The following is a 288,358-nucleotide window of genomic DNA, read 5'->3' on the forward strand; positions in this document are numbered from 1 at the left end:
TCATAAGTACCTTCTTCATAATTTCATATGTGTTTCCATTTGTGGAAGAGCAAGCTCTCCTAAAACTGTGTCTCAAACATTGGTTCCCTAAGGTTTAATCGTCAAATTCAAAGCAATGAGTGGAATTTAAAGTGGAATTTAATTAAACTACTACTTTAATAGTAAGTAAATACAGTATCATTTGTAAAGTGTAACTATGTATCGTCTCCTATTGTCAAAAGTGTGATAAAAATTGCTTCTACGGCATAAAATAATCCTGACAAGAAAATATAGTATTTTATTGAGCAATAGTACTGATAGTTTGTGGTGAATTTGACCAAAAAAAATAGTCTAAAAAGGAACTAGGAACCTGCAATGTGCTCCCGTACCCTCAGGGGTACATGTACCTCTGTTTGGGAACCACTGGTCAAAGAGCAGTGATTCTATATTTCAAGATCCAATATGCTAGAACAACATTGACAAAGAGGAGTGTAACAATAGCAGGGGTTAAATTATGGAACCACCTATAGGATGAAATAAAACAAAGCACCAACATGAACAAGTTTAAAAAGCTTTTAAAATCATATATCATTAGTAAGTATAAGAAAGAAGAGCAACAATTTTACCTCGGACAGCAATAATACAGTATACTGATTGATTGTTTATTCTGAGTTCAATGTACATTACACATACACATGACTGTTTTGGTATTAACATACTTTCATATATATATGAACTCGAAAAGGAGTGGGAGGAAGTAAACGTTTAGGTTTCTGCACCCATGTAATTGTCATTATTCAGATCAGTGGTTGCTTCCTTTCACAAAACAGTTAATATAAAAGATAAACAGTTTACATGCAAGAAATATAATTCTATATACACATGTAAATATAAAAAAGAATATGTTACCGACAATGGTAAATACTTTAGTAGATCAAAATCTATTGTCAAGCTCTTATATGTAATAGTTTTATTTTTATTTTTTTTAATATGTATTCCTGTCATATAATATGTATATAATGGTATGAAATATATTCATACTTAAACATAATAAAAGGTTTTTGTTAGTTTATATATTGCCACTCAAAATGTAATTTGTGTTATAAATATGAAATAGTATAATATTAATATTATTCACATGTCATATACATTCATGTGTATGTATGTATATGTGTGTACGTATGTATAAATCTTTGATGTGAATGTATAAACTGTATATATATATAACTGTATATATAAAACTTGTGCAGAATATATATGTCGTGAAAATAGTGATATAAGTTAAATATTTTTTGTGTGTGATATTATGTAGAGAACCTCGTTTTGTTTTGCTGTGATGGGGTAGGTACTGTATATATAAGCTTTGCTTCAACCTACACCCTTTCGGTGGCTGAATTAGACAATTTCTTTGTTCTGTACTTTTTTTTGTTCATGAAGACTGCTGAAATAAATTCAAATTCATATTCTCAACTGGTGGGTCGGGACCCAAAAGTAGGTCGTGGACAGCTGGTCAACAATAAATACTTAATTTATCTCATTTTTTACTTGTCTTTTATTTTTTTATTTTTTTATTTTGACAGGCATGCTGTCAAAATGCTAGAGTTAGTATAAACATCAGAAATATCAGATACATCAGTGCCTCTCAAAGTGTGTGGTGGGCCTTCCTGGTGGGGAATGGAGATATGGTCACAGGTGGGGAGTGACAAACTTTTTAATTTGGTGTCAAATGTCTTTCTTCATTGACAGTAAAGATAATTAACACTAAACAAAACACCTACACACAAAGACAGTAATAGTGAGAAGTCTAAAAATGTAGCAGAAATAAAAAGAGCCTTCAATTATTAGACTGCATTAGATATGTAACGACAAACAACAAAAAGCTTAAGAAAACCAAAAAGGAAATGTAGTGCATCAGGTTTCATAATGAAAGTTACATATTTAATGAATAAATTAAAACTCAGAAACTTAATTAAAGTGACAAAAACATTTTAAATAATTATTTTTGCACTTTAGTCCTGCACGTTACATTTTGTTGGTTGTATTTTCCAAACATCATCTACTTCAACTCCAACATGTTGTTGTTTTTTTATGAACATTGAAAATGTCAGTTTTTGATAGCTCAAAAATCTGTGTGGATGGTTTGTGTGTGGACAGTCCAAAGAAGAAGAAGAAGAAGAAGCAGAAGAAGAAGAAGAAGAAGAAGAAGAAGAAGAACAAGAAGAACAAGAAGAACAAGAAGAACAAGAAAAACAAGAAGAACAAAAACAAGAACACAAGAAGAAGAAGAAGAAGAAGAAGAAGAAGAACAACAACAACAACAAAAACAACAACAAGAACAACTAGAAGAACAAGAAGAACAAAAAGAACAAGAAGAACAAGAAGGAGAAGAACAAAAACAAGAACAAGAAGAACAAGAAGAAAAAGAAAAAGAAGAAGAAGAACAAAAAAGAACAAGAAAAACAAGAAGAACTAGAAGAAGAAGAAGAAGAAGAAGAAGAACAAAAACAAGAACAAGAACAAGAAGAACAAGAAGAAAAACAAGAAAAACAAGAAAAACAAGAATAAGATTAAAGGAAATGAAATAAATACTCTCTGGAGAACATGCAAACTGCTGAAAAAGGCCATCACTACATCAACTGTGAACTAATGAACTATAAGCAACCATATTCAGGTGACATTGACTAAAATACTTTTTTAGATTTGTACAGACATTACTGCTTAAAACAATGTTTTTTCAACCCTTCTTAGCACTATAGCTCTGTAGTCTTCTATAATATCAGCTCAGGTATAAACTCATCATGGATTTTATCCACCAGGTAACCAACGTACAGTAGAGTAGTTTGGATTTATATAGATTTAATCATAAATATATTCCTTATTAATCTCTGTTATGTGAACATTTTCTAGGTCAATGTCAAACAGTATACCTGCTTTGGTCCTTTTATCAAACATCTGATACTTTGACATTAAGGATGAATTCACACTCTATGACCTGTGAATATGCTAATCTCTCCAAAACAGGGACATTCCCTCTGTAACACACACACACACACACACACACTCTCTAGCAAAAGAAGATTTACCCTAAACCCTCCCCCCCTGTGCTCATTTAGGAATCTGTGATAAACCTCCTAATCCCAAACCAGCAATTTCTAGATTGCACAACCACACGTGTGTTATGCAACTGGTGTGGAACATTTAAGACCAATAAAAAAAGAAATGGAAGGAAAAAAAGAATGATGTTAACAAGTTTTGCTGATACACATGCTTTTATGATATGATATTGTTGTACAAACTGCCTGCTTCAGTTTTATATTAAGAGCTTAACCAAAAGGCAAGAACAGCAAAGAACCAGATAATACATAAAGTAACAGTAACGCTCAAATGATGGGACATTATTCATTCAGAAAATAATAAAGCATTTTTTTAATTTATAATTTATAATAATAATAATAATAATAATAATAATAATAATAATAATAATAACTAACAACATGTCTACAAATCAGATAAAAATGCACTATATGTCACAGGGAGCATTAATAAATTACATTTAGTCTCACCTTCCACTAGATGGCGCAGTTGCATTGGTCTCACTGAGCTGCTACGCACCGGTGTGAATTATTGAACCAGCCTGGTGATGATGATGATGATGAGGAGGAAATATACCCACCTGATGAGCCCCTTGCACCAGTATATAAGAAGTTAAATCATGTGCTACATCGATGATATAGAAATATATACACTAGATAAATTAATTTACTAATTTACCTTCATCAACTCAGAGGAGGAAAGGCTTTAGTTACCATAGCAACTAACCCCACAGCAAGTTTAGTGAAACCTGACTCTGTCATCTAACCTTTCACTCCACAGGATCACAGTAAATCAGCTGCACTGCCCTGTGGCACCAGCTCTACAGTATATATGTACATACAGTATTTGGCAATGTAAATATATGGAAATGATTCTACTCCACACCAGTAGCAGAAAGAAGCACAACAAGGCTAAGATTTCACATTTTGCTTGCTGTGCTTTGAGGTTTTTCCATGTCATTAAAAAAAAAGTATTGTGCTGTAACAAAAAAAAAAAAAAAAAAAACATAAATGGTTTGGTGCAGACATAGGAAACTTGCAGCCCGGGGGCTATATACATGTCTCTATCTAATGTTGTACGCCCCCCCCCAAAGTAGATGCACAAAAAATATAGGAAAATATACAAAATAAATAGGGGTGTTGGAAAAAATTGATTTGGCAATACATCGTGATACTACGTCGCGCGATTCTCGGATCGATTCTAAATGCATCCATATTGATTTCTCCTAATTATTATTATAATTATTATTACCTTTATTAGTCTTTTCCACTGCAGGACACATAACTGTACAAAGAAGTGCACTGAAACCTGGGCATGTTGACCATCTTGTGTTTTTTCAATAAAATCTAAAAAGAAAGTCCTAACTTTCTGCATGTATTTGTTGTTCTAGGCATACACCTCAGTCATGTTGCACTAAAGTCAAAGTTGATGTATAAGCCACAGGCAGATTGCATGTTATTTTTTTATTTTAAGTTGTTGGCACATGGCATGTTAAAGCCAATGTTTTGAGTGTAAAATATATTTCATACATAATGTTCTCATAAAGGTGTACACATTTACAGATTAGTTGTTTCTTAAGTCATATAATATAAATAAATTGCAATAAAAGCCTTATATTTTAATATCGGGATATGTTGTATCTTATCGTGGTCTATGTATCAGGATACGAATCGTATCACCAGATGCCAGGCGATACACACCCCTACAAAATGACAGTAAAAATGTTTTACAAATGACTGAAAAAACATCAAATGTAACAAAAATACACAAAATTGACAAAGAAAAATAAAAAAAACACATAGAATGACAACAAAAAGAAACTAAATGACTTCCAAAGCACACATAAGTAGACAAAATTGCTCAAAACATGAACAAAACACCAAATCAAATAAAACCAAATAATGCACACAATATACCAAACAACGCACAAAAAAAAAAAAAAAAACATTAAAATGACAAAATGACGACCAAAGTACAAAAACCATCGATATCTCCTGTATTACATTTTCTTCATTATTATAAATGTTGACATTAATTCTTGTAATATGTCCCTCAGATTAGATAATCATATTTTTGGTGGCCCCCACTGTGATACAAGATGCCCATCTCTAGTTTGGAGGACATGTACGATGACACTGCAGAATCATTAGCACAAAGCTAATCCATTTATCACCATGGTTTAAATAAATGCTTTTCATGCTCTTGAGCAGAGATGTTTTTTTCTCAAACTTTATTCCATACATCATTGGTTTAGGTCCAGATTAGATCCTGTTTTATCTTTGCGAGCCTCAAGCGCCTCCTTTCCTCTGATAACTTGTGAGATTGTCTTGTTTGTAGACCTGCTGCTTTATCTCCAAAATGGCGACTTCCGGGTTGATGATGTTGTTACAACAGATATGCAACCTGTAACTTTTGGTTTAATACTGGATTTACCAGGTAGTTAGCAAATCACTGGCAGCTCATTGAAAATAAGTACATTATTTTAAACAAATCAAAATGATTAATGATTAATTTGCTAATGACAGAATTTTCCCGCCAAAAAAAAAAAGAAAAAAGAATGATGTAGCAGATGTTGCGCAGCAAATCTAGCAAAAAAAAAAAAAAAAAAAAAAAGTTTCGACTGGGAAAACAATAAACAATATCCCAAAAATGTATCTTATATTTGTACTTGTTTTTAAATCACAATTAAGACAAGAAAACTATTTTGATTGACCACAAGTGCAGTGCTAGCTTACATGCTAACTTCATTGGTTCAAGACATCGGTTTGGAAAAGAACTCTAAACCGCATTAAAAAAATAAACTTTCACTTAGTCAACATTTTCCTCATCCAACACATTACATCAAACCTCATTTCACCCGCAGGGCAAACATGTCTCCACTCGTATAGCGGCTCCTTCCATAATGACACGTCAAAATGCGAGATGGTTAAAAATTCATCTTGTTGTTTTTAATTACAGTCACAATCATAGCTTCTTTCCAGTGTCTTAAAACAGTAAAAAATAAATATACATTATATTACAAAAAAAAAAAAACATTTCCAGTGTCTTAAATCATACAAAAACAATATAAACAACATTGATTACAAGAGGCAGAACACTGGGGGTGTACAGTCAGTAGGTGGTAATCATACTGCAATATGAGTTGTTTGCATTATTATATTTAGCTGTTGACTTGAAACAGTTAGAGTTGCCCGTTTACCAATATATTCAGATTGTTTGGATTTGATTTATTCTCTCCCCATTCTGTACATTAACTTGACAACTAAATATCACCTAAAAACCACTTTGGTAACCAGGAGTGTTGGAGAAACAGGCAGGACGGAGACAAGAAGAGAAGGATTCTGGTTGGAAGTGCTCAAAGCTGAAAAACTGTTTTCATCACAATCTGTACCCAGTGTGATGCAAAGAAATAATTGGGTGTTAAACAATGACGGAGAATTAGGGGCCAATGATGGAGAATTTATATTAGCCTATAGACACCTTCACAAAATAAAGATGGTAATGAAAAAACATGCAGAAGGAGAGAATTTATGAAAAAAAATCATCCAAAAAGTCTGATTTATTCATATTACGGATGGATAACTGACTAATGAGTTTGTTATTCTCAAGATAAAAGGTCATCATTTTGAAAAACATTCTCAAACTTAAAAGCCCGAAATAAAATTTAGCATTTTGGCAAAAACAGAGCATGCCACGATATGTGTTGCCAGATGTTGAACGCACATACTATTACTTATTTAGGAAATAAATATGTGATTTTATGCAAAAACATTTATTACCCCTGTCAGTGCCCAAGCCTGATCCTTTTGGATCCTTCCAAAAATGCGTCTACATCCGTTCGGCCCATTTTATGGCAGTTTGTGTACTATTTAAAAGATTGAAACCCTGCTATTTAAGAAGAATTAGAAATTCATGTTTTTTGTATAGGAAATTGCATAAACAGTCTGCACTTTTAATGTATATCTAATAATATGAATATACATACAGTATATATTTTGTTAGGTCAGGTGTATATTGTAGATGATTTTCAAAACATAATAAAAAAAATAAATTAAATAAATTTATGTTTGGAGTGAATTCTGATTTTCTTTTGGTTTTTCTTTTATTTTCTGTTTGGTTTTTGATTATCAATGCTGTGTATTGTGTTTCGATCCGTTTTTATATATATTGTCTTGCGGTGGTTTTTCCTTTTTGTCTTTTTTTTTTTTTTTTAACAATTAAAAACACCACAAAATAGTCACATATTTACATATGAACTATCCAAATGTTTAACACGTGTCGTATGGTCGGTTTACATTCAAATATCACATCCCAGGAGCTCTGTCGTAAAGATTGCCAGTGAAGGAAGTGACGTAGTCTAGGCGCATGCGTTGAAAGGATCCGAAATGATTGGACACTGACAACCCCATATGCAGTTACAATTCCCATATGTGACTGTATTCACCAATTCTCTCTTTTTTGAAAATAAGAAAATAAAAAATGAAGAAAACAATAGTGTCTGAAAATCATGACTTTTTTTTTCTTGAAAATGAAACCTTCTGAATCTTGGTGAGGCTTAATACTCCGTCTGAGGCTACAGCTGAAACACAAAATAAATCACTTCTTCACTGTTGAATTCATCTACCGTACATGTTAATTACATGCTAAATACACTGCACCTTGATGCTGCGGAGGCCTCTTGGTCAGTTACATAGAACAAGTAGAAAAGAGCACTTTGTGTCCAGTATCAAAAACAGACGTGCAGAGAGTAGGTTATGTTTGATCCTTGTTGGACTTGTAGTCCTTGAAATCCTTTAGGACTGTTTTATGAGACAGTACCGGCCTGCATGGCTTGACCACAGTGAATGGACCTGCAGGCTCCTCACAGTCACCAAGCAGGGTCGTCCTCATAGCGCTCTCATTGGGGAAATTCTTCATCTTCTGACACTTCATCCCCGTTTCTTTTAACGTTTTGGCACACACGGCTCCACTGCATCATTCCTTAATAAAGTCCAACACAGCATTCCCTTTATAATTCCTCGCCACTTTCCATCATTTCTGTCTACTGAGTGTCAGGCAGTCCTAAAAGTCTGCAAGTAATACTGCTCTCCAGAGAGAGGAAAACCCCCAAAGGAATGGACGGACGGACAGAACGATTTTCCCTCAGCTTGATCTTCATCTTTCTGTCTTGGTCTTCCACCGTTCCTTCGCTGTCGTTAATCCCTCCACTGGTGCTTCAACTCCTCCTCTCACAAGGGCGGACTGGTCTGAGTTTTCCTAACAGGTCAGATCGAAGTCTCATTACTGCCACTGTTGTCAAAAAAAAAGGGGAGGAAGAGGATGCAGGGAGGGTGGATGCAAGGGGACAGAGAGGAGAAGGACATGCAGAGTGAAAACGAGTGTAGGGTGGCATCATGCAAACTGCTGAGGAGGGAGTTAAATTATTTCATGCTGGAGTTTAAAAGTTTGACATTTTAAGAAAACAAGAGCAACTGTTATCGCTTTCTGCAGATTAGCTTTCTCAATACTGATAATTGTCCAAAATAACACATCTAATACTGTCTACTACAAGAAGTATTCACCCTCTTGTATGTTTCAACCTTTGTTTGATAAGAGGCACAATGGTTTAGGTGAGAATTAGCCCAATGTGATCCAAGCTAGCTGAGTTAGCCCCAACCTTTCACAGCTAGATAAATTAGCCCTAGCCTATAGCTAACTGCCATCTAACTAAAGTAACCCTAGCTTATTACACCAAGCTAAGTTAGCTACTGCCTGTCAGAGCTTAGCTCTAGCATAAACTAGCTATGTTAGTTCTAGCTTATCCCAGCTAGCTGCACAAGGTACACTTGCAAACTCCATGCAAAAGTCTAAGGCGCTGGACAAAGCATGCTAGCTAAATCTGCACTAAAAACTTGCTTTACTTGATATAAAATAAACATTCGAAGGCCTCTAAAGAATTGTCAATATGTGTAAATAGGGTAGATTTAGAAGTTACAGTATTTCTGATGTACACATTACATAATCCATCCATCCATCCATCTTCAAACCCACTTATTCCTGATTTTACAGGGTGGCGGGGGTCTGCCGGTGCCAATCTCCGGCTCTCATTGGGAGCTGGGCGGGGGTACACCCTGGACAGGGCGCCAGTCCATCGCAGGCGTTACATAATCTTATTTAAATAAACTTTTTGTTGCTTTCAAAGTCTGCTCCGATAATAGTGATGAATAGGTGAAACATACAAGGGGGTAAACACATTTACAAGCCAAAGACTGTGTTTAGGGAGAGTCATTGACAACAACACTTGGCAAACAGAGCAACTTCAAAAAAGCTTTTTGATCATCACAGCCAAGCGTAATTAACACTTGACGTGAACTTTAATACAGCATTATTTAACGATTTCCAAATTGGGCACAAATTAATGAAATCGAAATATTGAAACATGCTTCTTTCAATGTCAAACAGTAGTAAATATAGAAATTGCTCTTCTGTTTAATTGTGGTCACTGAGCCTTGCTGTAACTATGGGAATTAGCGTGTCATGCCAAAATTTTGTTCTTACTCTGAGTCCGAGTCATTGCCTCCGTTCACCGTTCCCGACTTCAAGTGCATGGCCAACCCTCCGTTGGTTTCCCGGTGTATGACTGCAGGGGGCGCCCCAATGGGAAACTGTGGCCGAGGTGCGACGGTTGGTTTGATGAGAGATCCGCTGTCATGGTTGCGGCCTCCTTCATTGGAGGTGAGTGAAGACGTGCGGGATGCTGGGGTCATGATGTTGACGGACGGAGGAGGAGGTGAAGAAGAGCTGTTATTGTTGTTGGGTGGTGGAGAGGTGATAGTGGGGGAATTGTAGTCACTCAGCTTCTCCCTTAGACGGTTCTTCATGTTCTTGTCAGTGAGTGGAGGAGGATAGCTGATCTTGTTCTTTAAGATCCCTGAACACATTAAAAAGCAGGTGAAGGGAGTGTGGCTTTCTTTAATAGACATGAAATTATTTCCTGATTCAAGCTTACCTTTTCTCTGCTCTGGTTGGTAGTTGCTGTTGGGCTGACTGGGAGGTACTGAGTCTTTAGCATTAGTAGGCGTCTGTCTGTCTTTCTCCTGGAGAGTCTCTCTCTCTCTTTCGGCAGCATGGTTGAGCTTATTTTCAGGATGCAGCTCTACGTTGACTTTGGTCTCCACCCGCAGCCTCTCTGGCCTTCCCGGATCCTCACTGTCACTGGCTGTGGTGGCCTCTGTTGGCCAGTAAGGCTTCACGTGATTCGATAACGAATCACCTGATACAAGAAATCAAAGGATGAAATTTGACCTGAGTACTCTTTTGATCTTATCAGCCAATAATGGCAAACTTCTTTTGTTTTGCCCTTAAATGATCTAATAAGACAATTTGAAAAAACAAATTCTAATTGTGGTGATACTCTTCTCCAATGGACATGGCATGTACCTTTTGGGGTGCTATGAAGTAGCCTCTCATTGTTCCATTTAGGCTTAACATCAATATCATCGTCTTCGCTGTCGGAGGAGTGGGACGAAGCGTAGGATGAGCTGTGATCATCAATTGAGAGCTCACTGTCTGAGTCAGAATCTGATGGAAGTAAAAGAAAGAACGAGATAAACACCAACTAATATAAATATACAGACTCTAGTGTTGTACTCAACACCACACTATCTGAGAACAAGACTGGCCCGAGACCAGAATGCACCAAGACCAAGACTTTTGGGAGTCAAGACCGAGTCAAGACCAAAACCATCCATCCATCCATCCATCCATCCATTTTCAGACCTGCTTGTTCCTGTTTTTCAGGGTCGCGGGGGACCAAAACCATAAAAATCATAATTTTGAATATTTGAAATGTATTTATCAGGTGAAAAAGGCCTAAAGCAAGTGTTTGGAGGTTATTTTGACGAGAAATAAGATGGACTTATGTCTGAGTTCTTGCAGGTGTCTGACACATAAGGCACTCGAAAAGATTTCCAAGGAGGCAAAACAATCAATGAGCTAATGGTAAATGTTTTCAGTCAAATTACAACATTAAATATTCAGGAACAGTTCTAAGTGCTTTTTATTATCACATTAATGAAGTTGAAGAATAGCAGATCAGTAATGGTCTTGACTGGTCTTGATGTAAAATTTCGAGCCTGGCCAGTTTGAGATCGAGAAAAGACTGAGTAAAAATGCTTTTGAGTTCGAAACCAGACCAAGACCTTTAACCAGTAACGCACTCCATAAAACAACTAAAGACTCACCATCTCCTTTGGTGCCATTGCGGCAGAACAATCTCTCTGGTCCATCCAGATCTGTGTGACCTTTAGCTGTTCCTGAAGATATGCCTGGCTTCTGACCATCCTCTCTAAGGAATAATAAGGTAGAAAAAGACAGATTATTGAGTCGGTTTGGCTATTAACAGCGATTGTGGCATTTAATGAAAAACCAAATATTTTGTCTGAGAAGATGAGGTTGGAAACAGAAAAAATGTCAAAAATGAGTCATGTATCAATGCATAGGAAACTGCTTCAGAGAATATCCATAGCTGTAGATTCTGTGGAATATTCTTGGTGTGCAGTGATAATTGAGCATCAGCAGTGATGATCCATAGAGCAAAGTAATGAAAGAGTGATTTGACAACATTCCTGTCTGCACATGGGAATCAAACCCTAGACAGGCAACGTTTATCACAGCAGGGGCCACTAAAATGTGTTTGTCTGATCTAAGGGCCACATTATCAACATTTGGTGTCAGCATTTAACATAATGACTAATCTGAGCAATAATACGGGAAAAAAAACAAAGGTTTTGGTGTACTTATGTTGCTAATTTGTGTATTCTGTGTTTTTTTGTCCATTTGTTGTAAATATGTGTGGTTTGGTTGTTGTTTTGTGTGGTTTTTGAGTCATTTTTAGTGCATTTTTTAATCGTTTCTGTGGGGGGAGGTCTCATTTTTTGGAGTCATTTGTTGTATATTTGTTGTAGATATGTATGCTTTTGTTGTTGCCTTGTATCATTTTTGAGTCATTTAGTGTATTTTTGTTTGGTTTTATCTTTTTGTTATAATTTAGTTTTTTTTTGTTGTGTGTTTTTTGGGGTCATTTTGCATATACTTTTCGTCGTTTTTTTGGAGTCATTTTTTGTGTATTTTTGGTTTGGGGGCCCGTGGGTCACATGTTTATGTCTGCCCAAGTCTATTTATTTGCACAAAGTTATGGCAGTTCTGAGTAACAGGTAGCATAAAACATGCAAACATGGAAAACAAGATCAACACATTATCATACAAGGTGTGGTCTGATTTTCTGATAATCTATGAAGAGTGTCAGTAAGTCTGTCTTACTCCTAACCCTATAACACAGACTGTTGATGCAGTTGAATTACAATCTATTCAGGCGCGCGTTCCTTCTGGATGTCCTCGCGGACCCTGGGTTGTTTGATTTTTCTCTCCTGTCCCCTCCGTACATGTTTGAGTGGCCCCTGGGGCTGGGGGCTTGCGTATTTCTCTGCCGCTCTTTCGTCTTGCTCTCTGTCCCCCTGTCCCGTCCTCCCCTCCTACCCTTCCTTTGATCTTATGCCTGTTGGGTTGGGGAGCTCCTGTCGGCCCGGGTTGCTGGTGGGGGGGGCTGTGGCTTTCGCCTGGGGGGGTGGGTGGGTTAGCTTGGGGATGGGCCCATCTGGGGGCCTGAGGTGGTGGGGTTTGTGGCTCCTGGAATGGGGGTCCGGGGTGGGGGTGGCTCTGGGGGTAGCTACTGCTCGGGGGCGGCGCTTACATCCCGGGTCGCTCGGTGGAGGGGTGTTGCTGTGGGTCGCTCCCCCCCCCCCCCCCGGTTCACCTGGGGGACCGCGAGGGCCGGTGTGTGGTGTGTGCCGGGGGTGGGATGGAGGAGCGCAATGGGGCCTTGCCCATGCAGGGGCCTCCCCTGGAGTTGTGCTGGGTGGGCGTTGTATCGTGGTGCTGTGCGGGCCTGTGCTAGCCCTGATGCGAGTGCGGGCTTCTCTCCTGCCCGGCTGCTCCCGTGCTTTGGGCTGGTGTGCACCTGGGGGTGAGGATGCCGACATGGTTCGGAGGGTCCCGCGGGGTGCGTCTCCGGCCGCGCTGCTCGGCGCGTCCCTGGGGTCCGCTGTGTCGCGTGCCCGTCTGCGCCATCTACAATCTCCGATGGCCCCCCATGTGGACGGGCCAGGCTCACACCAGACTTGCACATACATCGGTCTACGATGCACTGGCATGCCTTGAACTGTGGGATAAAACTTGTAGTGGGCTTAACTTTAGACACGTTGATCCCAAATACCTGTTTTAGGTATTACCACTCACTCCTTCCCTCTGTCCATAGCCACCACCATTACACCTAAACCTCACAAAGAGAATTACAATCTATTGGAATAAACCAAGCTTTAAGCATAAAACAGACATGCAAATTATGGCTCTGCATCTATAATAACTTGAAGATGTATAGTCACTTGCATCAATATTTATGAGCTGTGGTATGTCTGGTGCATGATCTCACAGAAGTTTTTGAAAGAAACAAGATATTACACAGCATAGCCATTTCCACAGGCACAACCCCATGTTTTCCCCTTTCCTTGTCTTTCTTTCCCACTTCTGTCAAAATGTCTCTCTTATCCCTACTTTCTCTCAGTTTACTTCTATTTTTCTTGTTCAGGCAGCACGCCGCATTTCTTCTTCCCCGCAGGACAGTATTTAACCACCTTTGTGGCTCGTGTTTCCCCAACTGACAGCTTTACAAGCCCGAGCGTTACGTTGGGACAAATCTTGATGTAAAAACTATTTTAAATGGTGGGTAAATGTAACTCAACTCCACCACACTGAAATCTTTGACTGAGACACACAAAGTAAGGTAAGGACAAGATAGGGGAAAGATGAACCTGAGATAAGAACATCAGCTTCACATGAAATCAGAAAAGTATATAAACTAATTCAAGATTAGTTTAACTTCAGAAAGTTATTTAATACCAATGCCATGAATGGAATAATACTTGTAACAGATCAGTGTGCAGGGTCACTCTCTTCAGATGAGATACTTTGTTAACCCTCCTATTATCCTGAAATATCACTAACACATTTAACCCATGGGGTCAATCTGACCCCAGGGATATTTCCCTCCAGAAAATGATTTTCAGAAAATTGTTGACAATGTTTTCATGTCAGGCACTTATTTGTTGAATATATAAATAAGCCCTTAATAATGAAACCTTGACCTGTTCTCTAGCGCCACCATCAGGTCAAACTTTTAAATTAGATTAATTTATGTTGAATGGTTTTCATCCAAATCTTCTCAAAGCAAAACATTAATGACCACAAGAGTATAAACCCTATCGGTTGTGGCGATGATACGACCATTCCTGCAGCGCCACCATTAGGTCAAACTTTCAGTTTTAGAGTTAAGGCTCAAACATACTCGGGTGGACACCTGTAGGAAATATAGGATTTTAATGGAAACTACTATGCTGCGGTGTGCCCAAGTATGTAAGCTCTGAGGAGAGCTGACAGTCCGTGCAGAGTCCGTTGAGTCTTTCAGAGTATGTTTGAGCTTTTGCTGGATCTTGAAAATCTTTCATCTAATGTTTTTCTAATTTTGTCTAAATATTCATGACTTTCACACAATCAACCATATTAATTGATGTTGATGACACCCCATTCCTCTCATAAACATATTTATTGACACATTTTTATCTCCTTTTTTGGGGAAATTGACCCCAAAGGAACACGAATGCGTGCAATGAAAAAATATCATCGTGATAATTTTATGCTTAATCAATTGTACCCATCGAATTAGGAAAAATCACGAATTATGAAGCAAAAAAAAAAAAAAAAGTCAGCTATTATTTTTTGAACGATAAACACTGAATGGGGTCAAATTGACCCCAAAGACAATTGGAGGGTTAAAGATTAAAGTTTTATTTGTACAATACGTTTCTAACAAATATACAAAATTTGAATCTGGTACAATAATCTTACATTTCTGGCTTTTCCAGCAACTACCTGGCAATGTTGACTAATAATACACACTACACATATATCTCTGCATTAGATCATGTTCTTAGATCTTGTTCGATCACATGAGAGTTCTGGCTTAAAGGTAGATGGGTAATGGGACAAAATGGCTATGTGTGTGGTGTGCATAGTTGAAATAATTGTGTCAGCAGCCTCATGCCCCATGCACTACACAGTGTGATCCATGCATATACCAGAGTATATTCTAGAAATGAGAATATTCAGGGGAATAACTGAGCTTTGAACGATGCAGTGGACAGTAGGAGCAAGAGGTGAGGCCATGTGTGCTACATTCACATATTGGGGGGATTAGAGTGTCAGTACACTTCTGTAGACATGCAGAAAGACAGTAACCCACACAGTAGCAGAAGCAGCCATGCAGTCAGTGAGCGTGTACCTGAGCGTGTATGCCAGGTAGCTGCTGCGACTCTTGGCTGACCTGAGGGTGCTGTCCAGGGAGACGGTGGACTCCCCGATTCCAGAGCGGTACAGTCCGTCCTCTGTGTACGTGTTGTTGCAGTTCAGAGAGCGCTGAGGGTGGACAGAGGGAATGGGTTAAAAGAAGGGCAGGGTAAAGTAAGAGAGGAATGCAATGATTATGTAACACATGAAATACTGCTTAATGTCAACTATTTCAAATGGGAGAACCTGGTAAAGTATGTAAATCTGTGTATTTTTTTCAAATGGTCTGTCCTCTCCTCCACTTTATCAATTTGCAATTATTAGAAATGTCACTCAGCATAACACAAGCGGTGCAGTTAGAGGAGACTGCACAATCCCAATGAGAAAGAGTGCATTTAGCCAGTCATCCATTGCTTTTCAAGCTGCCCATGACTGGAATGTATTACCTGTAAATATTAGGGACACATATAATTCATTTAAAACCCAGCTAAGAAAATGGCTTTTGATCATCAGCCCTGATAATCAGCAGTTCTCTTGCATTTTATTTTCTATTTATATTTAAAATATGTATTGAATAATTTAATGAAACTGACTTATACATTTTTAAGAAGGTGAATTATAAGGTGAATGTTTTTTTTGTTTTTTTTATTGTACTAATGTTGATAGATTTAGTTTTAAGGGTGACAGGGTTTTAACAGCTGTCCAGGGACAGCAGATGAAAAAATAGCTATTTGGCTAACTCTGGTACATTTACTGTAATGTTGATGAATGTACATTGTCCCTGTTAAATAAACAAAATAGTAATAAAAACACATAAAATAAAGGGAAAGAGGCAAGGAATTAATAAAAAGAGGAAACGTTCAGGAAGATAGGAGAATGGAATTTGAAAAAAAATGAACCAAAAAGGAGGGAGGAAGGAAGAATGTGAAGGTACAAAGAAATTAAATTAGAATACAAGAGAAATCGGGGCAAAAATGGGAAAATTTTATCAAAAAGATGTAAGGGAAATCAAGAAAGGAAAGAACAAAGAAGAAAAAAATAAGAGGGCGAGTGTAAGGATAGTGGGAAGTAAAAGTTCCAAATTGAATTAAACAAGGGCAATGGTGTAAAACAAAGAGAAAAAACAGACAAGAAAATAAATAATATAAATAAGTTATGAAATAAAGAAAACCCTTTCAGTCCACGTACTGTTAGCAAAGATGCTCTGGTGCTGCCAGACTCGTCTGGGACGCTCTTCTTCCCGGTAAACACATTCTTGAGGTTTTTCCTCGCCTCTTTGTTAAAGACGACATGGAAGAAAAAGATGAAGACTCCCTGTGAAATAAAAAAAGAAGATACATTACACCGTTTACAACATCTATAGCAGGCAACTTCTATCAGAGAGGGGGGGGGGCACAAAAATGTGATTGTATCTGATGCGAGGTCCACATTATCAACATGTTAGCATGTTAGCATTTAGAATAAAGATCAACCTAAACATCAATACAGGTGTTTGTTGCCCTTTTGTGTGGGTTTTCTTGGTGTTTTTGAATTCATTTAGTCTATTTTCTTGTCAATATGGCACATTTTTGTTGCCTTTTTGTGTGTTTTACAAGTCACAATGTGTGTTTTTGTAGTCATTTTCAGTTTAAATGGTTGTTTAGTGTGTCTTTGTTATCATTTTGTGCACTTATGTGTGTGTTTTGTTGGGCGTAACACTTCCAACTTCTTCAATAACAGTTTTGTTTTAGGGGCCGTACAGAATTAGACAGAGGGCCACATGTGGCCCCCGGGCCGCCAGTTGCCCATGTCTGACCTATATTTTCAGAGCTGAACTTCTCCTACAGTCTTACCTGTAAGCAGCAAAAGCCAGCAAAGAGGTAATGGAAGAGCATCACGTCGCTGTTGACGGCCATCAGGCTGAGCAGCCAGGTGGCGCTGATGAGCAGCAGGAGGATGAAGGCCATGCGCAACGCAGGGCTGGAAGGAAAACACACCATTTAAAAAAAAAAAATACTGAATACTGCAGCTGTGCTGATGAGATGCTCACATAGCTCCTGACTTCTCCACAGCTTTCTGCCGACGACCACAGGAGGCCTTCGCAGCCAGAATGAAGATGACGATGTTCACCTTTGGAAACCGAGAGAAAGAAAACAGAGAGCGTTCACTTTTCATATCATTACAACAAATACTTTCCCTTTAATCCTCCTTGTGAAAAGCACTGTGACGTAAACTGAAACATTAATATTATTCTCAGCTTTTAAAAAGAGCCTGGTTGGCCAATTTTGTACTTCATGTTTGTGAATATAACATTTTCAATGAGTCAGCGATAATTGACTCTTATGTAGTCTGGATCACTTTTTTATTAGCCGAAACAATCAAAAGGATAAATTTAACGTTCTCTGCAGCATGAATGTTGTCTAAAAACATCTGGAATTCTTGTTTTTAACGGAGGGGAGATTATAGCTTCTCAATACTCATTTTATGACGTTAAGTCTCCAGAAACTAAAAACAGACTCTTTCAGTGCATGAAACAATGCATTTATTGTTTTAAGTAATCATTTTCTTTCCTGCAACATCCATTTGTTCACATACCAAGACAACTACAAAGATGGGTCCAGCGAAGCTCCAGATGAGTGTGTCGTGCACGGAAAGCCAACAGAAGTCTGGATTTCCGTAACCCTGAGGATCCAGACCGACTGCCAAGCCTAAACACAGCCAGAGAAAACGTGAATACCAGGAAGGAGAACATGCAATCTACACTGAAAAGGTTGAATTGACAACCATCTAGAAATCTTATCGATAAGACATCTAATTATCATCTGCCAATCATGGAACAGGCTCACCGGGGCAGACATGGGCAACCGGCGGCCTGGGGGCCACATGCGGCCCTCGGACTAAATTTGTGCAGCCCCCAAAACAAACTTGAAAAATGACAGAACAGTGCACAAATTGACAGTATACACAAAATGTCTGCAGAATTACAAAACATGAACAAAAATACACAGAATGACAACAAAAATGCACAAGATGGCTCCAAAAGCACAACAAATGACACAAAAATACACAGAGTGAAAAAAGTACGCACAAAATGACTCCAAAAACAAACACAATACCAAGAAAAATACACAAAATAATTCTAAAAACACGCAAGATGAATCTAAAAGAACCTAAACTGACAGGAAAATGACAGAATTGCACGCAAAATAACTCCAGACTTACAAAACAATGAAAGAAGTACACACAACAATGACTCCAAAAACCAAGAAAAATACACTAATTAACTCCAAAAAAACACAAGATGAATCTAAAAGAACATAAACTGACAGGACTCCACACAAAATAACTCCAGACTTACAAAACAATGAAAGAAGTACACACAACAATGACTCCAAAAACCAAGAAAAATACACAAATTAACTCCAAAAAAACACAAGATGAATCTAAAAGAACATAAACTGACCGGACTCCACACAAAATAACTCCGGACTTACAAAACATTAACACAAATATACAAAATGACAAAAACAAAACTAAATTACAACTAAATTACACAATAATACTATGTGTGTGTGTGTGTGTGTGTGTGTTCTCTCACCAGTGATGATGGCCGGTATGCCCCAGCCTATGGCGTAGTAGAACCTCATCTGGCCATAGTTGATGTTTCTCAGCTCTGTTAGCATGCGGTAGATGTGAAGCCCTTCCACAAACATCCAAGCAAAGGTGCACATGTAGAAGTAATGGAGGAGGATGGCGATCACCGTGCACACAAACTGTTGGAATGACCAGATAATCAAATTATTACACACTTTGAACCTGATTTCTCACTACCCCCCGATGTCTTTTATATGTCCGTCAACTACTGTAACTGCAAAGCTATCAGGACCTGCTGGTTGTACAAATTAAAATTCATCTTTGTTAGACTTGAAAGTGACATTTTGGGTGAAAAATTTGAATTAAAAATGGGCGACCGTGGCTCAGGTGGTAGAGGGTCGTCTTCTGATCGAGAGGTTGGGGGTTCGAGCCCAGTACCTGACTATGTGTCGAAGTGTCCTTGGGCAAGACACTGAACCCTAAGTTGCTCCCAGTGGTTGACTAGCGCCTTGCATGGCAGTCCTGTCCCACTGGTGTGTGAATGTGAGAGTGATTGGGTGAATGAGCTGATATGTAAAGCGCTTTGAGACTGCTTCAGTGTGGTGATAAAGCGCTATATAAAATCAAGTCCATTTACCATTTACCATTTAAAATGTAAAAAAAGAAAAGTAAAATCAACAAAAACATAACTATTACAACCTAAGGCGGACAGGGCCACATGCGGCCCCTGTGCTAATTTTGTGCAAACATGACAATTACAGACAAAAGCACAAAACGACAACAAAAACATACAAGATGACAACATGAAAACAGAAGAATATACAAAAAAAACACAGAAATACACGAGAATGACTCATAGCACACAAAAAACAACATTTACACAGAATGACTCAAAAACACACGACACATCAACAGAAACACACTAAATTATTCATAAAACACACAACAACAACAAAAACTACAGAGAAATACATAAAACTACGTAAAATCCTTTGTTTTTTTTCCTATGTTAATGTTCAGAATGACATTCTCATCTGAGTAATGACTGTTGCACCACTAAGACTTTTTCTAAACTTGAAGGAAGAATCATCCAAAAGTTAAAACAGAAAACTAAACTTTAAAGTTGGGTACGCATCTCAAAGTTCTTCTTCAAAGATCATCGTATGTAATAATGTGTAAAAGTTTCAACCAGTCACTTCATCCTTCACCTCACGTATTTTTCTGCATTAGAGGAATGCAGTGTAACAGGGAATGTCCCATTGGTTGATTTATAACATAATGAACTAATGTTAGGTGTTGCCGTGGAGATCTAAGAAGGGGGGAGAAGTTATGATGAGGTTATAAATCATCCGGTTGACGGCCTTGGGCACACACAACCAGCATTCCACTACTCAACACACACACACGCACACGCACACGCACACACACACACACACACACACACACACACACACACACACACCTAAGAACCTAAAAACAATCTCACATTTCTGTAAAGATTGTTTGAAATGTGTTTTTGCACAAGAACAACCGGACTGCAAAATGGCACCTTGTAAATAACAGCATGCTTTGTGAGAAATTATTCATTCTTACCAAAACACAAAAAAATGATCACATTTTGAGAAGTTAAAAGTCTAAATTACAGTACCATTAGCCTAACTATCCTTAGCTCTTAGTCTAATACAAATGCAAAAAGCGTCTCAGTCCTATTGTTGCATTTGTCTGCTTTGATGATCATCATCTTTTAGTGTTTTCCAGACTAATAATAAGACAAAGTTTAGTCAGCAAAGAATAATTTGCCCAATAAAGAAAACAGGCTAATGTTGATTGACAACAATGAGTTGTTGAAACATCTGTAGATTTACGTAGCCTATCTTTTCTTCTGTTTTTGTTGCAGTTCCAGCGCTAGCTAGGCAACCTCTAGATCTTATGTTCGTTTCTGGCTCCGTGTCTTGCCAGGCTCACGTCAGGTATTAGTTGTATTGATGATATAAAAATAAAACGTTGCTATAGTAATATGGGTCCAATGACACAGTTAACAAAATGTACACCTGTTTATTAAAGAATTGCACACTTTTACTTGACTGCTAAGATTGGATGTCTGCATTAAGTTTAGCATGACTCGTCAGAGGTACAGTATGGGGAGCCAAATGTAAAAACTCCAACATATTTTGAACATTTAGCACATTTTTCTTTCATTTGAGACAGAAATGTACGTAAAACAGCACATTCTATATCGCTGGTAAAAATGTGTACACATGAAGAATAAATGTAAATGTTAAATCTAAATCTAAATGTTTAATCGCTCACCAAGTGTAAAGCTAAATGTCGGCGGGGCCGCGTGGTCGACAGACGCTGACCTGCCCACTTTAGAGATTTAACATTTAGATTTCAATTTAACATTTAGATTTAGATTTAACATTTAGATTTACATTTATTTTTCATGTTTATGAATATTTAACAATGACAGAACATGCTGTTTCACATGGATTTGTCTCAAATGAAAAGAAAAGTGAGCTAAATGTTCAAAATATAATAATGTCAGCTATGAAACAGTGACTGAGGTTTTACATTGGGCACCCCATACATACTGTATTTTAAACAGTGATTATTTTTAGCATTTATACCAGCAAATCTTGCTCAAACGGAGCCATTTCTAAGTCTAGGTATTTATAATGTGTTATATGGACAATTTGTCATAAGTAATTCATTTAATTCAACTAGTAATAATACTGTTCTTGCTAACAACTAGTAACAATTAGTTTGATAAACAGCTAGCATAGGCTAACTAGCTTGAGTGAGCTATTTATTAACCCTACATGTTTTAAATGCTAAGCTACGTAGCTTCTTGCTCAAGACATCTCATTATTAAATGACAATGACACAAACTTGCGTAATGTTTTTTTAGTCTTAAGCTGTCATGGCTACATTTTCTTGCTAATCATGCTAAAGCTAACCATTTAATGTAGTTCTTAACCTGTTTTTCCATCAAATTATTTCTAACTTCACTTATTACTGAAATATATCTCTCACTTGCAGGGGTAAATCGTCAGCATTAAACGTTGTTTGTTTCGCCATCACCCTGATAGGTGGGTTTAAGAAAGAAGTACCCGTCATAGCGTGTTTCCACTTCTATCACAAATAGGTAATGAATGTGCATGAATGTGACAGTTTGAGCAGACTACAAAAAAATCATGTGAAAGTGTCCATTTCTGTCCATGCCTGTCCATGCCTGCGACCAAATTAAGTTAAATTTGGGTTTTAAACCTACAAGCTTGACATGTTTTTCCATTTTGACACGTAAGCTACAACCTTCCCTCCGCACCTATTCAGTAACACATCAAATTAAGATCGTCTTACCATTAAAGATAACACAGTTTAAAAAATGTGGCAGCCTACACACCCATAACATTTACAGTCATTCGTCAAAACACAGAATTTGGCAAAAAGGCAAACCCAGGTAGATCAAGATGACCCAATGAGCTCTAAAGCTCCTGTCAACAGTAAAACTAAAAGACCAAAGCAACAGTGTCAGGTTCCTGATACAGTGACATGGTAAACACTAGAACGTCTTTATCCTGCATCAAGTTGCACCACGCCACAAATGCTGGAGGCGTGCTTCATTTCCTGGACTGGTGGTGTAACATACGCAATGAGGGTTTGTCTTGCTACTTACTGTATGTGTAAGAAAAAAAAAAAAAACGTTTTTTTCATGACGTTCATTTCTGCAGCCTGATGTTTTTTTTAACAGTAGTAAAAACTCCTTCGAACCAGTGATACTCAACTGGTCTGGCTTTAGTCTGGAGTTAGTTTCAGGTTTTAGCTTTGAACCAAAACTAAAAACGGTTTAAACTTCTGAAATATTCTCTTTTACACTCAAACTGCATGTTGCACACAGATTTTACATGCAATTTTAGTTCCAGCACAATGTCATGATAAGTAGCTAAACACATATCATTGTTTGAATAATATTAGGGGCCAAATTACCCCAATTTACTTTTAGAAATATGAATAGACAATATAAATGTATTTCATATCTTTGACATTTGTCTTTTATACTTTTCCTTTTTGCAAATGCATACGACCACTTTTGGGTCATAGCCCACCAGTTAAGAACCCCTGCTTTAAACCTGTATTACATAATAATAGTAATAGAAAAAGAATATATTTTGAGACACATTTTATTGATATTTTCAACCCAAAGCACTTATGTAGGCTCATTGTTTGATACTTTGTTCTGACCCATCTGTTGTCTTATCCTCTATACTGCTATTATGCTCTTGAATTGACCCTTGAAGATAAATAAAGATTTATTGATTTATTGATTGCAAGGGTGGTGAAATTGGGAACCGAATACATTTTAAACATGTGAAGCATAGCTGCCTAACTGATTCTATACTTGAAATGAGCTTTTACAGCTTTTGATTTGACAGACATCCAAAAAGACACAACTTTCTGTTTTCTTTTTTAGCACAAAAAAACAACTTAAAAAGCTTTGTATTAAAGCAGAACGAAGTAACGTTTTCACCTTAATAAATCCTTCTCATAGTCCCTGTGAGGGTAATACAAGTGCTTATGGGGTGATTGGGGTGTCTTTCATCTCTCCCTGCTGTCTCTGACAAGAAAACCGCACTTGCAACTTTCCCTGCCTCTGACCCGGTGGCAAGATGTACTGCTTTAAGGCAGCCCAAGACAAACTAATGTTAGATTATGACCAGCCCTGTGGACCCCCCTGCACACGTTGTCTACAAATTAACTTTTCTCAAACTTATAACATGACGGAGCCAGCAAAAAAAAGGCAGAGAAGACCTTTGTCCGAGGAATGAAGCAACTCCATGCAGTGACAACTCAGCAGCAACACACAGCAATCACACACACTGTCGTCACAGCAACAGGCATACACTCACACTCGCAACCCAGCACTCCATCAGGCAGCACACACACAAATATCCATCCACCCATCCATCCATTTTCAGAGCCGCTTTGTCAGCACACAAACAAACACACTTGGGAGAGCAAAGGTGCGCATGTAGCTGTGGGGTGGGGCAGGCAGCTGGGGGTCTGGAGTTTTTACGACAGTGACGCAACCAAAAGGGACCTTTAGGGGGAGCGCTAAGCGCAAGTTACTTAGTTCTGCTTTAACTAAACCTAATTTATTGTGTGTTGAAGATCTACTGACCACGTGGTCCGTCTGATTGATGCCGAGCAGGAAGACGAGCTCAGAGAAGAAGAGCGCTGCCACCAGGTTCCTATGGATGGCTTGGAAGTTGGAGCGGAGTCGGTGCAAGAGGCACAAAAAGATGAAGGTGAGGAAGAGGAGGAACAGGGAAACTGCCACTGTAGTGTAGGTGACAATCTTTAGGGGCAGGACATCACCGTGCTGTAAAAGGAAGTTAAATAACAGTTTGTTTCTCAAAATAAAAGCCAAAAAATGACAAAGATGGACTAGAAGTGCAGTACCTCTCTTTTAGAAATGTCCATCAGCACTGCAAAACTGGTCATGTGGTTACACTGACAGCTGATGTGGCTGTTGTTTCTGTTTAGCACCTCACAGCCTTTAGAGGACCAACCACCAGTTCCTCCAATCCTGAATGCACACACACACACACACTGTTATCAAAATGACAATAACATTATTCAAAAATGTGCATTAAACTCCATCTTACGCTAGTGAGTGATCCCAGAAGACACAGACAGGTTTGGTTCGCTCCTCTGTTTCCAGCAGCGTGTACTCTAAGGTGATGGGCGGGTCCAGGATGGACGGCAGAGGCTGACCCTCGTTGTGGACTGTGGCGCTAACGATGGCTGTATTGATGACTGGACGGTTTGGGATTCTGGGAATACATGCACAATCAGAAATTGAAACGCAAGAGGATAGCTTCTCAACAGACCAGGTATGGGCAACTGGTGGCCTGGGAACCACATGCGGCCCTCGGCCTAGTTTAGTGTGGCCCCCAATGTAATTGCACAAAATGACTCTAAAAGAAAAGAAGGAAAAAAAGACACAAAATGAGAGAAAGACACACAAAACAATACAAAAATGCGCAAAAGGAGGAAAAAAATACAAAAAACAAAAAAATCTGGTACAATATAGAAATATACAATGAAAACGCTGATAAATACAAGAAATGTTTTCAAACGAGAACAAAAATGACTCCAAAAACATAGAATGACAGAAAAAACAACCAAAATGACTCACATCACACAAAAGATGAACATAAAAATATACAAAGAGACCAAAAATGACCCCGACAACACACAAACAAAAAACATACAAAATGACTGCCAAAACTATGACAAAAACACACAATATGAGAGGAAAATATAAAAATTGACCAAGACACACAAAATTTCTCTAAAAACATGTAAAACGACACAAACTAGCAACACAAATATCCCTTAAAACCCAAATACTTGTCCAAATGTGGTCCTGTGTGTACATGTTCTATGATTCATTAATTACCTTAATGTCCTTTCACTTTCTGTGCAATCTGTGATTCAAGACTCCTAAAGTCAATATTTTTGCAACAACTGTAATAACTCAGAATAGTTGGTATTTTATTAAATGTTTATGAGTGGTGCTGCTTTGGTTCAAACTGCGTCACAGCTTCCTCCCAAATGCTATTGTTTGTGGTCAAGCTTGCTACTGCTAACTAACTGGATTACATTTCAGAGTCTGTGAAATGTAATCCAAGTACTGAAAACTCCCCAACAATATGGTGAGCTTTGAGTTTCTATACTTGGTTTTATTCTAAGGACTGACATTACCTCAGACTTCTGCGATCGGGGTCGAATCTTTCAGGAAGTAGCATTCCCAGAGACTTGTACACTATCACCACGACGACAGACAGAGGTGCAGGAGGCTCAAGGTGGCGTCGCCTCCTGTCAGACATGGTGTGCTCTTCCAGCGCTGGAGCGTTGGTTTGTGTTGGGGAGTCGGGAGAAGGTCCGGCTGCGAAAGCAAGAAAGAAGTTGAGGTTCGATCAGTCACGTAACAAGAATGTAGTTGTTTACTGGGAAAATATCAGCTTATGTTCTGACATTTGTGCCCTTTTGGCTGCAGATTAAACTTGGGGAAGTGGACAGAAGATGCCAGCTCCTTTGGGTATTCCTCCTGGATTTCCTTAAATCGGGGAAATGTTGCTGACTCCGGATCCATGACGTCCAAGTAGTCCACCGTTAGAACTTGGGGAAAGAGAAGGAAGGAAAAGGAATGATGCTCAAAAGGTGAAGCAAAGAAATTAGTGAAGGATCTGAGACTAAATACTAACTCATGTTGTCTGTAACGATGGTGAAGGGTTTCAGGTAGGTTTTCCTGACGTTCTGTGCCAGTGTGTTGGCGTAGTCCTCAAAGTTGCGTAGCAGGTGCGCCGTCCCACCATCAGTCCTCTGGATTTGATCCCAGTGATCCTTGTTGTCGGGATTCAAGATGGCACTGCTTGCACGCACTAAATTCTGGAACATACCAAATCATACTCAATAGGTCATTTCACACTCATAAATCTCGCTCAGTTCTCATGCATGAGGTCAAAGGTCAAGAGGTGTAAACTCGCCATGACAGATGGTGCAGAAATATAATAATTTTTCCTGTTGTAGCGTTGATTCCTTAAAAGATTTTTTTTTGCGAAAACTTATCGGTTTCCAAGGCCGAAATGGCAAGTTAGCTGCTAAAGCTAATGCTGCACGTGAGCTAAAAACTAAAGTTTTTCCTGGCTTTTCAAACAGTGACCAATCAGCTGATCAATGCGGTTTCACTTACCGGCCTGTTTAGTGTCCATCTTGTGCACTTCCTTCAAATTTGTATATTGAAACAAAATAAAAGCTTTATGAAAATAATCATGGACCTGGTTAGTGAATGGTGAACCTCCTAAATTTACCTTTTCAAAGTGAGAATTCATACAGTAATAAGCCTTTTCACCCTCTCGGAAATCTCGCTTGTCCCATCAATAATAATAACAATAATAATAATAATAATAACAAGAAGACATAGTCGCCAGATTGGCTGTCATTATAACTCACAACCTTTTCCTAAACGCACTTCTCATTTTCGAACTCAATCAAGGCATTGATACCCTGAAGCCACACACCAGATTTGGTAATCCTATCTTAAACAATTTCTGAGAAAAGCTGTCCCTTTTGAAGATACCTCGAACAGAGTAAAAAAAACGGAACAAGGGCAATAACTCAAGAAAAAATATTTGCGCGCTTCTCATTTTCGAACTTCATCAAGGCATTGATACCCTGAAGCCACACACCAGATTTGGTTATCCAATCTTTAACAGTTTCTGAGAAAAGCTGTTACCTTTAACTCGAACGAATGGACGCACGGATGGACGGAGCTCAAACCTATATCCGCATTTCACTTTGTGGCGGGGCATAATAATAAAAATAATAAATTTTATTTATAAGTGCTTTTCAAAAACTCAGACACTTTACAGTTGTTAAAACATTTACACACAAGTCAAAAAAGAAACTAACAACTATAAAGGTAAATTCTATAACAATCATGAGTTAAAAACTTGGGAGAAGGAGTGTGGCAGCAAGGAAGGTCTAATCTGTCGCTTTGATAGTGTTTCTCACATTGGTTCTACTAAAGTGCTCTGAGCAGCGGAAAACCATGGTCCCCCGAGTCCAAATATATGCTTCATTATTGGGTAGAGTTATCCACTGGAGGGCATGTAGTCGGAAACTGTGTGGAAACAAGGGGACTGCCCTTGCTTCAAAACTGCTGCCCTCATTGTTTTTCGAAGGTGCTTGGATCTGGTCCAAAGTGACATCAGTGGAAAACCCTAGTCCCCCAAGTCTGTATTATATATTAATATGAATAATATCAACACTATTAAAACACTAAAAATATCTGGACTTAACTGACAAACACTGTTAGGTTGGCAATATCAACAGACCAACCGAGCTTGTTAACGTTTTTATAGCTCTAGACGTATGTTCCAGAGTGTGCTTCTTACACTGAAACACATACCCTGACATTTTGTCTCTTGGACAACCAGTAGAGGGCAGTATTTCCCAGCTAGGACAACCAGTATCACAATAAAGTGTTGATTCCTACCTCGTTAAAGTCTGCGTCCTTCATGGCGGTCATGTCAAACCCTTCCTGTCGGCTCTCATACATCAGAACGTTGTTCAGAAGCTGGGCGGCCGTTTTCACGTCGTTGCCGTAGTTTTGCGGCGTGTTGTTCATCGCGCCGTGGAGCATGCGTACAATAGATTTGGAAAGTTCGCCATCCATCCTTGTGGTGTTGCGACGCAAGTCGTCATTCTGAAAGAGAAGAAGAGGGAGGAGAGATGTAAATAACAGCAAACAATTGGTGTTAGGAAATACAATAGAAACCAGGAATTAGAGACGTAGGAAAGTTCAAGCCTTGAGTATTAGGTTCCAATTCAAACACAATAGGTGCATTCCTTTATTTGTCCTTATATACAGCAAGTGATGGTAAAAGTAAATAATAATGCACTGATTAGCCTAAAGCAGGGTACTGACAGGAGGATTTTCTAAATATGAAGACATTTTTTTTCTGTTACATTCCCCACACATGAAGATAAAAAAATAGGCATAGAACAGTTTTGATCGTACTATGCGTGATGAACTCCGATAATCTCAACACAGTACACTACTCACAACCATTCTGTCCCACCACTGATCTACAATCTATTCCTCCAAGCCAAAAATATTGCGTAATCAAACGTGATTGAACAAAAACGAAGAAAAAACACAGCAACAACCGGAAAGCACAACATGCAACATGAAAGTGGAAATACAAGAGGAGGGAACAATGGTTGTCTTGGGACTAATTTTGACCAAAAAACTGCAAAAAAAAAAAAAAAGGATTCAAGGCAGCACTTGATCGTCGGCATTTCTCACACATTAATAATTTTGGCCGTATTTATTGAATAAGTTTAATATTTATGATTGTCAGCCCCGAGCCGTTTCAGAGCCGATTATCTGGACAAATTCACTCGTATTTCATTATAATCTTACCATTTTTTTCAGGTGGGAGAAGGTGACAGTGGTGCAGTTAAAGAGCTCAGGTGATAACCAGCCCTTATCACTGCAGTGTCGAACAGCAGTACCTGCATAAAAAGAAACAGAAAAAAAACACATATTTCATTTTTTTTCCTCCATTTTGAAAATTTCAATTATCAGATAATGTTTTATATTGTTACATTTCTTGTGTGTAATATGAGAGAGAAAAAAACAACAACTCTCAGCTCCAGGAAGGCACAGAGGGATGCACACTAATACACTCCCCAATGAGTCTTAAGCGGTAACTAGAGTTTCCATGGTGACTACTGTTATAGAGGGGTTATCGAGGGAAAAGATGGTAAACTCATCTTTTGGGATTATTGTAATTTACACGGTCTCTCTGACTCACTCTTTTCAGATTACACCCAAATGTGTAATTAACCATATACTTAATAAACCACACAAATATGGTTGGATTAATTATCAAAATAAACAAACTTGGATCAACCATTAGTCCAGGTATGTGAACTCATTTAAGTTCATGGACACAATTTAACTTTAACAACATGGATAATGTGTAATCCCAAATTAAAGATAAACTATACAAAAAATTTAAAAAACCAAAAAAACATTGAACCATATTGTTCAATGTGCACTAAATTGTACTACTGTCATTTATACATATAAAAAGTAGTTACAAATCCAAGTGAATCTGTGAATGTTTCTGAATGTAATGATGAATGTATAGGACATTTACTGCTGTACTGAATGCTATGATGAGCCAAAGTTAGCCAATGGGCTTTTAGTTGAATGTATGTACTGTACATTTTTTCATCTAATCGCCATGAAGCTCAGTCCAGATATCTGTCACTGATGTTCTACACCTAAACAATTATATGTGGGAGTGTTGGACCTAACATGAATAAAATGTTAAACTATAGTTTTTTTTTTAGATTTTTCAGATTAAACAAGGACTTTTGTGTCCCTTGAAATAAAATGAGTATAACACCCTCTGCTAAGGAGTCAGTTTTCACCAGAGAGCATGATGGGTACTCACCTATAGATCCTTTAGGACAGTTCATGGCAGCAGGGCGACCAAATTTGGTCCTGGGCCACCAGATGCCTGAATCAAAGGCTTTGGGACAGACCTCATAGACCACTGCGAAGACAAGAGAAGACGTTTGAGGTCCACTTCTTTTCCATAACTTAGTTTAACCCTCCTATCATCCTTGGGGTCAATTTGACCACCATTCAAAAAATAATAGTTGACTTTATTTTTTTTTTGCTTCATATTTTATAACTTTTCCTTATTTGATAAATACAATGTATTAAACTTAAAATGATCACGATATTTTTTCAATGTGCTGAACATACACTATATACATTGGTATTGGTGTTACTCTGGGGTCAATTTGACCCCAAGCTGTTTTAGCTGTGTAAAACTTTGTGAGACATGTGCAACCTTAAAGGTTTACTGTCAATGAGGTTTTGGAACAGCTCTTTCACACTGAAAGTGATGTAAAGGAGGATGTGTCTGAGACAGAGGATTGTCTTGAGGAGGACACTGATTTGGAGGCATTCTCTTCTAATATTAAGTTGAGGTTTCCTTTATTCGGGCAAGGTTTTTCAGGAATTTTTTATCTCCCGACATGTTTCGACTGTCAACTGTCCGTCTTCGTTAGAGGAGTTATTACATGGAAGTCAAGTGAATGTGTACACCAAATTAGAAAAGACTTGGATGAAAGATTTTCAAGATATAGAAACACTAAAACTGAAATTTTGACCTAATGGTGGCAGCATCATCACCACCAAGTAAGAGTATGAACCAATAGGGTTCATACTCGGGATTCAGTATGAACCAAAAGGTTTCATACTCTTGTGGTCATTAATGTTGTCAGTAAATTTGAGAACATTCGGATAAAAACTATTCAAGATAAAGTAATACTAATTTAAAAGTTTGGCCTGATGGTAGCACTAGAGAACAGGTCAAGGTTTCATTATCAAGGGGTTATTTATGTATACAACAAATAAACAAAGAAAACTTGGTCAACGATTTTCTAAAAATCCTTTTCTGAAAGCAAATATCCCTGGGGTCATATTGACTCTAACCCCCAATTTCCAATGGATGCAGCTCCGCTACGTTACGTCTAGGCCGCGCCACCGGCGCTGATAGGTTTCCACTTTAGTCAATGTGTTAATTTCCACCGGGTTCGCTGCGGTGTGTGTCTGCTCCATCCCAGATGTGGTAGTCTGGTGCCCTCCGCCAGATATATGCAGCGCTTCTGTTTCTGACACCGGAGCACGATGCATCAATCAGCACAGAGCAAATGAAGCTTAACAGGAAATTAAGAAAGTATTCCGCAATAAAATATTGGGTTACTTTTCAAAATAAAACACTTCAGATTATATTTCAAGTAACTACATCACCAAAATGTTATAATGTGTAAAAACAAAATCACATTCACTATAATAGTTTCCTCTCATACTGTAACTGCAGTGTAAACTGCAGCAACTTTGATTTAGTTCATGTTTTACTGGTGCAGTTTTATCTCTTCTCTGTTGGCTGTTGCTAAAAAAATGTGGCTTTGACAAATCCAGAGAGTCCGACCTTCTCGTACTCCTACGTTAGGAACACTGACCTGTTTATTGTTGCGTTTATAACACATACATTTAACTGCGTTCTCGCGCGATTATATAAATATCGTGAAAACTGCTCTGTCTCGAGACGTCACAGTCGTCCAACCGGAGGCCAAACCGGATCGGTGCCTTGGCGCAGCGGAGACGTATCCAGTGGAAACCCCCAGTTAAGGTAAAATGTGTAATATTTAAGGATAATAGGAGGATTAACAACGTACAACTACTAAACACGAACCACCTTTCAAGATGTTAACTCCCTTATATGTCAGCATACTTATGGTTACATGGGTTAAATATACAAAAATACTGGTCAGTGGGATTTTATATGAATAATGTATGTTTCATAAGACAACTGGCAAAATAAAGTCAAATGAAAAGTCAACCAATCCCCATATTTCTGCACTCGGTACATTTGGAACATACAACCATCAGACAAGCTCAGACACACTCGACCTGATTAAACCTACAGTACAACCTGCTAAACTACTGTCAGTTCTCTCTCTGGTTATCAAGCTGGGTTATAAATCTTGTCATGTTTAAATACTCTAGAAGTCATTATTTATACACTGAATCTAGTTACTTTAATTACAAACTGACACTTTGGTAAATGATTTCAAGCGAAGGATTCAGACATCATAATGAAAGATTGAAAGTCCAAACACGTTATCGGGTCAAACAGTCAGACACTCTGACATTTAGTTTTCAAGGCTTTTTTGTTGTGGTTCTGACTTCCTTTCAGTTGCTACTGTATTGTTTGTGTGCAGTTCTGCTGCCAGAGACTGGGCTCTTCTGCTTGACTGGGTGACAACAAAGATGTGAAAGTTAGCTCAGCTGTAGCACCAGCAGACGTGAACGACACTGTTTGTTTGCTACTAGCACTTTGTTGATTCATCTGAGAACCCTGAGCCCTCACAGGAAGAGGAAGACCACGTTTTATATTCAAAACAAATCATGTGCTTTCGGAGGTCTGAAGGAAAAAATGTTATAATTTCTATATATTTTAATTATCATATCTGAAATATTTCAGTTCAAATGAAAATGTTCTAAATGTATATAAAATTGTTCTGTGCATTAGCAGGTTGGTGTCACTTACAATAATACAAATACAATAACATATAAAGAAAAGATGACAATAGGAACAACAAATATCATTGATAACACAAAGCAGGCCATTATGCATATAACAGGTCACAGGTCTGAGATGGGCAACTTTTATCACCACGGGGGCCACAAGAATAGGATTGTGTGATCTAAGGGCCACGTTATAAGAATTCATGTCAGCACGTAGAAAAATGACAATATGAACATTAATACAGGAAATAACAACGGGTTTGTGTATTTTTACTGTCATTTGGTGTATTTTCCTGTCATTTTAATGTATTTTAGTTGTCGTTTGATATATTTTTCTGTCATTTTATATGGTGATGTCAAATTATGTGTTTTTGCTGTGATTTTGTGCATTATTGGAGCCATTTTGTGTATTTTTGTTGTCATTTTACGTATCATTTATAATTTTTGTAGTTTTCTGGTTTCTGGTGTTATTTAGTTTTTTTGTTTTTTACTGTTTTTTTGTATTTTTGTGCATTTTTTTTGTTAGTTTGTGCATATTTGGAGTCATTTTGCGCATTTCCTGTGGAGGCCGCAAAAAATTAGAGTCACGAGTTGCCTGTACTTGGTAAGTTATATATATACCATATGTTATGAGACCATAGGAAATACATACTGTGCATGAGTACTGTGTTAAAGTACAGGTCAGAATATTAATAACTAAATGTCATAAACTAAAAAGCAATGATCTAATAACCAACCCATGTGAAAACTCCTAAAATGAGACATCATCGTTACTTTCTCTATCCAGACACTGCGTAACTCAACATATTCAGAGGTAACCTTGCTTGACGTCTCGTCCACATACCTTGGCATCCGGTGGGAGTGACTTCCGTGAAGGGGTTATCACATCTGTTACACTGGCGGCCGATGACGCCACCCTTGCAGGGACACTGCCCAGTTATGGGGTCACAGGTTCGAGACTCAGAGCCCACGGAGAAGCACTCGCAGGGGAAGCAAGTGTCCCCACCCTCTGGACGGTAGTAGTTTTCCTGCAGAACGGACGAGAAAAAGATGAAGAAGCTTGTGTAAGATCATGATGAGATGGAAATGTGTTTGTTACAGCAGGTTTGCGGTTCAAGTATAATCGCCTTTTTAAGAGTAGAGATCACCAAAACAAACTATTAACCTCATATTCAAGGCTTGTTTTTATATTTTCACACTGGATTGAAATGAAGTTCTACATAGGGCTGGGCGAAATGGATGAAAATTCATATCTTGACATTTTTCTCTGAAATGGCGATATACGATATAAATCTCAATATTTTTTAACTGAATTGAGTCTTACCAGAGAGCCAATTCCAGTTTAAATTTACTGATGCAAAATGCCACATAGGCACATTTATTAACAAAAAGCTGATCAATATGTGCCCCTTTTGGCTTTTTCTCCTCTAAGAGACAGCACGTGTGAGTGAGTTCTGTAGTGTGGCTTGTTTAGGGGAAGGTCTGGGTTAGGATGCACTCAGTGATCATCTAACTGTGCATTTAATGCTGTTCAGAGAAGTGGTGAAAGCAGTGACTCCTAAAACGAGTATTTTAACAAAAAATAAGCTATAAAATAAAAATATATATCGATATAGGCGATATTGTCATTTTCTATATCGCAAAAAAATATATGTTGATGAATCTTGATATATTGCCCATGCCTAGTTATACACCATGAATATAACTTGCACGTTATATTACAGTAACGCCTTGATTTCAAAGAGAAAATTAACACCACACAGTATTATGAAAGAATCCATCAAAAATAATGATAAACCAGTAAAACAGAAATGGGCAACTTTCATTACAGCAAGGGCCACAAAAATGTGATTTCCTGATCCGAGGGCCACATTATCAACATTCATGACAGCATTTAGAACATTGACCAATCTGAGCATTAATACAGGAAGTATTGGAGTCATTTTGTGTATTTTTCCTTTTATTGTGAAGTTTTTTTACGTCGTATTTTGTGTTTTTGTTGTCAGTTTGTGTTCTTTAGTTGTCATGTTGTATTTTTTGAGTCATTTCTGTGTGCTTGTGTTTTATTTTTATGCAATTCTCTTGTTATCTTGTCAACATGTTTTCTCATTTTGCATGTTTTTTGGTGTGTTTTTAGCAGACGCTTTTATCTAAACAAATAACCCGTTGGGTTAAGGGATTTTCTCAACATCCCACATTAATGGCCCAGGTTGGATTGGAACCAGTGACTTTCCGATTACAAGTCTGCTTCCTTAACCCTTACACCACCACTGCGGCGTCCATTTGTGTATTTACTTAGGGGGCCACACAAAATCAGGCTGAACCGCCCGTCGCCTGTCTGCTGTACAATGTCTGTGGTTATACCTTGCAGCGACACTCTCCAGTTGTCTTGTTGCAGTCTTTATGGAATCCTCTGCTTGTGTCACAGTTACATGGTCCACATGCAGGACTGCCCCACCAACCATGAGGACACGGTTCCTCCATCCTGGCATCAAAAACAAACAGGAAATGTTTCAAGGTGAGCAAACGCACAAAAATAACACTTATGTTGTGTATCGTCTATCCTTTTTCAATATTTTTCCCTCTTTTTTCACAAGTTCTTTCATCATTTATCAAGGCTGAACACAGGGTATGCCTTGGTATTTTTTTCATTGTGGGTATCTTGTTCTCAGCTTAAACAAACAGCTGCTTATCTGCCATGTTTATCTTTGAATAAACTTCCCCTGCACTTGTCTTGTCACTCTAAAAAAAAACCCCACACAGGCTTTCTTCCTCTTCTGAGAGTGGGATGTGAGTGATCTTCATCGCTGTCATGTGATCTGATAGACGACAAGCTGCTGGAAAGACCAAACACCTATGGAGGGTCGCTCAGGCGTGGAAGGGGGGGGATCCCACATCCGGGTACGACAGGGAATGAAGCGTGTCACAGGGTCGGAGTTCAGGAGGAAATGAGTGAGTCTCACTCACATCAGCCCTCAGGATGGGGAATGATGGAAGGGTTTTCTTTCCCACGCACACACACACACACAGACACACACACCTGAGCTCATATTGTTCCCAATGAAGCTGCCCTTGCTGATAAATGGCAATATTAAAGAAATTGCACTTTGAACTCAACATAGATCTCACAAAATGCAACGTGAAGCTCAACTGGGAGAAATGTAGAGTTTGCCTTTGCAACTGGACGAGATAAACACGTCTTAACCTTTGATAACATAGACTACACTTTTAAAGATAAAAGGGTTAAAGATATGGACTGCAATTAAATTAAGGTTTCAGGACCCAACCACAACATTTAACCCACAAGCAAAGACGCAAACCAATAAAATATTCAAATTCTCAATTTTATAATGTAAAAAACCTAAATGTCTTCTTAATAATGCAAAAAGCTAAAAAAAAAAAAAAAAAAAAAGAAGCATTTTAGGAATACAGGATAGGCGGCAGTTTTCTATACAAGATAAACAAAATGTAACTAATAAGTTTTATCCAATTATGAAAAAAGTTTCATTATGATCATCAATAAGTCAGTCAAATATGGCAACTAAATGAAATGCTGTGAAGATTTCCAGCACCAAATCTAATGTGTACTGATAGCACAGCATGGGCAAAATATCGCCTTCAAAATAAAAGCCCTTTTTAGGGGGGCTAAGCAAAAGTGATGATCCACTGAATGGGCACAACTTAAAAAGGTAGAACCTCTGCCCAACATCTTATGGTGCTGTAGTTCAATTTTTAATAGTATTTAATTTGGATCAGGATTACAGTATATCTATACTAATTTACACAAACCTAAAATCATACACTTCAAATTGGCAATTGACCAAAAATATATATAGCTTTCCTAAAGATGTTTCAATAAAAATAAATTGCATTCTCACTCACTCACTCAATATTGCTACTGTGAATACTATGAATGTGTAAAGTTCTCACTGTAAAGTGCTCAACTTTAACACCAAGCTCAGAAACGTGTACGTTTGCCACAGGAAATTGAAATCACACGTAAAAAAAAAAAAAAAAGCTATTGTTTCCTGTTTTTGGAGGGTTTGACACAGATTACAGTCCTCCATTAACAACGTAAACAGCTGTGTTATGCCACAATTGCACAAAATGAGCATCATTCGTTTTCTTTTGTATATATTTCACTATTATTTGTAATAAATACATCATTTGATTTAATTTGCCAAAAAAATGAATATTTATAAAAACAAAATCATAGAGGTATTTCTTTATTTGGTCCAATTATAGTTAGCTATTAGAATTTAAATGATTAGTTTTTTTTTTGTGCTGACTGTTATGATTTCTGCCCTCTTAGAAAAAGAACATTTGGACACGAGACAGTCGGATTTTCCTTCAACCTGTTTAGTTTTTTAATTAATAATTTTCCTTTGATTTTGTTGCAGAAGATCTAATAGATTTGTTAGGTCTGTTTAGTCCTTTGTAAGTAGTGCTGCACTGATCTTTTTTTCATTGGATTTCTACAAACCCATTAGTGGAAGGAAGCTCTGCCACACAATGAATGCCTGATCTGTAAAAGTAACTTCTTTTATTCTATGTACAAAAAGATAGATTGCTACATTTAATTTAAATAAAAACATGCTAATGAGTTATGACCGTTTAAGCGGCGATGCCTCCATGGATCAGAGTAGTTTGTGCAACACATCAAACGAATAAACAACTCGATTGAGATCTGGATGATTTGAGGTCAAGTCAACCCCTCAGGCTGTATGTTTTGTTCCTGACTTTTCTTTGTGGCAACGCCATTCTCCTGCTGAGAGAGGCTACTGCCATCAGGATAAAGTGCTTCTATTAAAGAGAGGAGATTGTCGGCAACTGTGTGTGACGTAACGCTGCTTAAAAATATCAACCCTTCTTTTTCCTTCCTGTTGCTGATTCAATCTTGCCTTAGGTTTAGGATGACGATTAGGGCTGGATTTACTAAGATCCCAAATAAAAAAGAGTGGGAATAAAATAGAAAGTGTCTATTTGTACATTTGCTGTACAGATAACCCCCTATTGTTATGTTTACCAAAGTACACGTAGGTAGCGTCTTATGCTGCGTTCACACCGAATGCGTCACGAAATGTTCGTGCGACCAGATTACATACAAAGTCAATGGATAGACGCGGCCCAGAGGCGAAATCTTTCCTGTGCGGCGGTGTGGTCCGATCCGCGCGTCAAGAGCGTTGGCCATGCGAGTGCGCTCCCGATTTTTCGTCATATTCGCAAGAGTTGAAAATATTGAATTCCTGCGACTGTTTCGCATGACGAAAGCCAATCAGAGTCTTTGTTGACGATGACGTCAGGCCATCAACACGGACATCGGTCTGTTCACCCATGGAGTAGAAGCTGTGTGTGACCACCTGGAGCTGTATGACACGGCCTTTATAACTGGGACCGGACTAGGAAGGATTTGGCGTGGAGGAGAATCAGCGAGGAGGTGGTAGTAGCAGGTAAAAGTTCTCTCTGTAGCACTCAGCTAGGATAGCATTAGCCGCTAATCACACCGGCTTTTTTCACTGGTGGTTTATGTTTATGAGAGGAGAAAAAAGAGTGCAGCTCCTCGCTTCAGCAGGCAGTGAAACTCACCGAGTTGGATGTGTCGCTGGTGGGCGGGGCTTTGTTTCAAACGCATATGAAGTGAATGGGGACATTTTTTGATGCTGCGAAACCTGCAGTAGTTCGTGCAGACACATTCGGTGTGAACGCAGCATTAGGGTTAGGGTATTGGTTTAAGGTTAGGGTTAGGGTCAGGTTTAGTCTTAGTCACTAAACTGGCCATTGACTGGCCTATCACGTGACCTAATCTGGCCAATGACGGACGCTGCGTACGGATAGAATGTCGGTATATTGATACAGCAACCGTACGGATAGCCACTGCCAATAAATATGGGAGGCTATCTGTGAGAAAGTGACTGCTGTGAGGAAAACAAGAAGAACAGCAGATGAAGTCAAGAAAAGATGGAAAGATATAAGGGGAATAATGGAAAATAAATCGCTCATAAGAAACTTGTTTTTAACAATTTTTGAATCAAATTTCATTCAGTCCAAAAATATTGATCAAGCAGAAGACAAAGTGTTTTCTTCGTCACCTTTTGTTTTTGCTGACGGACACAATCCTTGGTCAGTTAGGCTGGAACATCAGTTTGCTAGGGCTGTTTTTAAGCACACAAACCCTTAGTAAATCAGGATTATAGTGTTGAGATTTACTCCCTCAGATATCAGTTTTCCTGATATACAGCATGAGGGGAATTGAACCTTTCGGAATAGTGCACTGGGGCCGCTGAGGTCAGAATAAAAGTTAATTCTTTGAAAGTTGCAGACAGTCCCTTCAAATCAAAAAGCTGATGATGTCATAGTTTGTGATCAGCAGGCAAACAGAGAATCCATCCATCCATCCATTTTCATACCCGCTTATTCCCGTTTAACAGGGTCGCGGGGGTCTGCCGGTGCCAATCTCCGGCTCTCATAGGGCGCTGGGCGGGGGTACACCCTGGACAGGGCGCCAGTCAAACAGAGAATCCTTTCAGAATAAAAGCAGATTCTCTGAAGGTTTCCTGTCCTACCTGCCTAACCTAACCTAACCTAACCCGCATCATCACTTGAATTTTCTAAGGGAAATGCAATGATACACTATTGTTTATAAAATATAACATAAAATATAGAACAGATATTTGTCCGATAACTCCCCAGATTTAATCAGATTTCACTGACCAGGGAGTGTACAGATTCAGAATACTAAGAATACTGCAATGGTTGTACAATTAGCAGTTATTGATTAATTAGAAAATATGAAATAAGTATAATGGGTCCATTGGAAAGAATGTTATACATATCACTAACATGTACAACCCAAAACAATATTTTACCAAAACACAGTGAACATGAAGAAAACCAGTTATTTCCATATTGCCCTTAGGCTTTATTTCCCCACTTGAAGCACAAAAAAAATATGTTCTCTATGCAAAAATCCTCTTTTTTTCCATTCTTTTTCCTTATTTTCCAAGTGCCTCCATTCAAAGTCAGTGGGAAAGAAGCTCTCTTTATCACAAATGACCCCGCAACCCGTGATGTAAAGCAAATCGACATCGGCGCATGCATGGATTGCAATTGCGAGAGAGTCTATTCAGATTCCACTGCCTGGCAAGCCTCCATTAAATAACCCACAATATAAACAGCTGTCTTTAACTGTGGAATCTAAGCTCATATCACTTCAAGGGATTGCTTACTTAACTATTAAAATTGATAGTGCGAAGGAAACCTTACTTGTTTTCGCAGTATTGTCCATAGTAACTCTGACCACATTCACAGGTGTAGCCGTGGGAGGAGCTGGGTTTGCGAACACAGGTGGAGACGTGCTCACAGGGGTTGAGATGGCAAGCATCCATGCACTCTTTTCCAAAGTATCCTAAAGGTCAGAGCGTGAGAGCAGACAAAGAATGACTTCTACGTCCTGAGGAGAAGTTTACTGTGTGTTCATGGATGTTCATGTCACCTGGGTCGCACACACAGGTGTGTGTGCTCCAGTCGTCGCTGCAGTGGCTGTTCTCAGGGCAGATGTTGGAGTCACAGGGGTCGGCAAGGTCGCAGCCGCTCTCCACTCGGATCTTCAGGCCCTGAGCCATGTTTATGTTGGCCACGTTGGTGGATGTTTCACCCATACGCACACCCTGAAACCATAGACGGAGTTTGAGATTCTTGCCGGGGGGGCAAAAAAGAATTATTAATAACAAAATTGACCATAATGACTACAATAATTTGCGTCGACGCGTTGTTCAATGTTGTAAATTCATGATAAAATCAGGCCGGCAGCTGTTTTTTGCTTCATTTTTGCTGCAGTACAGTACATGAACTGCTGGGTACAGTGTTGCTTCACTATTTACATTGTCAAAAAGAATTGCACAACAGAAGAAGAACCAACATAAAGTCTCAAAAGTTTGTGACCATTTCACTGAAAATGTATACTACACACCTGAGGTAGAACTACCATCTGTGACCTGAAACTAACAGTAATATAAAAACAAATATCAATAACATTTCAATATGGCCTTGAAAGAACGACGATGGTCACAAGACTCAAGCTCCAAAAAATGACTCGTATTTTTAAAAGAACAAGAAATGAATTAATATATATTTTATACAGTCACTGTGTTTTATGGCGCCCATAGCATTTGTATATTATGTACATTTTATTAAGAATTGTATTTTTTTTAATGAATTTTGTTAAAACTGTAATGAAAACTTTTGACCACTGGGGGCAGGGAGCAATGCTCCCCCTGGCCCCCCACCCCGCAAACTCTGCATATGCCTGAAACACACACAAACGTAAGACGACATAGATAACAGATTGTATTTTCCATTTTTGTTTTAGCATGAAAGAAAAAGTTGTCACAATCCGATCCTTACACATATTATGTCATCGGAATGGAACGGATTCAGCCCATTATGCGCTCATTTTCAAAAGAGCTTTAAAAAGATAAGTATAGATTATTTGGTTACACACACACACACACACACACACACCTGAATGCAGCCGACAAATCCCCTGATGACATGGTTTCCCTTTCCAGGCAAACCACCAACATGGAGAGTCTGCAGCCTCAGACCTGGGAGGTCGTTCCCAATCACGACTGTTCTCTGCATAGAAGTCAGGTTTGGGTTCATGAATATCAATCCTAAACCAGCGTTATTAATAAAGCACCATGCTCCATACCTGGTACATGTTATAATCCAGAGACACGGCTGCTACATATTTGAAATCCTTCCCATCTTTGACACTTCTCAGCTCAAGCAGCAAATGGTGCCATTCGCCGTCGTTGACCCGGACTTGGGAAAATGTAAGCGCTGCCACCAAGTTCTTCCTCAGCAGCACTTCCACACGGACCTGCTGCTCACTCACCTGGATGGAAGATAGAGGGAATCAACACAACAGCTGAACTCCAGCTCCTTTTATTAGCCAACAGTTGACAGACAGCTGTGTCAGTCACTCACCATGATGTTGATGGTGGAGGAGGGTCCAGCGTTGGCCTGCATGAGGGTGCCTGAGGGCTGCCTGGTTCTGAACATGAGCCCCATGTACCAAGGAACAGCGATGGTGACGTCTGGCTCGCTCCAGGACACCAACGCCTGGCCATCAAAGAACTGAGGAGACGGCATCACTGGGACAAGAAGAACACAAGTGTTACTTCTAGTGCTGTCAGGAGATTAAAACAAAGATGTGATTAATTAATCATGCTCTGTCATTAATTAATCTGATTAATCTCTTTTTTTTTTAATCGCACCTAAAAAATGCTGAGAAACGCCCTCAACTTCAGGTATTCTCATTTAAATTACATTATTGTGGCAGATCAAAACATTGATGCATAACAAAGTTGCTTTATAAAGTTAAAAACCAAAATTTTCCACATCTCTATGAATATTTATTGTTCGAATTCAATGCTTACATTTATGAAAAGCTCATCTCAAGTGTAGTATTTTATTCAAATGGTCCAAAACTGTACAACCTACCAGTAAAAGTCAAAGTTCATGACGTCACAAAAACAAATACTTTTTTCCTTATAACTTGGCCACAAATTGAGATACAGTGCTCAGACTGGTACCATTGAACAACATTTCCTTTCAATGTGTGACCTAGACCTTCGCTCAAGGTCATGTCTAAGGTCACGGCATTATTTTCTTTAGCTCGTTAACTTTTCCTGTAATAATTCATCTCAATGAACACATTAAAGTCAGAGCCCGAGTTACCGCCTACCAGTTTAGGGTCAATTATCATTTTAATTGCTTAATTGATAATCAATTACAATTATGATGCAATTATTATAATAATAAATCTTATGCTGTTGTAATTATAATTACATTTTTAATTGAGTTCAGATAATTGAATAAATCGAGGGCTATTCTGACAGAAATATGGCTCAGACGCCCACACAAAAAATATTAATACCAATATTTTCACAAGTAAGGAAGCCTAAAGGTAACCAAGAGATAGGAAATAATGTCGATGATAGATCATATTTTTAGTGTATTTTACAGCTAACACAAGAGGAAGGTTAGGTTTTATGGGTTTATTTATTAAAGGCTCAGTAATTGAGATTAATTGAAATTGAACTTCAGTAATTGACTTTCAGTGGAAAAGTAATAATAGTAAAAAATGCTGGTTACCTTAACAATTATTTAGTTGTAACTGAACATGGATATTTGAATTAGAATTGAAAATTGTAATTGACCCCAACCCTGCCTCCTACGCTCTAACCTGGATGACCTGAAGATGAACCTTCACAGACAAATCGATACAAATAATAAAATAACAAGATACAAAACTGAGATTAACACAAATCCAGGCTTAAACCATAAGTTTCATCCCATTGCACAAAGCAAGTGTCAATCTTTCATTAGATCATCCATCTAAGTGTTTCCTCCACAGCAGACACAGAGCCTTCCCTGCTGCCGAGGGCACATATTTTAGTGGAAGCGTTCGTAAACGCACCCACACACAGGCTGTAATTATAGAACAAAGCACATATTTGTTCACCCAGCTGGTAGCTCCACTGGTCTTAGTGGGACTACTTAGGCCCCTGACGTGGAGGAGAAAATCTGTAAGCTCCTAAAAAAACAGGCAACCCTCGGAGGGAGACGGGCCCCGCACCATGATGGTGCTTTTAGACTTCAACTTCCATCTACACAAAATAATCCATAACACCTTCATTTAAGTAGTTTTCTTAGCTTTACTGGCTTGAATTTGGATGTTTCACAGAAACCCTTTCTTTTTTTCATTGTCTTGAATTTTGTCTCCAAGAGGAAGGAATGTTTCATGCTTTCTAATATATCCTTTTCAATATACGTAATAATAATAATAATGCATTGGATTTTATATAGCACTCAAAGCGCTTCACATTCACTCCACACACAGTGATGGTAAGCTACTATTGTAGCCACAACTGACTGATCGAGGCAAGGCTGTCACAGTGCACCATTGGTCCCTCTGACCATCACCAAGACTCACACACTACATTCATGCTCAGCAATGTGGGTATGGTGCCTTGCCCAAGGACACAACAACAATGACTTGGCGAGAGTGGGATTCAAACCCCAATCCCTTTGGTTATTGGATGACGCACTCTACCACTGAGCCACGGGCGCCCCAAACATACGTATATCCTACTTTCTTATTGACACAGAGACAGATGATTACAGTCATAGACTTCATCATCAATGCTTAGAATGTCACAGTTGATAAATCCTCATCACTCCATAACTCTTGTTTTGGCGTATGCATCAAAATTCTGCAGAAGTATTCATAAACTCACATACAATTAATTTTATAGCTTAAGTTGGCCTTAGTTTGTCTAAAGTAATCATATTAATATGACCTGAAATATTTTTTTTAATAGAAAGGAAAAAAAAAACTTATTATAATAACGCAATATATTTTACACATTTTCTAGGACAATCTGGATTGAAGCCAATGTCATAAAACCAAAAATAAACAATTATTACAGAGCAAATAAGTACAACTAAGGAGCATTTGTGATCACAACAGCCTTTTAATTTAGTTTTTAACAACAGAAGCCTGAGATTAATTTAACTGACAAATTACACTTTAATCCATGTTAATGTCAATTTTTTTTAAATAAATAAATCTGCCAATATGCTTTAGAAAGTCGGCTCGGATTGTGATTTGTACATTTTGATTTGTCATTTTTAGGTTATTGGAGAATAGTGAAAATTGTGTGCAGTGACGGGGAAAGTTGGTGGGGTCATGAATTATGTATTTATTAAGTACATTTTATTCTTCTTACTGCTCCTTTTTAATCATAAAAATCATTTGGACTGTGATATTATTTGATGTAAAAATCTATGTTTGCATTTTCATAAAGAAAAACAAATAAACAAATCAAAACTAAGCTATATTAACAGTAAAATTATGAAAGCAGCTATTTTTCCAATCTTGATGTAGAAAAATCACATCCATGTCTGTGTCCAGTTTAAGATACACAATCACAAATATCTTGTTTTTCAAATCCTCAAACCCAACATGTTAACAGCCAAATGCTCCTCCCGGCCTCGCTATGATCCTAAGCCCAGTTCAGATACTGGATACCAGATGTTGGCACAGGCTCCATTGTTGGCGCTTGGAAGAAAGGGCGAGGAGCACTGACACCTTCACGCATTGATTGGAAGCTAACCCTAAAGGAAGATATCTAAGCTCCCTTCTCCAAACACAAGAACAACACAGAGAGTCCGAGGTGCCAAAATAAAATGATTGGAGGAAAGATTTTAAGTTCCAATTAGAAAATGTAACAATGCAGTCGTTACAATATATATATCTCTTTATTTACAGAGATTTCCAATCAATTCAATATTTACCAGGCCGATGTCATTGAATTAGATTAAATCCTTTAAGTGTTGTTAAGTCAGTAGTGATGAGTGATTCAAAGCCAGAAATCATGCTTTGTCCTAGAACTCCCAACCCGAGGCCATGTTTGGTGACTCTCACTTTGACTTTTCATCTGCTGTTGCATGACTCACTCAGACTGAAAGAAGAGACTTCTTATCCTTTTTGATCCCTGTAATGCATCTTACTTTCTGAAAATCCTCTAGACACTGCAAGACTGCACGCACAAAAGCAGAGACGCCAACGACACATAAACCTAGGCACTCTATATCACACATGAATTCTTCTGTGTCCAATAATCTTGGCCTTTTTTCACTAAAAATGAACACTAAATCACTTGGAGGCGTGGCCTTACCAGACCCGCATCAATATCAAAGTGCCCATGGTTGCGCTAAATTGACTTTTCTGTGCTTTAAACATCATAAAAGTGCCATTTGGGCTTCAAGCTCTCTGCAGTGTAAGTGTAAATTGACATGTAAACAGACACGCCCACAAAGGTGAGCATGTCAGCGTCCTTTGTGAAGTGCTATGTATGTATTTTCTGTCTATGTATGTACCGGCGAACGCCCCGCCCCTACGCTCTGTCTCATGTTTATAAAGCAGCAAGAGCTCGGCTATGGAGTGGGTGGGAGGAGGGCGGGCCGTCCTCTGGCCCTACGTCACTGTGCGGGGAGGAGGAAGTCAGTGTTCCGTCTATAGACACGCGTTTGTGTAGAGTTACTCAGAAAGTGACTTTTCAGAGGCTAAAACTCTGGAAAACCACAAATACTATGTTTTTGGGTTCTTAGAACAAATAGAGATGGGTGAAAAATAGCATGACGTGGGACCTTGAACAAGATCGTCTTTTGGAATGTCAAGATCACTTCCATTGATCGTCCTCTTTGGGCCAGTATGGAACTAGCTTCCTCACCAGTTGCACTATGGTCAGTGGTTTGCACACAGTTTTCTCCACCAACCAAGCACATAACACAGAACTCTGTCGTTTCCGAGACTTTGAAAATCTGGCATCAATTTAGAAGACAATTTTGCCTACACCCCTCGTCTAAACTATATTTGATAAACCTCTTCTTTCTCTTAAAGACCGTGTAAAGCAAATTCTGACATTTTCTTCCATCATTAGCATAAACCCGACCCTGCTGCTGAAGCACATCAAACTTCTGCGGCCTCCAATGGGTGCAACTCGGCCCATAGTTAAAAACAAATCACATATTCGGACTCAGGGGAAAAAAACGCGTCTGCTGGTGCCACATTTTTCATGAAATTAGCAGTTTTATACACCGGGGTTTTGTTTTTTGCCTCTAGTGGGCACAGTTTTGACTCTACCCAAGAGATATATGCATATTCGAACTCGGGCGGAGCAGACCTTTCTGCTGACACCTCGTTTGGTCCGATCCGAGCACATTTGGAAGCACTATTGATGCTGAAGCCACTTTCACATCGCTCTCTCTCACTGACACAGTACAAGGAGGCGGCGCCCACGTGGGCGTGGTCCTAGTGCCTCTAACTGACACGCCCCCAGCATTTCAGAGCAGAGAGAGGTGCTTGTTTTTCCATGATTTTGAGACCTATTTTCATATACTTAGCGATTTTTTTCATTGTTCAAATTTGGCTCAGTGGTCAATGACACATGTTTCTGTGGTGTGACAAACTCAGAACACAAATGTATTTCTGCTTTACACGGACTTTAAAACAACAAAAAAATCCCCAATCTCAATCATATAATTGAATTTACAGTTTGAACCCAACCTCCCATAACTCCCTGAGAGCTGCCTGAGACCAAAACCTCAAGATCAACATTTCTGATGACCAATGGGACCATATCCTTAATCTTGTGCACACCTCCTACTACCAACTTGTACAGTGTATACGGTTCTGCATAGATGCCACCTCACCAATGCAAGACTGGCATAAATGTATCCAGACAGATCCGACTCATGCAATAGATGTAAACTTTGACCAGCCGATCACATACATATGTTCTGGTCATGTCCCAAACGTACTGAATTCTGGCGCAACATCTATGTTTTACAGTGAATCCAGACCCCCTTAATGCCTTCTTTGGAATAAAACCCACTCCCAGTTGGCCTAAACCCTCACAACACGTTATTGCTTTCATCTTCCTTAAATGGACTCACTCAGCATCACTTACACACAATGGATGGATCCAGGATTTATTACAATGTGTGGGACTTGAGAAAATTGGATTCCTTCAGAATGGGTCACTGCAGATGTTTCATAAAACCTGGCAGTCGTTTTTAATATACTATATGGACTCCTTACATATCAAACCTGACAATTGATGAACTACTGAGCTATTTTTTTCACTACACGTTTTATTGTAGGAATGTCCCGATACAACTTTATCACTTCCAATACAATACCTATATTGCAGCCTTGCATATTGGCCGATACAATATCAGCATGAATCATCCATCCATCCATCAATCCATTTTCTTCCGCTTTATCCGGGGCCGGGTCGCGGAGGCAGCAGTCTCAGCAGAGATGCCCAGACCTCCCGATCCACGCACACCTCCTCTAGCCATTCTGGGGGGACCCCGAGGCAACACCAGGCCAGCTCAGACCTGGGCCTTCCACGAGGCCTTTTCCCAATAGGACATACCTGAAACGCCTCCCGAGGGAGGCGACCTCGGAAGCATCCAAAACAGATGCCCGAGCAACCTCAGCTGGCTCCTTTCGACTTGAAGGAGCAGCGACTCTACTCCGAGCTCCTCCCAAGTGACTGAGCTTCTCACCCTATCTCGAAGGGTGCGCCCAGCCAGGAAACTCATTTCGGCCACCTGTATCCGTGATCTTGTCCTTTCGGTCATTACCCAAATCTCATGACCATAGGTGAGGGTAGGAACATACATCGATCTGTAAATTGAGAGCTTTGCCCCCCGACTTAGCTCCCTCTTCACCACAACAGTCCGATACAGCGACCGCATCACTGCCGTCACCGTCTATCAATCTCACGCTCCATCCGACCCTCACTCGTGAACAAGACCCCGAGATACTTGAACTCCTCCACTTGAGGTACGGAATCTCCACCGACCCAGAGAGGGGAAGCCACCTTTTTCCGGTGGAGAACCATGGCCTCAGATGTGGAGGTGCTGATCCAATTATACATCGTTTTATTACTTATTTTGCATTGTGGAATGTTAGAAAAGGCTTGATCCAGTGATGTTACTCAAACAGAGAACAACAGTTAGCAACAGTAGGTATAATCAAAACTGACCCATTTATTATTAACCAATTGGTTACATACATTATAACCTACCACATAATATCTAAAGTATTTTATAATTGAGTAAATATAATATAATATATATCGGAGATTTTAGATGCAGTCCGATAAAATTCATTTTCTGGCTGATATCTGACCAATATCCAATATCAATATCGGATCGGGACACCCTATTTCATACATTATAAATATATATATATATATATATATATATATATATATATCTCTATGTGTATGTGGATATGTATATGTATGTATATTGTCATTGTTTTGCTATTCTTATGATCTTCAATTGTTATCATTTTTTTTGTCTGTTGTGTGAATGAGTGTAAATGTTTTATTTGCACTGTTTGTAATAAAGGTTTATGGCCAACGTTTCATACCTTGTTCACAGTTTTTACCGCCGTAGCCGGTAGGACAGTCACAGTTGTACGTGTTCCACTTGCTAACGCACACGCCGCCATTCTGACACACATCGCTGCTGCAGAAGTTTTTCTTCGCCGGGCAACCTGATCATTATGAGAAAAAAAAATAAAAATACTTCACATTCTCTACAAAAATTCCAACCAGTCAGTGTGTTTATCCTCCTTATAGAGAGCAATGATTACACCACCTGCTGTGGTGCCGTTGTTCGCTATGTAGCTGGCCATGTCAACGGGTCTGTTGTCGATGCTCAGGTTTCTCATACAGCCGATAAAATCTCTGTTCCTCACAGGAAAGTCTTCTGGCAGGTTGGGAACTCCACCAAGCAACAGGGGCCCAGTTAGGTCAAGTGATCTGTAGAAGATATGCAGAAAGAAATGTAAGAGCACATCTCAATACATGAATGTTTGATCCACCAGACAAGGGTTTAAAGTAGGATAAATATAAATGCTTTTGAACCTAGTTCTCAATGTCCCTGGGTAACCTGGAAGAGAGAAACCAACACAAGGAATTCACCCTTACTCTGACTGACATAGCTGAAAAAAGGTTATTGTTCAGCTGGTCTAAATCCCTCACAAGGCTAACAACTAGCATCACCATGACTAAATAAGATTTAACATACTCGGGCACGTAAGAACCAGCTTAGAGCTTCTAAAAAAACTACAGCAAACACCAAAGAGCTTTAGAAGACGTGCATAACCCACTGAAGCAACCAAGGTTTGAGCTGTGTGCATGTAGCATTAGCACATTAGCACAAATCTAAGGAATCTGTGAGACTGTTTTCCACCAGTGTTCATTTTGACAATAAAACCCATGTTTAAGTGTAAAACCAATTGACACTGGTTCTACAAATCAAATTCTGCAGTAGATTCAGTCAACAAAAACTCCTTTAATGTTTACATTAATAGAGATCGTTTTTTAATTAATCATAACATAACCTAACCACTAAAGCGGACATGGCCTCGTCTGTGAATGGTCGCATTTACAGACCTTGGAGTCGCTGTTAGCTTACCAATAAACGGGAAGAGATTTGTCACTTTTATAATAAGTATTGACTATAGACCACTGGGAGTGAGGCCCAAGACCAAGACAGACTGACTTAATAATAATGTATCATGTTTTCTGCAGTCAGTGCCTTCTCCTCGTCCTTTTCTGTCTTCTATGTTTCAGGTGTCGTGAAGCTGATGATGGCAGTTCCTGATCTGTGGTTCAACTAGTCTGGGACACTCTGATGTTCTATCTCTCTATCCTGTTCTGTTGGTCCTTCTGTTCACTAACCCCAACCAGTCACAGCAGATGGCTGCCACCTCTGAACCTGGTTCTGCTGGAGATTTCTTCCTGTTAAAATGGAGTTGTTTCTTCCCACTGTCGCTGAACGCTCGTTCATGTGGATCTTCTTGGGTTTTTTTCTTTCTTATTATGAATTTTATATTTTGCTAAGCGCATTGAGATGACTTTGTTGTATTTTGCGCTATACAAATAAAGTTGAACTGAATTGAATTGAATTGAATTAATTAGCTAACTTCACACAATGTCCACCAAATTATCCTAAACTTAATATCACTGATTGGATCAAATTACTTCTAATTAGATTCATTCTTCAGAAGCATTTTTTCTTCTTTCATTATTTAAAATATCGATCATATATTTTTAGCCATCCTGACTTTAATAGCATATTTTATGTCTAACTTTAATTGATTAAAATAGTGTTGCTGTTGATAAATATGATAATATGTTAGACTACAATAATACTAATGCATTATCCGACCACAGCACTTATGTAGGCTTGTTGTTTGAAGCTTTGTTCTGTCCCGTTTGTTTTGTCCTCCATGTTGCTATTTTTCCCTTGAATTGCCCCTTGAGAATAAATAAAGTTTTATTGACTGATCAGTTGATTGACAGTTTGACTAATTGATTGATATATTGTATGCCTCTTATTGATTAGTAAGAATTGTCAATACCTCAGTATTTACTGTATATCAATACTGTGCAATACAATCCACGTACGGTACGAATAACCGGAAGGTCAATGGTGTAAAAACCTGAGTGCTGCAGTGTTCAACACAGTGAAGTACTGAGCGACACACTTGATCTTCTTCTCAACAGCGTCTGTGACCTGTGCAGCAAGTTTCAGATTTTTTTTATTTTTTTAACCTAATTACCGCTCCTTTGAAGCTGTTTCCCGCCCCCAGCCTCCACATGCTAAATGTGTCCCAGCATGCTTCCCTTCAAGAGTCATTAAAAACCCTCCCACAGGACATAAATAAAAACTGGTTATTGTGTAGTAAATACATGGTAAATCCTCTACAGCGTTTCTTGTGATGAGTTTCTATCTGTTTAAGGCGTGTCTGATAGCTCAAAGGCCACAAGAATGAAGACGGAGAAGGAAAGGAGATGAAGTGGGTACGCGGTGCCGAATGTAAAAACTCAGTTACTGTTTCATAGCTGACATATTTTGAACATTTAGATCATTTTTCTTTAATTTGAGACAAACTCATGTAAAACAGCATGTTCTATATCAGTGTTAAAATGTGTAAAAATGAAAAATAAATCGAAATGTAAATGTTAAATGTAAAAGTGAAATATAAAATCTAAATGTTAAATGTAAATCTAAATGTATATCTAAATGTTAAATCTAAATCTAAACACACCCCACCACTCACTGAGCCACAGTCGGTGGTGTGGGCGGGGACTTGTGATCGACAGACGCTGACCTGCCCACTACCTTTAAACTACATTTAAATATAACATTTAAATTTACATTTAATGCCTAGATTTACATTTAAATTCAACATTTAGATTCAGCATTTACATTTAGATTTAATATTTACATTTAGATTTACTTTTCATTTGTACACATTTTTAACAATGTTATTAGAACATGCAGTTTCACATGAATTTTTGTCTCAAATGACAGAAAATTGAGCTAAATGTGAGGAAAGTGAGCAATGTCTATGAAAAAGTAACCAAGTTACATCCGGCACACCATAAGTTGGTAGTTCCATGGAGTTTTTATGTAGCCCTGGACTGGTCTACAGGACTGGTTTTGAGATGGATCCTGTATTTTTAAAAAAGATTTTCCCACTTACTTCTTTAGTCCAGTCTGGGTGCCCTGAGCGGCGCAGGAGTAGTTGCCGATATGCTTTCCAAAGCGAACAGCCATGGAGATGTCACAATCATCTACAGCGACCACTGCCACTTTTTCTCCAGAGGGTCCGTGAGGGACGCCGAGCCGACCGATGTTAGGCTGAAAATTAAAAAGAGAATCCAAATATTTCAAATTCAAGCTACGAATGACCTCTAGTAATACAGTAATACTTGCATTTCAAGACAATAAATTGTGTTCAATATGTGTTTGTCAACCTGAACTGGCTAAATTCATATGACAATCAGGTCTTGTGTGGTTTATTTTTCTTTTCATTCAGTAGCTAAAAGTTGTCTTTAAATTGAGTAAAGCTTGATCAAAGCATGTCAGCTTTCCAAAAACAATGTCAGCCAGTTTATAGCAGAGGTGTGCAGGCCTCTCCAGGCTTAACACAACAGAAATGCCCATTGTGTGCAGGCCCGCACCTAATGATTACAAAGTAGGCTAATTCCTTCATCAAGGCCCATAGCCGGCAAATGTTGATCTGAGAAAATGTAGATCCGCTTAGAAAAATCAGGCACCAAATCGCTTTAGTTATTCTAATGTCTAACCATAGACCGAAGTTCAGTTGCATGTTTTATGTACAGTTACGTTTCAAAACAGGAAGACGTTTAATGCAACTTTCAATGGAAATGTCCAACAAGTTTTTACTCATCTAACAATTGGATGGAAAGTTGAAAGAACGAAAGAAAGAAATATAAATTTGTGCTTTTATTTTGAAGAGTATTTATTCATATAGCACCATCAAATGATTTTTTCCCCTGATATTTTCAACCAAGCATTTTTTTTTTAAAATTATCCATTTTAATACATTAAAAATTAGCCAAAATTCTGCTGATCATGGGGCCAAAACACAATAGACCACAAACGATTAAAAAACAACACTAATTTTCTCTAATACATAGACCGGTCAGTTCGCAAATATATGGAGGACAGTATTTTAGCACAGTTTACCTTTACCTATTACAGTTATAAAGTTCATAGATATTTACCATTTTACATAAACTACATTATAAAACTGAAATGTAAAGACAAAGGATAAATAAACATAGAAAGACAATGTATACTTGTGTGTTTGTCCCTTGGAAACCGGATTAGTGTAAGGAGATACCGGTGGAAACAAAGCAAGAAAAACAAAAAAACTAAGGAGGGCATAAAAGGAAAAGTCGTGAGAGACAAAAACAAGGAAGTGGAGCGAACAGATTAAAAAAAAAGAGAAAATGGGAAGGCTGTAGAACCAGTGTAGAGAGGCGGGAACTGTCGTCTGTTGTTGCAGTTTAGGTGCATTTCTATCCAAAAGTGGTTTCATAGGTTTTGTACTGCCACTCCCTCCAACATGCCCTCTGTTTGTCTTTTACATCTGATTGTCAGACATCTTTCACTTTCTAACACGTAGTCAATAAAAAAGAAAGAAAAACAAAGAAAAAGTTTACAAGGAAGGTAAATATAAAAAAAATAATCAAAGTTTAAAGCCCAATGTGTTAACATATTATTATTGCTACTACTCCTACGACTATTAATATTACTATAACTTTCACCTTCTACCATTACGTATTGATAAAAAAAATGTTATATATATAGCTATATATATATAGATATAACTAAACCTATCAATTTTTTCTTATATTTTATTGTTTTAGAAATGAAAAGCTTATAAAGATGGTAAATGTCAAAACCGAATGTGTTAACGTATTTAGCATTAGATTTAACATTTAGATTTAGATTTACATTTAACATTTAGATTTACATTTAACATTAAAATTTACATTTAACATTTATATTTACATTTTACATTTATATTTACATTTTACATTTGCCTTTTACATTTAACATGTATATTTAAATAGATTATTACTACTACTACTACTACTAGTAAGTAATAATAATAATTATAATAGTGTTTGAAATAATTCCATATTTTTATGAAAAGTGTTATAATGTATTATTATTATGATTTTTAAAATTACTACGACTAATACAAATATTATTAATAATAATAATAATTATTATTATTATTATTATTTAATTAAATGAAATATCAAAAATAATAAAAGCTTAAAAGGTTCCCAGAATGTGTTAAGGCATTATTATTACTACTACTACTACTATAAATAATTAAGTATATTTAAATGAAAAAAGGCCATATACTGTAAATGTGGCAGTGCAGTAAACAGTGTGCAGCTATTACAGAATGTAGTGTGACAGCAGTAGTGTGTATAGAGTTTCGGGCGTCTTTCTGACCCCCTACTTTTTAAGTGCACTTGGCGCTCAGTTTGAGGGGCCCCATGAGAGTCTCTTATTTGCCCTCCACCCTCACAGGCCTGTTGAAGATTCCCTTTCTCTAAGGTGTCGTCTCCAGGGGCGATAGGTTTGCCGCAGCCATGGAAACGCACTTGATCCCCACAGTTTGCCACAAAGACAAAGTGGGCAGAGGACATAAGCCAATTGGATCTGCTGTGCTCAATGAGGCACACGCAAAGTTATGGCGCACAGCCAAACACCTTGTCATATTTGAGAAACAACTGTTGCAATGACTTTATAAACACACAAAAAATGCACACAGTATTTTCCTCCTTGTAACTTACTAATTAGCTAAAATAAAAATAAAAAATAGCTGCAGCCCAAGCACTGTGGGCACCACCTCTCACACTGACAGAATGATCAGCTAATGATGAGGAAATACTGTGTTTATGTGTGTGTAAGTGTGTGTGGAAACCTGTGTCGGATGTCTGCAAATGGAGTTCAAGTGTGTGCGCTGTGTAAGAAAGTGGAAACGGGCGAGTGTGTGTGAGGTGCAGGAAACAGCTCGCAGACGCCACACGGTTCATTCGCATCGTAACGGAAGAGCAACACACGCTCTTTTATTACTTTTACATTCAGCCAAGGAAGTGCCATTGTTTTTCAGAATAAATTGAGGAAACTGAGCCAAAATATTTCACTGGAGTCTATAAAATAGATGTAGGGCTGCCATGTAGGATTTTATGGGGTAATTGTTTAATAGCAGACATATTTTGAATATTTAGCTCACTTTCCTCACATTTAGCTCATTTTTCTTTCATTTGAGACATATTCATGTAAAACAGCATGTTCTACATTATCATAATGTGTAAACATGAAAAATAAATCTAAATGTAAATGTTAAATCTAAATGTAAATGTTAAATCCAAATGTAAGTTAAATATAAATGTTAAATTTAAATGTAAATGGTAAACATACAGATATAAATATAAATGTAAAAGTTAAATATAAATGTAAAAGTTAAATATAAATGTAAAAGTTAAATATAAATGGTAAATCAAAATCAAAATCTAAATGTTAAATTGGTCGCGAAGTGTAAAGCTAAATGTTTAGAAACTATCTACAAAATGGGAAGGTCTGTGCCTGTCGATCACAAGGATCCACCAACACTTCACCCACCCACCCCTCCAAGGTCTTCTGCATCCTCGGTGTCTTCATCACTGGCAAAAGTGAGTTGACATATGGCATGACGGTACTCTCCACGAATCTACATATGTTAAACTGTCTGAGGGTTGTTGATTGTCAACACATTCCCTGGGCTGATGTGCAGTCTGTACACCAGTCATTACCACTCTTTTGAATTCGTCAGTTTGGAGATATCCCACAATGTCTCCTCACTTCACTGAGCTGCAGTTGGTGGTGTGGGCGGGGCCTCGTAATTAACAGGCACTGACCTGCCCAATTTGCATAATTTATAAACATTTAGCTTCATACTTGGCGACCGGTTTAACATTTCGATTTACATTTAACATTTACATTTAACATTTACATTTTACATTTAGATTGATTTATGTCTACACATTTTAACACTGTTTTACATGAATTTCTGTCTCAAATGAAAGAAAAATAAGTTAAATGTTCAAAATATCTCAGCTATGAAAAAAATAATTGAGTTTTTACATTTGGCACCACATAGGACTTAAAGTGTGGCAACACACAAAAACAAAAGCTTTAGTCTGGTCATGCACGGGCCAGTTTGTTACACCTTATTCTGTGTCATGTCCACATTACCTCACCTGCCCTGAGGTGACGTAAGCCTAGAAGTGTGAATGATTCAAAGGGGCACCAACAGTGTCTAAAGGTTTTACTCAGGGCTACAGTGTCTCCTGTTCAAGACTATTTGTTTCTGCCCTCTGCAGCGTCTCCTAGTGAAACAGATGGATGGTGGCCATTGTTGGCGGGATGCTTTCAACAAACAAAACAAAGGGAAGGACAACCCCAAAAACACAGGGTGTAGTAACTGTATCCTGTTTGGGACATCTTGAAAAAATTCCATAGCTGTTCCATGGATGTGGAACACAACCCCTGACTTGTATCCTGGGTTAACTCTTGACCCTTTATCGTTTTTATACTTTGAAACTGACAGCCCGGGGGCCACATGTGGCACTCGGTGTAATTTTGTGCAGACCCCAAAGTAAATGTACAAAACAACAGCAAAAAAACACAAAATTATTTAAAAAAACATAAAAAATTGTAAAAAATGTAAAAAAAAATCCAGGAAATGAAATATACAAAATGACAAGACATGCAAACAAAATAACACAAAAAGACTACACAATACACAAAACGATAGCAAAAAAAAAATTTAAACGGAAATTCAAAAAAAGACAAAAACACAAAAAATTACTTTACAAAAAACATACAAAGTTAAAGAAAAATACACAAAAAACAAAAATTGTACAAAAAAATAAAAAATAATTCCAGGAAAATACACAAAAATGAGTCCAAAATATAGAACAATAACATAAAAATACATGCAGAAAAAATGACCCCAAAAACACAAAAGGACTTACAACAACCACACAAAACAAATTTAATTAGAAATTCACAAAAGTACAATAAAAAAAAATACACAAAAGGACAAAAAAAAAAAAACCTACAAAATGAAATAAAATATACAAATTTACAACAAAAACTATATAAAATGAATAAAAAAAGCTACACACAAACTTTTGTTCTTTCCTGTATTAATGCTCAGATCAGAAAATCACAGTTGATGACTGTATAACAACCAGGGTCAGGCTTTTATTGCAGGGATAATTAACTTGTGGCATGTGGGCTTCATCTTCAACCTAGTATTAGAGAAGCTTGTGGTTTATTATTTAAAAAAAAAAAAAAAAAAAAAAAATGCTAAGGTAGCTTTTGAAATGTGTATTTGTTTTTTTTGTTAACATCTACCTTAACTTCTTGGTTAGATTTTTTTTAGCACTGGTTTAAAATTAGGCTTGAAGGCCATTAAAAATGTTAAGCCCAGGTCAGTTAGTGTGTTTTCAGACAGTACCTGACAGTGGACGTCCAACCAATAAAAACTAGCACATGAGGCCTACAGGAAACCAGGCCTAGAATCTAGAAATGTTCTTGTTTGTATTGTTTCAGTCTGAACATCTGAGCACCTATAAACTCCATGGATGTTTGCTCTTGCTCAGCTTTTTTCTCTTTCCGCTCCCTCTCTTCCCTCTAAAAATTCCACAGTCCTTCTCCTTCATCGGTAATAAAAGGTTTAGGTCATGCTGTATGAGAGGTGTGATATTTTTCTGTAGCACACACACACACACACACACACACACACACTTTTAAAGAGCAGGTGAAGGAGGGCAGAATGTAACACCCGAAGAATAACACAAAACAAGTAGCAAGTTAGTCAGTACAATAAAGACTGTGCAACGACAGATTTATGTCCATTCCTAAATGACGACACACACTACACGCCGTGGCCACAACTGTGAGAAAAGGTTTAAACGACTGGATTCCTGGCAGACATTTGTCTGATAGTTCACGATTACTTCATTATCCAATTATAACGAGTCTCCATCGTGCTTTGATTAACAGAATAACAGAAGAGGTCACCAGAATAAAATGAATTCCCATGCACTGAATAAACGTGTATAACAAAAGCACAAACACGCAGGTTTCTGACTAATTACTCAGGCTTGTTTATTCAACATGACATAAGACAGGTTTGAATCTGTCAAGGAAGAAAAATGAAAGAAGCAAAACAATCCAAGCTGAAAGAAAAGTTGATACAATCCTCTCTACTATTCCATCCATCACTGCTTTTATAACATATTTGTGTTTACATGGTGGCAACCAGGGATGGGGTCAATTACATTTAAAAATTACAATTATGCTTCCAATTACCCACGTTCAATTACAATTACATTACAATTGCAATGACCAGCATTTTTCCCCAATTACTATTAAATTACGATTATTTACCATCCCCTTCAATTACAATTACGTTCTCAATTATTAAAGTTCAATTATAATTAATCACAAATGAGCCTCAAATCCTTTTGTGTTAGCTTTCTGTTAGCATCTCTTATGATAACTCAGCTTTAAAATGCACTAAAAGCTATTATCCACCATCTAATTTGTTGATCATTTAATAATAAACTACATATGTGTAAGCCATAGAACTGTAACATGGTTTTGCCTTTAATTTATCTGTAACTGACGGTTTCTATAGAACTGTCACACCAATTACAATTGCAAAGTCAATTATCGGAACCCAATTGCAATTCCATTATGATTACTATAGCAACAGATTTTTTTTTCCGATTACATTTTTATTTGTAATTATGCAATAATTGTAATTAATTATCAATTACCCTGGTGTCAAAAAACCGAACAAGCTACTCATGATTGCAGAATGAGATTTAAAAAAATACTATTAAAAACAGTGAATAAAGATGAGGATTTGGTCTAGGTTCGGAAAATGGAATTTTTTAAATGATGCACACTAAGAAAACATTAGGTTTGGAAATTTAATTTTAGATATTAAGCTAATTTCTAACCAAGCTAAAGTTAGCACAACACGTAGAACCACGCTAATAACACACAAGGACTACCTATAATGACCACGGGCTAATAATAGAAATGTAAGTCCACTGTGTACCAATACTAAATCAAAATAACTAATTAATGTAATCGCTAACAAGGGATTAAGTAGAAGGTAATGGTCAAAGTAGTCCATTCGTTTGCAGGAAAAAACACAATTAGCAAAAATTAGCTTGTTTGTTGGCGAAATTATAGCAAGAATAAGCAATACAATCGTCTTAAAGCAGTGATTCCCATATCATTTTTTGTCCCGTGTACCCCCTTTACATTTATGTCAAATCATGTGTATCAACGCTTCACATAAGTACACCCTCAACAATTTCATATACTGTTTCATAAGTGTATCAGCAGGCGATCATGGTTCCCAAAGACTTAATCTACAAACTCAAAATACTGAGTCTCCTTTGTACAATGTAGCTAACATGGGAATGTATTGTCATTAAACGGCCTCTAAAGCATAAATTAACCCTGTTTCAATTATGGCAGTGGCTATCCGTACGGTTGCCGTATCAATATACCAATATTCTATCCGTACGGGGCGCCCCTATTTGTCCAGTTTAGGTCACGTGATAGGTTAGTCATTGGTTAGTTTAGGTCGCGTGACTATGACTAAACCGAACCCTAAGAATTGTTGCGATATCGGGTTATAACCTAACCCTAATCCTAACCCTAAGACGCTACGTACTTCAGTAAACTCATCAATAGCACCGGGGGTTGTCTGTACGGCAACTGTACAAATAGACACGTTCTTCAATTAAATGACAGGAAAGGACAGTATTTTGTTGAGAAATATTATTGTTAGTTTATCGCAAATTTGAAATTTGAACGAGGAACGTTTTCTAATTATTTTTTAAATCGATTGATAGATCCTGAAATGTGCTCCTGTACCCCTAGGGGTATGCGTACACCTGGTTGGGAATCACCATCTTTAAAGAGTAACTAAACAACTGCTTTCTCGTGATCTGCTACTCGGAGGAAAATTCAAAAAATGACTTGATTGTGGGCGGGACTCCTGGAGTAGTTAAGAAACGCCCACTCTATACTATAAAATGAACAATCTAGGCTATGCTAACTAGCTACTCATTACTCAATATACCTCTCTATTCACTCTCCTCTCAATCCAACCTACCCACCAAAGATTGTAGAGCTCACAGGTGTGAGCCCCGCCCCTTTTTTATAAAAGGGGCGGGGCTAACAGTGACGCAAGATGGTCCTTAAACATCACATGATCTTATTTTCAACCAATAGCAAAAATCAATTGTAATAGCCAGGTTTCAACCCATAGAGGACAGTCACGCTGACATTTTACAACAAATTATGCCAAATTGAAATACTTTGATTAAAATGTTGAGAGTTGGACCAGGATCAATCAACAGCACCACTTCATACTTAAATAGATGTGTATTTGGGGTTTAGTTACTCTTTAAAGAATTCCACACATATCCCACAGCCAATCAACCAAGCAACAATACAACCAACCACCAATAATCATTCATATCTCCACACCAGATATGACCTTATTACGCCTCCCGTCACCTTATGAAACTGATCAAAGCTTACAACAGTACAGGTAGAAAAGCAGGGACTAAATGAAACCCAAAGAGAAGGAAGCACCAGTTGGTGGGACTAGCCTAGAGGTCAGAGGTTACCTCCTTCTGATTGAGCTCCAGCCAGGCAGTATAGAGCGAGAGTCGCAGAACCCCACTGGAGTCCATCAGACTCCCCCCGCCCTGGGAGAGAGACACGGTGAGAGAGAGACACCGCGTTAGACCTTGGCCTACAAGCAAACCACATCAAGGTTGATATTATTGAATATTGAATGTACGGTTGTTCTAGTGAGCACATGGTTTCTACTACTTTGGGACAGTTCACATTCTATGCAAGAATAAATGGAGCATTAAGTTTGCATGAATTCAATTCAAATCAAGTAACCTTTATTTATATAGCGCAAATTACAACAAAATCATCTCAAAGCGCAGAAAGAACCCAACAAGATCCACATGAAAGCATCATAAAGTAACGTACGGCGCGCCAACAAAAACGCCAAACATTAAACGCAACTCCTTGAAATTTTTCTCCTCCAACACCTTAAACACCAACTCATTTTAGTCCAGGGGCCAAATGCAAAGCAGTTTGATCTCAAGAGGGCCACAGATTTAAGGATGGAAAAACAAGGAAGTCCAACAGCCCTAGTTTGCACTTCTACGTATACATAAAATACAAACAATGTAAGAAACCGACAATATCCAAGCAATAAGTGATAGATAACAGTCCTAACAGGATCTACACTTTACATTTTCTACATTTGTGACCAATTTCTATTTAATTAAGGAAAATTTTATGTAATAATTGGGAAAAAATAAATAAAATATATATATATATATATATATATATTTTTAGTTTACCATTAAAAATAACTGCCATCATACGATATAAGCACCTTGAAAACTGTGAGCTCCTGCAAATATTGTTGAGTTTCATTTACACAATGATTCATGTTTTATCTGTAATTTTTACTTTCATTTTCTCCTGCAGGCTGAATTGGTTGCTCCAGAGGGCCGGATTTGGCCCCCGGGCCTTGAGTTTGACACGTTCCCTCAACAAAAGGCTGCAACTCAAGCACTGTTATCTTCACATTGCTGCATCTCTGATAGATTTATATCACAGTTTGAAATACAATGCTCGTTGAAGAGCAGTGTGAAATTTACAACAGGAAACACATGGAAAACAAAGGCCCTGATTACTGTAGAGTACCAGTGTATTTATTTACACTGGGATGTGACGCCTATAGTTGAATATAATGAGCAGCTAAAATCAACCAAACATCACCAGCCATGTGACACATTTAGATATTGTTTTAAAGGGAATAATCCTTTGCAGTCATTAAAACACAGAGTGCCTGTGTTTATCTGCGATGATAACCTTAACTGTTTGAGGTCTGTGGAAACGTGCGTCAAAAAGAACAAAGAAAAACACGGCCCCTTCCTCTGGAAAAACAGAAAACACACCCCACCGGGGAATGTAGAGTCTGGGGCTTCACCTTAAAAAACACTCACTTAACCTTTTCTGCTGAGCACTAGACAATACACCACCAGAAACACATCAGCAGCGGATTCTCAACATAACAGAAGGTGGTGGTGTGCAGTGTTGAGCACACACACATCTGAGGAAGAGTGTTGGCATGGCTGAGTAGACAGAGTCCTCTAAAGGAATGCTCCCCTCTCTCTATATATATACAGTATATATATATATATATATTCTGCATTGCTTTAAGCCAGGGTAATAAAAACACAACAAAAGAAGATGGATGGAAAGTCTAAAGGCACTTACAGGCCCTCAGTTACAGCATGTGTACTGATATATTATGAACCATACAGAATCAGTACGTGTGGGTGTTATGGAAACATTAATATGTATACTGTATCTAAAAGTGGAAACATTAACGCTGGTGTATATCAAAAAGAAAAACAAGACGGATGATGAAAAAGATGATTGATTATCTATAAAGAGGAATAGAGGACGACAAGGGAGGCAGCATATATTCACTTTGCATTAGTGCAGTGGTTCCCAAACAGGGGTACGCTTACCCCTAGGGGTACAGGAGCACATTGCAGGGGGTACTCAGAAAGATTCAACAATTAATTTAAAAATAATCTAAAAATGTTCCTCGATCCTTTTTAGACAATTTTTTTATTTATTTATTTATTTTTTTTCAAATTCACATTAAATTAACAGCACTATTGCTCAATAAAATACTATATTTTCTTATAGTTTATTGAAAGAGGATTATTTTATGCTGTAGAGGCTATTCTCATCACACTTGTGACAATAGGAGACAATAAATACTGCAGCTACATTTTACATCGGAGGCCACATTTACTTCTTATTGAAGTAATTACATGAATGCTGCATTGGTAATTAAATTAAAAAATAAATATATATATATATATATATATATATATATATGCATTCCACTTTAAATTGCACTCATTGTTTTGATTTTGTAGACTAAGCCTCATTTAGAGGTTTAGGAGAACCCACTGTTCCACAAATGAAATTATGAAGAGGATGCTTATGATATATGAAAGTTGACAAAAAATACAAAGGGGGTACATGGGACAAAAAATGTTTGGGAACCACTGAATTAGTGCAACATAAAGAACTGAAATCTTTATTAATCAGAAAAAATGAAAACTCTACTTCTGTTTGTGTTAAAACATGAACTTTGCACTTTTTCCCACGACCAACATGAAGGATTTTCATAAAAAGATTCAAACTACCTAAAAGAATCAATTATAGGGGCAGGACTAGATAAGTTTATACTTCTTCCTACTCCTTCTCATTCATGTAAACTGAGATACATAAGAATTTGAAGACGCTAGGTACTGTTTGGTTAATTCTCAATGTTTTTTTTTTTTTTTCAAATAAGTTGTCATTTACATGGTTGAAATAAATAAAATAAATCAAATCAAATAACAGCTATGGGTGTCCCCATCCGATATTGATATCGGATATCGGTCCGATATCAGCCAGAAAACAAATATTTTACGAATCATTTTATCGGACTGCATCTAAAACATCCAACGTAATATATATTGTTTTTTTTTTGGATTTAGTTTTTCAATATCTTCTATTCTAATTTTATTTTATTCAATCATAGAATATTCTTATTCTAAAAGGTTCATTATATGCAATTCATATGTTTATATTAAATAGGTCTGGTTTTTTTTTATATAATCAAGCTTTTTCTAACATTCCACACTACAAAATAAGTAATAAAAGTATGTACGATTAGTGCTGATATCGTATGGGATCATTATTGGTATCAGCCAATACGCAAGGCTACGATATCGGTATCGTATCGGAAGTGAAAACGTTGTATCGGGACATTCCTAGAAAGAAGAAAAAGAAGAAATTAATCATTATTGTTGCACGTATGATTGCTATTTTTAATATTCAAGCAAAAAGTCACAGACGTCAGTTACATACTGTATCCAGATGTTGTTTTAAATCAGTAAATGTGAGTATAAATGAGGAGGAGCGCTATAAATTCACTCAAACAAAGAGCAGAACTGATGTCAAACTAAAATGTGTTTCAGTGTACGGGGTTTGGTCTGTGGCATGAATTAGAAACAGAAATGAAAGAATGTCAAACATGGGCGTGGTTTGAAAAAAAAAAATTTAACAAAGGATGGTTGTAAACCACAAAACTGTGGTACGAGCAGATGTATGTTAAGATTTTGGATACAAACAAATGGTCTATTCATGATAAATATGTACAGTATTTAATCATGTTTATCTTATTGTTTATATAAATCTAAAGGACGCTGAGGATGAATTTTGAAAAAGGAAGGTGAAAAAAAGCTCAACATCTTTTCAGTCCTGTTTTTTTTTTTTTAAATTGTTGTGGTAATAATGCAGAAAAATCAATAGCTTAATGATTGTACATATAAGTTTCCATGTTTAAAATACTTAAAGAGACCAAAATAAACTTAACTAAAGGAGCTGAACCAGAAAAATCCAGATATTTAGAGGGAAATTTCAACATTATTGTTGCATGTTTGACCAGAGAGACATGTAAACCCATGTAAATTTTTGATGTACAAAACAGGGGACGGGACCTAAATAAGCAAACTGCTTCTCTCGTCTCCTTTTTCGGCATGTACAAAAAAATATAAATAAATGTAAAAAAAAAGTGAATGTAACCATGTCGGAAATAAACTGAATAAATAAAATAAAATAAAATAAAATAAAATAAAATAAATGTTTAAATGCTTCTTACTCATTTCTAAGCAATAAGTCACAGACTACCTCATGGATCTTGATTTTAAAATTTGGGGTTAAAATGACTGCAGTCATGTAATAGGAGCACAGAAAAATTGCAAGCCTCCTCATATATTGGGGAGTTTAATTGAAGTTGTGAATTTGCAGGCACTGAGATATTTGAAAATTGATTTATATGGAGATTTACAGAGCAATTTAATGTTTGTCTGTCATTTTTATTTCCTCCCGTGGACTGAATTATTGGTGGCTAAAATAAACTGTATGATCTATGTAGGTAATGTATATTAAAAAAAACTGGCCCACCTACAGTACCTTCAGGTCCCTTTAGGGGCAGTGCCGTACACTTTTATATGTACAGTAAGTCAGAGTAGACTCTGAACTGCCTTTAGCATAAAGATGTTTTTTTTATTGGTTTTTAAATAGAGCGAGACAGGTCAGCTCCAGTCCAACACAAATGGGATGTAAAAATACATACATAGTGTTTTAAAAACTATTTCACACCATTCTGTGAAGCAATTTACACCAATGTTCTGATTGATAAACGCAGGGCTTTAACCAGCCACAGTTGAGGCCTAAGGAAAAAAACACAAGGAACACACAGGAGATAAGAGCTCAGCCTGTCTGGGAACTCTGTCTGTAAATATCACGCAGCACGTTAGCAAGAGCAACAATATTATCATGTCTAAGAGCAAGCCTGGGAACAACACACAGTCCCCTCCAAGAGTATTGGAACGGCAAGGTCAGTTCCTTTGTTTTTGTTGAAGACAAAAGTTGAGGCCATACCACAAGATGCAAACCATCAGCAAAAAGAATCGGAAGGCCAGATTGGATTTTGCAAAAGAGTACAGAGATGAGCTCACTTGAAAAGTGGGCGTGTTCAACAAAAGGTGCTCTGTCCTGAGTTGTTTCACACATTTAGATGTAAAGACCATGAAATAAAAGCTAGAATTCTGAACTTTCATCTGATATTCATGTTTTGATCTGAAACCCAAATGCCTTCAGTATACAACAAAAACAAAGGAATTGACCTTGCCATTCCAATACTTTTGGAGAGGACTGTATACAAACACAATCAAAACTTTCATTCATTCATTTAACATCACTTTATAACACTTTGTAACATTGTATGGTCATGTATTTGCTAAAGCTTAGAAAATGAAACCTTGAAGTGGTTTAACGTAATGTATAGCTTATTGTACACTCCTGACCTATTACTGTGGACATAGAGAATAACAAAAACATTCAAAAGAAAACAGAAATGTTGTATGGTACTGCTGCTAAAACACAGTATATAAATACAGTTTGAGTGCATGATCTAAAATGGTGTTTGCGCTGAACGTCAGTATTATAAAAAACTACAACAACGCAGTAAACGCTGTATTACGCTCAATGTGGTTTTTCATTACACAGATAAAGACATAGTATAGGCCTGTTCGAGCCCGATATGTAACAATGACCCAAAATGTAATAACTGGTCAATAATAACAAGATGCTATTTCTGGTCGTTGTTACATAATGGGCTCTAACAAGGCCTCATAGATGAAAAAATTGAAAGTGTTTCTTCCAAAAAATGGGATAAGTTTGTTTTTTCTCCATCAACAACAGGTTTGTTGTCAAATGATCATGTGACTTCAACTTCAGAAAAAGTTTTGTGCATTGCATTGTGGGATTTGGAGTACCGTTGAAGAATGCAAAGAAGAAGTGTTTTTGCTCCATTACACCGCATTTCTTGTGTTTATTTCCTTGTTCGATTGTCATTACTGTTCAGGTTGGTTTATCATGTTTCCTGTGATATGACATCACTCAGATTTTGGCCGTGTACCATTGTTTTGTCAACAGCTTTCAATCTGTGAAAACACCAGAAATGTCACTTTGGCAGTATTTTCAGGCACAAACTGGCTTAGTGGATGAGAACCAGTTTTAGATGAAATACAGTTTAGCAGCTTTAAGCCTTAGCTGGTGTTTCACTATAGCAAAGAACCAAACAATGGTCTGATGTGTTCAAAGCACTGTTTACAGTCGTGGTCAAACTAACAAAGCAGATTTTGGATTCCACCTTCCTTGGATTATTTTCCAAGCTTAAAGAAAAAGCTGGATTTATTTCGAGTATCAAGTTCAACAATGCATAACTAATAAATACTCCAGAAAATGTAGCCATGTGGCTTTAAACACTGAGCATCGCGCTAGTTCAGGCAGACACGGAAGTCAAGCTAGCCAGCCTCACCAGCTGATGTTAGCCATTCCCTCATAAGTTAATCATCCGGCTGATCATGTTCCATGCTTCCCATGGGTTAGAGTTTCATCACAGTGCTGCATTTAAACCACTGCAAACACGCCCACTTCCGGAAGCGTTGTCCTCAAACGGCTCGCAAACATCTTGGATGTTATCGCTCAGATCATCAGATGCATCATTCTTTTTTTTTTCTCTTTGTCTGCACATGCTGTCAAGTCAAAGGTCAACACTACAAGAAGTATAGTTGGGCACCGAAATGCAGTACTAATATGGCACTGTTTCTGATGTAAACGGTAGTAACCAGACCAAAAAAGAACGAACATTTCAGTGTCTGACAAACTGTCTGTGGCCCTTAGACCCAAAAAGAACAATCTTACTCTCATCAGTCCACAAAATATTACGCCATTTCTTTTTAGGCCAGTCAATGTGTTCTTTGGCAAATTGTAAGCGCTTTTTTAACAATGGGACTTTGCGGAGGCCTCTGGCTGGTAGCGTGGTAGTACTCACAGTCCATCTTTACCTCCTGGAGCTGAAGCCAAAATGGCAAAGGCTCATTGGCTGAGCCTTTGCCATTTTGGTTATTCTCAGATCAATTTGAATAGTCGTTTTTCTTTGTCTTCCTCGCCTTTCTGGTTTTGGCTGCCATTTTAAACCGTTTGATATCTTTATAGCTGAACAGCCCATCATTTTCTGCACCGCTTGATAGGTTTTCCCCTATTTTAGTAATTTCTTAATCAAGGAACGCTCTCACAGTGTCTTGAAAGACCCATTTTACTCTGTTTTTCAAGGACAAATGCACAAGCATATGCGGCGTCAGTTGCCTTGATCCTTAACTAAGGGCCACCTGTTTCACACCTGCTTTTTTCACATAATCAATAACCTCACTAATTCAACTCAGCACTGCTATTTTTTAGAACACGCCCCTTTCAGTCAATGATTCAGATTCACAGAATCAGCAGCATGCACGTCATGCCTGTTGGGTCTGTTGGTTTCTATAACTTTACTGAACTTTCTAGAAACTTACTTGCAGTGTAGAAGTTTAAATTCTAACAAAAACAGTGATTTATCTTGCTAGTGATGTGGGATTGCTATTATTTTGACCACAACTGTAAAATAAAAATATAGCGGTATAGGCGATATTGTAATTTTCTATATCGCCAGAATAGAAAACTCTATATATCTTGAATCTCGATATATTGCCCAAGCCTACAACAAAGTGCTCAATAAATAATGATATACAAACATATACAAACCCATTGAAATCACAGTTGGAAGTCCTCATAACCGAACAGAATCAGAAACCATCACTAGGAAAAGGATTTACAGGATTACCATCTCTATATTGGCACCAAAAGGCCTTTGTGTAAAAACTTTAAGAAAGGATGTCTTGAAATTAGACATTTCTCTTAAGGTAGCTAAGTTAGCACAACAGATATCCTGCCAAAAATGTCTACTTCCTGCAGGAAGAACCATTGTTTCCTGTCTTTTCAACATCAAACCACAAGACAAACCCTAATGCTGCTACTCTACTAGCGTTTGTGAGGGTGGACGTCCTGTTTACAGATGTACTAATGTCCCTCTCAACTGTCCCTCACACTGTGGAATTTCAAAAATGTCTTCGTCCTTCCTCTCTTTCTGTGGACGACCACGAGTGGTTTCAAAAACACAATCATGAGCTCATTTGTCTGCCCCACACCGATGCACACACGCAGCTTTTCAACCGACCCTGCTCGTTGCAACAATGGCCGATCCGTGTCTGTTGTCATGGAAACCCTCCCCTTGACCTCTGGTCTGTTTTTAACAGAAGGACCTGATTCAAAGACTCCAACAACAGCTTTTAAAAGGGGCACCCGTAAAAAACCCCATAATCATCTGACCTAATAAATCACCATAAGTATGCACGCATGGGTTTTTAGCACGAGTAGGCTAAAAAAGCTTTTGGATTAAGTTGCTTTTTGGGATTTTTTTTACGAGGTTTGTGTCACTTCTACTTTTGCCTGAGTAATAAATCAGATTTACTATGAAATCACATTAAAGAACCATTTTGTTAAATTTAACAATATGCAAGACTCGCAGTGCACTAGCAAAAAAAGACAAATGTTTAATAGTTTTAATTACATGAATACAGAGGGTTTTTTATTTGTTTTTTTGCAAAAAACTGCATCAAAAGCAGTGATGTTTGTCTATATTGTAGATAATACAATATTTTAAATTAAGTATCTTAATACATATAATTATACATAAAGATAATAATAATATTCAATATTATTAATATCATATCATACAATAGTATATACAGTAGGAAATAAATGTACATAATGATGAAAAACAATAGCACACTTTATTCCAAAGTTTTTCAACCTTGGGGTCGGGATCCCAGGTGGGGTCGCCTGAAATGTCTAGTAATTGGTAAAAAAAAAAAAAAAAAAAAAAAAAACTTGGGTAAAAAAAAACCTGCTTAAAATGATATATTTACATTTTTGAATCAAAATTCTTTTTCAAATTAACACATCACACAATAAATATCAAACAACTGTTTTCTATACTTAAAATCACTCAAAGAAAAATACCTGAGGTGGTGCATCCTGTCACTTTGTGTACTAATGGCTACTCTGTATTTGTAAAACACTTTAAAAAACATGAGAAAAAACAAATTCTACACAATAAAATGTCTCTGGGGTCGCCGGACATTTGTGATATCAAAATAGGATCACGTCCCAAAAAAGGTTGGGAACCTCTGCTTTACATGTGTGATAACGTATTACGGACTGTTTCCTACAGTAAATGACATTTAGTCACTTGAAATACCTAAAAATGATCAAAAGAGTGATAGAACTAGCTCAGTAAGTGCATCTGCAAACTTATTTTGAAGCAGAACATCAATCACCAGTGGCTATCTTTATTTAAACCCCGTTTAAAGGAAAAACTTCCAAAAAGACTTGCAGAGAGATAACACTTGGACAGAGATGGAGTGTTTCTCAGTGAATTAACGTGTTATGAATCTGGATTGCATCATCTGTTCGGCCTCTCTGTGTGATTCAGTGCTAAGCAATGCTATCCACAGCGTTGGATCTCAGAGAGAGTTGTCTTTCATGCACGGCAAACATCTGTGTGCTTTCAGTTATGTCTGAACATTCACATGTCAACACACCTAATCTATTGTGAGAACGTCGTTGCTTTTTGCAGTATACATTTCCACTAATCCCTCCAGCAACCGATGCAGGATTCAATTACCATTCGTCAACCTGACTTCTGATCATTCAGCGCAGAGAGAAAAGATGACCCTGTGTCAGTTGGCCCTTGGCTAATTTTATGGAATGTGTCACCAGCTTTGCCAATCACTGGTCTACATGATGACTGACGTTAATGTAACTCACCCACCCACAACTTTAAACACCAATAACACTGAAATGCACAAATCTGATGAGTAATTCTGTGTTTGTGTGCAGAATACAAGTATCTGCACGTCATGTCTTGCTAAAGCAGCAAAGTTTACTCGAATAAATAAAAACATAAGCCATAACCTATTATTTTTACAGTATTGTTTTTTTGGTCAAAGGTTGAAGAGGAGACATACGACCTTAATGTACCTCACACAATAGATTAGTGATACGACCCTACAGGTAACAAGGTAAAACATGGCAGCTCGATTCATCACCTTTGATGAATACATCTTGTTAAAGGCCAAAAAAAAAAAAAAAACAGGCTGGGGGCTGTGCAGCTGATAGATGGAAGAAATCTGAGAGATGACACATTGTAGACAAGGTGTTATACCAAGATGTAAAAGAGGTTACTCTCTTTAACAAGCTGCAAAACACAGGTGGTGCTGAAATATGATGCTGGACATATGGGGTCAAGTTAAGGGTGATACTGCCTTGAGTGTCACAAACAACAAGGAATAACCTTGAAGCACAAAAAAAAGGAAAGAAGAGAGAAATTAGCTATTAGCACCATCTAAAGCTATTAGCTGATAGCTTTACATTAATTCAAGCATAATAAGTTAAGAATTGCTTTAACTTTGCAGGGATAATACTAGATCTGTTTCATTTCCAAATCTCTAGATGTGTTTTGTAATCATCAGACCTAGACCGACACGATCTCACTTGGAAACGTGAAACTGTCACTAAAAGAAGGAATGTTTCCATTTTAGTGCGTGCAACACGATTTATGTACGTAGTTATTTCATGCAAATACATCTTCATACAATATTTAGTGAGGATGCAGGAGGCACTATTGTTATCAGTATATTTTATTCTGTTATTCTTCTTCCTCTTGTTTTTTTTCAACCAATTTCAACATGTTTGGTGTCAAACTGTTGCTAATGTTAGGCGAATGCTAATGTTAATGCTAGGCTAATGCTAAGCGAATGCTAAAGTTAGGCTAATGCTAATGCTCGGCTAATGTTAATGTTAGGTTAGTGATAATGCTAAGTTAGTGCTATTGCTTGGCTATTACTAACGCTAGGCTAATGCTAAGTTTATGCTAACGCTAAGCAATTACTAACGCTAGGCTAATGCTAAGTTTATGCTAACGCTAAGCGATTACTAACGCTAGGTTAATGCTAATTCTAGGCTAGTGATGATGCTGAGTTAGTGCTATTGCTAGGCGATTACTAACGCTAGGCTAATGCTACGCTTATGTTAACACTAAGCTATAATTAACGCTAGGCTAATGCTATGCTAATGTTAGATTAATGCTAGGCTAATGCTAACATTAGGTTAATGCTAACTTTAGGCTAATGCTAATGCTAGGGTAATGCTAACACGAGGCTAATGCTAAGCTAATGCAGTGCGATGCGGGCCAGCACCTGCATCCTCACTTGCATTTTCATCAGGAAATGCAAATATTCTAGTTCATTCAGGTTTTGGTTATGGTTAAAGTGATTATTCCATTGACATAAGTCGCTTTGCATTTTTGCGCTTTTACTACATGCGTTTTAATTACAGATTAGATTTTAGTGTAAACCCGCTAACATTTTTCGTCATGTCATAACATGCTAATATATCACATTTTTATCACGTGAAACCAAATTATCTGATGTACAACTTGCAGATTATCCTTCATATTAAGTAATTGGTTTTGGTTATGGTTAAGGTGATAAATCCCAAAATTTGTGCCGTGCAGCCTGCAAAATATTTGTGTCACGCAGAACGCAAGCATTTCATGCCAAACAGCACGGAAAAGAGTTGTTCTCTGCAGCAGGAAAAATACACCAAAAACGTGTTGCCACGCACGAAAATTTCAACAGTCATTTTCGGAACAGTTTCACTGACCATGTGTGACTGGCTGTGTTTGAAATGGCATACTCTGTACTATGCACTACAAACTCAATGAGTAAATACTGTCTAGCCTATTATATAGTATAAATATGTTTAGGAGGATTAGGATGATGACCGTATTGCATCATAGGGCGATTCAGTGTGACTGGTATGCCCACCTTGCATACTTATGAAATGTCCCTATATGGTATACATCCGGGTATTTCTCACATACTTTGCATACTATCTAATGTGAATACACTACGTACTCATTTTGACGTCAGACCTAGTATGAGTAGTACGTTAGTATGCAATTTCAAAACAGCCTAATGAAGCATTAAGTATATTAACTGTGCTGTATTAAATTATCCTGATTATGTACAAAATGAACTTAAGATAGAAGTCAAACTCTTACTATTTTTTTATATTAAAGATTAGATTTTAGTGTAAACCAACTAATACATTTTTGTCAAAACATGCTAATACTGTATGTCATGTTTTTATCGCCTGAAACCAAAATATCTGATGGACAACTTGCAGACTACTTGTTAATCCCATCATATTAAGTAATAGGAAGTCACAATAGCTTGTTCTGTGTTGCCTTATATCCAGTGTGGTTCAAAGTTAAAGCAACACTCCCTGCAGGCTGTGGAAGTCTGATGGAAAACAACACCAGTACTTGACTGCAATGGTAAATCCTTTTCATATGAAATTACAGCAGGAGGAGATAATGTGAGCATGCCTGTGAAACAATCGTGGGAGTCGCTCAGACATTACATGAGATTGTGTGAATCAATCAAAGTACAGTGTAACATGCTGAGGCTGTTAGTAATGAGTAGTTAGACAGAATAACGCTCAGAAACACTTATTTTGACTTAGTGGAGAACATGCTTGGCGATCATGGCTGAAACCCGACTCGACTATAATTTAATCATGACATCAAAGAAAGCCGCATTTCATGCACTTGACTCCCACGATGCATTTAATAAACGCCTCAACGTTTGATAGAAGATCATGACGCGCGGCTCATGAAGTTGCGTAATGAGTTAGAGGGAGAGACAATCGTGAAGAAAGACTGTAGAGAAAAATTCCACATATTTTGTTTCATGGAAAATCCTAACAATTGGAGAGAAAAAGAGAAGGGAGGGAACTTCACTCAAGTGCTTACCTTGTTGTAGTAATGGAGCTGGACGGAGTGCCACTGGCCATCGCTAACCCCTCCCAGGACATAAGGGGACACTGTTGTCTTTGTCTCCCCTGGATAACAAGAAAGAGAAAGAAGGTGAAACGGGGAGAAAAAACTGAAGAAATTAAGACAAAAAAAGAGTTAACTAATCAGAGTGTGCAAACCTCAACCAAGAACCAAATATCCTCTTTGCCAGATATTCTCAGTTATCCCGATCATTGATTCTGATCATGGTACCATGGTCATTCATACTTTAAAGGCTTGAACGACATTTCTTTTGTTTACTAACGGAAAGGTTGGGGGTTCGAATCCTACTCTATCCAAGGTAATGTTGTTGTGTCCTTGGGCAAGGCACTTAATCCACATTGCCAAGTATGAAAGGGTATGAATTCTACATTAATGTTGGTGGTGATCATAGGCGCAAAATGGCAGCCACGCTTCTGTCAGTATGCACCAGGGTAGCTGTGGCTACAATGTAGCTTACCACTACCTGTATGACTGATGTGTGACTGGTGTGAATGAATAAGGGTTTTTGTGTATGGGTTATACCCAAAAGAAACACTATACAAATCTAAGCCATTATTATTATTACAGCCATTGCCAATATTTTTTTGGGATGCAATCCAGACAAAACCCTGTGGGATAATTGAGGAACCAACCCAATATAAATGAATAAAATTCAATAAAGATCAGTCAGTTACAAGCCAAGATATGGATTTTTGAAATTTTGCCAAAATTCCATCGGGCGACCATGGCTTAGTGGGAGAGTGCGTCGTCCAAAAACCAAAGGGTTGGGGGTTCAAATTTCGTTTTAGTTAGCACTTTACCCACTTTGGTATGTGTGATTGAGTGTTGGTAGCGGTTGGATGGACCAATGTTGCAAACTTGCTTCTGTCAGTCAACAATAGTAGCTTACCAACACTGTGTGCAGAGTGAAAGAATAATGCACATTGATGTTTAGTGCTTTGAGTGTTTTTGAAAAAGCTCTATATAAAACCAATGCTTTATCTTTATTATTATATAGTACTATATAGTATTATATAGTACTTACAGAAAATCAAACAAACAAATAAATGCCAGTGAAAATATTACCTCCTTGGCCGAGGAATTTAGGGGTAAAACAACTCAAAACTCAAAGAGTCAAAACCACTAATTTTACTAATGTCCACACTTGGTATGCCTATACCCTGATTTAACATTTTAAGAAAACTGCTTTTGTTGAAATAAGTTGTAGTTATGAGGAGACGACAAATACTAAAGAAACAAAGTTCTCCACTAATCATTGATGAGTGCCTGAAAATGGAGCAGTAAATCATCTTGGGTCAAACAGTGATTGTAGATTATCTATTATCTGAACAGATTTCTAAATATATGCTTTAAAAGCTACCATTAGTCTTTGGTATCAATGACTTAGTGAAGACATAATAAAGCACAATGGCCTAGTATTTACTCAGGGTTTACAGTGTTTGTCAAGGGTCGGAGCAGACTGGCAAACAGCTTTATTAACACTGACACTGGGAAAGGAAGGAGATTATAGACACTCTATCAGGAAGTATTATTTCACATCCAAGCAATACAAAAAGTAAAACATTTATTCCCACCACTCTCACTGAACAAGACGAATGATGCTGTTTACTTGATATTTTGATGACTCATGCATTTACCTATTAGTTATTATTCACGTTTGAAGCCGTGCACATACACTTGGCCTGTTTCCGAAACTGTTTTGTCATTCTAAACAGGAGTCGTCTCTCAACAGTACCATGGGAATGACACATCACCAGCCCATAGAGTGTGAGATTGCCATAAAAATGACAAATTCCATGCCAAATGTAGGTGTGACCCTGTTGCCTCGGAGAAAGAGAGCTGACACTTCAACCGTTTTTCTTGCGGACAGGGATGTAAAATAGATGTAAGGAAAAAACCGATAAAATGTATCAGCCAAGGAAAGTGAACTTAAAAACAGGTTGTATGATTTATGTCCTGTAGCTCTCATCAAAAACCTAAAGCTGCTATACTCTGTTTGCATTTAAGTGTAGTTGAATGTTGTTGGGGCATGTGCAATTTAGTTGTACTTGGGCAATGATAATAAAAAGGATTCTATTCTATTTTCATTCATCGTCTTGAAAGAAATACTTCTTTGAAAACAAATATAGACTAATTTCAAACACTCCTTGTGATAATTCCAGCGAGATTCATTTTCTGCACATGTCGGGAGATAAAAATTTCCTGAAAAACCTCGTCTGAATTAACTAAACCGCAACTTAACATACTTATCAAACATTCCCTATTTCTAAGCATTTAGGTCGATCTAACAGTAAAAAGTCTCAAGAAAAAGTGGAGTTACAGGTTGGTTTCAGGATATTTTGCTGATATTGGGGCACAAACGTCACTACATGAAGTGAAGCATTTACTAACCCCACGCAAGAAAGATTCTATATGTCAATATTGCAATCTAGAATTTATTTTACTATATTTCAAATATTTTATAACATAATTCTGGGACTCGGTTTAATGTTAATTATACAAATAAAGCATTATAAATATCAATTACTTGATATAATTTATGTTTTATTGAGTTTTAGGTAATAAAAGCTACAAAAACAATCTGAAAAGAATCTACGACTGTTTTCAAAATACAGGAAGAGTCGGAAGAAGATTTACGATGATGATGATGATGGAATTTTAGAGGATAAAAGAAAAGTAATTACTTTAAAACAGTTTAGTTTTAAAGCTGTAATTTCATTTGATTTTCAGGTATTTGTACATTTTCAGGCGCTTCAATTTAAAGCATCATATTCTGTGAGGCTTTAAAACAGACATTTAGTTGAGCTGTTTCTATTCATTTTCAGTTTGAATTTAAGTAAAATGTCACGTTATCTTTGTGAGGAGAAACATCTCATTAGACAATCATGTGGTAGGAATTGGGTTGACACATTTTTCCAGGAGTTTTTCCTCTGTGAGTTTGAAGAAGGTGCTGTTTCACTGTTCCGGTTAGGTGTGATCATAAATCAGCATGGCAGCTAATTTTAAAACAGTAAAGACACACCCCTACTGAAAACACACACACATGTAGAACAAGTCTTGCTCAAACTCTCTAACTAACTATCGTGTGCTCTTGCCAAAAAAGAAAATCCTATCCTATTCTAGTAAATGTGTGTATAGAGGAAATTCCCTGATAGGCAGTAAACAGTAGACAAGGCCTCACCTCCTGAAAAGGTGAGCTGGATCTGTTCGTCGATGATTTCCACAGCGATGAAGTCATGCTTCTCGTTGAACCTGCCGTTGTAGAGCAACAGAGCGTTTCTTTCTCTGGTGGCAAACCTGCAGAAACACATGAATCAATAGAAATGCTTTTATATTGAAGGTAAACAACCAACATGTTTGCACAAAAGGTTGAATGCATTGCCTTTTAAGCAACTTTAGTGCTGAAACAGAGCTGGGATAAAACCAGAGGTGGGTTAAAACCAGAGGTGTAAACAAAAAAGAATACTCATTGTCTGCAACACAGTCTTTTTTCATATCAAACATCACCAAGACCAAAGTCATTAACATAATTAAAACCCTCAAACCATCTAAGGCCAGGGATGTGTTTGGAATGGACACGAACATGCTCAAAGATTTGGGATCCGCTCTGGCTACTCCCGTTGCTTCTATCATTAATCTTTCAATTTCCAGGGGTCACTTTCCAAAGGCCTGGAAATCTGCTATTGTTACACCAGTTTTTAAATCTGGTGTTTCAACTTCTCTAAATAACTACCGACCCATAAGCATTCTTCCAGCCATTTCCAAAGTTGCAGAAAAATGGGTGGCTGAGCAGATTGTCCAGAACTTAAACTGTAGCTCCCCCTCTTTCTACACCATGCAGTTTGGCTTCAGATCCAAACACTCCACTGAAACGGCTACATGCCTTTTTATTGAGAAAATAAAATCTTCTCTTGACAAGGGTGGAGTAGTAGGGCCGGTATTCTTAGATCTCAGGAAAGCTTTCGACACAGTAAACCACTCTGTTCTACTTTCTAAGCTCTCACAATTTAATTTCTCTCGTGACACTGTGAGCTGGTTTGAATCATACCTGCATGATCGTACTCAATCTGTATTAATTAACAGCAGCAAGTCTGAGTCTCTTAGGCTAACCACCGGGGTTCCTTAGGGCTCAATATTAGGGCCCCTCTTATTTAGCCTCTATATTAATGATTTGCCAACTGTCTGCTCTGAAGTTGAATGTTTGATGTATGCAGATGACACCGTTGTATTTGTTCACGCTCGCTCCAAGGACATTGTTGCAGATAAACTTACCAAAGCAATGACTCTTGTCACATCCTGGCTGCAGGAGAACTGCCTGCAGCTAAATACTTCGAAAAACTGTAGTTGTATGTTTTTCAGTAAAACCAATAGAGCCTCATCTAATCCTGACATACTAGTTGCTGGAGAAAAATTACAAATTGTAAATCAATACAAATACCTTGGGTTAGTAATAGATTCTCACTTCTCCTTTAAAGCCCATATCGAAGCTGCAATAATTTTTCAACATTCCATGATTTTCAGCCACTTTAACTACTGCCTAACAAGTTGGTCTCAGGCAAGTCAGAGTGCAAAAAGATCTTTGGAAACATTATACAAACAAGCCAAGTCTTGGATAGAAAACCAAGGCACTATCATCACTGTGCAATCCTAAAAAAGTACAACCTTTTAAATTGGGACAGTCTCCATAGATTTGCAGATCTGAGTCTCATATACAAAGTAACACATGATTTGGCCCCAGCTCCTCTGGCAGAGTTCGTCAGCCAAAGAAACAGCTCTGAGCGCGTCACTCGAGGCTCTGTAAGAGGCGATTATGTCATCCCTCTGCGCAGGAGTGCTTTCAGTCGCTTGGCCTGGTCAGTTAGGGGCGCTGCTGAGTGGAACTCAATACCTGAGGCGGTTAAACAGCTAACCACTTACAAGGCCTTTACAAAAAAAATTTCAATTTATCTTATTAACATGTACGTCTGCCAACATTAAAAGTCGAGTATGCTGCGCTGCATTGTATTGTATTAGGTAACGTAGCCTTTTGAACAAGTGTTTTTTGTGTGTTTTAATATTGTAACAGGTTTTTTGTGTGTTTTAATATTGTAACAGGTACTGTTATTGTTGTTATTGACTTGTAAATGTATTGTCATGCTTGTATTTTAATACCTTTTTACATCTTGGCCAGGGGACTACAGATTGCACTGTCCCCTTTCAAATAAACCAATCTAATCTAATCTAATCTAAAGAGTACTGATGTATCCCACTCAAGTAAAACACAAGTAAGTCACACGAAAAATACTCAAGTAAAAGTAAAAAGTAAAACAATTAAATAGTACTCCAAGTAAAAGTTACTAGTTACTGTACTTTCAGCCCCCATGTTTATTTTTGGTAATAAATCTTGCCACAGTTCCCTTGCATACAGTAAACATCTCATGTATGAACATAAAAAGGAAAATGCCAAATCTTGCACAATATATTCGACAAAGGCATCTGTATAAAATAAAAGGTTTTTGTCAAAATGTAGAATTATTTTTTGAATAAAATAACACCAATGAATTCAATTCAAAATTTTAAAAAATTATCAGGCTCTAAGTATAGCTACTAGGGATCTAACGATTCACTAAACTCCCGATAAGATTCGATTCACGATACTGGGTTCACGATACGTTTCTCTCACAATTTATTTTACATAATGGGACTGTAGACAAATGATGACTGAAAAATATTCCTTTATTTTTTTGGGGGGAAAAAAACTAGAAAATACTGTACTATTTTCCTTTTATTTTTCATTGTCAAAAGAATCCCTTGATAAACTATTCAAAACAATGCAATTTAACTAAAAATAAATCTTGAATGAAATAAATAAAGAAATAATACAAATGAAGAAGAAGCCTATTAATTTAAATTCTGGTTCTATAGTAAACAATGCAAAACTGCATAATAGTTCTTTTTAAAAGTGCAACTGAAAATGTATTTTGTGGCTTAACAATTGGATTTAAAAAAACAAAAAAAAAAACAGTCTTTTCACTGTATTTAGGTCAGATATTTGTTTGGACCAGCAGAGGGCGCTAGTGGTCGGTTGGCATGCAGATATCTTGCAGTGAAGAAGAGATGCTACGCTAGCAGACAGAGCTAATAGAAAAACGTGACTTTTACGGTTATTCACGTAATATTACAGATATTCTTTCGGTGCTAAAAGGGTAAGGAATCATTTATGAACATATTTAAAAGTAGAAGGCGGCCAGAAAGAAAGTATTAGCAGATTCCGCCCGCCCCCAACACTTCTGGATAGCGCCCTATGCTGGTTAAAGAAAGTACTGCGATTCAATTTTCACAGTATCGATGTGAATCGTGATATCTATGAATCGATTTTTAACTGCCTTACGATTAATCGTTACACCCCTAATAGCTACATTTATGAAATCCATTCAAGGCTGTTTTGGCACTATGTAATTTGTTTAATCTTAAAATAAAGGCAGTGGCTATCCGTACACTTACCATATCAATATACCGACATTCTATCCATACACAGCCCCCTTATTTGGCCAGTTTAGGTCACGTGAAAGGTCAATCATTGGCCAGTTTAGCTCATGTAACTAAGACTAAACCTTACCCTAAACCTAACCCTAACCCTAAACCTATAAATTGTTGCGATATTGGATTATAACCCTAATCCTAAACCTTCCTCTAAGACGATACGTATTTGCAGTTTTGTAATAGTAATGGGCGTGGCCCAGCCCAGGTGATTCAGTGGTATTCAGGAGTGGGCATGGCCTATGTCAGAAGATGAGACTGTATTTAGGGAAGATGTAGATATGTTTATGAAGATGTGATTTAAAACGTGAAAGTTATGGCCAAAATGCGCCAATATTCGTGCAAATCTGATTAACTTTCATGTTGCTTGATGGTTCTCTGTTTATATCGCCCCCATGAGCCAATTTGTGCCAAATTTAAAGGGGACATATCATGCTAAATCCACTTTTTTAGCCCTTAAATGCATTTTGTTGTATATTTAGAGTGCTTAGAAGTAGAGAAAAAACCTAATTAGTCTCTTCAGGTGCTCCGTAGATATCTTTATATTCTGTTTTGCTCATATTTTTCAATCTGTTTCGATTTTTCTATTACGTTTTTTTAACTATTACATCACAGTATTTGCAGCGGAACTGCCAAATTAGTACATCAACTCCAGGTCCAACACTTCGAGCAATCTGCCATTTTATTTTGTAGTCCAAGCTCAAGGATGCCGAAGTTACGAGAGGATAAGTCAAAATGTTTGGTTGTTGGATGTAGTAACCCACACGCTTCATTACACCGTCTCCCAGCATCAGAACCTTTTCAAAGTGCCTGGTTGAGTTTTACTTTTCACAGAAATGTACCCACATGTGTGGGTAAGGTCATTTTTGTGAGCGCGAAGCACTTCAAGGATGACTGCTTCAGCAACCTCCGCCAGTATAAAGAAGGATTTGCAGAAAGACTTTGTCTGATTGAGGGTTCAATTCCTTCTATCTTTGGAGACGACGAACAGAGCACTTCGGTAAGCTGTAAATAACGCTAAAAAGTGTGATGATAAGACGTCCCTGTCATTGTTTTGTTAGCATTAGCAGTTGCACCGTCTTCAGACTTCATATGTTAGCGCTGTGTGCTCGTTTTAGATCCTTGATGATATGGCCTACGTGATTTAATTTAAGTCTAAAGTTTTCATTAGTCATTTCATTTTGCCGTTTTTGTCTTTGAAAAGACTGTATTAAAATGCATTTCGTGACGTTAGCTTGGCACTAGCGTTAGCTCGGTGCTTGTGTTAGCTCACTTGTTAGGGTTCTGCAGGTTCATCATCTTCATTTTCATCTCGCTCCGCTAGGTCCGACTCTGGCTGGAACATGTAAAGCTGGATGGACAAGTCTTCTGTTGTTGACATTTTGTAAATAATCTCTGAATAAAAAGTTTATGCGCCGCGACATAGCCGTATCTCTTCTATCAAACTACAAAAATGGCCGAGCAGGGTGGAGTTGAACCGAGTGTCACCTGAAGAGGGGGCGGGGTATGGAGTGTCTCATTTGCATTTAAAGAGACGGCACCAAAACGAGTTGCTCTCAGAAGCACATCAGAAAAGGGGTAGAAAAGGGGCCTGTGGAGCTATAATAATGAGGAATTCAGACCCAAGCAGTGCAGTTCCGCTTTATATAGACCACAACTGTATGATTTATATGTAAAAAGGAAGGATTTAAAACCATGATATGTCTCCTTTAACACAGAGCCTCTGGTTGACCTCTGACACAAGTGAATTGAGTTTGATGTTGATAGTTTTTACTTTGACAAAAATATGCAACAGTATGTGTTTTTAGCGAGCTAGAAAATTTTACTTGTTAATAATTTGCGCATATTTTGACCAAACAAAATTCTTTACACAACTTTTGATCAGGCAAGTCTGGAGATTGTATGTGCGAAGTTTGGTGGAGTTTGAAAAAGTAGGTTTTTGATTTGTAGTAACTTACAAAGAGAAATAATGCTTCTTTAAAAACTTATTTTTAAACTGATATATATATATATATATATTTACTGATTTAGAAATATACTCAAAAAAGTAAAATTACCCATAAAAGCAACTCAATAGCAGTAACGTGAGTATTTGTAATCCATTAATTTTACCTCTGGTTAGAACCTTTGTGATAAAAAAGGCTATATTGCTCTTCAGGAAAGGAAAGGCAGGATGCGTGAAGCCTGGCAGACTACAGCAGAGAGGATGCAGGAGTGTGACGGTACGTGAGCGAGCACCTACTATACTAAAACAGCTTTAACTGTGTGTGTCTGTGTGTGTGTGTGTGTGCGTGCGTGCGTGGAGTGCTAAGGTGAGGGCAGAGGAGTCAGCTAGCAGATGCCAGTGAGGCAGCAGGGCAGGAAGCCAGGACGGCCGTAGCCAAACATCGATAAGAGCAACGCATCAGAAAGTCTTTCCTGTTTTCACCGCTGTGAAACCCTTATTGCCGCCACACTGTCGATGAACGCTCATTATTATCAGAGCAGCGCTCCTACCTGCTGCTGCTGTTAGCAAAACAAGCAACTAAAGCCAATTTCTTCATAATATTGACTCTGAGCGCTGCAAACTTGTTGAACTGGGGTTTGGTATTCCTCCAGCACGCTCACTTTCAGTTTGTGTGATAGTGTGACGAGCAGCACACGTCCTAAAAGTTGTGTACTCTACTCACACATACAGTATAGTGTGTGCACCGTGCACAACATTTTTTACTTTAAGCAGAAGAAACACAATTGAAAGGCATTTACTTGTCTGTGCACGTTAAAGGTGACACACTTCAGCTGAGTGAATGCAACTGTGTTCAAATTAGCGATACTTCACACACGGCTGCACTAAACATAAGCAGTGCATTCAACAGTGTGCTGCTACAGCAACCATTTTCATTCATTTTCAGCATTAGAATTTATAATGTTACGCAAATCTGTCTGCAATGGCATACTCTGTACTATGTACTACAAACTCAATGAGTATATACTGTCTACTATATACTATTACTATGATTAGTGACAGTTCCCACTGAAGTGTACTTCCAAGTTTCCCATGCATTTCAAACCTACAATGACAAAATCCTGAAGCACGCTGAGGCTAAATTTCTCTGTTAATTCGCCTCCTTTGAAAGTTCTGAAAACATTTTAAGCGAGAAAGTGACCAAGTAGAATATCAACATGTGCTCATTTGAGCCATAAAACTCGCTTATACACATTTTATGCCGACATTTCAGAGACCTGTCATTATGCAACTGACAAAACTCCCGGTTAACTTCAAATCAAGAGCCCTATATACGTTAAAAACTAATGGAAGACAAGAAGAGATGCTTTTGTTTTGAAAAGATAATGTTTGATTTTGAGCTTGAAGCCAGTGTCACATACTGAGTTTACCTCCGTACTGAGATTATAACCCTAACCCGAACCCAATCCAATAAACAAATAAAACACATGTCCGTTCCCTTTTGAAAACAAAAATAACCAAAAATGAATTATATATATTTTTTTGCAAAAATAGTAGTGCGCATGTGCATGCACATATATGCGCATATACAATCTCAGTACGATGCAAACTCAGTACATGACACTCGTGCCAGGACGATTTTGAGTATGGTGCATACTTCAAAACTTTCCCGATATAGTACATATCTGGGTATTTCTCGCATACTCAATCTTTCCATACTATTTAATGTGAACGCACTACATACTCATTTTGACGTCAAACTAAGTATGAGTAGTACGTTAGTATGCAATGTGAAACACTGCCTTAGAGTTTGTGTGGTGAGGCTTTATGAACGTTCTTAACCCTCAGTAAGGAAAGACTGTACTTTTATTTTGAAAGTTTTTTGGGTTTTTTTTTTACCTTTTATCTGCATAAAAGGTCATTAGAACAAACATGCTTCTTTAATTTCAGTTTTTATTTGATTTTAGAATGGTTATTCTAAACTTCCAACCAATCACCTTGGACCAGATGAGAAGTCAAATGTCTCCAAGGAAATTAAGAAGCAATTCTAGTTTTTTTAACTAATTTTATCCAACGTCCTAAAGCAGCATTTTTGCATTTTGAAAGCAATCTTCATGGTTAATGGGGTTCATTTATTTGGGAAAAACCAAACAAACTTAAAGGAAAGTTTGTGACAATTCTTACGTGAAGGAAATGGTGAAGTGAAAGCGCTGCCTCAGGCCTCTGAAGGTGATGAAGGATTGTCCTGGGAAGCTCCTGGTGGTCATCTCACAGTAAGGCTTCTCGTATTCGCCCGGTGGACACTGGCACATGAAACCGCCCGCCAGCCGGTTCAGACACTCGCCACCGTTCTTACACACGCCGGGTACGCAGCGGTCTGACGATGCATTCACTTCACAATGCTCACCTTTGGGAAGAGATGAATGAAAATCAAGCCATGAAAACAACAGTCTGACATCTCACAGAGAAAGTTGAACTCCACAGACAAGTTAATGATGTACTTCCTGAGAGGAACAGGCTGAACATTCTTGTAGAAATGGGAAACATCTATTACAGCAGGGGCAAAATAAATTGTGATTATTTGATCAACATTCGTGTAAGCAATAAAACAGGGAATATGAAAAGTTTTTCTGTATTTTTGTTGTTTGCGAGTTCTATTTTGAGTATTTTATTGTCATTTTTGTGTTTTGTTTCATTTATTTTTCATTGTTGTTTAATTATAATTAGATCTATCTTAATATAATTTAAAATTACATTATTCAAATATAGTTTTTTAAATATTTTATTTTTTATTTTTAACATTAAATTTTATGGATTTTGATAGATGTTTCAAAAGGTTTTTTTTTATCATATAACACTTGGATTTCATTGGATATTATAAGTTTGATGTAAACAGTGAGGATTTTATTTAAAAAGATGTAATTATTAGATTAGATTAGATTAGATTAAATTAGATTAGATTAAATTAGATTAGATTAAATTAGATTTGATTAAATTAGATTTGTAAATCAGAAATGACTATGTGATCCGAATGCTACATTGTAAACATTCATCTAAGCAATAATACATGGAATATTAAAGGTTTGTGTGTTTGAAGTGGTTTCTTGTATTTTCTTGTCATATTGTGTATTTATATTGTAATTTTTGTGTGTTTTGTTTCATTTAATTTTCAATGCTGTTTTATTTGGATTTTTTTTTTTTGTTTAATTTTAATTAGATTTATTTTAATGTAATTCAAAATTATATTTAGAGTGTTCAAAAGGTTTTTTTTTAATCATATAACACATGGATTTCATGGGTAATTTAAGTTTGAGGTAAACAGCAATGATTTTCTTTTTTTTTTTAAAGAGACTGAATTATTGTCCTTGAACTTTCCTTGAACTGTGATATGGTTCAGTCTTATGCAGGCATGTATGTGAGTTGTCATGTATGTGGAGTAAACATCCAAGTAATCATAATCGTCAATAAACACTCTGTCTTCTTTAAGAGGTGTTACATAACCCCGTGACTGAAATATGAGCCCATACATTTAACAGCGTTTATGTTTTGACGTCTGGATCACTTCTAAATGAGTGTTCAAAATTAGCCCGACTCCTTCTAAACATTAGGAACAAAGACAAAGTCGTGTTTATAGGCCTCTTCTGGGAAGCATAAACCTCTGTTTCAAGGTAAATTGTCCTTAATAGGAGAAAAGAGAGAGGATGGGAGATAAAGATGGGTAAGGAAATGGAAAAAGGGAGTTACAAAGGAATGAAGGGGGAAGGGATGAAGAAAAGAAGTAGAGAGGAAAATGAAAGTCGGACGGAAAGAAGATAAAGAGTGAGCGACAAACTACACACAAAAACCACGGTCTAAATACAGATAATGACAAATCATAGATATACTGTATACTGTAAAACCTCTGGAAAGCATACGTTGCATTTTTCTACTGAAGCTTTCTATTAGCAAAAGACATGGGGACAATACAGTATACTGTTACATTAAAGCAAGGGTTGGCAAACATTTTGGATCCAGGGACTCCTTACAGGGTTTAACATTTTTCAAACACCCCCTCATATTCCTCACATCAATTTACTGTCATTTGCAGCCCTCAATATTATAGAAATGATCTATTCTTTAAACATTTGTAGAAATGAACTTAAAAGGTACCTGTACTAGTCTTGCATATAACAGAATATTACTAATAAGCAAAATATGCGCACAAATATTTTTCTTTTTTTTGTAGGATTTTATAGCCATTGAGGCAACCATTGCACTCAGTAATACAACAGTGTGCCATGTCTAGAATCCATAATGTCCAGTACAGGTAAAGTACTGGCAGTATTGGTGCACTGGTCTCATAAGTAGTCATGCACTTTTGTAATGATACAGCTTGATAGAATAATAGTTTGTTTCTTTATCAATGTTTCATTGGCCCATCAGGAATCCCAGTTTGAGAACAATGCATTAAATAAATACACTGCTTGCCTTACAAATGGTTTGACTTTCGACCTTTGGACAGCCTCAAGTTTATTCAGTAGAACACAATGTATAGCATGCAAATGGTTCAAGTGTGCAGAAACCAGGCCAATGAAATAACTAACGTAGCTGCCATTGGTCAGCCGGGTGAGTGAAAATGGATATTTGGTTTTTCTATACTCTGGTGTATTTACATATCTACTGTATATGTTCAATAATGTGAATCATCCTTTCATAATTCAAAATTGATCTTAAAATCTAAAAAAAAAAAAACCACAACAACAACAACAACTGACTAAACCACATTTATATTATGCTAGCCTAACCGGGTTGTAGACAACCCCCCACTTCTGTCCCTCATTGCATAACCCATCATACTGCTCACACCATTTACACTGATATCCACTCCACATATATATATATATATATATATATATATATATATATTTTATTTATTTTTTTTTTTTCCTGCAGTCTGTGGCTTCTTCTCGCCCTTCGCTCTCTTTTCTGTTTAAGGTGTCTTGATGCTGGAGCTGGAGGTTCCTGATCGATGGTTCATGGCTCAACAAGTCTGGAGCACTTGGATGGATGGTTCGTGGCTCAACTAGTCCGGAACACTCAAATGGACTACCCTACCATCCTATTTGCCCCTCTGTTTACTAACCCCAACCAGTAGAAGCGGATTGGCTGCCACCTCTGAACCTGGTTCCGCATTGGCCGCACCCTCAAATTTAAAGAATAAAAATAGCTTCCCATGCGCCACAAAATACGGTAGAGAGAGGAGAGGAAACCGTCTTCTTAAAATATGTTGTGAAAACTGTCATTCAATGGTTTCCGTTCATTCTCAGCTACAATTTGTACTACGTGAGAATTAAGCCACTATGCATTCATGGGGACATGCAATTTAATTTTTACTCTGTAGATAGTGCTGCTGTCTGAAAAATCCATAGATATGTTACTATGGTTTACAAGCAGCTTCCACAGTTTTAAGTTTAAAAAGTAGGAACTTTCCAGATGAGGAATGTGTTCTTTGCATGAAACATGGAGGAAAAACAGAGCATATGTATTTTGATTTTTAAAATAAAAGTAATTTTGTTGTGATATAATAATGAAACCCATCATATGAAGACACATCTAAATGACCATGTTGCCCCCTGCCCCCTGCCCAACGTCAGTAAACTAGGCCAGCTACCAGAAGAAACTTTATTGACATTCTCCCCTGATTCACCTTTTCCAACTAGAATATTGTTTTCAATGGATTCCTGAGTTTCCCGAGCCTATAAACCTGCTGTTCAGACAAGATCTCTTTATCCTGACCCCCAACACCACAGCTTGGAACCAGCTAATAGCCCTTCTCTCCTCGACGTAATCCTTTTTTCCGAAAGAGAATTATAAGGATCTGTTTTCCTGTAATGTAGGAAACCTAAGGAGGACAGAAAGGGTCCCGGCTGTCATCGGCCCTATAATGGCCACTGATGGGCCTTGACTATCTGAAGTTGAACTGTGACCTTCAAAGAGACGACACTGGGATGTAGGTAAGGAAAATCTGATGGGTGAGGTGGAGAAGGAGGAGAGAATCAGGTAATCACATCTGATAAGGTGGAGGAAGGGAACGAGATGGGAGGCAGAGTGTGGGGAGGGATGGAGGAGGTCTGTTCAGGCTCTATTAGGGGGGAGACAGCAGAACGGAGACAGTCAGTCAGGTATCAGATGTACAAGGGGAAGTTTGAGAGGAAGATCACTGACATTGGGAAATATTTTGCCAAGTGATTTCAATGGGATGGATGAAAGCTTCCAGGGTTTCCCATAGTTTATCTGCACAGATGATGTGCAGAGTTATGTCTGATACACATAATGGGACCTTGCTTGTTTAATTACCTGATGTCTCTAAGTTGACTGCAAGAGTAAATGTTTGCATTACTTTTCATTTTCAGTTCCAATGTGTTCGAATTGTAATTTTTCCACATTTGCGAAAACCTAATTTAAACGTAATTTATTACACCGCAAACCTCCACCAAGCGCCATATCTCCTCTTTACCAGATATTGGCAGTTATTTGGATCAGTGATGATCAGGATCACGGTACCATGATAATTCACATTTTAAAATTTGGAAGCAATTTCCATCTCCATCATCCCTGTATTTTGAAAAATCGTGATGAAATGTCCAATCCGGATTTGACTGGGATGAATTACCATGGTGGGGTAATTGAGGAACCAACTCAACCTAACTGATGAAATTTTTATGAAGATGGGTCAATTTCAAACTCAGATAGGAATTTTTGAAATTTCGCCAATGATGAGAGACTGGGATTTTTTGATTTTTTAAACTGACCCAGAATCAGCATATTTATCTGAATCTCCTCCAAAAGTTACTGGAATCTTCCATGGCATGAGGTCTATATTTAGTTAAAATGTTGTCCAAATCCATTTAGCACTTTTGTCATAATCCTTCTACGACAAATAATTAAACGCCAGTAAAACTATTATTATATTAGAAGGTAATGAAGAAAAAGCAGGTACTAGAAACAAATGCAACTTGATTCCAACACGATCCCATGTCACGGAAAGGAATGTTTCTAGTTTTGTGAGCGCCAACACGATTTTTGCGTTCTATTTGTGCTGAGGGGCACGACTTCCAAACTCATGTGTTTTAATTGGAAGTTGTTTTGTCCAATTTAATCTGATTAGAACATTTCATTCAGGGTTCAGGTTTTAGTTAAGGTGATAAATCTCATTGCTATACATCGGTTTGCGATTCGTTCCCAGCAGCTCTGTGCACATTTGTGCTGCGCAGCATGAAAAAAAACTCATGTCACTCAGCAACATTTCATGCCAAGAATTATGCAAAACAGTAGGGTTCACGTTATATGGCATAATCATGTGTTCACAGCATTTTCTACTGGTTGAGAGAGGAATTACTGCAATAGATTGACTTCGGAGGGTCTATTTTACTGTCATGATGAGTGAATATTGTAGAATAATTCCACACTAGTAGTAATACAAGTTTGCAACAGCAACCCAATGGCTCTTTGCCACTTTAGCATTAGCGTTAGCTTGATTTCTAGCTATAAATGCTGCATACTCAGTGGTGTATGTAAGGTAACGTTTTGTTTGCAGCTCCACCAGGACTTATTTCCGCGTTATAGGAATTACAAATTGCGATCCTTTGCTCTCTTTTTTTGTGTATTACTGCCAAACTGCCGACATGCTAAGCTAACTGTGCCTCCTTGTCTGTGAGTGTTGTTTTCCTGTAGCAGAAGCATGCGCACCCAGGCACATAATCACATGCAGCTTCAGAGTTTTCAATTGTGTCTGTCTTATTCATCTACACGTTTAATTTACACCACAACTAACACCAGAGCGCTACTGTTTACATTCCTTGAAAAGGGTCCGGTCTGAAACGCGGCACAGCGTAGCGTTCCGAAAGTTGTGTAATCAAATACACTGGTACGGCGGTATATCAAAAATCATAACGAAAATATACGCCGGTATTCGATATGAACCGGTATACCGCCCAGCCCTAGAAAAAAGTAATACATATTATCCCAACAAGAAATGCTGTAGTTCAAACTGCCTGAGATAGGCTAGCCTTAGAAGAACCATTGTACATTACGAGTAGGTGAGTGGTTTTGAATGTCATTTCATATTTTTATAATTTACTGGTCTCGCCCACTTGATATCAACTGTTTCTCTTGAACTGCAAAGAGTTTGACACCCTGATAAAAAGCTTTAATATTTTCTGCTCTTTACTGTTTCTCCTCATCCTGCTGTCAACTTACCAGTGTAGTCTTCTTGGCACTCGCAGGTGTATCCTCCTTCCCTGCTGCGGCACCTTCCGTTATTCTTGCAGGGCCCAGAGAAGCAGAGGTCGATCTCTGTCTCGCAGTAATCTCCGGTGAAGCCGAGTGGACAGCGACAGCGCAGGCCGTTGATAGGATGAATGGGGCGGAAGAGGACCGTGTCGGAGGCAATGAATGGGGGGGAGCTGTCAAACTTCAGTACTGACACACATTTCATGTAGTTCTCACAGGGTTCCCGGAGACAGATGTTATCGTCAAATGGCAACACCTGGGTGAAGAAGTATCAGTGAGAAAAAATGTTCCTAGAGAATAATAATGAGTGTTTAACACATGTTTGGGGAATAAAAAGGCAACTGTAAATAGAAATTTACCTCAACCTTTTCCCTATATTATCTAAAAGTAGTTTGCCAAGGGGCAACTTAGTGGTAATCATGGTTTTTAAACACTGGAATATAATTTGTTAGTAATGTCTCCCCAACTACGACGAGGTTTTTTTTGCCTGATTCTGATCTTTACCTAAAGTCTAAAAAAATGCAATGCAAATTAAGAGAGATGAGTAAAAATTGCCATAAAACGTGGTATCGTATCTGTTTTTGAAGATACCACGAACAGAGTAAAAAAAACAGAACAAGGGCAATAACTCCAGTAAAAATATTTGCATGCTTCTCATTTTCGAACTCCATCAAGGTATTGATACCTTGAAGCCACAGACTAAATTTGGTTATCTTATTTTAAACGGTTTCTGAGAAAAGCTGTCCCCTTTGAAGATACCTCAAACAGAGTAAAAAAAAAAAAGAACAAGGGCATTAACTCCAGAAAAAATAATTGTGCGCTTCTCATTTTCGAACTCCATCAAGGTGTTGATACCCTGAAGCCGCACATCAAATTTGGTTATCCTATCTTAGAAAAGTGAGAAAAGCTGTCCCCTTTAACTCGGACAGACGGACGGAGCTCAAACCTATATCCCCCTTCCACCTAAAGTATTCATATTTTGCACAGATGATTATTTGTAGATTACATCCATTAAAAGTATGCTTAAACCTCATATTTCCATGCAGATATATATAATGTGACATAACATTAGGTTTGGGGAGGGGGGGTCTATCTATACAGTATATCTGTATCGGTAATATCGGAAATCAGAAATTAAGTGTTGGACAATACTTCCGTATCAAATATTGACAAAAAACCAATATGGAACATTCCTATTCCTAGATCTATGACTATCAATCTTTGAGAGTTAGCCCTAGTATGTAAGCTAGGACAAACTAGTATTGGAAGATACAGTTGTGCAAAATCCCTAATTTCCAAATTCTGTTGTGGATTGATGGATAGTGTTGGTTACCTCTTGAGAAGATATGAGCCTGAGCAGAGTCCTGTTCAGGTAGATCTGCTCCTGCAGCTCTTCTGAGGGAAAGAACGTCCCCTTACCCGGCGCACCACCCGGCTGCATCGCCGAAAAGGTTACGTTGAGGATTGAGCCCTGCACGTCGGTATCGTTCTGGATGTTGAACACAAATATTGCTTCTCGCTTGGTGGACAGGACAGCGGCCACGCCCTCCAGGAAGAGGCCGAGGAGGGGAGAGAGGAAGCGCTCCTGGGACATGTTCTCCAGACGCACTGTGATGCTGTTGGTCAGCATGTCGTCTGTGATGATGGTAACTCGTAGTGTGCAGCGGGCAACAGCTCGGTTCAGTCCATCTGGAACAAAAGAGAAAACGTGTATTTAAGTTTAATGAGTTAGATACAAGCCATGAGTTTCCATTGGGAGATTTGCTTTATATCCATTTTCTATATCAGTGGTTCTCAAACTCTTTTGGTTCAAGTACCCCCTTTCTCTTATTTCTGAAGCCAAGTACCCCATTTGCCGACAACAACATTTTGCTTAGAAAACTATTTAAAAACAACCCCGCGACCCTGAGAACAGGAACAAGCTGGTCAGAAAATGGGTGGATAGATGGATATAGAGATAATGATGGAATGAACTAGTGATGACACATTTTAAAGAATCTCATTTTGTCAATAAGTGGAAAGAAACAGTATATAGTGCAGTGGTTCTGAACCATTTTGAAATCCAGAATTTCTGGTGACCCCATTCTAGAATTAGTTTTTGATCATGTTTGAGCTCAGATTTTTTTTTTTACTGCATTTCAGTTTAACTAGATTTATATTTCATGAAGTGAACGTATAGAAACAAAGCTGTTTAAGATTGTGTGTTGTAATAATTAAAAAAAAGAATAATAATAAAAAAACTTGAAAAATCTGTTTAAATTTCCTGAAACTACAGCCGACCCCACATGGGGTCCCAACCCCAAGGTTGAAAAACACTGATTTAGTGGCTCCTGAATAGATTTATTTCATCTCACGCCTGGGGTGGGACCAAGACTGACACTTTATTTGTTAATTTCCCACTAGTAGTGCACGCCATCGTGTACCCATAGGGGTACACATACCCCCATTTGAGAAACACTGCTCTAAGACATTCATCTCAACACGTTAGGGATGACAGTTGGACATATTTGCAATTCACACTTCTGCTGCGAGATTGAATAAAGTAGTATCCAGTCAGTGTCAATCTTGAGACACTCGTGTAGTAATTAGATCAGTCTAAGGTTTCCGCCCCCAACGTCTAGTCTCACGGTGCAACTGTACGTGTACAATCCGTAGCTTATGGAAGAAAACAGAACGCCACAGGCTGAATGTGACGTGAAATACAGCTGACAACAGGTGGTGAGGCCAGATGAAATTCACATGGAGCAGATGATACTGTTGAAGGGACGTGGGTCAGATTGCACTACACTGAGCACAAGAATGTCCACATTAGTGTGTGTGTGTGTGTGTGTGTGTGGTGTGTGTGTGTGTGTGTGGTGGGTGGGTGGGTGGGTTTGGGAGAAGAACACTGATGGTGAGTTTTGGTCACAGGTGCCTGTCTTTACAGACATAAATTAAGGTCATTCTTAAGCCTTCCTGACATACACAAACATGCACAGTTAGCGTGGATTAGGGCGTGGACACGCATGTCTACCATGCTGAGCTGAGCCTGCGCTAACTGTAATCTATGAACTATACTATAAAAATGCTTATCAAACGGTAGGCTTCGCCTGTACATCTCACTGCTAACACAGAGACACCACATAAAGACAATGTAGAGATGGGATCAACAACTTTTATCACAGCGGGGCGACAAAAATGGCCTCCAAGAGTCACATTATCAACAGTATTTAGAATAATGATCAATGAGGGTTGTGTTATTAGGGATATTTTTTTCTCATTTTGTGTGTTTTTCTGTTGGTTTTGGATGTTGTATGAGTAGGTTTGTGTATAAAAAAAAAAAGAAACAAAAACAAAGTAATTTTTCTGTATTAAAAAAAGTAAAAATAAAGAAAAACAAAAAATAAAGAAAAGCAATTTTGTAAATGGAAAAAATAAATAAAATAATTTGTGTATGAAAATGTAGAAATAATGAAAAACAAAAAAAATTAAGAAAAGTAATTTGTGTATGAAAATGTAGAAATAATGAAAAACAAAAAAAATTAAGAAAAGTCATTTGTGTATAAAGAAAGTTTTTTTTTTAAATGAGAAAGATTTATAAAGAAATAAAGAAAATTCATTTGTGTATATTTGTCATCATTGTGTGTTTTTCTCATACATTTTTATTACTTTTGTGCAATTTTTTTTTGGAAACTTTTTAATATTTTTTGAGTAATTTTGTGTATTTTTGATGTTTTGTGTTTGTGTATTTTCTGTTTTTTCTTTTGGGGCAGTACAAAACCAGACCCAGGGCCAGTTGCCTATGACTAATCTACAGACTCAAACAAACACTGTTGCTATGGTACGACATCAGTTACTGTAGCAGCTTCTAAGAAAGTCAATCAGAGTAAAACTCGTACCATGGTAGACTTGAAGCAATCTCCACGGGTGGCATCTACTACAGTATATCTATGAAAGCACATGCAATGACACTGTTCAGCCAGATTAAAGACAATAGACAACAGCTGTGCTATATCATCAATCGTGCTAACAGGCAGAGAGAGTGTGTTTATTTCTCTGAAGCTGCACCTGTCTTCCCCAGTGTGGCTGTGGCTATGCTGTGGCACACACCACTAAAGAGTCATGGCCTAAAATGTTGGATGGACATCTTCAGAAGGCTAGTGGAAGGGTTGGGGGTTCGAATCCCGCTTGTCCTTGGGCAAGGCACTTTACCCACATTGCCTTGTATGAATGGGTATGAATGTTGGTGGTGGTCCGAGTGGGCGAAGGTGCAAAATGGCAGCCATGCATCTGTCAATATGCCCCGAGCAGCTGTGGCTACATTGTAACTTACCACCACTGGTATGACTAATGTGAATGAATAATGGTTTCTGTAACGCGCTTTGCGTCTCCTCGAAAAAAGCGCTACATAAATCTAAGCTATTATAAGCTGTAAGGGTTTGTTTAAACCTTTTAAATACACCAATTAAATGAAACTCCACAATATTTGGGGTCGCAATTTTCCCATGGTTTTATCACATCACTCAATCTCAAATTGTTCAAAGGGACTAAATTTTCCTGAAATTGTTTCTCAAAATTAAATTAAATTTAGTCACAAAATCAATGAAATTTGAAAGAGAAAATCCTGCAGGGACTGTTACTTGTCACTTATTGCTTGGATATTGTGGGCACTTTACATACTTTGTGTATCATTTATATCTGAAAATGCAAACTTGGGGAAACTGTTGTTGAAATTTCAAATTTTCCTGCCTAAAATCTACGGACCACTTAAAGGCAGGGTAGGTAATTTTGAAAGTAGCATCCTCCGAGTGCGCCGCTTTTACCAGCCCCCTCCCCCTCCCCTCTGTGCTCCCTCTAAAGCCACGCCCCTCACTCACATGCACGCTCCCGAAGCGGACTGGGTCGATTGCATTGTGTAGAAACTACGTCGTCTTATGTCTCAACGGTAAGTAAACACTAAACTTTATCATTATATGTGTTAAAAAACATGACTAAAAACTCTGTTTTAACTCTGTCACTGGTGACGCACTTTGAGTGTCGGCTAGTCCATGCAAGAGGTCGAGAACGAGCAGGAGGAACGTGATTGGTTAATGACAAAACAAACCATCTTTTTACATTGGTCAAAGTTTTTACAGGCATACAGCTCCTACAGATGACAGATTTTCTTCGCTCCTTTTTCTTCGCACATAAGATCTTAATTTCTGTCAGGACATAAAGACAATTGCAACCAAAATTTTAAAAAGTGTATCTGGAGGAAATTACCTACCCTACCTTTAAGATCAAATAACTTTTTATTTGGACCCTGAACTAAAATGAGTTTGACACCCATGGCTTAAACTGTCTTCAGATATTATGATTCTAACAGTAGGGGACTGTTGTGTGTGTGGCTTTAAGAGTAAATGGTTTATGTTGAGTGTGTAAGAGCAGAGAGCAGTAGAAGGCTAATGCTTAATCCAATGTGTCAAATTAACTAAAAAACCTTAGAGGCAAAAAGATACAAGACCTGAGCAGAGAAAACAAAACAAAACGCCCTAGTTAGGGAAATAAAGTAAAATAAGTATTGGCTAACGTGTGTCTAGGCGTTAGGGAAATTCAAAAAAAGCCATTGATTATGATTGGCGGGGCTCCTGGAGCGGTAAGACACGCCAGTCTATACTATAAAATCTACAAAGAGCAATCAATGCTATGCTAACTAACTACTCAATACTCATATATTCATCTCCATTTCATCGACAGGTGCTAGTTTTGATAGGTGGGGCGGGGCCAACAGTGGTGGTTTGTGACATCACAAATCACCATTCTATGTCATTAGCAAAAGTGGATTGTAATAGCCGAGTTTCAACCCTTAGAAGGCAGTCACGCTTACATTTTTATAACAATTAAATTCTCTGACAAAATGTCAAGAGTAGGACAAAAAAAGTGGTTTTGGGTTTAGTTTACTCTTTAAGATCTTCAAAGGGCCCCAGCCTGAGCTACATACACACTTTAATACCTCGTAAAAATAAAACAATACATTAAAACATGTTTCAGGCAACTGCTATAAACTAATCTTCTAAACAGGCATTTACACATTGCTAAGAGCGATTACAGCTAATGTGTGCTCATCTTGTGAATGCCAGAGATTGACGGTGTTTATGTGTTCATAACAGATTCTGTTCATATTAGATTTTTACTGTGGCATCATTTTATTACTTGCTAATAAAAAAAAGAGGAACTATAAAGTTTTGAGTGCATCACAAAAGCAGCTTGATCATGTCGTCTATTCAGTGTAGGGCTGGGCAAAAAAATAAATGTAATCGATTCATAGAATTTGTAGATAAAAACATTTTTTTATTTTTCAAAGTTTTTTCGGACTTTTTCGCATTCCGATATGATGCCCCTCTTTGTTTACATTTGTTTACCCTTTGAATAGACTATATGTGCCACAGGCATGTTTATTGTTTTATTCACACTATGCTGAGATGCTAAAGGAAGAGTTTATTATTTTTTTAAAATGTAATGTCATATGTTATAAAATATGTAGTTATCTGATATCTTAATCTGAAATAAGTTGCTGTTGCACTTTTGCTTAAACCTGGGTTAAAGCTTGAAATAGTTGAATGACAGAGTCTCATTTACTTTTTATTTTAGGATAGTTCTACACATTTTAACTCTTGAGGACAATCACAGCAATAAAGTTGCACTTTTGACAATATATCTGAAAAAAAAAAATCAAAAATCGAAATGAAACTCAAATTTTTCTTTAAAAAAATCTGAGATTTCAGTGCAAAACTTTTAAAAACAGAAGAAGCCCAAAAACTGTGTAAAACTAGTTTAAAGAACTCAAATTATTACCATATTAGCTAATATAAACTCTTACATGTGGTATTTTCAAATTGAACCATTTTCCATGATGTTTGTTAGTTTCCTTTCTTTTTCCAGTGACATCCCAGCTCATTCTATTCTTAGAGCTCACCAGCTGCTCGCATGGAATCACACACACAGACAGAGGATGGGCTGGAAAAGGGAAGGGAAGGGTGTGCCACATGGAGATACCATGGGGGAAAAACACTTTGTTAGTGACACACGGGTCAGGACTAATCACTACTAAGAGATAGTAATAAGAGAAGGATCGTTCTAAATAAAGAGACGTTCATTTGTTTGCTTATCATACCAGGTCTGCACAATGATCATCAGCTGGTCCGTTCCATGGTTTACGCATCTATTCTACAAATACCTTTACATTCTTTAAGGAACACCAAAGTTTAAATGTTTAAGGAAGTGAACTGGTTAGGTTGGTATGAGACCCAGAGTACTGATAAATCCTACTCAAGTAGAAGTACTGTTACTTGTTTCATTAAAATCGTACTCAAGTACATGTACAAGTAAGTCATACATAAAACACTCAAGTAAAAGTAAAAAGTAGCTGAATTAAATCATTGTCAAAGTAAAAGTTACGAGCAACCCCCTCAACTTTTATTTTTGGTGATAAATGTTGCCATGGTTCCCTTGCCTACAGTAAACATCTCATGTATAAACTGAAAAAAGAAGAGACCAAATCTTCCACAATTATAACTTAATTTATTTTCCACAAAAGCATCTGTATAAGACAAAAGTTTTGTCAAAATGTACAATTATTTTCAATCAAATAATACCAATGAATTCTATTCAAAATATAAAAAACTAGCTACATTTATGAACTCTAAAATTGAGAAGATAACCAGCATTCAATGCTGTACTGGCGCCGTGCATTACGTTTAATCTGATTGGTCGGCTATGATGTGATGCATTTGATTGTTGTTCGGTCATTTCATTTTATGTAGTTTCACAATGTCCGTTGATTATTTCAAGACAAAAAATGATAAATTACTCAGTAAAAATTGGGTGTAGAAATGGAACAAATTACTTCTTTTAAAACGAACTTAAGCACAAGTAAAATGACGGATTTCGAAATATTTTCAAGTACTCATGAAAGCAACTCAATTACAGTAACGTGAGTACTTGTAATCCATTACTTTCTGGTGAGACCACACATTTAGACAAAGCTTAAACGGCGATGGCTGCAGAGCTGATAAGAGCTGGTAATGAGCTGTGAAGCAAGACGCACCAGTGACACGCTCACGTTTGTGTATCGGGATAAATGACCACACACTTTTTACACACACACACACACCCACACACCCCCCCAAACCCTTGCAGATCTATAAAAAAAGGCTCATAAAGATGTCAATCAACTGTCAGTGAGCTCCCGAAACCACGTAGTTCACACGCACACGTGCCCACAACAAAGACACACAAACTGAACTACCTCTCAGTGGTTTTGTGGCTGTTGTATCCAAACCAGAACGTTGACACACATTGTGGCCATCTGTCACTATGTGTGTGATCTGCACACACAGCTTTCAACAACACACAAATGTGTTTGGAGACACATAAACAATACATGTAGGGATGCAAAATTGAAAGGTTTTTTTTTTTTTTTTATCATTTCGATCAGAAGCGATTGTTGCTGAAAATGAAGAAATTGTGACAAATAGTAACATCTGATGTTGGCCTTATTGACCTGGTTCAACCCTGGTGGCCCTGCTTGGACGTGTTCAGCCGCTTAGTAAGGGAAACACACCAACAGAAAACAAACAAGCCATCTGTCAGGATTCAGGGAGGTGACAAGCCCACCAAAGAGACTCACTTTGCACCCTTTTCAAACATTTCTTTCCCTCTGACCCATTCAGCAGGGAACGGAACAGAAAACCTGAGCAAAGACTGCAGTTTTAATTGTTAAACAGTAACTAAACCCTGTGTGTCTAGGATGGAAACTCAGAAAATGCTTTGATTGTGCAGATTATGGTCCACTGGTGACTAGGGGTGGGAACTTTTGGGTACCTCACAATACGATACGTGATACGAAGCTCACAATAACAATTATCTCACGATATGACGATACTGCGATTATCGATATATATATTGGTCAGAAATCAATCTATGATAATCTATGACATAACAAGAAAGGAAAAAAAATTGAGTGAAAAAATATGATTTTTATTTTACATCTCTGAAAGACAACACATTAAAAAAGTGTCCTATGAACAGTGACACTATTTTAGTGCAACATTTCTGTAAATAAGTGTAAACATACCAATGTAAATGAATAAGTATCTCCGATAGTGCTTTCTGTAAACAAAAAATAGTGTCTTTCTTACCAGTGACACCATTATACTGCAATATTCCAGTAAACAATATATTGGTTCTTTCAACAAACAGTGACAACATTTCTGTGAAGACGTACCTGCACATTTTAGTGAAAAAGCAGAAAAGGTTTTTGAAAAAATAAATAAATAAAAAATAAAAAACCAATACTTTGTGCGAGCATATTCATAATCAATTGTGCGAAAAAATATTGCGATATATTGCGGTTACAGAAGTGGGGTTGCAGGTTCAAATCCACTGTGGGGCATCACTGTGGGACCTTGAGCAAGTCCCCTAGACCTAATTGCTTCCAGGACTCTCTTGAAAAAGAGATTATTAATGAATTAATTATTCATCTCAATGAAACTTTCTTGGTTAAAGAAAAATAATTAAAAAAAAACACTTCACGATTCTCTCAATCCAATTTACTCACCACAGATTGCAAAGACAAAGTTTTAATAGGAGGGGCGGGGCCAGCAGTGGCGTAAGAAATCACCAAAACATCGCAAACCACTGTTCTCAGCCAATAGCAACATTTTATTGAGGGGAGTCACTCTTATATTATACAGCAAAATATGCGTACTTACTCATACTTACTACAACCATCGAGGTAGTGCCAAAGGGCTTCACAATATCAGCTCAGTCACCCATTCATACTCACAAAGCAAAGCGCTAGACAATTATTTGGAGCAACTTAGGGTTCAGTGTCTTGCCCAAGGACATACGTCATAGTATGAAGTTTGTCCTTGGTATGAAGTTCATACTGTACCTAATACATTGGTTTTAAGCAGAAAATAAGTGGTTTTGGGGGTTTAGGTACTCTTTAAACACTGCTTTCAAAATAAGATTAATTGCAAGAGACAAATCATTTCCCTCGGTTTAGATTCATCACAACTGCCTAAAACAGTAAGATCCACCTCTTTAGAAAGCATTACTACCCAACAATTCATTGTTAAACATTCTTTCCCTTCCATTTTTGTGATTAGTTCACAATAGACCAACTAATAAAAACTAATCTCAGCTACTTTAAAGGACACACTCCTCTTCTTTCCTTTCAGTCCCCCCTTTCAAATATTTGAATCCACACAATGTGTGGAATCTGAGTGGTTTTCGGCCAATCCCAGAGGAAATCTCAAATTTAGCTCCTCCTTCTAGTACACACACCTGAACACCAGTAGGGAAAAAATACACTCGATGCTCAAAAACTAGGATTAACTTTAGTAGACTCGGCAAAGTTCTGCCTGTTTTTCCTCTTTGTTAGACTATAACACAACCCAGAGACTGCTGCTTTTCAGAGTCTGGTTGCATGTTGTCACCTGACTAAACAAAGTGTAGAATGCGGAGAAAAGAACCGTAGCATGATTCAATCGAGCTAAAATGGGCTGGTGTGAATGCACAAAAGCTTGATGTGAAAAAAGCTGAAAGACAATTGTAAAACACAGATAAGTTAATATTGTCACAGTTAAATTGGTCAAATTCTATTTTGTGAAGAATTGTGAGTTTTTAGCTCTAAATGGCTGATAAACACAGTGCAGCTAAAATATTGCAGGTTTTTCTGTGGAGGTAGTATTTCTGCTCCTGAAGTATACATTGGTGGGTTTTTTTCCCCAAGTACCCCAGTGTCAAACACTGGTACAAGTAATAACTGGTTGTTGTTTTTTGTTTGTGAGACACGGTTGCCACCATTATGTTCAGATTTGATTAACTCACAGATCAGTGTCTGTGGTTCCGCAAGTCAACGTGGACTTCAGCCACTGGAACGACAGGAACCACCAATTTTTGGGTCACATCGACTACAAATATGATCAAAGCTTTGAGCTCATTTCTTTTCAGTTTTTGTGTATTTAGTATGGACCTTACAGTCAGTAACCTCATTCAAGTGGTTAAACATTTATTTTGTAAATCAAGTCTCCATGTTAATGCAAAAAAAAAAAAAAAAAAGAGTAAAAAAATTTTCAGAATTGATCTTCTTCAGTCACGTGAATATGTGTGGCTGTATGTTAGTAACGTGCTGGGCTGGTGGATTTTTCCCGTGCCCTCCGTAGACTAGGATACGCTCCATTGCCCAGCAATCCTGATCTGGATAAAAGCATGAATATGTGATTAATGAATGGTTTGTTGTCTGCGAAGGAAGCCCCAACCACCCACTGCAGTCTTTCTATTCAAAGTCCAAAAAGATGTCAAGTCTTGTCTCATGTTCCTTGTTTTTGGTTGTTATGGTAACCATCACTAACATCCAAACAGATATCAGCGGCTGACAGACACACTGACCGTCATCCTCGATGCAGAATGTGGTGAAAAAACCCGGCAGAGTTCACTCAAATATAGAAAAGAAGTGGGAGAGAAAACCAATTAGAGAAAGCAAACTTTGTAAAAAGTTTATAATGAAGGAGGAAAAACATGCAGCATCGTGTCAAGGCAGGAGCCACCATGCGTTTTCATCATCGGCGGCTTGTAATCCTTGTTTTTGAACTCGGTTAATGAGATGCCAAAAAGTGTTTGTTTGACATCATGTCTAACAATACACATATGGATCATAGAAGGCAGATGGTGGCTATTCAGTCAGAAGAAGGGCCTCTTTAATTACAATATCAGGTCAATGAAGAGAGCGCTCTGATGTATAATCTACCATCATTGTCTTCTTCATGCAGAAGATTACATTGTTGATAGTAGTGGTTGCTTTCATGCTGAGATTGGGATGAGCACAATCACAAAGCCTTCATTGTCACTAATGTGGAATAATGACCTCAGCTTCCATTGGAGACATGGCTGCTGGACACTATACAATAGAAACCATACCACTGTAGTTTACTGGTAGGGGTGTGAAAAAAAATCGATTTCACAATATATCTCGATTTTTTTTTTTCTCGTTTTTTTAAATCGATTTTTGTTATTTAAAAAAATTGATTTTTTAAAATGTTTTATAATTATTATTATTATTATTCATTTATTTATTTTTGGGATATTTAATCAATATTTGTGTGTATTTGTGCAATATTTCAGTGGTGGTTACAATGTGTTGCAATGGTTATTTGATGCACTTGATTTTATGATGGCCTGTAATATTTATGTACGCACAGACATTTTATTTTCATACAATCTGTTCAGATCAGCGCTTGAACTGATGCAATAGGATAAATTATTTTTTCTTATTTTTGTGCATTGTCAGTAACTCAGGGTGCTTTATAATAAATAGGATGTTTTGAAGCAAATCGTTTTGACTCAATTTGTCCTCTGAATGATCAATATCTTCTGATGAACATATACAGCAACTTCATTTTTCATCTCTACGTTTTAATTTTGATATTGACTGGGTAGAATTGTGATATAGCGCAACAATGTCGTATCGTGACACAAGTATCGCAATGCGTATCGTTGTGCAACATCCTTGCCAATGCTCATCCCTATTTATTGGCACAATTTTGTATCATGTGCAAGCGTGATTATTCCTCAATTGGAACACATTTAATCTGACTGGACTCCCAAAGTGGATGACTTTTATCTTTACAGCAAGTAACAAATAACAGAACATGATCATGATGTCGATTCTTTTAAATTAATACATGTTAAAGATAAGGTCACCAACTTTCCAAAATCTAAATATAATACGCAAGGGGGTGATAGAAAAATATGTAAAAACAAAACATTTCTGTTAGTGCAAATGTGAAAAGACAGTAATTCTCTACAAACTTCACTTTTAGCTGAGATAATGAATATCATAGCATGGCAATGGCAAAAAAAAAACAATTGAGCTATGGTGAGAGAAAACATATAAGCTTGCTTCTGAGTCTGCTAAACTTTGTTCTACTTAGCTAATAAGTAAAAACAAAAAAAAGAGAATCAATAATGACATCGAATCATTAATTTAGATGTGCTTAAGTACAAAGTAACTTTCCTTCTACTTGGTGCATTTTTTTCCCTACAGCACATGCAGTGACTTCTGATATTTAATGTATTGTTTATCAGAATTGGACAAACATCACATGAATTAACTGCTTAAAAACTTTCCAGTGGAGTCATAGTTTAAAAATATAAAATAGTGATAAAAGTAGCACAAACATATAAAACTGTGTTCAGCTTTGACCATGACACAGTAGTCCTAACTGAGGGTAGATGATTAACCAAAGGAATGCCAGGGGCAGCAGGTTAACCAATACAGACACACAAAGCCAATGATTTACGGGCTAGAAACCCCAAACCTTTACTAATCTGCATCTTTGGTTTTCCAAAAACAAAACGTTTCCACATAAACTGTGTAACATTGATTATACAGATTACTGAGGCAATCCCACTGTCAAAGTGTGGTCTCTGTAATACCACCCCAATGACAAAGCAACAGTTGTTCACCTCAGCACTATAATCTCTGTCAGCGTACACTCAGCACCTCTGAGCTTCTGTCCACGCTCCTCTGCATATGTGTGTCACTACATTCAAAAGAATTCAGCGCATGGCCGCTACATCATCCTCAGGTGTGTCATCTCCCTATGAGATCAAAGCGTTCAAATGTCCAAGAGCCTAAGTGGGGAACACTCATGCAAGGATAAATTTAAGCGACTTGCAGAGTGGAGAGTATTCAGGCATGTATGAGGAGTGATGGACAAAGATCGTAAAAAAAAAAAGAGAGTGGGAAGAAATACGTTGAGGAGGTAAATGAGGTCTTTTTCTCCTCTAAGGGACAGCACGTGTGAGTGAGTTCTGTAGTGTTCCTCGTTTAGGGTAGGTCTGAGGTCTGAGTTAGGACGCACTTAGTAATTTATTTCATGCTGTTCTGAGAAGTAACAAAAGCAGCGACTCCTAAAACGAGTATTTTAATACAAAATATGCCATAAAATATACAGTATATCTCAGAGATTTTGAAAAAAATATAAAGAAAGACACTGTTTGGCTGTACTCTATGAATTAGGGATCGACCAATATGGGTTTTTTAGGGCCAATGCCGATACCGATACAGACTGCTGATTTTCTTGAGTCAATATTTGGAGCCGATATTACTTTTGCTCCCTCGATTTACATCATAAAAATTACACAAATTATAACAAATGGTACAAGTCTCAGTTAAAAAAAGGAACATTTATTGAAATTAACAAAGGTGAGTTTGAACGACACCAAGAAAAAAATATTTAACAAATAATAAAAACAGGTGATGTCCTTGTCCTGAAAATAGCTTTGACAAAAGTTGGCCAGACTGAACACAACACAACCCCAGAACATAAATTAACAGAGGAAAATAACGTGATGCGCATTAAGCAACAAACTGTTGAAGTTTCTGTTCTAAATTGTATCAACATTAATAAGAATAAATATTCAAATAAGTAGTAAACTGCTTCTCAAAGTTAAAAACTTCTCACCACTGAGTGAGAAGCAGAGAGAGAGAGAGAAAAAGAAACACACACACACACCCACACAACCTCCAGCCAGCTGCTCGTTAACTACAAGTGCGACACAACATGGACCCACAGAACAACCGCTAAGTTAAACAGTTAAAAGATGGTTTGAAATTTTAAAACCTGCCGTTGGGATTGAAGAGCTTCCTTCACGTTCTGCTAGTGGGGGGAGGGGCTATGCAGCCTCTGTCTGCAGCAACACAGAGCAGCCTGTAGCAGCCGCTCTGTTAATAAAGTGGATCGCAAATGCAGCACGCATTAAAACACGCAAAACATTTGCCAATTAAGTCGGCCGGCCGATGAATCAGTCGATCGCTACTATGAATCATATTGAATACTTCCATGATGTGATTTGTACTGTGTGATTGTATAAATCAAAACAAGTTAAAAAAAACAAATAAATGTATCTTGATATATAGTTTATCGGCAAAATAAAAAACTCGATATATCTAGAATCACGATATATTGCCCAGCTCTAATTGGAAAACAGTTGTATGAAGTTTTAACTAATAAATATACCCTCTACAAAATCATTCTGCGGACCACAACGAATCCTGTAAAGTCGCAATTTTAACATTTGTGATCCATTGTGAGGACCCTGAATACAAAAGTAGAGCGAGGAAAAGTGTTTAACTTCAGATGTAGGACGTTGAATAATAGAGCAGCAGAATGTGAGACTATTTATTAACAGGAACACACACACATCTGTCCAATTTCCACACGACACCTGCGGCTCTCAGGGGGGCAAACTCCTCCTCCTCCTCTTCCTTTATCGTCTTCTTCTCCTCGTCCTGCTCTCACTGAAGTGACCATGCCACTAGGATTAGGATTAACTCCCTCCTTTTTTCCTCTCTTTTGGTTCTCTCTTTGAGCTCGCGTTGAAGAAAGAGTGGTCGCAGACACACAAAAGACTCCTTTCACCCACAGACCGTGTGTTAGAGGAAGGGAGGTGTGAGGGTGAGGTCTGGGTGGTGGATGTGTGTGTGTGCGCGTGCGTGCCGCTGCTGTCAGAAAGATAACATCCCAACCACAGCCGGAGAACAGGTGGGATTACACGCTGACTGAACTGGGATCAGTGGCTGAAGCCACCGCACTGGGAACTAAACAGTGGAACAACAGCTCAGTAGATTACACATGAAGTGGGCTGGAAACGATGACACACTCTCTGATAGAAAGTCACATTTCTCCCCTCAGATAAAAAACGTTCGCTCGTAGTTAATATGATCACTCTGAAAATTATAGATATTTTGCTTGTAGAATTTCAGAGAAATACTAATAATAATATAAACTTCCTTTTATATCGCTCTTTTAATTTCTCTACAGCCGCCCCCTCCCTCTGGAATTCACTCGCTCAAGACATTCAAAACTGTTCTACTCAGGACTCTTTCAAATTACGCCTCAAAACTCATCCATCCAGACTTGCTTTTCACTGCTAAAACACATTTTAGCAGGTAAACTTACATTATTACATGTATTATTTTCTTTTTATCATCTGCACTTTTATTGTAAAGTGTCCTTGAAGTTTTTTTTAAATGCTATATAAAAATAAAGATATTATCATGATTGTTTTTAAGGAACTGTTTAAGTTGCTAAAGAAGGTTTCTCGGTTGTATTTGCCATGTTTCATCTGCCACTTTTGACCAATGGCACTTTTTCCACCTCTGCATCCAACGAAATACGCACATTACTACAACCTCCCATAAGAGTTCAAGCCACAGTGGGATTTTTTTCCATCTTTTCCATCTGTATTTGTCTTTGTTTAGGTATATACTGGCCCAACACCATCACAAATACCAACTTGTGGGACCTCACTAAACAAGAAACAATAGAAAGCCAAATTAGAAGATGAAAATGGAACTGGATAGGCCACACACTCTGTAGACCAAACACCTCAAAAACAAAACATGCTCTAACCTGGAACCCGCAAGGCAAGAGGGAAGCAAGGTAGACCAAGGACCACCTGAAGAAGAACCACAGAACAAGAGATGAGGGCGCAGGGGCTGTCTTGGTTCGGAGGGCACAAGACCGCAGAGGATGGAGAGGTTTCATCAACGGCCTAAGTTCCCAGGGAACTTAAAGGCCTAAGTAAGTAAGTACGTTTGTCTTTGTTTCTGTTGATCAAATTTTGTTCAGTCTTTGTTAATCTGTTTTAACGATCAGTCTGTCTATGTGTATGTTTAAGATCCCCTCTGTTTTCACTCAGGTGGTTTTCCTCATCTCCTGATTACCTTCCCGCACTATTTAAGGAGCGTTTGGACACAGAGTGGTGGATGGGTAATGGCCTCTGTAATGTTTACTTCCTTCAGTCGGCCACCATTTTACCTGATTTACCTTAGACAATGATTATTTTGTTGTTTTTGTCATTAAATTGAATTTAATTAAGAATCTACTCCAGCTTTCTCTTTTCTCAGCAACTAGGTCCTACAACAACTCTTTGCCTCACTTCCAGACAGGGACGAATCAATTCGCAAGATCGCAAAAGTCTATACAATACACTGGTCAAGGGTATAGTTTGCCAAGTATGAATCACTCTACAATTCAAACTACAGTATACTGCTTCACTCTGGTGGGTGGGCATCTTCTAATTAAGAGGTTGACGATCTGTTCATGTGTCAATCTAAAGTGCTTTGAAACTACTCCAATAGAAGTGCAATATAAGCGAGCCCCTCCCCCATTGAATTACTTTGACTCGGCACATGAAGGAGTTCAGAAACCTGCACCGCGGTATCAACTTCTCCTCCACCTCCACCTTTCAGCAAAATCAACCATCTTTAACCTTCCACAAGGTATTTTCAGTGGCTCGACTTAAACTGAGTATTCAGGGGCACCAAGTGCCAGACCAAGAGTCGACCTGGCTTGAATATCGATGTCCTATTTAGGATCCCTGGGAGAGAGCGGAGAGAAGAATAGAGGCACTGTTCCTGCCTAGACAATACTAAACTAGCCCATATGAGGAGGCCAGACAATGTAAAATTAGCCAAGAATAAGGTCTGGTTAGTTTTGGAGCCTGAGGGTCAACAACAATGACAAGTCATGCTCGTCCAAAGTATGTGAATAAAAAAAGTCTATATAGTGGTTTGTAATTTAGCTGTTTTTAATTGGCTTCTTACAGATGCACCACAATGCAGAATAAATAAATGTTAAATCAATACTTGCACTACTACACACACGTAATGTAACCTTTTGATGTGTTCATGTCTTAGTCATGGTTGGATACGATTCATTATAACTAAATACATTGGAAACTGTAGCTCATGTTGGCTGCTTTAAAAATGTTGTTTTTTGCCTCTGTCTTATATTGAAAGAGTTATTTATGTAATGAGGCGAGTTGTTAAATTTAAGCAAACTGTACACAAGTGTTATGGCTCACCATTAAGGTTCAGATAAATTGATAATGTTATTTTAAAAAAAAATGTACAGTGCGTTCCAAAAAACAACGTCTTAAGTTTCCGTAATTGCGGGTACATCAGCAGAGATGCTGATTGTGTACTTTGTATTCTGCCAAGTCAGCATGATCAATCAATGAGCACTGCTACGCTACTGCCGCCCTAGGAAAAACATTCACATGAGGCATGCAACAACGCGATCTGTATGAAAACAAAGAGATTAAAGAGGCTTTTGCCTTTTTTCAAATATTGTGAATTTGGTTTCAGAATAATTGGTCGTGATGCATTTCAAAATCTTCAAAATGAGCAACAGATAACGAAAGTAGTAGTCAGGTGGAAATAAAAAGATGATGATCAAAGACAAAAGCAATCGAGCGTGTGGTTCCTTTCATCTACTCGACTACATCTATTGTTCTTTTCTTCATTTTTTGCGCACATAGATTTCTCTGGTCACGTGACAAAGCACAGACAAGGGTGCCCCATTAAGCACCATTAGCTGTTGATCCCACACGCTATCAAGTGTGCCTCAGTGCTCCACTCCTCTTATAATTGATTTTTACAACACTGTTAAATCCTCTTATCCAGAGTCAATCTGTCCATCATCCAACCCTCTTTTAAACAGGTCAAGTTAACGTCCTCCAGTTGCTCTGTTGAAAAGTCAAACATCACAGCACCAACGTGTTGTCAGGAAATCATTAACAGGAACATGTTATTTGTATAAATGTGTGTGATGTCGTGGTATAGATGAGTGGTTCTCAACCTTCTTTAGGCTAAAGTACCCCATTTCTCTCATTTCTGAATCCAAGTACAGGTATTCCCTTTGTCCGACTACAACATTTTACTAAGAATATTATGAAAAAAACACTATAGAGCATATTGATGGAATGAACGAGTGATAACACACATTTTAAATAATCTCATGTTGTAAATAAGTAGAAAAAAACAGTATTTAGTGCAGTGGTTCACTTTTGATATCAAGAATTTCTGGCCCAAAGACATTTTTTTTCTACAATTGGTTTTTGGTCATGTTTGAGCTTGAATATTTGTTTATTTTTACTGCAGTTTAGATGAATAGATTTATATTTCACAAAGTGAAAGTATAGAAACACAGTTGTTTAAGATTGTGTCATTTTAAAAAAGAATAATAATTAAAACATTCCAAAAATCTATTTTAATTTTTCAGAAATTTCAGGCGACCTCACATGGGTTCCTGACCCCAAGGTTGAAAAACACTGATTTATTGACTCTTGAATAGATTTATTTCTATAGTTTTTATAATTTCCAGTTATCACGCCTGGGGTGGGACTAAGACTGACACTTTATTTGTTAATTTTTACACTCTTTCTCACTCTCTCAAGCACCCCCCTAGTGCCATAGCGTACCCCTAGGGGTACACGTACCTCCAATTGAGAAACACTGGTATAGATGGTCCTAGATGATCATTTAGCACTATGTGTACAAGTCCTAACTCATACAGGAAGTTTCTTCTTCAAAATCAAGAGAAAGATACAATCACCTGTCAAAGTTCTAGCAGTTGAAAGAAGCTGATGATGAATGAGTCAGGTTCAAAGATAATATGGAGACGTGGGGCAAAGCATTGGAAAATCTAAACATTTCTAATCAATTTGTCATCCTTATGAGCGGCTATGCAGTCCAGGAAATCCTCAATTTTCAAGCAGTCATGCATTGGCATCAGGTTGCATCGGAAAGTCCCATAGCACAGAGGAGAAAAAGTCCGAGACTGTTTCTAACGTCCAAGTTCAAGGTTAATAAAAGCTGGTTGTTGTAGCAAGCAGGAAATGTGTTGTTTAAATTCTAAATGGAAGCACTTAATATGATGAAAATAACACTCCTTACTTGATATCCTCAATGCCACCATAGCTCATAAAATATTTCCTTCTATTGTCTCAAGATGTTTTACGTGTGTCTGAACATAACCCTTGTTGATAGCGATCAAACCAGCAACCTTGAGGTTAATGATAGAGACGTCCCGATATTTCCGATATGATACTTATATTGATATCGCAGCCTTGCGTATCGGCCGATACCGATATTGATCCGATATCAGCATGAATCACACATACTTTTTTTTTCATTCTTTAATAAAAAAAAAAATAACAATGACTTATTTTGTAGTGTGGAATGTTAGAAAAGTCTTGATCAAGTGATGTTACTTAAACAGAGAACAATAATCAGCAACAGTAGGTCTGAGGAAAACCGACCCATTTATTATTAACCAATTGGTTACATACATTTTAACCTTCAAAATAATATTTACAGTATTCTACAATTGAATAAAATAAATACAAAATGAATTGGAAAAAAAATATATTGGAAATTCAGAAATTTTATTACAATATCTGATATTCGTTTTCAGGCTGATATCGGACCGATATCCGATATCGATATCAGATCGGGACACCCCTAGTTAATAATACCCAATTTACTGGCCCTAAAAATGACAGAAACATGACAAACATTTTTTTAGAAAACAACAAAAACACATCAAAGTCCAGCAAATATATGCAAAAATTAGTCCAAAAACACAAAATGACAACAAATATAATATACCTAAGACAATAATGCACAAAATGAGGGAGTAACGACACCAAACGACCACAAAATAACACAAAATGACACCAAAACAAAAAAAGCTGTGTTATTCCCAATATTAATGCTCAGATTAGTCAATATTGTAAGTGCTGACATAATGTGGCCCTAAGATCAGACAATGACATTTTTTTGGCCTCCAATTGCATTACAGTTGCCCACCTCTGATTAGAATAATGACAATGACCTTTTGAGCAATTTTGTTTTCATCATCACAGATAAAGCACTGAATAATATTTTGTTAAGAATCCTTGAGGGCATTGGTTTGTAGGAGTGCATAAAAAAAAAGCACTTAAGTTTGAAAATGTTTTTGTTTTGCCAGACAAGGAGGACACGCCTGCGTAAACACCTCTAGGTAATGTCTGATTAGCCATATTTACTCACTTGTGGGACATTCAATTTTTACCGGATTCAAATCTTTCCGTGTAAACCCCAAAATAAACATACGTCATTGTTTTTCTATAACTTTTGGCCCATGAAAACACCAGAAATGTGTTGGGAATTTACAGCACTTTGGCAGTGCTTTACGGGGCAAACACAAGACACCACGGTTAAGTCAAAACAATTCTATGCATCCATTTACGGGGCTTGACATCCCACAATGCAATGCACAAAACTTTTTCGACAATATCAATAAGAACGTGTTTACAGTGGAGACCAAAACAAACCTTCAAGCGGCAATTTAAACCTTTTTTCGTCTCTTTTCCAAGCAAATGATATTTGATTTATTGATCTACAAGGCCTACACTAGGGCTGAACAATTTTGGAAAATAATCTATTTGCGATTTTTTTTCCCTCAATATTGCGATTTAATATGTGATTATTTTTTCAAGGGCCTCTTGTCATGTATTTTTCAATTAACACAAGCAATAAATAATATCTGTTTCATAATAAACAATTTCAGATTTATTTAAACTTGAAATAAATACAAAATTTACATTTTAAAGCACAGGTTACAACAATAAAGCAAACAAATCTGTAGCTTTACCTCTTCAACATATCTAACTAACTTCACGTTTCATGAAACATGTAAACAAGATAGGACAAGAAAAAATAATAATTTGCAGCCTTAGAAAATTGCGTTTTATGATATTGCGATAATATCGTAAATTAAATTAATTGTTCAGCCCTAGCCTACCCTATCCCTAATTCTTATAGACACATTTTAATATAATAAATCCCATGATTTCAGAATTTTAAGGAAGTTTAGAAAAGCTACATTTCAATCATTCTAATGTTTTTTTTAAATTTGCGGTGAGAAGTTATTTACGTTTTTCGCACGAGTCATGGAATAAACCCTTTGCATAAATCATCGTCAGGATTACTGGTGTCAACTGATTGGTTACCATGGTGAAAGTGCTTTCAGTCATTGTTCGGCCTAAAGAATGAGTATTAGAAGAAGTATTAGATCTTTTTTAAAGTTCTTCTTCAACAGACAACAAAAAGGTGAGGAGTCAAATGAGCCATTCTCTGTTGTGAAAGAGGGAATCACTCAGCTATGACCAGGAATGCTACCACACACACGCACACACACACACACGCGGGCGCACACAAAATCAAGCCCCGTAGAAATGATATCCTACTCTTACATTTCAAATCACCCGTACAAAAAACAAACATCAAAACATGGATGGAATCTCCTTCCTTCTACACATTTTATCTTTGATATCATTGGATAAACTCAGTGGACAAATATCTGGATTGGTCGGGGTGCACGTTGATCTAAAGCTTCCTAACAGGACGGCCCAAACCGCTCTCTTAAGAGCTACCAGCCATGAATGGTCTAATAGGACCAAAGTATCCATTACAGTGACAGGAGAGCCTGTCTTTCTTTCTGCCTTTTGTCATTAGCCGGGCTCTTGTTTGCTTATTTTTGCTCTTTTCAAGCATTTACCATTAAAAAAATCAAGTTAAAAAATATTTGACTTTTCGACAGTTTAACTTAAAATAAAGAGAGCAACAGGTTTCAAATATAAAAGAAAAAAAATAATTTGGAAAAAAAAAAACACAATTGAATGTGAACTTTAATTAACTTTAAAAGAAAACATTTTCACTGAATTCCTTTCATTCGAGTTTCTACTTAATTCTTTATCTCTCTCCACTTTCTCGACTTTCTTGCATCTCTTTCTCTTACTGGCGGAGTCGGGTTTCAGTTATTGTTGGTGCTGGTTACTGATAAATAGGGTGCCTGGTTACCAGCCAGCAGACGATTGGCTGTTTTCAACAAAGCCATGCAAGAAAAAAGGGGTTAGGGAGGAGGAAGGGTGGTTGGGGGGGTGGGGGGGGTGGGTAGGCTGATGTAAAGGGTGGTTGTCCAGAGAAACCAAGAAACTTGTGTCAGCTTAAATACACTCAACCGTCTTTCAGTCTTCGCTTCTTCTATCAATAAAAACTCAAGGTTTGCCAGTTTTGACTTGCTTGTAAAGTTGACCAAAGACAAACGTTAATGTATTTGTGCAACTTTGGAATGACATACAGTATTACTTGTGCGCAAAAACAGATTGTTGAGATCATATTTAAGTACCTTAATATTTTTACAGCATCTTTCGTAGCTCAAAAGCATTAACATAATAGTTTTTCAATTCTAACAAGCAAAAGTAGCCTAGGACGAGTATAACAATAGCATATTGATAAATTATGGAACCGAGTAAAGGATGAAATAAAAACAAACCAGTTTAAAAAGCTTTTTAAATCATATATCGTTAGTAAGTAGAAGAACGAAGTGCAACAATTTTACCTCGGACAGTATTAATATGTAATATGGATATGATGGCAAAAAAATATATGAATACTTAATTAACATAATAAAAGGTTTAAACTCTGACAGATAATATCATTCATTTAAATAATGCCACACTATATTTTGTATTTAAAATTGAATCAATAAAATGTATGTAGTAAATATCAAATAGTACATTATTAATATTATGTACATTTTTTGTGTATTTTTATGTGTGTAAATGTGTGATCATATATATATGTTTGATGTGCATGTATAAATTGTATATATAACTTTGTGCAGAATATATATTGAATGTGTGTTGTAAAACTAGTAACATTAGTTTCCGAATTATTATAATATATTTTGTTACATAATCGAGCCTTGTTTTGTTTTTTTGTAATGGGGTAGGACTGTATCAGCTTTTGCTTCAACCTACACCGTTTGGGCTGATTAGTTGGACAGTTGAGCGTTGTTTGCTCTGTCTTTTGTTTTTCTGAAGACAGTTGAAATAAAATTCAAATTCTAAGTATTTCCTTCCGATAGTATTTACTTTAATTTTAAAAAGAAATAAGACTTCCCTTTAAGCTTTCACTATCCCCACAGCCAGTGTGGTTGGTCTTCTTTCAACCAATTGGGGCAGAATAAAGAGATCAACCTCATTTTTTACCAAAACAGGCCAATATACCAGTAATTGAAGGTTTTCATTCCTATTAAGCAACAGTACAGCTCTCCAACTCATCTACCTGTCGAGTATTTGAGGCCTTAAGGCTTGTTTTTAGACTTGCTGTCAACTTCAGGAAGTCTAAAGAAATACTACACATTTTTAAAGTAGCAGCCACAACTTTGTGTCTGTCAGCAAAAGAGTAAAAGCTCACAATTAGATGTAAATACTTGAGCAGTCAGGTTTTCGTTGACATTAATGTATATACAGTAAGTCCCTCCTTCGTCCTGTAGACCCCTCTACAAATGGAAACAAGCGCCGAGTGCGCCCAGCCAATAGGCTTTGACTTCCTGTTTTTGAGACTGTCAATCAAAGTGAATGCGGAACTGTGCACGGAAACAAGACCGCGCGTCACAACAGCAAACAGGTAAATATGATTTTGGTTCTTACCTGACCCATAGACCTACAGTATATCAATGTGACCAGATGTGACCTTGTTATGTTCCGCGATGCGCGTGCAGAAAAGGAGAGGCGTGGCTTCTGGTAGATTGCAGAGGCAGTGGGAGGAACATCAAGACGTCCTCTTAGAAACTACGGATATCAGCTTCAATGATGCGGAGGGAACAAGCTAAACACTAAAACTTTAAGACTAGAATTGAATGTTGTTTTACGTACGAATAAGAAACATGTGTCTTTGAATTATCCTGTAACCTCAATCATCAATAAGTTTGTTTTGATAGCAGTGAATTTACTTTGCTAGCAATAAGGTTGTAAATGCCCTGGTGTATTTTAGCTATCTTTAGAACTTTAGCATTAAGTATGGAGTTTCTAATACAGTCTTGCCAGAAAACTTGAATTTGCTTGACCCACATGATTAGATACTGGTCCACTCTATAGGTTTTAGTGTTGTGGTTGGCGAGTTGTACACTGTTAAACAACTGCTGTGATTCGTAAGTGTATGTTCAGCGTTTATCAACCAGGCCTTTGAAGCAGTCAAATTCAATCGGTGATTCGTTCATGCGTTCACACTGTGGGAGTACAGAAGCAGATGTCTCCGAGCTGCAAAAACTCCCACCTACATCGACTGGTTTCCAGCAAACTTTTTCCTGTTTTTGATCTTTCTGACTTTTAAAGGAAATAGACTACAACTTTCTGAAAACTGTGTTTGAATTAATTTAGCCCCAAAGGGTTGCACTGGGTCACTTTAAGGTTGGGGAACTTCTTTTGCTCACAATAAGGAAATTAAATAAATAATGAGGTTTAAAATCTTTGGAATAAAACAATTCAACAAGAAAAACACAGCATCAGAAAAAAAATATTAGAAAACTAGCAGAGTAGCAAAGTGTTGCTTTGCTCACAAAAAGAGACAGTGGAACAAAGGATATCACTTTATCTTCGTCCCTTTCCTGTTTCTCACTTCCTTTCCTTCCCCCACCTGAACTTTAACTAATTTTCTTCTTCTATAAAAACTAATAAATCCAATCTTTTCTAAACCTGTCTTTGCCCTTCTGCCTTTCTTGCCCCTCCTCTTCTCCTCCACAGGGTCACTTCAATGTCACCTTATTGTGTTGCACAACACAAATGACAAGCATGCTGTGTGTAATGAGTCAGGTTCAGGGAAAAGAATGAGAACGGCAGTGAAATGGATCTGCTTCACCCAACTTAACAGAGGAACTCTCACTATGTTATTAATTTGAAAGCATTGAGCAGTGAGCCCATAAAGGTCAGTAACATTAAATCTCTAAGGGCCCCCAATCGTGACAAAATAATAAATAGATTAAAAAAAAAAAAAAAAAGGTTAAAAAAAAAGTGACCTTTTTTAAAAAAATACAAACTATTCTTCTTCAAATCTTACAAAAGCTGCCCCCCCCCCCCATCATGACGTCACTCCCCCCTCATCCACCCTCAGGGGCACGCCTCCCAGTTTGAAAATCACTGCACTAAAATCTTTACCAAACATTGCTACTCAAGCTTAAGACACAAATCTGTATGTTGCAGTCCTTATAAAGCCAACGAAAGTGTACGAAATGAGACAAGCTTAGACAAAATATTACTAATGCCTTGTTGTTGTGATTGTCTATATCTTTGCTGTAATATTACTGTACCTAAAGAAAAATACAAGACAGGAAAAGAGTAACAGCTATCAACCTACTAGGGATTAATTAGAGCCAATGAAAAGAGTATTAATAAAGTGCAAGTGAGTAAAAAGTCAGCAATCTGAACTGTTTTTTTTTTTTCTCACTTCATTTAAAATCGGGCTCCAATATGACACGAAATACCTTTTGCATGCATGTTTTGGGACAATATCACGTACATGTTAAAAATGTTCCCAAAAACGGGTAACTAAATGTCTAGCTAGTAGCTACAAGAATGAATATATCAAATTTCACAAAAAAAATCTTAAATAGAATCTTGCGCTAAGTAATCACATCTGCACGAGATTTTGTGCAAAATGAGAAGCAAAAAGCTATATGGTATGGACTAAACACTCACATAGATGTTGTGGGACAATATCACGCATTTTGAGGTTGTTTTGTGTTTATCAGTGTTGCGGACATTTCAGCGTAACCCTCCCAGCTGCCGTAAGTCGTCTGAAGCATAAGAACATAAATAGATAACAGTAGTTTACTCTATTAACCATTATTAGTAGTGATCGAGCGATTCCTCAGCCGGACAATTTTTGCGTGTTTTACATGTATCGGCCGATGCGCGATGCTGCGTTCGCCGATCCGCTTTATATACAGATCGGCTGCTACAGGCTGCTCCGTGTTACTGGAGACAGAAGCTGCAGTGTGCAGAGCCCCTCCCCCCACCAGCAGAGCGTGAGGGAAGCTCTTCAACCCCAATAGCAGGTTTTAAACTTTCAAAGCATCTTTAAACTGTTTAACTTAGCTGACGTTCCGTGGTTCCGTGTTGTTGTCGCAGTTGTATTTAACGGGCAGCTGGCTGGAGGTTTGGCGTGTGTGTGTTTCTCTCTCCCTCCCTCTCTGCTTCTCACTTAAACATTACAGCGAAATGAGAGCGCTGTGCTGAGAAGGAGAGTTTTTAAAACTTTGAGAAGCAGTTTACTACTTGTTTGAATATTTATTCCTGTTAATGTTGATGCAATTTAGAACAGAAACTTGAACAGTTTGTTGCTTAATACGCATCTGACATCACGTTATTTTCCTCTGCTAATTCATGTTCTGGGGTTGTGTTGCAATGGACTATTATTCATGGTTTCTTTTTGTGTTTAATATTCTAATTATATATCTTTATACGCAATAATCCTGTTAATAAAATATATCTTCAGTCAGGCAAACTTTTGTCAAAGCTATTTTCAGGACAAGGACGAACAGTTCTCTTTCATAATATTTCATGAGATGTCTCACTCTGTTTTTTACTTGTTTTTGTTCTACATCACCTGTTTTTATTATTTGTTAAATATTTTTTTACTTTTACTCTACCTCACCTTTGTTCATTTCAATAAATATTCCTTTTTTAATTTAGACTTAGCATTTGTTATCATCATTGTGTAATTTTTATGATGTAAATTGAGGGAGCAAAAGTAGTATCGGCTCCAAATATCTGCTCAAGAAAATCGACAGTGCGTATTGGTCATCGGCTAAGGCTAAAACCCATATCGGTTGATCCCCAATATTTAGTGTGTTTAGTACCAGTTTAGGAAGCTTAATATCCAGTCTAAATTGGGAAAGTTGATGAAACAAAAACGAAACGGAAAAGCAGAAACTGACACGGAAATGAGTAAACTCTGAAACAGAACTGGGTATGTTCTGAAATGGAAATGGACATACAACATTGTACCTCATCTGAACTGGTGCCATTAGGGTGACAATACTATTGTACTTGACCGAGTATGGCTCCAACTGTTTAATTTGTCTCACAAAGTTTTTTGTTATCATTGGTGTCTTAGTGCATGTTGGAAAGTAGTTCATTATACAAATGACTACTCAAATGGTGATAAAATCAAGTCCATTTACCACTTTGCAATTTTTATATAATTCAAGAGCAATTCACATCGTAAGATGAATGGAGACCTCCTCAGGGATACAACAATGAAGCTCCCTTCTCGGTATTGTCTAATTACCCATATTTACCCACTTGTGGGACAAAAAAATGATCCTCTTCATCTTTTACAACATTCCATCCTCCTCATACAACAAGAGGATTTATGAAGGTGGGAAATAACGGTCAATTATGAAAAAACCTGCCAGTGCACGCCCCAACATCACAAAGCCATTCAGTCGACCCCCAAGAGACAAATTTTATTAGCCCTATGAATTATGGTCTGGGTTCAGCGCATCAATCACACAGAATGTTATCACTTAAAAGAAAGGTTTGATGTTTTGGGGGCTTTGTTATAACTGGCTTAAGAATTTTTTATTTTAAAAAGTTAGGCAAAAAGGGGAAAAGTGGTTTTACGTAATTAGACAATGATAAAATTTTAGGAAGATTCTTGTCTCAGTGAAACTTTATCAACACAATGTATGTTGCACGATCCCATGCACACACTGGACCTACACACAGGTGAAGTCATTTCTCAGGTGGAGACTGGAATGCTGACACTGTGAAAACGTGTGGTATGTGGATGTGTAAGTACAGGTGTTTTTTTTTTATTGACCGTACATCTGTGCCAGTAAACCCAATGCTTTAGTCAAAGTAGGAGGTCTACGGAGCCAGGAAAGTGCTGAGCAAACTCATAATCTATGTTTGACATTTATCACTCAGATTATTCATCGCTGCTGTTCGAATTTGAAATTTATTCGTGGAAAGCCCCTTGAGATGCAGAATCTCGTTTTCGAGGGATTACAAAACACAAAACAACCAATACTGTCAAATGGACAATTTCGCTCGCAACCCACAAAATTCCATTGCTATTTAATACCCATCTGGCCTTCGAGCTGAGCCCTAAACTCAGACACCGAGAGTGTAAATAATACAGTTTGCCATAATCCAAACCACAGCTAAGGCAAATTATTTGCAATGTAACCCACAGACTTGTTTTTAGCTGTTTTAAATTTTAAGCGTCACGCTTTTTAAACTTTTCCCAATCCCATAAAACCTTGACCGGTTTTTAAAACAATGTTTTAAGCCTTTCTGGTCTGGGTTTGTACCCCATGTGATGTCACATGTATACCCCATGCGACCCTCGATAACGATGATAAAGTAGGTCGGAACGTATGAGCACCCCTACTTTTAAGAAAAATCGCAATGGAATGCGCAAAATGGATCCGATGCTGGTGCAACCTGGTGGGGTAAATAAAGAGTAACTAAACCCCTGATTTCTGCTGACCTGCCATTAGGAGGGACATTCAAAAAATACCTTGATTATGGGCGTTACTGCTGTAGCAGTAAGACACGCCCACTCTGTCAAACAGTAATGCACAGGCACACATAATCACGACGTAAAGCTCACACACAGCCTTACAGACACCACTCAGGGGCAAACAGCCCAGCTCTCACACGCAAGACAGACGGGAATACACTCATAGCATGATGTGTCTGTAAATACACGCATAGCTTGATGAACTCTCATAATCTGCTCTTTATAGAAGCAGAGTCAAAAACATCACCGCACACGGAACACAGTGGATTTCCTCATTGGCTGTCAATTAATGCTCACTGAGGGCTGTGATTGGAGGAAACCCTCCTCCCACCTCTCTGCTTTTATAGGAGGGGCGGGGCCAATGGTGAAAGTGGATGATGCAGGGGAATCTAAAGAATCCGTTTCAGCCAATAGCAAATTTAATTTGTGATAGCCGGTGTTCAACCCTTAGAGGGCAGTACCTCTGACATTTTACATCTAAATAGGTCAAATTCAAATACTAAAATGTGAAGAGTGAGACTAGGAATAATAAACAGCACTACTTAATACCCAAATACATATTTATTCAGCAGAAAAAAGTGGCTTTGGGGTTTAGTTACTCTTTAAGGGACCAACTTCTTTGAGTTTGGTTAATTACAAACCAAGATGAATTTTCTAAATTTTGTTAATGGTGAAGAGATAAAGAATTTTTTAAATTTGCAACTGGTTCAGAATCAGCATATTGACTAGCGTCGTCTTCAAAATTTAATGGAATATTCCATGGTGTAAAGTCTATCTTGGTTAAAATCTTATTTTTTTTTCAAAGCAACCCTGCTAACAGACAAACAAACAAATAAATAAATAAATAAAAGCTGGTGAAAATATCACCTCATTGGTGGAGGTGATAACCTTAATCCTAACCCTAGCCGACAAAATACAGGTATATTGGTAATCACGAATCAACAGAGACTGGCAGGTTTTGGGTTTTCTTAACTAGGAAACTCCAAGCTTTAATAGAAGTTCGAAATTCACATAAACTTACTAAAGGCTGGGATACGCTGTGCTGTGATTTTTTGAATCGTATTCATGTGCAGAGCCCGGATGTGCACAGTTCACGATGAATGTTCTCACACTATATGGAGCGACACTCTGACGCGATCTGACTGCTCACACTGTACGTCCATACATGACATGTCGGGGTCTTGTTTCCGAAAATGCAACGTACAAATTAGAAGAAGAAGAAGAAGAAGAACTCTGAAGCGTCGCCATTAAAACAAACGAAGAAGAAAAACTTGGAAGTGGAGAGACACTCTCAAATGTCAGCAAAAAGAGCTTTAAAAAAGAAAAGACATGGGAAGTACAGTCCGTCAATTTTACAGCGGATTTATGCGCAGTGTGAGAGTTTAAGGTAACCCGGTCCGTGGCACTGCTTCAACTGTGAGATACCCTCACAAGGAGCGACTGGATTTCAAACATGTTTGATTTCCTTACGACCATACAATTGCTGATTGGGAGCTGGTCGTGAGGTGTTAATCGCTTCTCGTGACCCCATGTATACTACAAGATGCACAACACATGATCAAGCAGAGACTCGCACAATCCCACAAAAGAGACGCACGAGTCGAAAATCGGCTCAAAATGGGCCAAACATCACACAATGTATGCCTGCCTTAAAGCGCAAAAAGTCATTCATTCAGTTAACAATATGTAAAAACTGTTAAAAAAAAAAAGTGAGAAAACGAAAGAAATACATAATGATAAAATGAAAAGACAATAGAAGCCAGTTCTACCAGAGGTATTCCAGCACATACCTGCCAACAGCTGATATGGTCTCTTTAATAGTAAAAGGCCATCTACTGTTAACTTGCACTGCAGCTTTCTTGAATCTTTATGTGTCTACGACCAAGTGTGTGACCATAATAACCACCTCTGAGTCCAACCGCTCGACCCTACAGCAAAACCACAACAACTAAGGTTTTTTTTAATGTTCCTTTTTTAGCCACAACAATCATATTGTTCTGACCTCAGTGGATGCAGAGTGCATAAGGTGGTGAGGGGACACACACACACACACATACAAAGGGTCCTTGAGTGCACAATGTGTGTGAAGGGTGTGCGATGAGAAATGAGGTAAACCTGAGTTAGTTTCAACATGCCTCCCCTGACCTTGGAACACACCTTGCAGAATAAATAAAAGCAAGATCGATCGCACTAATGGCAACACAGACAGCAGTTAAAGACTCACAGCTCATTTCCTACAAGGCGGAGCAGCAAAAACAGGACATGGTTCTTTAAATATTTCATAGACTAACCACGGAGACGCTTTCATCTACGAAACGTATCTAAAGTGGACAACCCGACTTTATGTCAAGTCACTGTACCCGTTTACAACAGGAGCGCTCACTGTTTTTGGATGCACTCTGATGGGGGCGTTGTGATCTGGCTTCCCTTGAAATCCGAAAAGAAAGAGTTGCAAAATTCTCTTTCTGTTTCCGAGTATTTGGATTGACTCTAAAACAACTTTAAATCTGTGTTAATTTTGACAGCAAATTTTTTGATTTAATTTTAGTCATAGTCTTTTGACTAAAATGTGACTCAGTGAAAATATAGTCATCAGGACTACTTTTGTTATAGTCTATTGAACTAAATCTGTTACAGATATAGACTAAAATTTAAAGCATAAGCGTTTATGCATTCCTTAAATAAGATTAAATTACCATTGATCAACCTGATATGGGATGGTATTAATGTTTGTAAACACACACAGACAGACTTATGTCTGCAAACACAATCATCTTACTTCCTATTGGATCACTTACCGGCTCGTTCCGCCTTCCACGCAACAACAATAGTTTTTGATTGGATATCTTCCAAAAATTAAACTTAGTTTGACTGGATTTTGTCCCATTGTAGAAAAATTTTGATTAGTTAGTGAAAATACCCATTTATATATAGAAATCATAGTTTGGTTATTGTCGATTAAAACAATATAGTCAACGAAAACTGAACACTTTGAGTCAAAAAAATGTCCACTGCTTCATATGTATGCATTTTCTCCCATTGAGGGTTTTAGAAAAGCAACACACTTGGTAAAAAGTTGCTTGGAATAAACCACTCTGACCTGGAAATCACTGCTCACTACCAAAATAAAAACTCTTATCACACGTGCAGTTCGCTCTTCTGTATCCAGCTGTTAGTATTCTCAAAGTACTCAAAGACTGTTGCAGGATAACTTTGTTTTTCAAAAAACGCTTTCCAAAAACTGATTATAAACATCTACACATCTTTAACTCTTTCCAGTAAGCATGTATGTCTTATGATGGATGTGTGTGGAGGCACCACCAAGCATGGGAATGCCAGGCATCGAGAGCCAGCTGTTGTTGTAGCAGCAGCAGAAAACATTAGACTGAGCTCTGCAGCTGAGGTCCTTCATTCCTCACATCACACACATTGTTGAGTTTCAGGGGCTATATTCCCTACAGACTAAACACTGTTATAATTAGTCATCGAAATCATGTTCCTATTCAAACACTTCTTCCGATTCTCATAGATCTAATAAATATCTAATAGTTATAAACCCCGCCGGATTGGTTGTCAATATAACTCACAACCTTTTCCTAAATGTCCTAAATTTAACAATTTAGATGTATAGATGTGAAAATATTATCACAGAATATAAAATTACTAACTATCTTAAATGTTTTCTAAGAAAAGCTGTCCCCTTTGAAGAAACCTCCAACAGAGTGAAGAAAAAACCGAAACAAGGGTAATAACTCCGGAAAAAGTAATTGGGAGCTTCTCATTTTCGAACTCCATCAAGGTATTGATACCCTGAAGCCACACACCGAATTTGGTTATCCTGTCTTAAACCGACGCCTGGACGGAGCTCAAACCTTCATCCCCATTCCACTTGGTGATGGGGGACAATAAAGACCCATATTTTATATTAAAAAAATATTTTTATTACATTAGGGTTAGGTTTATTGTTAGGATTACCGGTAGTTAGAATTATGGTTAGTTAGTTAAGTTGCGTTTGAATAATAGGAAAAAATGAAAACTCAAATTTGTTCACTTTTCTACTGAGGGTTTGATTTTGTCCACGAGAATTTTGTGATTTTGTCATGCATACTTTTGACCAAACTCATTTTTGTTCAGTTAATACAAACTAGTTTGATCTCAAGTGTCAAGTGTCCTAGTTTACAAGTCTAAGTATGAATGAAATGCAAACTAAGCAAGTCACCAACAATACACAGGCAATAAGTAATATACTGTATACCAGTCCCTGTAGAAACATCACTAATGATTTTGTTTAGAATTTTCATTTAATTTTTGGAGAAAAAAAAAGAGTTTTAAATTATTGCTACTCTAGGTTTCACATTGACTTGCTGAACATAGTGTGGGCAATGTGTAAAATAATGTTTTTTTTTCTTTAGGTGTTTTGCAGGACATTATTATTACAGACTGAAGTCCAAAATCTGTAAATCATGATTTTGATGCAAAAATAATGTCTTTGTGCTAAAAGATGTTGCTGAGAAAATCACACTGGCAACTTGACAGTGCCATTTAAAACTACTAACACGTCAATAGAAGCACTTTCCATCCTCTTCCATATTTAATCTCAATAGAGACCAGTAATGACTTTAGACCATTAAACAAATGTTGAGACAATTTGAAGCACAGAGAATGTTCAGGGAGAGTGAGTGTCCACGTGACCCTGATGTCAGTTTAGATTAACTACGATAAAACAGCAATTTAAAGCACTTGTGCCCCTAGCTATTACCATCTTGGCCCTACACATTGCTCTGGAGGTCAAAGGTGAAATGAACATAGCCAGAGGTCGGGAACTTTGAGCCGATGCTGACTCATCAAGAAATTCCAGATGACAGAAAGCAGAAACGAAGATTTGGACCTGCACTTAGGGCTCTATCCTCCCATGCGCGTAAGTCAAAAAACAGCGCAGAGGCAATGTTTTTGGCTATGCGCTATTCTCCTCCTGTACTTAAGTCAGTCCCTGTGCACCTTCATCCCAGTTACGCACTGTGGGTGGAGCAGCCCTGAATTTTGGGCGTTCCCATTCAAATCTGGCCTTGGGCGTATTCTCCCGTCTTTTTAAGTTCTTTTCCTCTAACGCGATTTTGAGCCTGGAATAAGTGCAGTGCCCCGATAAGGTGAAACATTATATTGCACAAGAAGTATGAACTTAGTTACAATTTAAGCCATACACACTTATAATATTGCAGAAGAGACTTGCGGAAACAATCTATCCAACGCGACACTGCCACGCTGGGGTGGGGGGAGTCACACAAGCGCGCCAAAGGATTGACCATCAGCATTTCTAATATGTTCACATTTACCAGTTCTTGACGGGACAAAATGTGTCACATTTCATTATATTTTATCCGTGCCGTCCACTCCTTTTTCAGGGAGGGGGTGAGAGCAGCGTGGCGGAACTGATCAGCTGTGTGCCGCGGTGCGCACGTCAGCTGCTGCAGCTGAAGTTACAATGAAACTCTGACAGACGTCAGACTGATGTCCAACTATTTTAATACTGTGTACAACGGAAACCACAATTTGATCCACTATAAGAGTAAATAACAAGTGAAACATTAATGACTGATGATGATAATGATGACGACGACAAAGACGACGGCTATTTTCTGAATACACGAATACTGTATAAGAAGTTAATAAATTCAGGCTTTATACAGAAAAAAACATTAATCTGGCTTTCATATGAAGGGAAAAAGAGAGATTTTAACTCTGGCTCAGACAGAAAAATGTGTCCGATCTTCACTCTGCAGTAATGTGATCAAATCAACCTGTTACATTGTTTATCAACGAAGGTGTCTCAAATTAAACGTGCGCTTTAACATTTTCACGAATTTCAATGACATTTACAAGCCTTAGGAAAACTCCATGTTCCGTAATTTCTAGACAACCCAAAAATAATGACATCATGGCCCAGTCCGCCTCCTTTGCTTCAGACCGCCTTCATTGACAGACTACGCGCTTTTGGTTGATTTACACGCGGTGGGCGTGTCAGAACCTGGACCGGAGAATACGCACAGGAGAGAGGCGCGTGACTGCAGGCGTGTAAAAAAGCGTTCAAGTCCAGACCGAAGAATAGGGCCCTTAATGATCAGAAATGGTAACATTGTAAACACATTCAATGCATACTTAGGTACAGGTCTGACCCAGTGGAGTAGATTTGAATTCTGCATTGTTAGTTTGTGACATGAGCAGCACATTCCCATGTTTTTAGGCCCTTAAAGTGATCATGAGAGAATTTGACAGAATGCACAGCAGAGGCTTGTTTGCTCCACAGTGTCACGCAACGAGTGTCAGACAGCCTGCTGCCATCAGTCTTACTCAGCACTGCACAAGGGTCAGGAGTTTAAAGACAGTCTACAGGCCAAAGCATGACTTCAAAGTATAACACGCATCAACACTCAAAGGATTGTGGTTATATTGAGTGGAGTTGAGTTGGATCAAAGACAACTTGTTTTTTCTTAGTTCTTTTTTTTTTACCTTAAAAATCGAACCAAATACACACATATATCCAAAAACAAAGACAGACCTTCACTGTAAAGCAACAGGTAATTCAATAAGGATGTGCTTAATGCAGACGTATGCTATTCCCAGGGTCACATGGGACACAGAGACGCATTATGACAAATCCGTCACAGGGACGTCAGGAGCGTCTCATTCAAAGAGTCACACTTCACTGTTTCAATCCGTTTTTTTGGCCCGTGTGGATCAACTGTCCTGTTAGAATTGTGCATAAGTTGCTTCATCTAAATACAAAGTTGGGTTAAAGTCCCGATGTCACCATTATTCCTGCTGGTGCAAAATGCAAAAACACAGTCAGTGTCCCGTCTATAGACACGCCCACTCATGAATATGCATAAGTAGGCCGCAAATCAGCCTGTTTGTGTAGAGTTGCTCAGAAAGTGACTTTTCAGAGGCTAAAACTCTGGAAAACAGGAAAAAAAAACCTCAAATACTAAGTTTTTGGGATTCTTAGAACAAACGGAGATGGGTGATAAATAGCATGATATGGGACCTTTAATAACACTTGTGGATGACAACGGTATGAGAAGAACATTTTATTATGTGATTACTTTTATTTTTTTAAATAGATTTTTGGTATCAAAAGCACTTTCAGTGAGTCTGAATCCATTAGTGTTTGAAGACTTTTATGGTTCAAAGAAGGAGAGAAAGTGTCAGAGGGCCAGGTTGGTTCAACCCAAGGGAAAACGTTACGTACAACAATGCATTGCTGTTTCTGAATAAACAGATTACATTTTTTAGGACACACATTAAACACAAACCCTCACGATAAACATAGCCTTTGATATTTGAGGTAATGGGATACTTTCCTTCAAAGCTGCTCCTGAAGGTAGAAAGTAGCTCTCACTTTGACATTAACGTAACTGAATACATTCTCTGAGGGCGAGGCTGTTTTTGTATGGCGTATAAAAGGTGGAATTGAGCTTTGTGTGAAACTCAGCTTTAACACTTCGGGTGCTGCAGCGTGATCTACAGCTACTGTGTGATCTGGTTCATAGCTGGCAAGATGACGGGCAATGGTATCATTTAAATAGCAGGAATGAATGGTTCTGTGCACTATAGAGAGGGGACTAATGAATGACCATGTGTGAATAAATCACCCCAAATGTTTTACAGAAAGATAATTCAGTTCAAAGGAGCGTCTTGACATATTATCCAAAGCAGAAGGAGATGTATATACCTGGGAGCAGGCTCTGTCTGCAGCTACCTAGTGGATCAGAGAGTGTGTGACACTTTGTTAAAAGACAAGGCCTGGAGGAGAGAGGAAACATACAAAGCTACAATCCACACGTCATAGGCTGTTTCTTTGAAATGCTTACAGAGGCCTGAACTGCTCCAGAGACCAAGTGTGACTCAGGTTGTGGTCACACCTACTGCTACTCTCGTCATAACAAGGGTCTCCGATTTTCTGTTTCAAAACTTCCTACATTCCGTTTCAGGGTTTACCCAGTCACTTCACACTTGACTATTTTATTTCTGTTTCATCATCTTTCCTTGTTTGGATGACTTTACTGACTATTAAACTTCCCGAAATTGTACCAAATATGCCTAATAGGGTTCATGTCTATGTGTAATGTAAACTCATCACCATTTGTTCTAATACACCAGCAGCTGAATCTGTCTTTGTACCAGTGCCGTTTCAGATTTAATGAGGTCATAATAATCTGAACTACTTGTTCATCACAACACATGAAAAACTTTTTTGTGGGCGAAATTGGACTTTCTAGACAATCAATGTCTGATTTCTCAGTTTTAAAAAAAGGAAATGTAAATGCATGACATTGTCCCAAAACATGCATACGAGACATTTCCCTGTCATGTTGGGGCGCAATTTTAAATATAGATCAAAAAATTGCTTTCTCCGTCCGTGAATTAAATTTTTTCCCTCCGTTTTCTGTGATCAGATTTTACAACTGTAAAATCTAATGGTGCTTTATTCAAATTTTATTTCCTAAACATGTGGGGCTGGGCAAAAAATCAACTGAATCAATTTTTTGAATTTGTAGATAAAAAGAATTTTTATTTTACAAATTTGACTTTAAAAAAATTAATTTTTTTGAAATTAAAAAAAAATATTCTGACTTTTTCACATTCCGTCCTTGTGGGTCACCGTCGCGCGATGTGAGCCAGCCCCCTCTTTGTTTACATGTGTTTACCTTTTGAGTAGCTATACTGTATGTGTGCCACAGACATGTTTATTGTCTTATTCAAACTATGCTGAGATGCTAAGGGAAGAGTTTATTATTGTTTTTAATTGTAATATCATATGTTATAAAATATATAGTTATCTGATTTCTTAATCAGAAAATTGAAGCTACTGTGAAGTTGCTGTTTCACTTTTGTTTAAACCTGGGTTAAAGCTTGAAATTGTTGAATGACAGAGTCTCATTTACTTATTATTTTGGGATTGTTCTATGTATTTTAACTCTTGAGGACAATCACAGCAATAAAGTTGCACTTTTGACAATATATTTGATGTCTGCAGTCACTTTTAAGTGCATTGGAGAAAAAAAATTGTTAAATTCATAGCTCCATTTTTAAGTGTAAGACATAGGTGACTTTAAGGCTTAATTCGAGTTGGTGTCTTTGGGGTACATACTAAGAATGATGTTTAATAGCTAAAGTCATTAAAAAATTCAGCTTTGTATTTACAATAACACGACTTCAGCCTGAAAACAATAAAATTCTGAGAAAATGTCTAAATGTATAGATCTGCTGTCTCTGTGTAGAACGGACAATCTGAACAGTGACTAACAATGACTAAATAGCACTCATGCTAATGGACAGCTAATAAACACCTTCTTTTTCATTGTATTTTGGTTACAATGTTACAGCGCTCCATTACATCCTGTCAAAGCTACTACTAACTTTAAGCAGATGCAGAAATGTTTACAATAACTTCATGGAAACCACTCAAATGCTTGACGGAAATGTTGGAGCAAAGCACGGATTTTTGCTCTGGGCAAAGATTGGAAATGCATGAAGAAAATCTCATCCTTTGATAAAATGTCATCACACTCCAACAAGACATTAGGACTATGATTGGAAAACATGGAGCACTTATTCCTGCGAGAAGTCTTTTACTATATGCTATACACCTGCTTGCATGCTAACTTATTATGTTGCTATAGCTTCTTTAGAAAAAGCAACATGCTCGCACAAACACGGGTAGGCGACGTGTTGTCAAGATTACACGCCTGTCAAAAGCACATTCTGTGGCTGGAGGGGAACTTACAAAAACTGACATCTCTATAACCTAACAATCTGACTCTTGTCCATCAACCAACAACTTAAATGAGACCAGTTGAGTTCGGAAGTTATGGAAAGATATCTACTTTCAGGAAAGCTGTAGGAAAAATGGTTTTGTCGCATCCGATGTTGGTTTTCGCACAAATTTAGTTTCATTAAGGGACATTAAGTCTTAAAAATTGTTATTATAAATATATTATGTGTCAGATCCCAAATCAAAAGTTCTTGATGAGCACATTTTATCTCTAAGATATCTAAAAAATTATGTAGGATGATTTTGTTACAGTCAGAGTTAAATAACAGAAATTGCACGTATGATGTTGGGTCATTCGTGACAGGGAACTCAATACAAATACTATCATTATGTTGTGTTATTTTTAATGTCAAGTCTTATTATTAGTAGTGGGAATAATCACACAATCCAAAAACGCATATAGCCTCGTCTCTAAATAGCTTTCTTGTCTTTTAAAGTCTCTTAATAATAGCTTAGATCAGTGTTTCTCAAATGAGGGTTTTAATTTTAATTAAAAATGATAATCATACTAAATATTACCAGCAACTCAAGAAACAACAACAAAAACACACAAAATAAGTGATAAATATATATAGAATAACAAAAAGAACGGACAAACAACAACAAAACACGTAAAATGACACCAAAAAAAACACAATAAATGAGAGAAAAATACACATCACTACAAAATACTTAGAAATAACAGAGAAATATACAAAATGACATAAGAAACCACCAAAAATACACACACTGAGAGAGAATAATTTAAATAATACCAACAACACACAAAAATGACAACAAAAACACACAAAATAAGAGAAAAATACTCTGAATAATAACAAGAACAGACAACAACAAAATACACAAAAATGACACCAAAAACACACAAAATGACACAAACACACACACAATGATGAGAAATGATCTTGATTAGAACATGAACTGAAAATTCAAGGATTAGTGTTGGTCCTACACCAGGAGGGAATGACAGGAAATGCTAAAAACTATAGAAACAAATCATTCCATTGTTATGCTCTACAGTTTTTTCATAGATGTAGTCGTTGCACATACTTGGATTCAGAATAAGAGAAAGGGGGTACTTGAGCCAAAAAAGTTTGAGAACCGCTGGCTTAGACAATGGCCAGGGACCCACCAGTTGACCGTATAACGTTTAATAAAGAAACCATGTCTTAAAGAAACAACATGGAGCTCCTTCCATTCTTTTACTGTTTTATGCAACTATCTAAAATCCACTTTATTTATTCCACTTTGTATTTTGGAACATTATGTGAACTTGACCACATTAGTAACCACAACACGTACGAAATAAGGATCAAACTATTGAATCGTTATAGATGTACAAGTTCAAGTTGTCACTATCCTAATACTTGTGACACTAATCCTTTGGTGGATCTGGCCTTCAGCATTAGTATGGAGAATCCAAAAGCCAAATTACCAAAACTGGATTTGGTCGTCCACGGTTCACTGCAGGTTCCTACAGGTATAGTAACATACTTCCTGCTATAATTAGGGTTGAGCTCCAATTAGTAAGTGAGCATTACACCCGACGGTCTGAACTGTCTCCGTGTCTTTTTCACTGTCGTTCACTCAGTACTGACACATATACGTACACTTATTAGGGGTGTAAATCACCAGTTACTTGACGATATGATATTGATTCTTTGGACGACGGTACAATATTTGCCGAAATCACAAATTCGGTCACTATTCGATTTCAATGTGATTGATTCATATTTTTTTCCAGGATTATTATAAAAAGGTGAGTCCTGGTGGTGGGCGTGGTTCGTACACGCAGCAGGTGAACCTTGTTTAGCTCCTGATTTAAGGAGAACAGAAGGGCAATTTAAGCACAGCTTCATACTAGGCTACATTCACATTGCAAGCCTTAATACTCAATTATGATTTTTTTTTTTTTGCACAGATCCCATTTTTTTGCTTGGCCGTTCACATTACCATTTAAAATGAGACCTGTATCAGACTCCAGTGTGAACGGTTTGCAGCTCCGACTGACCCGCCTGCGCATTTTTGCGTTCGTCTCAAAGTTTTTGTGCAGTGGGAGCCGGAGCACGAATGAGCAGGTGCAGAGGAGGACGAGGAAAAAGAAAAAGAGAGACAAATATTTTGTTTGCGGTGCTGATTTGATTTGGAAGACAGACCAGTACCAGACCATGGTATGAACCTTCAAGCTTTGACCCGAACCCGACATGTCCAACAGGCATTAGATAAACCGACAGTTAAAACTAGGGCTGGGCGATTTTGCAGACATCCAATATATTGTCAAAAGTGCAACTTTATTGCTGGGATTGTCCTCAAGAGTTAAAATGCATAGAATAATCCCAAAATAAAAAGTAAAGGAGGCTCTGTCATTCAACAATGTCAAGCTTTAACCAAGGTTTAAGCAAAAAAGAAACAGCAACTTCACAGTAGCTTAAATTTTCTGATTACGATATCAGATAACTACATATTTTATAACATTACAATTTAAAAAAAATAATAAACTCTTCCTTTAGCATCTCAGCATAAAAGCAGCATCAAGAGACCGTGGATCAATTTACATAATCCAAGTATCAACACTAAGGATAATCCATGTTCTTGTGCAGAAAAATGATTGATTCAACAGTGGATGTTTTAAGATTGCCCAAAATGGAAACACGTTCAAAGCGCTATTATACTTTGTTGACATTTAAGGAATATCTCTTTTATTTTGCAAAAATCTGAAACGGAAACCCAGCTAGTGTCACTGTGCACGACTGCAATTCGGCTTATCGCCACTGTGTACATGGATGAGAACAAAGAACGCTTAGATAGGGGTGTTGAAAAAAAACTGATTCAGCAATATATTGCGATATTACGTCACGCGATTCTCGGATCGATTCAAAATGCATCCATATCAACTTTTCTTTTTTTTTTTCACACCTTTATTAAACCAGGAAAGTCTTTTCCACTGCAGGAGACATAGTAACTGCACAAAGAAGAAGTGCTCTGAAACCTGGGCATGTTGACCAGCTTGTGTTTTTTCAATAAAATCTAAAAAGAAAGTACTAACTTTCTGCATTTATTTGTTGTTCTAGGCATATACCTCAGTTAAGTTTCACTAAAGTCAAAGTTGGTGTAAAAACCACAGGCAGATTGTGTTCATTTAATTTGAAATTGTTGGCACATGGCATGTTAAAGCCAATGTTTTGAGTGTAAAATATGCCAATAAAATATATTTCATATATAATGTTCTCATGAAGGTGTACACATTTACAGATTAGTTAATTCTTAAGTCATATATTTTAAAAAAAATTGCAATAATCGCCTTGTACTTTAATACCGAGATATATCGTATCGTATCATGACATATGTATCGAGATATGAATCGTATCACCAGATGTCAGGAAATACACACCCCTATGCTTAGCAGCTATGGGCTCTGTCATTGTAGAGGAAGAACCAGCGGCTTCATTACATTATTATTATAATTAAACACCATTTTTTTTTTATTTTACTTAATTTTAATAAAAAAATAAAGAATAAATAAGGCTGTGAAGCAGAGAAGAAAAACCTATTTTATAAATGGGGGTATTTAGAGACTTTGAGGAATCGTTGCAGCACTAATATACATGTACTGTATATACATTACACACACTGTTCTTCCACGCACCACAACTTAACATTCCAACAGCTGGTTATGGCACAACATGAACGCATGTAATGTCACACTCGTGAGTCGTCGGCGCACTGCGATGCTCCCCTGCCTTCCTGCGACAGTGACAAAGACCAGTATTGTGTGGCGAATACAGTGAGAAGGAGAGAGGCACACAGAGAGGTGTGTCATGTTACAATCAGAGACCCCAACCCCTCCCCCTTAGCACCCGAAACCTGTTGGTGAGCAAGTGGTGAAATCACAATCCTGCTGTGGCTAAACATGGAGATAAACCAACATATAAACCTGCTAACAGTTTTACCTATTGGAGAACTTTTGATATTAATCAATAATATTTACTAGAATAAAAAGGGGAATACAGCATACATGCATGTTTTTTTATTTGCTTTCATTTGATGTGGTTCATTAACTTCTTTGCCAAAAGTAAAAAATCAGCAGCATAATTCCTATTTTAAGGAAATAGTATGCAATCACAATCAGATGGTTCAACCTGAAACTGAAGCAGAGCTGTTTGCATACAAACAACAACACCTCTCTATAATCCGCACTGCAAACACACTCGTGTGATAGGAAGGAACCGTGACTCTTTGCTCACTTTCCAAACAAGACCAAAAACCAGTGCCTGCTTAGAGAGATTTACTGCTGAAGGAAAAACCTCAAAGAAGAGGGATTAGGATCCAAAGCGTCAGAGGTTCCTGCAGTGCAACGTCTACAGTTGACTTCTGTATCATCTTTGTAGTTTTTCCAACAACAACAATACTGATGTATGTACAGACTTTTGATTTTCCATCAATGTGGATTCAATTTTTTATCTTTACAATATAAAATTAAAATCTAAAGTGCTGAAAAAGTGCTTTGGATTTTGTATTGTGATTATGCTTGAATGCTAATTTGGTTAATTTTTATCATCTTCCCTTTGGCTCTTAATCAAACTAAGAAGTTTCTGAATAAACTGGATTTAATTTACAATAGTCAGGTTATGATCAAACATTATTAGCAATAAAAGAGAAGCAATTTGTAAACTAAGGTGGTCATATTTTCAATGGCTTTTCTTTTCTTTTTGTCTGTTAGCAGGATTACGTGGTAAGTACCACCAACCAAAGAAAGACCTTACACCAATAAGATTCCAGATCAATATGATGATTCTAGATTAGTTTTGAAAATCGAAAAATCTCTATCACTCGTAATTGGCGAAATTTCAAAAATCGGTTTGTAACTGAACAATCTTTATAAAATTTGAGTCAGTAACATCGCCTTGGTTCCTCGATTTTCCCAATACGTTTCATCCGGATTGGATCTGAATTGCGCATTTTATCGTGATTTCTTTTTTTTAATGGGGTGCCCACACATTTGTATCATTATTAATGGGGATTGACATTTCTCACAACCTTTTCAAGTAGGGATAGACCCATATGGATTTTTTAGGGTCGATGCCATTACCGATTTTTTTTCCCCACCAGCCCTAGCCGATGACCGATACGGACTGACGATTTTCTTGAGCCAATACTACTTTTGCACCGTCAATCATAAAAATGACACAATGATAATAACAAATGGTAAGAGTCTCAATTTTTAAAAAAACAAGCATTTATAGAAATGAACAAAGGTGAGGGAGAACAACATCAAGTAAAAAACATTCAACAAGTATTAAAAACAGGTGAGGTAGAACAAGAACAAGTATAAAATATTTCTACTCTGTAAATAATGAGGATCGGCGAACGCAGCAGCCCGCATCGACCGATGCCCATACACGCAAAAAACACAAAAATCGGCTGATAATATCGGCCGGCCGCCGATGTATCGGTCTATCACGACTTTAAAGTGTGAATAATCATGGTGCCATGATTGGTGATTATGATCGAGATAACTGGCAAAAAGGATATTTTGGCGCTTGGTGGAGGTCTGCGCTCTCCGAGTGCTCTTGTTAACATTATAATGTAATATTGCGAGTTTTAAATCACAAAGAATAAGGGCTGTGTTTTAATTCAATTAAAGTTCTACAATGAGTCATCTTAAGGCACTAATCACGTAATATTGTTATGTTTTAATGGGAAAAAAAACAACATTTCCACTAAAAACTCCCTTTTAATAGGAAGAAATGTCCAGCAGAGGTGAACTCTGTGTTTCCTGCAGAGTCAAATGTCACAAAAAAGAAAAAAAAACTCAAGATCTGCCAAGGAGTGATGTAAAGACCATATACCTTACTTTATATGATATAGTATAATAACTGATTCCGAATACTAACAGTAAAAATATGCCTATCAATACATAAGTGTTATCTTGAAATAATCTTATAGAACTATGAAATTTCCAAAACTTTAAGGCCATTGGCCACATACAAAAATCTTTTTTCATAGATTTTTTTCACATTCATCCAATGTGAAACCTCTCACTAATGTCTCATATTAGGGAGTTATGCTGACCAAGTCTGTACATTGCCAAATATAATCTTAAGAACTACAAGAATGTAATCTTAAATCCTGTGAGTCACATTTCACATACATTAAAGCAAGCTTTTTTTCTCCTCTAGGGGGAATTAGAAGCACTGGTTAACTTCTCCCAGAGTCAGTGTGTGGCCACATCGCTTCTCGCAGCCTGTGACGGCTTCAGCAGACAGCTTTAGATCCTCAAACGTCCTCCACTCTGCAGTCTGTAATTGAGGGTTCAGACATGAGTGGAGCCGACCAGTGACCAGTCCTGATCCTCTGGTATTTATACTTCAAACTCCACAGACTACAGCCTGCAGGCACGCAAGCTCACCATGCAACACACACAAACAGAGACACACACTTAACCATCGCACACTTAACCCCACGTTAGATGTACAAGATTAAGCATGAAAGTGATTCCTTCTCGCTCGTTGAGCAGGTAAGCGGTATAAATGGACAGATGGAGGGAACACTGTTATTACAGCAACTGTGTCATTTTTAGCCCTGTCTTGGGTTAACTGAGCATCAAGCAACACAGTAAAGCTTCTACAAGTGTTATAGGAGATGGTAAAGAAAAAGTTGTCACACTGTACGTTGCAAACTGATGATACTTTCATACTCAAAATCTGATCCACACTTTTGGTTTTGTATCTCGTGGATATGAATAATGTAGGGTCGTTGTATTCTGAAAAAGGTCCACTGGCATCAATAACAAGAAGACATAGTCAACAACCCCCTCCAGATTGGTTGTCACAACCTTTTCCTAAATGTCCTAAATCTAAGAAGTTAGATGTAAACATAAGAAAATATTATCATATCAGAAGACAAAATTACTGTCCTAAAAGGTTTCTAAGAAAAGCTGCCCCCTTGAAGATACCTCGAACAGAGTAGAAAAAACGGAACAAGGGCAATAACGCCAGAAAAAAAATATTCGAGCGCTTCTCATTTTCGAACTCCATCAAGGTATTGATACCCTGAAGCCACACACCAAATTTGGTTATTGTATCTTCAACGGTTTCTAAGAAAAGCTGTCCCCTTTGAAGATACCTCGAATAGAGTAATAAAAAAAAATGACACAAGGGCAATAACTCCAGACAAAATATTTGCGCACTTTTTATTTTTGAACTCCATCAAGGTATTGATACCCTGAAGCCACGTGCCGAATTTGGTTATCCTATCTTAATCAGATTGAAAGTTATGGCAAAATGGTGAAAAAAAAAAAAAATCAGTCTTCCTTGTCTGGTAGAGAAACTCAAGAAATTGCGGTAAGAATGAAGTAAATACACTTTAAGTATGAGAAATGTAACTTTGAACATTGCGGTCTATGAGGCATTTCATATAATAAGTTGCAGTAAAACCACGAAAAATAATAGGTTGCCCTTCCTCTGTCCCTGTCTTCCTATTCTTGCCGTATTCGTCATGAAACAAAAGACCACAAGAAAGCACAGTGAGAATTTAATAAAAGAAATGTTTCTTTGCATTCTTCTCCAGGAATTCCTTATCTCACAATGCAATGCGTCACATGAAGGAGTCAAAAACAACCATGCAAACGGCAATTACAACCTTCGACTTTTGATTGTGAGTAAATTCCCTCATTTTACTGAAGAGAGGGAGAAGGTTGAACACAGACATGACCATTGAAGAACAGTGATGTGGAGACAGGACCATCTATAAGGGGGAATAAAGGGGAGAGCTTTTTGGAGCCCATCCATAAAGTCAGCAAAATGATGGTCCTATGAATCTGTAATAACCACATTTATTTATTTATCTGAATAATATCAACTGTTATCCAGGAAGTTTATTATTATTTGCAACATATAGTATATAGTCCTCTTATTTATGTAAATCCTTGTTTTAATCAGAAAAAAGTTACCAACAATAGTGGGAAAGTGGTAAAAAAGGGTTCAAAGTGTCAATATTGGCTGAAAAGTGGCAGAAAAAAGTAAGAAAATTTAGTTTAAAGTGGCAAATAATGGGCATGACAAATCGTGAATGTGGTTAAATTGGCAAAAATAAGCATGAAATATGGTGTAGAGGATAAAAATGTCAATAATGCGTCATCGACATATGCAACATTAGGTGGAAAAAGTGGTGGAAAGGGTTTATAAGGGCCGAAAATGCCTTGAAAGTGGAAAAATGTGCAGAAAAAGCATTGAAATGAAGTGGCAGAAATGGGCGTAATGGAGCAAAAATCCATTAAGTAAAAATGATCAAAATAAGGTTAAATATGGCAAGTTTGATAAAGTTGCAAATGGGCAAATTCTTGAAGGCATCTGGCGACCCCCCGCCCAGTGTCTCATGACCCCAAATGGGGTCCCGACCCCAAGGTTGAGAACTGCTGTTCCAGAATACACTTCAATTTTTTGCACAAAATCCCAAAATCCTGTTGGTTAAATAGGGAACAGGTTGATTTCTAAAATACATTTTCAAAATAACACAATGAGCTACAAATCATGGCTGTGAGGTCAAAGTGGAGCCAATCAGAAACAGGAGAGAGGAGCGAGGCAATCCAGAGGAGTGTGTGATATCTTAGGAATGAATGGGATTACCATATATCAGTGACTGAGCGTCTCAACCTTCTGGAGACGCGCCGCACATACACACAGTAAGAAAGATTGGGAGCTCTGTCAGACAGCACAAATTTACACTGGCACCATCTATGTAGACGTGATAATAGCTGTAGCGGTTACTCAAATGGCGGTTAGTTTTTCTTGGTTGGCAGCCACATGGTTGCACAGGTCGCTGTCACTGCTGGGTTAAATTCCAGCCTGGCCCAGGTTTTTCTGAGCCATATTCGCATGTTCTGCCTGAGTGCACATGGGTGTGTTGTGAGGTTGCACATTTTTCAATCAAAACTCAAAAAAAAAAAAAAATTCCCCTTAACAAAAGTATTTCCTTTTAATTGAAAAAGTGAAAACCAATTTCCATATTGGAAATAAAGTGCAACTGCAAAGCTTTAACAAAAGAATATTAAATCCAAACCTTAACAAAAGGCCACGTCTCCTTCTTCTACAAATGACTCTCTCCTATGAATGAATCTATCGTTAATAAAATCATGGTACACTGAGAGTCAGAACTCCAACTAGATTTCTCTGAGGATTTCTGGGAGGGGGCCTTAAGGGCTGTTAACCCATCATCCAGCTGCACCAGACTCTCTCACATACAATTTAAGGTCCTGCACAGATGACATTATAGCAAGGAGAAACCCTCAACACTCTATACAGTTGATCTAAATTGCAATAGATGCTCACAAACCCCATGCAATCTCACTCATATGTCTTGGTCATGTCCCAAATTGTCAAAATTTTGGCAACTATTCTTTAAAACAATTTCAGATGTTTTGGACATTAATATAGTTCCAACCCCACATATTAAGATTTTCGGAAAACCTCCAGACGACCTTCGCACTACAAACATTCAAAACAATGTCATAGCCTTTGCCTCCCTTATTGCTTGTAGAAGAATCCTCTTGTTATGGAAGTCTCCCCAACCACCATCTGTCAAACTTTGGTTACATGACATTTTCTCTCTTCTTAAAGGTGCAGTCTGCAACTCTCAGATCCCTCCCTTCCCGCTGCTCTCTTGCCCTGCCTCCAAACTTTCCAAAGTCCCTCCCTCAGAGGAGCTAACAAGCAAACGTTAGTCTGACAGAAACATCACAGTAATATAACATGCTCTGTTAAAAGCATATTACTGCAGCGCTTCTCTCGCTCACTGTGCACACAGTAGACCAACCTAGCAACAACAGCAGCAACAACACAGTGTCACTTACAGCAGCCCAAACGGAGGTTGCTGCACGCACACAAACAACACATGCACTACAGAGTTCTAGTGTAACAATTACAAATCAAACATATTGTAAATCAAGCAGCAGTAACTACCTTTCAAGCAGAAAAGTCACCAATTCCATCTTCTACTCCTCCAGACCATACACTGTAAAAAAGACGGCGCTCCAGTCCGGGAAAGGGGCGGAGCCTGTGAGTAACAGCTGTCAGACAGACCATCAAACACAATCCTGGCTCTAATTGGTTCTTCTTGCTCGGTCGTGATTCATTCTGGCAATCTGCTCAATGAGTCTGTTTTTTTCACAAAACTGTCCTTACATAGTGACAGCTTTAGCAAATATGAAAAAAAGAGTTGCAGACTGCACCTTTAAACTGGAAAAGATCAAGCTCTCACTTAGAGGCTCATCTAATAGATTTTACTCCCACTGGAGACCATTGCTCTACGATTTGAATGGGCTCCCAGCTAAGGAAGTCTATCTGTAAGCACCCACTGTGGGGTCATATGTGAGCACTACTTTCCTCTGTGTCGGTCCACCAGCGGCAGATGACCACCCCCCACAACGTATTCACTATAAAATATGCCAGCATGACTGTTACACATCAGCAACTGGGGAGTGGGCAGCCATTGATATGTATTCTGTACTGCTGATGACAGCTATTCAAGCAGGTATGCGGATGTGCACATGCACGGTTCATATGTTTTGATGTGTAGCTGTACGTGTACATTTAAGTATGTATGTGGACATGTGTATATGTGGGGGTGTATGTGCTGTGCAGATGTATGTATATATATATATATTTTTTTTTTATGGATATGTATATTTATATTATCTGTAATTATTTAAGAGGCTCGGGGGGTTTGGGGTGAGGGGAGGACCGGTTTTCTTTTGTTTTTTTTTTTGTCCAAATTGTTTCAACTGTATAAAAGGAAAATAAATTACACACTTTTGTATACAATGATGTCTGTGACTTGCATTTCATAAATAAAATAATAAAGAATGTTAAATCCCCTGTGGGATTGATAAAATAACAACTAGGGATGTCCTGATACAACTTTTTCACTTTCGATACGATACCAATATTGCAGCCTTGGGTATTGGTCGATACCAATATCGGTACGATGCGATATCAGCATGAATCATACATACTTTTATTACTTGTTTTGTAGTGTGGAATGTTAGAAAAGACTTGACCAAGTGATGTTACTCAAACAAACTGACTCATTTATTATTACATACATTTTAACCTTCAACATAATATCTACAGTATTCTACAATTGAATAAAAAAAAATTATTTTTATTTTTATTTATTTATTTATTTATTCAGTTTATTTCCGACATGGTTGCATTCACAGAAGTTTTGTTATTCTTTTTTTTTTTTTTTTTGTACATGCCGAAAAAGGAGACGAGAGAAGCAGTTTGCTTATCCCGTCCCCTGTTTTGTACACAGAAAAATTACATCAAAGCTTGATCTCTCTGGTCAAACAGTCTGTACACAATTTCATTTCAAAATAAAAAAAAAAAAAAAGAATTATAACACCGTAAATAATAAGCTAAATAAATCCAATAAAAACAAATAATACTTTTAAAGTGTAAACAATTCAACTTCACTTCAGTTGTTTTTTGACTGTCTATGGTGGGAACAACTGAGGGCGGGGACAAAAACAACACAATATTGTCCACTGTCCACTGTTCAAAGTTAAGAGTTCACAGCTCCAGTTTCACTGACTGTGTCCAAAACAATGTGATCATTGCTTTTAGTCTAAAATCCAATTTTCGTTTTCTGGCTGATATCGGACCGATATCCGATATCAATATCGGACCAATATCCGATATCAATATCGGATCAGAGCACCCCTAATGACAACCTGCCGAACCAAAAATTAATCCCTCAGCATTTTTAAAAAGAGAACCTTGCATTAGAAAAGAATCTCACAAAATTAGCATTTAAAAAAGTAGAGGTGGTAGCGGTGCTCTATCACGTTAAACGTGTTTGAAACCTATTTTTCAACAGTTTGTCTTCACGTGATTACACATGATTAAATGGGAAAACAGATTTTTCTGATTATGACTTCATAAAAATCCCGGCCAATAAAAAGTCTGATTTTTTTTATCGATTAATCGTGCAGCATTAGTGTGTTGGATAGTTCCTAGTAGGGCTGGGCAGTACACCAGTTCATACCGAATACCGGTATTTATTTTCGTTATGATAGGAATTTTTAACATAATTCCGTACCGGTGTATTTGATTACAGAACTTTCGGAACGCTACGCTGCGTTTCACGTACAGAGTTTACCTCCGTACTGAGATTATAACCCTAACCTAATCCAATAAACACATAAAACACGTGTCCGTTCACTTTAAAAACAAAAATGAATTATTCTTTTAGCAAAAATTCACTGGACCTTTTTCAACGTTGCACTTCTAAATAGGAATGCTAACAGTAGCGCTCTGGTGTTAGTTGTGGTGTAAATCATACGTGTAAATTGATCAGAAAGACACAAATGAAAGCTCTGAAGCTGCACGTGAGCATGTGCCTGCGTGCGCATGCCTCTGCTACAGGAGAACAACACTCACGGACACTGAGGCACGGTTAGCTTAGCATGTCAGCAGCTTGGCAGTAATACGCAAAAAAAAAAAAGAAAGCAAAGGATCGCAATTTGTAAATGTTATAACGTGGAAACCACCACACCACTGCGTATACAGGATTTAAAGCTAGAAATCAAGCTAATGCTAAAGCTAAGCTAGCACGGCAAAGAGCCATTGGGCTGCTGTTGCAAACTTGCATTACTACTAGTGTGGAATTATTCTACAATATTCACTCATCATGACAGCAAAATACACCAGTGTTTCCCAACCAGGGGTACGTGAGTACATTGCAGGGGGTACGTGGAAAAATTAAGAATTTATTTCCAAGATAATAAAACATATTCTGTCATTTCTCAAGTCCATCAATAAAATGGTACGCGTGCGCTATGACTTGTTTTTAAAGTTTAAATGCCTGTTTAAAGGGGACGTATTCAAAGAAGCTCCTTTTGTGGTAAATGTCATAAAACTTATATAAAACACAGGCAGGTTAATTATTTGTTTTGTATTTATTTATTTATATTACTTATTATTTTTATTTATTCTTATTTTTTTTTCTAATATCAACTTCATTATTTTTCTTTAATATCAATATAATCATACTATACAGTATTAGTATTAATAATACAGTATAAATAATACAAATGTTTACTATAATATTATTTCTTATATTTATAATTGTTATTGCCTTGAACGCAACATATTTTATGTTTAATTTGTGTTAAATAAGAAGATAATGCCTGAATATGAATTGTTCAATTCATGAAGATGAAATAATGTGTTGAATATTCAGTTGTGTTATGTTCTACTTTTGGAGAATCATGAACACGTATGAGTGAGGGGGTACTCATGGTATGACAAAAAGACTCGAGGGGTACACAAGACAAGAAAGGTTGGGAACCACTGAAACAGACCACAATAAGTCAGTCAACTGGAGTAATTCCTCTCTCAACCGGTAGAAAATGCTGTGAACACCTGATTATACATGAAAAAATAACTCCGTCATATACCGTGAAACTGGTAGAATTTTGAATAATACAATGATATACTGTACATTTTTGGTTATACCGCCCAGCCATAATTCCTAGGCCCATTGTCCACCAACAAGTACTTTTAATTCTTAACCCAACTATTGTCAATCTGACCAAAAAGTATAGTTTTAAGTGTGACAGAGAGCGCGAGAGAGAGAGACATGTCATTTAGAAACACGTCGACAGAAGCTATTTATATTATTTAGGAGAAATAAACAGCTTAAAGAAAAGAAACAAACACAAGTCTTTAGTCAAATCTAATCTTTGCCATTTGTCCTCTAGACATCAGCATAAGTAACAAGGTCGCTTCCCACACTGTGTGGTTAGAAATCAGTGCCCTGCTATGATCTCACCCACAACATGTCATGTGTGCTCTGTATGTGTATCATCACCACCTTAGTCATACACAGACATGTCTGTTATACCCGACAGAAGACTGACAGGAACAGGAAACGTACTGAGATGGAACAACAACTACTGTGTTGCAGCTCAAGAAATGAAATTATACATGCCAAGCCCAATCCTGGACAAAGTGAAGCACAACTGTAACTGTGCCCTATAATGAGAGGACAATTACACTTATTGCTCCGACAACATGTGATTGTCAGAGGAATGTTTTTAAGCGGTGGAAGTACAAAGTCAAAAAATACTGTGTTTTCTTCTAATTCTTGTTGTAAAATGTGTCCAAAGATACGTTTTGGTATAGTAACATTGGATATCTAATAATGTATAAGAGGGATGAGGGTTGGCGGGGTGGTAAAATATGTTACAAACCCAAACACACAGAGGAAGTTGCCTTTAGGAGGGTGGGGTGAGTGCATGTAGTGTCATGCTGTCCCATTTATCCAGAACGAGAAAAAAAAAAAAATAGATCCAGGGCGGAAAAAGACTGTGTAGTATCAATCATTCATAATCATTGAAGTAGGAATGGGCTTTGCTGCTACGGCTAGGTGATATAACCCAACTTAGCCCTTAGCCTGTTGGTGCAAGCTTTAAGCTGAAATTCTTCTGCAGTGTAGTTCTACCTGAGGTTAAATGCTCATTTTCAGAAGGAATGCACATATGGTGATTCCTGTTTATTATCACATGACTAGCTTAGCTAAAAAGCTAGTGGCAATGCCCACCACACACCCAACGTCATTTAGACGTTAGCCTCGATTTAGCCCAAAAATACTGGTAGTCGTTGAGATTGGGGGAGGTTTTTGGTAGGCGTGTCCCGATCCGATATCGATCTTGGTCCGATATTAGCCTGAAAACAAATATCGGATATCGGATTCAAATTTCCCGATTTATTTTATTTTATTATTTATTTATTTAATTCAATTGTAGAATACTGTAGATATTATGTTGAAGGTAAAAAATGATGGAACCATTTGGTTAATAATAAATGGGTCAGTTTTTCTCATACCTACTGTTGCTGACTATTGTTCTGTTTGAGTAACATCACTTTATCAAACCTTTTCTAACATTCCACACTACAAAATAAGTCATTATTATTTTTTTATTAAAGAAAAGAGAGAGAGTATGTAAGATTCATACCGATATCGGATCAATATCGGCATCGGCTGATACGCAAGTCTGCAATATCGGTATCATATTGGAAATGAAAAAGTTGTATCGGGACATCCCTAGTTTTTGGGTCCAAATTTAGTACCAATATAAGTGTAGAAATGAGGTTATTATTGGGGCCGTCCAACGTAGTCCAATTATAGCCCTTATTTAGTCGTCGAAATTGGGGGGTTTTCTTAACTGTCAAACTGGTCCAAATTTAGCCCCAATATATTTGTTGAAATTTAGTTGTCATTGGATCGTGCAACTTGGTCCAGATTTCACACATTTGGTCCAAGTGTCATTAGAAATAAAACTTGCATTTGGGGGTAAGTAGCTCAACAATTTTAACCCTTTTATTTGGGCTAATTTGGAGCAAATTAGCCAAAAATGAAGAAGAAAATGTATTGTAACAACTTCTAACATAAAAGTAAAATCTGATCCAGGTACAAGTTGACTAAAAAGGTTCCCACAGTTAGGTATTACATTTTAGAGAAGGTAAAATGTAAAACTTTTAAAATCAATCAAATAATTAACAATATTCTGACTAAATTCTTCTTGAGTACCTAACACTATGACCAGAAAAAGACGGCTTTTCACCTTGCACTTTTCAACCATATTTAGAGTAAAATGAGACATCTTGATAAAGCCGCTTTTTTTCTACGATCAGAAAACGACGGCTTTTCACTTTTCTACCAAATTTTGATGTTGATGTTTAGATGTATGGCAAAGATGGCTTTTCAACCATATTTTACTGGATGGGTGATATAAAGAACAAGTTTCTGACTAGTTTCATGGGTCTAGAAATGTAAACGATCAAGTTAAAAGTGAACAAACGTCTTCTTGTTTTTTTTTTTACATACTCAACGTAGTTTAGGTAGATAAAAGCTGTTACCCATGTAGCAGCAACAAAGAGTAAAAAAAATAGTTTCTAATTCTGTGAAAGCACATCTTGTGACCATCATAACAGATGGCTAATATTTTTATTACATCTCAAATCATTGCAACTTATCATTAAAATAATGACTTTAATTCAATCACTAAATGATTTTCAATAAAGCTGCCAGCATTAGCTAACAAGCTAACTGCTACTTCAAACTCCAATAACAGGGAATGGAATTGGGTCAATAATTATGGTAAAAAAAGACAAAAAATACAAACATGCTCTTTTTTTTTTTTTTTTTTTTTTTTAAAGAAAATTAAAATGCTTCTTTCAATTTGCTGACAATTTCACCAAACCTTGTTGAAATCAATCTCTTCTGACATCATTTCGTGCTTAAAGTCCCAATAGTGTGCAAATTACAAATATGTACGTATGCCCAAAAAGGTGTTTGTAAGGTCTTCTGTGTATATAAAAACATTCTTAAAGCTTTTATATTAGGAACTTTTAATGACTGTAGATTCTTGCCTTTGTCGCACTTTCAATTTAAAAGATGCTGATCATGTCTTGGGTAAGGATATTGAGAATGGTTTTAGGTGACAAGCTAAGATAAGGGCTTGAACAATGAATAGCCCTCAGTCAATGAATCGAGCAAACAACTCCCACACAGATGTGACAGTGTTGTGACTGGCACAGTGTTGTAACTGAGTGTATCTTTGTGGAATTATCAAGTCGTTCCTGAGTTCCAACCGAAGGCTCACGTAACATTCTCAGGCCTTCAGATTAAAGGCACATGTCCAATCCTTGTGTTCTAACGATGAAACTTCATCTGAAGGGGAACCAAAACAAATGCTTGGTGTCAGAGGATATATTAGCAATAAAGAGTCAATATTAGGGATGTAACGATTCACTCAACTCCCGATACGATTCGATTCACGATACTGGGTTCACGATACGATTCTCTCGCGATTTATTTTACAAAATGGGACTGTATATAAATGACTGAAAAATATTCCTTTATTTTTTTGGGGAAAATACTATACTATTTTTCATTGTCAAAAGAATCCCTTGATAAACTATTCAAAACAATGCAATTTAACTAAAAATAAATCTTGAATGAAATAAATAAAGGAATAATACAAATGAAGAAGAAGCTTATTATTTAAATTCTGGTTCTATAGTAAACAATACAAAACTGCATAATAGTTATTTTTCTTTTTAAAAGTGCAACTGAAAATGTATTTTGTGCCTTAACAATTGGACTAAAAAAAAAAAAAAAAAAAAAAAAAAACAGTCATTTTACTGTATTTAGGTCAGATATTTGTTTGAACCAGCAGAGGGCGCTGGTAACCCAGTGGTCGGTTGGCATGCAGATATTTTGCAGTGAAGAAGAGATGCTATGCTAGCAGACAGAGCTAATAAAAAAACGTGACTTTTACAGATATTCACGTAATATTACAGATATTCTTTCGGTGCTAAAGGGGTAAGTAATCATTTATGAATATGTTTAAGAGTAGAAGGCAGCCAGAAAGAAAGTATTAGCAGATTTTGCTCGCCGCCAACACTTCTGGGTTAAAAAAAGTACTGCGATTCAATTTTCACAGCATCGATGTGAATCGTTATACCTATGAATCGATTTTTAACTGCCTTACGATTATTCGTTACATCCCTAGTCAATATTTAATGTAACTGTCATTTAACATCTACTCTATCGATGAGTGCGATTTAATAAGATGAAGGTTATTCATTTTAGCGTGACTTGTCAGTTATGCTCTGTTCTTTTACAACAAGAGCTGACATTAAGATGGTAAACATGGTATTGGGTTAAAAAAAAAATGCACAGGGTATCTGTCTGAGAACAGGCGTATAAACATACACCCCAAGTAAAGAGTCCTATCCTCAATTTAATGGCACATCTGAACTCCTTGGGATCAGCTTTAGTATAGCTTACGTTCAGACATAACTTAGAAATGTTCGTTTCCAACTAATAGTTCTGTCACACTTGTAAGCACACACTCACTCCCTCTGTTCATTGTTATCTTCATAGTGTCTGAGAATTGGGATGTTTTTCCACATGATATTCTCTCTACATACTGTATGTCACTACACTGGCAGTGCAGATTTCACTTTCTACACAGCAGTAAAACTAGGGCTCGGCAAAAAATTGATTTAATTGATTTATCAAATTTGTAGAAAAAAAATAATTTTATTTTGCAAATTTAAGTTTAAAAAAATATTTTATTTTTTTCCCCAATTTTTTTTCATTTTTAAGTTTCCCCACCACAGTTTTTTTGGACTTTTTCACATTCCGTCCTTGTGGGTTACCGTTGCGCAATGTGAGCCAGCCCCTTCTTTGTGTAGGCTATATGTGTGCCACAGGCATGTTTAATTTTTTATTCGCACTATGCGAATAATTGTAATTTTATATGTTATAAAATATGTAATCTGATTTCTTAATCAGAAGCTACTGTGAAGTTGCTGTTGCGCTTTAGCTTAAACCTGGGTTAAAGCTTGAAATTGTAAAATGACATTTACTGTTATTTTGTGATTATTTTATGCATTTTAACTCTTGAGGACAATCACAGCTACAAAGTTGCACTTTTGACAATATATCTGATGTTTGCAGTCATTTTTAAGTGCATTGAAAAAAAGATTTTTTGAGGCAAAATTGCACAGCCCCTAAGTAAGACCACATTATTCCAACAGCACACTCTCCTCCTTCTTCTTCCAGTCCTCCCTAACTCTTTTACCCTTGTGTTTCCTCCCTCACCCACGGGCAACACTGCTCTTGCAATACATGTATTTCTGATTTTTTTAAAAGAATAAAGATTGCACTCCATGTAGTGTAAAACTAGGGCTGTACGATTCTGACCAAAATGATCACAACTATTTTGATCAATATTGTAATCATTATTTATATATATTAGGGAATAATCTGTTACTACTTTTAGACAATGTGTGTACAGTTTACAGTTAAAGCTTTAAAATTGAATTATATACCTATATATATATATGTATTTTTTTTTTAAATAATTAAAAAATAATAATAATTTTAAATGTACCAAAGGCGAACTGAATGAATACGCTGTTAGAGAGTTCAGACTAGAGCCTGTATTTTAAATGTAAATATTGCAGACAATCAGGTTAATTTGATTGTGGCAAACAAAATTGTGATCACGATTAAAATTCGATTAATCGTGCACCCCTATGTAAAACTATATCGACATATGCAAACATGGGGGGAAAAAAAACGTGAAATACAGCTTGACTTTTTGAGAAAAACAAAACAAAACACTGTTCCTAATTGAAAGAAAACAATTTTTTTTTTAAAATGACTCAATAACATGTCTGATTGTGACACAAGGAGTGTCTTGTGCTTGTTCATGTGATGACGGCCAACCAATCCCCTCCAGCCTTCCCCTCCAAAGGGCCTGGGGTCAAAAGGTCAAGACATCAGTGGTAATAGTTACCAAACACTTGACATCTGGGTGAACCTCCAAAATATAGAGTGCTTCGTTGAGTCTGAGTGTGCACATCTGTTAAATGGAGCTCAAACTGTGCCTATATATTTAAATGTGCTTGAAGAGGACTGACCCTTTGGGACTATCGCGCGGTCACCGTTGTCACGGAGACAGCCAAAGCTTGTCAGCTGTTATTGACAAGCACATTTTGTGGGGCAGTGAATGAGGGCTGTGCTATTGTGGAGGGTGGCTGGGTGCTCAGATGCTCTGCAGGTCATCTACAACTGCCATAAAATGCTTTTGTCTGCATGAAAGAAGAGGTAACGGGGCTGAAACAAAAAGAAGCTGTGAGGAGGGGAAAAAAACCAAGTGGTAGGTATCTGGTGACAGCCTCTAATTGTCTAACGAAGCACGATGCGTGTCATTGGCTACGAATGGCGGTAAAGATCTGATATTATCACATTAGTTCTAAGACTGTTAGCAACACTTCTAGAAAAAAGTAGTTCCTCGCCTTTAAAAGTGTTTCTAAACATCCGTCAGCCATCAAAGCAGCACATGCACAGCCACTATTTAAGTATGCATTTCATGTTTGCAGACCTATGCTTTGACACGTGATATGATGACGCGGAGAAGGAAAAAAAAAAGCTCCCGTCTTTAACGCTTAAACGCATGACCTTGCAACTCCACTGCAAGAACCTTCACTAAACACTCCAAATACCTTTTTTTCTTCAAAGCAGGGCAAGTGCGAAAAATGTATGCAAAGTATGGAAAGAGAAGTTTTGTACAATCCTGTGAACCAGCTTCTTTAGATGCTCTCTGCCCTCCTGCAGAACACCTACATAAAAGCTCTGCCTCTGGACTTCAAAGCTCACAGCCCGTATTAACTTTGAGGGGAGAGCATTAGTGTTCATATACTGCATTATGCCCGTGTGTGTGCACCCACTTTCAACAGAAACCCACCTAACAACAGCAAAGCAACTGAATTATAAGGGTGCCGGGGTTATAGTGCCTTTTTATTATCCAAACCAACCACTTTCAATGCATTTATCATCAGTGGCACAAAAGCAGCACAACCGGATCCAACACAGAGCCTGCAGCTAATCCTCCCCTGAATAGTCAACACATGCAGTTGAAACCTGCCTCAGACCTTGAGCTAACAGAAAGCGAGGACAAATTGATGAAACTTCTCAATGACTGACACCAATTACAATAGCGAGCACATGACCACAAGTAGCATTTTCACACAGCGATATGACTGATACATATTGACTTACCAGTGACGGAGATGATCATGGGTGCTTCCAAAGGCCTGTCGTTGTCCAGATCCCTGCTCAGCTTCAGCTCCCCTGTGTCTTCATTCAGTATCAGCAAACTCAGCTCGTTTCCAGATTCAAACTTGTACTTCAATTTATCCGAAACATCCGGGTCATGAGCTGGAACCCTCCCGATTACTCCTGATGGAAAACTGTTGGATTTGTTGGTCACATAGTTGTTGAAAATGATCTCAAAGTTCTGTAGCACTGGTGCGTTGTCGTTCATGTCTACTAGGCGGATGTGCACGGTAGCTCGGCTAACGAGGGGTGCAGATGTGGCCTGGACCACGATGATATATTCCGTTTTAATTTCATAATCCAAATCAGTGAGTGCAGTGAGGTCCCCGTTAAAAATGTCCAGCTCAAAAACCTCTGGATTATTCCCTTCTATGATCTGATACATAATTTGAGCATTTGGACCCTCATCGGGGTCGGTGGCAGTGATCTGTGCTACCACTGAACCAACCTCGCTGTTCTCCTCCACATCAATGAAGAGCTCATCCTTCTCAAACACAGGAGCGTTGTCATTCACATCCTGGACAATGATTGTAATAGAAACGGCTGCTTTCAGAGGTGGAACACCCCGATCTACTGCAAAGGCCTTCAGATTATACACGGGAACATTCTCTCTGTCCAGTTTGCGAAGGGTCCTGATGATACCAGAGTAAGGTTCTATCATAAAGTCCCCATCTCCATCATCACCACCTTGAAATGTGTAGCCGACCCTTCCATTGGAGCCAGAATCCCTGTCTGAAGCAGAGATCTGGAGGACGCTGGTGAAGAGTTGTGCATCTTCCGATATAGAGCCCTGGTACATGTCTGTCCTGAACTGAGGAGCATTATCATTAGCATCCAAAATGATGATCTCCACATAAGTGGTATCAGATTTCTGCGGAATGCCGTTATCTCTTGCAATGATGGCTAAGGTGTAAGAAGCCTGGTCTTCATAGTCAATCTGCATTTGGGTTGTGATGGCACCTGTATCTGGGTCTATTTTAAACTGAGGAACATTATCCTCCATTACATAGGTAATCCTTGCATTTTCCCCTGTGTCCTCATCGGTAGCGCTGATCACCACCACAGTGTAGCCCACTGGTTGCTCTTCACTGAGTGTCTCTTGGTAGTTTGAATTTCGGAAGACAGGTCGGTGCGTGTTGGCGTCTGTAACATTGATGAACACCTGAGCGGTGTCGTAACGCGTTCCATCACTGGCAGTGACAGTCAGGACGTATTGCCGTTCTTGCTTGTAGTCCAAAGGAAGCGCTAAGGAGATGAGGCCACCCCCGCTTTGACTCGTAATAGCAAAGCGGTTCCTAGTGTTGCCACTGGAAATCTGGTATGCGACAACGCTGTTAACATCTCTGTCCACGGCCGTCACTGTCAGCACGCTACTTCCTACAACAGCATCTTCGTTGATTTTCAGTGAATAGGTCTTTTCTGTAAAAGTGGGCACATTGTCGTTCACGTCGAGCACTGTGATGCTAACGCTAGCAGAAGATGACATTACAGGTATTCCATGATCCCTCGCCTCCACGCCAAAGGTGTAGTAGTCTGTGGTCTCCCTGTCCAGTTCTTCGCTCACGGTGATCCAGCCTGTGCTGTTGTTAATCGTGAAAGGAAATCCAGGAGTGGTGTCGGTGAGACGGTATTCCAAGAGTGCGTTGACCCCTGAATCAGCATCAATAGCTTGGATGTGGATCACAGAGTAACCAATTGCCACATTTTCCAACACTGTAGCCTGGAAAGGAGTGCTGACGAATATCGGAGCGTTGTCATTGACATCCACCACTTGCACAACCACCATCCCAGTTCCATTGATCAGTGGAGGCCTGCCGCCATCCTGGGCTTTAATCCTTAAATTATACTCCCGGATCATTTCATAGTCTAGGGGGTTAATGACTTCAATCACACCATTGGGGGAGTGGATGTGGAACTGTCCTTTAATGTTACCACTGATGATGCCATAGTAAACTTTGGCATTGTTTCCCTCATCTTTATCCGTTGCTTCCACCTGGATGACTTTGGTGTTGACCCCCACGTTCTCTGGGACCTTAACCACATACCTCTTCTTACTGAATTGAGGATAGTTGTCATTTTCATCCTCCACAGAGAGATTTACTGTAGCAGTGGCACTACGAGGACCTGGATCTTTCCCCTGATCGTTAGCCTCAACGATCAACTGGTACTGGGCTCGTGTCTCCCTGTCTGGTCGCTCTCTGATCCTCACCAGTCCATTACGGGGGTCAATTTCAAACACACTGTTCACTCCTTCGCCATTCACAATTTTATAAATCATGTTGGCGTTGGAGGGAGCATCTCCATCAGTAGCCCTGATTGTCATCACCTCGAACCCCACCTCTACGTTCTCCCTGATGCTCACACGATACTCATTTTGCTCAAACACTGGGCTGTGGTCGTTGGTGTCGCTGACCATGACAAGAAGAGAGGAAGTTAATGTTCTTTTGGGGGTGCCGTTGTCAGTCACAGTCACTTTGAAAAAATGAGAGGTTTGAACTTCTCTGTCAAGCGGCTGGGATGTTGTAATGCTTCCTGACTGCGAGTCGATTTTAAACAGGTCATCAGAGCGCTTGTCGAACAGGGCCTCGATGCTGTACTCCAGCCTTCCTGCCTCTCCATCATCCGGGTCTGTTGCTTTCAGGGTGATAACCCGGGTCCCTGCAGGCTCATTCTCAGGCACTGACACCTGATAGCTGGGAAGCAGCTTTGGAGCTGTGTTGACCTGCCGCTTCCATCTCATTACTACTTTACCAGGGTTTATTTGGGTAGGATTTGATGGAGATCCATTCATGAAAATCAAACTGAGATGGACAGAGAGTTTGCTGCTTGAGTTGTGCAGAACACAGTGCAAATTCACCTGAGCTTCAAGACACAAGTCATTGACCAGGAGCAAATCTCCTTGCCTGATCACTGCCAATAAACCCCGTCCAACGCAGGAGCTTTCCACATAGGTGCTGCTGTGCGTAAAGTCTGGCAGAAGTTTGGTCACATTCAGAAGAGCTGTGCCTGCAGGAAAACAGGAGCTCTCCGCTTTTAGGACGTGTTTAATGTGCACGTCTGGCTTACCTGCTGCTGTCTTCTTTCTCTTATATTTAATAAAACAGTCCTGCCCGTGGACAAACACGTTAAAATGCGTGACGACAACGTCTTCAGACGTGGAGGAACCTGCTCTGAAATAAGCAGGCGCAGGGTTCCGTGGCGCACAGTGAACTCCGTGGGAAACGCGGATCAGCCCGTCACGTCTCTCCACTTGGAAAAAGTTCTGAATAAATGTCGGAGTTAAAGTCCTGTCCATTCTGTAAGTCCAGCCGGGGCCGAGCGACAGGTTTGCCAATAGGGTCCCCGGCAGTGAAGTCTCTGTGAGGTGCATCTCCAAACATCCAGCGAGCTGCACGGCCAGCAGCGCACACATCCAACACAGCGGTAACTCCATGCTTGGAAAGCTGCAGGATCCCATTCAAAGTTGGGGCAAAGTGTTAACTCTGCCTTTCCCAAGAGCGCGTTTTACTCTTTAGCCTCATGGTGAAGTTTTAACACCGGAGAAGACGCGCCGTATCCATGGTGTGTGTGTGTGTGGTGCGTAACCACGGCGCGCAGCGGCTGCGTAAGTCCACAGGCTGTTTAAAATGAGTACAAAATGGCTCCGTGGATCTCCTCCTCCTCCTCCTCCTCTTCCTCACAGCCTGATTAACATAAACCTGCTGCGTTCCCTCTTTGGGACGCTTTCACAGAGGGGGAGCCTTTTTTTTCTCATGGAGATTTGGGAAGTGCCACTGACCGGGTGACCAATGCGCGCAAAGTGTATTGTTAAGACAATAGAGCCGGAGCTGGGCAACATTCTCAGTGTGTGTGTGTGTGTGTGTGTGTGTCACATCTTGCCTTTGTGCGCTCAAGTAGCTGTGAACACTGATGGCACCATTAAAACTGGATTTAAAAGTAAAACAACTCAAAACAAATCAACGATCCTGAAAATACTTCACACTTCCTCCACAAACACTTGTTGACATGTTTTATTTAAAAAGAAGAAGAAAATAAAATAAAATAAAAAAATAAAAAATACCAAGGAAAGATTACGTGTCAAACTCAAGGTCCGGGGGCCAAATCCAGCCCATTAGATCATCCAATTCGGCCCAAGTGGGAAAAGTAAAGATGATATGGAAAAACATGAATCATATGCATAAATGACCAAATATAGAAGTTGTAGCTTTCTTTCAATTCAATTCAACTTTATTTGTATAGCACAAATGACAATAAAAGTCATCTTGAAGTGCTATCAAAATATAAAATTCTTAAGAAAGAAAAAAAAAAAAACAACAAATCCACATGAACATGCATCAGCTACAGTCGGGGAAAAAACTCCCTGATAATGGAAAACAATCTGAGCCAGGCTCAGAGGTGGCAGCCTTTGTCCCTCTAAATACACTAATTTAATAAAATGACACAATATTTGCAGAGGCTTTTGTGCCCATATCACACAGCTACAGTCTTATTTTATTGCAAATTGTGGAAATAACTTAAGCATTTTCCCACAAAACTATTCTAAATTACAAAAAAAAAATTAATCAACAAAATCAAGGATTTTTGAATTTGTTGATATTTGCCTGGATATTGTCGGCACCTTTTAAACTGTGTGTATCAGTTATACATGGAAGTGAAAACTAGGGCACACCAGTGTTAAAATGTAACTTTATTTCTAATGAATCTGTGGCCCACTGTATTTGGCCCCTGATCAAAAATGACTTTGACACTCCTGTATTAAAATATCACATGAAATGCAGTTTGTTTTAATTCAAGTAGATCAGGTGTATTATTAATGTAGTCCATCAGCGTGCTTGTGTTTTACTGTGAAATATTAAAAGGTTTCATCCAATATTCTAAATAAGAGGTTCTAACTTGTGGGCGGGACCTAAAAGAGGGTCACAAGCTTTTGCCTCAGCTAAAAAAAAGTGAAATATTTTGCTTTTCTCCTGAAGATTTGTTTTAGTTTTGCTTTTTAAACAATAGAGCTATTATCAAAAAATAGGTACGTGCATATTCAAAACCTTTATTTACATTTTATTTATAATAATGTATTCATAATGCACACACGTTTTCTAAGTTTCTCTCATTTTTTGAATTGCTGATTTAGTTTCATCTTTTTCATTTTCTATATGAAAGCCAAAGTGTATACTTCCTATTATCAGTTTTGGGTTGTTATATGAATGATCCCATAATATTAATATTCTCTTTTACTGAGAGTAAGAAGGAAAATTTTCCTTGAGCATTTTCTGTACATTTACGTTTTGGTATGAACTTCTTGTATAAACAGTATTTTCCACATCTTTCACAATATAACTGTAATAATTTAAACGTTTTCCATGATTTGGTCACAGCTTCCTGCCTCCTGTAACCATTTTGTTTAATAAAAGTATTAAAATATAGTGAACATTAACCAAGCGTCTTTACACCGTTAGCGACATTTTAAAAGTAGCATAAATTTAAAAAAAATGAAAGAAATGTGCAATATACGAATACTAATTTACTCTTTTTATATTCTTAATAAATAGCATTTCGACCTAAAAGTATACAGAAATAAGCCCCTAAAATGTTTAAATTGTACTAAATCATTTTAAAGTTGTAAAACTGTGCAACAGTGACGCCATGTGGACAATTACCGCATTAACTGATTACCGACAGCTGATCAGGATTAATGTAGAAAAATATTTTATCAATCACAAAACTTTACTGTAAAACTTGACTTTTTGTTTAAAAACTCAAAATGATGTTTTATTCATTTTCATTTATAATATGTAAACAAAATCAGTTAATGACTATTGGGTTTTTCCCACCTTTTTTGTTTTTAAAAGCAGATAAAAGTGCAATGACTTCAAACAAATAATCTTTAGTCTTCTGGTAAATTACAATTTCAAGTAAAAACAATGACACACATTTCATTTCAATTTTTAATGTGTAAAATTTATTTAAAGGCATGTTTTAGTGACACCATTCGTCATTCAGGGACATCACACACACACACACATATATATATATGCACGCAAGAATACATAAAAAGCAAGACCAAAAACAAAAACCGAAAGGAATACAAGTATAATTTAATTACCTAAACAACACACCCCTATATTGATTTTTTCTTTTTTCCTAGTACCCTAATCCTCTTACGTAAGTTCCAGAGCAATCTTGTCTTTAAATCTTAACGAATAAAAATGAAGAGAAATGTGAACATTTTGCACATCTAAAGAGAAAAACCTCCCCCCTGAAAAACTACCACTAAATGACTTCTTTTGTTTATTCGCTGTATACTTAATTCTGTGATAACCTCCAGACTGTACCGTCTGAGTTATTCCAGTGACAGTGACCTCTGGTTTGGATGAACTGAATTTTCATCACAATTTGGCCTTTTCCCATAATTTGACTCAGGGGTGTCAAACTCATTTTAATTCAGGAGCCAAATACGGAGCAGTTTGATCTCAAGTGGGCCAAATATTTGATGCAAATAAACTAGTAATTTCAACATTATTGGGTCATAGTTTGCACTTCTGTGAGAACATAAAATACAAAATACGTATAAGGGATAGATATCAGTCCCAACAGGATCTTCACTTTAAATTTCCTAGATTTTTTTGACCATTTTCTATTCAATTAAGGAAAATATATCATAGTTTGAGGAAAAATTAAGGATTTTTTTAAGAATTTTGAGTTTTTTCAACTGTAAAACATTTAAAATAAGTAAGTAATCTTTATTTATAGAGCGCTTTTCACAAGTAATAAACCACAAAGTGCTTTACACAAATTTCAGTATCATCCCGTTAAAAGAGAACATGGAGGAACAGTAACAAATAACATGGGCATTGGAGCCCCTGCAAATATTGTTGAGTTTCATTTCCACAATGATTCAGGCTTTCTCTGCCATTTTATCTTTCTGCTGCAGGCCGAATTGGATGCTCCAAAGGGCCGTATTTGGCCCCTGGGCCTTGAGTTTGACACAGGTGATTTAACTGATATAATTTAAAAACAAACCATAGATATGACAGGGCATGACTTTATTTTTAACATTTGTTGCCCACCGTTTTCTCTGTTTCAGATCCTCAGCAGGTAATGGTAACTGTGCCCAAACTGCACAGCCTCGTTGACCCTCCAGCGTGTTATTGTGAGACCAACACAGCCTCCATCACTGTCCACTGTCCATCTTTTAAAGAGGCTCTGTGCTCTCAGCCCGGTGCTTCAGGCTCGGACTGCTGGAGCCGCTGACGGCCCTGCTGAAGCGTGTGTTCAGTCGGGCCCAGCTGGATTATCTTTCCACTGCCTAGACACTCGCCACTTTTGTAGAGCACGGCAAACTGAGCCAGGGATGAACAACAAACACTCAGGTTCACACACACACATTTTCCTTGTAGTTGTAGCGTGTGCATCTATTTATGAATTCAACATATGGGAAAAACTCAAAGAAAGCCAAAAATAAATAAAAAAAATCCAACATTTGATTAAATGCTTTACATTTATTCAATTAAAAATGTAATATAATAATAATAATAATATCGTTATATGTATTTTTAAGACCCAAGTACGTGCAAATAAGTCAAAATTTTCTCACTATTATTGATCATCTGTGATATTATTACTGCTAATAATGTTAATGGGGTGCTGTGGGCTGTTACCTGTCCAGGTGTCAGCGCTCTCACTGTCTGTGAGAGGGAAATCCACAACGAGCCGTCCATGTTCAGAGTGACCGTGCACGGAACTGCAAATCCAGTAGTAGACATTTAGATTCTCTATAGCAGATATAGGCAACTGGTGGCCCTCAGTCTATTTTTGTGAGGACCCCAGAGTAAATACACGAGATGATTAAAACAACGTACAAAATGACCAGGAAAACCTTGAAACAACAGAAATACTCAATATTGTAAGGAAAAATACACAAAATGAAAGAAAAATACACAAAATGAAAATATACAACATTGATCCAAAAACACAAAAAAAAACCTAAAACAACAGAAATGCACAAAATTGTAAAGGAAAATACACAAGATGGCAGAAAAAGTATATAAAATGACAGATGACAAAAAAATTCATAAACAAAACAAATAAATACACAAAATAGCTCCAAAAAACACACAAAATGTCATAAATAATCATCATTAAAAAAACAGAAAAATAAACCAAATTACAACAAAATAACTTAACAAAAACTTACAAAATGACAAGAAAATAAGCCAAATGACAACAAAAACACACAAGCCCTTTGTTCTTTCCTATATTAATGCTCAGATTGGTCAATAATTATTTTAATGTGGCCCTCAGCTCAGACGATCACATTTGGGTGGCCCCCCACTGTGTTAAAGTTGCCCCATCACTGCTGCCATTCAGAGGCTTTGGACACATGACACTCACTCAGAGGCATCTGGTGAATGAAGCGGAAGTGACACTCCAACATCTGCGTCCGAGCCAGCTCAGGGGGCGGGTCCACCGCCATCCAATGGAAGCGCTCGGTGCGTATGGTGTCGCGGAACAGAGCCGGATGATTGGTGGTTGGTGCCTGAGGTGGGAGAGGTTGGCGTTAATAATTACTCAGAAACACTCATCCGTCTGCTCAGTAATGCTGATATAATGTGTGATTCTGCTGCCACCTAAAGACAATAACTGGTATTAAAACTTAATGTGAAGCCTCAGAGAAACCCACACAGGAACTGCATTCTGGAGGATTTCTCACCACAAACACGTCTCCGGTAAGAACATCTTTGTCCACGACGAACCAGGCGTCCTTCTGCCCCCCGATCCTCGCCCTCTGGCCCAGTGTTAGCGTGAACCAACCTGGATGGAAAGAAACAGGAAAAACATTTTGTTTCAGCAGATTTGGACACAGTTTAATAAAGTAATAAAACCCAAACTTACCTTTGTGTGTTCCCATTACAGTCCCATCCTCAATGGAGACCAAGTTCCCAGGCTTGGCTTCTAGATACTGAAAAGAAGAGACACAATAGTGATGTATTGTGTGATTGGATGAAGCAGTGAACATAGACGTTCTGTCACCTCTAAAATGAAGTTCTCAAAGTTCCTCTCTCCAATAAAGCAGATGCCCATGCTCTGAAAGAACACATCAAAGCTGTGTTAAAGCTGAAGCAGACATCAGAATATGGAAGCATATTGCATTTACTTAAAAAAAAACTAAATCAAATAAAATTTGTTTTTTCTGAATAATTTGTTTTTGGGCTATTTTTTCTGTTTTTCTGACCCTTTTTTATTCTTCTGGTTTTCACAGAATTTCTTTTTAGTTTTTCAGAGTCATTTTTGAGTTAATTTTTCCTGTTTATTGAGTATTTTTTCTGTTCTCCACGCAAATTTTTTTTGTTAATTATCAAGATAAGTGTAAATCCGGCGAGAACATCCATCTTATGGCGACTCCTTGCTGCACGCTTCAACTCTCTACCCATTCCTCAGCCACACACCGTGCAGACTGAGTGTTTTCAGCAGTCTCCTGATCGTATTTAGCCAGCCTGAATGCACTTCAAATGCATCATTTTATTTATATCCATGGAACTTTCCATATCTGTCCAACTGATCCTGCAGAAACGTTGCTATGTCCCGCAACAACAGCAAAGTCCTCAGGTGCCAGCGTAAAGTTGATAGGCTAATAATAAATAATAACAATACATTTTATTTGTAATGCACTTTACATTTGATACCAAATCTCAAAGTGCTACAAGATTAAAACAATACAACACATCATATAATAAAAGACAGGACTAAAACAAGCATTTGCTGTTAAAAAAGACAGGACTAAAAAGAGGCATTAACTGTTAAAATAAGCTTGTGTAAAAAGGTGAGTTTTAAGTCTTTTCTTAAAAGCATCCACCGTTTGCAGGGCCCTGAGGAGGTCTGGGAGGGCGTTCAATTGTAATGCCATCGTTATTATGGCTTAAAGATAGATCTGTCTCCCAGTGTCTTAAACCAAGTTGAAAAGTACATTTTTATCAAATTAAACAAGCCGTCCATGTTTGCTCTCAATAAAGAAATAAATGCATCTGTTGTTTCAAATGCTTTCTAAGCTCAGAAAAAACAAAAAGACATAGTCATCAACATCCCCAACCAGATTGGTTCTCATTATAACTCACAACCTTTTCCTAAATGTCCTAAATCTAAGAACTGAGATGTATGTATAAGAAAATATGATCACATCAGAATATAAACGGTTTCTAAGAAAAGCTGTCCCCTTTGAAGATACCTCAAACAGAGTTAAAAAAAAACAGAACAAGGGCAATAACTCCTGAAAAAATAATTGCGCGCTTCTCATTTTTGAACTCCATCAAGGTGTTGATACCCTGAAGCCACACACCAAATTTGGTTATCGTATCTTAATCAGTTCCTGAGAAAAGCTGTTACCTTTAACTCGGACGGACGGAGCTCAAACCTATATCCACCTTCCACTTTGTGGAGGGGATAATAATAGTCAGAAAAACAGGGGAAATATGTGCATGAAAAACTGAGAAGAAGAAAAAAAAGAATTCTTTTTTCAAGTGAATGTAATATGTATCAGAGAGCCACAGCAGTGCTCCCTTTCTATTTCCACACCTCTTTCTTCTTGAGCACATGGTGAAAGCCGGCCTCAGCAGCCATCTTTCTCACAAACTCTTTGGTGAGTCCAGCCAATGGGAACAGAGTTTGCCTCAGGGCGTCCTGTGAGACCTGGCTGAGGAAGAAGGTCTGGTCCTTGGCCAGGTCGGCTCCTTGAAACAACCTGACGGCTGGAGGAGGAGGAGGAGGAGGAGCACAGAGAGAGAGAGAGAGAGGGTTAAGAAGAGATTAACAGTGTGAGAATGAACCACAGTCACCAAACACCAACGTTTTCTGATCTCGAATCGATCCCTAAACAGAGTTACGGGCGGGGCTGCGCGTCGCTGTCGGAAAACCTCCTCGTCCTCCAGTGAGGTCCTCGCGTAGTGGCCGGTTGCCATGGCGTCACAGCCTAATACAATAAGAGTGCAACATACACGTTCAGTTTAACATAAATTTGAAGTTTAATAACAGGGAATCCTTTGTTTGGTACTCGTACCCAGAGTGTTGATGGCATATTTGTGGAAGAGGTTGAATTTGATGTATTTGTTGCACAGGATGTCTGGGTTTGGGGTCCGGCCCTTCTCATACTCGTTCAACAGGTTACTGTACATGAAAGAAGCTTCATTGAATCATTGTGAAAAAAATGGACCAATATTACAGCCTTGAGTGTTGGCTGATACTGATATCAGCACAAATCATACATACTGTTACTACTTATTTTTTAATGTGAAATAATAGAAAACGCTTGATAAAGTGATGTTACTTAAACAGAGAACAATAGTCAGCAACAGTAGGTGTGAAAATAACTGACCCATTTATTATTAACCAATCGGTTACATTTACATACATTTTAACCTTAAACTTAACAATTTTCTACAATTGAATAAAATAAATTACAAAGCCCTGAAAAATAACATCCATAAATCAATATAAAACAAAATAACTGTATTTTTTAAAGTGCAAACAAACAACTCATTTAGCTTAAACATAAGAAAAACTATTCTACAAGAGAATAAAATTAACAAAAAATAAAATTCACCCAAATAAATCCAATAAAAACAATAAGTTCACTTCTACGCGAGCGGATCAGGGCCAATTCTGACGCAGAAAATAATTTTGGGCAAAATCAAGAATAAAGTTGAAATGTTGAGAATAAAGTTGAAATTTAATGTCGAGATTAAAGCTGAAATTTCCAAAATCTTTTCGACTTTAATCTTAATATTATATTATGTTTTTGTTTTGTTTGCTTTTGTTTCTTTTTAATGTTAATTTGAATGCATTTTATCTTATTTGTATGTTTTTTCTAATTTATGTCCCACAATCGTATAGACCCTTTGATTGTTTGTGAACATTGTGACATATTTTGTTGGGCGGGGCTTAGCCTGGAGGCAAAACCACAATTGTCTTTGTTTTTTTCTGCGCACGAGTGTCCGCTGGAATCCTTATAAAACTTTAATTTACGTCCACTAACGTTAATCCTCCTAATCTGACACCCAAACACACAACCAAGCCTCCACAGTCTTAGGCTAGCGGCGTTTCCTGTTTTCGCCTCCAGCCACGTCACCATTAAGGGGTCTATACAGTATTTTCACAATTATCCTACGTTGGTATTTATTTTGTTCATACTGTGTGCTTTTCTATTGTTGGTGCGACGTGTGAATTTCCTCTCTGGGGGATCAATAAAGGTCCATTCTATTCTAATTAGTGATGTCCCGATACAACTTTTCACTTCCGATATGATACCGATATTACCGCCTTGGTTATTTGCCGATATCAATACAATATCAGCATAAATCATACATACTTTTTTTTTTTGTAGTGTGGAATGTTAGAAAAGGCTTGATCAAGTGATGTCACTCAGACAGAGAACAATAATCAACAACAGTAGGTATGAGAAAAACTGACCCATTTATTATTAAAGAATTGGTTACATTCTTCAACATAGTATCAACAATATTCTACAATTGAATGAATATAATATAATTAGGGATGACAATTTTGGTTGTTTAGTCAACTAATTGGTCGATGCCATCGTGGTCGACCAAGATTTTCAGTGGTCGACCAGCAATGGTTTCAGTTTCCTTACTGTTTATAAAAAAATGCAATGCACTTACTGCATATAGGTGATAAGGATTAAATATCATTTATTTAATTTATTTATTTAATAAACATGATTCTATGTCCAGAAACAGCTGTGAGTGAGTGAGTGTTGGCTGCACTGACAGCCCTTCAGCTGTCAGTGCAGGTCAGAGCAGAGAGGGAATGAATTAAGACAGGCTTGAGCATCCACTATTGAATCAATCACTTTTCTGCACAAGAACATGGATTATCCTAATATTTTATACATGGATTATGTAAATAGATCCACTGCTGATGTGTTTGATGTGCGTTTGTTTCCCCATGCGCTGATCTGATGTTGACATTAATAGTTGTTTCTTAATAAAAGCAGGCTTACCACTAAAACAAATGTAAATACAGTATGTCATTTGTATGAGGAAAAAATAGATTTGAATTGTCAGTTTCAGGTTGGACTCTGATATAAATACTTAATGTCTGTCAGAACTGTAGGTTTCACTTTTGCTTTGTTGGATTCTGGTCAAAGCTCGAATAAGGTTCATATCATAAATGGTCTGTGTTATAAAGCAATACAGCACCACAAAACAACAAAACTAAATATTTGTCTTTCTTGTTCTTTCTCCTCGTCCTGTTCTGCACCTGATCATTCATTCTCTGTTTTGTTTTGTTTTTTGGTCGACTAAACGCTACGTGTGCCATAGTCTGGGTCGACCAACCATTTCCTCGGCTGACTACAGCCCTAAATATAAGATAATATATATCGAAGATGTTAGATACAGTCCGATAAAATCCAATATTCGTTTTCTGGCTGATATCGGACCAATATCCGTTATCAATATCGGATCGGGACACCCCTAATTCTAAACTTTATTCTTGACATTTCAACTTTAATCGTCAACTTTAATCTTCTGTCAGAGTCTGGAATAAACTACTTTTACATTACAACCCACATGTATATTTGACAGGAGAAGAATAATGATCTTTTGTTAATTGATCTAAGAAAGAAAAAAGTTGAGAATTTACCAGAAAACGTCATTCCAGTACTCTTTGACATAGGACACGTGATGGAAGGGAATATCTAGGGTTTGACACACTCTGTAGGCGTCCTCACAGTCCTTCTCAGTGGAACACACCCCGTTCTCATCCAGGGAGTCCCAGTTCTTCATGAATACGCCGATCACAGAGTAACCTTCACACACACACACACACACCTTAATTTTACATAGTTAAAATTTGAAAAAAAAAATCTCCATAATCTAATTAAATCTATCTTTGAATATTTTTTTTTTTAATTCCTTGAAATATGCTTTTTCTTTAATTGTAACTGAAAAAATTAAGGAACACAAGCCAAAGGCAGAAAATAATAAGTCAAGGGTTATTATAGTCGATGCCATCTTTGATTTTTCAAGACGTTCCTATGAGGAATATTAATTAAAACATCAACTTTATCTGATATTTCACCAGATTCTATTAAAAATATTCAGATGTGGTATTTGTGTTTGTTGTTGGCTCCAAAAGCTAAAGTGTTAATTTTTAACCTGTGTTTTTGCTTACATTAAACATATTAATATTCATAGTGAAAGCTTTAAACTTCTTCTTTTTTGTACACGTGAGCACACAAAAAGTTTTAGATTTCATTACAGGATTGAATTTTTAGTCAGAATTCTGGTTTTCCATCTCTTGAGTTTTGTCAGATTAAGTTTAGTTTAAAAATAAAGGATAAAAGTACTGATTTTTTTTTACCTCATATTATATTTATAAACCTATTCTAATTTTGGCAACAATTTTCATTTCGGAATGTAAATATTTGAAGACATTTAAAATAAAGACCTGAAAATAAAATTTTCCAAATTAATTTAATTTTGTCTTATAAGTGACCTCTGAAATATTTTGGTTTTATTTTTATTTTCTGATTGTCAATGTTACATATGCATTGTGATTTGTATATATTTTGTTAAGGTGGTTGACATGAACAAATAATGCAATAAAGCCTCAGAAACGTGTTTCCTCACCTCTTCTCTTCAGCAGCAGAGCAGCCACAGAACTGTCAACACCTCCAGACATGGCGCACACCACTTTTCTCACCAAACCCATGTTTAAACACTAAACTTCTTCTTTATTTTCGTTACACATTAATTAGCGCATGAATCTGGGACACTTTCACCCAGAAGGTCCTCATGCGAGCCACCATGTTGTTGGTCTGTCGCTTAAAGTGACCGACTTCAAACCTAAACCAAAACGGAACTACTTCACTATTAAAGCGGGGACCACAATTTCTGTAACACTGTCAACGATTAATTTATTTATTTGACAAAAGTCGACCAAATTAACACAATATATAAAGAGTGAATCAAAATACAATGACCTGAATAAGCAACATTGATAATCTAAACTAAAACGGAAAAATAAAATAAAGCCAAAATAAATCAGAGGTCACTCAAAAGACATATTTCCATTGATTTGGGGAAGAAAAAAAATTGGTTTGATTTTATATTGTTTTTAAATATTTTAAATTATTCGGGAAATGTGATAAACATATAGTTATCTACATTAGTGATTTCTCTTTTTGTGTATGCCACAATTCAAATAAAATTATGTATCCATATATGTTTTAACTTTTATTTATTAATTTAAAACCAAATTTAAATTTACAAAAAACAAGGAATAAAACAAGAATCGTAACTCAAAATTCTAATGATATATATATATATATTTAAAAAAAGTGGGTCCGCCTAGCAGGGCCTGGGCTGGAACCCCAGTGTGAGTCTAACTTCAGTTACACACAGTTAGCCTTGTTAGCATTACCGCCACCATCGGACCTGATACTGCTGGACGAAACCGCTGCGAACGCTGTCGGCACAAGTTAATGTTATTCAGCAGAAGTCTTTCTTTTTTTATGGAGGTTTAATATAATTCCAGTAGTAAGTGTGTTTGGAATAAACGTGTAATTACAGTCTATTGTTACATTGTACTACTACAATAGGAGTCAACAGTAATCACAAAGGCAGTAAAGGTAAGCGGAGTTGTATAGCAGGTGGGAGAGGTTGTGGCGCATGCGCAGATTGCAATTACGATGGTCCACGCACTTGTAAAACTCAAGGCCTCAGGGTCCTTTAGCTTTTAATTTGGCCCACAGGAGAAAGTAAAAATGACAGAATTATTGTGTAAATTACCAACTAATTCAGTTTTACATATCTCAGTCTCTCTAATACGCAAAGTCATTTAAATATTATAATATTTGGAGGGGCTTATAGTTTCCTGGTGCTATTGCAATTTGCATGATGGTGGTTATTTTTAATGATTAATCGTTGGAATTTGTTGTTGTTGCAGTTTTCCTCACATTATTTCACACAGCTTCCCCAAATTAATTTATTAATTTGAGTAAATCAAAAATGTAATTCAGTTCTAGATATCTCAGCCATCCAAATACACAAATTTAATAAAGAAAGTGTCTATTCAATAAGTTTGCCGTACGGACAACCCCCGGTGCTATTGGTCCGGGTACCAAAGTACAGGTACTTAGTGTCTTAGGGTTAGGGTTAGGTTATAACCCAATATCGCAACAATTTTTAGGGTTCGGTTTTGGGTTAGGTTTAGTCTTAGTCACGTGACCTAAACTGGCCAATGACTGACCTACCATGTGACCTAAACTGGCCAAATAGGAGTGCTGCGTATGGATAGAATGTCGGTGTAGTGATATGGCAACCGTACGAATAGACACTTTCTTTTTTAAAGGCAGTGGCTATCCGTACGGTTGCCGTACAGACAACCCCCGGTCCTATTGGTACGTTTACCAAAGTACACGTCCATAGCGTCTTAGGTTTAGGTTTAGGGTTAGGTTATAACCCTATATCGCAACAATTTTTAGGGTTAGGTTTACGCTTAGGTTTAGTCTTAGTCATGTGACCTAAACTGACCAATGAGTGGCGCTGCGTATGGATAGAATGTCGGTATATTGATATGGCAACCGTACGGATGGCCACTGCCTTTAAAAAAGAAAGTGTCTATTTGTACGGTTGCCATACAGACAACCCCCGGTCCTATTGGTACGTTTACCGAAGTACACGTACATAGCATCTTAGGGTTAGTCTTAGTCACGTGACCTAAACTGACCAATGAGTGGCGCTGCGTATGGATAGAATGTCGGTATATTGATATGGCAACCGTACGGATGGCCACTGCCTTTAAAAAAGAAAGTGTCTATTTGTAAAGTTGCCATACAGACAACCCCCGGTCCTATTGGTACGTTTACCAAAGTACACGTACATAGCGTCTTAGGGTTAGGGTTAGTCTTAGTCACGTGACCTAAACTGGCCAATGAGGGGCGCTGCGTACAGATAGAATGTTGGTGTATTGATAGGGCAACCGTACGGAGAGCCACTGCCTTTAATAAAACCCTACAAAATTTCCTGGGGCTCTTTCGATTTTCCCGCGCTTATATCACACAAACGCAGTCAGAAATTGTTTAAAGGAACTTTTAATTTTTCTAAAATCCTGCACAATTTCTCAAACAGTCTCACAATCAAGGTAGGCGTAGGGCACACCCTGGACATGTAGCCAGTCCATCTCATGGTCTATTCAAAAATGCAATCTCAACTAATACACAAATTAAGCTGTTAAACTTGGACCGTGGAAGAATATTTTATTTCACTCAGAAAATGCTGGTTACTTAGGGCAGGTGTCGTCATCCTGGTGGTTTTTGTGTTTTTTTTTCTTCAGATGGGGGATGCAGACATGCTGAGTCTGGACCTGCTGAGAGAGGCCTTGGAAAGGGTGAGGAACAGCCCTCTGGGTGTCATCAACACACCCATGATCCCCTGGTGTCAGACCACCTTACCTCTCACCGTCCATTGCAACATGCACCTCAAACTGGAAAACCTGCAGAGAACTGGTAACTATGGGTCCTGAGGATCCCACAGTACAGTATCTGTGTCCCGCTCTGATTGGACCACCTGTGTCTGTTGAATGCCAGGCTCTTTTAAGATCAGGGGCGTGGCCAATCAGTTCTCTAGAAGACCACGTGGTGGGCATTTCGTCACCATGTCTGCAGGGAACTATGGGAAGTCTTTTGCTTTTGCCTCAAAGCATTATGGGTCAAAAGGGAAGGTGGTGATGCCTGAAACAGCACCAGAGTCCAGGTCCGTCCTCATACAGGTCAGAGCTGATTTAATAAGATAATTATTAGCTTATCAATGCCTTAATCCAGGGTTTTTCAACCTTGGGGCCGTGACCCCATTTGGGGTCGCCTGAAATATCTAGTAAATGATTAAAAAAAAATAAAAAAATACAGATTAAAATCTTTATTAATTTTTAAAAAATTTTTAAACACAAATAAATCTTAAACGCTGTATTCTATACTTTCACTATATACATACAAATACACTGCAGAACGTTTATGTGAAAATGATTCAATCAACCAAAAAAAAGAGCTTCAAAAATTTTTTCACTTCAAATAAAAAAAGTGTTCAAAAAGTGTTTTTTTTTTTAGTGAATAATAATTTACTTCCCATCATATGGTCCAAATGCAAAAAAGATGACAGATAAAACCTTTTTCATCAAAGAAAAAACGTTCAAATGCAAGTTTTTGGGTCTCAATTTTATTTTTGTTTTTCCATTTGAACACTTTTCTTTGATTGAAAAGTTTTAATTATTATTTTTTATTTAATTCATGTTTTTGTATTTGGGCCATATTATGGTTAGTACATTTGTGTCTTTATTATTGAATACAAAAAAAAAATTCAAAAAAAAAAAAAAACAAGAACAATTCATCAAAGAAAAAAATAGTTTGAATGCAAAAAAAAACAAACTGAGCTAATACAAAAAGATTATTTCAATAAAAAATAAAAAAAAACCTTTTAAATCAAAGAAAGAAAGTGTTTATTGGTAAATGCAATTGTTTGGATCTCAAATTCTTATATATTTTTTGCATTTGAACATTTTTTTTTTAATCTTTGATTGAAAATATGTATTTTTGATTGAAGCAAAAAAAAAATTGATAGATTTTTTTTATTGGACTTTTTTTTTTTTTGTTGTTGATTGAATAATAAAGACTCAAATCTACCACCATACAAATACAAATAATAGTTCTAGTTCAAATAAAATGCAGTATAAAAACATCTGAGCAGGCACATTTTGATAGTTTGTCATTAAACGTGATCCAAAACTAATTCTAGTGGTCTAATGGTTTAGAAGCACTGCTTTAATGACATAATGAGTCATTGCTGCCCTCAGAGCTTTGGAGTGGAGGTGGAGAGAGTTCCTACTCAGTGTCTGATGGACGTGGTGAACCGCTGTGTGCAGCAGGACAACATGACCTTCCTCCACTCCTACGATGACCTGGATCTCATAGCAGGACATGCCAGGCAGGTGCACACATATATGTGATGCTCGTTGGTGTTTTTAGTGTCTGTGTGTGTTTACCATGTGATTGTTCAGTCTAGGGTTTGAGGTGCTGGAGGTGATGCCTGAGCCTGATGTGGTGGTGGTGTGCTGTGGTGGAGGTGGGCTGCTGGCCGGGGTCGCTGCTGCACTCAAACGGTCGGGTTGTGACAGAACCAGGATTTACGGAGTGGAACCAGAAGGAGGTGAAAAGATGATGAGATAAGAACACCTAACACATATAGATCATAAGATACATGTATGTATATCAATGAATGGCATATATTTATCTAACCATCATAAATCATTTACATTGGAGGTTAAAAACTCAAAAATGGTTTATTGTTCTATGAATCTGTGATAACCATATTCATTTATCTAAATGATATCCACTGTTATCCAGGAAGTTTAATATTTTTTTTGCGGCGTAGTATATACCAATCATCTTAAAGATGTGAATCCTTGTTTTAATCAGGAATAAAATGGGTTAAAAGTGACCAAAAATGGTGGGAAAAGGTGGTGAAGTGGGATTTTAAAAACCTCAGAAATTGGTTAAAAGTTGCACATCAGAGTGGCCAAAAATGGACAGAAAAAGCATTAAATATTGGAACAATTAGTTTAAACTGGTAAATAATGGCCATGACAAATCGTGAATGTGGTTAAATTGGCAAAACAAAGCATGAAATATGGTGAAAAGGTTAAAAGTGAAAATAATGGGTCAACATATGTGACATTAGGTGGGAAAAGTGGTGGAAAGTGTTTATAAGTGCTGAAAATGTCTTGAAAGTGAGAAAAATGTGCAGAAAAACCATTTAAATTTGATGGAGAAGCTAGAGAAATGGGAGTAATGTAGCAAAAAATGCATTAAAAGGAGCAAAAATATGACAAGTTTGATGAAGTTGCAGAAAAAGGGTAAAAAAATAAGCAAAAATGGTCTCAAACTGTTCAGAAACTATTCTTAGTTTCTTGAAGGCATCTGGTGATTCCAAATGGGGTCCCGACCCCAAGCTGGAGAACCCCTGTACAAGTGTATTGACTGTAACAAACAGTCAATTAATAAAGGGGATCATTTCTGCACTCCTACTGCTGTAGTCTCATTCTACTAACAGACATCTTTAAGTTACTTTTGTCCCCCCGCCCCCTCCCCCCCCCAGCATGCACCATGTACCAAAGCCTCATAGAGAAGAAGCCTGTGGGGATGGACGCTAAGAGCATTGCCTCTGGGCTAGCACCACCTTTTGCAGGTGAGCTGACTTTTAATGAAGTCATGTTTGACACTAAAATGAAACACTTTTCTCCTCCTCCTCCCCCAGGCAGGCTGCCCCTGGAGCTGTGTCAGCACTTTGTGGAGGCCATTGTCCTGGTCAGTGATGAGGAGATCAGAGCAGCTGTGTCCACCCTCTACAGGGCGGGGCTAGTGGTGGAGCCGTCGGGCTCTGCTGCGTTCGCTGCTATCGTTAATAATAAAATCCCTGATATGGAGGGGAAGAATGTGGTGTGCATCATCAGCGGAGGGAACATTGGGAAAGATGAGCTCAGCAACTTTCCAGACTGACTCATTCTCACCACTTTACACCTGAGCTGCTCGTGTTGTGCGTCACTTTGGATAAAAGCATCTGCTAAGTGAAATCAAAATGAATTGTAATTAAAAAATAAAGACAACTTTCTTCAGAGCAGTTAGAAAATCAGGATATATTTGCGTGTGATAGACATCAGTGAATCCATCTATAGTCTGTGTCAATAACACTTTAGGCTCGTATACGTGACCAAAATAATAAAAAACAGCACTTTTTTTAAATGAGTGTAATGCTGTAGTTACAACACATCCTTAATGGCCATTCTGCAAACAACTGCATCCAGAAGACTTCCACATTTCTCCTCCTGAGGCGTGACTTTGTACAGCTGGAAAAACAAACATATTAACATTTTTCAACTTTTTCAACCAAATTCAACTTTTTTTTTCATTTTTTTAACCTCTTTCAACTTTTTTTCAATTGATTTCAACTTTTTCATCCAATTTCATTTTTTTTCAACCAATTTCAATTTCTTTCAACTTTTTCCACCAATTTCAACTCCTTTTTAACCAATTTCAACTTTTTCAACCAATTTCAAATTTTTTCAACTTTTTCAACCAATTTCAAATTTTTTCAACCAATTTCAAATTTTTTCAATTGATTCCAACTTTTTCAACCAATTTCACCTTTTTTTTTTTAATTGATTCCAACTTTTTAAACCAATTATAACTTTTTAAACCAATTTCAACTTTTTCAACCAATTCAACTTTTTAAACAAATTATTACTAATTCAACTTTTTCAACCAATTCAACTTTTTTCCAATTTTTTAACTTTTTTCAATTGATTTCAACGTTTTTCAATTGATTTCAACTTTTTAAACCAATTTTAACTTATTCAACTTTTTCAACTAATTCAACTTTTTCAACCAATTCATCTTTTTTCAATTGATTTCAACTTTTTAAACAAATTTCAACTCTTTTCAACCTAATTGCTAATATTACACTATTGCTGGGTTACTGCTGTTTCTAGGTAAATGCTTATGCTAGGTTAGTGCTACTGCTAGACGAATGCTAACGCTAGGCTAATGCTAACACTAGACTAATGTTAACGTTTGACTAATGCTAACGTTAGGCTAGTGCTAATGCTAAACTAATGCAGTGCGATGCGGGCCAGCACCTGCATCCTCACTAACATTTTCTTCAGGAAATGCAAATATTCTCATTCACATTGTTCTTTTCTACTAAAGTTTGCAAACTTCAGTTTAAAAACATATTTGAAACATCATTTGTTATTTAACTTGACATGTAGCGGGTCCATTGCCTTCAAAATATGTAATATGTGTAACAACCATTAGTTTAAAATAAAACTAACTTAGATGATGTTTTGTTATGACTAAATAAAATTAATAATTAAAATAAATAAATCAAAGAATTGATGATCAATAGAAGTATTTCACAGCCAGGTTTCCAGTTGGGTTGGAAACACAGGCTGGCAGTAGCCAATGGGACACAGTTCGAGTCCCCTGCTGTACCGTATGTGACATTTCTCCTTAATATGTGATGAAAGAAGTGTTTTTCAACCTGAGGGTCTTTAAATGGGGTCACCTGGAAATGCTATTAATTGATAAAAAAAAAAAAACTGATTAATTTTAACAAAATTCTTTTATTTTTTCCAATCAAACCTCATTTTCTTATATTGTAAAAATAGTATATATATATATATATATATATATATATATATATATAAAATAGTTGGCTGATTAGTTGGATTGTTGTTTGTTCTGTTTTGTTTTTTCTGAAGACTGCCAAAATAAAATTCCAATTCAATATTAAAAATATCTGAGAGGTGGCACAACTTGTCACTAATCCTGGCTAATCTGCATTTGTTACACAGTATAACGAACATGATTGAAAACTGATTCTTAAAGAACCAAAAAAAAGTCTTTTGGTCACAAGAAATTAAGTGTTTTAAAAATGGGGCCAAAGAAGATAGGAAACCAGTGGACCAGAGACTGAAATGTGAAACCTTTTTGATCTTTGCTGAATCTGACAATGAAGAGAGATCATCCACAGGAACCTGACGTCCATCCACTATCTCTGTGATATCTGACAAAGCCTTCAGCTCATCTTCACTGTGAACCACGACCACCATGACTGCGTCGTCCTCATCAGAGACTCCAAATCTTTTAAAGGCATCAGAGATCTATGGGAGGAACATGTTGGGAAAAAAATGAGCTCAGTGTCATTTGAAGAGAAATGCATGTAATCTAAGCCATTGGAGGTTATTGATCTTACCTTATTAGTTGGTGAAAGGTTGAAGATGATCTCAGAGTACAGACTTCGTGTCTTCATCTTCCCAATGGTGTGTAGATGAACTGCTTTGTTGGCAGCTACCAGGACTTGAAAAGGATCCACCAGCTGTAAATGGAAACCAGAGCTGAAGGTAAATCATGTTTGTTTCCGGTGTCACAGACTGAGTTTACCTTGTACTGAGATCGATTACGAGCATGCGCGCTACCGGAAAATGAATTTTTGCTAGTTCCGCTGTAATTTTTGCTACTTCTGCCGTGCTGAGTGAGTGACAATCTCAGTCAACAACTCGAGTAAAGTAATAGTGTCTCATGCAGCAATTTCAATATGAATAGGAATAGTGTATTCTCCAAAAAAAAAATGATTATAAAAACTCAATACGAAAAGGATTAATTTCTTTTCCAAAAAGACATGATTATAATATACATTACAATAAATAACAGTTAACCTAATGTAACTTTACAATAATATCCTGTTGTATTCATGACAATCATATTTTTTTGAAAGTGTCAATTTGTACGGTTGCCATACGAACAACCCCAATGCTATTGCTAAAGTACACGTACATAGCATTTTAGGATTAGGTTATAATCCATAATCGCAACAATTTTTAAGGTTAGGGCTAGGTTTAGTCTCAGTCACGTGACCTAAACTGGCCAAATAGGGGCGCTGCGTACGGATAGAATGTCGGTATATTGATACGGCAACCGTACGGATAGCGACTAATGTGATGTTTTAAGCATTTTTTTTAATCAGTACAGCAATCTCTGAATGACATTGCACTGCACATGGCAATTCCAGCACGGTTACATTGTAAGACTGGTGTCATGGTCTGAGTTCACAAATTTTTTCAACTTTTTCAACCAATTTCAACTTCTTTCAAATGATTTAAACTTTTTCAACCGATTTCAACTTTTTTCCAATGATTTCAACTTTTTCAACCAATTTCAAAATTTTTCACATTTTTCAACCAATTTCAACTTCTTTCAAATGATTTAAACTTTTTCAACCGATTTCAACTTTTTTCCAATGATTTCAACTTTTTCAACCAATTTCAAATTGTTTAACCAATTTCAACTATTTAAGCCAATTTCAACTTTTTAAAAAAAAAAAAAAAAAAAAAAAAACTTTTTTAGCCATGACCAAATAAAAATAATAAAAATCAATCAATCAATCGTACTGAGATTGTCTATGCACGCACACGTGCACTAGCGAAAAAAATATGTTTGCTATTAAAAGAAATAATAATTTTTTGTTTTCAAAGTGAACGGACACGTGTTTTATTTGTTTATTGGATTGTGTTAGGTTGTGAGGGTTATAATCTCAGCACAGAGGTAAATTTAGACCGTGACACCGGTGTTTCTAAATGAAGCAGTGCGTAGTACTCCGTTAGCAATAGCATGTAGAATTGTTGTCAAACACACGGTCTCACCATTGTGGGGTTGATGAGTGCAGCTTGTATTTTCCCTTCAACAGCGCTCTGTCTCATCTCTGCCGCATTTTTCACCTCTTTAAAAAGCATCTGAGTGACTCTTCGATCAGGAAAAATATCTAAAGTATTTGTGAGGTTCATGTTTATTTTATAGATATATTTAAAAAATAATAAGATATTCAAAGAAAGTTGTAAAGCAGCACAGACAACAAGTTATACCGTGAGCTCCAGCACGGGGGGAACCAAAACACGGTGACACAAGAGGCGGTCCTTAACGGATAATATATCCGGCTGGAAACACTCGATAGATGGTTCCCACTTCATACCGACACTTGAATATGTTTTATTTAAATATATCACTACAATATATCTAGTATCTGCCGTGTGACAGTAACTTATACCGTCTTGTTTGATTTAAATATACTTTTGTGAGGACATGTTAAATTGATGTGTGCATATACTGTATTGTTTGGAATATTTAGATCTAATCAAGAAACACAATTATTCATTAGTGTCTATAAAAGTAATTATTAAGGAAGAAGACAAAGAGCATATTCTCCTATCTTTTTAGTCAGTTACTTTTTAAGTTAGTTACTTCACTTCCAATGTGATAACGATATTGCATTCTTGGGTATTTGTCGATACCGATATCGCTCCGTGATGGATCAAGCATACTTTTATTACTTATTTTATAGTGCGGAATGTGATAAAAAGAGAGAAAACAATAGTTAGTAGGTATGAGGGAAACTGATCCATTATTATAAACCAATGGGTTAGAAATAATAATAATAATAATAATAATAATAATAATAATAATAATAATAATAATAATAATAATAATATTATTATTATTATTATTATTATTAATAGACCCTGAAAAATAACCTAAAAAAATGCAATAAGAACAATATTGCAAGCTGATATATTCTGATACTCATTTTCGTGCTGATCTGATATCAATATTGGATCGGGACACTTTTTAATACATAGTTTAATAATTTAGGAAATTCAAAATAAATTTAACTCCTAATTAGCTTATGTGTTCTATTTTGGTCGTGATGATTTTTTTTTCTTTTCTTTTTGTTACTAATTTTTGCCAAATTTTAAAGATAAAGATAACCTTTATTAGTCTTACAAATGGGAATTTTTTACAGTTTCAGCAGCAGATAAACAAACTAGCCAGAAGATAAACATTCAGAATATAATATAATTACTACTTATATTATTATATTATATTTTGGGAGCAGTACTTTGTGTTGAGGTAGGAACGATAAACCACTCCATGTTTTCTAGTCGGAAATATTTTCAGCTTTGAGCGCCAAACGTGTGAAGCTAAGCTCTTGTGTTTGCTAATGGTCACAGTCAGCTCAGTGGTTTTATGTTTAGTCTGCGGTGAACATGTGGTACATGGAGCAGAGCAGCTGCTAGCTGTTGAACTCAAACCTCCTTCTGTCGTCTTTTCTTTCCTTTTCAAACATGGACAAATATGAAGGCTACGTGTTCACGGCTCTGTGCAGCACCAACTTTCTGGTGTCGTGTCTGCTGTTCTCCACGGTGACCCGGGTCCAGAGGGAACCCTACATGGACGAGGTGTTCCACGTCCCCCAGGCTCATAAGTACTGTCACGGTAGATTCACTGAGGTAAAGTACGCTTTATTATCCGCGGATTAATGCTCCAGGCTTTAGTCTGTGCTTTGCTTTAATCTACATGTGGGACACAAAGGCAGCTTTTAGTGAGAACATTAGCATTATGTCCATGATATAGCTTTAACTAAAGTCAGGAATCAAGGAGAGCTTAAAAGATCAGATTACAGTGAAAAGACCCTGATGTCCATCACGTTCTCTTTGGTCACATCAAGTCATCATTTAAGATGATTTCTGAAGGTTTGCTGCACAGAGGTGGACAAAGTACGACTCACCTTTATTACTTTAGAGTTAAAGTACACATACTGTATCTCCTGACATAAACTACTCCAATTAGGGCTGTACGATATAGACCAAAACTCACGTCTCAATATTGTGTTCTCAAAATGGCGATATATTTAATTCAAATGAAGTTAGACCAGAAAAAATTTTGGGTTAAATTTGCTGATGCAAAATGCCACAAAGGCTAATTTATTAACAAACAGCTGCACAATATGTGCCACTTTTGGCTTTTTTTCACTATAAGGTTTAGAGGATGTTGTATTTTAATTAGGGATGCACCGAATATTTGGTGGCTGAATATATTTGTCCGAATATTGCAACAACAAAAAAAAAGCCGCCTTCAGTTTAGTGAGTTAAAAGCAAGGCCGAATAGTAGCGTGATGCAATCAAACAACGTGCAGTGATTTTGAGTCGGAAAAGTGTGCGCGCCAGAGCAGGAGCAGCAGCTCCTCCTTTCCACACACAAACGCAGCCAGACTCTCTCCTTTCCGCTCTCTGTCGTTCGTCACCGCGTAAAAGTTGGAAGCTGTCCAGTTCCACAACCGTTGTTCGCGCTGTGAGCCACGAATCCATAAACATCCCCATCTTTTCCTTCTTATACTACACCAGGTGTCGCTGCATAGGCTGGTGTAGCATTAGCACGGAGCACTAACAGCTGATGTGTGTGAACAATGTCCGTGGCTCCAAGCAGTGACTCCCAACACGATCGGCAGCAGAAAAAGTAGTGCAGTTTGGGCGTCCAGTAGTGCAGTTTGCATTTACATATATGGCAATAAAGTATAATATATTCCATATTAAACAGCAGTGTTGTTTTAGCTGTTAGATAGTTGGAGAGGGAGGAACTCACATTCTAGGAGGCGTGTTAGGTGACATCACCTGTCAATGTGGGCAAAATTCAACTCGCCCGTTTAAAGCTGACTTTTTACAAAATGTGGAATAACAAGGGAGGGAGGAAACAGAACTTTTTCAACTTTGACCCTCTGAATGAGGCTAAAGGGATGTATATCATTGTAGCAAAACCATTAGAAAGTGATTTCTTCATCATACATCCCCTTTAATGCACTTTAGTTTTTTTTGGAATGCATGTTTTGGTTTATTTGAAGGGCTCATATAAATGAAAAACTTTTTTGACAAGCAAAGGCTACTGGAATATCTAAAAAATGTCACATTCAAAACACATTTACTTTCTTAAAAAAAAAGCCTGCCTAAAAATGTATTCTAGGCTATTTATGCACTATTAAAAAAAATAGTGAAAAACCATATTCGGACATGTTTTTATATTTTATTTGGCTTCGGCTACAAATTTTCATTTCGGTGCATACAAAATAAGCTATAAAAACATATCAATATAGGCAATATTGTAATTGTCTATATTGTCATAATCGAAAACTCGATATATCTTTAATCTCGATATATTGCCAGGCCTAATTTCAATACAAGTGAAAATAACTGTCAAAGTATCAAGTGAAAGTAGTGAAGTATTTACATTAAAAAAAGTATTGAAAGTGATTAAAAATCTCCAACATAATTTTTATCATCATAATTGCAAATAAGAAAAAACTGATGTACAATCTATGACATACTGAGCTCCAGAAATGACATGGTAAGAAACCACAAAAGAACTTACAAAAAGCAATGTTTAGTGCGTCTTTTGTTTAACTCGCCAGACTTTATTTTGCCAGCATTAAATTGCTGCTTTTGTTTTGAAAAACCTTGAACGTGGGTCTAAAACACAGTCATGGAGATATCGTGCAAAGATGGAGGATCTTCATCATTCTCAGGGTCAACCTCTGCCAAAGCAAAGGTCCAAACGACAACACTGCTAGACATGACCTGCCTCTCTCTGATTGGTCCTTGCATTGACTAGCATGATATATTAAAGCAATGGCTGAACTGGGACAACCCCTATGAAGATCAACGAAACTTTTTCGTGTCAGAAGAACTAAAGTCATTTTTTACTGGAGTGTTTGCCTTTTAAGAAAGAAAAGGCACTGGGTGAAAGTGTCTTTGATACAGTTTCATAAAACGAGAATACAACCTGGGTTGCATACTTCCAACAGTTGTCTGCTGATTCTTTATACAATGTTCTTTATACAATGTGCTATCAGTGATGTGTTGACTGGTCAAAGTCTGATCAAATACTGAGGAAGAGTCCACATGTGGTGATGTTTGCTAAGCTTCAGATGACATGGCAAAGAGATGGAGCTGTACGCAGGTCACTTTGACATCAGCATTGTAAACGGGATCTTTAGGCAAGGCAAGGCAAATTTATTTGTATAGTGCATTTCATACTCAAGGCAACTCAATGTGCTTTACATGATAAAACATTCAATTGTTTAAAATCAATAAGAACATTTAAATCATCAGTATAATCAATTAAAATCACCAGTAAAATCAATTAAAATCATCAGTAAAATCATCATGACATCAACAACATGACAAAAAATCTCTCTCTCAATCATATGCAGTAGAGAAAAAAAGTGCCTTTAACTTTGATTTAAAAATGTTCACATTAGATGCTGACTTCAGCTCTGCTGGCAGTTTGTTCCACTTCTTTGCAGCATAACAACTAAAAGCAGCATCACCATGTTTACTGTGAGCTCTGGGCTCCACTATCTGACCTGTGTCCATAGATCTGAGAGACCTGCTTGGTTCATACCTGACTAACATCTCACTGATGTATTCTGGACCAAACCCATTCACAGATTTATACATTTAGTCAGTAATTATGTAAGGTGGTGTGTTGAATACGTTTAATATGTGTAAGCACTATTCTACTCCGATCATAAATATATGATCATTAACTAAATGATCAGTCAATCATTCTCTCCTGTTTATGATTAAAGTAAAGTAGAAGAATACAAAAAGTAATCGGGACATCCATGGAAATGTAGTGGAGTAAAAAGTACAGTACTTGTCTTTCAAATGTAGCAGAGTGAAAGTAAGAAGTATCGCCCAAAAATAATACTCCAGTAAAGTACAAGTACCCAAAAATACTTCTGAAGTAAATTTACTTTGTTACTGTCCACCACTGGTGCTGTAATGTCTGCACATGGATCATATTCATCTAATAAATATTAGCAGAGATTTAGGAATTTTTCACAGTTGTTAATCCACGCGATTTCCCGATTCGACTCCAACTGTAATATTAGCATTTCCTGAAGAAAATTTAAGTGAAGATGCAGGTGCTGGCCCACGTTACACTGCATTAGCTTAGCATTAATATTAGCATTAGCTAGCTATAGTGTTGACATTAGCATTAACCTAGCATTAGCACATTAGCATTAACTTTGCATTAGCATTAACCTAGTATTCGTCTCGCAATAGAATTAGCCAGCATTAACACTAACCTAGCAATAGTTGAACATTAGCAATACGGTTGAAAAATGTTGGAAAAGCTGACATTTCCAATAGAAATGAATGGGAAAGGAAAAATGAAATAAGTCAAAAAGTTTAAAAATTACAAATGATAAAAGTACAAGCATAAATGTCGGGAACTTTCTGAATTTTTTGATAGCTTCATTGTCCAAGTCGGACAAACGGTGTAGGAGGAGTTTTAACGCAGACGGAAGAAAAAACAGATAACAGTGAGGATGCCTCCTCATTATCTATTGAAGTCACAATTTGATTACAAATCGATTTTTCATCATTGATCATTATCGATCTTCCATTTATTAGTCAGCTGCTGAAATATTACATTTTTCTCTTGAGTAACACCATACATCACCTTTAATATTGTAAAGTGCAATTGAAATATCCAAATTAGGACAATTTGCCTGGTTTGTAGTAAAATTTGAAAAATGTAAATAATTGATTTTCAGAAATGTAAGAATTAAGTCATAATCATAAATAAAAATTGTGATCATTTTCTAGTTTGTTTTCCCCCAAAAAATAAAGGAATATTTTTCAGTCATTATTTGTCGACAGTCCCATTTTGTAAAATAAATTGTGAGAGCGCCCTCTGCTGTTTAAAAAAAGTACTGCGATTCAATTTTCAAAGTATCGATGTCAACCGTGATCCCTATGAATCGATTTTTAACTGCCTTACGATTAATCGTTACATCCCTACAAATAAGTATTGTATCCGAATACAATGTTTTAGTGTCAATACCTTTTTGAATGTTGATCAATACTTCAGACAACCCTAGTTTATAGATATAAAAAAATAAACCAACATTAGGATATTAGATTTTAGTTCTTCAGGGTTTGAGCTTGTAGTTTTAATAACGCGTGACTCATTGTTTCAGCTCAGTTTTTGACTGCATTGGTTCTTTCTCACTGTCTACCAGTAGGTGGCGCTACACGTTAGCTCTCAGGTTGCTCAGACATGTCTCCTGTGTACAGTGGGATCCAATGATCACCACGCTCCCTGGACTCTACCTGGTTTCTGTGGGAGTCATCAAACCCGTGGTGTGGCTGGCTGACCTTACTGGTGATGTGGTGTGTTCCACGGCCATGCTGCGCTTCATCAACCTGCTCTTTAACTGTGGCAACCTTTACCTGCTCTACCTGCTCATCAGCAAGCTGCACAGCAGGGAGAAGGTGAGTGAGGATGACTGAGAGGATCCAGGAGTCTTTACAAAATCTGTATACTGGGCGTTCTTTGGTTATTCCGTTTTAAAACCAAATCAGAAAAAACAAATAAACAATGTGGTTATTTTGTTTTACTGACCTAAAACCTATACAGAAAAATCAAAAACCAGATGAGCAGCGTTTTTCTGTTTTAGAATTATATCTTGTTTTCTTTGTGTGATATTTGGATATTTAAGGGAAACCAGGACGAGAGCTTCATGTTTTAATCACATCTGACCACACAGAGGGGACCCAAAGACGGGGGCAGACTACATTACTGACGAACTGGCGAATTGAAACATTAATAATGCATAAATAAATCAAAACAAAAAAATGGTGGTTTCGTAACATGCACATGATATTTGATTAAAGAAACCAGAGGTGGTGTAATGAGTGTACTGGTGCTCCTCGTTTCTGGTGATCAACTTTCGTGTGTGTTGACGGCTGCTGTTAGTGGCAAGCAGTATTATAACTCGCAAAATAAATATTTTTTTACTGTCCTCAAAAAAGCTGTGTAGTTTTGGTTTTGAAAAAGTGTCAGAAGTTCTAACATCTATTGTTCCTCACACCAGCCTCACAGTCAATAGTCATTCACCAGTGTATTTGGATACTATTTGGGCCGTAACACCACGAAACAAAACTTGAGCAGTTTTTTACGAGCTGAAACATGAGCAGGGCCAGAAAACTGCTTAAATAAAAATCCTAAACAGTCCTATTGTGTGAGAAGACCCGAGTCCACGACCTGTGGAGGGAAACCAGTCCGAGTCTGTGAATATCTGCCAACTTTACAGAAGAGTGTTACGGTACAAATAGTATCCAAATAAACTGGTGACTGACTATCGAATGTGAGGCTGGTGTGAGGAACAATAGATGTTAGAACTTCTACGATTTGACACTTTTGCAAAAACAATATATTTATATATATTAAACATATTTTGTGCACGTTTTAATACCGCTAGCCACTAACGGCAGCTGTCAACGCACACGGAAGTTGATCACACAAAACAAGGAGCACCAGTAGATTCATTACACCACCTCTAATTCCTTTAATCATATCATATGGATGTTTTACATAACATCCATTTTTTGTTTTGATTCATTTATGTATTAATAATGTTTCAATTCATCAGTAATGTGACTAATGTGTTGCTCCTTGTTTTTGTCCAGGAGTAAAAATCTCCCCGCCTGTGGGTCCCCTCTGTGTGGTGAACTTAAAATATGAAGCTCTCATACTCGTTTCCCTTAAACATCCAAATATCACACAAACAGAAGGTTTAATTTTTAAACAGAAAAACGCTGCTTGTCTGGTTTCTGATTTTTCTGTCTTTTTGTTTTTGTTTTAAATCTGTAAAAGAAAATAACCACAGTGTTTATTTTGTTATTTTGATTTGGGTTTAAAATGGAATAACTAAAGAACAAACAGATCTTACAAGTTTTATTTTTTGTCCCTGATTTGTTATGGATTCTCTTCCAGATGCGATCGACTTCCCGTCGAGTTCTCTCGGCGCTGTCTTTATCCACATTTCCTGTGCTCTACTTCTTCAACTTCCTGTACTACACAGACGCCGGTTCCACCTTCTTCGTCCTCTTCACGTACCTCATGACGCTGTACGGCTGCCACAAGGCGGCGGCGCTGCTCGGCGTGTGCTCCGTGCTCTTCCGTCAGACCAACATCATCTGGGTGGCGTTCTGCGCGGGCACTCTGGTGGCCACCAAAATGGACGAGGCCTGGAGGACGGAGCACAGCAAAAAGAGGGAGGAGAAGTCTCCGCCCACGCAGATCCCTCTGTCGCTCAGCGGCGTGAGGAGGTTAATGATCTTTATGCTAGAGTTCTTCAGCTCAGCCTATCACATGAAGGCAGTGCTGCAGGTGGCCTGGCCCTACGCAGCCGTCGCTCTGGGTTTTCTGGGGTTCGTGGTGCTGAACGATGGGATCGTGGTGGGCGACAGGTCGAGCCATGAGGCCTGTCTTCACTTCTCCCAGCTGTTCTACTTCTTCTCCTTCTCCCTGTTCTTCTCCCTGCCCGTGTCCCTGTGCTATCAACGTGTCATGCGTTTCCTGCAGGCTCTGAAAAAGCAGCCTCTCTTCTTCCTCTGCGTCACCACCGTCTCCCTGCTCATGGTGTGGAAGTTCACCTTCGTCCACAAGTACCTGCTAGCAGATAACCGCCATTACCCCTTCTACGTGTGGAAAAACGTGTTCCAAAGGCACGAGCTGGTGCGATACCTCCTGGTCCCCGTGTACACCTTCGCCTGGTGGAACTTTGCCGACTCCTTCAAGTCTCGCTCGCTCTTCTGGAGCCAAGCGTTCCTGGTGTGTCTGCTGGTTGCCACGGTACCACAGAAGCTCCTGGAGTTCAGATACTTCATCGTCCCGTACCTCATGTACCGCCTGCACATGCCTCTGCCCTCCGTTCCGCGGCTGGTCGCTGAGTTCCTGCTGTACACGGCTGTGAACGCCGTCACTATTTACATGTTTGTTTGGAGACCGTTCCACTGGCCCAACAGCACAGCTACTCACAGGTTCATGTGGTGAAGACAGGAGTTCTGTCTCACTGTTAATGCTCTTTGTATCCAGTGTTGAGTTAAAGCCACAGACTGGGGAGAAAAATCCTTTCCGTTCACAGCCATTTCAATTTTGATCATAGATTTGATTGATGGAATCAGAAAAGAACTCAAAATTCTGCAAAAGGGGTTTAAAACTCCTCAATGTAGATGAATCTAATAGCACAAAGTGTAAATAGAGAAAAGACCAAAAATACATAAGCCATACTGTACAGTTTAGACCTTTAAGTATTGATTGTTTTCTTTCTTACTATTTTGTGAGCAATCTAATGTTTTTGTTCCTTTTAATTTCCTTTTGCTTTTCAGTGATTTGTTTTCTTACTTTCATGGTGTCGAGTGAAGTGTTAAGAAATCCGATAATGCCTTTTGTATGTTCCTCGTTTATTATTTGAAAGTTATTTCAATGTTTTTCTACCTAAATGTGTGGGAGTTAACAAGATCTAGTGCAGTTGAGTTTTTTGGCGGTTTGTTGTTCAATTTGTGCACGTTTTCCCAGTCTTGTGTTTCTACAACTGAAAATGGAATTAAATGCCTTTGGTAAAGTCTGGATCATTATTTACTTTCTTATAAATGCCTGTACATCCCCGGGATCTGTTAAAGCCAATCAAAGCTGATTAACTCTGGCATAACCTGACACAGAAAGCTGCCAGGTGCATTCTGGGAGTCAAATCAAAGACCTAATTCTTGTAGAGTTAAGTGTGAACCACTGTTCCATGGGTTGCCTAAGTCATACATCAATTAAACACTAACTGATCTTCAAAATTTGGCCCACTGGAAAAAATAAAAATGACATTGTGTAAATAAAACAGGCTCACAGTTTTTACTGGTGCTTATCACATGATTGCAGTCCACAGTTGAAAAAACTAAATTCTTACAAAATCCTTAAATTTTCCTCAAATTATGACATTTATCTTAATTAAATAGAAATTGGTCACAAAATCTAGGAAACTTGAAGTCAAGAGACTGACATCTGTCACTTATTTGTTGGATATGGTCGAATTCGAAATTACTCGTTTTCCTGCATAAAATCTGAGATCAAACAGCTCCGTATTTGGCCCCTGAACTAAAATGAGTTTGACACCTTGTCTTAAAGAAAGGTAGTGATGTTGGTTATCTTGTGTTTTTCTACTTGTAGTTTTAAGTCAATAATCTGAAGGAAAACATTTGGAAGAAACTTTTTATTGAATTTCTTCATGTCTAAAGCTAATACAGTTTGTGTTTATTCAACCATTGGTCAGATGAAATTATGTGCACAACTTGTGTGATTTAGAAAAAAAAGCCAAGTACTGGTAGTTCAAAAGTGAAAATGGTGTAAAATATTAGATTTTATAACAGTAAAAGTCCATCACAGGACAGAATATACAACCACTCCCCATAATAATGAACTGAATTTAATGGATTGACCATGCTACATATATCATATAAATCAGTATTTACTCACTATTTTAAATACACATTAATATAACAACGCTTTTCAATTATTTTATGTGTAAATGACCAAATTAATAAGATTCACTCTAAAATAAATCTACATCACTAATTAATATGACTGTTAAGGGGCCAGAGCCTGGAATTCAACGTAACGTAAAAGTACTAAATCTATCATAATGAAAGTTGTGAATATTAAATATGTGTAACCAAAAATTGTATAATTTCATATGAAATCAAAAGTGCATTGAAAAATATTTTCAGTAAAGTAATTTATGAATCCTCTCGCTAGTGGGCGCTGCAACACAAGCTTTGTAAGAGATAACTAAAATTAAATCAACATTAAAAATTCATTCACTTGCAATTTAACCCTTAATAATGTGTTTAGATTTATGCTAAAGCACGCTGTCGGCACCAAATAAGGTGTTTTAATCATGTTTTTTATTCAGATTATAAAAGGCAGAGCCCCTTAGGGTCTGATAATAATAACTCGACTGCTGTACAAAGGAGAACACTTTACATGATGTAATGTAATATACGTCTGAAACCCTTTCACTGTCCTGAGGCTTTCAAGGAGCAGCTTTCATTTATTGTGGCTGTGAGATGTCAGTGAGGAGGAGGAGGAGGAGGGAAACCAGTGTCTCCATCAGGACTTGATTCTATTTCCAGACTCTAATTACAGCCAGTGGTGTGAGGCGAGCTCACAGGAGGCTTTAATGAAATCAATGTGGAATAGATACACTAACCCTGATTGCTTTGCTCATTCTTTCAGAGTCTGGTGTTTGCTTTCAAACTGATCCTCGTGGAAAAAAAACCAAAAAAAAAACCCTGGATGGCTAGAATAGTGTAGTCTGGTTCTTACATTGCAGCTTACATGTTATAAATGAGTGCATCTTCCAGTATTATCAGTAATAAGTCAAAGAAAAACTTTTACCAATCCATGGAACATCTACACATTTGTTAGTGGTGATGGTAGAATGAGACACACTTACTATAGGTAATACAGAGTCTCACTGAACCTCAGACTTTACCACAAAAGAAGTGAAGTAAACTTGAAACCACAGAGAAAACACTCATCTTTTCAAGGAGAACAAGAAAACTACCCCCACATTACAACCTCGTGACAATGATCCAACCCAGGCACAATGTCCCCGACCAACTCTGAGTGCAGAGCAGGGATGGGAAACGTTTTCTAGGGCCACAAAAATGATTGCACAGTCTGAGGACCACTAAATAGAATACTGACCAATTAAAACCTCAACGCAGGAAAGAAAAAAGATTTTTGTGGCATCTTGTGTAATTTTCTGTCTTTTTTCAATCACTGTGTATTTCTTGTTTTGTTTTTGTAGTTGATTTGGTACTGGTTTTGTATGTATTTATTTGTTTTGAATGATCTCTCATTTTGTGTATTTGTTTTTGTATTTTGTAAGTCTGAGGTCATTTTGTGTATACCTATACCTATTTTGTGTCATTTTCTGTATTTTTATTGGCATTTTGCTTGTTTCTTTCAGAATTTTGTTTTTAGGCGTCATGTTTTGTGTTTTTTTTGTTGGTAGTTTCTTTTTGTAGTAATTTTGTTAAGGTTTTTGAGTCTTGAGTCTGTGCATTTTTGTTTGTGTTTTTTTTTTTTTTTTGTGGTTTGTTTGTTCTACAAATGTATGGAACCACAGGAGTTCCAAAATGAAAAGGAAATGCATGTGGAAACATTTAGCGAATCAATAATACAAACTTGTAAAAAAAAAAGAGAATCAATAATAAAAATGTGGTATATTCTTTTTCCATTTTGCTTTTTCCATTTTGTCATTGCTGTTTCTGTTTTGTCTTTGTCTTTTCCATTTGTGTTTTGACTTTGCTTTTACTTCATGACTCAAGCGGTCGGTAAAAGCAATGTCAAAGTAATGAGTCAGACACAAAGGTCAAACACAAAGTGCATTGAAGTTATTGATGAAAATCAGCTTCTTGGTTGTATTTATTGTTCAAGTATCTAACGCTCAGACAGCTGTGTACATATCTTTTGTGCGCTGGTTTAATTTTAATCCAATCAACAGATAATCTTTTTAACGCGGACCATTTACAGTCGTGATAAAGTTTAGCCGTGCACTGACAGCAGAGTCAATACGTGCCGTGCTTCAGATTGTTGTGTAGGGGTCCCACGGTACTACAGTGTTGACGTGACAGAAACATAAAACACACTTACTGCTCCATCAACTCTGCTTAGAAAACTCTTCAGTGATCAGATGTATTAAATCCAGCCGCTCTGCGTCAGTCCATGGACACGTTGGTCTGTTTCCAGACAAGCGCGCGGTGACCGCACAACATTGTTACAGCTTGTTTTACGTGTTCTTTTGTTGTGGTGAACTGCCGTGAAGTGTCTAAATGCGTGTGCGCGCACTGTGTTGATGCTCTGATGCATATTCTGCTTGCTTTTAAAATGTAATCCCCCGAAATAATCCCCGTTTTTATAAAAAACAAAAACAAAACAAAAAAAAACTGTAATCTGATTACACGTTTTTTAATATATTGTCACAGATTACAGTTACATGTTTTTTGTATACTGATTACGTAACAGTAACACTGTTACTTGTAATCCATTACTCCCCGAGCCTGCTAATACATAGCGACTGCAAGCAGGAATCGTGCGAACAGGTATCAACTAGTCAGCCTGGACAGAAAGACCCGCCCACCGCTCTTGCTGTGGGCGGGTGAACCAGAATTGCAGTGGCGTGAGAGAGTGGCTGACTGTTGATGTTCCGTAGGTGGAAGTATGCAGACTGGGTTATGTTATTGAAGTGGGAGTGAAATGATAGTGAGCTGCCGAGGATGATACCTAAACTCCACCCGAGGAGAGGGGGACACGGTGGAACTGTCAATGGTGAGGGAGAAAGAGTTAGTTTTGGAGAGATTGGATTTGGAGCCAATGAGGAGGAGGAGTTCTGTCTTGTTGCAATTAAGTTTGAGGGAGTTGGAGGTGAACCATTTTTTAATTTCTGAAAGGCAGTGGGTAAGGGAGGAGGGCGGGAGAGTGGAGTCAGGTTTACTAGACAGATAGAGCTGGGTGTCATTCGCAAAGCAGTGAAAATGAATGCTACATTTTCTGAAGATATTGCCGAGTGGAAGGAGATAGATGATAAAGAGAAGGGGGCCAGGACGGAGCCCTGGGGAACACCAGAAGTGAAGGATTTGAGTTGGATAAACTAAGTGCAGCCTGAGAGGTAGGAGTGGAACCAGTGGAGGGGGATGTGAGTAACGGCAATGGAGGAGAGTCTATTGAAGTGGATGGGGTGAGAATTGGTGTAAAAGGCCAAACTCAGAGGAGTTGAGAGGCAACATTTTTTTTCTAAAAGTTTTGAAATGAAGGAAAGGTGGGAAATAAGGTGGAGATTATTGAAATCATTGGGGTCTGAACCAGGTTTTTTCAGAATGGCGGTGATTCTTGTGTGCTTTTGTTGTCATTTTGTAAAATGTTCTATCATTTTTGTTGGTAGTTTATTTTTGTAGTCATTTTGTTAAATCAGAACTAAGTAACTTTTTCACAATAATAAAATCCTTCTCATATTCCCTGTGAGGGTTAATACAAGTGTTTATGGGGGTCATTAGGTGGTCTTTCATCACCCCTTGCTGTCTCGGGCCAGAAAACAGCACTTGCAACTTTCCCTGCCTCTGACCCGGTGGCAAGACGAACTGCTTTATGGCAGCCCAGTACAAACTAAATGCTAGATCATTACCAGTCCCCGTGGCACACGGATGTCTACAAATTACCTTTCCTAAACTTATAACATGACGGAGCCAGCAAATAAAAAAGGCAGAGAAGACCTTTGTCCAAGGAACGAACCAACTCCATGCAGTGATAGCTCAGCAACACACAGCAATCACGTACCCTCATTACGACAACAGACACTCGCGCACACACTCACAGCCCAGCGCTCCATCAGGCAGCACACACACAAATATCCATCCATCCATCTATCTATCTATCCATCCATTTCAGAGCCGCTTTGTCAGCAAACAAACACATAACACATTTCCACACTCTCTTCCATATTACTCCCACATCATTTATTTATTTTAATTGTCTCTCTTCCTCATACTGTTCACATGGTCACATGGGACTATGTGTGTGAAAGCACCCTTAGTGTTACTGTTGTATTAGGATTTTTCAATGATTGATTTCTTCCGTCTTGGGAGAACAAAGTTGAGTATGTAGCTGTGGGGTGGGGCAGTGGGCGGGGGGTGCAGAGTTTTTACGACAGTGACATAACCAAAAGGGACCTTTAGGGGGAGCGCTTGGCGCAAGTTACTTAGTTCTGCTTTAAGGTTTTTAAATCTTCAGTCATTTTGAGTATTTTTCTGTCCGATTTTGTGTGCTTGTTTAAAGAGCCACACAAAGGTAGAACGCGGGCCCCAATGTGGTCCCTGGACCGCCAGTTGCCCATGCCTACTTTAGACTATGTAAACCTGTGTTTAGCTGGTGAGACATTCTATCCATTCCCATTTATTCTGACACATTTAACCTGTGGAAAATCCCACTTAGGTTTCAACACAGTGTCTCGTATGCAGGTACGTTTGTGCATGTTGGTGTTTGAATGAAGTCAGTGGAGCAGCAGTGATGTCATCAGTGCCACATGATTCCCCTGACACACCTGACCCTTTCAGTGCACATCAAGCATCAGCTGCCCACACAGGAGTCCACATGTCAGTGCACATACATGTTCACAGAGTGCACACACATCCAGACACGCGTTCATGCACATAGTAAGACCACAGATAATAAAATAAACCCTGCTTATATTGAACAACTCAACAGACAGTCATGTGACCTTTAACTCCACGATAGCCCATGTGCACACTGATGTAAAAATACACATATGCACAGAGCTGCATAGTTGTACAAGTCACATCGATGTGGAAAAGTGAGAACAATCAGTCTTATGTGTTCTACTAATCGAGTCAAAGACGCTTTGTTAGATGTGATTTATTGCTACAGGTTCAATAGGAAGCTTTGTCTATTTGTTTCTGTCATAAAACTTGATGCTTCTGCTCTCACAAATGTGATTTATCGCAAATTAGTGAACACTGCAGTTACCAAAAGCCCACTTTGTTTCAATGTGTCAGGATTACGACCTAATTGGTGTCTTTTCTTTGACAGTTTCAAAATGAAGTGTTGACTTGCAGTAAATGTTTTGTCAAAAAGAGGCTTAATCACAGCGTACTAATTGCATTTGCTGTTGTTGCCTTTTCATCACTAAATGAATGCTATTGTGACAGGGGAGATCATCATAATAAGAGACCTGGAATTAAATAGGAACACCATTATATTTTTTCCACCTATGAGACCTGCAAGTCATATTGAATAAAAGATTAATTTCATAGTGAGTGATGCGTAAGGTTCATAGAAGTCCTTAAAATTGCTGAAAACTTTAGCACAAACAGGTGCCAGTGTTAATGGCCAGACTCCAAATTAATAGAATATATATCTGGCAATACTGAAAAATATGCTTACCACAATTTTTGTTAAATTCTTTGAAAATTAATAATTCTTTGTGTTAGCAGCTTCAAATTGTTTCATGGCTACGTTACATAAACTTAAAACTACGACAAACTGTGTCCAAAAAAAAGTGTTAATATCTGTTAAATAAAAGTTAATCTTTCGGACATCAATGATTTACTGTTTGCAATTTAATATGAAAAGGTTAGCTAATAGCAATGCTAATTTGTACTTCAAGCTAAGCAATTTTATTTTTATTTTTTTTATTTATTCAGTTCATTTCCGACATGGTTGCATTCACAGTAAATTTTTTTTTTTTTATTTATTTTAAAGTAGTACAACATAACATTACGCTCAATTGATCGATTCATTAGGTAAATATAATGTAATATTTGCGCTGTAGTATTTAGTAAGTTTTATTATACAACCATCTGGTTTGTGGAAATAAATAGTTGTTATTGATGGCACTATTTTGAAACTAATTGGGTAAATTTGATTAAGTGAAGTTTAATTTATTCAAAGATTATCGACAACAAGCCTTGAAGAATACTTATGATCTTGCCTTTTAAAATTTACTATGATGCATTTCCAACAGTAAAAGCAAGAATGAGACTTTAATTGGGTACAAAACAGTTTTCCTGAGGTGTTAGCATTTTAAATAGAGTCTTGTGTCTTTATTAAACTGAAGATTGCACTCTTTGATTCAGACTTTCGTATCACAGATGTTTAAGTGAGCAGGCTGGACTCAATCGAAGGCTTGCTTGAATTTTTATATTTGGAAGAAAAAAAAGAATTAATGGTCAGGATGTATAAGGCCAGGCGCGTCACACCTGTAGGGGATGCGGGTAATGCAACACCCGCACTTTCATAAAAAAAAAATTCATCCGTATTGGTCCAGTTAGATTGACTGAATGGTGATCAAGCCAATCACAGCCAGCTATTTGACAAAGCTGCTGTTCAGAGAAGGTAAACAAAGAGATAACAGCGATGAGTAAAGTGACATAAAATGAGTAACAGGTGGCAAAATGTGGTCCAAAAGTGGCAAAAACGTTGCAAGAAAAGAGTGAAAAGTGATTAAAATTGACCAAAAGCAGTCATGAGTAGCAAAAAAAAAATGGTCAAAGCATCAATAAAAATTGGATAAAAGTGGACAAAAAGAGAGGAAAAATTGATATGTATGGCAAAAAAAAGCTAAAATCTGAAAAAAACAAAAAAGGGGCAAAAATGGGACAAAAGAAGTTGCAAAATGGCCGAAGAATATAATTAAAAAGGGGTTCAAAAGTTTCCTTCTTTTAAAGTTTTCTGGGGGAATAATAATTAAAATCAAGACAGAAGGAGCATCACTAACTTAATAACAGCTTTATCATGGTTTGAGTAAATCAATTTAATAAACTAAATTGAGAGTCGAAGGTTGCCCTACCCTTAGAACACCCTCACTTTTAAAATCGTTGGTCCGCCCCTGTGTAAGGCAGTGTACCATGTTTGACCACAACAAATACAAATGAAATAAAGTGTAACGTAGATGAAGAACCAAATAGTAAATGGTCTTGATTAACATAGCACTTTATACCCACTGACGTCGTCTCAAAGCGCTTCACAGTATCTACCACACTGCTTAGACAAAGACAAAACCAACTGTAAAACCAATGAGAATTGATCTAAGCATTTCTTCTACTTTCTACATTTTCACACCTTGAAAGAACAACACAAGGCACATGTTCTATATATGAAACGAGTAGGAGTTCAGCAGGTATTGTGGCCAAAACATGTGTTTTGATTTATGACCAACATATGGTAATTATGCAACCTGCCCACATTCATGCGAACGGCACGCTGCTGGTGAAAGTTTGACTGTTAGCGAGGGCTGTGTGGGATGAATGTTCTGTAAATCTAGAGGTCCCCTGATGCCATACTGTCAACTTTTCACAACACATCCCTGCACCGAGCGTTAATCCCACAACTTCTTTTTTTTCCTATTCTCTTTTAATTTCTTGAGGAATATTTAAATGAGATCCAACTTTAGCTCTGTCTCTGTGGCGGGTTGCTAAGATACGAGGCTGTGTCTGGAAGTGACAAGCGAAGATAATAACGACCCTGGTTGACAGGCATCGACCACAGTGTTCATTAGACTTACTCATGCATTAAGACATCAAGTCTTTTTTTAAAGGAAGAAATCCTGACATGACCTTTTGTGTCGACTAATTACCAGAAAATCTGTGGGTGAATGAGTTATTAAACAATTAGTGAGCAAAGGAGTCACTTGTCGTTCGCTGACGGAGTCGATGGTTTGATGGGAAGGTGGTGGGTTGACGTTTTTTTTTTCTCCTCTGATTGTGCTTTTTTAGTGACATCAATTTATGGAGACACATTCAATATCTCCTGAAGCATAAAAACATGCAAAAAAAAAAAAAAAAAAAAATGGATTGTCAACGCTCCCTTTCCATTCCCTATCTGCTCATTTTCTCAGTTGTATCGTCCTCTATAATCACAGTTGGGATACTTTGTGCCTTAATGTGTGCACATGATACACTCTCTGCTGCAAATGATTGACAGCATATTAGCACCTTTTCCACACGCTGCCTCTCTTTAGCCATCAATGAATTCACCCCTCGCATTCCTTAACCTCAAGGGACGCAGAGAAAACGTAGCTATTTATAGCCACTTCAGGCATGGGTCTCTCAGTTGCAGTCATGTATTTTATTTTTTATTTTTTTAAGTGTTTGTGCAAAATGTGTTGATAGTGTAGCAGGGGAAAGAGATTATTTTTTATGACTTAGACTCCTTTAAAAAGGAAAAAAAAATAGATTATTAAATGTATTTACATGATGAGTCATTTGCCCTGGACATTGTTCTAACACAGTGGCTCTTACAGCCTGGACACACACGGTAAAATTGTGTTACACGAAATGCATTTTCATGATAAACTAGTCTGTTAAAAGCTAAATTCCGATAACAATACATTTACATTTTATAAAAATTAAAATTTAAAGAATTGTATGATGTCTCGCTCTACATGGCCACCATGGGCTGCAGCTGATAACGTTATTGGTGATTTTCTTAATCTTTCCATCCCTTCATACTAACTGTGTCGAGCACAAAATAAAGAAGTTAAACAAAACCGTACTATATATATATATATATATATATATATTATTATTAAAAAAGGTGGAAAAAGTTGTGGGTGTCATTTTTACATCACAAAAACCTGGCATTTGAACAGGGTTGTGTAGACTTTTGATATCCACTGTATGTATATTATATATATATTATATAGATTCACATGTGATGAGTCAGCATCCTCAATGCATTAATTTACAGACCAATTCCAGTCTAGCACAGGGAAAACTAAAGGAACACTAAAATCAGCATGCAGATGGGAAATGCAAGCGCACAATTCAAAGGAATCATATTTCATTTTTCCAATTCCGAAGGGTTTGGTGAATGCACTGATGAAGTTTGCAGGATTTAGGACCTCTGATAAGGTTAAGAACTGATATTCTAACATATAGTGTAAATATTGATAATTTGACAATTTATCCTCATAATCCAGAGATAGGCTAACTTGTATCAGGGCGGAGCCAACAAAAATTTGATTGTCTGATCTGAGGGTCACATTATCAACATTCATGTTAGCATTCAGAATAATGACCAATCTAGGAAAGAACAAATTGTTTTGTCTTTGTAGTCCTTTTGTGTGTTTGAGTTTTTAGACATGTTGTGTTTTTGAATTCATTCTGTCTATTTTCTTGTCAATATGGCAAATGTTCGTTGCATTTTTCGTGTTTTCGAGTCATTGTGTGTTTGTGTTGTATTTTTTGTGTTATTGTTGTCTTTTTGTGTATTTTTCTGTCATTTTGTGCAATTTCTTTGGCATTTGTGTATATGTGGTTGTTCAGTGTGTCTTTATTATCATTTTGTGTACTTCTGTCGACATTTGTGCATTTTGCTGTCATTTTCTGTGTTTCTGGTTGGGCTTCATATAACTTCCAACTTTATGAATTACAATTTTGTTTTGGGGCCCACACAAAATTAGACCAAGGGCCACATATGGCCCCCCGGGCCACCAGTTGCCTATGTCTGTCATAATCTATTTCATCTGATCACTTTTTCTTATCCAATGAATTCAAAATGTCCGTTTGCTCAAACACTGAGAGAAGTGTAGACTACAGTAAAGCACTGACTGAAAAAGCCATGTCTAAATTCAAAGATCTGCTCCCATCACTGCTTACCTCAGCACAATGTGATATCCCAACAGAGAGCAGCTATCAATGTCTAACTGCAGAGACAGTAGATGATCTTGTTAACAGTGTAATGGTGTCATTACACACAGCTCTGGATGCTGTTGCTCCACTTAAAAAGACGACTTTATGCCATAAAACAGTCGCTCCCTGGTATAATTGTGAATTACGTTTCAAAACAAGCATCATGGAAATTGGAAAAGAGGTGGCTTTTATCCGAATTGGTGGAGTTATGTAGCCTGGAGACATAGTTTGTTGTTGCCAGTAAAATAGCTCTGCGTAAAGCTGTAACTTTCTTATTACTGAACGTAAATAGAGGAAAACAAGGATAATCCTCTGTTTCTCTTCAGCACTGGAGCCAGGATCACCAAATGTCACAGCTCTGTTGAACCTTCTATTCCTGTGTACATGAGCAGCTTTATGAACTTCTTTAATGATCTTTTTTTTTTTTTTTTTTACAATTTGAGATAAAAGCTAATGTCCTCCCTGCAGCAGTGATCATGATTTCTCATGAAATAACTCCAACATGTAGCTTTTTTTACACATTTTCACCTCGGGGTGGCAACGTCTGGGTACATCACGATATGCGATAATCGATATATTGGTCAGAAATCAATCTACGATAATCTATGACGTAACAATTTTTATTTGATATCTCTGAAAGACAATCAATTGAAAAAGTGTCCTATGAACAGTGACACTATTTTAGTGCAACATTTCTGTAAATAAGTGTCAACATACCAATGTAAACGAATAAGTATCTCCATAGTGCTTTCTGTAAACAAAAGATAGGGTCTTTTACCAGTGACACCATTATAGTGCATATTCCAGTAAATATCAACAAACAGTGACAACATTTCTGTGAAGACGTACCTGCACATTTTGTGAAAAAGCAGAAAAGGTTTTGAAAAAAAAAAAAAAATGTTTTAAAAAATTTTAAAAAATTAAAAAAAAAAAAAGAAAAAAAAAATCGATACCTAGCGCGAGCATACCGATAATCGATCGTGCGGAAAAAATATTGCGATACATCGCCGTATCGAGATATCGTCACACTCCTAGATTCACCCCTATTCGTATATCTGAACTGACCTCAATAGTTAGTGCTTTTAAACCAACAACCTGTTTTGATCTAATCCCAACCCTACTGTTTAAAGATGTTTTTCCACTGATTAGCACCAATATGGTAAACTGGATTAACACATCTCTAGTAAACAGGTTATGTACCACAGGCTTTTAAAACAGCTGTAATTAAACCTCTCCTTAAAAAAGCAAACCCTTGATCCAAACAATTTAACCAATAATAGACCAATATCCAACCTTTCAAGTTATACCTGTTGCAGATCATGAATTACGAACTGAAAAAACATATTTATTAATTGAGAAGACTTTAAATGTTACAGAGATTGTTCATTATCTCTAGAGCAACGCAAGCTCTGTCTCAAGTGATCTCAGCTGGTTGTGAAGGACAGTCAAGAGGCCATCGATGGAGGATCTTAATGAGCGGGTAAGAACATAGAGAAGGTCAGCTCGGCAGTAGGGGAGCGACGAGGCCATGGAGAGACGTATAGGGTAGCAGATGGATCATGAAACGCAGTGTTTTTCAAGCTACGATAGCGTGACATATGCAATAAGAGCTCAGCAGGTGTGCTTTAAAGAAAAGTTACATTTTCACTTAATCGGTCCAAAGATAAGTTATTGCAATGACCCAGTCTATTAGATATAAAAGCCCAACATGTACCATCATTACATATTATGTAAGTTAGTAAATTGCATTTACATATAGAGTGCTTTTCACAGATCACAAAGTGCTGTAAAAACAAAGGTGAAACTAAAACAACAACCTCCAAAAGGATTACAAAACACAAGAGCATTTAAAACAACAGGAGGAACATCCTAAAAAAGATCATAAAAAGGTAAAAGCAATTTAACCAACAACCTTTCTGAAAAGCGTGGTCTTCAGATGCTTTTTAAAAGGTTCCACACAGTCAAGCTCTCGGATGGACTGGTGTAGGCTAGAAAAAAATATTAGACATATGAGAAAAATACTACATACTAAACTGGTAAAATGTAAAATGGACTTGATTTCACATATGGACTAAATGTTAAAGTATATATAAATAAGCGAGTGCTTGTAGTCTGTTAGCAGTAGGTAGCCATGTTACTTCTTACTCATAAATGCATGCAGAACTTGAAGGGAACTCCCTTATTTAATTTGCTTTCTGTGATACAGGCAACTGTTATTTATAAAACGTAAAGTCATACTGACAGGAAGGAAGAAAAGCCTTCACTCACCTCAGGATGGTTTCTAAACAGCCTCTCAGGTCCAGGTGAGTTGAATTTTCTCTAACGACCTTTGGCTGCATGGTGTCTCCAAAGCAATGGGAATGGCATCAAACCTCACACCTCTCTTATCACCTCCATCCTTTCTCCCTTTTTTCCCATTTCCTTCTTCTTGGTACCCTTCCTTTCTTTTTCTCCTGTTAGCCTATACTACAGTACAGGGGTTAGACAGATCAGAAAATCCACATTTTTGTGAAAGAAAAAGCACAAATTCAAAATTGGGGTGCCCCTGTTTGCACTTTCACATGTAGAAAATAGGCAGTGGCTGTCCGTACGGTTGCCGTATCAATATACCGACATTCTATTCATACGCAGCACCTCTATTTGGCCAGTTTAGGTCATGTGATAGGTCAGTCAATGGTCAGTTTAGGTTGCGTGACTAACTCTAACCCTAACTCTAAAAATTGTTGCAGTATTGGGTTATAACCTTAACCCTAACCCTAATCCTAACCCTAACCTTAACCCTAACCTTAACCCTAACCCTAATCCTAACCCTACCTAACCCTAACCCTAATCCTAACCCTAACCTAACCTTAACCCTAACCTTAACCCTAATCCTAATCCTAACCCTAACCTTAAAACGCTACGTACGTGTACTTAGGTAACCAATAGCAACAGGGGTTGTCCGTACGGCAACCGTACAAATAGACACTTTCTAAAAAATATTATGTCACCGATAGCCTGGATGTTAAGCAACTGGTCACATTTTCTGAAAATGTACTGTAAATAATGTAATCCTGCAAACCCCATTGTATTTTTGGTGGACTTTTTTCAAATTTAGGAATTTGAAGGGAGTGAGATATCCACAACTTACATGGTGATTTACAAAGAATTAAAGAAAATTGGCGAGACTAGATGTTCTGGCAAGTGGAATTTGTCCTATGGCCTTCTACCACATCCCATTTCCTTATCTTTTCAGCAGTTACAATGATTTTGGCAGGGTTAAGAGACATTTATGTTACATCCCTGTGGGATGGAATATCAAGAATTTCATCAAGATTAAGTATTACCACTCACATAAAAAGATTTATTCCATTTTCCAGCATCAACTCAAACAGAAATCAAATGAAAAAAAGCTTCTGCGGTTGGATTTCATACAGACACATTCCATCTTGTCGCTAGCAGTAATTTGACTTCACTTAGTTCAGGCAGCCAATCACCCACATTTATTCTTGATTTCTACGCAGGGTAAATGATAAGCTCGGTAAGTGAATTTGTTTTGCAAATAGATGTGAATATGAATGTGTGAAAAGGGCAATTCATCAGCTAATTTGCTGTTTTGCTGATGAATTTATGAGAGCAATCACTAAGCGGTGAAATAGATGGTTCAGTATTTGACGTCTATGTAATGCATGACATGTGCATGCTCATTTACAGTATATCTGTCACCGTCACTGAGGTTTATCACCATCATGATGTTGACATGTCTGGGCTGGTATACGTGTTTTTGTGGAGTGCAATGCAAATGTTATGTCACCTACATGACGCTATTGTCCAAACCTTGTATGTTGTGAAGTCTATAAACCCTTTGATTGTTTGTAAACATTGTGACATATTTTGTTGGGCGGGGCTTAGCCTGGAGGCAAACCACCATAGATTTATATAAACACTAGATGACTTACCCACGCTGAGAGACAATGGGGAGCGACGTAGCAACGTGGCGGCCATCTTACCTCAGACAGCTGGCCCCACTCATTACATCGATGTCAATGGTACATGTACTATTTAAATAAGGCCGTGGTTAGGGTCTGTAACCTTACTCTTAAAAGAGCCATTTTGCCTCATCTCACCTGGATTAAAGTCCCTCTGGAGCCAAAAAATACCTTTTTAATGAAGACAACATAGTGTATAAAATTCTATACACTTAAAATTATATCGGATAATGTTGTGTAAAGAATATTTTTTTTTAGATGATGTATTTGAAGGGCTACAAAAAATGACTTGATTAATGTCAGTCAACACATGCTCATTGCTCATTTCTTGCCACATATCAAGCATGCATAATTAGCTGGCATGTCGGCAGTTAAATTAATCTATCCCCACACAATTAAAATGTATGTTTACTTCCAGATTAGTCTTTCAATTGATTTATTGATCTTACCAGGGATTTAAAACTTAAGGTTAACCACAGGTGCAGGGATAGTTAATGTTCTGTAGATGTTTCAGGAGGTGAAGGTGGCTGAGTTATTGCACAAGGTGATTTATTATTGGGTTGACAAATCGCTAAATTGTGATTTTATTTGGTGTCAAAATCATTATACCTGAATGCCCTCTGTAAGAAAATAATTATTGATTTCAAGATTTTGGAAAACTATGGGGAGCCATTGCAAAAGAGTCAAAGAGCCACATGAGGCTCCAGAGCCGCAGGTTACAGACCCCTGAGCTAGTCTGTCAGTGAATGAGTTTTTGGTTTGTATGTTGATTCACCTTTGTTTTGTGCCTAGTTGTTGTGTCGACCATGCTCTTGCCTCCTATATCTTGGCCCTATAACACCTCCTCATCACCTCATGACACAGAATGACTTTTACTCAAGAAACGAGGATGAAATGATACCAGTGGTTCAGTTGCAACCAAACCTGATGATGTACAATATATCAATTAAATTGCATAAAAATCCAGTGTTTATAGATTGTTGAGAATCCCATGACAAACTGCAATGATAGTACATTGTCTGTAAAGCAGATATTTTGTTTTTGACGTGGATAATTGGCCACTAATGTTTGGCATGAAGTCTTCTTTGCCGTTTAGGGAGTAGAAAGTGACAGCAAGCCAACACACAACACAGACGTGACAGATCGTCACAAGTTTGTTCCAAAGCCTGAAAGAAACGCACGGTGACGGGGAGTGAAGGAAGCGTGACAATTAGAACTCTCAGGCGTAAGGCGGATAAAGTGATGAGTGAAAAGTGAACAAAAATTTGCGAAAAAGCAGTCAAGAGTGCAAAAGCAATGTCGCTTAAATAGGCAAAATGTGGCAAACAATAGTGAAAAATGGCAGAACATAACGAAATGTAGGAGAAAACAGAAAGAGGTGGTATTTATTGAGCAAAAGGCAGTTTATTTGGATAAAAAGTGGCAAACGGAAGCCAAAGTGCAAAAATGGGACAAGGGAAAAAGGTAAAAACAGATTTCCTGGAGGAATAATGATTAAAATTAAGACATAAAGAGCCACATGTTGAGCATTACTGACTTAATAACGGGCTCTATGTGGTGTGTATTTTACTGTGTATTTCTGCTTGTTTTTAATATCCCATTTTGTATTATATTGCATAAACTTTTCCTTTTATTTATTTATTCACATTACACTGTTCCTTTTATTAACTATATTCCTATTCTTAGTGTGCTGCTGGCCCCGAGACACAAATATAGTTTCACACGTGACATGGAAATGACAATAAAGACCTTAAACCTTGATAATAATCCTTAAATATAACCGCTCAAACAGTGGCATAAGCAGCCATTCCTTGTTTAATCTAACATATCATTTATTATTTATAGCTCTCAATGATTACATTCATTTTTTTTAGCAGATCTTATCATGTTTAATAATAATTAAATATTTAATAATTGCATTAAAACTAAAGTAGAAAACATTTGAATAAATAAGTGAGGAAGCAATGAAAAAGAACGAAAAAATAAATAAATACACTAAACAGTAAAATAAAATACAGCCTATAATATGTTAGGAACTTATTACCGTTTAATGAAGTCTATTCTGTTCCAATCATTTCAGTGTCGAAGTTTTATTACATTTTAGAAGTTTAATAAGAAACAATTTGACATCCACTTTATTTGGGGGCTTCAGGCTGATCAATGGCAGTGAATGACTTATTGCCTTTATATAGATATTATTTCTTCTTTTTATGTTTGTACATTTTGTTTACTGGACTTTCCACAGTTTGTATGTAGATGGAAGACCATCATCCGTTCAAAGGATTAAATGATTGAAAACATCCCTCCCAATGAGCAGCATGGTTCAGAATACTAAAGAAATGCTGCTAAAACCATCGTAAAAAAAAAAAACTAAGAAAAACCCTAAACTTTAGGATCATCCTTAAAAAAAATTGTTGTAGATTGTGTTCTAATGGCGGTTTGGAGGATTATGGTTGTGTGCTTTGTGAGTTTTTTTGTGTGGGTTGTTGACGTTGTTGATCTATAATTATCCTGTCAACAAGCACAAACCAGACATTAGTCCTAATAAGCTATGAGTGGATAATAGAGGGAGGAAACCAACAGAAAAACACCGACTGCAGCATTTAAATATGAATATTTATTTAAAAATCCATAGTCCGATACAGAAATAGTCATCTATTATATGCATTATCAGACAATCAGTACTTCAGCCATGCTTTCTCTGATAAATCACTGTTTCAAAAAAAAAAAAAAAAAGAAAGAAAGAAAATAAAAGTACAAGATCATTATTTTTTTTTCTATCAGTGTGCGAATTAATAAAAAATAACACCGGAAAGCAATAGAAACACTGGCACAAAATAGATCACCATCAAATTCCTTCAAACTACTGCTTAATACGTAAAAGGCATCGCACAATTCCAAGAAAGTCAGTGAAAGAATTAAGGCCATTTTTGTACAATTTTTTTTATATAGATCTGTATATTTCAAAACACTCAGTTGTCGACAAAAGGAACTGGTGCATCCTTAGTAAAACTGTACATGCAAACATAGTGCACATTGTTCAGAAGATATGACGAGCATACAATATATTATTTGGATATCTTTAGTAAACAAATGTCACACACCTCACATGGTCTAATAAAACACTCTGTAAAAAGGCACACACACACACACACACACACACAGAAAACATGTAAATGTCATAAAGGCGCACACACACACACACACACACACACACACACACACACACCACACACACACACACACACACACACACACACACACACACACACACACACACACACACACACACACTGATGTAGTCATCCTTGTGGCACAGTGGATTCAAAGTGGATTAATTAGGCTATGTCTAATTAACGTGTTAGTGGATAGTGCACCAAAGGAAATCATTGGTAGAAATGTAATTGTTTAAAGAATGTAGGTCAGGGACACCCTCAGCGCTCATCATAAAATGTGAAAAAATTGTAATTAATTAACATTTGTCAACCATATTTCAGAATTTTTGCATTTCCTGTTCGAACATAAAAAGAAGACAAGCAGTGAGCAGAATGCCTCAAGTTGAATGTCTTTTTCTTTTTCTTTTATTCCCCAACTTTCCATAAATAACCCAAGGTGTGTAACACATGTTTATCTCGCTATTTAATCATTAAACTGTGAAAAGTGAAAAAATAAGGTTGAAGTGAAGTGATCCAGGCTGCGCTTTTGCCTTAAGTAAAAAGGGGGCGCTCGTGAGCCCAATGTTTTCTTCTTCTACTGTTCAGTGTCAGTTACGTGACAGCAAACAATGGGCTGTGTTTGAAATCCCATATTAAAGGGGACATATCATGGTTTTAAATACTTCCTTTTTACATATAAATCATACAGTTGTGGTCTATATAAAGCAGAACTGCAATGCTTGGGTCTGAATTCCTCATTATTATAGCTCCACCCCTTTTCTACCCCTTTTCTGATGTGCTTCTGAGAGCAACTCGTTTTGGTGCGGTCTTTTTAAATGCAAATGAGACACTTCATACCCCGCCCCCACTTCAGGTTACAGAGGTGACACTCGGTTCAACTCCACCCTGTTCGGCCATTTTTGTTTTGGTAGAAGAGATACGGCTATGTAGCGGCGCATAAACTTTTTATTCACACGTTATTTACAAAATGTCAACAACAGAAGACTTGTCCATCCAGCCTTACATGTTCCAGCCAGAGTCAGACCCAGCGGAGCGAGATGAAAATGAAGATGATGAACCTGCAGAACCCTAACAAGTGAGCTAACACAAGCACCGAGCTAACGCTAGCGCCAAGCTAACGTCACGAAATGCATTTTAATACAGTCTTTTCAAAGACAAAAACGCAAAATGAAATGACTAATGAAACTTTAGACTTAAATTAAATCACGTAGGCCATATCATCAGGATCTAAACGAGCACACAGCGCTAACATATGAAGACGGTGCAACTGCTATGCTAACAAAACAATGACAGGGACGTCTTATCATCACACTTTTTAAGCGTTATTTACAGCTTACCGAAGTGCTCTGTTCATCATCTCCAAAGATAGAAGGAATTGAACCCTCAATCAGACAAAGTCTTTCAGCAAATCCTTCTTTATACTGGTGGAGGTTGCTGAAGCAGTCATCCTTGAAGTGCTTTGCACACAAAAATGACCTTACCCACAGATGTGGGTACATTCTGTGAAAAATAAAACTCAACCAGGCACTTTGAAAAGGTTCTGATGCTGGGAGACGGTGGTAATGAAGCGTGTGGGTTACTACATCCAACAACCAACATTTTGACTTATCCTCTAGTAACTTCAGCATCCTTGAGCTTGGACTACAAAATAAAGCGAGAAATAAAAATGGCGGATTGCTCGAAGTGTTGGACCTGGAGTTGATGTACTAATTTGGCAGTTCCGCTGCAAATACTGTGATGTAATAGTTCAAAAAAACGTAATAGAGAATTGAAAATCGAAACAGATTGAAAAATATGACCAAAACAGAATATAAAGATATCAACAGAGCACCTGAAGAGACTAATTTGATTTTTTCTGTACTTCTAACACTCTAAATATACAACAAAATGCATTTAAGGGCTAAAAAAGTGGATTTAGCATGATATGTCACCTTTAACATACTACTCATACTAAGTCTGACGTCAAAATGAGTATGTAGTGCGTTCCAGTTCGATAGTATGAAAAGATTGAGTACGAGAGAAATACACGGATGTATACTATAATCGGCACATTTTTAAGTATGCACGTGGGCACACTGGTCATACTCAACCATCCCATGATGCATTGCGAGCGGATAGTAAATTGTCCTGGGAACCGGCTTCAAGCTAAAAGTCAAACATCCCCATTTCAAAACAAAAGCATCTCTTCTTGTCTTCCACTAACGCTTTAGTAAAAAGGGCTCTTGTTTTTAAATTAACTGGAAGTTTAGTCAGTAGGAAATGGCAAGTCTCCGAAAGCTCCAAAAAGTTGGCATGAAATGCGTTTCCGTGAATTTTATGGATCAATTGACCACGTGTTGATATTCTACTTGGTCACTTTCTTGCTTCAGGTTTTTGTCGTGTAGGTTTAAATGCATCTTGGGAAACTTGGAAGTACACTTCAGTGGGAAAGGTCCATCCTAATCATACTAATAGTATATAGTAGATAGTATATACTCATTGAACGTGTAGATAGTACGTTAGTGTGCAATTTCTAACACAGACACACTCTTGGGCTGTATTCACACCTGTGGCTCGTTTTGGTTTTGTTTCCGATACAATTGCTGCATATTTCCTTTGGGTCATTTGTTTTCACATAGCAACAGCCTGTAGCGGTACAAAGTTGTAAACAAACGCAATGCACTCATTGGTTAGAAAATTCCTGACGGAATAACGCAGATAACACCTGATTTCCACTGGATCCATGACTGCTGCAAAACTGCGAAACTGCAGCACAATTTGCAGTCCTTCAATACCCACCACCGTGTAATCGTGCAATGTTTATATGCGTTTCAACAATGGATAAGTTCAATATTTAGATGTGAGCACGATTTTCAAAAAGCTCTGATCGGGCCATCCGGGCTGGGGAAAAAAAGTGTCATATTTGTAGAAAATGTGGCGTCAGCAAACAGGTTTTAGTCCCTTGAGGATGAATATGTGCTCAGTGTTTGGATAGAGACCAAAATGGGCCCGCTGGAGGCCCCGGAAGGTCTGTGTTTTCCTCTACCAGGGGTAACCTCGGTCAATGGATGGAATGACGATCCGTCTTCAACACAGAGTATTTTATTTTGAAAGTATTCTTTGTCTATGCACTACTTCCTGTCCTACACAGGGCGTATCTTTGTTGAATTTATGCAGCACAGCTCCGGCATTCGGCAAAATAGAACGGTTGCGTATCTGCTGCAGAGGTGGGGGAGCAGATTCAGATGCGGTGAAAAATCAGTGGCTAGTTTGTTGTTTGCACGTTTCTATGGTCCCTATACCAGTGTTGCATAAATGAAGAAAATATCCAATCTAATCGGGAATCCAGACTGCACGTGTAAATAATAACTGAGCGATTGCTTGCATTTTCATATGTCCAAAATGAATCAATCTGTGGAAAAAGGCTCCGGCACAAACAGACGTGTGAATACGCTCATATATTCAGTTATTCAGCTTAGCGAGCCATTTTTAATAACCATATTTACTGAACAACAAACATACTGTCACATGTGTGGACTGTATGAGGGTAGATGTAAAGAAGTAGAATTCTCTAAATCTCAAATCAGTGAAAACGTTTTATGAACCATTAAAGATTTTTAATTTTTTTTCCTGTTGGGTGTAAATCAGCTCTGCCACTAAACTTTCTACAACCGTGTTCAACATGGAGCTAATGGTGGTGAGAAAAGTGCAACTCATGTCATTAACAAAGTGTTTTACGGAGCCACGGCGACCTTCCACAGCATCAAACACCAGAGCTGATTTTGACATTTTAATCCGACAGTAACGAGCTTCATTTTCAATCGACAGCTTTAATGATACATCCGTGCTTTGAACGTCGTGGGTGGTTCCAGACATTTACACAGTTAGCTTGACTTTTTCTGCCCTCTGCACTTCCGCTGTAGCTTCAATAAATAGACGATTGAATGAAATTTTTAAGGATAATGTAGGTATAACCTCAGCAAATACTGACATAATGAAACCAGTGGGTTTGCAAGTTGTGATGCTGATTTTAACTCTGAACGTTTTTCATCATAGTTTACTGTCCCACAACAATTTTTTATAAAATCTAATACTAATACAAACAAGGGTTTGGATTTAGGGTTAGGGTTAGATTTAGGTTTCCGTTTAGGGTTAGATTTAGGGTTAGGGTTAGGGTTAGAGTTAGGTTTAAGTTTAAGTTTAGGTTGAGGTTTAGATTTAGGTTTAGGGATAGATTTAGGTTTAAGTTTAGATTTAGGGTTAGGGTTAGGTTTAGGTTTAAGTTTTGGTTTCGATTTTCGGGTTAGATTTAGGTTTCGGGTTAGGGTTAGCTTTCGGTTTTATTTCGGTTTAGATTTAGGGTTTGGGTTTGATTTAGGTTTCGGTTTAGGTTTCGCTTTCGGTTTCGGGTTACGGGTTAGCTTTCGGTTTCGGTTCCGTTTTCAGGTTAGCTTTCGGTTTCCGTTTCTGGTTAGCTTTCGGTTTCGGTTTCGGTTTCGGTTCGGTTCTTCGGTTTCCGTTTTCGGTTTTTCCGTTCGCTTTTGTTCGGTTTCGTCCTCGCTTCGGTTTCGGGTTCCTTTCGGTTTCGGTTTTGGTTCGCTTTCGCTTTCGGTTTCGGTTCGGTTTCGCTGTTCGTTTAGGGATAGCTTTCGGTTTCGGCTTAGATTTCGGTTTAGATTTAGGTTAGGGTTAGGGTTAGTTATTGTGACACTTTACTCTAATGAACCCATGGTGCCTCCCCTCTAAAACACAGTAAATTACTCCTTACAATCAGTTACTGTAATGCTGAATCTCACTGTCTCTTTTTTTTGGTCCTTCACTCAACATCCACCATGTGTTTAGAATGTCTGGAAGCGTTTTAAAAAAGTCATCCCATTTAACGCACCCCACACCACACCTTCACACCCAATGTCCCACACTCATAGCCACAAGCAAAAATATATCAATGTTCAATCAGGAGATTAAAGATATTAACACAGTTCATCCTTCCCATCAACATGACTGGCTCATCCACACTTGATAATAAAAATAGACATATACAGTTTTATCAAAGATAAATGTGCAAGCAAAATTACACAAATGTCAACATATACAAACACTCACACAGTAAAAAAAAAAAAAACAATAAATTCAAAAAAGACAAAAAAAAAAAAGAGAGTTTTTCTCTGCATTTTGACCACTGGGCTCTTTTTGCTCGGACAGAATTCTGTCTGAGAGCAGCTGCTGTCGTGTTCAACATGGGTGGAGACATGATGAGATGAAACTACTGATGGACGTCTCTCTGCAAAGCACAAAAGAGAGACGGAGAGATGGAGAGTGGCTGTGTTTCTATCCAACAGAGATTTAAAGAGTTTCAGTTCAAAAGTTAAAAGGAAAAGACAAACAAACAAGCATTTGAAATGTCAAGTCGACATACAAACATGAGAGTGAGTTTATTGTTTGCTTTTTGTCTATTTGCCAATGGAAACAAACCAGTTTGAACCTGCTGATAATTTATATATTTTATTTTTAAATGGTTCAATCTGTGACGGCATTTAAAGGGTTGAACCATTATTTAGAAATTAACAAAGCCTCTATAATCTTTAAAAAATCCATTATCTGTTTAAATCCCTGGGAGTTAGATACATAAATGCATAATAATTAACACATTTTTAATTTAACTTGTTCAAAAAAATTTTTTCCTCATGATTATTTAAAAATATCCAAGCACAAAGCATTGAATTGCAGTCATCATGTAATGAACTATTAATAATAATAAAGAAAAACTGGTTCCATTTGCGAATGTTTGTTATAAATTAAATTAGTAGTTTTTTGAGTTGCTCTTAATATTTTGTATATTTATCATTTTTAACTAAAAGTGAACATTATAAAACCCCATATTTTGAATGCTTTCATTTGTTCATTTTCCCCTCTTTCTTCATCTTTCAAGGGCTCTCTGTAGTGCCATCGCGTACCCCTAGGGGTACACGTACCCTCATTTGAGAAAAAACTGCTTTAAAGTGTGAATTATCATGGTACCATGATCAGGATCACTGATCCAGAATATCTGGAGAAGAGGATATTTGGTGCTTGGTGGAGGTTTTGCGCTCTTTTGTTGTATTCAGTATTTTTACTATTATTATTATTATTAGTGAACATCATCAAAGATTTCTGGTTTGTTATGCAGTTTTCTGCAATATGGCACTTTCTATTCCTGAAGTTGAATACGTTTTTCTTATTTGCACAGATGATGTTTATATGTGGAATACATTCAGTGAGGGATCATATTAAAAATAGGGTTAAACTGGTGTTCCCATTGCAATAATGTGACCTCAGTATCAGTTAATATTGGATATCGGAAAGTTTGTGTTGGACAATATCGGATATCTGCAAAAAGCTAATATTGAACATCTGTAGTTTTGAGGCGAATCATGAACGACATGACACACATGGAGGAAACTCGTGGGTGGAAAGTAAAGACTGGACGGAAACACAGCTAATGAGATGCATGAGTAACGAGAAGGAGTGATGGACAGATGAAGGTCAGCTCTGCAGGGAGACAGTCGCTCTGACAGACATTCGTCCCTCACTGACAGACAGACAGACAGATGAAGGGATAGTGCAGGGCCACTACATGCATGCACATGACCGAGGCTACACTCATGCAAACACCATAATACAGTACGGTACGGTACGGTACAGCACGGTACGGTACAGAAGGGCTACCAGGACCTGCACTGCTGCTACCTGGCATTAGGGCCAGGATAGAGAGAGAGAGAGAGAGAGGGAGAGAGGGAGAGAGAGAGAGAGAGAGAGAGAATAAGCTTCATATTGACTAGGTTAATAAAAAAGTATCAACAATAAAAATCCTTCAGAGCTTTAACTGTAAACGGTAAGAAAGTTGAACAGAGAGAGAGAGAATGATGGAAAGAGAGCGAGAGAGTTACAGGTGTTCAGTTATTTACAAGTATCCTTCATCTAAGATCAAGCTTTTCTTTGTTAAGTCTGGAAACATTCTCTCTACATGTGTTTCCAGAGTCACCATTAATTCTTTTCCATCCATTTAATTAAGGCGCTCCTTCCGCGCTCTACTCAAAGCCTTTCCAGGTTTCCCAGGACAACAAGAAAAGTTCCAGACAGCATCAGGAATGCTGGACAGTGGAAGTAAACAGGCTCGTTTGGCTTTTCTCGCCTTTATCCGTCCTATCCAAAGACCACTTTGATCCACAAGGCATGGAATGCGGTTTCAAGGAAATGGAAGTATTTCTTGCTTTAAGTTCACTAACCGCCAGGGCTTTACAGCCTTTCCGAGGTCTCACTCCTTATATCTGGGTTTGTAATGGTTGTCCGGGGGGCGTGTACGGAGGCGGAGCTGGAGAAGGCTTTATGCCGCGGGTTCGCATGTAGGAGAGAAACTGGTCTGGGATCTCAGCGAGGACGTCTTTGGCAAGGCGGGCCATACTCAGGATGTGGTTTCCTGTTCGGTCAATGTAGTCCCTGAATGGGACAAACTGGGAGGGAAGAGAGGAAAGAAACTGAGATGAACGTCATACCAATCAGTCCTTAAGAAAAGGACTAATAATAATAATCATCATCATCATCAATCTTATTACAGACTCTTAGTCCAGAATTAAAACTACTACCACTACTTTCATTTTAGCATTACATCTCGTCAAACTTTCCTCGTGCTCATTTCAAAATTCTATCAAAAACCTACTCCTTAATAAATAACCAAAGAATAACTGCTTTTTGTTGTTATATGTAGTTTTTTTTGATTTTGATGTTCTTCTTTTCCTGTTTCTGCTCCGTTTCAATGTTTTGCTGTCTGGACGTTCCTTTATTTTGTCTTGATTTTATTTTATTATAATTTATATTTTCTCTTTGATTGAAGTTTAAAGGTTATATCGGGAGCCCTCTTCTTCAAGCCCTCAGGGTTTTTTGGGGTTTTCCCAGGCATGCCTCCATGCAGGAGTCACCAACCTTTCTGAAATGGTACTGAATATTCTGAAGTTCTACCAGTTTGAAAAACCCTTCTTAAATACTAAATGTTCATGGTCTCACTTTAATTAGAGGGTATGATACTTAAAAAAGTTAAAAAAATGTTAAAGTTTCAACATGCAACACTTTATTTCTCCTAATTTATGTAATAGTTTCATTTCCACTACATTTCATAGAAAACGGTCATCTTCCTATTTTACGAGCTCCTAACAAACAACTTGTATCTAACTGTATAATATGTAACATTTGTAAAATGTAACAATTATGTCATATTTTAAAAATCCTCCTGGTGTTTCTAAAAATGCATCTTGTATATTATATTATATACACGTATAACATACCACTGACCATACATCAAATCTGCAACACTTAAAAACATTGGTCACACTGTAATTTAATACTAAAACTTTATCGCCTGCAGCAGTATTTAACACTATTAAATACTAACTACATCTCACATGTATTTATCTTTGTGAGTTTCAATCCTGGAAAGCAAATCAGATTGTAGATGGAGCTCATTGGTGATCAGAGTTGCTGAAGGCCCCTCACGTGGTCCATGTGGGCTACCTGGTGCCCGCACGCACCGTGTTGGTGATCCCTGCTCTAAAGTGTATTGATTTCTGTTAATGTCTGTCCACTGTTGATAATATTAAACTGAAAATGAAAAAAGAAAAGCACCATAATTTCCATAAGATCGACGCTTCTGGAAAGTCCACACTCACACATTGTTGTTCATTTTAAACGTATGCTATAATCAACCAGAATTAGAAAAGATTTGAACCAATGTCATTTTAATGAGACTCTGTTACCTGCAATCACAAGATCATACAGGAGGACAGTTTGTGTAGGAAGGCCTCACACAGTTTGTTGGACTTATTAGTGGGTGGATAATGAGCAGCTGCAGTGTGAGTAAGTGAAATATTCATACACGGAGACAGTCTTTACATCAACACTGCATGTGTGTGTGTGTGTGTGTGTGTAACACTGCACGTGTGTGTGTGTGTGTAACACTGCACGTGTGTGTGTGTGTGTGTAACACTGCACGTGTGTGTGTGTGTGTGTGCGTGTGTTGTGTAACACTGCACGTGTGTGTGTGTGTGTAACACTGGCGTGTGTGTGTGTGTGTGTAACACTGCACGTGTGTGTGTGTGTAACACTGCACGTGTGTGTGTGTGTGTAACACTGCACGTGTGTGTGTTGTGTAACACTGCGTGTGTGTGTGTGTGTGTAACACTGCACGTGTGTGTGTGTGCGTTGTGTAAACACTGCACGTGTGTGTGTGTGTGTGTGTAAAAACACTGCACGTTGTGTGTGTGTGTGTGTGTGTGTGCACTTCAGCTGGTTATAGAAATAGCTAATGATCATGTTCCTGCTCATACATGTGGCTCAGAGAACGCTGACCAGCAGCCGTCTAAAGGTCACAGCCAGGAAAATCTTCATTTTCAGCATCTCCCAGTGTAACTACAAGCTAACTGTGAGCTAACTGTGAGTTAACTGTGAGCTAATTTTGAGCTAAATGTGAGCTAACTGTGAGCTAACTGTGAGCTAATTTTGAGCTAATTTTGAGCTAACTGTGAGCTAACTGTGAGCTAATTTGAGCAAACTGTGAGCCAACTGTGAGCTAACTGTGAGCTAACTGTGAGCTAACTGTGAGCTAACTGTGAGCTAACTGTGACTGCTTTATGTCTTTGCTTGGACACCGGTGGAAGCCCTGGCCAACATAAGGGCAAAATAAATGTGGAAAAGTTTGATTCACAGCTGAACATTTGGTCAAATTAGGTATATGTGATTTTAAACTAATCTTAACTGATTTTTTTCCTTAACCCTGTGGATGACGTCACGGGGTTAAGGAAAGGTGTTAGGAGACTTCCAAAAGGAGTTAGGGAAAGGCCATCACATTTGTTTTGACAATCAAACACACTTCCACTAGGTGACGTAATAATCTGATAGCAGTGAAGGTTAGTGACGTCTGCCGTGGTGAAAAAATGACAAATTTCCAAAATTTTTTTTATTTATTCAGTTTATTTCCGACATGGTTACATTCACTTTTTTTTTTTTTTTTTTCTTTTTATACATGCCGAAAAGGAGACGAGAGAAGCAATTTGCTTATCGGTCCCGTCCCCTGTTTTACCATCGCAAATTTACATGGGTTTACATGTCTCCTCTGGTCAAACATTCTTGAGTTCTTCTCAGCTGTAGTCAGTGTTGTCCTCCTCCTCTCTATCTTTGTTCGTGTTGGCCTTGTTCCTGCCAGACGTTGTTAGCATTCCTCCAGTTCATTTTTTTTGGCAGGAGATGGCAGGAGTTGATGTTGTCAGGGTTCAGGACATGTCCTTCGACTTCAGGTAGTCAATGACCTGTTGTTCAATCGATTTTGTTTTCTTCTTTCTTCTTCGTCACATCGCGAGCTCCTGGGTTTATCTTTAGGCCTGTGATGATGACATCTTCTCTCTTTCCTTTTGTTCCAGCTGTTCAATCCCTCGCGTTCAACAATTTTATCTCTTCAGCATATAGAACCCACAATTATAATATAACCGCTGATATAATCTCAATTATCACACGGTTTGAATTTAAATTAAAGGAAAGCAGGCGACCAGGAACAAAAGTGAAACTATGAGAATGGTTGCTTTCAATCACCTTCCACTCACAAATCAACATTAATCCAAAAGAAGTATGCTTTTATGAAATGTTTACATTTATGCACGATATAGGCCTACATAACGTTGTAGGCATACAAATGTACATCCGCACCAATCATTCCTAGGTGAATGAATTATGTTGAATGAAACAGAAAGAGGCTAAAAATGTCACTGATCCCTTTTTCTTGAATGACACAGTGCTCTGTTTTTATGACATTGTGAGTTTCAGTAAACCCTCGGATGAGCGGGTCCCTTTAAATGTTGTCGCTGCAAGGAATTGTGGGGCAGCATTGTGTGGTCTCCTTTGGTAAAGGATGCATCAGTGTTTCCAAGGCTTTCCTTAACTTTCAGAGCATTGGAACGGTCCTTAAACACTTCCGGAACATTAAGGAAAAGTGGATAGGAAAGGAGATAGGAGAGACTATTAGGACTGGACCATAGATCTACAATGTTGTTGCCATTTCCTGATTGAGGCAAAGTATTCCCGACAAGAATGAAACAGCTCCAAGCTTGTTCTTTGCTTCCTTTGGGTGTCTGACTACAGACCCCACAATGCCCTTTGCTTTAACTGAGAGACACCAGGCCAGGATTGGAGCTGAGAAAGAGGGCAGGGTGTGCTCCTATCTCTCCCTGTGGGCCTGAATGCATCTCTCTTCTTGCCTCCCCATGTGAGCAGGTGTTTGTTGGCTCAAGAGCTCCAGAGGCTAATTCAACACAAGCCACAGAATTACATCATCAGTCACAGACATATTCCAACATCCTCCTACTACTACTGACTCTCAACTGATTCACTGATATGCTTGTGCACTCGGATGAATCATTACTCATTAGTTAGAGTTTTAAAATTCAGATTCATTTACAGTGAGTGACAGTATTAAAGTTGCTGTTTAGATGAAGAAAAAGCAGCACTTTTAAGTCAGACTGTTGTTAAAATAATACTTGGTTTTCTTCACATTTCTTTCTGTTAAAAGAGTTTTTCTCCCTACTGTCGCTGATGCGTGTTCATGTGAAATTGTAGGAGGTTTTTTTCTTAAGAATTTTACATTTTGATACGCGCTGTAAGATGACTATTGTTGTAATTTGCGTATCCAAATAAAGTTGAATTGAATTGAATATACTACGGTCTTTACGGCAATTGGGTTTCAACAGTTTACAACAATGGATTAGTCTATTCACTCTCCACAATAATGAGGTTGCAAATATTTAGTACAAACTACCAGTAATTATGATATGATACAAATTTAATTTATAATCAGATACTTTACCAATTCCTCCAATATTTTCATTATTGCTGGAACAGATTTCAATGGGTTTGAAGTATATAATAACAGGTCATCTGCATATAATCATACTTTGTGTTCAGTTCCTCCTCGTTTAGATCCCAACATATTCATCTGTTGTCCGCATTAGGATGGCCAAGGGTTGGTGATAATGGTTATCCCTGCATCGTACAGAAACTTAAAGAGAAATAACCACCGTTTATATTATTTGTTTAAACAGAAGCTTGGGAGTGGGCATATAAGAATTTAACCAAGGAAACAAATTTAGGGCCAAATCCTAATTTAGACAAAGTCTAAAATAAATAGTCCTGCTTCGTGTTTACATGAAAATAGTAATTCCGGCTCCCCCGCACCCGGCCCCCTTCGTCTGGTCTGCCGGGGCCCTCTTTGTCTGCGCCGCCAGAACCCAGTTCCTCGTCCCAGTCTGGCCCGCCTCAGTGAAGGGCAGCAGAACCCAGTCCCTTGCTCCTGCCTGGTCTGCCTCGGGACAGGCTACCAGAACTCAGTTCCTTGTCCCAGTCTGGCCTGCCTCAGGAGAGGCCGCCAGAACCCAGTTCCTTGTACCTGTCTGCGCCGTCTCATGGGCGGCCGCCAGAGTCCTGCTTCTGCGCCGCCTCACGGGAGGCCGCCAGAGTCCTGCTTCTCAGCCTTGTCTGCGCTGCCTCATGGGAGGCCACCAGAAACCCAGTTCCTTGTACCTGTCTGCGCCGTCTCATGGGCGGCCGCCAGAGTCCTGCTTCTGCGCCGCCTCACGGGAGGCCACCAGAGTCCTGCTTCTCAGCCATGTCTGCGCTGCCTCATGGGAGGCCGCCAGAGTCCTGCTTCTGCGCTGCCTCACGGGAGGCCGCCAGAGTCCTGCTTCTCGGCCTTGTCTGCACCGCCTCATGGGAGGACGCCGGACTCATGCTTTTCGGGCCTGTCTCCTCCACCCTCGTGGGAGGCCGCCGGACGCCCGCTCCTCGGACTCGTCTGCTCCACTTCATGGGAGTTCCACCAAAATTCTGTTTTGACCCTCCTCTGGGCCCCCGTTCACCCACCCTGGGTGGGTGTTTGTGTAGTTATTTATTTTTTTTTTTTTAGGAGCGTTTGGAACCTGCTCCTTAAAGGGAGGGCTAATGGAGCAGTACACTGGAGGTAAAGGAACTCGACATTGACTTTTCACTCCTTCCCAGCAACAGGAATAGAAAAGGACATTGATTTCCAACACACTGCTGGGGGTAAAATGGACGCTCACCATTAAAATATGGTGGCCTGCTTATCTGCAGCAAACTGCACCAATTTTTTGTGTTATAGCTCCTACAAATTGTCAATCTAATTCTGTGCATGATTTTTTCCAATCAAAAAAATAATTGAAAGTAGTGTATTTTAATTGTGCAACAACATTTTAGTTTGGTGCCATAAAAAATATGCATTTTCATTCATCAGGAGCAGTTAAACTATAATTCTTTATATTTCAACAATAAAAATTTTGTGACCATTTATACTCTCTGCTTTGTTTGGTTTATTATTTTTATATTATTATTATTATTTTTTTTTCTCTCATTGTGGTAAATACACTGATGTTGTGTTTGTGTTCAAAATACAAATGAATCAAAATCTAAATCAATCAATCATCAAATTTTTTTTTTGTACTGACAAATACCTAAAAAATGCTTTAATTGAATGCTGAAGACTGTGCACAATGCATAGAAAAGGTTTAAAAAGCAGGTGTTGGGCAGCATATTCCTAGCATGATCAGTGCTAAGTGTGCTAACTTCATTTACAACATCCCAATGCTGCAGTATATTAATAAAGGCTCAATTCAATAAGATGCAGTGTCTCCAATATCAAAAATAGAAGATAATTCACTTGAAAAAATATGTAAATGGTTGAAATTATTGAATTAAATTAAAAAAAAATAAAAAAAAAGTAATAAAAAAAGTATTTACCTGTACAATGTCCCTCTCTGCACATCTTCCTCTGGATGAAATTCTGACTTCATCCCCATCCAACTCAACCATGGCTAAGGACAGAATATATCAAAGTTTATTATTAATAATAATAATAATAATAATAATAATAATAATAATAATAATAATAATTTATTGTTGATAATAAACAAGTAACGTACCATCAAACTCTGCTGGTCCCACCCCAACAATGATGATTGACATTGGCAAACACGCTGCCTGTAGAAAACACAAGAACAATAACAGTCAGAGGTGTAAAGAGTACTGATATATACTACTCAAGTAGAAGCACTGTTACTTGAATGAAATTGTACTCAAGTACAAGTAAGTCATACATAAAATACTCAAGTAAAAGTAAATAGTAGCTCAATTAAATAGTACTCAAAGTAAAAGTTACTAGTTACTTTCACCCCCCACGTTTATTTATGGTAATAAATCTTGCTACGGTTTTCTTGCATACAGTAAACATCTCATGTATAAAATAAAAGGACCAAATGAAAAAAAAAGGTTTGTCAAAATGTACAAATATTTTTAAATAAAATAACACAGATTAATTCAATTCAAATTTAAAAAAAAATATCAGGCTCTAAGTATAGATACATTAATGAACTCTAAAACTGAGAAAATAACCAGCATTCAATGCTGTTTTTGCACCAAGCGTTACGTTTAATCTGATTTGTCGGCTGTGATGTGATGCATTTGATTGTTGTCTGGTCATTTCATTTTTTGTAGTTTCACAATGTCCGTTGATCATTTGAAAACATATAATTTAGTCAGTAACAGTTGGTGTTGAAATGTAATGAATGACTTTACTTCTTTTAAAATGTACTGAAGTATAAGTAAAATGACTGATTTAGAAATGTACTCAAAAAAGTATAAAATCTATTACTTTCACCTCTGTTTACAGTTCTGTAACCTGGAGATGTTTTGTTCAGTCCGTAAACTATTATGGTGTGGTGTGTGTGTGTGTGTGTGTGTGTTTTCCAGCACCTCCTAAAGCGCTGCGTGGGATGCTACATCACAGTCAATAATATTAGGGACGAGCGTCAACCGTGCGGATCAAGTCGCAGACAGCACACAAATGACATCTGCTCGTGTTGTACGAGCATGAGCAAGTGTCATAAAAACAAAACACAAAAAACCACGAGCCACTGGTGTGTTTTCCCTTTCTCTGCAGTTTCCATTATGACCTCAGGGAGCTCAGAGATGGATGAGCTGATCAAAGTGTGGTCCCCACTTTGATAAAAGGCTTCCCTTGGTCTGTGAAAACCCCTCTGTCCATGTTTATCTTAGCCAACCTCTTTTCTCTTCCAAGTTTAAACAAAAAGTCTCTTCCTTCTAAGCTTTCAATGATCACTGCTTTTTCAGTTGATCTCAAACTTCAGTGATTTATTTATCTCATGAATATTCAATTAGAATAAATGAGTATTTAAAAAAAGGGTGAAAACAACACTGTTGAGAAAACATTTGTCCTTAATTTTACAAAGGATATTGATAAATCTATATATCTCATGCTATAGTCTATATCTATGTAGACCAGGGATGGGAGACTTTCATCACGGTGGTAGCAACAAAAATGTGATTCTCTGATCCAAAGGCAACATTATCAACATTCCTCAGGGATGGGTTAAATGCAGAGGACAAATTCCATTAATATAATAACATTTCATGGCCAATTAAAGGCGAAAGCCCCGATTTTTTTTTTCTTTCCTGTCAGTATTTAGAATAATGACCAATCTGAGAATTATTACCTGAAAGAACCAAGGTTTAACAGTGTTTTTGGTGTAATTTTGGTATATTTTTTGCTATCTATGGCACAGTTTTTGGTCATATTGTCACTTTGATCAATTTTCTATTATTTTTGTATTTTCATTCTGTCATTCTATTTGTTTTTGTTGTTATTTTGTGTATTTTTGTGTGTTTTGGAAGTCTTTGTTCTGGTTTGGTTTAATTGTTGATTTGTTGTTATTTTTTGTTGTCGTTTTGTGTGTATTGGGGTCATTTTGAGTACTCTTGTGTGTTTTTGAAGTCACTGTGTATTTTTTTTTTTGGTGGGGGGTTATTTTGTACATTTTTCTGTTATTTTTTTGTATATTTGTCACTATTTTAGAGTCATCCTACACTAAACTAATAATAACCTTTGCCGTTTTCAAAGCTCTGTCTTTGTTGGCTTTGTGTTGCCTCCTAACACTGAGCTCCCTTCATGTTCTAGTGAACATTTGAAGAGAAATCTGGTGTTTATTCTAACTTACTTCCATTTGTTGGACCTTATTTTGGTAGTTTTGTTTGAATAAATTCTGCTCCCTACGCCTGACCTTTGATCCTCATCTCTGTCATGCACAGCCTGGAATCTAATCAATTTTCAGCACGAATGTCTGTCTGAAATAAAATGTTGGAATGCAAAAACATAATGACAAAGTTGATAAAAAAAATCTATGTATTTTTTATTTTAGTGGTAAAAGGATTTTCTAAAATTCCTACAAAGGTTTTTTTTTAGTCTTATAACATGAAAAAGGTAATAGTGCATTATCTTTACAACTCCAAACCAACACTACCATTTAAAATGATGTTGAACTAGAAACTGCTTCAAATTAGCACATCACCATTAGCCAACACTGACCACCACAAAAGAGGGAAAACGATGCAATTTACAGAGTTGATTGTCACATCTTGTGTTTCCTTTGGCACTGAAAGCCTGAACAAAGCTGACATTTTGCACGTAATCATTCAACCGTAGGTGTTCTTTCCTTTTACGAGTCGGGGCGCGGGGTTTGCTGCAGTGTGTAATTTAAACTTCAGGTCCTTACGTTGACAATAGACTCCTTAGTCTGGGCCATGTCGGAGATGACGCCGTCTGTGATGATGAGCAGCACAAAATACTGGGAGCCATCCTTCTCAGACGCTGCGTACCTGCACATACAGACACATTCCTGTGGTTACATTTTGCATCTACTCACTCTCTCTGTGTGTTCATAATGTCAGTCTTTGCCATCTGGAAATACGGAAAGAAAAAATATTTACTCCCTAAATTCCAATTATCTTCAACCTTTGGAGGACTACTTCCCTCTCTGTGACAATAATAGCCATCCTTAGCTTTCAGTTTCTCCTCCCAGCCTGAATGTGACATTTTGCTTTTGATATTTACACACTGAAATTACTTTAGCTGCTTTTATCTCGATTAATCTTCAGCTCATGACACTGACAGGTTAGATGTGGCTCCTCCCCTGTGGTGATAACTGATACTCAAGTGTCTCTCACTGCAGGGGATCACAACATCACACATGGAGGCCGAGATATTAAAAAAAAAAACACAAACAGGCAGAGAGACGAGGAGCGACAGAGCAAAGAAGAGGGGAACTTAGTAATTACCAGCATCCGTGTGGGGGAAGAGAAGGACACAGGTGTAAAGAAGGAAAACATAGGAGTACAGATGGCTTGACAAATAAACTTGGATTGTATACAGTGTACGATGGTATCTGGCCTGCTTAGGACAGTGTGACCAGAAACAGGAGAGATTCTCTAATCACATATCAATTGTATGTGCTTTTGTATGTGTGTACAGTACTTTACATTTGCCTGTACATTTTAGTGCATTGATTATAATATCTTACTAGGGACAAGAGTTGGATGTTAGCAATAGCTACAGTATAAACTCATTTATATTCAAAGTATTGTCACTATGTAAAATTGTATCGTCCCTATACACATTTGAATTTCACTTATTTATCTTGTATAAAGAGTGTTTTAAATCATATCTAAAGTGAGCAAAAAAGTATTACCCGATAAAAAACACAAAGAGTTTTATTTTTATTAACATTTTCAGGGGTTTAGGGTCAAAGAGTGCTGTGGCAAGTAGAGGCATATAGAGGGCGCAGTGCAAGTTGTCAGTTTACTGTATAATAGAGGAACGGGATTTAAAGGTTGCATTTTTCCCACAATAATCCAATGGTTGTGTTTTTAATTTAAACATTTAAACACAAACAATCATGCAGTCAGCCGCCTGCTATGTTCCTCTCAATTATTTATCTTTCTCCTTTGCTTCAAAAACTCTCAAAAGCTGAGTTAAATGACTTTGTCGGGTGGAAGGACATTACATAGGGGAAAATGGCCAAATGTTGCTTTAAAATAAGCAAGTGTGAAACAGACTGAGCTAATTACAAGTGTTGGAGAACAAAAAAAACCCAGTGCAACAATTATTATTACATTTGTCTTTGTACCCATTGCATTCACAAAGGGTGACGGTGGCAGTGCTGAGAGCAAACAAAAGTCCTAATCAACACGTTCTTCCAGTCTCTTATGTGGGAATCACAGAACATTCCAAAGCCAAAGAAGTAAATAAATCTGCCAAATTGGGTGCCTGTTGCACCTCAAAAGGAAGACATTAAAAATTAAGCATAGCGTTAGTTCAGGCAGGCCACGGACGTCAAGCCAGCCACACCTCCAATCAACCAACGGCCAAGATTGGCTCCCTATTGGTCAAAGCATAGAGGAAGCACTACTTAAACCACGACAGCTGCCTCGTACCTCCTCAGCAAGCATCTTGCAACCCACCTCCACCCCAACTCCTCCAGGTTAGTATGTATCCAACTAACTGGGTGTCATTTTTTATTCAATAACATCTGTTCTGATCTGTTCCAGGGGGTCTCCGCTAACCACTCTCCTTGCTTTAGCCTTTAGCTAGGGCTCAGGGAAGGTCAGGGAGGAGTACTCTCCCTACCTCCGGCTTTCCACGTAAGCTCGTGTAAAGGCCAAGGAGGTCCCGGAACACACCCATACCACCAAATATACGATTGCATGCTTATCCATGTAAAGTGCTCAAAGCCGCTATATAAATTTTAATGCACATTTATTTTGACTATCCTGACTGAACCGCTTTTATTCAATTTAGACGAGCTGGGGGTTTGGAGGAAGCACCTCTTGGCAGGGATGACGACTGATTGTTTTGTGACTCAGACCTTTTTTCGCCACAATCGTTCCTCACACCTTCCATCTTCTCCCCACCCACACTAATCTTCATGTTACCTGGCTACGTGGTTGATAACGGGGGAGAAGTTGGTGGGTCCGTAGAGTTGAACTGACTTCAGACTCTGGTAGTAGGCTTCCATTACACCTTCGATACCCGCACAGTATGGGTTCTGGGGGTTCCCGTTCTAGAGGGGACAGAAAAGTCAAGGTGTAAGTTTGATGGGATGGGATTAAACTTTGTTAAAATCACTTCATGCTCTCCCTTCTTCTTACCAAGGCAAACTCATGAGACACTCTTCCATCTGGAGGCAGTTTGGCTCCAAACCCCAGCGCGGGGAACATTTTATCACTGTCATAGTCTTGAATGATTTCTCCCACTGCCTTCAGGGCCATGCCATAAGCATTGAGCTGGTAGGGACTCATGTAGTGGAGTGAAGTGGGCTGGGCTGGGTTACCTGTTTGTGTCGGACATAGAATTCTCATTCAGTGATAATCTCACTAGAGTAGCAAAATATACAGTACAATTATGTTTAAGCTCCTGGGTACGATGATGTTTTATCAGATAAATCCATAGCGTAGGCCTCATAGATCAATAAATCAGAGATCATTTCCTTGTAAAAAAGAAAGTCAAAGGTTTAAATTGTCACTCAAAATACTTTTATACGGTGTACATTATAGGACATCCTCAGGTCTCAAAATGAGATATCAAGAAAACCTGTCATTTATTGACCAAAGTGACTCATGTCTCAGCAAAACCTCCATATGCCATCAAATGACACTCCAGTCCATAAAAATCGACGCGCCATTTTATTTTGAAGGAATTGGAAGTACACATGAAGAAGTAATTTGAAAAGCCGTTCTTTCCTTTTATTTTTATAAAGTTAAGATATACCAATGTATTGTTTGACTAATACATACAGTTGATATAGCTAAACCTTTAAACTTACGTATCTGAAGCAGCACAGTTTACAGAGTTTACCTCCGTACTAAGATTATAACCGTAACCTAATCCAATAAATAAGTAAAACACGTGTCCGTTCACTTTAAAAACAAAAATAAACCAAAATAATTTTTTTTTTTTTTTAGCAAAAATTCGTTTTCCGGTAGTGCGCATATGCAATCTCAGTATGATGTGAACTCAGTACATGACACCGGTTTCTTCAAAACACGTCGTCATGTCGTGTTTTATGTCCTGGAGCCAAAGTCCGTTTCATTTGCTGAGTTTGCTGAGACATGAGTCCGTTTGGTCTGATAAATGACTGATTGTCACATTGTCGGAAATGTTGCATTGTGGGATGTGGAGTCCCGTAGACGGATGCATAAAAGTGTTTAACTTCATTCACATCATTGTTTCTTGTTTTCTCTCAAAATTCTGCCAAAATAACTTCCCAATTCGTTTCTGGGTTTTTCATGAACTAAAAGTTGTGGCAAAACAATGTCGTTTAGTTTGGGGCTAACATAAAAAGATCTGACTGTGAGGTGATATCACTGTGAATAGTGGGAATGAACTAGAACAACAATGGGGTGAAAAGTGAAACACTGTCCTCAATGTCTGGTGAAGGAACCACAAGAAATCAAGGTAAGAACCAAGACAAAACGTCAATATGTGTTTACAGTGGAGATGAAAACAAATTTGCAAGCTGCAATTTTTATATTTTTTTAAAGCAAATAATCTTAGATTTATTCATCTATGAGGGCTACACTGTGCCTTAATCTGATTAAAAAAAATTAAATAAAAAAGAAATCATCTCCAGCAGCTTTAAGTCTGTACGAGTCAACAGTTGGACCCATTTTTTTTAATTGACCTTTTTAATCCAGAACAACTTGATAAAATTGTAAAATATTTAAGAAAAAAAAACGTACCATAAAATACAGCAAGAAATATTATTGCTTTGGTAATTATATTATTTTCATTTAGAAATGTTGCAAAAATTGCCAAAATAAGTGTGTTAATGATTCCAAAAAAACATCTATATACAATATAGTGTATAACTACTTTATTGTACTTCACACAGCTCTTTAAATTGCTGTGTTTTTCTGTGTATATTGGAAGTCATTTTGTGCATTTAAAAGTTTTTGTGTTTCATAGGTTTTGTGTATTTTGGAAGTGATTTTGTGCATTTAAAAGTTTTTGTGTATTTTGTGTGTTTCATGGTTTTTGTGTATTTTGTAAGTCGTTTTGTGTGTTTAAAGGTTCTTTGTGTATTTTTTGAATCATTCTGTGCATGTTGGAGTCATATTACACATTTACATGCATTTTTTTTCTTCTGGGTTACCGTCTAGTATTTGTTGTAATGTGTGTGTTTGTTATTGTGGTTACACCTAATAAATGTAGCTTCTTTTCGCGATAATGCATACAGTAGATGTTAAACATATCTAAAAGGTAATATTGTTTTGCTTAATACATTGTCATTACCGCTTCACATGCCAAGCTTTTCCAACACCAAATAGTGTTTGGAGGAATGTGTGGAGCGTTGGTGTTACTTCACTGATACTCAGGTTAGCTATTTCACTTTGATGTATTCTTGATGCTGGGCTAATCCAACATTAGAAGTCGTTGAAACAGCATTTCACTTGTTCCTAATTAAGTGCTGCGACCTCATAAGTGCAGAGACTTTGGCAGCAGGTTGACAAATCAAGTGCACTTCAGCCTAATTCTACTGCCTGAAAGGCTTTTTTTGGGATATAATGGAGTTTAACTAATTCAACGCCGCCTCTTCTCCAAAGACTGAGCTCAAGGGTAGATTCATAAAATGCTCCTTAATCACAGCCATCGTAGCATGTTAGCGCTCAGAGCTTTAGCTGCCAGGTGTGATGGAGAGGGCCATTAAGAAACACTTGATTCCCCATCTGCATACACTGGGGGGAGAGCTGCCTGTGTCTGTGTGTGTGTGTGTGTGTGTTTGTGTGTGTGTGTTCATACCATTGGAAGCTGTAAAATCGATGGCCACGGTGAAGTTAATCTGGGTCCTTGAAAGACAGAAAGCGCAGTAAATAAATTAACTCCCAGGTGAAGTAGCGCACTTAAAATCCTTTAATTTTCTCAAAAATCGACAGTGCGCCTTATAATCAGGTGCGCCTTATGTATGAAATTAATCTGTCAAAATGTTTTAGTACAACTTTGGTAAACTATGAAGCTGCACTGCTTGATGGATTTTTGGCACTTTAGGGCTACCGTAGTCAGGCGCCTCGTGGAGTGATATGTACTGTACCTGCTGTGCTTCAACATACTGAACTGAAAAAAAGTGAGTGTATTTTTCTGTATTTTATGTGTTAAACCTGAGTTATTGTTAATGAGTTGAATAAAGTTTGACTTATCTGACTATTTTGTTTCTTATTATAATAATAATAATAATAATAATAACAACAACAACAAACCGGTGCGCCTTATGTATGAAAATAGACCCAGTCAGACCCATTCATTGATAGTGCGCCTTATAATCCGGTGCCCTTTATAGTCCGAAAAATACAGTATGTGAAAACATTATTATATATCCTGCTTTATCTACAGCACACCCACAGTCACAACAGGAACTCCATACAACAGAACTGGTAAATAATGAGTTTATTGATTATTTAAAAAGGACAATGCACATTAATAAACAGACATGCTATAAATGAGCCAGAGTTAGCCAAAAGATGCTAGTTTTCATCTGGTGTCTCTCGCCAGATTTGAAAAGGAAACCTAGAATGTAAAATGTATTAAATACAGAGAGAATACAACATGAAAAATGAGACCAAGTATGACAAATAATAATAAATACTGATAAAACAAAGCACCAAACCTGAACTAAAACTCTCAGTATTTCCACAGTATATTACAGAGTGATATGCTTAATCACTTTGTTTGAATTCTAATGAATGGTCTCCATATAAACTACACAGGACAGTGTGGTGGCCACATCAGATCAGTTTTAAAAAAAAAGGTTATACATAATACAAGAAAGAGGTACTACTACATGTATGTGAATTAACTGTAGGTTAATGAATTGATATTTTTGGTTATTCAATAGAATCACCTCTAAAGACCCAGAATCTTTGAATTATTCTTTTTATTTCATTCCAAAAAGTGCACTGCTGTTCACCAATGCTAAAATTGTTTTGCACTGCTAAAGAAAACCCCCACTGCTTTTGTTTTTTTGTCTGAAGTGCTTTGGTGATATATATAGAATACTTCTGTTTACTGACTGCTATGAAGACACCATGTTTGCAATTTGTATTGCTTCTTTTTTTTTTTTTACTAATGCAGTTTGCCGACAGCTTCACTCTCATCATTGTGTCTTCTCTAATAGGTTTATGACATTTACCATTCATTAATGGTATGTTATTATACATCCTGAACTTTGGCCGTTAACTTTTATGAAATACAATGGGGGATTATCGGCAGTTGAGGGATACATTGTGAACACAGACCAGACAGAAAACTGTTCTGTTCTTTCAAGCTTTTCAGCCCACATCTCATCAGAAACACACACACACACACACACACACGCACAAAAGCCTCTCTTGTATCATGCATTTCACAAAGCCAACAGTGTATCAACTTTCCTACACTGACGGGGGTTCAGAAGAGCAAGTTGTCTGTGGTTAAAAGAAGACGGCACAGAAAGGCGGATGGTGGAGGAAAAAGTTTGACACATTTAATTGTCAGTCCACAAGTGTGTTAAAAAAAAAGCAGAAAACTTTAGTTCCAGAGGTGACCAAGTTGAGACAAAGTAAGTGAGTCAATGTGAAGGATGTGAGAGAAAGTACCAAATAATGAGTTTGTGTGAGTGATGGGAAAAATAAAATTTGACAAGTAACATTTATTTGTCATTTATGTGTTGACTTTGGAGAGGGGATTGTGATGTATCTGTTGGGTTTGTAGGTTCCTTGTGTTTTTGTATAAAACTTTAAAGTATATTCCATGCAAAATAAAATCATGTTGATATCGGGTAATAAAAGTGCCAAAAAAGGCTCAGTTTTGTCCGTAATCTCTATCTAAATACTGTGATTTTTACTTCTGCACAGCATCCAGTGACATCAATGGAATGTTAAATATTTTTGAATGCACTATTTTGGTTGTGTTTTTCCATTTAACATCAACATGAAAAATTGTGTCACATACAACAGTGACCATTTAAAAACCTTCAGAGGTTTTGTGGATGGATCTAGGTATAAAAAGGGTTTCCAATGCAAGCGTCTTGACACCTAAAACCCACTGAGTAGTAAACGTGTCTTTATCTTTGGGTCTAGTTCAATGGTCTGGATGTTGAGCAAAGAATGAGACTCATCTCCACTCTCGATTGTAATCTTCAGAGACAAGGTGTAGAGACACGGTCGAGGTTAGAAGGGCAGAGTGTGTAGAATCTAAAGTGTGATGTTTTATTTGGAAGCTGTTGCCCTTTCAGGCATCATGACATACTGTAGTTGCCACCATGGTTTGTATATCAGCTCAGTCAAATCTCTTTTAGAGTTGAAATGGTTGAAATTCCCAATTCTTACTATTTAAGGAGCAGGACTTCCAATAAGACGTCAGTGTACATGTGTTTTAAATGCTCTAATAGTTTGATCTTCTCTAGATGCATCAGCCTGTTCTGTCAACTAAATAGATTTTAGATAGACCTATGTTTTTTTTCAACTGGGAGGTCAGATCACTCTATTTAAATTATGTGTAACTGTTCTGGTCATAGAATGGCATTTTGTCTAGTGTTGTACCCATCCTTATTGCAATATCAATTGGGATAAGATACATCCGAGTGGCTCATTCTTGGTTTTCATGAAATCATTGAAGTATCATTCTTTTGTTGTTAAAGCTTTTAACATGCAGAAAATGACACAGTGAAAAGCAACAACTAATGAACTGTATTTTCCAGAGGACTGGAGTAACCTCTTTCCAAGCAAGCATCAATGACAATGAAGCTAAGAGGGAGTGACTTCTAGTCCAGAGCTTCAGTCGTAAATTTACGAGATTAGCTGACGAACAATATCCAACAACGTGATGAAAGACAATCTGTGAATACACACATCGGTGTAAAACAAAACACAAGCTTGGAAAAATGGCAAATGTGGTATCAAAGGAGTTACAACTGCAATCTAAAGAAGTAGATGTAACTCAGTTGACTGTGGATGTCAGTCCATCTCTGTGCTGGCAACACATATGCAGCAAATAATGTCACACTACGTGGGCAGAGAGTCGATCAATATGCTACACTACAGCGAGTGCGTCCAAAGTTCAGTCTGTTTGATAGGAAAAATAGGACTTTTCATGTTGAGCAAGTCCCTTAACCCTAACTGCTCTTGTTGTACGTCACTTTGGATAAAAATGTGCTAAATAATATTGTAATTTGTAAATGCTCTTAAAAAGTGGAGACATGAGAAGTTCATGGCTGGTCCTTCAAGATGTATCTGTAATCCAATAATATACATTGAATCCGTTCTCGACGGAAAGGCGAGACCCAAAGAAATGCAAATTGTGGACGTAAACGTTAAGTAAATGTATGATAATGTGTTATTACAGATAACTTCGACTTAACTGTTTATAAGGTCAGTCTCTAATGTACATGTGAGATCTACCATAATTTATAAGTCAACATGTAGTTGTGACACACTGACATGATTCCAGATTGATCTGCAGTAAAATGTGGATGTTTACCTTTCTTTGTAATCATTCTTTAACATTTGACAGAGAAGCATTCATTTAATTTACATACTCCTTGGTATTAGGCAAGGCAGGTGTATTTGTACAGCGCATTTCATACACAAGGCAACTGACATGAGCAAAAAAGTGCAACAGAAAACAGCTTAAACTCATTAAGAACATTAAAGTAAGCAACAAAACATTTAAAATCATCAGTAAAAACATTTAAAATCATCAACAAACATCAACAACAACATGACCAAAACTCTCCTTCTCAATCATACGCAGTAGAGAAAAAGAGTGCTTTTAACTTTGATTTAAAATTGTTCACATTGGATTTAATATTAATATTAATATACATACCCTCATTCTTTCAAATACTCTTTCAACTGCTGCACTTTCCGGTGCTTGAAATCATTCAAAACTCTGTACATCTCTAGCGTTTGTCATTGTTGGAAGAAATTATCGGGTGGTTGTCACCTTCGACCAGTCCCACAATGCAGCACGTGGCTGAGATGTCAGATTCGTCTGTTGTGTTTGATGAGACTGTGTCCCAAGTGGCTTGATAAGGATTAGTTTAGCAAAAGAGTTTAAAGCAACCAGACTCTGGCACAGATCAAAAAAGCCAACTCTAATCCAGAGGCAAACGGGTAATTTCAAAGAAAACTGAGCTAGAGAAAGGGTTTCATCATAAGGGGTATTATTGAAGCTGCCAAGAGAAAAAAAAAAAACACAGCTACAACAAGGACTGAAGAGATGAAGCTAGTCAAAGGTGGTTCTTGAGTGTTTTGTGAAGTTTGTCACAGTTATTATTCAAATTTACATGAAGGGGGGAATACGATTTGAAGTAACACCGTTACATAAAGTCCCAAAAGGAATGCACAACACAGGAAGCTGCCTGCTGATGAATGGATTCAATTTTACGAAATCTATTAATGAGCACCTGAGAGAGGGTAACTAGAGCGCTGACCACACAATGCAACATGTCTCCTCATAAGCATCAACACTGTCCACGTTATTCCTGTATAAATCTCATTTATTGTCGTAGACGTACCTTAGAAAGTCAAGAATGCAGAAAGACGTTTCGTCTTTGTCACGCTCTCAATGTCTGCTCAGAGAACTAATGACAACCTCTCCGAGTGATGAGAATACAACCACAGTTCCTACTTCTATTCTGGTTACAATACTCAATTCACAGAGCAGAGCGAGAGGAAACAATTTCTGTCACAGTGACTGACAGTGCTGCCTTCAAAGACGTGGTAGAGAATGAAAGATATAGCTAACGATGCATAATTTCATCTTCATTGTCATGAGACAAAGTGTCTTTGTTGAAATTTACGGGTGGCACTAATGCTTTATCAAAAGAAGACAAAAGAATGAGCACAGCGATGCTCCGGACTGAGACGGAGCCTTTACAAATCAGTCATTAATGCTAAGCTGCCAGCAGATCATGTTCCCAATCAGGCCCAAATGAGCAATTAGCTGATTGGGTCGAAGCTTGAAAAAAGAACTGGTAATCAGGACAGGAGAAGAGGGCAGTGCAGTAGGAAGAAGCAACCTTTATGAATGGAAAGGAGACTAAACAGCATTAAGACACGTGCCTTATGATGAACATGAACTTTCAGTATGAAGTCAGCCAACACCTACAACTAAGGCAGGGTACACTTAAAGACAATCAGGCTGTTTTTGTGCCGAATTTACACCTTCCTGACCAAGGACTGACAAATACTATTTTACAGTATGTCTCATAAGATTATCTAATAACACTATTCTGTGGTCTGAAGTGTGTCAAGAGTGAATTTTTCCCGATAATTGGCTCTAAGAAGGGTCGGGGACGACAATCGTAAGTATTATGACCAAAACTCTTCATGTGTGGGGAAAGCCAACGACTCTCGACTCATGACCCCGTGATTTGTGATGTGGAACGAAATGTAGCAATTCTGTGTTCAATGGAACTCAGAACTCGTCATTTCCAAAATTTAAGCAGTATTGTAAACCAACTAGTCTCACAATGGTCTAAACCCAGCTCACGTTCCGTATTAGTGGCTGAACAATCCAACACTTGGTGAATTCTGCTTTCCAATGATAAGAAGGGCCGACATCGAAGGGTCAAAAAGTGACATCGCTATGAATGCTTGGTCGCCACAAGTCAGTTATCGCTGTGGCAACTTTTCTGATACCTCCTGCTTAAAACCCCAAAAGTTGGGAGCTCTGGCTTCAGGTGACGTTCCGAGTCACTTTTTCAAGTAGGAGGTTGCAGTATTCTGAGTTCGGTGCTGCTTGGAACACAGCACATCACATTATTAGATCTTGTTTGATCACAAGAGATTTCTAGCTTGAGGGAAGATCAGTGGTTGGACAGAATGGTTATGTGTGTGGCGGGCTGGGTTTAGATTATCAGAGCACATCACACACAGTATGATCCAAGCTGTTCATGTTTAAGAAATGCTTATGTGTATACCCCACTCTTTAGGAGATTAAATGGCCCTCAAAAGGTTTTCCCATAAATTTCAGTAGATTTAAAAAATGTTTTAAATTAAATCTTATACAACCATTCTCCTAAAGATGTATTTATGACATCAAGCGCTGTACAACAAAGTCTGGTTTAACTACATTATTCACTCTAATTCTTCCAAGGTTGAATTCTGGACTGTCGGCAGGAACCTCAACCAAATGCATACATGTCTGTATGAACTTTTTTTGTCCACTAGTGACCTGTCATGTAGAAAAATGTGATTCATTGAATACATTTGAGGCCATAACAAAAATTAAAACATCTGACACCAATTATATGGATGGGTGTGTGAGGGATTCACATTTTAAAAACGCCCTTGTGTGTGTGTCCAATGCTGCCAAGTGTATGCATATGCATGGTTACGTGTTTCTACAAAAGACCCCAATGTGGCCATTATGTAACTGTAGGAAGTGCATCTTATAGTCCACTTAGGTTTCAAACAGTGAGACAGCACTTGGCACTTCATTTAGTCACACAAGCGTGTAATGGGATCAGACTCCAACTCCCAAAGCACAGCAAGAGAAAAAATGGAGCTGAGAAAAAAAGAAAAATACACCTAAATAGGTTGTGAGTATTCTGACTTTCACCACTAGAATTGACATGGTCATATTTACAAGAAAACCTGGTGATGTAATCATTGCTTTACCGGGTTTTTAATTCATGGTGTCCTACCAAACTCCTTATTGTCTGAAATGCCTATTGTAAAGACAAATCTGATAAAATAAATAGCAAAGGCAACTATCGGCCTATAACTCTTGCTAGTACTTTATCCAAGGTCTTGGAGAAATATTGAATAGAATAGAGAAGTTTGTTATGACATCTGACAATCAGTTTGGTTTTAAACCTACACTTGGCACAGATATATGCATTTTTGCTATAAAGGAGATTTTAGACTCGTATAACAGGCGTAATACAACAATTTTGTTTTTTTATTGATGCCTCAAAAGCCTTTGATCATGTAAATCATGAAAAGTTATTCTACAAATTGTAAAATAGAGGAGTCATGACAATGAGGAGTAAAGAGAACACTAAATTAAAATTTTCTGAACTCTCCCTGTCATGTATTAAACTTAAAGTCTGTCAGTTCCTGGGCTTGCAGTAGCGTTTTTTTTTTTTTTTGCACATATACTGGTATACGACGCACTGGCACGCCTTGGGATGTGGGATAAAACTCATACTGGGCTTAACCTTAGACACGTTAATCCCAAATACCTGCTTTAGGTACTACCATTCACTCATTCCCCCTGTTCACAGCCACCACCATTATAGCTAAGCTTCACACTTGTCACTATACTGGCTGGATTACACAACATAATAAGCACAATATATTCTACAACCTCACATCTCACCCTCACTGCAAAACAGTCTATTCTTCCCCACCCTTTCTATTTCCTGCCTTGAGTCTCTCCTCCCTGCTCCCTTTCCCCTCCCCTCCCCCCTCCCCCTCCACTTAGGTGTAACACTGCTCTCCCTTTTTATATCCTCCCTATAATAAAAGATTTCTTACCCTTCCTTAGGGAGGGCTGGTGATGGTCACAATTAAGCAATAAAATAAATCAATGTATTTTATTGCAATTACAAAATATGCATTGCTGTCTCATAATGATTGCACTTCCTGTGGTGTTGACCTTTGACAGCATGTGCAGACGAGTAAAAAAAAAAAAAAACCATAAAGTCTGTGATGAGGTGAAATACCTGGGACACTATACAATCCTGACCTGTCCGTTGATAGAGATATTTACAGGCAGTGTTGTATGAAATATGCACATGCCAACATGCTTATTCGTAAGTTCTCTATGTGCTCTGTATCTGTCAAAACTGCCCTTTTTAAAGTGTATTGTACTCCTTACAGTAGCGAGCTAGAGTCACGTGTGCAGCCAGAGCCAATCGCTGCGCACACAGCCAAGCAGACACGGACTGTAAACACACGAGTGAGAGAGCAAGATAGTTTAGACTGAAGAGGGGGGAGGGGCGTCTGAGCAGCCATGCTCACACCGATAAACTAGCAAAGCTCTCAAGTCTCACTGATTGGACCTGATGTGCCAATGATCGTCTTTGTTTACGTGTGTTCTGCGTGTTCATTGGCTGGGAGGCTGGAAAAAGGGCGGGCGTAAGCAGAGAATGGGAGAACATTCGGTTCCCACGGATGTTGAGGAGATAAATGACAGAGTAAGACGGTTCTGTTCATGTTTTAAATTGTTTATTTTGGCTTTGGATTATAAGATTGGATTCATTTAATTGCTCTTTACATCCACTCATTCTGAGTTTCAAACATCAGCATGTGTTATTTTTTTACCCCAAGATAGAAACAGAACTTTCCCTGCTGTAGCACAGGTTTATATTTTTTATTTTGATATATTTATGGAATGTAAAGTTCATGCAATACTCAACTAAGGAGTAAGACATTTAAACAGAATAATGCAATTAAGATTTAAATTGTTTATTGAAATACAACAACATCCCTTCAGTCACACACAGGAGGTCCTCGGCCCAAATTCAGATGAATGGAATGACACCTGGACACGTAAGTGATCCAATGCTCTACTCTCTGGGCGGACATTTAATGAACTGTCTGGATTTGGGGAGCTGGTGTGAGAGGTTACCTTTATTAACGTCACCAAGCACAATGATAAAAGAGTCCGGGTAGGTCCGCTCCACGCACAGGATCTGGTCGGCGAGTGTGTGCTGTGCATCGCACACATCAGTTGACAGTGGGATGTACACGCCAATGAAGTAAACTCACGAGGAGAATAGAAGGGTTTGTTGTTGATAATAAAAATTCTTCTTCTTCTCCATCCACAGCGCCATCCTCATTTTTTTTGCTTCTTATCAGGTTTCTGAACCATTTCTTCATAGGGTTGTCCTTCTTCTCCGTCTCCTGTTTCTTCTTCTGCTCTTTCTTCTCCTCCTCCTTCTTCTCCATCCACAGCGCCATCATCATCACCATCATGATTTTTTTTTTTGCTTCTTATCTGGTTTCTGAACAATTTCTTTATAGGGTTGTCCTTCTCCTCCTCCTGTTTCTTCTTCTGCTCTTTTTTCTCCTCCTCCTTTCACTCCTCCTCCTTTCACAGCGCCATTATCATTTTTTTCGTTCTTCTTCTTCTTCTTCTTCTTCTTCTTCTTCTTCTTCTTCTTCTTCTTCTTCTTCTTCTTCTTCTTCTTCTTCTTCTTCTTCTTCTTCTTCTTCTTCTTCTTCTTCTTCTTCTTCGCTCTAGTACCCCTTTCTCTAACTTTTGAATCCAAGCGTTCCCTTTGTCCGACTCCAACATTTTACTCAGAATTTTGTGAAAAAACCACTAATATCGAGCATATGGAATGAATCAGTGATAACACACATTTTAAAGAACCTCATTTTATAAATAAGTCTCAATAGCTATGTACACGGCCCACTTGTGGAGGCGTTACAGAAAAAGCAGTATGCATAAACTACAAGTGGCATACAATGATGGTATGAGGACGCTGCTCAAGGTAAATATGGACAATAATATATATATATATAATATAATAAATATATATTAAATAACAAACCTTTGATTCCCTTCATGCATTTAAAACAAATTGTTCATCTGTTCCTGCTCAACACTGCTGTGTAGTGCTTGGCAGGCATCAGGAAGCAGATGTTTGGAAATAACGTACAGCCAGAGACTGTTGGGATTACCAGTAGACCTACTCCCACAACAGCAATGAGAAAAACTGGATAGGAGGAAAACTTGAACCATACAGATGGATATTAATGAAAATGCTGAATACACCAATGTTGTTATAATGTAAGCATTCGCATCATCATTATCAATCATCACTCTTGTTAATTTCTTCAAATAACGTTTCATACAACTCTGTTGTAAAAATGCTTCTAATTCAAAATTTGCCATATTGTGCAGAAGCTAAATTATGTTTATTCATTGTGTATCGGCATTGAACAGGTTTTCTCATTAGTATGAATAGCTTTATCCTTCTGACTATTTTGAAATAATTCAGAAGGAATCCAATTCAACAGTAACTAATTCAGAAAAACTAATCAGTGCCTTTTGTTATTTTGTGTCAGATAGAAAAACTTAATTCAAACTAGACAAAAACACACCAAAAGTAATGAGAGGAACATTTCCAGTTTTTGACTTTGTAAGGCGGAAACCTTTATAGAGTCAGAACCAAAGATAGTGTCTAAGATTAAGATATGTGTCTGGGAAAATGACATCACAGCTGGATGCAAGTGGTCAACCCTTCATAGCAACATAGAAGTACAAACACACACCATCGGAGAATCCAAGGTTATTCTTTCTATCCATCTCTTTGTTTAAATCTTTTACTTGAATCCATTCTAATGCTAATGCACATGTTAGCACATGCTCTCTTGACTCTTGACACACAACTTACAACATTCAGCACTTTACATACACAGAACTTCAACACTTAGCATCTTAATTCTTACTGAAAAACAGCAAACTGACTTACCCTCCTTTGATATAGTCCAAAAAGGTGACTTCAAGGTCCACCAGGAATGACAGCAGTGTTACCTGTAAATATAGTTCCACCATCACTGACTTTCAAAGAGTCGTCAACAACAATACAGTCTCATATATCATTATGGTACTTCTTTGTTTAAAACACTTTGGAGTCTGTAGTAGTAGTATATAGATAGTGTACTAATAGTATTGTATCAATATCCTCTATCCCCGCCATAGACAAGACTGACTTCCACTGAAACAGTATAATTTATAATACAGTTTTTTATGATAAAATAAAACATTTCAAAGCTTACTGTTCCAGAGTTCAAATATCTTTTTTTCTTCACCTTCTTCTTTGGATTTATCACCTGAAAGAAACAGAAAGGTACTTCTTTTAACTATTCATGTCGTATTTGCATGTTTTTATGATCATCTTAATGTTTTCTTGCATGGCTATTAGATAGAGACTCCCTATACCTGCTTTATTGGGTTACCGCTACTTTACATTCAATGTAAAACTCCTTCTTCATGTTAATGACCAATTAAGTAAAGTAAACGGTAACAGTTGTGCTAACAGAGCACAATGACTGGTCAATAGTGACCCTATCACCATTTACAGCACAGTTTAATAACCATTCCAATGAAACAACATTATTGAATCATTGATACACTTGGTCAACATGGCAACACACTTTAAACTCTAAAGGACACCACTAAGCACTATCCAATGTCTGATCCACTCATATGATGGATTTCTTTTAGACTTTGTGGGACTGAGGGAAGTAAAGAAATATCACACCACCTTGTATTCCACTATGGTGTAGCACAAATAAAGTCCTGTTTGTCCACTGTCATACCTTAACTGTCTAATGCAATTTACTTGTCAAACAGATTCAGATTCAGAAAACTTTATTTATCTCCAAGGGGCAGTTCAGCTTCAGTTATATCCTGTCCAAGAAAACATGAAAAGACACATACAGTGTAACATGGGAGTACATGGGAGGACAAAAAGGCGGGACAACTGTGGGTCGCCACAAAGGCAGCGCCCTGTATTTCGATGAAAAGTGGGAAGACAGCAGGAGGAGAGAAGAGGGGAAAAGGCAGGTTCTAAACTGGGTTCCCTATTGGGGAGGACAGTGTAAAACTAGAACAAAACAGCACGTTAAAACATTTTTTGTGAGAGCTATACTTGCCACTCCATAACATCCCAGTTTTCAGGGCAAACATTACAACTTGTAACAACATTTCTGCAATGTAGGGGCAGTCCAATGACCACAATACAAACAACAAAGAGGAACGCTTCCTTTCTTTGTCCTTTATTGAATAACAAATATGGCCGGCTGTCATGTGTCCCTGTATGTGCTGCTTACACAGATATTGTATCCTTCACCAGAAAAGTCGATGTAACACTTTACTTGAAGTTTTATGCATGAAGTTGACATTACGCTGTTATTATTATGACATGACACCTGTCATTAGCATGAATAATGCGTCATGAAGGCTGTCATTAAGTGTTGTTTGTTACCCTAACCCTTCGTTACCCTAACCCTACCTAACCCCATTAGATCCCTCCACCTAACCCAAAAAATGCCAACATAGCTCCAAAGGTAACATAATTTTGCAAACAATACTTAATGACAGCCTTCATCACATCTTATTCATGCTAATGACAGAGTAATGTCAGCCTTATGTATAAAACTTCAAGTAAAGTGTTACCAAAGTCGTTAAGCCAATAAATGCTAGCAGGGCAGACATCTTTCCATATTGTTGTTTTTCCTGCTAATTCTGGTATTAGCGAAGCACAGAAACGCTTCAAATACAACTCATCAGACAGAAGCTGGCAAGGAAACTACAAATAGGTATGGTGATTTTCAAACGTCAGCTTTAAAGTAACATTAAACTGTGCCAAGGTTAAACAGAGAGAAGGGGCCTCGCGGGGGGGGTGTCTGCATTTATGCATTTCTCCTTGGTTCACTCCAGATTGGAACAACAAGGGCGCATTTACTTTTGGAGGTGAATGGAAACGGTTTTTGCACGCGCACACACAAACACACTAAGTGCATTTAGCATTAGTGTCAATAGCCAGTAAAGCAGATTTAAAACACCAGGCCAAAAGGGCAAATTCTCCTATTCAGTTTTTATGTTTATATTATGGAATTTGTGTTTGTTTGCTTGTGTGTGTGTGTGTGTGTGTGTGTGTGTGTGCACTCAACTGAGAAATGTGTGCTGTTATCTCTCCATCGCAAGTTGTTAATCTGCGATGACTCTTGCTGTACTTCACCCAACCATCAATCCATCATAACGACTACTGTATATACACGTGTGTAATAAATTAATGAATAAATAAATCTTGTGCCTTTTTCACATCTTGTAAGTTAAATAAGAATATCTTTTAAACTTTTGAGTTTGAACATGAACTAATTCTTATAGAAGGTCTATTCTCTGGCTAATCCACTCCCACCTGTACACTCACCTCATAGACGTTAAACTGGCTCTGCCCTCTTGATAGCTCCCTGTAGCTTGTGCTGAATTCACCGATAAAGTCGTGACTATTTGAAAAAACAAAAAAAAAATAGCAAAAAGGAGAATAAATTACAGTAATCACCTTTATTCAAGCAAATTCATTTCTGCCTTGACACCAAAATACCGATGTATTCTCATGCATGAACATCATGAACACACCACAAGTTGACAAGTATCACTTATTTGACTTTCTCCAAGGTCATCAATCTAATCTGAATCATCATTAAGTAGTCAGTCAAAGAATCATCTCTTTTGAACTGACTACATGGATTTAATAAATCATGCAAACTGCATGACATTACCTTCACATAATAAACAGATGCACTGAAATTAACTGCTGTGCAGATGAAAAAAAACTGATAGAGCACTGATGGGAAACTTTTATCACAGTAAGAGATAGAAAAATGTGGAAAAACGAGCAGACACTTACCCACCATCACGGTCCCAGTCATACACTTCAACCTTGATAGTTCTGTGGAGTGAAGCGCAGGTTAAAACTCACGTTTATAACACATTTTTTATTTCTGTGCGTATTCTAATGCTAGTCAGCGTAGATCTTTTAATGCTGGTGTTTCCAATGGCCTGGACATTAGTCAATTTCTTTCTTTCGTCACCTCACACAGATGACTAGATTTATTAACGTAATAAATAACCCTAATACATGTCATAATCAATGACCCTGATACATGTAAAGTGACAAGCTCAATCAAGGTTCTCTGCTTCGGATGTAAAGACATGTTTCTCTATCTGACTCCCTTGTTTCTCTCTCTGTGTGCGACACGTTGCCCTTCTGGTGCTTTTTCACCTACAGTTCAGAGTTCAGGGGTGGGGGTTTGACGCCCCCACTTCTTCACCAGTAACTGGTCTTGTGATCACTCTTCAACATTTGCGCTGTGATAACCAACATTATTTCCTGGGCCTTTGTCCTCTTTTGTTTCCTGTTTGAAGAATAATTTTCTTCACCTCTCTGTTGATCCCATTTTACGATGCTGTGTGTGTGTGTGTGTGACTGTGTTACAGATTTACCTAGTTCCCCCAATAATGATTCTACACATGCATTCAGTTTAGAAGCTAACATTCTGACCTGTCTGTAGAATGACTAAAATCCTACTAAATCAACTTTTTAAAACATGCACGTATGAACCTCATTTTGAAGGGTTCAGGGTTCCCTCAAGGTTTGCAGCTCCAGAAACCCAAACCCTCAATTTCTCGTTTTCTGCTTTATATGAAGAAAAAAAAAAAAGAAAAAGCAGTAGAAGTCTGTTAAAAGCAGTGCAAGTGTTTGATCTAAATTGACTCTTAAAAAGGGGTCATTTCTCTCTGACAAAAGCAAGAGAGCAGGGCGGTGAGGAAGAGGCTGAAAGGCTAGAACAAGCCACAGCAGAATAAATAAGTGCCAAGAAAACATAGTTGGCTGAAAAACAAGTGGCACAGACAAAATAATGTGAAACCTTTACCCGTAAAGGGACATTTTTTTCCCATTTGGGCAGAATAATTCATGCATCACCGTTTAAAAGTGTGTAACCAGATAGCAGTGATACGTGATCATTGAAGGAGTTTGATATTCTTGGTTTCTCCTAAGTATCCAAGTGATATTCAATTTAAAATATGAGCTAAAAGTGCAGCCGTCCATCCTCTCAGTCAGTCACAGAGTGGAATACAAACCATCATGAATGGGGCTTGGGGCCGCTCGGAGTGCCAGCTGCACATTACAGGAAAGGAAGCGATGAGGGTAAGGTGTGGGAGTGGGAATGGGAAGCCTGATAATGGGCACTCAGGGGAAGAATGTACCTCTCAGTCAGCGTTAACACATCCTCCTCCAGAGAAAACCTGCATCTGCACAGCTATCTGTGTGAAGGCCTGCATGCTCCGGTGTGTTTATGGGCTTGTTGGTGCTTTACAGTGGGAGACAACGCCTCATTTGCAGCAAGGGCGATTTCACTTCAGCCTGCTGGTGATTTTACACGTTGAGCTCAAGGCTTCGCTGCATGTGTTCACACACGACCATCAGAGCACCTATGAGCTATAAGCTTCATATTCCCTTCATTCTTTCCTAAGCAGTCAGAGTCATGTGTGTGATGCTTCTGCAGCCCTTTAGTACAAAACAACTTTTTTAACAAGGCTTTTAAAGCTAAACTTTGGACACCTTTGTATAAAGCCTTTCTGCCTGGTTTAGTGCTTCATTTTATGTAATGAGGATGAGGAACAGTTTTTTCTTCTACTAAACACAAGAAATCACGGTAAGAATAGAGCTGGGCAATATATCGAGATTTAGGATATTTCAAGTTTTCTATTTTGGCAATATTGAAAATGACAATATCACCTGTATTGAAATATAGACATTTTTATAGTTTATTTTGTATCAAAGTAATTGTTTTAGGAGTCGCTTTCACTACTTATCTGAACATCATGAAAAGCACAGTTAGATGAATTTCTGAACGTGTCCCGACCCAGACATTCCCCTAAACAAGCCACACTACAGAACTCACTCACATGTGCTGTCCCAAAAGTGGGACATATGTGCCGCTGTTTGTTAATAATCATGCCTGTGTAGCATTTTGCATCAGTAAATTTAACCCAGATTTGTCTTGTCAGACTTTATTTTAATTAAAAATATCAAGATTTATACCATATACCGCCATTTTGAGAAAAAATGTTGAGACATAGTATGCGTATAAGTATAGTTCCATATTGCTCAGCCCTAGGTAAGAATGCCGTGAAAACGCTATGCATCTATCTACAGGACTCCACCTCCCATACAATGCAATTGTGCAACACTTTTCTGACAATCTTGGCAAGTGTTTACAGTCTGATAGAAAACAATTGTCCCTTGCAGCTTTATTAGAAAAGTGGAAAAAAATTCAAGTTTAAATGTTTTTCTATCAATCAAACACTTAACCCTAACCTTAACCCTAACCCTACTCATAACCCAAACAACTCATTTGACATCCAACTATTCCACTATTCCTTGTTGTGTGCCCCATTCTGAAGAAAAGTCGCTCAGGGCACACATTTGTGGCATTGACATTATTTGTTTGGCCTACAAATTGGGCTCTGATTTAAGCAAAACATATTTTTACTTCCAGTCATGGAATGGGAACATGAAGGAGAGCGGACCTTAATGCCATGGGGGCTTAGTTTCTTCCAATTTAACCTAACCTTGTCATTTTCCCTTCAAAGAGTTGAAATTTTGTCTCTTTGGATTTTAAACCAATAACAAATCATGGTAAATTCCTTCCAAGCACACAGGGTTTACTCTTCATAGTGTTAAACTCTAATATTGGGTTAGCGTAGTGAAGTAAAAATAACTATCATCGACACATATGAACATTGATCATTGATTTTTGTATATGTGTATAAACTTCACTCTGCTTACAGTAGCGTGTGCGAGGGCGTATTAGAGCCACATTACAATTTAAAAAATCTGTGCACTACGCTATTGATATTAAAGTCATAACACTTTGAGAATAAAGTCGTAACTTTATGAGAATAAAATTGGAATATGAATAGGATCTTGTCTGCGTTGCGTTCACTCGTGCGTTACGGAGAATGTGGAGCCTTTAGTGAGATTAGACTTCTCTTTAGGTTTCACACATGGTGAAATACTGAGCCTTTTGGCCCATCACCACCACCACACTGTTATCAGTTTAAAGACTTTAAAGCCACTTTGCAGACGTTTGCATTTGTTCCGACAAAAGAACCAGATCGATTTGGAGCAAATAGCCTCCTTAGTGGAGGAAAAACGAGCTGGAAGTGGTCGATTTTACGGCTATCGGTGTTAGTTGCGTTCACTTCAACAGGGAAGTCTGAGCGTTATACCTTTACGAATTTTTTTTAAGATACAGCTTTAATCTCATAAAATTATGACTCTATTCCCAAAATATTATGAATTCAATCTTTAAATATTACGACTTTAATGTCGTTGTGCTCAGATTTCCTTTTCTTTTAATGTGGTCCTAATACTCCGTCCTAAGCATGAATGCTAACTTCAAGACTTGCAGTTAAAATGTGGCTGAAGTAATAAAGCAGAACAGGAACAGGATGAAAATATGTTTTTAAAAGTTTAGATATCTCTCTGAATGCAAACATGGACTGTTTCAGATATGTACCATGCTTATAATAACACCTCATTACCAGATGGTCATAGTATCTATAAAAAAGAAGAGACATACCTGTCATAATCACCATTGCAGAGAGCACGGACAGGGATTTTAAAGGCTTGCCAAACTGGATCCAGTGTGTTTTTGATCACTTCTGTCTTGTGGCAGATGGTAAACCTTCAAAGAGAAGAAGAGACATGAGAAACTGAGGGAGAATGTGGAAAACGCTAGAAAAATAAAGTAAGGCCGAGTAGGACTCAAAACTGCTTTTCCATTATTAGAAAATGAAGATATGTCAAAGCTTTATGACACACACACACACACACACGTACACAAACAGTTAATTACATTAGTCTCCTGGCTAGGTATGGGCCTTGATATCTCCTGCCCTCAGAGCACGGGGCCTTATCTGCCTTGTAACACACAGCATGATGGCAGAGACCACCTACTGAGCTGGATTAAACCCTCCCTCCCCTCCCCTCACACACTGGTGAAAACACCCTCACGCTCGCAGATGCACCAACACGCACGCGCCACACGCATCGTCATCTTCACATGTGGCATTCACACACATGACTAAACTGTCTCCCCAGCTTTTGATAGGAGGCAAATCGATGGAAACCAATTTCCTTTGGAAGCAAGGAGGGATTAAACCAAACATGAAAGAGGGGGAGGCAGCACCGGAGCACTGGGTGGAGAAGGAGGAGATGGAACTCACGTGCTGTCCTCGTTGCTTCTGTAGAAGACCAGGAAAGGGTCGGATTTGCCGAAGAAATCCTTTTTGTCTAACTTGTTCCCACAGAATTGCATCATGACGGACTCCTACCAAGCAGATAGAAGAGAGACATAGATAAACCGACTCTGAATTAGTTTTCGGTTCATGTTTAATTGGCTCCACTCCCCAAACATTTCCTGTTGAAAGGGTTTTATGTATCTGTTCTCGGCACCAAGCTATTAGATAAAACACAAGACATTCATGTCTAGATATAATAAACTAAGATTAAAGACTGTTTTTTATCGACAGCACAAGATTGGAGCGGTGGTGCCTCATGGTTAAGGAAGTGGGCTTGTAACCGGAGGGTCTCCGGTTCAAATCCACTGTGGGCCAATCACTTTAAACCTACAGTAACTACTTCCAGGACTATTTTGAAAAAGGAATTCTTAATCTCTTATAAAAGTGGATGGATGAAGAAAACATCAAACGCCTGCAACTCAAGAACTCCACTCATAAATGTAGGTTTACAGGTAAAGTTAAGAGATGTTTTATTGAAAGAAACAGGAAATAGCAATATAAATGTGACAGTGGATGGATCAGGAGTTTGGAAGAGTGTCGCTTTAAGCAATGAGTGGGAGAGAATCTGAGAAATATTGACTCGCTCCCCGAGGAGTCAGTCATAATGCTAAGCACAACCACAGTAAGAATAACTAGAATATAACACTTTAATAGGATTCTTTGGCATCATTTCACTGATTTATTCAAACTTCTGACTGAGTTTACAAATTATTTCGTCTGTCAATCATGTAAAATAACACTAGCAATCTATTTAGGGCATTTGCTGCTAATGAATATCTAATCTGGTACTGATTGTGATGCTGGTGACTGTATTTGGGTAGTTAGAGAGTTTGACGAGCAGGTTTTAACCATCACAGCTTTACCCACAGATGGCTGCAGTTACTGTCCATATGAAAACATTTCTCATGAGCTAATTTTTCTTATGTTTTCTTTTTCTTGTATTTATCTTCATCTGCTGTTCTTCTTGTTTCTCCCTACAGTGTTGACACTATGTATTCAGATTTATTTGCTGTGATTAAAGATTGTGTTTATTCTTCTCTTCAACTAAAATCTCCATTATTCACTTTTTAAAGATAAAGATATAATACTCATTGCATAGAAAAATTCCAACGTAGTCTATGCACTCCACAATTTTCCTTTTACGATAGTTTCACTTAGTTTTTAATTTGATCTTATCCAGAGTATTGCGGTTCAATAAACTTGAAAATGTTTTTCAAGCCTTTACCTATTTTCCCCTTTTGTTTGGCAATCTTTATATTTTTTACCTGTATATTTTTACTTGTGTTGGCTAAAGCTTTGGTAACCATACACTTATAGATCATTTAATATTTTTTGTTGTATTGAAAAACCCTTACAGACTGTCTAAGGACGCCAAGGACAGCAGCGTCTTAAAAGAACTACAAACTTTTGCTATTCTTCCTATGTTTTTATGATACCATCTAACTCACTTTTCAGCTTTTATGATCACTTCAGGATCCATGGCTTTTATGACCGTTGTGTGACTTTAAGCACTTTAAGATTCACCAATGTAAAGTCAATGACACATAATGAAGATTATTAATTTATTTTTTTATTATAAATTTCATGCAAGTTATTCTCTTTTAATAGCTATAGTTTCCGTCATTTTGGGAATTTGACAAATGGTGGAATGTTGAAACTATCTTTATTTGAAAGCAAAACATTTTATGTTTGCACCATGAATAACAAAAGCCCCGCCCACATCTACAAAGTAAAAACACTCCTTAACCATGTTGGCACACTCACCCTGCAGTTGTTCAGCTCCTCAGCTTTCACAATGATGGTCCCACACTTCTTTCCTGGAATTCCTCTGTAGGCGACATTAAACACAACACGGCAAAAGGTCACAATCGGACAAATAGAGAACGTGTTGTTTACCTTCTCTGGATCTTTCCTTCTCTACGTAACGGTCAAAGGCCAAGTTGACAGTAATCGAAAGGCATCCTTCTGGCCAGCATTGAATCTGGAACGGTGTGTGCACTGGCAGTGCAATCAAAGCATCCAGTGCATTTATTAATGATATTAGTTCTGGAAACCTCTAATGTGATAATCAATCTTTAATGAAAAACTGTAGTGTGTTGTGTAAAACGTGTCATTCTTGTATAAACAAAAAAAAGACCTTTGCTACAAATAGGCTTCACCCAATTTGTTTCAATTCTCTCCAACACAAAAGAAACAAGACATGTCAACACAATCAGTAACAATTTTTATTATGGGTGAGATGATACGCGTTCACAATATAGTGCTCATGATAACAATATGATATGATATTTTGGAAAGGGAAAAATGCTGCAAAGAAGTAGAACAAAGAAGAGCTGAAGTCAGCATCCAATGTGAGCATTTTCAAATCCTACAATTCTAAAAATTTCATTTAGCAGGTATTTTGGTCCAAAGCGACGTACAACACAAGCAAGAATCTAAAATGGAGGAAAAACACTTAGTTTGCTTGGCTGCAGGTGCTGCCATCTAGTACTAGAAGCAGGGTTGTAATTCATTGTAATTCATTATCAATTATGCGACTACAAGCGTAATTATAACTGTAATTAAAAAAATCTGTTGGGGTCATAATCGTACTAAAAATGTAATTGAGTTCAGATCATTGACTTTGTATGTGTAATTGCCACAAAAACTCTATAAAAATCAATTGTCAATTATAACCTAACGCAAAACTGGGGAACCATGTTACAGTTCTATGTGCAGTGCCACACATAAGTAGTGAACAATTATTAAAATGTGTTTCATATCAAGCTTTTCCACATTTTACCATTAAAACTATTTTTAAATCAATGAGTAAAAAGGCTCAGAGGTACGCATCAAAAATATTAACAGCTGTATTTTCATTGATTAGGAAGGTAACCAATAGATACGGTAGAAACAGAAAGCTAACACAAGACGAAGGTTTACTTTTATTAGGTTATTTAATTCAGGCTCAGTAATTGTGATTAATTGTAATTGACTTTCCTGAGGATTAAAAAAATAATTGTCATTTCATTGTAATTGGAAAAAATGCTGCTCACTGTAATAGTAATTGAATTGTAATCGAACATGGATAATTGAAGACGTAATTGTAACTGTAATCGACCCCAGCCCTGACTAGAAGAAGTGTGGTTTTTTATTTGTTGGGTATATTTCTATCACATAATGTAACCACAACTAACCACAATTAGCAGTTCAACGTCAATTTCAACAATATCGTTCAATACTCAACATAGTCAGCGCTAAATATTGACTAAGAGCTGAGTGTTAGACCGTCTGACTCATTGTATCCCTAAGGACATACAGGTATATGAGTAGGGTCAGATGAAGTGCCTATGACTAAGAGGGAGATATTTATTTGTTTTCTTATTGAGTTAATGTTTTTACACACAAGCACATATAATTGCCTTGTGTATGAAATGCACCATACAAATACATGTGCCTTGCTTTGCTTTTGGGCAGCATAAATTGGTATAATTTGATATTGGAATAGGAAATTAGGTGTTGGACAATATTGGCCAAAAAGCTAATATCAGACATGTCTGATTATTATTCCGCTGTGATTAAAAGATTAATGAATCAACACAAATTGTTACAAAATCAAGGCTTATTGGCTTGATTTTACTTTAGAAGATATTTTTATAATGTCCATTCAATATCAATTAAACATCAGTAGTGTCAAACTGCACACCCTTCAATTTGACTTTACTGCTTGGTGTGGTGTGTTTTTGGTTATTCTCTCTATTGTTGATAAAATGCAATCAGTACATCTGAGTTACGGGGTTCATATAAGTATTTTAGTACCTTTTAATAGCTAACTAAACTAACTAACTAGGGCTCCTGCCGTGAGGGCGGTCTCCCGCCCCCTTGTGTTGAGCCAACCAGGTGATCCAGTTTCTTCCAAAGCTTGCGGTCTTGTGCAAGCAGGTCTGTGTCCTCCACGGCAACTCCGTGTTGTCTGAGGTCGCCCGCGATGATGTCGCCCCATCGTGTGCGGGGCTTGGCTCGTGGCCGTCTCCAACCTGCTGCCCTTTGGTCAAACTGGAGAATGGCTTTTGTCGGATGGTCAGGAGGCAGGCGGGTGAGTCCATGAAAGAACATTGAAAATATTCTTTTGAATATATATTTAAAGCAAAAATGAATAATACAAATAATAATAATATCAATCCTAATAATTTGTTTTCAAATAAAACACACTTAAATTTGAAGGAACTTGTCGTGAAGTGACGAAATGCAAGATGAGCTCAAAGCCTTAAACCCGTATAACTTGTCGAGTGGGACTTAAGAATGCATATCATATACCTATGCCAATTAAAAATGTCAAGTACAGTTTTAAGAATGCTGAATGTTAATGTGGACGAGTAAAAACATTAGTTCTTCACGCATCTAAAATACTGCTATAGGTGATTATTATTCCATTTAAATGTCTTCTCTTCAGATAACCCTTTTTATTGATGGCCACAAAACTTTAACACAAGAAACCTTTGCTTTTTGTCTCTTTTGGTGCAATTACTTCATGACTACTGGTCTACATAAAGCATACAGTGTGTGTTTGTTCTGTTTAATGTCGATTTAGCAGAAGTTTCTTTCTTTGGCTAAAAATGCCTTGATAATTAAGATGGTATAGAGAGTTAAAGGTCATGAGAATGCATTAAAGGAAGACTACAGCAATTACTGAAATGAAAAAAATATTCTGGAACAGCACATTTTGATTAATGCTACAGATATAGTCGACCAAAATATACAGCAGAAGAGTTTTTGCATTTCTTTTTTAAGATGCAATTACCATGTATAAACCTGATGGCTCCTGCCGTGAGGGCGGTCTCCCGCCCCCTTGTGTTGAGCCAACCAGGTGATCCAGTTTCTTCCAAAGCTTGCGGTCTTGTGCAAGCAGGTCTGTGTCCTCCACGGCAACTCCGTGTTGTCTGAGGTCGCCCGCGATGATGTCGCCCCATCGTGTGCGGGGCTTGGCTCGTGGCCGTCTCCAACCTGCTGCCCTTTGGTCAAACTGGAGAATGGCTTTTGTCGGATGGTCAGGAGGCAGGCGGGTGAGTCACTGCGCAGCCAAGCAAGATGCTCTAGGCTGACACATGTGGGCTCTTAGCACTCTGTTGGAGACCCGCTAGAGCTACCTGATGTTTTTGATGGTTCAGAGAGCCCCACTATCAAAACCACCTATTCTTGCAGCCAGAGTCTTGTTCAAAGGCCATGTCTCCGAGCCATTTTGCGTGAGATGGAGCGATGCCGCCAGTGTGGTTTTCAGAAAGACTGCAGAGCTAGTGTCAAACTGCACACCCTTCAATTTGACTTTACTGCTTGGTGTGGTGTGTTTTTGGTTATTCTCTCTATTGTTGATAAAATGCAATCAGTACATCTGAGTTACGGGGTTCATATAAGTATTTTAGTACCTTTTAATCGCTAACTAAACTAACTAACTAGGGCTCCTGCCGTGAGGGCGGTCTCCCGCCCCCTTGTGTTGAGCCAACCAGGTGATCCAGTTTCTTCCAAAGCTTGCGGTCTTGTGCAAGCAGGTCTGTGTCCTCCACGGCAACTCCGTGTTGTCTGAGGTCGCCCGCGATGATGTCGCCCCATCGTGTGCGGGGCTTGGCTCGTGGCCGTCTCCAACCTGCTGCCCTTTGGTCAAACTGGAGAATGGCTTTTGTCGGATGGTCAGGAGGCAGGCGGGTGAGTCACTGCGCAGCCAAGCAAGATGCTCTAGGCTGACACATGTGGGCTCTTAGCACTCTGTTGGAGACCCGCTAGAGCTACCTGATGTTTTTGATGGTTCAGAGAGCCCCACTATCAAAACCACCTATTCTTGCAGCCAGAGTCTTGTTCAAAGGCCATGTCTCCGAGCCATTTTGCGTGAGATGGAGCGATGCCGCCAGTGTGGTTTTCAGAAAGACTGCAGAGCTGAAGCTGCCAGGGCTCTTCTAATTTTTTATTTTTATTCTGATTTATTCAGTTTATTTTCAACATGGTTACATTCACTTTCACACAATTTTTTTTTTTTTTTTTTTGTACATGCCGAAAAAGGAGACGAGAGAAGCAAATTGAGTCCCGTCCCCTGTTTTGCACACAGAAAATTTACATCAAAGCTTGTCTCTCTGGTTAAACATTCTTAGGTTGTTCTTAGGTTGTTTTTGTCCTTTTTTGAGTAATCTCCTGGGACATTCATGACTGTCCCCAAAAAAGCCATGGATATCGGAGAAGACACTCAAGATCATTGACCGCCGCCGTGACACCCGCCTCCATGGCGACCTGAGTATCGCCGACTAAAGCACCTGCGCAATATGGCTATTAACGAGGATAGGGAGAGATTCTGGCAAGAAGAAGCTAAACACATAGAGTCTGTGGTCAATAACAACAACATGAGCCCTGTCTTCAGTATGCTGTGCCAAGCCCAAAATGGCCCACGCATCAAGACAGCCCTGGTGAAAGACTCTGATGGCAACCTGATTACCACTGAAGAGGACTGCCTCACACGCTGGAAAGAGCACTTCATCTTTTAATAGGCACTTATTAATAAAGGAAAAAAATGGTCATCTACACCTCAACATGTAAGTGTCCTTATTTCCCATTAGATAAATAAAACTGGTAATAGTCCTTCTGTGGCTAAAAACTCACAAGTTGACAAAACCATTCAAGTGTTCCTTTAAAGAGGACATTTCAGAGAATGAATCGACAGTGAAAGTTTGCAACCCAAACCAGTAAAGTCATTACCAGTTAAGCACACAGAGCAAATAGACTTCAGGATTAATGGTTTGTTTTGTATTCCTATTAGATGTTGTTTGCTGCTAAGTCTAAACAGCAGAAACAAATAAACTATGATATATAATGTTGTTTGTTTTTCCATTCAGGCTCGATAATATCACCTCATCACAACAATATGCACAGAAAAATATATATGCACGCACGCACACACACACACAAAAGGCATCCAGAATCTGCGTCGCCATGACAACTCAGGGCCCCGCAGCGAGACTTCGAACGAGAGTCTTCTCGTCATTGTTCCAAATGCACACTCCAGTGTGTTTCAGGGAGCCATTATTATTATTATTATTATTATTATTAGTATTAGTATTCTGGCTGTGGGATCTGCCTTAAATGATGCCTGGGAGGAAATTAAAAGGAGTGCATTGTTGTTAGTTAATGACAAAAGCATCATGTTTACGTAAATGCTCATAAGGTAGGATTTGACACTTTTTCAATAGAAAAAATGTTTTTAAAAAGCCTTTTTTGGTGTCTGTGTTTTTTTCCATGAAAGAACATTGAAAATATTCTTTTGAATATATATTTAAAGCAAAAATGAATAATACAAATAATAATAATATCAATCCTAATAATTTGTTTTCAAATAAAACACACATAAATTTGAAGGAACTTGTCATGAAGTGACGAAATGCAAGATGAGCTCAAAGCCTTAAACCCGTATAACTTGTCGAGTGGGACTTAAGAATGCATATCATATTACCTATGCCAATTAAAAATGTCAAGTACAGTTTTAAGAATGCTGAATGTTAATGTGGACGAGTAAAAACATTAGTTCTTCACGCATCTAAAATACTGCTATAGGTGATTATTATTCCATTTAAATGTCTTCTCTTCAGATAACCCTTTTTATTGATGGCCACAAAACTTTAACACAAGAAACCTTTGCTTTTTGTCTCTTTTGGTGCAATTACTTCATGACTACTGGTCTACATAAAGCATACAGTGTGTGTTTGTTCTGTTTAATGTCGATTTAGCAGAAGTTTCTTTCTTTGGCTAAAAATGCCTTGATAATTAAGATGGTATAGAGAGTTAAAGGTCATGAGAATGCATTAAAGGAAGACTACAGCAATTACTGAAATGAAAAAAATATTCTGGAACAGCACATTTTGATTAATGCTACAGATATAGTCGAACAAAATATACAGCAGAAGAGTTTTTGCATTTCTTTTTTAAGACGCAATTACCATGTATAAACCTGATGGGGACGGTATTGATGTTTGCAAATACACACAGACAGATTTGATGTGATTAATGCGCAAAACCACATGATTACATGAGTTCTGATTAGAAAACAAACAAAATGATGGTTTAGTTTTTGATATTCAACAAAAATAAAAATATGAATAGTTTCCATCATTTCGTGTATTTAAAAGAAAATCAGTCATCGTCTAGATATTTTAGACATTTTTTACAAGGTACTACAAGTACTATGTGGTAGAGACCCTACTAGGAACCCTAATATGTTTTATTTTGAAAGTTACACCTGTGACACCCAGTATACTTCCTGTATTTAAGGTGCTCTTCCACGTAGTGTCTCACAGACATTGTAAAACACGTACCTCATGATCTAAAAAGACATTTTATTTTTGAATGCTGACACCTCTTTATTTCAGTAAGTGTACTTTTGTCTCGGACACGTTAAGGATTTCAGTACTTGGAGGGTGCTCCTTTATCTGCTTTCTCTATAGTCCACAGTAGATACTGTCACTTTAAAAAAAGGTAGTCAACAAAAACTATGATGAAAGTTTTTAGTTGAAAAAATGATTACTGCCGTGGGGCGTCATGTCCCCAAAACGTGCGTACGTCAAAATTCATGGCCAAATCCTGTTGTTCAGAAACTGGAGTGAGCGTGGAAAAGTGCGGTCTTTCACGTCAAGTTCCGAGGTGGCGTACGTACAGTACACAACAGTTTTTATCCCCTTTTGGTAAACCAAAGAGGATTACATCGACATCTTTAATTTTTCCTGATTATTTAAAGCAACCAAAAGCAGCACAAATTGTAATTTTGACTGAAAAAAGCTGCTAAATGATCTAATGTGATATTTACAAATAGGGAACGTGAGCTGAGTTTACACCATTGTGAAACAGGTTAGTTTTACCCTACTGATGATGTGTTGTTGCTATAGTAATATCTTTGCAGAGCGAACGCTAAAGTAGTCCCATTTCTAAAAGTTAATTAAATGAATATGGTGCAAAAAAAGTACGTTTTGTTAGACATAGATCTTCTAATTTGTAAAAACACCTTTCCCAATCGGTTACCATGGAGTAAATTAGCAAAACTGTCCTTTGAACGTAAATAGTAATCATCAGAATGATTCAATTCGAGAACAATGATTTACTTTTATAATGGAGTGACAGTAACTTTTGCAACAGGAATTCATGCGTTTATTTTTAGAATAAACATTTAGAAGTAATGATGTGCATTGTGTTGATTTGTAATGCTGGTGCTACATATCAGGTGTGTGTGTGTGTGTGTGTGTGTGTGTGTGCAGTCGGTGTACGAGTGGATGATCAAGAGACAATCCGAGGCAGCTGCTTGTGGAACTGAGCTTTCAGAGCACAGAGCAAAGTTGTCTCCTTTCGGCGTTGACGCAGAGACCCCAGGGGTTGTCCTTCCTCTCATCTTCTGCATTTTCCCTCCCCTCTGACTAAAAAATGCTGCCACTCCAATCATCCTGCACCATCCCTCAAATAGATGACAGTGTTCTGGGAAATATAGTGGCGCTGTGAAGTGCACACACGCAATGATACAGATTGAAGTTGCCAGGTTCTCAACAACAATCAGGGTAGGCATGGTAGAGATATACTCCCCCATCGACTATGCTTTAAATCTCTCCGCAGCTCATCAAGGCCTGAAATGAGCATGGTAATTGGTTTAAAAAGACACCATTGAAAGGAAGCCAAGTATGATTCTTCATGAGAGGGAAGGAAATGCAGAGGAGAAGAGATCAGAGGAGCAGCGTCGTGGAGAAGAGGAGATAATGACGCGTTATTATGGAGTTGATTTTGCCACTTATCTTGATTGTAATAATTGTGATTATTACAAGAAGAAGAAAAAGCCAGATTTATTTGCTGATGTAACACTGATGACAAAAGAGACAGAATCAAAAATGAAAAATATGAACAATGTGTGCTTGAGTCTCTCTCTTTGTACTCCAAAGGTATTTCACTTTAGGCGAACAATACACTAGAGCAGGGGTCTGCAACCTGCGGCTCTGGAGCCTCATGTGGCCCTTTGACTCTTTTGCAATGGCTCCCTATAGCTTTAAAAAAAACCCTATTGAAATAAAGAGTTGTTATTTTCCTACAGAGGCTATTATTGATTAATGACAAATAAAATCAAGATATAACAATTTGTTAACCTAAAAATAAATCACATTGTGCAATGACTCAGCACCTTCCTACTTCACTTCCTGCAACATCTACAGACCATCAACTTTCCTGCACCTGTGGCTAACCTTAAGTTTTAAATCCCTGGTAAATAACTAAACCAACAAAAACACTATTCTGGAAGAAAATAGAGATTTTAATTGTGTGGGAACAGATTCATTTAACCACCAATGTGCAGGTTAAATATGTATGTTTTATGTGTGGCAAGAAATGAGAAATTAGCATGTGTTGATCACATGATCATGTGTTATCAAACTTCAAGTTACTTTTTGTGGCCCTTTAAATACATTAACTAAAAATAATCTTCTTTATATAACATTGTGTTCATGTAAACTGAGATGGGTAAGAATTTGAAGATGCAAGATACCGTTTAGTTGTTATTTCTTGATATTAATTAATTTAATTTAATTTTAATGTTGCCATTTACATGATCAATATAAATCAAATCATGAAATCAATCATTATTCTATGTCATATTAACTGTATAGAATTTCATTCACTGTATTGTCTTCATTGAGAAGGTTTTTTTTCTGGCTCCAGGAGGACTTTAATCCAGGTGAGATGAGGCATAATGGCTCCTTTGAGAGTAAAGGTTGCAGATCCCTGCACTAGAGTAAACGTACAATATACAATGGGAATTATATCTCCTAATTAGGTCTTTCTGCTTTGACTTTAACACATCAGTAGGTGCGAGAAAAAAATGCATTTGCACTTGTAAGTACAAAAACACACTTTGTTTGCCTCAAAATTTAAAAAAAGATTTCAGTAACGCTGCCAACTTCTCCACAGCTATATATATGCCTCACTCAAAAAGGTAAAACGGAAAGTCAGTTTAAGTTCATTTCATTCCAAATGGATTTTCAATTTTCAGGATTTCAATAAACATAATTACAGGTGGGTATTCTGTCAAAAATCCGTGCTTGGTGGGAAGGGTTTTTTGTTTCTGTTATTCTGTTGCACTTTTAGACAGCTACACCAAGTATATGGGTAAGGGTTCAAGTCCCAGTGTGGCTTTTCAACAGCTACGGTTTTATTCCAGTTCCTGACTTTCGTTATTAATCTGGTTTTATTTTCTCCCAGTCTCTGCGTCTGTGTTCCCTCCTGTCTAATGCACCACTGCTCCTGTCAGTTCCTCTGAGTGTGTGCACAGTCTTTCTTCCTGTCTCCACTCAGGTAAACCTCGACCACAGATTACGTTCCCTTAACTACTTAAGGCGGGCATACACTGTGCGATTTTTGGCCCATTTTGAGCCGAATTTCGAGTCACGAGAAGCGATTAACACCTCACGACCAGCTCCCGATCAGCAATCGTATGGTTGTAAAGAAATCAAACATGTTTGAAAACCAGCTGCTCCTCGTGAGGGTATCTCACAGTTCAAGCAGTGCCACGGACCAGCTTACCTTAAACTCTCACACTGCGCATGCGCGAATACCTTAGGACCGCTGTAAAATTGACGGACTGCACTGCCCACGTCTGTCCAGTCAGCTCCTGGTCCATCACATTGCCATCTTTTCTTTTTTAAAGCTCTTTTTGCTGAGATTAGCGAGTGTCTGTTTACTTCCGGGTTCTTCTTCTTTGTCTGTCTTAACGCTTTAGAATTCTTCTTCTTCTAATTTGTACGTTGCATTTCCGGAAACAAGACCTCGACGTACAGTGTATAGACGTACAGTGTGAGCAGTCAGATCGTGCCAGAGTGTCGGTCCATGTAGTGTGAGAACATGCACAATGAGCTGCGCACATTCGGGCTCTGCACATGAGTCGCACAGTTTGAGCTGAATCTGAGTGCAACGATTGAAAAAGTCGCACAGTGTACGCCTTTAGGGTGTGTTTTAACACCCTAAAGGTGCCCTCAGTGTGATGCCCACCATGTTTTAGACCCAGGTTGGTTTTTGTTGTCATTTTGTAAGTTAGTAGTTTGATTCAGTTTTTTTGAAGATGGACAGTTAATTTAGCTTTTGAGTTTGTAATAAACATAGGCTGTGTTCAAAATGGCACACCCTGTACTATACACTACAAACTTAATGAGTATATACTGTCTACTATATACTATGAGCATGATTAGGATGATGACTGATGATGAACGTTCCCATTGAAGTATACTTCCAAGTTTCCCAGGATGCATTTCGAATCTACGACAAAAACCTGAGGCGCACTGAGGCTAAATATCTCCTCTAATTTGCCACCTTTGAAAGTTCTGAAAGCATTTTATGTGAGAAAGTGACCAAGTAGAATATCAACATGTGGTCATTTGATCCATAAAACTCACGGAAACACATTTCATGTCGACTTTTCTGAGATTTTTGGAAACCCTCCATTGTGCTACTGACAAAACTTCCGGTTACCTTCAAAACAAGAGCTCTATTTACAAAAGCAGAATGGAAGACGATGTTTGGTTTAAATTATATCATTTTACATGACAATTAAGACTTTTGAGTAAACACCAAGCTATTTTTGTGTGATATTGCATAATAATTATTTGATTTAATTTAAAATAAATAAATAAATACAATAACAATGGGATAATACTTACCCAAGAGGTTTTTCTATGCGACTACCCAATGATCCGACCACTTCTCCTAAAGTACAATGAGCCTGACCCAGAAAATCCTGCAGACAATGAGAAAAAAAAAAATAGTCAATAAAATAAAAAAAAGTCATATTTTTAGGATTTGCTGCACAGAGCTGAAGGAAAATGACTTAAAAACAAAAGTGACATATTCTTAGCCCCAAAAATGACCCACTCTGAATCCTTGCAGAGCAAACCACTACAGGCAGCAGCCATTTCAAATACACCCCCTTTCCCCAATGACAGGCTACATTAGGGAGTGGATAGAGAAATCCTCCCGCCAGCGCTCACACCTATCACATTCCTATTCCTCACCACTTTCCTGGCAAATTAAACTGCCATCACATAGGGAGGTATTACAGGAAACAGTCAGAGAAAAGCAAAAGGACAAAAACATATACAGGCACACACACACACACACACACACACACACACACACACACACACACACACACACACACACACAAATCCTAGAAATACTTAAAAAGACCAGCTTTTGTTTGACTTTAAAACATCAAGAAGGTAGGAAACAATATTTATAACATATGACTCAAGATTTGTCTTTTTTGCAATGTATGACAGCTGTTGCAGAAACATCTCATCTCTCTTTCACCAGGTGGTAAATTCATTTGTCTCCACAGAGACACCATACTCATTATCTGACTGGAGCAAGTCCAGTTTGCACATCATCATGAATTCTCCTCGGATTCAAGCATCACAGGTGCCTAAATTATACTCATATAATACTGTGTATTTAAATATATGATCACTGATATTATCCTTTAAATAGCAGAAATTCACCTTAGCAACTGTGGCTGTTGCCAGAAAAAGCGATCCATCTCAGAGATGCACATGTAACGGAAAACTAAATATATACTGTAACAGCATGGGTTAAAAAAGACGCACATAAAGAAAGGTAAAGATAGTTGTGTTGGCAGCTTAAATTGATGAGAGAGATGTCTCAAGCAGAAAATAGTTTATTATAAGAGCATCTGTTGGTGAAAGGTGATATAAAATCCCTGTAAATGTATTTAATTTTGTCTTTTTTGTTCATGGGCCATGTTTTCAAAGCATAAAAACCAACGCAGAGTTAGAAACAAGGCACGCACAGCTCTCATTAGCAGGTCTACAGCCACACTTCCTGCTGTGAGCAGGCATTGTTACATTGGCGAATGCTCTCCCTGCCAGTGTGGGTGGTGACTCAAAATAAAAAGGGGGGCAGGCTGCAGACCCCCCTGTTTTTCTGTGCACTTCTAGTTTGACATGAGCACACAACACTCAAAACAACAAGATTTAACAACGTGTGATTTTTAATCACTTGAAAAGAAAACAGCTGATAGGCTGTAATAGTTGGTAAGTCACAACAATGACGACTGTATAATGTATCTGTATATTATACACCGTGGACAGATTGTCAGTCCAAAAACACACATGTACAGTACACTAACTGAGCCCACTTTATAACTCTCTCGCTTGTCTGTATCTCATTGTAGTAAATGTCAATCCTAATATCAGCAGTGAAAGAAATTACTCACGTTACTGTAATTGAATTGTTTTTATGGGTACTTGTACTTGAGTACATTTCTAAATTAGTAATTAGGGGGCCAAGCCCGTGGGGCCTGGGGAACATATATGTAAGCATACGCGGTCCCTAGGTCCAGCGGTGCTAGCAACCATATTTCATTCGTTCCGATTATTATTATTATAGTAAAATTTTATTTTTCTCTCAGTAAAGGTGGTGCTGCAGGCTAAACCATGCAAGGGAGGGCGGTGCCCTTTGGAAGGTGGGTCCAGACCCCCCAGCTTACCTTGGACGCAAAAACTCACATAAGTCCGCCAACAGGTGGCGCTATACCTAGGTCAACAAGTTTTGGCCTTTTTTTGGGCCCACACCGCTTGATACACATTCAAATACTTAATATCCACATATTCCCTGAATACTACTGAATCACCTGGGCTAGGCCACGCCCATTTCCGCCTAGGCTTTTGTTGGAGCAAAATCACAAAAACTGGAAAACCTACTTTTTCAAAATCCTCCTTCGAATTTTGTTCAATCAGCGTGAAACTTGGCGCGTAGAGTCTTCAGTTGGACCTGATCTAAAGTTCAGTAAAAAAAAATTTTGGGGCAAAATATGCGCAAATTATTAACGAGCAAAGTTTTCTAACTAGCTATTAATACACAAACTGTTGCATATATCGGTAAAAATAAATGCTAACAACACCAAATGTGAGATCCTCGATTGACATGTGGCTGTGGGGGTATGCGCCAAATTTGAATAATGTCGGCCACTAGGGGGCGCTGCAAATATGGGATATTTAGCTCTCTTAAATGGCAAGACCGATTTTTACCAAATTTGGCAGATATGACCTTGGGTCGCTCCTGAGGCCATTATTCAAAGTTATTCGCGATTGGTCAAAGTGGGCGTGGTTTATTATTACATCATAACATAAATAAACAAACGTTTATTTCAGCTGAATTATTATGTTGAGGGCTGTGAAATTTACAGGGTAGATATTTTTTTTTTTTTTTTTTTATCTTGTCTGCACATGCTGTCAAAGGTCAACACCACAGGAAGTGCAATCATTATGAGTCAGCAATGCATATTTTGTTATTGCAATAAAATACATTACTAACATAGCGAGCCAAATAAAAAAGGCATTTGGAAAATGTGCGGTTTTTGTTCTGCAAAAACAAAGTAAAAACTTGCATAAAAATGTTACTTAGAAAGTCCAGCAACCACTGCAGCTTTGTCATTGTCACAAAAATGTTCCCCCCCTCCCATGTTTTGATGGACCACCCTAGTATTCATATATCCAGCAATTTTCTAAAACATAGGTTTGGAAAATGCAAATTTATTGTAATTCTTTAATGCATTCCACATTATATTCATCATAATGTCATCTTCTCTATATTTCCATATTCCCAAGCCAAAACAGTAGTTGCTGCTTTGCTCTTTGGGTTAAAGAGCTGCATCAAGGCTGCATAGACATCATATGATCTCAACTCTCTCCTCTTCTTGTACAAGAATATTGATTTTTAAACCAGTGAGGTAAGACTGAGCAACAGAGCAGAGACAAGAGGGAAGTGAGAGAACAAGGGTCGGTAAGTGAAAACCAAAGGAAGGTGACAGGGAGCCATGTTGAGAGGAAGAGATGACAAAAAAAACACCAGCAGCACAGAGAGATGGATTGTATCCAGTGAGACTCCGACACAGTGAGAACAAGAGCACACGAGTCAAACTCAAGGCATGCGAGTCACATTTGGAACTAAAGTAGCTCTTGCTTAATTTTACTGATTTTAAACTGTCATGTTAGCATAAAAAATTAGTGATGGGCGATATTATCAGGCTACCAATGTTATCGACCGATATTAGACATAAAATTGAAAATCGGCTAACATCTTTATGGTTTTTTCCACCATGTTTGCTTAATAAAATGAATTTCGGAAAAGCCCATGTTATTATATTTACTTTTTAAACCCGCTGGTAAGCTGTCCGAGCACATGGGTTCACCGATGTGCGCACGCACGCACACACACACACACACACACACTGTGGCCGATATAAACGTCATATTCGTTCGTCTCTCCAGGATCTCTGCCGTGAAGTTGCTTGTAGCGCACACAGGGGGGCAGACTTCACCAGCTCGGTAGCTGATTCTCTTCCACAGAGATTTAAATGGGCTAATAATAAGTCAATTTTTCACACGTTCAGAAAGCACATATTTGTTTTGCTCCACGTCAGATGCCAATTTTTATCTTGGAAAAGTTTATTTTCTTATTTGCCTCTGCAACAGGAGGGCGTAACCAATCCGATCATTTGTAACCTCGGATTGGTCAATTACAAATGTTTTAAGGATCACACGTTGGTCCAGTCATACGACCAAACGTGCACTCACATTTGGATCCATTTTCATGCAAGGTTGATAAATGAGAGCCATGGTCTTTATTTGTAGAGTGCAGTGGCGGCTGCTGGTCTTTCATGCAGGGGAAGCTCATTTTCTGCCTACTTCAGAAAATGTATCTGTTTATTTAAATGTGAATTCTAGTAGAATTCACATTTTGTTGTCAACAACTATTTGTAGATTATCACACACGCACGTACGCGCACACACACGCGAGTGTGAGTGTTTGGTCAAAAGTCTCACAACACAAGCAGTAACAGTCTCCACAAACACCAAAAACAGACACTAGGTTTGTCAGAAGTTGATGAAAACAAAGACAAATTCGCTATGAGAGGATCAGCAAAGTCTCCGTGTCAACACAGAGCAACGGACTGAAATATTTGAAAAACCCGCCTGTGTGCTTACAACGTCATACTCTCTGATTGGCTCATTTCGCTGTCAATCAAAATTGAATTAGCCTGAGACAGATCATCCAATCATCATCCATTATTCCAGCGTCCGGAACAGACAGATCCAGCCCACTGCTCCATAGACCTCCTGTGAAGCCCGGCGTCCGATGGGCGGGACTAAGTGCGTCATAACCGAGCATTTATCCAATGAGCGTCTAGTTTGACTGCAGTGGATCAACCCCTAAACCCTCTCCCATTGAAGTCAATTGAAGCTGAACTTCACCACTGTTTATTAACACTGTGACGCTGCGGTAATGAATGAAGAACGTCACGCTGTCACTGTCAGTTTCCTGTTATAAGAAGCTGATTCTGAACTAAACATACATGTGTTCTGTCATATATTTAGTCAATGAAATGTAAACACAACACTACATATTTGACCACTGATTTTAGGGGAAGCTGAGGTTCCCTTGTAGTCTTAAAGCATCCGCCACTGGTAGAGTGGAACATTACATTAAAAGTAGGCTTAGCTTGTTATTTCCATGTAAATGCTGTATATATATATGTGTATACTGTATAGTGCTTAATATCAGAAATTCCTTGTTGGTAATGGGCAAATATCGAACATATCTCAGACGCTTTACAAAGGAGAGCAGAAAAACAAACAAACATGAGACACTTACAGCAGATACAAGAGTAGGTGAAATGTTAGTGGAGGTTGAATTAATGTTTAAAAAGGTCGGTTTTTAATATTTTTTTAAGGATTGTAGAGAGTTAGAGGCATGGATGTTTCGGGGAATTAATTCCCAGAGGGTGTGGGCGGCTATGGCGAATCCCCCAAGGTACCGTGTTTGGATTTGGTGATGAGAGTGAGGATGTTAGAATCAGAGGATTGAAGGTAGCTGGAGGGGTCGTAGTGCTGCAGATGGTCAGTGAGGTATATGGTGGGGGGAAGGTTAATGAGGGATTTGCAGGATGTTGGAGAGCAGGGGTGATGTGGTCTCTGTTTTGAGTGAGTAGTCAGGCTACAGAGATATTGGAGGATTTTTGCAGGTGAGTGGAGGGCAGACCATAAAGGAGGCTGTTGTAGTGGTCAAGTCTGGAGGAAATTAAGATATGGATGAGAGTTTCTGCCGCAGACTTTGAGAGGGTGGGAAAAAGGCAAAAAGAAGGTATGATATGATGGATGATTTGTGCTCCCATTTCAGTTCAAACGCATTATTTTATAAATGACGAAAATGATTTTAATGCACGGTTATAGGAATTTTCTCCACAGTTCTTAGGAAGTTAGTTCATAGCTTTGCAGGCCTGGTGCCACCGTAAATGATGATGCATTATGGAAAGTTAAAATAAATTAAATAAAATTATGTATTTCTTTCTTTTTTTCAAGTGCATACAATATTATATGCAAAACCAAATCCAAGTTCTGCTCTGTCAATACAGAGTACAAATAGTGCAAACAGAGCCAGACCAAGTATGTCATTAACAACATATTGCAACTGTTTGGATACTTACCTTAAGTCAATACTCGCAGCTTTTTTTTTATCCTGCAATACAAGCCAATGTAAAAAATTTTGTTCTTATCTGTAGTGCAGAGTTCAAGTCTGAATGACAATAAAGAAAGTCTAAGTGTAAACCAAGAGCCCTATTTACAAAAGTGTGAACAACTAATGAAAGACAAGAAAATATGCTTTTGCGTACTCAATCTTTCCATACTATCTAAATGGAACGCACTACATCATTTTGACGTCAGACTTAGTATAAGTAGTACGTTAGTATGCGATTTCAAACACAGTCATAGATAGACAGACAGACAAATTTATACTACGGTAAACACATTATCCAGACTAAAAAAGTGTATTTCAAGCAAAAAAAAAAAGATCAGAGCATATTACTCTGTCATAAAAGCGTGCGTTTGTTGCACAATGCATTGTTTTCATCACTGTGATAAAGGTCTTCCACTGCCCAAGGTAAAATAGTTTATTTACAATCTAAACTGACATCACTGTGTCACTATGTCACACAGCATGTGGGCAGACTGGTTTCGCAAGATATTTGGGATCAAGTATTTATCAGAGCTGAAAGTTTGCTTTTGGTACAACAAACCAAGAAAAACCTTTAAGTCCAGCCTCTGGTTAAATCCCTGTAGAAATGGCTAGTTATTACCTGATTAAACTCTGTCTATTGTCAGCACTACAAAGCTTTCAAAATATATTCCAGATAAGAGGCAGCGTTGGAAAGAAGGCTCCATCCCACTGATATCTTCTGTTTATCCTGCTGTGTTGTTTTTATTACTCCCCATCATATCTATTGTCAGCGAGAACGCCTTTTATTGAACGGTGACAGTTCAGGTGAGCCCTCTGTTACCACAGCAACAACCTGTCCAAGTGCTGGCCCCCTATAACGCTGCAAAAGCTAAATTCATGAAAACAGGTGTGTGCAAACACGATTACAGACATTCAGAGTCTGACACACACACACACACACACACACACAAACAGGTGGAAAAACATACAGTGTAGCTCTAAAGTGGATAAAAAGTGTTCATTAGGCAACCATTTCCTGTGACACTTTGTGAGTCAATTTAGAGCGGGACGTTACATGGTGAGATAACACATGTGGCAACCGGGTTTCCATGAGTAAATCAACCTTTAACCTGCTCCGTGGTAAATGGATCCAACTTGGAAATACATCAATAAAGCAAACAGTGGACAACTATAAACGCTTCACAAGAAAGAACACTTAATGGCTTTAGTGATCATTGCCATCAGTGGAAAAACAGGTAGAGCGTAGGTGATTGTAAATGAGCTGGTAACTGATGAAATGGAGGATTACAGTAATGCAGTTGATGGGAAGTCATATAATAATGACCACAGAAACACCTGCAGGAACAAGCATTCACCAAATCCGCTTTCAACACTTTGGTAACCCTAACCCTAAAGGCTGACATTACGCTGTCATTATTATGACATGACACCTGTCATTAACATGAATAAGGTGTCATGAAGCCTGTCAATAAGTGTCGTTCATTAGCCTAACCCTAACCCTTCGATATCCTACCCCTTAAACCTAAGCTGACCACGAACCCTAACCTTAACCCTACCTAACCCCACTAGATCCCTCCACCTAACTCAAAAAATGCCAACATTTTTCTCCAAAGGTGTCATAATTTAGCGAACAAAACTTAAGGACAGCCTTCATGACACCTTATTCACGCTAATGACAGATAATGGCAGCGTAATAATTGTGACTAGTCTTCTTCAAAACTCATAAACAATAACGAATTTTAGAACAGTAATAATAGTTATTTGAGTGTAAAGTGAGTTGTCGTGACGAGGTTTTACACCGTTCTGATCGGCTAAATCGGATTGGCTGATATTTTGCATTTTATGCAATTAATGTGATCGGCTGTAATGTCTTAATTCGCTGATCCAATCAATGACGTAATTGTCGTGACAAAACTTACTGTAGATGCTCCCATTGGATTGTTTTATCCGTCTCATTTAACCCAACTTCCACACTAACGACATGTTTGCTCTACGTGACGGGACTTTATAGTATTTCACTCTTATTTGTGCATAGAGATGAAAACCTACGCGAGAACGTTGAAAATGTCGCTCGATCGGAGCGCAGCGGCTTGTGTGTATCTGTGTGTGTGTTTGTGTGTGTGTGTGTGTGTGTGTGCGTGTGAGCTTGTTTTGTTTATTCAGCCCGTGAAACTGCATGGTAAAAGGGAGAGTCCGAAGAACGGAGTGCTCACGTTTACTTTTGCTCTAATAGCGGAAACTTCTGTTTGTTTCAGGGGGTGGTGGACACAGAAGCGTGTGTGAGAGTGTGTGTGCGCGCGTGTGCCCCATCTCCGCAATGCACCAGTGAATACGGACAATAAGCAAACAGCAGGTTTTGCGATGCCACAGTCAGGAAATATCTCTTTGCTCTTAATGCTAATGCTGATGGTGGCTTCCCGTAGTTCCAGTGTGGCCTCCAACTCTCTTGTAGTCGACACAGCAGCTGTTCAGTGACTAAATTGAATGGTTTCCAAGTGCTGGAGTGAAGCTGACATTTACACCTGCCATGTTAATTGCAAGTGCTCGGTCTGCATCTCATTTTAAAAAGTGGAGCCATACTTTGGACTGCTTATTATCAGCCATGTTTACTCAACCAGCAGCTACTGACGTCATGACATTCTTGTGTGCAATGTTATGTTCAGGTCCTGCATGGAAAATCTGCAACTCTTCCATTCCCTCACAGTCACGAGAATGCGTTTAGGTACCAAAACATTGTACCGTTTGATACACCAGGTAGTACCAAAGAAATTTGGTCGGTATCTAAAAATATATATGCACGATCAAATCAGTGATGGTTTTTTTGTTTTGTTTTTTACTCACTGTGATAGTGTAAAGCCTAGTCATGATGTCACACCCCAGTTAGGGAGCATATGCACTAGTTATCCCTATTGAGGAGAAATAACAAAATCACTTACGTGTTTTGAGAGATTGGCACTTTTTGAGTCAACGTCGTACCTATGAAGAAAAGAAAAAAAAGAAAAACAGAAGCAAGGGTCAGTGCATTAGAAAGTGACAAAGAGCCTACAGGGACCGCACACATGGAGGGAGCAGTAATGGGCCCCACCAGCCTGTTACTGACTATCTCACCACAGGCTCTGTCACACTTCTCACCATCACAAGCATACTTCACTGCACTGACCATCATGTAGTAACGGATACAGATTTGTAAACATCTTACAGTTACAAGCAATTTAATGCATCATAAAAATCAACATTCATATTATTCATTTTAAGATCATTTATTTTCCTAAAAAAGAACCTCTTTAAACATCCAGATGGCCCGGAGCTAGAAAGGTTGCTTGTGTGAGTAATGATAAAATAACACATTTGTTAATTTTAATGACCATGAATAAAAACAGAATGCAGGCACAGGCAAATACACAAAGGGGAAATACATACTGTAAGCATAAACTCACATAATCCTGAATTTTCAAACCCATTACAACCTAAAAACTCATGATTAGATAAATATATCTGCATGAGTCACGGTCCAATACAGTACCTTTAAAGGCCACCAGGGGAAAAAAAAATCCCACATTGACAATCTGTTTTGAAAATAGTTTTCATTCACATATTATGCTTCCATGATAGATGTCTAAGCTAGAAAGTATCTCTAAATAGCATATACTGAAACATAATTCACTAAATACTAGCTGATTTTTTAGTGTTTCATAATAATTAAAGAGTAACTAAACCCCAAAACAGCTTTTTTCTGCTGAATACATAACTATTTGGGTATGAAGTAGTGCTGTTAATTGATCCAGGTCCAACTCTCAACATTTTAATCGAAGTGTTTCAATTTGGCATATTTAGTAGTAAAATGTCAGAGTGATTGCCCTCTATGGGTTGAAACCCCGCTATTACAATTGATTTTTGCTATTGGCTGAGAACAAGATCATGTGACGTTTTGGGACCATCTTGCGTTACTATAGACATAATATACGTAGACGTCGCATTGACTGTGGAGGGACATACCTACAGCACCACCATCTTGGACCGATGCTGGTGGAGGCAGCGGTGCATGGACATCTACCATGGAAAGAGGTACTCCTCAATCTCTCAGTAGAATTTCCTTTTGTTCTATTTATGTCTAGCTATCTATCATACAAACAAACACTGTGAAAATTGCAACTTTAATTGTGCAAGCACATCATTCCTCTACAAATGTAATGCACTGTAGGACCGAGTGGCACCGTTACAAGATGGCCACCCAGTAGGCCTACCGCTCTAGTGGGCGGCAGCAGTTGATGCGGTGTCTACGTATATTATGTCTATGTGCGTTACAAACAAGCACCGTTAGCCCCTCCCCTTTTCTAAAAACTAGCACCTGTGGGCTCTACAATCTGTGGTGAGTAGGTTGGATTGAGAGAAGAGTGAATAGAGAGGTATAGTGAGTAATGAGTAGCTAGTTAACATAGCATAGATTGTTCATTAGAGATTTTATAGTATAGACTGGGCGTGTCCTAATTGCTCCAGGAGCCCTGCCCATTCGCACTTTTAGTACAAACAAATGTTGAAGCTCTTACTTATTTACATTTAATGTTATGCTGCAAGCTTGCCTTTCTGTGTGGCTTGTAAGCATTAAACATTGGCATTACTTCAATGTTCAAACTAGTTCAGACCTTGTGCAGCAACAGCATACAACTCTACTTCTATCTCAACAGGTAACGATGCATCAGGGATCCGAAGATGTGGAATCTTGTAACTGTTGATTTCCAAGTTTTCTCACGGTTTTCTCTGTTTTAGGTGCTTGTCATTCACTACTGATTATGCCTCCGTGCACAGACATATTTGGTGTAATTTGTTTCACAGTCCACCTCCTTCAGACTAATCCTACAGTGTATTAAGTGGCATCTTGGGAGTAGTCCTCTGCCATATTGTCTTGTTGCCAGCGTATACAGCAGCCTATATCTTTCAGTTTATTCTCTTGTAGTTTTGGTCTTATATCTTTCTTCATGCCAACCTCAGACGTTTTGATGTGTACCTGATTATCCTCTTACTACCTCCTGCTTTGACTCATTATAGTGATACGTAAACCGTCACATTAATGCACTTTAGAACTTTAAATTATTACTAATATATGTTAGAAATAGTGATGTGCATTGCCATGAATCTAACGTTACAATACGATTCACGGTTTGCGTGTCACGATACTAAACTAATTATATACGTCGTGATATAACGCAATATCAATAATGACAAATTTCACCTTTACAAGTACAAAATGGTATTAAATACAATTTATTTCTTTTTTTTTTACTTGCAGGAAGAAGTAAATGGTAACTAACTGCAATTAGTAGTTCAATAGGGTCTTCACTCACACCTACTGACCGGGCGTATACATATGTTAGCACCATTAACTCATTGACTGCCAAAGACGTCTAAAGACGTCAATTGTGTTTTCCAGCTGGGGATGCTAGGAGACAGTGTGACGAAGGTCTTTCGTGAATATTGAGCTTGTACCATGATGTAGTGACCAACTGGTGACCTCCCTATGAGCTCTGCCCATCACCCATGATGGGCAGAGCTCATAGGGAGAGGAAAGGAGTTTACAAGACAGAAAATGGTGGTACAAGAGTTAATGCTGAAGCTCCCAGCAGCTCACAGGAGCATACACTCAACCAGAGCAGGTGTGGAACTAGTGGACTATTGAGAGTGTCGCAATGGTGAGAGAAAATGATCAAAAAACGGGGCAAGCGGTGACACTCAGCATGTCCAGAAGAAGGAGGAAATTGCGTGTGTGGAGAATGACGGGGGAGAGACTTGGAGGACAGCCAAAATACAGTAAAAAAAAACCATTCAACTCTGACTTAGATAGCAAAATATTAATAACTTTGCCATCAACAAAAAAAATTGCTTCGAAGTCACTAATAGGTTTTTTCAGAAAAATAAGTTTCTCTCAGCTTTTTGTCACACACTGGCGATTTGTGTGAAACAAGCTAGAAACAAAATTATTTTTTGTGATGAAAGTGGAAAGTCTAATCTTTCAAAATCTGGTTTTCAGATTGTCATAGTACAAAATATTCTGTGGGTCTTGAAAAATTAGTGAAAATCATCTAAAACGCCTGGCAATATGGGGTTGGCTGCTCTGAAAATGGCTGGCAGTGAATGAGTTAAATGCTTTTTTTGTTAAAAAACATGACTTTAAAAAAAAATAATTCATATTGATAATTTTTGGATTGATACTGTGAAATATCGCAATACATCGCCAAATCAATTTTTTCTTACATGCTTAGTTAGAAATGTCATTTATATCAACATTTAGCCTTCACATATAATTTCCCTTTATATGTCAGCATAACCATTTTGGAGATTTTGCATTCCCAAATCATGTTGTCATCACATCAGGATTATTCTTCATATTTCTACTCCCATAGAAAGTCTCTTGTAAAATAGCATTTAGATCAGACGTTTTAGCACTTAGTTATTTTTCAGTCATTGAGTTCCTTTGACGTTCTTATTCCTCAGAATAGTTGACCTCCAGAAGTGTGCGTTCAAAGTGCTTTTTATTGCATATGCAGCTTCTGAATCATCTCTCATTCTTGTACTAGTAAAGGTTACATATAATAGTCCCTCAGTTGAGCTGTCTTTGTTACTTGGATTGAGTATCCCTTCAAGCTCTGGGTCATGCAATTGAGTCCTACGTCATTATTTCGACACCACATATTGAACACCTCCAGCAAAATGTGTTTAAACTCTTCTAAGGAATTGTTCTGTTGTTTTGTGTTTTTTTAAAGGATGAAATAGACACAGTTTACAGCTTTACTTGAAGAAGATGAGTAACTGTTAAAACTACATAGCTTTTAAATAACCATAACAACCTGTCGTGACTTCAGAAAAAAATCTAAGAAATCTTATAATGATCAAGTCAAAAACCTCTATCTACAGAAGGGTTTTACTAATCTAGAGTAGTGATACGTTACTTTATACCCATCGTGCATGAAAGACTGTAGACAAGGTCACCACATTGCAGGTGACACAAATGGAACCGGCAGAGTGGATATGAAAGGTTAAATGATTCCCCTGACCGCTCTCTTGATACAACTACTGGCTAAAAATACATTACATACACAGAAAATAATTGTCATATGCAATATGAAGAAATACACACAATTTGTCATGTTTGCCTTCATCCGTGGCTGGATTTGCCTATCATGCAACCAATGTGATGGTTCTCCTTTTCTTGGTAAAGAGATAACAGCACTAGTTGGACAATTAAAAATGAGATTCACACTATAATCAGAGATTATGATGCTCAACAGACGTAAAGATGCACAGTGAAAAGGTATAAAACCAGCTTTGTTCTTTCTTGAAAGGCATGCATTAATTGTACAGAGCAACTTCTGCTTCCAAAGTCCAACTTCATAATTCCCAATGAGCTGTTGCCATGGTTCCCTAGTTTAAAGATCGTAATTTGATTAGTCTTCGCCTAATAAAATAAAGCTACCAGAATACCTCCATGACTCAAGAAGAACAGCAATCTGAAGACAATATGAGGACCCAAACTCTTCAGGGAGACACCCTGGTAATAAATATCAGAGTTTACAGATAGCATATTAAATTATATTTCTAGTTCACATTCACTTTCAAATTCTAACTCAGCATGTACAAAAGCATAACGGAGGCACAACATATCACAATGTACATCCAATATAAGAGAGATGGAATGCACAATGTAAACATATAGTTTACTAACTAGCGCTGTGTGCTTATCTTTGGAAGCTTATTGCATTCACAGAAGAAAAAAAGTTTAGTTTTTTCTGAATTGATGAGATAAAAATAAAAAATGTGGCCTTGTTTTGCTGTTTCATAGGACATATTTTTGTTTTTTTTAGTTGAGATAAATCTTTATAGGAAATATTTTTTGGTTTTCCTCCTAAAAACACTTACCGTATTTTTCGGCCTATAAGGCGCACTATCAATGAATGGACCTGACTGGGTCTATTTTAATACATAAGGCGCACCGGACTATAAGGCGCACCGGTTTGTTATTATTAATATTATTATTATTAAGACGCATTAAGCGAAATAAAATAGTCAGATAAGTCAAACTTTATTCAACTCATTAACACTAACTCTCAACATTGTTCAGGTTTAACACATAAAATACAGAATACACTCACTTTTTCAGTCCAGTATGTTGAAGCACAGTAGTTAATTTCATACATAAGGCGCACCTGATTATAAGGCGCACTGCCGATTTTTGAGAAAATTAAAGGATTTTAAGTGCGCCTTATAGTCCGAAAAATACGGTACTTAAAAAAATAATCTCATCGACTCAAAAAAAACGAAAAATATTTCCAATGAAAAATTATCACATCAATTCAGAAAACCTGAAAAACATTTGCTTTAAAAAATTATCTCATCAACTCAGAAAAGCGGGTAAATATTTTCAATAAAACCAGTAAAACAGGGCTACAGTTTTTTATCTAGTTATTATTATCTCATCAACTCAGAAAAAAACAAAAAATATTTTTATAAAAATGTATCTCATCAACTCAGAAAAAACAAAAAATATTTACCATAAAAACAGAAGAAAAAAACTTCTTTCTCTGTACTTACAAGTCAAATCGGAGATTTTGCCGCTCTTCAAAGAAGTAATCCAAAAGGAATTTCCGCACGAATTCAGGGTTTAGTGTGTTGTCGATCACTTCTGTTCTCCCAAACTGCACAAAAGAAAAGAACACTTTGGTAAACTTATCACTTACTGTACATGAGATCAACAAAAAAAGTGTTATAAAATTGTAAAACACCACTTTTCTAGTTTGATGTCCTAATTCAACTCATGTATGATTCAACTTCAATCTCAGCTTGAAGAGACTGTGAATTATTATAGACTTATGTAAATAAGTGATCCCCTGCAGATTGTTGCTTGGAGGATACATTGAGAGAGGGGGAGGCGTGTTCCCAGTAATTATCTACAGCTTTACAGTGATTATATGAATGCAGAGCAGCCTTAGTGTTGACTGAATGAGGGTCAGGTAGGTCCAAGTGTGACATTTAACTTATCAGTTAATAATGCATGCCAAACTCAGAATTATGAATAATCCTAAAATGATTGAAGCAACAAGATCTCCTGCCTCATTTAGAGCCATGAATAATCATTCTAGGGAAGCACATGGGTATGGCAAGAGGGTCAGATTGGAGTGTGCAGTTACTCTTAAAATACTATATTAGGAAATTAGATTTGCTAGTTTTTATTTATAAAACAAGGGCACTAAGAGAGCGCAAACCTCCTCCAAGAACCAAATATCTTTTTTGCCAGATATTGGCACTTATCTGGATCATTGATCTCCATGATCATCACACTCTAAAGGCTTGGGAGAAATTTCTATTCCTATTAATAACAATATAATAGGTCCAAATGTATGTGCACCCCCATTTGTTAAAAACATTGCAATGAAATGCGCACTCCAGGTTAAATCTGGATGAAACTCAGGGGCGGATTTACTAAAGGTTTAGGGGTATTAAAACGTGCAAATGTCACTCCACACGCTAATAAGCCGCACAAACCTCAGGGAATCAGGAGTGCGCGGTTGCTGCATGTCTCAATGCGCTCTCAATCCATTTAGTGCGTTTCCCTCTAATGAATATGTATAGTAGGTGGAGGTCACCAGGGGAGCAAAAAAATGAGAGGAGGACCAGCAAATAAATTAATGCAGTCTGCGCAATGCAATTAATCAAATCTGGAACTGTTTGCAGTGATTGTTTTAGCACCAAAAAATAGTACAACTGACAAGTAGGTGCAAACACAAGAGATCTGGTGCAGTAAATGTTTACACAAAACACAGCGGAGGCACAGGTCGGTGACCACCGACATCTCCTCCCAGCAGGCCGGGTCCTGGGATGCCCCAAAGTCCTCATGGAGCTCTGCCTGGTAGGCTGTGAGCAGCGACATAACGTAGAGCGCAATGGTGGTGAGTGCTGAAGCCATGTAAGAGCGTTCCGACAAACCCGATTGCATGCGGTCCGACTTCCCTGACAGGCTCGGTCTCCGAGGAGCAACAACAAGGACCCGGGGGAGCAGGTGTGTGGTCACCAGCTGCTCCACTGCAGGAGCAGCTGGCCTTTCCTTCGACAGCCGTGGGGGGCTTCGGAGCAGTGTAATTCCCGAGCGTGGGGGCAAGGAAGGCACTGCACACCTTAAAACTTCAGGCAAAAAGGATACACAACAGCGCCCGGTGGCACAATCCAAATAGGGTCCACCTGTGGACGGTTGAGCTGCTGCGATGATGAAAGCTTCCACAGCGGACTAAGGGCGGCTGATGAATACATCTTTCATTGGCCAATCAGATTGGCAGAATGAGAAAGGACTTCTGGATATGACTCAGGGGGCGTATGTATTTGTGGCCATACCAGCCTGTCATGGCCCGATCTTGTTAGATCTTGGAGGCTAAGTAGGTCTGGGCCTGGTTAATAGTTGGATGGGAGACCACTGAGAATTCCAGGTATCACAGTGGGGGACAGTCGCTCCAGTGGTAACTGTCATTGTGTCTTTGGGCAAGACACTTCACCCACATTGCCTAGTATGAATGTAGTGTGTGAGTGAGTGTTGATGGTGGTCGGAGGGGCCAATGGCGCACTATGGCAGCCTCGCTTCCGTGTGTGGCTAGAATAGTAGCTAACCACCACTAAGTGTGGAGTGAAAGAATAATGCCTTAATTCTGTTAAGCGGTTTGAGTGTCTATGATAAAGCACTATATTAAATCCAATGCATTATTATATCCCATAGTGAGACATCGAAACAAATGTTATGAAAGAGAACCTACAGTAGCTTGGGTTATATATTAACACAATCTGCCCACTTTTTCCACAAGCAACACTTTGCATTGGTCTCTGTGACCATGTGAGAATCATAGCCTCCATTTTCTTGGTTACCAGGGAAACCAGTACTCTTCCATTTAATATGGTCACGGCTTTACTGTCACACGCAGTTCTCTGAGAAACTGAACATCAGCAGGAGTGCCCAGTAAGCTGATAGTGATCAATGCACTTTTTTCTCCATCCTTAGCCTAAGGCACTCATACTCCATCAAGTGTCACAAAAAAATTTTAAAATGGGATTTATGTGAGTAGAAACCAGTGGCACTCCAGATAAATGTGTGTAGAATTGCCAATCTTCCGGCTACACAAATAATATCTGCTTGGTAAATAGATGTGGTAAACGTGCAGATAGCTGTTCAACATTTACTTTATTGAAGTGATTTTGAACTGCTATCAGGGTCTTTCTGACATATTTTCTTTGTTTTGTACTGACCTCAGACTGTTTTTTGCCTGTGTCCCCAACTAATTCTTGTTATTTAACTTTAATTAAGAACCAAATCCACATCTTATCAATCAGAGCTTGATAGATAAATGGGTTGACAGTACACATATACGTGTCCCTTCAAACACACTGTCAAATCGACATTTCTGGTGCTTTCACAAATTGAAAATTGAGTCAAAACCATGGCGAATGTTGATTTTGTGACTTTCCAAGGAAACACTCAAATACGGCAAAACTTTTATATCTTGTGGAATGACGTTAAAACCACAGGGAACACCCTGAACAAACCAAAACAAAAATGGTAAGCCATTTTTGAAACTAATCCGGTTAATTGGATGACGCTCCATTAAACTCACTCTCTTTCTTGCCGAATCTTACATTAAACTTTTCCGCTTCTGCTCCATCTTTGCATTGTTCTACAGCAGTGCTCATCAACCTTTCTGAAACTGCGAGCTACTTCAAAAAAGCACTTCTTAAATACTACATTTTAACAGGTTTAACTTTAATTAGAGGGTAAGATAATAAGGAAGGCTAGCAATAACTTAAATAGGTAGGACACATTGAGGTTTCAAAACAATACACTTAAATTCTCCTAATTTATGCAATTGTTTCATTTTCATTACATTTTATCAAAATTTCACCTTGCATTTTTAAAAATTTATTTTATATTTATCACATTATATTAATCATACCACTGACCATCAGTGTTGGGAACGTTACTTTAAAAAAGTAATTAGTTATAGTTACTCACTACTTGTTCAAAAAAGTAACTGCGTTAGTAACTAAATTACTCTATAATAAAAGTAACTCATTACCAAGGAAAGTCACTATTTGCGTTACTATTAAAAAAAAAAAAAAAGTTGCTCTATGTCAAAGAATTCACATTTTTTAGATGTGTGTATCGTGAGGTGCTTCATTAAATTTGAGTTTCTTACAACAGATGTGGACAAAGTCTTCTCTCCTGGATATAATGAACACTTCACATACACGTTCTTGCCTTTGACCACAATTAATTTAAAGTAGTGTTTGTATCGTCACCTTAAAAATGTAACTTTTCATCAGACTGCTCCACTCTCGCCATCTCTGCTGCTTCATCCAATCTGTAGTGTGTGTGTGTGTGTGTGTGTGTGTGTGTGTCGCGGGTGCTGGCACGTCGCCTTAGCCAATCATAATCGCTCACCTTGTTTTTAACCCACCTCCTCACAACGGTTGAGTCAATGCATGTAACGCACCGTATCTAACGTTCAGTAACGATAACGGCGTTGTAACGGCGTAAAAAGTAATTAGCTAGATTACTGAAAAACAAACGCCGTTACAAAACGCCGTTATTTTAAACGCCTTTATTCCAAACACTGCTGACCATCACTGTTGGGCAAGTTACTTTCAAAATGTAATACATTACATATTACTGTCATTTAAAAGTAATTAGTTACATTACAATATTACTGTCTCTGAATTGTAATGCGTTACACTACTTTTGAATTACTCTTAAGTTACTTTCACCACAAAAAATGCAGAAGTATGACTAGCATTCTAAAATGCTAATATATCGTTTATTGCAGCTGATTATATATCCAGTGGAGGGTAATGTGGTATAGCATAATGACTGTGTAGGCTACAAACAACTTCATATAAAAAAGGCACAGGCTCATTGCGCAATAAGTAGCAATGACCGTCAGAATCACAAAAGCAGATAAAGTTAAAGTCTGGTAAGTTATGATACAGATATTATCGTGAACATTTAAAGTCTAGGCCTAGTCATAATTAGGGTTGGGCATCGTTTGGATTTTAACGATTCTGATTCCGATTCTCAATTTCGATTCCCGATTCCGTTTCTTTGAGTTGTGTAGATAAACAGGTCACAGATTTCACAGGATAATTTTTTTATTTGAAAAAGCCTTTACAGAGGTTATTTCTATTCATTCACTTAGTTGATACAGTGTAATTTGGTTGCTGTACTGTAACTTGGGTATTCAATTACAAAGGTCCCCAACTGTAACTGTAAAAATGAAACTTGCTGAAATAACACGACAAACAAGTTGTCAGCAGTCTAAAAAACATAGAGCTACAGGTAGATGTGAAACTAAATAAAACAAACTCAAACCCTAAAACAGTCATGTGACAAATCAATCAACAGTTCTAATTGAGAAAGATTATTATTATTCTGGATACAGTGGAAACAGAAACTATAAAAAATAGTTATATTTTGAACCTGTTTATACTGTAGGGGAGATATTATATACAAATATGTAATTGGCGTCTAAAGTCAGAAGCATAAACAGGCAGACTTTCACACGGACACACACAGACTTATTGAACACACACGGACCTCGGTGAACACGGTAAACGGAACAGGCTTCACCAGGCGGCTGGCACTAGGACCCGGAGGCGGAGTAAATGCATCCCTGTACTGTGTGTACAGGCTGTAATATCACCAGTTTATCATTTCACCTGTTATTAGAGCTACTATCTTTACCAGGGAGCAAATATTTATTCCTGGTGGTTGTTTTCCAGAGTTTTACTGGGCTTTTTACCGGTATTCAGTTCCTATCTCCCTTACGCTCCGCGGTCCCAACTGTGTTGCTGTCGAGCTGCTGCTTCAAAACTACAATCAAAATAAAGGTGAAAACAGTTCTCATGTGTGGTCTTCTGTGTTATAGTCATGAACATGCGGACTTTCACACGGACACACACGGACTTATTAAACACACACGGACCTCGGTAAACGGAACACACTTCATCGACTGGCAGGCACTAGGACCCGGAGGCGGAGCAAATGCGTCCCTGTACTGCATTCACAGGCTGTAATAGCACCAGTTTATCATTTTACCAGTTGTTAGAGCTACTATCATTACCAGGGAGATAATACTTATTCCTGGTTATTGTTTTTCTGAGTTTTACTGGGCTTTTTACTGGTGATTAGCTCCTATCTACTTTCCGCTCCGCGGTCGAAACTAAAACCGTAGCCACGCACACAGACACAAGAGGGTCGCTGCACCCGCGTTGTGAACGCATCTTATAAAAATCCCGCGTAAACAAACAGAGCAAGCCGCGGAAACAAACTAGTGCGGGCATTTATGAATCGAAAAAAAGAATCGTAATGCAAACATCTTCGTAACGGTTCTGGAACAGCACGATAGGAACCGGTTCCAAATAGGAACCGGTTCTCGGTGCCCAACCCTATTCATATTCATAATAGAGCTAGAAACAACTATAATGTAACCTATAGTCTTATGACATGACAAGACACACAATCTTTCTTTTTGTTTCTATTCTTTTATTCTCTTTTAATTAAAGCTCACAGCACAAAGCTGGCATGCACTGGGATTGGTAACCGTTTAAATGGCGCATGTCAATTTATAATATCTGTCGGCTTTTTTCGTGCGCTGTTTTTTACCACTGCTAACATGGTGACCAGTAAAATTCGGTGCTGTTTTTCACATCTCAGGTTAAAATGCATTGTAATGCGCGTTACTGAGATTTGTAATGCTCTGCATCCACAATGTTATAAAAGAAAATTACCGTTTGCAAAAAAAACGTAAAGCGGCACTACATTTGTAATGAAGCGAGCACGTATCTGGTGTGTGATGTTACAAATGTGTGTCAAAGAAGAGAGTCAAGATAAATTAAAGTGTCTCTTGAGAAGCGGTGTTCAGCTGGGCGGAGCCAGGCAGAAACCCAGGGTTTCTTAGACAAAACTTGCCAGCGAGCACGTTCAGTTCACGGAGAATGTTACCATGGTGACATACTCACAGAAGAACATACCTTGCCTTCAGGAATGAGATACTGAGAGTTTCCCTCATTTGAGCTCAAACATACTAGTGTGAACATAACCCGCTTTCTGGAATTCCCCTCTGGTACCAGCGGGCATCGTGTTGATGACCCATATTCTACAGGATTCCTAACCCCATGGTGCAATGCACAGAATTTTTTCAAAGTTCAAGTCACATGACCATTTGTCATCAAAACCAATTTAGTTAATGGTGTCAAAAACAATCCTGAATGTTGCAATTTAAACCTTTGACTTTTTTTGTAAATTTCCAATTTTTGGAAGAAATACCTTTGATTTATTGATCTTTGAAGCCTACACTATGTCTTAATCTGTGTTGTAAAAAATGTTCAGGATCATCGCCAGCAACTTTGTACTTATATAATAATATGATAATGTATTATTATTATCAGTATTACTATCATTACTATTATTATACAATCATTAGCATGATGCCCAAGTTGAAATCTTTAGTAACGTAAAGTAAGTAGATACAGTGCTTTGGTGAAACCTTGATTTTAAACCATCTGTAGTGCAGTTCCTTTTTTGATTATTAACTTGTGACGTACTGAACTGAAAGCTTGCTAGTACTGTATATGTACAGATCAAGACCCATACTTTATATTAGCTAAATGACAACAATATGCATTTCTATATTTCCTGTAGGTAAATTAAAGCACTGACCTCTCTCCACTCCTTGTTGCCCATGCCTTGTGTGTAAAGGACACAAACTGTAAAGAACAAAAAAACGTATTAGTTGAAATGAAATTATAGCACTAGAAAAGCTAGAAAAGACCAAACTAACTTACCACAATGAGGATGGCAGCTGTGCAGGGATTTTTTTTAAATATATTTGACAATTATTCTTTGAAAATGTGATAACGCTGTAAAATAAGTCTTTATGAGGATCCTAGTTATTGAGGATGCAGGAGGCTAGAGTTTACCTTCAACTTTTTGCATACAAATTACAAACTATTCAACTTTTAACATGTTCAGCTAATACGGTCAATCCATTTCTACCCATTTCAACCTTTTTAAACGTTTTCAACCCATTTCAACCTTTTTATAACCTTTGCTAATGTTAAGCTATTGCTAGGTTAATGTTAAAGCTTGGTTAATGCTAATACTAGGCTAATGCTAATGCTAGGTTTATGCTAATACCAGATTAATGTTATTGCTAGGTCAATGCTAATACTAGGTTAATAGTATTGCTAGACCAATAATAATGTGAGGCTAATGTTAGTGCTAGGTTAATGTTAATGCTAGGCTAATGCTAATGTTAGATAAGTGCTAATAATAGATTAATGTTATTGCTAGGCTAATGCTAATGTAAGGTTAGTGCTTGTCACTACCCAATCTTTTAAAGCACCAAATCCTTTCAGATCCTTTAAACGCATGCGCGAAGACTATGTCACTTCCTTCACTCGCAATCCTTACGACAGAGCTGCTGGGACGTGATATTTTAATGTAAACTGACTATACAACGTTTGTTAAATATTTTAATAGTACACATTTAAAGGCACACCATGGACTTTTTGACCTAAAGAGTTGACCCATATGAATTATGTTAAATGATTCATCATTCCAATATACAGAACTTGACAGTATCAATGCTCAGAGTGGGAAATACCGACTATGTAAGTTTGGAGAGATGAACTGTCTTTCACAGGGTCATGTGACCTGGAGAACATTTCACTTTACGGCAGTCATGTGACCACAGGCTCAGATATACATAGTTCCCACAACATACGAACATTTCCCGACCCGGCGCCAATGTTGTGGGCAGCTGAAACAAGTTTAGCCTCTGTTCACAGCCAAAAGAGCACAATATGGTAGTTTTGTGTTGGGTTAATGGGTGCACTAATCGCTGAGATAGTTCAGTTAAACGTGGATTATTTAGTAAGGGAAGTCGGGAAGTCGGCAAGTCAGATGCGTAACTTCGGGATAAGGGTTGGCTCTCAGGGCTGGGTTGGTCGGGCTGGGGTTGCGCCACGGCTAGAGTCTATGGGCTGAAGGAACAGCCGCCACCGTCGCACTCTTCTCTCCGCCGTCGGAGACCCGGTGCTCGGCCCGCCTCGCCACGTTGGTGACGCTTCCCCCCTACTCCCTGACCCCAGCCGCTGCGCCGACCCTTAGCAAAGGGGACCAACAACGGCCGACGGAGTGGACGGGCAACCCGGCGTGTGCGGGCTCATCCATCCGCCCTGACCGCTGCGCCGATCCTCGGCAAAGGGGGCCAACAATGACGGCGAGGTCAGGAAGTGGGGGGAGCGCCACCAACGTGGTGAGAAAGGCCGAGCGGCGGCTGCTCCTCCAGCCGGGGCACAAGCCCAGCCCCGCTTCGCACCCCAGCCCTTAGAGCTAATCCTTATCCAGAACTTACAGGTAAACTACTGTCTGCATACACAATCAGAAGACAAAGGGAGGCTGGCCTGACTGACTCTTTGTTGATTTTTGAGACAGTGCTGCGGTGATTGTGGTCACTAGGGGCATTTGCATGAAAGTTACCGGTCTAGTGCCCCTAGTGGCCAAAAGTTACACAGTGTGCCTTTAAATATGTGACTGTTTTGTGGTGTTTTTAATTGCTAATAATAATAATAATAATAATAATAAAAAGATAAAAACACAATACACAACATTGACAATCAAAAACCCAACTGAAAATAAGATAAAAACCAAAATAAATCGGAATTCACTCAAAACCATTTCTATTTCTTTTTAAATAGCAGGTTTTCAACCTTTTATATAGTACACTAACTGTCGTAAAATAGGCCGACCGGATGTAGACGTGTTTCGCGCATGCGTTGAAAGGATCTGAAAGGATTCGGCCCGTGAAAAGATTAGGTAGTGACAGTGCTAATGCTAGGATAATGCTAATGCTAGTTAATGTTAATGCTAGCTATTGCTAATGCTATTGTTAGGCTAATGCTATTGTTAGGCTAATGCTATGCAAGTGCTAATGCTAGGTGTATTATAATGATAATGCTACGTAATGATAATGCTAGCTAATGCTAATGCTAAGCTAATGCAGTGCGACATGGGCCATCGCCTGCATCTGCACTCGCATTTTCTTCAGATAATGCAAATATTCTAGTTTTATAAAGAATTTCAAAGAATTAAATTTAAAGTCTTGTAGCTTATAGCGTAAAAAAACAATGACAGACTATTTTGCAATAGTCCTGAAAAGGTTTAAGGAATAAAAACTGAACTTATTTATCCAAGTTCTGTTTTCACTTGAGGAAATCTTTGATGATCTTTACAAACCAATGACCTTTCTTGTAGGCTACATGTGCATATAAAAACAAATCGTTGCTTATCCCTTTGTGCCAGTAAGATTTAGTTGCTAAATCGATCACCACTCTTCCAAATTCCAACTATTGTCGTGTCAGATTGATAATTTTGTGATCTATCTTCCTTCGTCCTCTGTTGTGTCCATCCTCTTGCTCTTTTACATGTCAGGTTGGTTTATATCAGAGGAAGCTGAGGACATCATGCTCAGCATAATCAACACAAGTGCTACTCACATCTGAAGCTGTAGTTAAAGTCAAAGCCTTCTTCCTCCTTTCCCTAATCACTGTCATCATCACTGTCATCACATCCACGAGTCAATTTTTACCTTGTGCAAGTGTAAATGTGCAGACTAAGTGCCTAATGTAAGTACCACAAGTCACGCTGATATCACCTCCTACACACAGGATAAGTACTTACTGCAATAGTGTTAATGGTTTAGGTATAAATGTGGATTTTTTTTTTGTTCATGTCCCAATACTCATTCAATCCCTGTCACATGAATGGGTTTGTCCTGAATCATTGATCAACTAGCCTTGCCTGAAGCATGTTTTAAATAACACGTTGGGTTGTTGCACTAAGTAGTGAAAACAGGAAATCTTTACCTCACATACAACCAACAGTAGTATCTAAGTGTAATTGTCTTTTTCTCTTAACCTTTTAAGATATGATTTAACTTCACTCTTTTTATTGAAACCAAAATACATAAATCACTAGCTGAAGCCTATGCAAGTCAGACTGAAGAGACATATCCAAACATTATTGATAAATCTGAAATTATACAAAGCCTATATTTACTACTAGGGATGTAACGATTCACTCAACTCCCGATACGATTCGATTCACGATACGATTCTCTCACGATTTATTTTACAAAATGGGACTGTAGACAAATTTTTTTTTTTGGGAAAAAAAATAGAAAATACTGTACTATTTTCCTTTTATTTTTCATTGTCAAAAGAATCCCTTGATAAACTATTCAAAACAATGCAATTTAACTAAAAATAAATCTTGAATGAAATAAAAAAAGGAAAAATACAAATGAAAATGAAGCCTATTAATTTAAATTCTGGTTCTATAATAAACAATGCAAAACTGCATAATAGTTCTTTTTCTTTTAAAAGTGCAACTGAAAATGTATTTTGTGCCTTAACAATTGGACTTAAAAAAAAAAAAAAAAACCGTCATTACACTGATTTACGTCATATTTGTTTGGACCAGCAGAGGGCGCTGGTAACACAGTGGTCGGTTGGCATGCAGATATCTTGCAGTGAAGAAGAGAAGCTATGCTAGCAGACAGAGCTAATAGAAAAACGTGACTTTTACAGTTATTCAAGTAATATTACAGATATTCTTTTGGTGCTTAAGGGGTAGTGAATCATTTATTAACATATTTAAGAGTAGAAGGCAGCCAGAAAGAAAGTATTAGCAGACTCCGCCCGCCGCCTACACTTGTGGTGGTTAAAAAAAGCTGCCTTACGATTAATCGTTACATCCCTATTTACTACTGAATAAAAGTACTTTACCTTATCTTACAGTCTTTGAAAAACAACCTTCTTAGATGCATATTAAATTGCGATCTTGGCTTTAGATGCCTGAAAAGCCCTCCATTCTTTCATGATCTATTTTTGGTTATTTCGTCTTGTTAAAGGCCTGTAGAAAAAGGTCAGTCCAACACAGAGCCAGTGTTGCACACAAGATGTCAAGCCGTTTTAGACTTGAACCCTTACAAAGAAGGGCTACACTGTGCTTAGTGTGGATTCTAACGTACGCTTAAGGATAATATGGACATGACACTGATATCTGAGCTCTGCTGAACCTGGTCTGTTTGTGCAAATTTTACACAAAGGAGATCAAGTGCTTTCTGGTTTTTATTGTGTTTTGGTCATGTGTGTCAGGTCAAATTGAATACCAGTAAATTGCATAATAGTTGTTGGTTTGCTTGTAGAAGAGCTCTGTGACTCAAACAGATAGTCCTATATCACAGTAAAATGACCAAATCTAAAAGGATGCTGGCTATACTAACAACAAATTGACAAAAAAATGCTTGAAGGGAGGAGTCTTTATGGATTTTGATGGAAAAGAGTGTTGCCAACAAATCTGTGAGTCAAGGGAAAAGCTTCATATCCGACTTGTTGCATTATGGCACGTTCACACCAAACACGTCGACAGCAACAGGTTTACATAGACAATACATGATGGACGTGCTTCTAGGGAGTGTCAGAGGTCCCGCTGCATGTCCTGTGCGGCACATTTTAAAGCGTTTTGAAATTTTAAAACGCTGCGTCCGGCGCCTCCAACGCAGCCGATGCTGGAGTTGGGATTGTTGAACTTTTGGGGCATATCGCGGTGCGTCGACCAATCAGGAGCGTTCCCCAACCGTGACTTATTCAGAAAAATGTGAGGAAAAAAAAACACTAACCGGAGGCGGAGATGGATGAACAAGTGCTCTTCTGCTGGCATAGAGCGCCTGTAGTTGGTGTCCTGGTAGGAGATGCGAGTATTGAGATGAGAGCGCCGATGCGGGTCAGCAGGTCGTCAAACTGGGCACGGGAGAGACGGAAGTAGCGCTTTCAGCTTGTCTGAGCGCACCTCTGGTGAATCCAGAAATGACGCTGAGGCGCAAATAAAGCCAAGCCACTCTCTCGATAATGTAGAGCCGATGAACGTGGGTCGGAGTTGGAGCTCCAAACATTATTCTCCAGCATTCACCACACTTCTCTATAGTCCGCTAACATCACAGTGCACACACTAAGTCACACCAAAATACACCGCCTTCTCAACACAATGTTCTCCACCACTTCACAGTCACTCGGTGAATTATGAACGTGACTGATCGCCACCGGCAACAGAGAAGCCCCTCCCCTCAACGCGCTCCCTTCCCAACTTGTTTGGACGCGCGTCCAGAGCATCTTCGACGCTGGTGACAAGCGTACCAATTCGATTCAATGAGCACAAGCGTCCAACTACGGGTGTGAGGCACAATTTTGACACCCGAAACGCATTTGGTGTGAATGTACCATTAGTCGGACCTGCGTTGAGCTAAAAATAATGGTTGGAAAAAGCTCTTGTCGCAAAAGGATTTACTGATGACTGCCTGCAACAAACAAAAACACTTTTTATTTATCCTTAAAGAAACTCTCACATCCTCCTTGGCACCAATACCTTCTGCCATTTGGACAGTTCTCTATTTGCACATGCAATATAAACATTTGGAGCACTGAATTTTTATGCAATTTTGTTAACTTTATTGTAATTCTCAGAGGGTTTCAGGCTGCATTAAAAGACACATCTGTGATAGTGGACAGACAAGTGTTGGATCTTACTTGGGTCTGACTTGGAGAAGGTGTCCCGATCCAGCAGGTTTCTGTGGAGAAATGAGGAATAAGGATTAGAGAAAGTTAGCATAGGCCTATAGTAAACATTCATCATGTAAACAAATGTACTGAGTGGAAACACATTAGCATTCTTTCTATGTACCATGACTCAGCATTTTACCAACACTGGTAAACAACACACTCCGTTTACAGCTTTGCTGTGAAACCTATAGAGGAGGTGGCAATACATAAAAAAAACAAGCAAACTGTATATTTAGATGTAGTAAGAAACTAACAGGCTGAACAGATAAATGCTCAGTCTTCTTAGTTTTTTTTGTAAAAATGTGTAAAATTCCTTTTAGTGTATTGGCTAACATGCATTAGCCTGTTAGCTATTCTACTGTATGTAGCTAAACACTGTGTTTAGGACCGCCTATTGGTGAAAAAGAATTATGTTGTGATTTTTTTTAAAAAAAGAAAAAAAATTGTGATGCTAGTAGATTTTAGTCTGATTAAGATAATGTTGGTGAGATGTTTAATTTTTCAATTACAGCTTCTTATCTCCATATTTAAGGCCAAAGGCACAATTATCTGTATTAATCCATATGTTTTCTTTCTTCAAGATGGCAGTTACATATTAAATGGAGCTGCCCAATCAAACATACCTTAGGTCAGTGGAATTGATTAAATTTACTGTGAACGTAATTGCATTGGTGTTTTTATTAAAGCTAAGTGTACAGTATATCCCTATGGTGCACCTGAAAGATGAAGAGTAATTAACCTCCAATGAACAACTACACTTTTTAATAGGGTGGACATTTCAAATCCAGACTTTTCAGCATGGGGCTCAAACACAGTCACAATTAGCATTTTCATGGCGACCAGCAACATGACAAAAACACAAGCTGACAGGATTTTTAGCATGCAGATAGTCCTTAGCGTTTTAAGTCTTAGTACAAACTGGAACAAGTAAACAAATGTACTGTATGTGTGTAATAAGAACACATGGTTGAGTGTAGATGCGCATAAAGCGCATACTTCTAGGGTTTGCTACATTTTTCCTAACATGCTGATATATTCTCACCAGACAGTGTGACACAGCAAGAATTAAAAAAAAAATATTTACAGAACACTTTATGTTCTGTAAAGTAATGTTTAATAGTTATTTTGCAAGATATCTTTCAGGCCGTCTTTGTTTATAACTTGTTATAAATGTTTGTTCCATCGTCTTCTTATTCTTGGAGGTAACATAGTAAAACAAAAAGTGTGGTTTTAACAGGTAACGGCTTTTTAGACTCGATAATATCACATGGGTCCGACAAGTGAACATTTGCAAAGTACTTGTGGTAGTTACTAAACATGTGAAACAAAGGCACCCAAGCACACGGGTGCAGTGCACTATAGCTGCATAGGTGATGGAGTCCAAGTTAAATTCAAGTCTTGATGTGTCCGTAATGTGGTTTCAATTTCACTTCCCAGTACTTTGATGGAATTGAGACTTTTTTATGGGTCGTTTCCTGCTTGAGACACACTCAGTCAAAGCTAATACTCTGCTGGCAGTGAATTGTACATCTCTGTATCTACCAAGTTTAAGCCTAGATCAGGACTGCACAGATATGGCCAAAATGATTTTTTATCAATATTGTAATCACGATTATAATCACAATTATTTATCATATTTGGGAAAAATCTGCGTTTTTATTGCACAAACAAATTATAATCAATAAATAATAATAACTAAAAATAATTACCCCAAGAATTTAAAATGCACCAAAGGCTAACTGTATAAATACACTATTACAGAGTACAGAGCCCATATTTTAAATGTAAATATTGCAGACGATCAGGTTAATTTAATCATGGCAACCAAAATCGTAATCACAATTAAAATGTGATAAATTGTGCAGTCCTAGCTAGATACTAGATAGAAATCAATATCTTATCATCAATTTATGTTCCTCCCAGTGCGGCTAGGGAAGGGTTGAAGAAAAATGAAAAGGTCTCAAATCCAAGTAGCAGGAATACGTACTGTATGCCTAATTTGCAATTCACTCAATAATAAAAGAACTGAGGGTGACAGTGACAGTCTCACTAAATGTGCCAGAGATGATAACAAAGGAGAACAATGATAAGAGGAGGACAAATGGGATTACTCACAGCTGAAAAAAGATGAATTTGCAGTGGTGTGGCCTCTGAAAGCACACATTCTTTAATCTTACTGTAGTTTACACTTTTAAAAAGTTGAAGAAGAAAGCTCAAACCAGAGTGTCCTAGCTTTGTAGAAAGGTCTCTGCTGCATTCTGCTCTGGATCACTAATAGCACAATCTTTGTATTTCTTCATCTGTCATCACCACCTTTGGTATTTTATTATCTATTTCACTTTTTTTGCTTGCTTCAAAAACACCTTTAGAAATGAAAAAAATAAAAATAAAAATATATATATACATAAACAATGCAAGAAGGTAGAAGATTCTCAATTTCTATTACAATAAATAATCTTCAAATAATAGTGAACTTTGAGGATGTATGAAAAAAGATGAACAACTTCATCTTGCATTACTGTTGAATATTAATTAGAGCTACAGTATAAACTGAATTTCTAGTCGGGCTGCACGATTATGGCCAAAATGAGAATCACGATGATTTTTGATGAATTTTGTAATCACGATTATATTCACATATAGACATCATATTAGCAAAATAAATCTGTGTTTTGATTACACTACTTTTAAACAAACAATATGTGTACAGTTTAAAGTGAAAAAATGACACTTTAAATAAGAATTACAATTTAAAAAATAAAATAAAATCAACACAAGAATTTAAAAAGCACCAAAAGCTAACTAAATAAATATTACACTATTACAGAGTACAGAGCCCGTATTTCAAATCTAAATATTGCCAAGAATCAGGTTAATTTAATTGTGGCAACCAAAATCGTGATCACGATTAAAATTCCTAAGTTTTTTATTTTCCACAATTGGGAACTCTGCTTTCTCCATTAAAAGATGTCAACATTGGAACACATAACCAACTGAAATTAAATGAATTCCAAACGTGAAACTGTTTCCAATAAAGGTTAAGTGATGGCTAAAAGAACAACAGAGCTGAACCCACGACGTTATCACAACAGACGTCATATTAGACTGTAGGGAGTTATGGTTGATTGTAGTGCCAGTTATGTAGTTCCTGTACTGTGTAATGCAGTTCTACCATGCTTGTATTTTACAGGTCTGTTGTGCTATTTGTAGATTTTTCATATTGTTGGAGTATGATTACTCTTTACATTTTAGTATATTGATTATAGTATCCTATGTGAAAACCCAACTCGGGAAACAAGTTGTAAAATAGCTATAAACTCTTTGTATACGACACATCGGTTAACATTGGTTATAATGTATCATCAACATTTTAATAAAATCCTATCCTCATTTAACCTTAAAGTCATGTATTACAGGGGGTGGAACCTCCTCATGACTTCTGGGCTTCCCTTTGCACAAAGTGAATAAGGCACAGGTTGAAGATTTCCACTTCAGAGGCTGATGTGAATGAGTCATGCCTCTCCTCACTGGGGCTTCATATCTTTGTCAAACCAGAAGCCGGAATTCTTCATATCCCAGCCATCGAGAGGTTGACAGATGGTGTGGGACTGGATACCTATTTAATACCACCAATGCAATTTTAGATTCAACCAATTCAATTTACGTCATTTATCAATGGGGTCATTTGGTTGTAAAAGAATGTTGGCTGTGTAGAAATACTTCAAGTGACATTGAAAGTGAAATAAAACAATACAAGCAAAATTGTGTAAATGTAAGTAATTATAGCATATATATTTAAAATAAATAGGCACTCTTACACCTACCCTACTTTTTACACATTTACATACATTTAGAATAGCTGGTTGGACACTTCAATTTTGATAATTTACCAAGACACCAAAGAAGAAGGGTGGGCCAACTAGGAGTGTGACGATATCTCGATACGGCGATATATCGCCATATTTTTTGGCATGATCGTTGATCAAAACCTTTTCTGCTTTTTCACTAAAATGTGCAGGTACGTCTTCACAGAAATTATGTCACTATTTGTTGAGGGAACCAATATATTGGAAACTGGAAAACCGCACTATAATGGTGTCACTGGTAAAAAAGACCCTCATTTTTGTTGACAGAAAGCACTATTGGAGATACTTATTCATTTACATTGGAACTTATTTACACAAATGTTGCATTAAAATAGTTTCACTGTTCATAGGACACTTCTCCAATGTATTGTCTTTCAGAGATGTAAAATAAATTGTATTTTTTCACTTAATCTTTTTTTTTCTTTTCTTGTTATGTCAAATTATCGTAGATTAATTTCTGACTAATATATCGATAATTGCAGTATCGTCATATCGTGAGCTTAGTATCGCGTATTGTATTGTGGGTTACCCAGAGGTTCCCACCCCCAGGGCCAACAGATTTGATGAAAATGATCATCCATGTCGGTTTGCTTCTTTTCTTTTGCTGGAATTCAGCTCTGCCCCTCCACGTCTGAACAGCCCCCACCTTAAAGTGTTTTAAATCTCGTCTTAAGACCCACTTTTATTCTCTGGCTTTTAGCACCACGTAAGTGGTGTGGTGCCCTGTGTCTTTTATCTATTTTATTGTTCTTATTTGATTTATTTTGTATTTATGTATTTTCAAATCAGTTTTATTTCTATTTATTGTTTTATACTCATTTAGTGGTGGAGCTCATTTGCATGGTTTTGGTTTTATTGTTTTTATGATCTCATGTGCAGCACTTTGGAAACGTTTTATTGTTTAAATGTGCTCTATAGATAAAGTGGATTGGATTGGAATATAATGCCATGGGACTGTTCCTACTCTCAGCTCTGGAATGCGCATCAACTTTTGACGAGCAGCTCGAGCAGCCAATAGCAATGCTTAAAACAGCTCATGGGATCGCAGTGTTGGTAAAAACATCTCTGATTGGTTGAAGTCCAGCGTGACGCTCCTGTATTTCTAAAGCTCATTTACAGAGCCAGGAGAAGGAGAACAGATTCACTGTCCACTCAGAACACTTTGTATTATAATATACAATACAATATAATAGGAAGATTATGGATTTTTGACCAAATAAAACCAAAAAAACTTACAAACTGCAGCTTTAACATACTATTAAAAAAGAAGACAAAATGAATCTTGCTGGAACTATGAACTAGGAGTCTTTTTTAGAATTAGTTAAACACAAATTAGTCCCATTTTTTTAGATGCCAGTCTACATTTGTCTGACTTGGTAGAGCTAGTAGCTAGCTATTAGATCTTGGTGCAGCATTTGAGTGATTCCTTCACACCAGAAACTGTAAGTGTAAGAGTGGTTAAAAAAAAAAAAAGATACGGACAGTGTGCATAGCAAGTGTCTAACTAAGGCTCTGTGGTTAGCAGTGTAGCTGTATAAATATAGCAGTGTACTAGTTGTGCAGTTCCGACTCCTTGACAGCTGACAAATGCTATCAGGGCCACCTGCTGATGCCACTTTGTTCAATTAACGCTGTCAGACTCTCAATCTAATCGTGTCAGACAGCTTTGGTGCCCACCAGCTCTGAACGACTCCATGTGGATTCAGGATGGATTTGTTACACATTAAAGCTGATATCCAAAGTTTCTGAGAAATCTATGTTTATGTGTCATTCTTTTGAAATGCGAAAAAATACCGAACTCTTTTACTATGGTCTACTGCCGGTGGTCATTCATATACATTAATGTATATAAGTCCCGCCTTCGTCCTATAGACCCCTATACAAATACAAGAAAGCGCAGACTTCGCCCAGCCAATAGGCTTCGACTTCCTGCTACTTTCAATCAAAGTGAACGCACATGCACTGTTACAACAGCAAACGGGTATCACTGAGCACCATCGCGTCATGGAGGAGCACTCTGAAACTCCAGTTTCCCATTCCACGATTGCCAACGTCTAAATCTTCTACTGAAAAAGAAAAGAAAAGTCCGGGTACAAAGCTTGTGGATAAACGTCTTCGTGACCGCAACAGATTTTATGTCGGAGATGCTTTTCAAAGGTGGAGTGTCTTGCTGCTTTTAAAAGGATTCCGAACTGACCAGGATTTGGCGACATTCATCATGGACAGGTAATAAACATGTTTTAATTAAAAGTTACGGCACTTTAACAATAAATGTGTAGTTGTTGTAGTTATCCGACTTTGTTATGTTTTGCAACGCGTGTGAACAAATGCAGAGGCGTAGGTTTTGGTAGATTGGCAGAGGCAGGGGCGGAAGTAGAGCTGTTGAGGGCGGGACATTGAGAATTTCTCTCAGAAACTGAGTACAGCACAGCGTTCTCGACAGCGCTGTTGAACTTAGCGGCCCGCTACGTTCACGGGTTGTTTAGACTCTCTTTTTAATTTCCATAACCGAGAAACACATACATCAGCCGCACCGTAAATTTAATACAGGCAATCTGCTTGGATGCCCGTCTTTACCCGAGGACCCAGAGGACCCCTGCCACCACTTAGCTGCCCCTGATGCTGCCTGTGTACTTTCTCCTCTTGGTAACCGTAATTAACGTCCAATATAAACAGTGTGCTTCAACCAGACGTAGTGTAGAGCGCACATGAAGCAGCTCGTGATGTTTCTAACTCACAACAGATCACTCTACATGCACGCGCACGATTGAAACGTGTGAGTATTAGGGATGTAACGATTAATCGATTCATAGGTATCACGGTTGATATCGATTTTCTGAAAATTGAATCGCAGTACTTTTTTTAACCACCACAAGTGTAGGCGGCGGGCGGAGTCTGCTAATACTTTATTTCTGGCCGCCTTCTACTCTTAAATATGTTAATAAATGATTCATTACCCCTTAAGCACAGAAAGAATATCTGTAATATTACTTGAATATCTGTAAAAGTCACGTTTTTCTATTAGCTCTGTCTGCTAGCA

General features: G+C 37.9%; 6 protein-coding genes across 11 annotated transcripts in view; 2 read left to right on the forward strand and 4 right to left on the reverse strand.

The window, feature by feature from the left end:
* Positions 1-5,998: 5,998 nt before the first annotated feature.
* celsr1a (cadherin EGF LAG seven-pass G-type receptor 1a) lies at positions 5,999-153,366 on the reverse strand. Of its 4 annotated transcripts, none has more exons than XM_028448876.1 (37): positions 149,700-153,366; positions 91,325-91,680; positions 89,959-90,247; positions 83,905-84,127; positions 76,438-76,553; positions 73,212-73,300; positions 60,418-60,498; positions 51,858-52,015; positions 48,959-49,122; positions 48,729-48,854; positions 41,699-41,865; positions 41,421-41,606; positions 41,231-41,344; positions 40,203-40,377; positions 39,974-40,115; positions 35,075-35,195; positions 33,555-33,738; positions 30,060-30,161; positions 29,018-29,109; positions 28,088-28,297; positions 26,295-26,478; positions 26,065-26,208; positions 25,792-25,975; positions 24,690-24,857; positions 24,484-24,610; positions 24,203-24,403; positions 19,028-19,202; positions 18,025-18,137; positions 17,480-17,559; positions 17,283-17,409; positions 16,639-16,764; positions 15,488-15,579; positions 11,295-11,398; positions 10,492-10,632; positions 10,061-10,324; positions 9,610-9,982; positions 5,999-8,328 (listed from the first exon to the last, which is right to left on the reverse strand). In XM_028448876.1, the coding sequence occupies exons 1-37, from the start codon at positions 153,211-153,213 to the stop codon at positions 8,301-8,303; spliced, it is 9,240 nt and encodes a 3,079-aa protein (XP_028304677.1). In that variant the 5' UTR covers positions 153,214-153,366; the 3' UTR covers positions 5,999-8,300. The 4 variants fall into 4 exon arrangements, with proteins under 4 accessions (XP_028304677.1, XP_028304675.1, XP_028304676.1 ...); XM_028448874.1 differs by having other exon boundaries at positions 15,446-15,579; XM_028448875.1 differs by having other exon boundaries at positions 5,999-8,361; positions 15,446-15,579.
* Positions 153,367-156,472: 3,106 nt separating this feature from the next.
* trmu (tRNA 5-methylaminomethyl-2-thiouridylate methyltransferase) lies at positions 156,473-164,590 on the reverse strand. Its single transcript, XM_028451299.1, has 11 exons — positions 164,396-164,590; positions 163,407-163,572; positions 160,804-160,910; positions 160,594-160,716; positions 160,323-160,495; positions 158,784-158,837; positions 158,646-158,712; positions 158,464-158,564; positions 158,145-158,289; positions 157,412-157,494; positions 156,473-157,093 (listed from the first exon to the last, which is right to left on the reverse strand). Exons 1-11 carry the CDS (start codon positions 164,475-164,477, stop codon positions 156,965-156,967), a joined length of 1,230 nt encoding a protein of 409 aa, XP_028307100.1. The 5' UTR covers positions 164,478-164,590; the 3' UTR covers positions 156,473-156,964.
* A 569-nt stretch (positions 164,591-165,159) lies between these two features.
* On the forward strand, positions 165,160-170,538 carry LOC114465926 (L-threonine dehydratase catabolic TdcB-like). Of its 2 annotated transcripts, none has more exons than XM_028451300.1 (7): positions 165,160-165,396; positions 167,103-167,274; positions 167,356-167,537; positions 168,615-168,745; positions 168,819-168,967; positions 169,916-170,005; positions 170,075-170,538. In XM_028451300.1, the coding sequence occupies exons 2-7, from the start codon at positions 167,103-167,105 to the stop codon at positions 170,314-170,316; spliced, it is 966 nt and encodes a 321-aa protein (XP_028307101.1). In that variant the 5' UTR covers positions 165,160-165,396; the 3' UTR covers positions 170,317-170,538. The 2 variants fall into 2 exon arrangements, with proteins under 2 accessions (XP_028307101.1, XP_028307102.1); XM_028451301.1 differs by having other exon boundaries at positions 170,079-170,304.
* Positions 170,439-174,276, reverse strand: tprkb (Tp53rk binding protein). Its single transcript, XM_028451302.1, has 4 exons — positions 174,018-174,276; positions 172,571-172,693; positions 172,302-172,478; positions 170,439-170,663 (listed from the first exon to the last, which is right to left on the reverse strand). The coding sequence occupies exons 1-4, from the start codon at positions 174,156-174,158 to the stop codon at positions 170,577-170,579; spliced, it is 528 nt and encodes a 175-aa protein (XP_028307103.1). The 5' UTR covers positions 174,159-174,276; the 3' UTR covers positions 170,439-170,576.
* A 1,049-nt stretch (positions 174,277-175,325) lies between these two features.
* Positions 175,326-183,622, forward strand: alg10 (ALG10 alpha-1,2-mannosyltransferase). Its single transcript, XM_028449936.1, has 3 exons — positions 175,326-175,658; positions 180,288-180,485; positions 181,990-183,622. Exons 1-3 carry the CDS (start codon positions 175,494-175,496, stop codon positions 183,049-183,051), a joined length of 1,425 nt encoding a protein of 474 aa, XP_028305737.1. The 5' UTR covers positions 175,326-175,493; the 3' UTR covers positions 183,052-183,622.
* A 22,343-nt stretch (positions 183,623-205,965) lies between these two features.
* Positions 205,966-288,358, reverse strand: part of LOC114464792 (copine-8) — a 113,868-nt gene continuing 31,475 nt past the window's right edge. Inside the window, exons 2-20 of one of the 2 annotated variants that reach the window (XM_028449351.1) lie at positions 281,420-281,460; positions 275,490-275,536; positions 268,334-268,437; positions 262,687-262,726; positions 253,876-253,952; positions 242,951-243,014; positions 241,112-241,215; positions 240,466-240,570; positions 236,724-236,765; positions 236,244-236,319; positions 234,085-234,138; positions 233,778-233,839; positions 223,112-223,158; positions 220,462-220,643; positions 220,246-220,373; positions 218,031-218,133; positions 215,385-215,442; positions 215,203-215,276; positions 205,966-208,868 (exon numbers count right to left, since the gene is read on the reverse strand). In XM_028449351.1, coding sequence (XP_028305152.1) covers positions 208,680-208,868; positions 215,203-215,276; positions 215,385-215,442; positions 218,031-218,133; positions 220,246-220,373; positions 220,462-220,643; positions 223,112-223,158; positions 233,778-233,839; positions 234,085-234,138; positions 236,244-236,319; positions 236,724-236,765; positions 240,466-240,570; positions 241,112-241,215; positions 242,951-243,014; positions 253,876-253,952; positions 262,687-262,726; positions 268,334-268,437; positions 275,490-275,536; positions 281,420-281,460 — 1,597 coding nt within the window. In that variant the 3' untranslated portion in view covers positions 205,966-208,679. Of the gene's footprint in view, positions 208,869-215,202; positions 215,277-215,384; positions 215,443-218,030; positions 218,134-220,245; positions 220,374-220,461; positions 220,644-223,111; positions 223,159-233,777; positions 233,840-234,084; positions 234,139-236,243; positions 236,320-236,723; positions 236,766-240,465; positions 240,571-241,111; positions 241,216-242,950; positions 243,015-246,514; positions 246,837-253,875; positions 253,953-262,686; positions 262,727-268,333; positions 268,438-275,489; positions 275,537-281,419; positions 281,461-288,358 lie in introns of those variants that run through there. The other variant, XM_028449352.1, reaches the window with a different exon arrangement.

Source organism: Gouania willdenowi, chromosome 6 (genome assembly GCF_900634775.1).
Source record: "Gouania willdenowi chromosome 6, fGouWil2.1, whole genome shotgun sequence".
NCBI classification, from domain to species: domain Eukaryota; kingdom Metazoa; phylum Chordata; class Actinopteri; order Blenniiformes; family Gobiesocidae; genus Gouania; species Gouania willdenowi.

Bases quoted from the DNA above. Each gene is read 5' to 3' on its own strand.
- alg10 (XM_028449936.1), top strand. From the start codon at position 175,494: ATGGACAAATATGAAGGCTACGTGTTCACGGCTCTGTGCAGCACCAAC. The intron at 175,659-180,287 runs GTAAAGTACGCT...TCCTGTGTACAG, and splicing joins GTCACGGTAGATTCACTGAG to TGGGATCCAATGATCACCAC. The intron at 180,486-181,989 runs GTGAGTGAGGAT...ATTCTCTTCCAG, and splicing joins AGCTGCACAGCAGGGAGAAG to ATGCGATCGACTTCCCGTCG.
- trmu (XM_028451299.1), bottom strand. From the start codon at position 164,477: ATGGGTTTGGTGAGAAAAGTGGTGTGCGCCATGTCTGGAGGTGTTGAC. The intron at 158,713-158,783 runs GTGACAGAACGT...TCTTCTTTTCAG, and splicing joins TTGAGAACTTCATTTTAGAG to TATCTAGAAGCCAAGCCTGG. The intron at 157,094-157,411 runs GTAACAGCCCAC...TCCCTGGCTCAG, and splicing joins GAGCGCTGACACCTGGACAG to TTTGCCGTGCTCTACAAAAG.
- LOC114465926 (XM_028451300.1), top strand. From the start codon at position 167,103: ATGGGGGATGCAGACATGCTGAGTCTGGACCTGCTGAGAGAGGCCTTG. The intron at 167,538-168,614 runs GTCAGAGCTGAT...TGCTGCCCTCAG, and splicing joins CCAGGTCCGTCCTCATACAG to AGCTTTGGAGTGGAGGTGGA. The intron at 168,746-168,818 runs GCAGGTGCACAC...GTGATTGTTCAG, and splicing joins CTCATAGCAGGACATGCCAG to TCTAGGGTTTGAGGTGCTGG.
- celsr1a (XM_028448874.1), bottom strand. From the start codon at position 153,213: ATGGGATCCTGCAGCTTTCCAAGCATGGAGTTACCGCTGTGTTGGATG. The intron at 41,345-41,420 runs GTATGGAGCATG...ACTTCTATGCAG, and splicing joins TGGATTATAACATGTACCAG to AGAACAGTCGTGATTGGGAA. The intron at 33,739-35,074 runs GTATAACCACAG...TCCGTTCTGCAG, and splicing joins CTGGAGAGTGTCGCTGCAAG to GAAAACTACTACCGTCCAGA.
- tprkb (XM_028451302.1), bottom strand. From the start codon at position 174,158: ATGAACCTCACAAATACTTTAGATATTTTTCCTGATCGAAGAGTCACT. The intron at 172,694-174,017 runs GTGAGACCGTGT...TTCCATTTACAG, and splicing joins CACTCATCAACCCCACAATG to CTGGTGGATCCTTTTCAAGT. The intron at 170,664-172,301 runs GTTTCACATTTC...TTGTTTTTCCAG, and splicing joins ATTCAGCAAAGATCAAAAAG to CTGTACAAAGTCACGCCTCA.